Source organism: Plectropomus leopardus, chromosome 17 (assembly GCF_026936395.1).
Source record: "Plectropomus leopardus strain MGB_pleo_1.0 chromosome 17, ASM2693639v1, whole genome shotgun sequence".
NCBI lineage: Eukaryota > Metazoa > Chordata > Actinopteri > Perciformes > Serranidae > Plectropomus > Plectropomus leopardus.
In genome coordinates, this window is record NC_142192.1 from 9394468 (window position 1) to 9634898 (window position 240431).

The 240431-nt window shown below is 38.7% G+C and overlaps 1 protein-coding gene and 1 long non-coding RNA gene across 6 annotated transcripts; both read left to right on the plus strand.

Moving 5' to 3' along the window:
* The first annotated feature begins 372 nt into the window (after positions 1 to 372).
* tshz1 (teashirt zinc finger homeobox 1) lies at positions 373 to 201251 on the plus strand. 5 transcript variants are annotated; one of them, XM_088090477.1, is made up of 9 exons: positions 373 to 520; positions 37349 to 37481; positions 55150 to 55202; positions 65460 to 65533; positions 65819 to 66008; positions 108725 to 108800; positions 129424 to 129468; positions 162470 to 163089; positions 196636 to 201251. In XM_088090477.1, exons 8-9 carry the CDS (start codon positions 163050 to 163052, stop codon positions 199983 to 199985), a joined length of 3390 nt encoding a protein of 1129 aa, XP_087946603.1. In that variant the 5' UTR covers positions 373 to 520; positions 37349 to 37481; positions 55150 to 55202; positions 65460 to 65533; positions 65819 to 66008; positions 108725 to 108800; positions 129424 to 129468; positions 162470 to 163049; the 3' UTR covers positions 199986 to 201251. The 5 variants fall into 5 exon arrangements, with proteins under 5 accessions (XP_087946603.1, XP_087946602.1, XP_087946604.1 ...); XM_088090476.1 differs by lacking the exon at positions 37349 to 37481; XM_088090478.1 differs by lacking the exons at positions 37349 to 37481; positions 108725 to 108800.
* Positions 201252 to 208184: 6933 nt separating this feature from the next.
* Positions 208185 to 227284, plus strand: LOC148186603 (uncharacterized). Its single transcript, XR_015779477.1, has 4 exons — positions 208185 to 208372; positions 216415 to 216602; positions 226498 to 226586; positions 226879 to 227284. It is a non-coding gene; the product is annotated as an uncharacterized LOC148186603 (long non-coding RNA).
* Positions 227285 to 240431: the final 13147 nt, after the last annotated feature.

Consider the following 240431-nt stretch of genomic DNA (forward strand, 5'->3'; position numbering starts at 1 on the left):
GAGACGTAATGCAATCTAAATGTCCACAATAGCTACTAAATGCACCTGTGGTGTTTTGTTGTTGTTTCTATGGCCAGTGGCAGTGAAGAAGAAGAAGTAAATTGGACATGCACTTGTAGCGCCTTTCTATTTTTTTTTTCTTTGATTGTCATCATTAATGTATCATCAATGTAAATCTTTAGAAAAATCCTCTTAAATGTGAAGTTGATATTATCGGTAGAAATATTAAAAGTTCATGTTTTGGTTCTGTCAGAATATGATAGTTACTAAGGAGGGATTAAAAGTGAAAAGTTATAACAGCACACTCTTTCCCCTTGTTATATTAATGACTTTCCACCTCGCCCTGTAATGACGTCACAGACGCGACGGCAGGTAACCTACCTCGGACTCTTCTTGCCTCCTGCCAGCTACCAAACAGACCTAAAATTTGACTGAAATGGCGGAGAACCGCCATAATTAGGCTAAAATTATCAGCCAAAATGGAAAAAGCGCTCTCTAAAGTGGACCTAACGTCAAAATGGTGAGTCGTTTTTGACATGTATTTCCGCTGCTGTTCGCTGTAGATGTGGGCGTGTTTTGTGCTAAGCTAAGCTAGCTGCCATGTTGTTACAGACTAATTGCTGGTATGTGGTGTGCTTTCCTTCATCTGTGTTTAGCCCGCGGCTTGTGGTGTTGGCCTTCATTGTCTTGGTATATTTAAATTAATTCATGGTATTCTGTTTATTTATTTATTTATTTTTCTAATAATTAGCGTAGGAGTGAAATGCTTCTCTGACATGGTCTCTGCATGGAGTACTGATTGCAGGATGTTATACTGCAGTAATATGACCTGCATTTAAAATTGAATGTAGGCCACATGGACACATACAGTAGCATGATTGTTTGCAGTTAATTGGTTTGTAATTGATGGAGATCTTTGTGTGAAAAATTGCTCTTTTACTTTTTTCTTTTTTTTTTGGATTGGCATGTAGGCCTACAGGGGTATTTATAGGTCAGAACATGATAGGACACTGACACTCAACTTACTGCCAGTTTTCTAATTCTAAAAAATTATGACATTCAAACTGGAAATTGTTTATGTCCAGAGTGCATAAAACATCAAACAGAGCCTGTTTATTAAAAAAGAGAAGTGCCAATAAAGTAAGGTGTCCTAGAAATGTCCTAAAATCTGGGAAATGTCCCAAAACCACAGAAATGTCTTTAAACCCTAGAAATATTCTAAAATCCTAGAAACGTCCTAAAATCCGATACATGTCCTGTAATCCTAGAAAATTCCAAATATCTTAGAAGCGTCCTGACATCCGACGAATCTCCTAAACTCGAAAAATGTCTTTAAATCCTAGAAACATGTATGAGGCTGCTGTGATTGGCCCCTCGCCTCCTGTTATTTTGCAAAAGTGGCCCCCATGCAAAGCAAGTTGAGTATCCCTGTAATAGGACATATGTTTAAAAGGTTGCTTAAAGACGTTAAACTTAAGTTAACCAAAACAATTGATTCAGGGAGTTGTCTGAACAGGGTTAACAGGATCATGCTAATGCAAGCCCGGTGTAAAGTAAAGATAAGTTAGAATTTATGGGCTAGCACAACCCTTTATATAGAGCTTTTACTCTATCACATTTCACTCACACTGCCTTCCCCTCATCCTGTTTGGCATTTTAATTTGAAGACAGAGAAGCCACCATGTTATAATTGGCAAAGTTCAAGTTCTGTTCATCAAATTAATTTGTATGATAATTTTAAACACAGACCTCAAGACATGTACTTGTCCCAGTTTAAAATGTAACTTTTTCTAAATTACAGAACATGATTTAATATAATCTAACTTAATACACTTTTCACTATAAATAGAGCCAGACTGATTAACATGTCAATCTTGTTGGCTGAGCTACATTTACACTTGCCTTCCTGAACAGAAAAGTGGAGCAATGCTGACAGTGGGAACTTAAGAGTTTCTGGAAGTTCATGAAAATAGGTCCGAGTGAAAGATTATTGCCTATGTCTATCACTCTTACGTACACAGACAGACACAGACACACACAAAGACACAGACACATATGTTTTATGTAGACAGTAGGGGTTAGTATTAACTGCATGTTTTCTTTAATTAATTGAAATAATTTGAGATTTATAGAGAGATTTTAGGACTGCAGGGAGTGTGTTGTGTCTCCCTTTTAGAGGATATGCTGGCATGTGATTTTTTCTAGACTCTGCCTTAGATGTCTTTTCACTGCTTGAAAGAAACCTGGGGTGGGGCAGTGCAGTGGAAAGATGCAAATACTTTAAAATTAGAGCCATATGAACAGAGAAAACTGAGAAAAAGGGCCTGTGACATGTGCTTTTGCTCAAAAGGTAGAAAAACAGAATGCACTGTGCCACACTGGACCAATAAACTTTCCTGCTAGTGGGTGACATGATGCAGCTTGTGTTTTGACACAGGAAACAAAACAGCAGCAAGCTGGTAACAAACAATTGTGTATTACAGTTATACAGTAGGCTAAAATATTTGAGGTGAGAAATATGCAGCTTAGTAACAAAATCTTGGTTGATGTTTGATCAACACTGCTAAGTTTTACTGTTTGATCCAGCCTGTTCTCATTCTGAGCTCGTTAAATAGCTCCACTCTGTCAGTGCTTTTGGCTTAAGTGTGTGACGCCAAAAGGCCCCTTTTGGGTGCATATGGAACACCGCCGGCTGGCGCCAGGTGAGAACGTGGCCCACTACAACGGGCAGGATGCCTTCAGGTTGTAACGCTGCCAGTAACAGTGTAATATAAGGAGCACAAGGGTGCTTGTAGGGCAGATGGGAGGGGAGGTAGATGGGTCCCAACCTGGACTTTGATGCGCAAGTTTGGTGCTCGCTTCCTGTTTGAATGTGATGGGTTTTTTCTATACCTTACTATGTGCCTCCTTGCCCTTATTCTAACCATCTGTGACTTTGTCTCTGAAACCTAACCATCTGTGCTGTTGTTGCCTTGGTCTGAGTTTGAAAGAGACCGAGGGGCGGCTGTCTCTCCTCGATCTGAAGTACAATTTCTAGTTCAGATTTGAGCTGGGAGTTGAGCAGGGAGATCTGGGCCCTGTTAAGATGGAGGGAACATTACCACACTTAATTTACACTACCCACATTGTCATGATACAAAAGTGTTGGAAAATTGGCAGTGTCCCTTTAAATAATTTGCCAAAGAATTTCAAAACACACCAGCTTACTTCTTGTATACCCTCTTGAGTGGTTTTAGAATATATCTCCTTACTTCTGTCTTTCTAATCTTCACCCATGAGCAGTATGACAGGGAAGTACACCTGTAAAATAATTTAAAAGTTATAAGGTTGGGGCGGCCTCTAGCTCACCTGCTAGAGTGTGCGCCTGATATGCTGAGTCCTTTGCAGCAGCCCGGGTTGGATTCTGGCCTTTGGCCCTCTGCTGTGTGTCATTCCCCCTTTCTTTCCCACATTTCCTGTCAATCTGCAACTGTCCTATAAAAGCAAAGGAAAATCACCCAAAAATAATCTTAAAAAAAAAAAAAGTTACAAAGTTATGGTGCCCCCTCCTGATTCCTCTCGTTTTTCTGATGCTCTCGGTAGTCTAACCTGCTGGATGGTAAAATCTCAAACTTGTGTATATTTACTATTGGTCAGCAGGCATACTTGTGTTTGCCATACATGACCACTAGATGGTGCCAGATAACCACTGTATTTTTTCAGCACTTTAGTCTGCATAATGCATGTGTTATCAGCATGATACCTTACATTGATGGATACAAGATATTTTATAGAGCAGTGTTGTCATTTTGTAGTGGAACATTTTTCAGTCAGGATTAACCAAAGACAGCACAAGAAAAGGTGGCCTGGAATTTGTCACAGTGTACTTTTTTTGTTTTTGATAATCAAACACAAATTCATGGTAGGAAATTGCCAGAGCCTGGATGAAGATCAATACTCTTCATCTCTCTGTCCAACTGGAGCAATCTGGCCTGTTTTCTTTTATCTTCAGATATTTTCTCTTTTTTTTATTTATATATAAATCAAGATGATCAGAAACATCTTCAAATACAGCTGAAGAATAGTATTGCTTGCAGTGTGTGATGTGATCTTGATTTTCATTTTATGTTAACAGTAGAGTTGTCCACTGAAACTTTATCCTTGTGATGGGATAGCCAGTGATATTGATTTCTGTCACTGAAACAGAAATACATGCAGAACTTTGACATATAATTTGTGTTAATTTACAACATCCTGATCAGGTTTTAAATCCTATTCATTCAAATTTAATTGATACCATTCTATAATTTCATATTTAGGTCATTTCTGGCTTTGCTGAACACAATTCATTTACCCATAATCCTGGTGTTGTGGCTCTCCACTTCTGACCTGAACTGCATGTGATTGTATTGGCCAAGTCTGGTCAGCAGATGGCGCCAGCGTATCTCTAAATGTCTTTGTCAGTGTGGCGCCATGCAGCTATAAAATCTAAGCGTTGATTTTCAGTAACCAAAAGTTTGTCTTTGAGATGTTGGTGAAATTGTAAATACTGTCCAAATTAGTACTAATTAGTTTTTTTACTCAGAACTTCCAAACAAAAAATACTAAATGATTAAATGAGATGACACTTGTCACATTGATATTTAAGTATCATAAAAGATGAAAAACAATAAAGCTTACAAGGCATAACCATTATAATATATATATGAAGGAAATATAATTAATATGAGTTATTAATATGAAGAAAAACAGCTATGATCGGGTTCCTGCACATTTTCATGGACAAAATTTCCAAACTTCTCCATGACTTGTCAAGGACCTGTAGTAATAATAATAATAATAAAAAAAAGTTTCCTGCCCCACTTGCGCAGCATTTTTCAGACATGGAGAAAAAAATTATGAAAATTATGAAACATACCTGATGGTGAACAAAATTTCACATATTGAAGCATAATAGAGCATGTTATGTTGCTGGCTACAAAAGATACATTTATTATTATGTTACATTACTTGGGAGGTTATCCAATGTAACAATGCACAACACACAAAATTCCAAGATTTTTCCAACATTCTGTAATTTTTGATAATTCCATGACTGTCCCAGGTCTGGAAAATGTGATTGTGACATGAATGTGTTTTTTCCAGGAACTGCGTATGGTTGGTTACATATGTTTTATTATAGGTTTTTATCAATGAAATGTTTTTAAATCTAAGCTTTGTTCCCTTGTTAAATATAAATTGTTTCTCCAGATTAGGAAAAACAGTAATAAAAAAAAAATTGTGCCAGGGTAGAATTCAATGGCATGATGTTTGCACTTGCATTGGATTTGCATTTGCCGTTTGTCGTCAGTAGATGGAGCTTGATGACCTTTGATACTTGAGTTACAGATTCCTATACCTGAGTAGAAAGCATAAAACACTGCACAGATAGTGTTGCTGAACTTTCGTGCATGCCTTTTAGATGAAGCGCGCTTTATTTATTATCCACCCAGGGGTAATGGCGAGAGAGGAGAGAACAACAATGAGCCAAATTATGTGTTATTTAAATGGATCAGTTCCTTTCTTGTAAGAAATTTTCTATGATTTTTATTCTGTCTGCAATTGTAGACTGAAAAATAATTTACACTGAGAAAGTAATTTGGTTAATCGTTGTCTGCTGCCAAGATTTTTTTCCTGCTAATTCACCTTGTTCGAAACCTTTTTGATTTTGCCCTCTCGCTGGTGGTGACAGCGAGGGGACAAAGAAGAACATTGAGTCCGCTGTGTGTTAGTCAAAGTGGGACAAGCTGAGGCTGCAGGGTCCGTGGGAAAGGATAATGATGCAGTGAAGCTCCTCGAGAAGTCCTTTCGTGTATGAAGCCCTTGTGTAGCCATGTGAGTGTAGAGGAGAGCGTGTCGAGAGGGTAATTGCAACAAAGACAAAGACAGGGAGCATAATTTGTCCCCACTGCTGCACTAATGGAGAGAAAAGGTGGTTTGGGATCAGGTTAACAGATTTAAAGGATGTGGATCATGTTCTATTTCAGATGTAATATTTAGTTTAAAAAAAAGAGAAAACCTATACAAAAATTAGTAGTATATGATTGTGAGTAGTAAATATGATTTTTTACTATAAAAAAGTAAAATAAATACATCTTAACGATCCAAATTTTAAAATGCCCTGTTGTAGCATTCCCTCCTTCATCACTATCTCCTGCAGTTCCGCTGTGTGTATGCTGTATATATAAAACATAAATTCAAACATGAAAAATATGACAGTAAAACATGTTTTCTTCTTTCACTGCTTGCATTGTCTCTCATCTCTCTCTAATCACTGGTGCTTTCTTTGCCTGCTGTTCCTGTTTTTTTTTCTTTCAGTGTCCTGGAAACTCAGCTATTTCTCTTTTGTGCTTCCTTTCTCCTCGAGACGATGTACAGCTTCAGTAGTACCAGAATAAATAAATAAATGCACACACACACACACACACACACACACACACACACACCCCGATCAAGTTAGTGTGAATTGCTGATCTGAGAAGTTTAGGTTAATATAACCAACAACTCTGAGATTCTTTAGGAAAATTTGTTAAGGTTTTGTATATTCAAAGGTGGAAAAAAGTAAGAAACTGACCAGTACTTTAAGTTTTTTTTGGCTGAATCACTTTGAAGCTTTGAAACTCCACATTTCATGCCACTGAAGTAAATTGATCATCACTTTTCATTTATGTGTATACAGTCAATTTTTATTTTTTTTTTCCCAGAGCTATTTTATTATCCTCTCATTCGAAACCCGAGCTTCCAGAACAGTTTCTTCCGATCACCCAGCTTCCCGCAGTCTTCCTCCTGTGACAGAGAGCTTTCCCAGATTCCTCCAGCTTTTCTGTCTTCGACTGCTCTCAAATCAATCTGGGATTAGGCTTGATTACACGGATATCCCTTTGGGACGCTTTATTTCAATGAATTAGTCGAGTGAATGAACAGAACTGCAACAGAATGGTATTTTGTACCAGCCACATAAATTATGCATAGTCTGTGGATATCAACCAGCCTTGATCATCTTTCTTTATGGTTTGAATTCAGAGTGAGAGAAATTGTTAATTGCCAGCCTTGTCACATGTAATCTCAGCTGTGTTTGATGTACAATAGGGATGCGGTCTATATGTTGGTTATTTATTTAGGTGGTGATGGAGATGCTGTGCATGATGAAACCGAGACCTAGATAAAATGTTTGCATGGTGTTTTATGTTTTACACTACACTGTTTTACACATGCTTATTGCTAGAGTAATGCCAAGCTAAACAAGTAAGAAAATGCATTGATTGCACCGAAAGCAGGGATGTTGTGCATTTTGTCTCGTATTAACAATTCGTTTCTGTGCTGCATATGTGCAGATTCTATAGTGTGTGTTTTGTATTTTGTGTATTTATCATTCATCTGTTTCTTTCGCTTTTATTTTTTTACATTTTAAAGCAGAGCAGACCACCTGCATCTTTTAGTCCTTAAACAAATCTTTCACACTTTCAGCTGAATTTCTTCATAGTGTGTAGTAAGCAGTGTTTATTGTAGCTGCAACGATTTATCAGTTCGTCGTCAACTATTAAAGTAATTGCCAAGTAATTTGATATTCCAGAAATTGGTTTGAATAATTTTTTAAAGAAAAAAATAGTAAAAAAAATGTGAATTCAGGCTCCTTAAACTGAAATGTGTTATTTCTAAGACATTTTCACAAATTTTAACAAACAGTGTCTTTAGATTTGGGAAACAATGGTTGACAATTTTCACCATTTTCTGACATTTTATATACCTAACACTAATTGTTTACTCGAGAAATGAATCATCACATTATTCGACAATGAAAATTATCCAAAATTGCAATTCTTGTGTGTTCTAATTGAAGCTGACCAAACAGAAAGTGATCATGATGATGTGAAAGGTAGATTCATAGCTGCATAGTTAATAGCTGAGTAAGGTGCACAATCATACAATTGCATATTTTTTCCCAGACATATATAACTTTACAGAATTAGATTTATCTGCATTTGAGTCATTGTTAAAAGCATATGACTGTTGAAATATGATTGACATAGGTGCATAAGTCTGTGATCAGCATGATCCTGAGAATCCAGTAAATCCCAGGGCTTGAAATATTTAAAAATGCAAATTGCATGCAACAATTTGCATATGGCAGTATTTAAAACCAGTATCCTTGCCTAAAGAGGGTTTTGTATAAGACAAAGAGAGGAATTATGGGTGGTTACCCACCCCTGTTTTGATCGCAGCACCATTGGTCAAGTCAGATTTCTGTAAACACTAGGCTACTCAAAAGGCTCAGTGATGGTTTTAGTCAAACATGTACAATGTCTTGAAATGCTGTGACTAAATGTAAATTATCATGTGGCTTAGAAGCTTTTGGACTAAATATAATCCTCCTCTTCTTTGCCCTTGAAATGAGAAAAATCAAGGATTTGAGAAAGTTATTGTCGTTTTATATATGCTGTTTTTTATAGATAGATAGATAGATACGTCTCATCAACAGAGGTAAAGTTAAGTGCTCCACCTACACTGGTTGCTGTGACCAATCGATTAGCATGACATGCTCAGCCATGTCCTACAGCGAGGGGCTACAATGTTAGATTAAATGCCGGCTAGATCCTCATCAGGACAAAAATCAATGGTTGTTGTTAAGGGCGAATAGTGTCTGAGGGGGGTTGGGGATGGAGGATTGTAGAGTCACTTTACATGGTGTGTCCTGGGCTGTTTGCACTGTGGCGCCTGCTTGTATTGACCTGGATAGGAAGCCCGTGTAAGAAGGAGGGGAGAGAGAGAGAGAGAGAGAGGGAGAGAGAGAATTTGTTGCTGTAGTCCTCCGTCTCTCCCAAGTCACTGTTCACTTACACTGACTTTGGATTGCTTACTAATGATTGTGCAACTCTTAAATGAGCAAATTCACAGAGAAGGTAGTGGAATGTGTTTGCACAAATTTCCACACTTGTCATTTCAAAATTTACATTCAAATTTTAGTGTTAAAATTAAGAATTAGACTTGAACTATCGATACATCTTTCCATGTTGTTTTACGAATATGCAAAACCTGAATCAGAAATAAAAAACAACCGATTACTTGAATAAGCAAATACGCAAATTCAATTTTAAAGTATTTTTGTATTAACTGTGTCCAGTTTTACGACACTTATTGCATCATGCTCATTCAATAGTAGGTTGATTTTCAAGTCTAATTTTTTACGTTTAACTCAAGCAAGCTATTGCAATGTAAGCAGCTTATTATTCTTATTTAAAAAAAAAACAAAAAACAAATCATTGACATCTATAAAGGGTGTTTCAATAGTATTTATTGGATTTTATTGGTAAAAAAACCTACAGTGTGCTGCATGCTGTGCACAGCTGAACATTAGACAAATGGGAACACATGAACAAATCTCAGTGTTTTGGTGAATTCATTAGATCATTTTGGTTTTATATATTTACTTTGTTGCATGTTTATGGAAAATTGCCTCGATTTCCTAATTAAAAGAGCTAAATAAAAGAGCTATGGATCTGCTTAGTCTTTCCTTTTTTCATGTTGTAGGTAATCAAGTTTAATTTATTCCTGTCTGAAAACACAATGCCTAATATTTACATACATGTATTTAGAGACACAATTTTTCTAACAATCTATTGCTCCTTGATTTGGGACTTGACCAACAGTGTCTGTCTTCCAGATGTTGAATTTGGATGAATTACTAATCTTTCCTGGTTTATTTTGGTGTAAGACCCGCAAATCTCTCAAAACGACTTTAAATTTCACAAACACAGTTTATATTAGACTAAAAGGATCAATTAAGAATTGCTTGCATGCAGTAACTGAGAGAGCCTAATCAGTAAACAGTGGGTCAATGATTCCTATACATTGATTTATTTGTGGCTGCCCACCACAATGTAAACATTGACAGCCACATATTGATTTTCTATTTACTTATTTTTAATAATTTCAAATCTTGTTGCCGATAAAATAAATGAGTTGAAAAATGTGCTTTTGGCTCTGACGCAGCCACTTTGTCTTTGTGTGCAGTCAACTCTCTGTAGCCTCGTTCAGTGTCCCGCCCACAGCGCTACCTGATTGGTTATGCGTCATGAGTAATAGCCTTTCAGCACTGAAGGCTGCGGTGCCACAGTTGGCAAATACAGAGAGCTGCTGCGATGAGTGAGCAGACTCGGAGCTGTGTGTCAAGCATATATTTCTGTAGTTGTAATAAACATTGCAGTTTCTTGTACTGAAGTTGCAAAAACACCCATTGGTAACATTCTGTCATTTGTAAAAGTAGTTTCTGGATGTAACTTTAATTGTAGGAGTACAAGACTGCAAGGAGAGAAAGAAAGAGAGAAAGAAGGAGAAAAAGAAGGAGAGAAAGAAGGAGAGGAAGAAGGAGAGAAAGGGCACTGTGAAAGATGTAACCAACGACCAGATTATTATAGTTAATAAAAATGCAGTGCTGTGACTGACATGTCATGCACCATATGTAATCAAATGCAATGAAAAAAAGTTTTTGCACTGCATAAAAACCTGTGTTTGTCGAAAAATTAAGGACAGTATAGGTTCATGTTGATGTCTCACTTAAGAACAGTGTGTGTTAATAATTTTTAGTTGGTCAGAAGCTGATCCAATCATCTGCAGCGTGCTTTTGGTTTACCACCATTAACACCCCTAATGCAAGTAAATGCCTGTTGAGTCTTTCCAGACCACACTGAGCAGAGTGACGTTTATGGTCTGGCATTTGTGAGGATAGTCTCCCGCAGCTACAGTGTTTTGAACACATAAGTCATGTGTAGTTGCTGCTCGGTACTGCCTGTCATAATGTTGTGTCATTTCAGCAAGGAGACACAGCTAGCTTGGAAGCACTAATTAGGTAGCATTAACACAAAATACACAGAAACAAATCAATAGTATTACTTTGTAGCTTACTGTCTTTAGCCCAACTGTGAATGGAGTCATTCTTCAGTTAGTGCTTTGAACATGTTTGTTTCTGTAGTCTATTAAAAAAGAATGAAGGAGAATTTGGGAGAAAAAATGACTGTTTAATGGGTATATTTACTTTTTTTTTCTCATTTCGCATTTGCCTGCCAAAATTGCTGTCCACAAAACAAAGAGAACAAAACATCAGGAGAAAGAGAACAAAGACAGTTGCAAATCAAAATGCTCTATTATTAATGACATCAAAAAGTTCAACACTGGCAGTTTTTTGCTGTTTCTACTCTGCAGGAATTTTTGTTGTGTACTGATTGTGTTGCTTCTCTGACAGTTGTTCCCTTCTTAATTGACCCATATAAATGAAATTGGGCAATATGAGTACACTGTGCATATGGAACAATGTTAGAAATGTGTCCAGCGGTAGAGATTTGGCAATGCTGTCACTACCCCAGGTGCAATTTTAGGGCAGGCTATGTCAGGGGGGGATTTTCATGTGATCTTTGGATTCCAGCTCCTTTGCAAAGAAAGTGGAGGCAAGAAATGTTGTAAATACTAAAGCTGTTACACGTGAAATTATTTTTCTCAGGAACCTTAAAGCTTCCAGTTTGAAAGTTTTGTTTTGAAGTGTTGTCTCATAAGGCAGTTGTATTTTTGTTGTTGTTTGTATGCGTGTTTTCAATTAAAAAAGTCGAAAAAAAGTCTGAGTGGAAATGCCAAAGATGTTGAAAAAAGAAAACAAATATTGCAAAACAGTATGAAGGCTAAAATGAGATGAAGAACTGTGTGTATTGATTCAAGGCAAATGCAACTAAGCGCAATCAAAACAGATTAAGTGAATTAGTGATGACGTGCTCATGACGTGCCGTTATTACGTAGGCCACTACAAGCTCTCTCCATCGTCGACAGGCTTATGTATGCACACATGGCTGTTACCAAAACTCTTTCAAGGAAGCATTTACGTTTTTCCAATCTCTATTTCTCTGTGCTCTCCATTATTATACATACATTGATTCCTCCATTTGCGGGTTTGACTGGTGCTGTTTTAATTTTGTTATCTCGTTGTGCTCTCCTCTTCCGAAGTAGTATGGTGACTAAAGAATTAGTTCCACCTGCTGCTCATGTCAATGAAACAACTCCTAATTTTCACATAACTGTGTTGGTTGGAAAATACATACATTTGTATTTTCTTTCGCCAATTTTCTGAAAATGTAGTCCAAATTTGCTCAACATTTCGATGGAAACCTGACTAATGAAGTATGGTATTCTTATTTATAACCCTTTTGTAATTGACTTTATACTGTTACCCTGATATTACATACACCGTGATGGGATATTTTGGCTATATTGCCCACTCCTAATATGGATATAACTCAACATTTTAAAAGAAAAAGTACCTCCAGAAGTGGTGATACCCATAGTAAATTCTGACTTATGTGGTGTTAAAGTGAAAAGACAGTAGACAGTAGAATTCCCTTAGGTGTCCAATAATTTATTTGCTGCGTGTGTCACACACTGTATAAGGATTTTTTTGTTTTGTTCTACTATTAATGCAGTGTAGTCAATAGTCAAATTGCCAAAGTTTTGTGGCCGGACTCAAAAAAGCGGATGCTGCAACCACAGAGTCAATGTCCTTAGGGGGAGTTTGTAACATTCATATACAGAATTTAATGCAATTAGGTAAAACTGCATATTTTAAGATTTTTAACTTTTAGATAATGGCAGTTAAACAGATTTTTTTCAAAATATGTCACATAGAAATCAGTGTATTTTAACTTAATTTTTTGATTTACATTAAAATTCAAGTGTGTGGTACTGAAATATTGAATATCTTTAAAGTCCAGCATGTAGACATTATAAAAAAAATCCATGAAACTGTGCCTACCACCTGTATGAATGTGCACATAATGGATAAAGCCCCCTCCTTTTTTAACCAATAACCTCCTTTTAAAATGTTGTTGTGTTCACACTGTATTTTAAAATGAGGTCTGTATTGTAATTTCTAATTAATTCTAATAAAAAATAGGATTTATTAATTATTAGTTAATGCCATAGGTCTACTTTCTGGCAATCACACACACTTGAATACAAAAAAAAAAATGGAAAAATGGTTTCATCATCTCACAATGTATTTTTCTCTCACCCTGCTCCACACACCTCACACCCTCTTGATTCCACGACTCTCAAGGACAAAGAGGGAATGACTTCACTGTTTTGCTGGTGTGTGTCTTGTGTTTCTGGGGCAACAGGGAGATTACTACTGCAGCTAGAGCCCTAGGTGCTGCTGGTGATGCCAGATAATTATGCATAAACAAACGAACCTCCAGAAAAGGTGTACTGCCAAGGCTCTTAGGCTATATCAAATGGCAGGAGTGAACCAATAAGAACACAAAATGCACTTTCTGCATAATTAGAATTTTGAATTAGTGTTAAAAAAAAAAATAAACAACTAAATTATTCCGAGGCCTTGGCACATTCTCCTTTTTTTTTCTTTTTAAAATAAGGATTAGGTTGAAGGTTGTTGACTGCAAGTCAAGTGTGTACCGTTCTCATTTTACATTACAGATACAGATAAATTAACAGTCATCCTAAATATTGCATCAGGAGTAGAGCTGCAACAGTTAATGGAATTGTTGTCAACTAAATTAATTGCCAACTAATTTATTGGTTTGACTGATTTTCAAAAGAACAAAAAAGGTCAAAATTCTCTTATTCCAGTCTCTTAAATGTGAATATTTTCTAGTGTCCTTTTATGACAGTAAATTGAATATTTTTGCAGTGTGAACAAAACAAGACATTTGAAGACTTCATCTTGAGCTTTGAGCAAGACTCATTTACATTTTTCACCATTTTCTGACATTTTATAGACCAAACAACTAATCAATTTATTTAGAGAATAACCCATTAATCGACAATGAAAAAATCATGAAATAATAACAGTGAAAATAACCCTTATGCTAGACAAGATAACATAGTAGGTATTGTCCACATATAAATGTATTTACAACACAAACTTATTGCATAATAAATACCTTTTCTAATTATTTAGATGTAGAGAAGTATATGGTATGTGTTTTTTCAAAAGTTTACAGATTCATTGAACTTGTTTTGTTTAGTTGTTTATGTTTATATTACTACTTCTGTAATTTAGATATATTTTTAAGTGCAAAATAAAAGTAGAATCAATATCAATGGTTCACATGAAGTAACACATTAGAATCAGAGATGTAAAAAAGAATGATAAAATGAAAAAAAAAAAATATCTCAGTGTAGTATCTGTTTAACTGCCAAGACGGCCTGTAATTTTGCAGTAATACAACAAGGCAAATTCACAACCCAAGACAAAGAAATAATACATTATAGATATATAGTAACAGAAGTGCACAATTAATACAAATGATTGATTAATACAAATGTGATTTTCTTTTATTGTTTAAAATGGTAAGAGCCTCTCAGTCTTGACATATTTGAGTCATCAAACAATAACATCTAATATTACATTCTTTAAAAAGCTTCTGCTTGATGTAATTTAATCTCCTGCAAAAAACAATTTGCCTTTTGCCTTTTTCATGTTTTTACTGGCAATTAAGGTCTCGCAGTATGCAGGCGGTTTAAACCTGCGAGTCAACTGAAACTGCTGTGAAGTGCTTGTTAACAAGTGATTTATGAGTCTGGCTTATTACTGTGAGATTTCATTGATTTGTGGAAATTGCCCACCCCCGGTTATTGTGTGCTTTTCACAGTAGAAGTCGGGAGGTTGGTCAAAACTTATTTACTTAATGTTTGATGAGTTTTGTTATAAATCTTGCAGTCACAAACACGGGCTCTGTAGCGTAGGTGGTAGGAAGATGCAGTAACACATCCATACAAACAGACGCTGGAGAGAGTTTTGAAACACCCAGAGAAAACCTTAAAATCATCTCCCTCTTCTCAGTACCCAGCAGTTTGTACCCTCCAATTTCCCTCGCTGACTTCATGCTTGCCTTGTCCAGAAAAACTCTTCCCCTTCATTGTAGCATGGGAGATCTCCAGAAAAACCAAACGATAGGCGGAGAAGGACCCGCTGGGGTGTGGGATTGCTTGTAGAGAAGCACCCGAGCGCTCGTCTGCAGGATTTGTTTGACTCGGGTAATTGAAAGTGTTTTAAACTATTATAGCAACTGGAGGGCTTGTTTAACTGTCGAGCTGCCAGTCAAGCGGGTGGGCCAAAAGCCCGAGCCCGTCAAGGCCTGTCAGTCAATGGAAACGAGAAGTGTCGGCTTAATGGATTTCTCCACACCGCTCCGTCTACGCACCCAGCCGAGCTAGGAAGGAGGGGGAGGGAAAAAAATAAAAATCAATGCATTGTCATGTGTGAGCCATCAAACGACCAGGTGGATTGGAACTGTATTTGCTTGTGTTGATGTTGAGATGCAATACTGAGAGGGAGCAGGAGGTGTTGGTTTGAGTGCATTTGTGCACGTGTGTGTGTGTGAGAGTAGGTGTGACTGTCTTGCTTGTATCTCTTACAGCACTCTGCTTGTGTGTGTGTGTTGCAGTTGCCTAAGAGAAGGAGGCTTTCTGAGATAGACAGACGTTCTCTGCTTGTCTCCAGGGGCTTTTGTTGTGATTTGAGGTGTAAGAGGGGTCACGTCACCCTCAAAACAAGTTTGCTTTTCATCCCGTAGTCTCTCCACAGGTGAAAAACTGCCTTTTGTCTGCATATTTGTTCTGTGGTTTTCCCAAATGTACACTCATCAGCAAGACAGACACTGCTCACTATTACTGGTCCAGTAAACCAGGCGTATTTTCAAATATGACATTTGTCTGCTGAATCAATCAACACAGATTAGTTGATCAACTGAGAAGTAAACATTTCACTGGTTTCAGCTTCTCCAATGTGAAGAATTATTGGTTTTGTTTATTTTAAGAGATAGAAGGCTGAATGTCTTTGACCCTTGCACTTCGGACAAAACAAGACATCTGAAGACATTATCTTAGTCTATTTGTTGGACATTTTTTTTGCCATAACCTTACATTTTAAAGATCAAAATTAGAAAATGAGTGCTCCAGGGATGACGTTTTCTGTTTGGTTCATGTGAAAGTTATTTCCCCCCTTATCAAAATGCCTTTCAGATTTTCCCATTGTTTTTTGTGTTATAGCAAAAAAAAATAAAGTTCTGTGGCAAACAAACATTTATGATACTTACCTTTTAGTTCAGCAAGACAATTATCACCACTTTTTCATTTTTGAAGCCTAAATGCTGCCGTCAGAAGTAAAAAGCTGATGTTTGGCTATAAACGAACTGCACTATGGTCACATCACTTAACGCGGCTGCCCCTGCAGGGCTGTAAAGCTGTCTTTAGTGTTGTTTGGCGCGATGATGTCTCATTTAGCTACTTGTTAGCAACAGCCTTTTTTAGGCATCTAACCAAAAACCTTTTAAGAAGCACATTGATTTTAAGATGAGGGAACTCGGATTGCTGAAATGCTAACTCATGTCTGGCTTTTATGACTTATTCCTGACACGCTGTAGAATTAGCAGAATAATCAAACGGTTAATTGCAGCTCTATAGATGCTAAGACGATAGAAAAGCCTCATTAAAAGTATACTGTACAGGAATTGTCGGTCACCGAGCACAAGAATTAAGCACGACCCCTTCATCTTACACTGCTTGTACGAATACTGCAAGCTACTGTTAAAATGTTACATTTGTCATTTGTACATGTCCAACAGAAAACATGTCAACTTTGTGCCGCTCTTCATCCTCATCCTCTCCTTCAGCATTAGTATGCAAAAGTTGAAAGCCAACTCTAGATTCACTCTCATTTTAAAACGAACATAGTCCACTTGGCTTTTCACCTTGCTATATTTCCTGCACTGTTTCTGCAATTTTTGTAGCTTTCTCTTGGATCCATGCAACCACCTGTCCCAATCTATCCCGACCTCCCATGGGTGCCGTTTTTGGCTGTGGGCTACACACCCGTAAACAACCTGACCAAAGCAAAATGAGAAGAAAATGAGAAAACAGAAAAAGAAAGCAGAAGAAGTGTGTCTGCAGATGTCACTGCCACATACCTGTAGTGGATCATAAGTGACGATTCAGAGAGATTTACTTTTGTATGAATTCATAAATCATTTTTTTAGGATGCAAAGTGAACCTTTATGCTGTTGTTTTTTTTTTGATAAATTGATGTGTAGAATTAACAAAAAACTTTTAAAAATGTCCCTCAAAATTTCTGATGCCATGAGCTGATGTCTTCAAATAGCTTGTTTTGTCTGATCTAAACATATACAGTTGGCAAAGCTGGAACCAGTAATTGGCTGACTTCCTGTTCATCACTTATCTGTATGGTACTAGTTATGTATGCTCATATTTATATGAGAGAAGCTTCCTTTTTTCTTATCACAAATGACCACATAGAAAACAAGTTTCCTGCAGTGTGGAAATGGCGGTTGTCTGTGATGTAGTTATGTTTGATGTCAATATGTCACAAAATTTTGATGCTTTAAAGAGTATTAATAGAGGCCATTTCTGCCTGACACTGCACTGAATGATTGCACTCATTAGCAGCAGTATGTGTTACTAACCGCAGAAATATGAAATGGAAACCACAGGCGAGCAGACAAAAAAATCTCACATTTAAACATTTAGATTTGGTCTTTAACAGCGTAATTTCCCAGACTTTCTGTCTAATCTAAACAGGTGTGTGGGGGGGTGAAAGTCGCTGGCTGATGGATGCCTTTCCAGTATAGCAAGGCCTTCTACAAGGCACACAACATGACTAAAGTACTCACACGCAGACACCTTGCACACACTGCCCCCACCTCTTGACTGCCTCAGAGAGATGTATTTATTTTATCATTTCTAGTCTTGGTCGCAGCGAATGGCTGTCGTGGCACGTACCTTCACTTCATCTCAATACCACCTTGTGTGATTTATAGCCAGCAGATCCGGCTCCAGCGCCATCATTTTTAACCGCCCCGTCTTTTATCTCCACCAAATGATCGTATTAACTACCGCCAAAGACTAACACAAGGCAGAAGGAGATGTCTGTGTTGAGCTAAACCAGACTACCCTCTGAAAGGCATCAAATCATTTCACCATGTTGAGAGCGAAAAGTGGTAATTACTTGTAATTGGGGCTTCAAATTTTTCTCTCGCTCGTCCCTCTTTTGCTAAATTGGATGATTTCCCTTTCTTTTTCTTCTGGAGGGATGATAGATACCTCAGAACCTATGAGGGGGACCAAAATTGAAAACAGTTTTTGTTCCATTTGAAATGTATCGTTGTTAATGTTCTTCCCTTTCACATGCTTTCACACACGCACTTTCTCGTCTTCCCTCCAAGCCTTGATATGTTTGAAGGAATCATTACTATGCTGTTACATTCTCTTTTACATATGAAGGCTCTCTGTGGTATTTGTACCTCTTATTTATGTGTGTTCGTGCGTTGAAACGGACACGCATCTCTTTGCTGTGTGTTTGTATCTGTCTCTGCATGGCCAAAAAACACCACTTCCACAAGCATCCTATAACAGGATGGTCATGAGCAATAACGTGGCTAAATATTTGGAGAGTTGAGTGTACAAAGCTGTGCGCTCTCAGTGAGAAGATTTTTCATGTTCATACTTATGGGATGCTCTGTAGATCAGTTGGCAACTTGGTATAAATCCTTTTTTTTTTTTTCAGTGTTTTATGTTTGAATCAAAATAATTTCTTTTGTTGATCTTCCTTGGGCTGCACCTAAAGGTTTGTTTTTTTTAGCATTATTCATTAACCCTTATTTTTTGATTCGTGGAAATGTTGTAAAAAAGTTAAGAGTTCCTGTCACAATTGTCCTGTGTCCAAAGAGATATCTTTGAATAGAGAGGCTAAGCTCCTCCCCTTTCCGGTGGATCGCCATGGGACTTTATTTACGAAAAGATAATTACAGTATTTATTGGCAAGAGACAAGTATTTTTTTTTATACTGTTTAAATTAGTTTGGCGTAAAACTGTTGAAGTATAAGACTGTGAAAATACATAAGAGTAGAGAGTTCGCATGACTGATGCCATAACCTTCTCTCTTGCTGAAGCTATAATACCTGTGTGTCTTGTACCTGAACACGCTCACACCAGCAATGAGTCTGGCTTGTTTTTTCTGTTCCCAGCTGATAAAAATACCAAGAGTTGTTGGATAAAAATATCAGGGAAAACATTACATTTCTGTGGAACATAGTGAAGTTAGTAATAACATAGCTAACAGCCAGCAAGCTTAGCTGGTGCTGGTGATATATACGTATTGTGTGAAACAAAAAATGCTGTTTATGGGGTGGTTTTACACAAAACTAAATGATGATTCAACAAACCTATGACAAACTACGATTTTCCTGTTATGCAAAATTATCTGTTATAGTGATAAACATCATATTTGAAACTGTTTTTTAAAAAGTGTCTCTTGCCATTGACTACTGTAAATATTTTTTTTAAGTAAGGTCCCACGAGGGAAAGGGACTTGGCTTCTTCATTACCAATCTTACCCAAGTGAAAGTCTAAAACCATAAACTGTAACCATAAACAGCCATTGGTTTGTGGACTGTCATTTTGAAGCTTTGGATTCAGCATTTTGGCCGTTGTCGTGTTGGTTTTTTGTAGCCAGTAGTGATCATTTTTTGATAAGTGGGTGGTGGTGTGGAGGAGCAAGGGGTAGATTTGACTCATAGACTGTAGCAATGCCTGAAGCAGCAACGGTTTTAAATTTTTTCTCGACAATAACTTTAAAGATTAATTGATTATCAACATTGTTCCCTATTAATTTCCAGGTTGACTAATCGACTAATCAGCCCTGACACCTAAATTTAACAGTAGGCTATAACATTAAAGTAATCACTGCTTATAAAGAGAATAGCTACAACTTGGTGAAACAAGACTCTGCAAACATGCTGTATTAGCAGCAACATTTTATACCAATGATCCCAGTCCTGTCTGAGCAATGCAGAAGATGGCCAACAGAAAATTTTAATTATAGAAAGTCAAACAACTTATTATAACACACAAACAGATGGTTCGGAATTTGCAATGCATGAAATGTACATAAACATTTGTAATTGCTGTGAATGTGTCCATGTTTTAACACATGCATAAATAATCAAATTATTTAACATGATTTTGAGTGGGAACTCTGCCTTATCCCCAAAAAAAAAGGACACAAATAATTGCTGTATTGCTCGTCTTCCCGCATAAAAGAAAGACAAGAAAAAGAGTCAGGGTGGGGGTGGGGGGCAAGGGAATGTGTGGCAAAATGAAAGCAAGGAAGGAAGACAGCCAAAGATTTGACATAGTGCTGGAGGAGTATTTCCTCCTTGTCTCACTGAATCAAGTAGTGGTGTCTCAGCAATATTTTAATCGTGCTCTTGCATGGAGTTGCTGTTGTTATTACATGTGCGTTTCTTCTGTTTCTCACACACATACATGCATATTAACACACACGGGGAGGACTTGTGAACCGCCGACCTTGCGTAACGTTTTTAGATTATGAAGCCGAAGCTAGAGGCAGACAGTGTTCTGCACTGGTGTGAAACTAATAGTAAAGAACACAGAGGTTGTACACTGAGTAATCCAATTTGACCTTGTCTATGAGAAGACGGTCTATTGAATAACATTCTTCTAAGTACGAAGCTGGCAGAACATCTCATGACCCACTTTTTAAGGGTCTCAGCTCACCACCAAAAAACAGTGTTCAGTGACATTTAGAAAAAAAAACTAAACTTTGTAAAATCTCTATGAATGTAACACTAAAGAATTTATCTCATCTGATACTGGGTGACGTGAGGATTAAAAAGAGAAATCTTCAAAACGTCAAAGAGAAAACCCCCTTTAGAGGAAATGGGAATGGCTCTGTATATTTGATACACCGTATGGCTTTGTGGACATCATCGCCTCTCACTCTCCATATGCTCAGTCTCACTTTTTCCTCACACTGTACGACTGTGTGAGGCAGAGGGTAAAGAGCTCACTGTGTCCTGCCAGCAGTGGAGACATCAAAAGGGGCTATTTGGCAGAAGTTGGGGGGCCTAAGCACATAGGATTGCAGCAGGAATAACACAGGGTGAGATGTTATTATTACAAGGCTGATTTAGGACTATTATGGAGACGCTCTGTGGGGGTTTTTGTGTTAACCACCCTGACGCATGCACAACATAAAGCACACATCACTTATGTGTGGACCTCACTGATGCACATTCATGAAAGCAACTTAGAAAATGCACACGACAAGGCACCCAGTATGGAGGAATTACAGCAACACACACAAATATACGACACACACATATACTCAGGACCTGGAGGGAGATAGATTTGTACACGTAGAAGGGAGGGGTGTGAGGTTGTCTGATGGCGAGTAAATCACATGTGACAGAACCCAAACTCAACCGAGGTGTGTCTCTTGACATGGTGTGATGGGGCGCGCCCTAATGCATTACTGTCCACCAGGGCTTTGTGTATGTGGACGCCCATATGTGTATGTGTGTGTGCAGGCGAGCATGTGTCTGTGCTTGTGCGTATGCATCTGGGCCCTCTTTACTGCGATGTTGTGAGCAGCCAATCATTTCTTCCAGTCTAATTAGCACACATGTAAATTCAGGGTAACTGTGGAGCTCATCCAGGGACAACCAACTGCGACATGGCAACTGTTCACCATGAGGGGGGCTGACTCTGTGTGTGTGTGTGTGTGTGTGTGTGTGTGTGTGTGTGTGTGTGTGTGTGTGTGTGTGTGTGTGTGTGTGTGTGTGTGTGTGTGTGCGCGCGCGCGTGCGCGCGCGTGTGGTTCACTGTGATCACACAAAGCTAATACAAAGTGTAAGAGGGGTGTCCACCACTGGTGACCAGTGATGGCCAGTCTGTGTTGTCATAAGTGTTTGTGTCGGAACCCCATCCTCCAATAACTGTTTAACTGACTATCACTGACCGCGTTCAGGGCACCACCATTACCAACAACCACCAAGCAGATTTCAACCTCTAATATGCCAGATAAACTTCGTCCAGTATTTAGAAAAAAAAGAAAAAACTTGAGTTAATTCAGGGTGAATTGTAGTTGTTATGATGACACTATGACACAAGTTAAAAAAATGTTGAGCTATAATTCTGTAATGTCAATGCAAGAAACCGTATTTGACTTTGAAGTCACCAAATGCTTTTAGGCTCTGATCTCATTTTTTCAATAAATCTTATAGGTTTATCTGACATTTAAAAATAAGACACATTTAATGATTTATTCAGCTATAAGAAATTTTTTAGTTCTTCTGTATCAGATGCTGTTGAGGACACACAACTGCAAACTGCGGTTGGGGTGGGCTACGTATCACACCTGATGCAACGAGACAGTGTTTCCTCGTTGGCACCTGGGGGAGGGGCAGGAAAGGATGGAGGGAAGCTGGATGAATGGGGATAACGACAGGAAGAATAAACACATGAATAAATAACAGCAAAAGGCAAACAGAGCCCAGCCATCAGTCCGATTTGGCCGAGCCTTGTCGCTCGCTTGTTCACTCACAGCTGGGAAATTCACGGTAACTTGGTTTGGTCGTGAAGGGGAAAAAAAGTCTCTGTGAAACGTTGGACTCACCTCGATGTCTGCAGCCAAATGCATGTGGCAGATGTCAGCATTTAGATTTTTTTTTCTCCCCATAGTGTTGGACTGCGGGAAGGAAGGAGCTGTGGGGTGCTGGAAGATTGTGTGCACTGTATGGGTATTTGTACATGTATTTATTTGTGATAGGTGTGGAAGAGGTCACGAAAGGACAAACAATAGATAAGTGATATAATTACAACTGAAAAAGGTTAACAATTCTGAAAAGTGTGCTTGAACCTGAAACTGTGTTATTATAACATAAGAAATTGTTGAAATGCTGAAAAATCTTGAAAGTTTAGTTTAAGTGTTCGCGCTTATTACAGTTAAAGTGTTAATTTAAGTGTAAGCACTGATGAAGCTGAACTAAGAATGCTGAAAGGAGTTCAAGATTCATTTGAAGTACAAGCGCTGAGAGAGGTTTAAAGTGTGATAAATTGAGCTGGAAGTGTCAGCAGTAGCAAAATCAGTGAAAACAGATGAACTTTACTGAACGATAAGAGAAGAGAGAAATCGCCACAAGATAATTGCATTGTAAATTTCTGCAAACCATGAATCTCTTACATTTGCACATTTAACATATTATATCAACATTTCTAAAGTGATGTAATATATTATTATATGTTATATATATATATATATATATATATATATATATATATATATATATATATATATATATATATATATATTTAATTTGTTATTCTTTGTTTTTAAATCTCGTGTGTGTTCCTTTTTTTCAATCATTCTGTGCCCCATCTCTTAATTTGGATATTTTTGCAAATGCAGCGCAGGCAAAACTCTTAGATTATTTTCATTCCTCAGCAGGAGTTTGAGTCACAGTATTGATGATGAATCACTTGATCCAGTCAGAGCTGATCAGATGAATGGATGGAAAGAGAAACTGAGTGCAGAGTTAGTGAATGCAAACTTTTATAGATCCAGCACAATGAACAATTTCACTTTTCATGCTGCACCTGGTGTTCTACTGCTCCATTTGTGACAACAGTACACTTAGCGCTTCGAGAGGGTGGTGTAGTGAATAACTGCATGGTATATATATATATATATATTATAATTGTTATGCCTTGCAAGCTTTATTGTTTTTCATCTTTTATGATACTTAAATATCAATGTGACAGGTGTCATCTCATTAAGACATTCAGTATTTTTTGTTTGGAAGCTCTGAGTAAAAAAAAAAATTAGTACTAATTTGGACAGTATTTACAATTTATGAGATCTATTTGTGGCAGCTGATATTTTAATTGTGGCGACCCGCCACAAATAAATTCATGTTTGGGAAACCCTGCACGCCTTACGTCTAAATGTTGTTATTCTACTTTAAGATGATGCTGGCATGAGGTGTTTGGAAGACGTTGGATTTTGTTTACTTAATAGCACAACTTTAATTCAGCCAAATATCAATGTCAAACATTGGTGGCCAACTGGGGAAAACAGTTACAATGTAAGTTGACGGGCTAGCATTACACGCATTTCACTTGTTATTATATTCAATTCTTTCATATCATTTTTGACAAAACTAAATTAATTGGTATATTTTAGTATAGAGGAAGCAACCTTGCAAAAATGCTCAAGGATTTAGCACAATTTATTATGTTAATTCAATTTTAAACCTGTAGATTCTGATTTTTGTATTGCAGAGCACACAGAATGTGTGTGTGTGTGTGTGTGTGTGTGTGTGTGTGCATGTGTGTGTGTGTGTGTGTGTGTGTGTGTTAATGTTATCAACATTCAATCACAAGTTAGCAGAAACAAGTTTTTTCCAGGATCTATCCGACAGTTCAGGCTCTTGTATGTAACTCCCAGAGGAGAGCTACAGAGATCTTTTACTCTGGGCTTTATCTGTGCGCACAAGCAGTAATAAATACACATCTTATATGTGTGTGTGCGCTTCTGTGTGTGTGTCTGCATGGCTGACTCAAAACCGACCCTTTGAAGTGAAGTAACGATGAGGGGAAGTTAATTACGTCCCATTATGCAGGCTGGGCGCGACCATGCACCAGTTAAGGCCATGTTTTTCCCTTTAATTAACTAGAAAGCCAAACGCTCGCCTGTCAGGGAGCTGCTAAAAGAGCATTTCAGAGGAAGAAACCCTCGGGGCGCTGATGAGAGGGCGCTAGGACTGGCCACATGTTAATGGCGAGGTGTTAGCATCTTAAACCGCGTTATTACTCGCCACTCTCAGTAGTCTTGCGGAAATGTGCAAAGGGAAATCTCGGGGATGGTCTCCAGGGGAAAACCAGCAAAGCTCCTTGACTTTGAGAGTTGATGCTGCAGCACTACAAAGTGTACAGGACTGGGGGAAGTTAAGGAACTTTTTAACTGCTTTAAAAAAAGAACGGAAAGTGCCTGAGCGGTAACTTCTTAATTAGAAAGTCCCTTGGATCGCTTGTGGATATGTAGCCAAACTGGAGAACTTTGGAACCTTGATTATCATCTCCAGCCTGAAATTAGTTTCTTCAGTGCAACACTCAGGTTAAAAATCGCTCCATCAAAGCTGCAGATACATACATTCGCAGATGAGGGAAGTAAACAAATTTTAATGTTTTAGTCATCAATTTATTTACCCGTGTACATGCGTGATTATTTTTTTAAGAGATTAATTTAAAGAAGAAAAATATTTTCAAGTGTTCTTAACCCACGTCAAAACAGAGATGCTTCTTTTAAAGAGTCTACACATAAACACATTTTTCAAAGCTATATGAAAAACAGGCTTGAGTATCATAATGAAAACAAACATTTGGAGAGTTCAGACCCAAATTTTATTTTTGGATTAACAAAATATAATAAAGGATACTTTTCATTCAAAGGACTGATAAAATTGAAAATAATGTATGAAAAAACAAAAGTAAATTACTTTTTGTGTTATGCTCAACTGTTGAAGAATTTTATTTTATTCTGCAAGAGCTTTTAAGAGTGCCGCTATGGTCGTGTGGAGTGTTAAGTGACCGAGGACTGAGCAATATATCGATATTACATCAATATTGTGATATGCGACTATATATCACCACATATTTGGATATCGTAATATCGTCTTTCCCCCTTTTTTAACGCTGCCTTACAGTAAATGTATGTCATTTTTTGAACTGTTCTAGCTGTTTTGTTATTTGTCTTTACCCATTTTACCCACTTATTACATCCACATTACTCATGATTACCAAAAATCTCATGATGTAAATATTTTGTGAAAGCACCAGTAGTCAAGGCTACAATATTGTTGCAATATTGATATCCGTGTAAGTGGTCAAATATATTGTGATATTTGATTTTCTCCACATTGCACAGCCTTTAAAGTGACCAAACTAGTGTTTTATTTATTTATTTACATTATCTTCCCATTGGCTGATGTGGATATTTATTACACTAAGCACAGGACAAAAAACCTCTATGCTTAGTGGGTAACACTTGTGGTCAGCACTTGAAGTCGGTTGTAACCTTGTTCATATGTAGATCATACTGTTAACATTGCTGAGCAAGAGGACATCAACTTTAAATATTAATGCTAATTTTCCAAGTTATGTTGAGGTACGTGTCCTGCATCCATGATGCATCAATATCTAAAATAACGTGGCAAACTCACTATTGAGGCATCCTGGAAAGCACTATTATTTTGTAGATTGTGACCTGTAAATTAAAATCATAGAAACAGTTGCATCCCATGACTTTTTCTCATGTCACAGAAATCGCTGTAAGACTAATGTTTTGGATGTTTTTATCAAATTGTCGGTGATGTGTCAGAGGTTTTGCCCCTCTGCTCACATCAGACACCCGTTTGCCTGCCTGCCTGCTCTCATCCCCGGCTCTCTGAAGCTCTGTGGCGGCGGTGTCAGTGTCACGGCGTGGAGGTCCTGTACAGCAATATATAATTTTAAGCTTTGCAAAACACTAAAATTAAAAAAATATTTCAGATATAACAGACATTGTTTAATCTTAAAGTTCAATGTCTGTTGTTACAGCAGATGCTGTATTTACTCATGTTGATGATGACCCGATGATGCTTTATGACCATCGATGGATGGATGGATGGATGGATGGATGGATGGATGCGCCCCGTGTTTTTCTAATAATGTTACATTGTGATAATACGATTGTGCCACCAATAAATATTATATTGATTCATGTTGATGTTTAACCGTCCAGGTGGCACACCGTGTTGAAAAAATATATATATATTTTTTTAAACCTAAAATATTTTTACCTGTGGCCACCATTTTCCATATCCCCGCCATTCCTTTTGCGTGAAAAGAGATACCATTTTGTTCATAGTCTCATTGAGTGAAATGAAATCATAAGTTCTAGTCTATGGTTTTGAAATTTTCAGATTTAGGATTTAATTTGTTTATTTTTCAGATGCATTTTCAAATATAGCCATCATTTTAAGCAAATAACTTCAAACACATCTTTAACACTACAATTTGGAAAAAAAAAACAAACAAAATTTTATTGGGGACCCTGAAATGACCCCCTTTGGTTTCTGGGGACTCAACATTACTGTGGCCTGGCATCATTTCTTGTTTGAAATAAAGCTACCTGGCAAAAGGGAGAAATCAAACCTTCTTATGCACAGACACCTCACGCTGGTCCTTTGACTAGCTTGCAGGTTTAAAGTAATTTCCTGTCTTTAGCAGACAACAACTGAACATCTTATTTTGAGTGCCTTGTTAAAACTGCACAGTGTTCACCTGAGCATGGTTTGCAATGTTCACTCACAGAACATACACATGCAGGCCTTGTAATGTTGGCTGTTTGAGAAATGACACGATGGCGAAGAATTAACTTGTCAGGTGCTCCTCGTGCAGATAACTAAAACTAGCACACTTTAATTGGTGTGTGTCTGTCTTTTCTGCGCAGTGCTCAGTAGGACACAGTAGGCACAGACACATGTTTCCAAGGCAAGCAATTAGACAGAAAGTGACAGCATGAAATATGATGATTACTGTTATACAAAAGGCACATTTATCGAATTGAGAAGATAACTGGGATAAATTTATTTTTTTTCTGGCAGTGCTGTTATTTCGGTCACTTCACTTTGTTCACTCAGCTAATGCTCTCTGATGATTGTCAGTCTTGCAGAGCCTCAGCCTTTTTTAAATTGACTGCTGATATTTTGTCTGATACATATATGATATTTAGGGTTCTTGTAAGTGGAATATCTTTCCAGATATTGTATTTATCTTAAAGTGAATCAAGTTAATACTCCGACTGAATACACACTGATGTGTATTTTCATTACACCTCCTCAGGAAGAAATCATTCTTGTTTCAGATGCTTATAGCAGAGAAAAGTGAACCAACCTAATGCCATAAATCATTATATGAATGAAGACATGTTTTCATCACCACATGTACCATGCTTACGATGAATACATAATTCAAGAAGCCTTCATGCAAGGAGGTTAATTAACATAAGCCACACATGCAAGTGTTGCCAATAGCCTATACAATACTATGCACTACCAACGGGTGGTGCTAACCACAAACTGAATTAATCCAGTGTTCAACACACATACATTTGAATTCAGAATATATGTGGCCACAGTGATATATATATACCTGTTTCATATTTAGACATTTTTTATGTGTTTTCTGGTATTTTTATATGTGATTTAGCAAAACCAGATTTAGCTCATGCCATTGCACACACACATATGGGGGCACACACTCTTTTCCTCACTTTCTGCACACATATTGACCGGTCTGGGGGTCAATGACTGTGCAGATGACAACTGAGTTGTTATTAATGGCCACTGCGTTCCAATATATCCGTATCTGTGCTGGGAAAATGGTCTGTAGCCTGCCCACGCTCCTTCCCCCACACTGGGCTCCAGCTGTCTGGCTCCACTGTGTAAAAAGATCCAGGCTCGTCTCTCTTCTTTATCCCCTCATAACCTCTTAAAACCAAGAAAAAGAGGAGAAAAATCAATGATAAAAGATGCTTCTGGAAGTTTCAACTAGTTGATAAATGTTACTGGAAGTCATTACAGTACAACACATTCACTAAGTGTTCTGCCTGCTCCAGTGAGCTCGGAAAAAGTGTATTTCAAAGCAGTTAAATTACAAGTAAAATAATTTCCCCACCCTTTCCCAGTTTAGTAACTTTCCTGTTATGACTGCCATTATTATGTGTAGTCGATGATTTCCGTTAGCGAAACCATGGCAGCAGAAATCAGGGCAGCATTTGATTGTGTGTTGAAGTAGGAGGAGGGCCTGCAGCTTCACACACTGTCCGCTTATTCCAGCCAGCCATTTTCCCAGTACTCATAGTAGAGCTTTCTTTTCTCTCTTTTATCTCATGGCCCCAACCCCCCTCCATCTGATCATTTGTAACCATTATATTGTTTTTTCACACCTCTCTATCCTCTCATGACTGTCGGGACGACTGCAGCCCTGTCGCCACCCTGACTGCTGCTTTTACTCTCTGGTGCCTCAGAAATCATGAGGCCAGCTATGGTGCCTTTTCCCTTTCAGTTTCTTATTCAATCATTCAGCCTACAGTTCCTTATAGTTGCTCAAGTTTGGTTGTGTTTTTGTCGGCTTTGTCCATCCTTTAATTCCTCATTCCTTTACTTTTGTACTAATACCTTCTCTGCTACCATGCTTTGTGTGAATACTTCATATTTATTGTCTGTGTTGATTAAATCAAATAAATGGGGATTTAGAGAGCCTTAATGATGCGATGATGTGACTGCTGTATTTCAGGTTCTAATAGGAAAACGCATGTCCAAGGTTCTTTACTAAATAACACAGAAGAATTTTTCTTATAAACAGAAACTATTTGGCTGCTTTTCTTATATTTCGTTTAAGATGAGTGTTCCCAACATTAGCCAAAAATGACATTAGGTTATTCTTGGTTTTTGATATCGGCAGAATCAGTATATTGGCTGATTCTGATGTTTCATTTTAAAGCATATATGGGCCGTTACAGCTGGCGTGCCAATATTACACGCATCCTTAAAATAATATCTGTGCCATAAAAACTTTTAAAGGCCGTAGACCCCCCCCCACCACTCTCGTGATAAATGTAGTAAAAAGAAGGTGAACAGTGGGTACAGCTCCAGAGAAAGCCATTTCCTTCTGCTGTGCGAGTCTACGGTATTGTTCATGTATTTACATCAAGTTTTTTTAGCTTAACCACAGCTGCTCCAGCTCCGTATTAGTGCTAGACTCTACGTCCATTAGTCCACGACTGAGTGAATGCTGCCACTTGCTGTTGTAGTAAAGGCCCCTTTATTTTTAAAATACAAAATTATTCCACTCATAAGTATCTTGTTAGCAACTACCAATTAAATTTAAAATAACAATTCCAATACAATTAACAGAAATGATGCCAATCGCTTGTCATTGTGAATTCAAGGTAATGTCATTGCATACCTGAAAATCTCAGATCGACTTTGAGGAGAAGAATATCCTGTCTTTAAACTGTTGTCTTTATTGGCCTTTAAAAATCCAATATCAGTCAACCTCTAGTTTTTTATACTTTGCATACAACTTAATCTTGAGTCGACTAACCACCATCAGAAGTATTTCCATACGGGGCTTTTTTTTAGATTGCTCAGAGTGCAAATCACTCTCTGCTGTCGAGTCCTCTGCCTCATTCTCACTCATTACCTCAAAGTTGTTGTTGAATCCTTTGCTCATTCAGCTTGACTTACATTTAACTGTCAGTCAATTGAATTTTAATGTATTATTATTATTATTATTATTATTATTATTATTATTATTATTATTATACAATTTGCATTTCTAATTGAATTTAGAATATATGTTGACAACCCATCCCTTAATGGAATATCTTTGGATTTTGGATTGTTCGTAGACAGGAAAATAGAGATATTTTTACTATTTTCGGACAGTTTTTGGACACAATCAATCAATTTATCAAGAACGGTAATGGCAGATCAATCCATACTAAAAAATAGTCATAATAATAACCCTTTTTTTTAATAATTTCTGGTCTTTAGCAAGAGACCATCCTAATTTTACTACAGTCTTCAGAAAACCTTGTCGTAGTGGTTAGGGTGTATAATTATAGATTTGACTTGATGGTGCAGTTAACAGCCCTTGTGGTGAAAATCAGGGATTGTTCCTTATTACTCACTCCCTCTCCCTCTTTTTTCTCTTTTACACACACAGAGCATCTATTTCTTTGAAATATACCAAATTAGTGGGTAGCAGCAGCACTACAGTATAGTTCAATCTTTTTTACTCTGCTTTATTATCATTCACATTCTCATTTCATCCTTTTACAAACAAAGCATTTTCTGTGTTTTCTTTCCGTCTCTCTTTCTCAATAGCGTTTCCTCAAGTTAAATCCTTTTTCTCTTCTTTACAGCCTGTCCTCAATCTTCTTTTAAACTCTCCATCTTGGTGTATTCTTCCTGTCTCCTGCCCTGTTTCTTTCTCCCCTCACTCTTTCAATCCTCTCAGTCCCTCCCCTTCATCCCCCTCGCTCTCGGTCTCTTTTGCCCCTCTCTGTCTGTCTCCCTCTCCGGATGGGTTCCGGCTGTTGAGCTGGTGGGGCTGGTGGCCGGTGTGACGGCTCGGCTGTCTGGTGTCGCGTGCGATCAGGGCGGACGTCGCGCGGCGAGGACGATCGGAGCTGAGCGCCTCCGCCTCACCGCGGGTCACCTTTCACGGGCAATTAGTGTCGGAGCAGAGGCGCGCTCGCCGCTTGTCGGCCCTGCTTATTGTGAAGATCAACGGCAATCAGTCTCCACACTCCAGTCTGCACTCTCTCTCTCGCTCCTTTCACATCTCTGCCTCCAACCCTCACTCTCTCTTCCCCCTGTCTTTCTTTGTTGCCTCTCTATCTCTTTGAGTTTTCCCCTGATGTGCTTTTGCAGCTCTCTGGCTAATGGCTGCTGTCTGGCAATATGTTACCCGACTGTTCAGCTCTCTCTTCATTATACTCCCTGACTTATTTACCACTTCTGTTGAACAAATATCATATAATGCTATGAAGGCACAATCCTCCTCTTCCTCCCTCCTCTCTGCACATTATTTGATTCACTTCTTTTTCTCTACAGCTGACTGTGCAGGATGCTTCCTGTGTTTTACTCATAAGGACTTTCTCCATCTTTCTTGTTTTACTCTCACATCATCAATTTGTGGCCATGTGGGAGTCAAAGGTTTCTATTTGCACCAAGTGATCCCATGTTAAAGCCAACAACTTTCTCAGACCTCAACATTCAGAAGCCATGAACTCTGTCATCACTTACATGCAGGCCCACATGGAATCTGAATTTGAATTCCGAGGACATTGCTGCAGAATTATCCACATATTTGGAAGTGATTTTCTTTTGCATTAGAGGCAAAACAAACAAACAAACAAAACAACATTCTGAAGAGTTATGCAGATTTTTATTCATAGATCTGCAAATTTTTATTTTCGATCTCAGCTGAAAATATGGGTGAAAAAGTCTGTTTGGCTCAGTAGCCGCTCAAGCTGGGCAATTTGATTCAAATTTATATCCTAAAATAAAGGATGCACCGGTTTATTGGCCACACATCGGTATCTGTAGATATCCGCCTTGTTGACTGTCATCAGCCTATTGGCAAATAAGATGTTATTTACCAATGGCGGTGGCCGCGATTTTTCTGCTGTGTCACATCAATTTTGAGAAGAAGTTGAGAAGTAGGTTATTGTAAAGGTTGTTCCATAAATGTGTATTATTGAACAGTGCAGTGGATTTTTTTATAATGAAGATTTCTTCGCTTCACTAGTACAAAAGGTGAATAAATAAAAAAACAAAACAAATTAAACACAACAACAACAACAACAACAAAAAAGATTGGTACTGGTTATTTGCCAAATTATTATTTCTAACATCGGTATTGGCAGAATTTCACAATCAGTGCACCACTACATAAAATTAGAGCTCAACCAATTTAGTAGCTTGTCACAGACACACCACATCAGTATGTACCCATAGTATATATCTGCTGATAAATAAGAAGAAATGAGAGTACAGGAATGAACAAAGATGTGTCTGCTGTAAAAACTGTAGTATGCCCTTATTGCTTCTAAATCACTTCAAATAATAAATAAAAAAAATGTCTGGTGAAATTCATCTTGGTCAAAATTCTTTGACAGAAAAAAATGACCAAATCTTTAAAAAAAAAAAAAAAAGATTGTTATGTTTATTTAAACTTAGATATTAATATCAGCATCCAAAACGCACTGTAGTTATACAAAATGAACAAGGATATTTTACAGTGTATATAAGAGAAGGCTATTTTATGCAATAAAATGGAACTATCAAAGTGATGTTCAAAGCATTTATATGTGTTGCACTGTTATGCAATACACAATTCAATGCTGCTAAACAAGGCCTAACTATAGTTAAAGCAGGAAGATCTTATAATGTAACTTGGATTTGTTTTCAAATACAGGAGCGTGTCTGAAAGTTGTTTTGTCCACATGGAATCCAGACTTCAAGGTTGTGAGAGTCTGCAGTTACTGAGAGCTATTTTTCAACAAAGATGATGTGTGTCATTGTGTAACCACAGGCCTTGTGTGTGTGTGTGTTTGTTTGTGTCTGTGTGTGCGCACACATTGCCTGCAGTTGACTTTGTGCAAGTAAAGTGAAAATCTTAGATGACACTGTGGTGCTGTTTTGTCAAGGCCAGTAGAAGATCCCGACTTGAGAATGACCTTTTCACTTTAATGTGGGCATATCTGTTTGATAATGAGTGTTTTCATGTATGCAAACAGTCACATGAATCGGTTTTTGAAAGCCAACGTTTATTCAGTCTCTCAGAATCAGTCCATTCATTCGTAAGCTTTTAATCTTTGATACTTTGCTTCTTCTGATATCTCTGATTTTTTTGAGTAGGTTTTGCCTGAGTGAGACATTTAGTTGGTCCTATATGCAAATAAGTAAGCAATTAACACAAATATTACAATAAATAACATTTTCACCTCAGTCCAGCTTTATTTTAACTCAACAACAAAAGTTTAAATTTCAACTGACAAGCGAGAAGAAAAAAATAGTTGGTTTTGTTGATTTATAAAGGTATCAGTGCCACAGCAAATGTCTTGCCTTTACACTGTCTGATAATATATTTATTCAGGCATAAGTACAAGAAATACCACTGGGAATGTCTTGGTCATTGTTTGTAGTAGTGTTCATGGATGGTCTTTGAAAGGATATACTTGTGTGATGTACTCTTGAATCTAGGAAACTGAAGGAAATAAGAATAAGTGCTTATGTGTGCTGTCTGTGGACTGAAAGTAGAGAGCTGTGTAAATATATGTTAGGCTTTGGCATCTGCACTGTGTGGCACTGCATCTTTCGTTTCTGTTTTTCAGTATTTATATTCAGGGTTCCCACGGTCATGAAATTCCTGGAGAAGTTATTAAATTAGTGTAAATTAGTATAAAATTAAATTACTGTAAATAAGTGTTTTCCAGACCTGGGAATTGTTTGGAATTAACAGAATGTTTAGAAGAAGTTTTAAATATATGTTGTTTTGGCTGTTTTACAAATGTTCAGAAAATTCCCAAATATGCCTAAAGTTACATAAAATACGCTCCTTGTTTTACTGATTTACAACAAGTACAGCACTGTGTGACTGCTGAAAAATCACAAGGATCATGTGATAAACATAGACCAGACTGGCACTGTGTCATCACCAAGGCCATGCCCACTTTGGGGAGTAAGAAGCACGCTGTCAGATGAGGAGGGAAACAGAAAAAATGCCAAAAAGCCCCGAAAGCTCTGTGTGGAAATGTGTAGGGGAGGTTTATTGTGATGTGAATTAAACAAGTGAAATGTTAATATTTTAGCCTCCTTTACTTGGAAAATTGGGATTTTCTACCTCTACATTGTTTCTGGAATATGCTTATTTGTTGTGGGTTCTACACTTCCCTCACTGAGAATCCCATTATTGAAGCACAACCTCTTTTTCTTTTAAAGTCACAAAACAGTTATCAAAAATTGTCGCAACCTTTAAGTTTTGCAAAGTTCCTGAATGTGCCAGTGTGGCCTATGGGTGTATGCAGCTGGTTGGTAAAGCTGGCAAACACTCGCAGTTGACAAATGACTGGGAGGTGCCTGTTTAATAATGAAATGGCTGTTTCTCTTTATAGGCCTGCTCATTTTAAACTACTTAAATGGGAATTGGGTAAAATATTACAGGAAAGGGATGAAAATTGAGTAAAAATGTGTGGAAACCCTGTTTATCTGCCTTTACAGAGACGCCTATAATTTGGAGGTTCAGCTCTCTGTCAGGCACCTATTACAAGTAGGGGTGTTGCAATTTCTGGATTTCTGGATGGAGATAGTGTTATTTTCTGCCTTCTGCTTAAACCTGGTGAATTTACAGTGCACAACAACATATGATACAGTCTATGGGTTTTGATTGATATCTAGTGTCTGCAAAGAAATTACAATTCTTCATTAGCATAGTTAGCATGCCTTAGCTTGGAGGGCTAGCATTGCTTGCTTAATATATTGTGTAGTCATGCTGTCACCCTGAATGCCCCACTAAACTCTGTTCAAAGTCTCATGCTCTATAATGGCTAAATTGAATTCGACCAAGTCTGAGTTGTAGGCTATGCTAGTGAACATAGAGCAAGGATCTGGTGGCTTTCGAGCGAGGAAAATCAGCTGTTGTTGTAAAGTACCTTTCCATCATCTAGTGGCTCTTTTTTTCATTTTTGTGTTACAGTTTATTCCTACTTGATTGGTGAAATAAGTTGTCATTACATTTTAAATTAAAATGACCATATGGCCCACATATGGTACATTCTCAAAAATATATGGCAGCTACGTCACACTTGAGACCATGTAGCTCTTTTTAAAGAGGAATTTGACAATGTCAATGACAGTTGGCAGGGCATAAAACCAATGATCTGTTGATCTTTACAAATCAAGACGCGATAGTCTGACAATGGCATGCTAAAAATGCTAAAAAATAAAGTAAGAAAATCAAAATCAAACTGAGTCATGCAATTGGAGAATTGTGATGTGATGTGAACATGCACACATAAAGAAAAGTGATATTTCTATAGTCTTAATCAAAGCTTCTCTCCGTTTATTCCCTCCAATATCTGCCAAGTAAGTGTGTTTTTCATTTGTTTGGATGAATTTCCAAGCCACCTCAGGATGTTGATGTGCTGTATGTTGTTAACTAGGACTTTGCAGCCAGCTCTAGAAAAAGATTAAAATAAAAGCTCAATGCATGGTGCAAGAGTGTGTTGTAAGCAGGTGCATGCAGAAACAGCAATATTAAGTGTGATTCTTAATATATATATATATATCCTGTCCTCCATACATACATTATCCTATGAATTTAGAGTGCTTGTGCTGTAACATTTCTGCCACATTGTAACGCCCACTTTCCCACATTCAGCTATAAACACAGAAGAGGAAAAATCAAGGAAAAAGGGCAGGCTCATTTGCATATGGGGTCTTCATTAGATAAAGCTAAGGACGATGAAGAGTGCATCTTCACCCACAGTGATGAATAGCTCCTGCATCACAAAGTCGCCTCAAAGTACCCTCGTCATAACCCTCATTTGCATTCGTGCGTATTTTTTTTTATATATTTATTAACTCACTTAATGGTGGACACTTACCGTTATTCCTGTGTCCTCTTGAGAAACCTCTGCCAGTGTTCTGCAATTTAAATAGGGTACCTTTGATGACATTAGAGAGGCTGTGATTTAAGGGAAAAAAAAGGCAGTCAGTTGTGATGAGAATGACGATGGGGAACTTAAATGTGCAGAAAGGGTGTTAATTACATGATGTTTTAATAGAGAACCAGTGATGCATAAATTAAAAGCTTCATCTCATCACAAGAGACATTTCCTCTGAAAAGTTCCATGCGTACACACACCATCTTACACAAATAATAGTCTCAAATTTGCTGAATAGCACAATGGTTAAGTTAACTTGGATTGTCTGTGAGCAAATAACTATGAAGTTAGTTTACTTTGATTTATTGTGTCAAATGGTAGGTATACAAGTACTTGCACCCGTCCTTATGTAAGACCTCTGGGGTGATGACTTGAAAAATTGGCACCGCTACCTACCCAAACTACTTATGCCGAGCTTGGATTGAAGCAGCTAGGTATCCAGGTTAACCAGGGTGTTTATAATTCCAGACTGTATAATTTTCAGTATCATCAAAAATAGGGCTTTTTGGGTGGTTAAGATACGTTTTGGTGGTCCCCCGTAGTCAGTGCTTAGCTTCCGTGCCGGTGTTGTGTACTTTATTTTTCAGAGGAGGGGGGTGGCTGAGTTTTCTACTTAAAATAAATAGAAAATACTACCTTTTCATGTTGTATGTCCCTCATCTAAGTCACTCTACTGTTTTCAGCATCAGATGCCTCACTGAACACACACAGTCCTTGTTTGGTGGGACAGCAATACAGGCGCATGTTTAATAGGTAAATTAACTGTGTAATTATGCTTTTGTAGCCATATACTTTGGCCTAATCAAACAGGATTTTGAGCCATTCACTCTGTAGTTATCAAAGGAAGCTTCAGTTATCACCTTAAAATCCAACATCTGACTCTTTGATAGTAAAACTGTTTTTTAGATCCGGAAAACTAGAAAATTAAACTTCATCATCAAGGCGAAAGTTATCAAATTCTGCCTTATAACAGGTGATGAGTGCTGAAGTCAAATTCCACAGGAATATAAAGTTTGTACGCCTGGGATTTCATATCTATTTTTTTCTTTAAAAATGAATCTGCTCTCCAAGAAAAAGCAAACAGTAAACATGCTAAATAAATCATATTTTTCTCTTTCCATTCCTCCCTGCTCTTTTTCACCCTCTCTCTATTTTTATTTATTTTTTTATAAACAGACCCATGGGCGGTTGCGTCTCCCAGGCCTCATGCCATGCTGTCTTTTGAACGCAAACCTGTGCGGATGGGCCTTGAACGGCTGTTTCATCTAGTCATCCAGGGCCTGACGAGATTTGACTGGTCCAGTCCCAAGTGAGTCCTGCATCTCAGCGGCTAGCCATCACCCTCCATAAACAAACTGAGCCCAAACAATGTCAGATGTTGGCTTGCATTTAAACGATGGTCGCTCTGGGAGGCGGGTGGGATGGGGAGGGAGAGATAAACAAAAAAATACAAAATCAAGAGATCATGAACTGAAGCTAAAAAAAATCTCACAAGGATTGTTTCTGCCCTTTTAAAAATCAGATTACTTAATGATAGCTTGAGCTGAAATTGCTGACACACTGATGTAGCATCACTCTCTCTTTTTCTGTCTTTATTGGTGATGATATTTTAGCATTCCCCCCCCCCAAGATTTGTTGACTCTCTTCAAACTGGGAATCTGTTGCCCAGAAAGCTCTTCATTATTTAGCAGTAACACACAGACACACTAAAACTCACAATAATAGGTTGCCAAACATTTTGTCTCCTTCATAACATGAAAATGTTTCAAATTGTCAAATTTTCTTGTCTGTTCCTGGCTTCTAACTCAAAACAGTTGATTGTATTATCAATAATACACAATCTGCAAAGAGACACAGAGGGCCTGACATGTGTTTAAGGTCCCTATAGCTGGACTCAAAATTGGGACGTTGCAGTTGCATGATGTGTATTTTAAGCAAGCTGACACTTGGCTGTGATGGCTATTACTAGACACGCTGTAAAGATACTGAAGCACAGATTGTCTCATAACACGAGCATCCTTGGTTCTCTTCATTGTACCAGAACCCCAGGGTGAAGCTAAGCCAGCCTGCAGGACTGCAGTGCTCTAAATCTTAAGTACTGGTCTTTTTCAGAAGGAAGAAGATGGGGGAAAAAAGCTTGCCAAGAGCGTGCAGGCAGGACTTTAATTTCTAGTCCCAGGCGCTGATTTATTTGATTTTTGAGGAAGTTTTGCTAAGCGAGCTAATGAGAAGCACAGTGCTGTTGAATGATTTAGTAGGCAGATGGAGCACATACAGAGAGAAAGTCTAAAGACAAATCTCTATATTCCCTAATTGGTGAGAGGAAGAAGGAGGTAGTTTAACAATAAAAAATGACAATTAAAAGAGGGTTGCTTACTCTACTGGTGCTGTATGTTTCACAATTAGACAAAAAAAAGAAACTGCAACAGTGAATCATGTCATGTCTTTAAAATGGTTTTATGGGTAACTGTTTTTTTTCCTTAAGAAGTAAACAAACTGGTCCTCCATTTGGATTCAAGCCAACAAAGACCACCAAACTTACTAATAGATAAACGTTTGTGTAGAAGTCTGTCATATACAAAGCCTGTCAAATATAAACTTGGTTACTTGGTTAATTTTATGAAGCTCATGGATTGTTATTGTGTGGACTTTTCACCAGGGCATTTGACAAAGGTTATGTCTATTTTCCTCTAAAGCTTATAGGTTCTTCCTGCCATTAGGCTACACTGACCATAGTATCATCATATCACTCACTTACCTCTTATTCCTCTATACTCTGTAGATCAAAATAATGTGCTAATTGCTCTTGTTTGTGATCGCCATGGACTGTTATCTTGTACATAAGTATTCTAAGTTGCACCTCTGACCAGCCATGATTTGTCAGTGCTAACCAGCTTTCAAATCAAAAGTTAGTGCCTAAATATAGCAGCCTATGCACAGAAATAACTAAAGCAGTTCTGCTTGTGTTAATGTAAATAAACCTTTTCATCTCTTAAACATTAAAAAAAAATAATTGCACACATATTTTATGAATAACAGCACATTATACACATAATATAAATTACCTTTCTAGTTCTTGGTTTTGTAGTTTTAGTCCAATGAGAACATTACATCCTAAATATTACATGGACTGTAGTTATTTTTCTTTGGTTATTGCTTCTGGGGATGGATATTTTAATGTATTTCCGTTTTCAAATTCTTGCAGTGAATTATGAGAGAGCACTCAAGTAATTGCCAAAAAGAAAATCTAGTGTAAGAATAGAAGTGTAATTTGGTCAACATGGAAAACAAAAGCAATTTGAAATTAATTTATTGCACAATCAGGCTTCAATAAGCCTATTAAACCATAAAAGCAAAGTCTAAATGAGAAAAATCAGCAAACTTTTGGTTGCGGTCGTAACATAGTTTAGACGCAGGAGTGGCAGATAACATCCAACGGTGTCATGAGTTCCTTTTTTTCCCTCAGCAGCAGTTTGTGACGTTTGCGTCATGGGGTGGATAATTGATCGAATAACCCGGTCGGAGTTGATCAGATTGATGGAGAGAGAAGCAGCTGCTGCTGAAACTTTTTGGACCCAGTGCAATGAATGATTAAGTGTCACTTTCGATGCATCTGGTGTTCTGCTGCTCTATTTGTGCGAGTACGCTCTGTGCTCCGAGAGTGTGGTGCAATCAATAACTGAATCAATAACTGAACGGTATACATATATTTCAGTAGCACTCCTCATGTGGTGTTCCTTGTTCCTTAAAGACAGGCTAGGCTTTAAAAAATAAATTGCCATGTCTAAACTTACTCACAGGCCTTGTGCTCTTCTTTAGATCGAGCATCAGTTCTGTTAGATAAAGCTTCACACTTTTCAGTCACAGTTCACATCAGTTCCACATCAAAACACCATAACACAAACCACATTAATCTGAAAACATTGCACAGCAGATATTAGTTGATTACTTAGTAAAAATCATGGGTGAACTGATGAGTCTCACAGTGTAAACAACTGCCCATTTGTTAGTTTTTGAGATGATGGTGCTATTTACATCACTTAACACCCTAACACTCCCCAGATCCTGACAAAGCCATTTTCTCCCCCAAATTTTTTTTAGTCGCACACAGAAGATGTAAAAAAACAAAAACAAAGAAACAAAACAAAACAGAGACTGTTTTAGAACAAACGATTATCTTGAGCCCAAAAGGAAAATTATCTTTGATGGAAAATATTTGATTTGCATTTTGACAAGAACTCTCAAAGATTAAAGCTATAAATGGACCAATTACTCTCTTTAGCCATTTGAAGTTGTACAGTACCATGCTAAAAGGCAATCCATTTGCTATTGCACATCATAGTTTCAGAGAAAAAATGGGCTGTATTGTTCTTTGAATTGTGTAGGTAGATAGCTAAAATCTAGAAATACTGATTAATGATGATAAAAATCTCTTCACACGCAATGTGAGATTTGGTAAATATGACATATAGAAGAAACTAAAGTCTTCTGTTAGGTAGTGTATGTAAGACTGGCGATTCTCAAAACAGGTTTTGATAGTAAGTGGATTTGCTGTTCTTGTAAATACGAACTTTGACCCCTTACAAGTGTAGCGGAAGGAGGATTAGGCTCATGTTTATTCAGCATGTGTAACAGCCCCTGGGACAAATCACACTCAAGAGTGGCTGTCGCCCCTGGAGACTAAGAGAACCACCTAAGGGTGTGGAGCTAAATATGGAAATTGCAAGACATGCTTCAATATGCATATTCACTACTGTGCAGTTCCTCAAAATAAAAACAGCTCCTCGTTCACATTATCCACCCCTCCGTCTGTTTTTTGCAAACCACAGTGTAAAAATGTAAAGCTGCCATTATTTGAGGCATGTTCTATTAATATATAAATAAACCCAAATCATGTTTTTTTCTTAAATTTCAGAGTGACTGAGAGATGTGTGTGTGTGTGTGTGTGTGTTTTTTTTTTTTTCTTTCCTGCCTACCACAACGCTCCGTTTGCTCAGGTCTGCTTAACTGCAGCTGAAGTTGTCACTGTTAATATGGGTTTGTATTCAATCATCCTGTCAGCTTCTGAGAGGCATGTGAGTGACAGATTTAAGAGGCAGTCGAACTGGGGGCTAAACTCAAGAAGGGCAATTTCTTTCCTGTGAACGTAAGATCTCCGACAGACGGGCGTTAGCTGCCGAAAGTTAGACAACACCGTCTGGTCCAGTAAACGCATTGACAGTGATCAACAAAGGAGTGTTGTCTTACCTTTTTTTTTTTTTTTTTTAAATTGTCTTCCTGCGGTCTCAAAGATCAACTGCTCAGTTTTTTTTCTGCATTCGTCAAATGTTCACTGTCTTTTTTGTGTGTAAAGCTGTTGAAGTAAATGAGATTTCCCAAAGAGCTGTGTTCGCAGAGAAGCACTCAAAGTGATATTGACATGTTGTCAAGCTGGTGCCTCTCTCTGAGGACGTCTTGGGTTGTTGACGGGCCCGGGCTGCGATCATGATTTTTTCCCCTTCTGCTGTTGAGTAATTTCAGCTTGTCTCCCAGAAATGATTTGTTGCTCCTATTTTTAGTCCAAACTCCAATCTTCTTCAGTCAAGTCAGTCAGAAGTTGTCTAGAAAACACCTGCTGTGAAGTTCCTTGGAGATCACCTGTCTAAAATCTGGTCAGTTGAGGGTTTCTTGATTGAGCTGAAAATGATGATTGTGACAGGAGATTAAGAGGGAAGTGAGGTGAGGTGAGGCTTCTTATTTGGATATTTGACTAAAGACTGGTGAAACATTTCTTGCTGTTCAATGGTCTTTAAGCAAAGCCCTTGTCTATCTGCTTTACGAAGATATTGAGAGTATCCTCTATGGGTCTGTCTGGGGGAGAAGCAAAGTATAGTGAAGGTGCCCGACAACACTTTCAAATGTTGAGCTCAGAAATTAGGTTATCACTCAAAACACAGGCAGCAGTTCCTCAAGGAAGAGATGCTCAGTTGTTCAATGTACCGTTGTTGTCCTGTTAAGTCAGTGGAAACATGCACACAACTCATGTCTAATGCCAGTTTTGACAACATTTCGAGGGATGCAACATCTTGATGCTGTGTAAATGTTGGCCGGAAAGGGATGCTTCAGTGAACGGTGAAGATTCTTAATTTCACCACAAACATGTACGCTTTCAAGTATTGACCTAGTCATTTAAAATTGAAGCCAACATTATATGATTTTTGGGCACATGGGCAACAGTGTAACAAATAGTAAACACAATACTGTTACATTTTCACTGTAGTTGTTCAACATGTTAACCTACGTCAGCTTGGGATGGGCATTCCCAGTACTCGCTTTTAATCATTATATAGTACTCGATTGTTTGGAAAAAAAAAACCATGTAAACGTTAACAGGAAACAAATGCCATTTGAAATTAATTTATCAAACAACCAGGCTTCAATTAGTCTATTAAACCATAAATTCAAAGTTGACATATGTAAAATCGTCAAACTTTCTGTTGCTGCTGTTGCATAGGTTAGTCAGCTGGTCTCAGGACAGTTCAACGCTGACCTGTTAGCATGAACTAACACAGTAGCAGCAGCTGATATCCGTCACTGAGATGTGTAACTGCCCAAAAAATTCACACCGACAACAAATATGTGATGCTAACAGTTAGCTGTCAGTGTGTGTGTACAGTGAAATAAGATTTTACCAATTTTAAGTGGTTAAAAAAAAAAGCAAAAGTCATGGTCACATATGGAAGGTTGGGCGGCGATAACTCTATGTTGAACACATATTTCATATTCATCTCTAGAGCCAACATTAGCATTTTTATAGTTGGGATTGTGTTTTGAGCTATTCAGAGCATGCAATTCCAATATTTACTCTTTTTAGCTCTTGTTTTGGTCTCCACCAACTCTTGAGTGCTGATGCTGAGCAGGTGGTGTACAGTGGGTTTATTTATTTATTTTTCTCATTGTTGTGATCAAGAAAACCAACAAAATAGCCTGAAAGACACTTAAATGTGACTTCCTTCACCTGTTTTGAATGTTTGAACTATTGTTTGAACTGATAAATGCAGCTTCAATTAAAACAATCACAACATCTGCGATAGTTGGCTTGTTTCAATTTTATTCATATGTTACATCACCCACAAGTGAGTTAAGGAAAAAAAAATGCTCAAAAAGAAGGTATAATATTACCGCAGTTGCATGTTTTGATAAAATAACCTTGTGGAATATTTTTCAAAAACAGAAAAGTGGCTGCAATTACAAGATATGCCCAAGGCAGCTCGAATTGGTTTCTGACTTTGTCATGGACCTATATGGGAATCGTGATAACAAAGTAGGAATATTTCCCAGTATGAAAAAGATGTATTGCTTTCATGTTGCAACTACCCTCAGGATGAAAATGCGCAGTCAGAGCCCTGCAAGGTTGAATGGTCGAGGTCATCAGGCAGCTGTGTGACATATTGTCCTGATGTTTGGCGGTATGGGCACCTCGTGGGCCTTCACCCCCACATCTACTCAAACCCCTCTTGAAACACATGAGGCCAGACTAGCTCAGATGAGGAGCTCGTGGCTGTTGACCATAAAAAGAACATCAGGGCAATGAGCCACAAAAAAAGAAGGGAAAGTGAAAGAAGGGTGGTGAATAGTGAGGTGGGTGAAGATGGGGAGAAAAAGAGTGTGTTGAGAACAGGTCGGTGAACGACTAAGATAAAGGTGAGAGAAAGATAAGAGCAAAGGATAGAATAAAGAAAAGCAAGGCAAGAAATAAGGCAGAGAGAGATGGAGAAAGTGAAAGAGAGATTGTGCGCTTTGGGCCAAATGGGAGCTACACTGCTCCAGCTGTGACCATAAAACAGCAGGTGGATGCCATCATTAGGCCTGGCAGATAAAGCAGGAATCCCAGAGTCCCAGTTCTCGTGATGCATCTCTCTTGGCACCAGACACTCGTCCACACTAGGATCATGCATGGAAGCCATGACATAAAACATGACTTTGGAAAGAAAAGAAAACGCCATTAAATTTAAGAGTGACTCAACTTAAGTTTATTGCATTTAAAGGGACACTAACCCTAAAATCAAAAACACATATTTTTCACTTTACCCATAGTGCCAATCTTGATTATTTCCTTTTCCTCCAATATAATGGAATTAGATAACACTCAGCTTATGATGCTCAAAGCTCCCAAAAAGAGAAAAAGAAAATAAATTGAAAAATGGAAAAAAAAAATTGACATCAATGTCTCTTGAAAAATTATGACCGTGTTATTTAAGATAAAACACAAACCTAGTCGTGAGCAGTTTCTTGCAATCAAATTTCACCTGCTAATTGTATCGCCCTGCAGAGGTTGGAGTGCATCTACTCATGACCGAGAGACTTATGCTTTATGTAAGCATTAATGCATAATGTTGGCTAGCTCAGTTGTGCTAGGTGAGCTAGAGGTAGATGCACACCTCCCTCTGTGCAGTGATACAGTTGGCGGGTGTCATTTGGTAGAAAGAAAATAGTTCCTTTGTGAAACTGCTCACAACGAGGTCTGTGGATTCTTCTAAGTGACTGGGTCATGATTTCTGGAAAAGAAGCATTGTTTTTAAGTTTTTCAAATGTTTTTTTTTTTTCTGCACCTTTAGTACCACAGGCCAAGTGCCATTTAGTTCCATTATACTGCAGATAAGGCAGATATCTCTCGGGCCAATATCAACAGCACTCAGCAACTCACACCAAAACAAACTAGACCGATAAATAGCACTACAGGTAGGAGACAAAAATATGTCTTCTAGATTTTATGGTGAACTGTCCCTTTAATATGACCTAATTTTGCTTACATATCTCAGTATTTGTGTGAAATGGCTTAATGAGGTGCTGCTTGTGGACTTGTGTTTGGAGTTATTATCAGACATTGGTGGAAAACCTTTAGAAATTCAGTATACATTTGAAATTACTCTATAAACAGAACCTCAGCTCAACTTTTAAGTAACGTAATAAGGATTGCTGTAATGCACGATTACCTGAAATGCTTGCAATATTGTGCACCCCTCCCTTTAACTCTTCTCCTGTTTTTTTTTTTTTTTTTTTTAGTTCGGTGTAAGCCGGTGCAAGAGTTTGGAATTTAGCTGGGAGTGTACCTAAGAGCTGTCATCTGGGATGATAGTTTGATGGCAGATGAGAGCTGCCATTGCAGCACCCTCCAGGTGCCCTCGGGGCTAAATGGATGGCTGCAACATGGCACTTTTAGAAGGTGTTTCTTCGCTCTGATTTGTCTTCACTAGCTGTGTTTTTCCTGCCATTAGCAGACATGTCTATTTGGGATGCATCAGTCTTAAACTTTCTCGGCCCCGACTTCTCACCAACCTTTCACTGTAAATCTTTTCCTATACAGGCAGAACCCCATAGGCTGAGAGTTGTTTGGAAAGAGTTCTTCATTTAAAGTAATGACTGACATGCTTGAAAACTCTTCGCTCCGTGCTTAATGAGAGATAATTTCCGCAGAACTTCTTTGTTTGCTCATGTTGTTTTTTTCTCTTTTATGAATACAATATATTCATTCAATTAAGTATTGTAGACAGGAGAAACTTGTTAAATTGAAATCCACTCAATCAGTGCTAACAACCACTCACTGAGAATCGCTGTGATGTGGATGATCTTCCTGATTCTGTTGTTTTGGCTTTGGCAGCTTGTGACGCATCTTTTGAGTTTTTGATTGGTCTTTCACTGGAGTTCAGTCTTTTTCCCTCTGTGGCCTCAGCGGGGAGCGAAGTGGTGTGTGGAAGCATGTCATCCCCTGATTTCCTTTTAAAAAGCCGACCCTGATGCTTTTAAATGCATCATCAAGGCAATGGGCTGTCCAAGTCGGTTACAAGTTAACCAAATAAACACTGACAATGAAATTAATAATGCATATTGTTTGTGAATGCCTCAGCTGGATGATTTGACTGATGTATGCAAGGATGGTAATTTATTGAAAGTAAATTCATGTAATTGTGCAGCGGAACTTGATGAAGCAAAAGAAGGTGTCAGCACGGCTTCCATCATCATCAGAAGAAAGAAATCATTAAAGAGCAAAAACAAATCCAACTTCAAAGGACGGTGCAGAACAAACACTTATTTTATGGATGTGTTTCATTTAGACCAAAGTTCAGAGCGGCTGTTATGGTAAATATGTCAGATTTGTTGTTGGTTGTTTGCGGATGTGATAGTTTTGGTTTATTTATTTTTCTCACAGTCCACAGGGATGTAAACACTCACTCTGCACATATCAAAGTAGTCAGTGTAAATTTAATTTGAAGATGAGGGTGAACAAGAGCTAAAATGTAGTTGTCATTGTCGAGACATATTTCCAGGATGAGGAGCTCAACCGACAAGACGATCCCAGCGCCCAACTTGGTAAAAATAGTTTACAACTAAACTGTCTCTCTAATGATTGTGATGTCAGCAAAGTGACAAGATGTGAAAATGATTCGTTTGACTCACTGGTTTCAAGGAGCAGTAGTGACAAACTAATTTTCAAGAAGTACTTTCAGTCAAAAACTCTGCAGTAGGCCCGCCTGAAGTGTATTATGGGAATTTGTGCAGTTAGGGAATTCATATTTACTTGGTATGTATTTCATCTTGCTTGAGCTTAAAAAGAATACAGTGGGCCTTTGCTGACCTTTGTGGTTCCTTACTCTCTTAGGAGAGTCTTTATCCCACGATATCCTTACTGTGTGCCTGATATAGACACACAGGCTCGGGCCTCCGCTCTGAATTCTGTCGAGTGTGTGTGCTTTGTTTTTGACCTGGAAATGGTTGTTTTATTGCATTTTGAAAAGAAAGGGAAAAAACTGTATTTTAGTTGTGTCTGGCATCTTTAATTCAGAGTATTCATTTGTTGAAACATAATCAGTGTGATGGGTGAGTTTTAACAAATAGAAGACTTCATATCTAGAAAATATGAAATAAATCTTTAAATGCCAGTCAGTGACTACAAACAACTTACCAACAACTTTGCTCATAACTGCACTAACATCAAAATGGCCCATTTCTGAAAGGGCCCTGTCAGACAGAATGTGACAATGGATGTTGAATATTAATAAAGTACACCATATGTTGTGGACAAAACATTATCCATGCATTATTAAATGTGATTTGCCGTGTCAGCCGTTAATTAACGCTTGTTAAAACATAATAAAAGAATGAGATGTTGGACATGATTAAAGAAATTTTGTTGTAAACACAGAAATCACATAAAGGATAATGAGATAAGAGAGAATAAATTATTGTCAGTGAACGTCTTTTACATTCTTTGTGGGCACTGGTAAGAGAGCTACTTCTGATTGATATGTAGTCTTTGTTGTAACTAATTTGAATCTTTGAATCGTTTGCATATTAAACATTTTGGTATTTAAAAGCTTATGATGGTGGTGTATGACTGCACGTCTGGCTATATCCATGTTGGAATTACACAGGCTAGTTGAGGGCAGCTCAAACATGCTGGACTGGTTCTTTGCCTTCCACTATTGGAGGAGGTCCCAAAGTTTACAACTCAATACTGCTACTTATTTGCCTGTGGTATGTGCTACATCTTATCCATAGGTTTTTTGTGTCTTTCTTGTTTCTAAGGCTGTATCCAATCTATATAGAGTTTGAGAGTTTGAATGGGGGTCGGCGGGACATTCAGGGTGACGGCAATATTTCCGTAAAATAATAAACAGGCTGAGTTAGCCCTCTGAGCTAATGTTAACCACAGTAACGACGGGTTGGAAAAGTGCAACAAAATTTTTGCAGACACTAGATATCACTGTACCTTCTTTTGAAAAATCATTCTGTGTCCCCTCATGTTTTTGCGGGTCCGTAAACGCAGAGCAGGCGAAATTCGTCACAAGTTCTTTTTTATTCTCTGCAGCAGTTTGAGGAGTGTGAGTCGCAGGATGGATAACTGACCTGTTGGTATGATAGGCGCTGATCAGATCGATGGATGAGAGGTGCAGCTGCTGCTAAAAGCAAACTTTTAGACCCAGCACAATAAACGTTTAAGTTTCACTTTATCCGTTTCTGGTGTTCTACTGCTCCATCTCTGCCCACAGTACGCTCTGCACTCTGAGAGTGTGGTGCAGTGAATAACTGCACAGTGTAAATGCTCCAATAGCGCTACTAATGAAAGGTCAAGCTTCAAAATATAAAATCAATATGTGACATCAGATGTTTGAAATGTTGTGGGCTGCCCCAAATAAATGAATGTGTGGGAAAACCTGAAGTCCTGCCACACAATGGAGTGTCTCTCCTGCGCGGCTCCTGTCAGCTCTGTCATCCTAAAAGGAAATCGCACAGGATGACAGTAGAGGTGGTCAAACCAGCATCTGGTTTAAAAGAAGTTTAGTGGGCATCACTGACATTTAGCATGTGAGCTAAGTTGCTCTGCTCTCTGTCTCCGTCACAACTAGTTCTGTATTTTGGTAATTTTGAGACAAGAATGTTTTCAAAAGCGTATTTCTTGTCATGTTGTTGTTCTGCATTGCTTTGTGTAGAATGATGCAACTAAAAATGAAAAAAAATTATTGTGTAGTGATTTGACTGACAAAAACTAGATTTGACCCAGCATCTGATGATTTGAATCATCGACGCTTGGGGGGGCAGCCCTAGTGTGTATGTATGTATGACTGAATGTATGGTCTTGTGCATGTTAAAGTGTTAAACCACTCATCTAAACCTGAGCTGATATATAGAGTATCTTTGAAGAATGGCTTATTGGGACAAAGTATAACGAAATGGTAATTAATAAACTGAGCTTGTGAACATGACAGCATGTATTATTTGACAATACAAGCGAGTTACGACTGAAGTGATTGGTTTCAAAATCCAAATCCAGATTTACCGTGTTCCTCTGTCAGACGAAGAATCAGAAGGGGGAGAGCAAAATCACCCATCAGTTTTTCTTCTCTGTCTTTTGGCGTGTTAATTTGATTTCAAACCGCCAAACATGGTGTCATGGTTTTCTGACAGGGCCTTGGGAGAGAGTTTATCTCATCATTAATTAAATATCATATTTCCCTACATGCTGCCTGTGCTTAATTAGGAAGAGGGGGTCATTTTGGAGGGCTTATTAACTGGAACAAATTTGTTAAAGGAAGGAGACCGAGACAGATAAAAGAGAGAGGGAGTGAGGGGAGAGGAGCGCCTCTGGGTTCACTCGTCCCTGACAAGGCTTGGCTTTCGTGATTGATAACTGCACCAGTCACGGCTCGAGTCAGATGGGAGAGATGAAGGAGTAACTGGGGAAGAGACAGAGGGGAAGAGAGGAAATCTGGGAGGAAGGAGAAGGCGAGGGGGTGGGGGCTGGGAGGAAATGATTGGAGACATATGCTAGCTCTCAAGCAAGATAGAGTTAGACAGAGAGGAGGGAGATGTAGGACGAAGAGGGAGGGACAGTGAGATATGAAAACAAAGAGAGAAACAGAGAGAAGGGCATACAGGGAGATGGTGGAGATTGATTGCAGCACTGGGCCACGTCACTGAGACTTTATCATATCCCAACGTCTCCACCGTTCACATAGTATTTTTAGAATGCTACATAGCTGAACAAAATATGTTAGTACGACCACTGTACAAAATTTTATTATCTTCCATCAGAATCCACTGAATATGCACTTCTGTGTGAATAAAGCCAATCAGGCATCGGTGTCAGATTCATGGGTGACACTGTTTCCCATTTCCCTAATTCACCATGACAGAATGGGTTTGGCCAGGCTGGTAAAACAACAGATGTTTTGCTCGAATGTGACACTTGGGTTGCCAAAAATTCCCAGTGGCAGTGCATGTGTTTGGAGCTGACCGAGCACAAGTTTTGGCAAACGGGGAACAGAAGGGGACAATATGACTTTCGGGCAGAGTAGACTTGCCATAAGAAGTGAAGAGACATCTAAAACTCATATTCTCTAAAAGACAAAAATTGATCCTCGGAGAAAAAGACACATCCTGTAGTTTAACATTTGTAGGATTTGGGGAAAAATATCAGCAGGACACTCATTTTTCAGTCCATATCTTAATCATTCTGCCTTCTTGTGGCTTAATTGTAAGAGTGGTGGTGGGAGGTCAGGCATTTTTAGGCATAGTCTAATATGAAAAGAGAATTTAAGTGCTGGGGGATGTATACATATTGTAGGGGGTATTCTTAAATCTTCTGACAAGTTTAATGGAAAAATGTGGTCTCCCTCAGAATAAATTGTGGAGGTATTTAAAACTTTTGGATCCTACCTATTTTGAATTTCCTAAGCATGTACAGGACATATTACTTTATCAGTTCGCCATTTCATGTTTTTACTAGAACACGTTTCCATGCTTAATGGTCAAAAAATGCTTTTTCAACCTCATACTGTCTGTCCTGGAACACCTGTGTTTGCTATCTGTCAGACGCACTGCAGTTAGCGCTTGTCTCTTTAAAACCCCTTCCCGAAAAAGGCCAGTTCACTGTGATTGGTTAGTGTTTCTGAGTCCTCCATATCTCTGTGTCTCTGCACCATTGTTGTAGCCATGGAATGACTGTAATGGAGAATAGCAGCACCTCGTCTTCTAATATGGCTTCTACACACAACCGGACATGTTCCAGCAGGAGTATGATACGCAATTGTGTAGAAAATTAAAACATCAGCAAGGATTACATGTTTTCCTCACGTTAGCCTGTAGCTACATGTAAATTGGCACTGACCTTACAGCCAGGAAAAATAACCAAAAAGCTTTTAAACTAGGGATACACAATAATATCAGCATGCCATTGGTATCTGCAGATATTGGCTTTAGAATCAATCGTCGGAATTGGCACACATGCTGATTTCTGATGATATGACAACAGATGAAGTGAACATGTGCAAAACATCAACACCAAATATTTTCGATATATCAGCATATCAGATATCGGCAAAAATGCAATTTCGTGCATCCCTGCTCTAAACCCAAATCACAGCTGGACATGTACAGGCAGGGAGAAATTTACATCAGAAACCACAATTTCATGTTTCCCCAACCCTTAGCATGTAGCTTCATGTAGCAGTGTAGGCTACGTAATGTAAACACTTGCAGTAGCGTGCCTGAAGCAGATGAGCAAATAAACGAATAGGGAACACTATCATGCTGTAGCCAGAGTAGAAAAAAATGATGGAAACAGAGTGCTCTAAATGGTAGGAGGCCTGAGGTATTCTCACAGAAAATATTTTTATATACGTTGATCATTATTTGAAATTTTGGCCATTTCAATGTGATCATATTTCATTATAACACTATATGTATGGCACAACAGGCCCCTGTTCAATCTATATGTGGAAAAATGTCTTTTGAGCCCTGGTCAACAGCTCTATTATCCCAGTGTTAGACGTGGTGCCTGAGCATGTTTGGGATGCCACTTTCCTATCCCTGGAAAGAGGGGCGTGTATTTAGTGTTCTGTGAACCATCTACTGATGTGTCCTCTGTGCAAGGATGGAAAACAGCCACCCAGCAGGGGAATTGCTAGACACTTGAATCATGACAGAACAGTTTGGATGTAATTCGTTATTAGAAAGAAACAAGTTTTTTAACTACTTTTTGCACCAAGTCCTGTAGGCTCTTCTACCCCGGTGTCCGGCTCTTGGCATATAGAACGCATGTATTGCTCAATGATTACTGTGTTCCATAAAAGACTGCCAAGTTTTCTCTTTAAAACTCATCCAGGCAGGTCTTGAGTAGTGTAACTTGTCATTAAGTCAGATTTTCCTGCATGGCTTTTGTTGTCCCTTTTTGAGACAAAAACAAAACATCAAAACAGTTGTGCTGATAACCAGCGTAACTATTGAATCTAGAGAACAACAAACTTTATTAGTCTGAGCAACATTAATACTTTGCTGCAGTGAAAACTTCTGAGAGCCATTAAATCTTGAGTGGACTGTCTTTGAAGGCACGGGCAAACACTGGCGCATTGATTGACAGGGTTGGCCTTGCCTTAATAGAACATAATTGGGCAATTTTGAAGGGTCTCTGAAAAATGACCAAATAATAACACATGACTTATCTTGAGACTTGTTTTCTCAGATAATTGTGCAAAAAAGCATCTGGCACACCATTAGTTCCATTTTCACATTAGAATAATAATCCTTTTGAACTAATAAACTCGCTCAAACGTCTGTGCTTGGGTGGTGGGGACCGTGAAGGGGGTAAATACTGTATGTTCCACCGAGAAAGTGCAGAGAAAAGGTAATTTGGGGGTAGGAGGAACAATAACAAAATGTAGACTTTCCTGAAATTCATCATGTCACATGAATTGAAAGTCTTGCCCCCCCCAACATATTTCAAAGTCATATACTAGCTTCTCTAGCTGTGATGTTTTCAGTTGTTAAATGCTAGAATTCATTTCTTTCTGTTCACCTATCAATCCTACTGTTTTCTTCAAACCAATCAATGTTAGAATGTGTATCAGGGAAACACTTAAATTACCAATGCTTCATGTATTAAACAATAACACTGCTTGTCACTGTGACTCCTTTGTAAATGTCACAGTGTTATGAAAATCAGCGTTATGAGAGATTACTAAATTAAAATTAAGTGTCGACCTAAAACAATGCTGTTTCAGCTTGATGAATGAATCTTTTTTTTTTTAATCAATTACAGATGTTAATTGAGCTGCAGACAAATTTCCCTGCAAGTACCAAAGTATGTTTATAAAAAAAAAAAAAAAACAGGTCTTGTACTTTGCCCTGCTTTCTTACCTTTAATGTGGAAAACAATAACGATGCCCAAGGGGACCATTATTGTTTGGGTCTTTCTTCCAATGAGAGATTGCACCAATATCACATCTCAAATTAAAGGATAATTAAAAAATGTTATTTCAAAGTTATTGCCGTCCATAAAACTTTGATTAGGCAAACATTAGCCACATTAGGGCTTAATGGCCATTGCCCCTGTGATTACAACAACAATTTTATGTACTACACAAAGCATATGAAGAAATGAATAATTAAGAATGCAGAAAAAAAGGGTTTTAAACAGCAATTATCTAGCTAACGTTGGGTTTTTTTCAAGAACAGCTTGTGGGAGGTGAAATGAGTATGTATGACTCAAACTGCAATATTCTCAGAACCCACACTATGTTGGAGAATGACTGCAAAAGGACCAGGGGCGGAGCTAGACGTTGTAAACATTTTGGGCCCAGCCCAAACAGAAGGAAGTTCAGAGATTTCAGAGATTTTTTCCCCCATTTACAGCAAAAATACAAATATGCAAGATTTTTCAAGCCATTTAAGATAATAGAATAAAAATCTCTTTATCATCTTAGAAAAACATGATAGTTGCTAAGCAAAACAATTATCACCCTTGGAGATTTTGTTTAATTGTTCTCCAACTGTCTTCATCATTCTAAAACCATAAAACAGCAAATGTTGAGGATGACTAATTTTCACTCCTGTCATCTCAAAGGAGGCAAAATGAATGCTAATATTTGTTATTGGCAAGTCATAGGTTGGGTAGGAAAATTTGTGCTAAAACTAGGCGATAAGACTCATTTTCCATTGCCGCAGTGAACACTGCTTTGCAGCAGACAAGTATGCTTTTAAGGTTTTTTGGGTTTGTATTTTCACTGGTGTATCACAACTATATCATGGGCAGCCTGAAGAACAGGTCAGCAAACAGTAGAAAGTACGGCAGCAGCATGGAGGCCAGTGAAAAACGTACAGTGGTTAGTTCTTTTTTATATCTCTTACTTATTCAGTCTCTCTTTCAAACTAGGTGTAAAAACTAATATGGAACCATGTTTGAGCACTGCTCAGACAATATTTTCTGGCAGCCTGTCAGTGGATTGCACTGTTAAAGGGGTTAGAATTAGGATGTCCAACTGGGTGTTGTATATCCATCACTTCTGATGGAAGCTGGAGCCGATAAATACCGTGATTACTGCAGAGTTATTGGACCAGTGAGGGAATGTCGATTGTAACCTTTCCTATAAAATGAAAAAGCCAGATACTTGGGGGTGTTATTAGTTTCTTTGTGCAATGGTAAAGGGGCTGTAGTTATACTTTGCTAGAGTTCACATAATGCATTTTTATGTGATAAATCTGCTACATTTGAATCCATGCCATAATAATCAGGTCTGCTCTTATTATAAAATTTAGAAATTACAGTGCCAAGTAAATGCAGTCTTTAATACTGTGGATTTAATATAAGGTCAACAGAACAGTTACTTAATTTTGTTAGATTTCTGTAGAGGGGAATAGTATAGATTTGGGGGTAGAGCCCCAGAAGCCACCCCTAGCTCTACCCATAAAAAAAAGAACTAAGGGATGGAAATGGTGTTCACTGAAATAGGATACAAGGCCTTAAACTCACTAAATAAAATAAGTGGCACATGTATGTTAGTATTGCATTAAGATTTTTCATCTGATGTCATAAGAAAATCAAATATTAGCAGAAAGGAGTGAAAATATATTTCATGTCACAAAACAAAAACATCACTGTAGCATCTTTAACAACTTATTTTCACAGCAACAGTGATAATCAAGCTGTGTTTGTCATTTTGCTCTGAGAGATTTATAAGCAAGCTTTGGTAAAATGAGATGAGTCGTTAGCGCCTAAGGTACTGTTAAATTCAATAAACATTCCAGCCATTTTCATAAAACCGGTTTATGGCAGCCTTACACCATATGCTTCCTTCCCCTCCCTCTGTCTCTGCCAAAGGTTCAGCATGCAAACGAGGCTGAGGCTTCAGTCATCTTGTGCTCCGCTGTTTATGTTTCTGATAGTATTTATGAGCTGTGTCAGAGCAACGTAAAGTTGTGGATTAACATTTATTACTGTGACGATATTGCCAATCCATCTCAGAGCATGCCTCAAATGGGAATGAATGTTTTTTATTAGATAAGCAGGGATGAGCTCTTTAACAGGGTGGGAAAAATAATTGCAGATTAGTTGGAGTTAGTGTTTATGATTTTGCAAGGTCTTTCATATGGAATAGATTTGTATTTTGTTTGACTTTTTATGGATTTTGGCTTCATGAAATATTGTTTATAATATTTTGCAGATATCTCGAGGCAGCTCCATTCACCAAAGAAGACCATGAGATCCAGCTGAAAGGTCAGGAAAAACTAGTAAATGAAGACTTTGATCTTATGTTATTTTCTAACATAGGCTTTTTGTCAAGGTCACAAATGGTCATACATGATTGAATAATATAATATTGATTTTGACGGAAAAATGAAAACAATATATAGGTCTGTGAAGAAAATACATACGTGATACATTGTTCCATTACAGGAACAATGTATGCACAGTCATTGCGGTACACAATATTATTGTCATTTTGAGATCATTTTATACCACTAATAATATGATTGTATAATCATGCACATATCCCCCATACAGCTGTTTGTCTGATGTCCTATGAAAATACACACAACAGAACAATGATTTCCTGTGAATTAGCGTCCCATGAATGACATTACGTCCTTACAGTTATGTAATTAATGTAAACTTGGTGTAGGTATGTGAAGTTTAGATTTAGGAAAAGAAATATGGTGATTATGTACTTTAAAATGACTCAAATTCACACAGTAGCGAATACGCGTCTCCGGGGGAAAGTCCTGAGGGAAAGTGCTGATTTTTGTGACCCATCCACAACCCCAACCTGTGTCTATACAAGACTGTATGAATTTGGGTGCATTACTTTTTGGCGGCAAATGTTTTGAGAACAGCCTGAATAATGCAAGTGCACCCTTTCAAAGAGCACTGCAATTTTAATTCAGAAAATTCAGACATTGGAATTGGAATAAATTGGAAAAAAAAAAATTAACGGATTCTTTAAGATAACATCTGTAAATATATACAAGAAGGTATATATGACATTTTAGTAGACTATCTACATATGAGTAGCCCAAAATTACTCAGTTTGAGACTAAGAGACAAGCTTAGCAATGCTCCGGGAACACTGGTGTTGACTAAAATATGGGTGACTTATTTATACAAACAAACATGCATGTAAATATAACCAGCAATATCAAGGTCAGCAAAATGATTGATGTCCATATATGTTGTCATGCTTTTCAACAATAGCATGATCATTGAGACAGGGCTAACAGCTAACCTTAAATCTAAAACTTTAAAAGCTTTGTCATTTTTGTTGATTTCCAAATGTAAAATGATGTAGGCACTCTAAGTTCTTTGTCAGACAGTGTTCAAAATATGGCATTTTGATACCGTGCTTTGGAAACACTGGATATTGACTTTGTAATCTTGTGATCCATCTGGATCACCAAAGTCAAATGTGTTTAACCTTAACAATTTAAAGCAGATGTTATTTCTTTAAATAGTTGAACATGGAGGATTTCCAGCGTTGGCCTTATGGAGGGAAAAACCTGGCAAAGACTAAACATGAAAAACGTTTTGTCGGGCTGCATCTGTCCAAGTAAAGCTTTACTACAATGCTCAGTTTTCCACACTGTAATCTGCAAGAGAGAGAAATAATAATTTCCTTTGTGCCGATCTTGGAATGCATTATTAATTGTGCTTTCATGTTTCTTCATGATGCTAATAAAGCAACAATGCTCTTCCAAATCACCTGAAAAATGAGTCCAAGGACAACGGGCATCGCACAGGAAAGGCGTGGCTGTCCACTTTGAGAAACGATGGGACTCAACAACCAAGATTAATGGAACTCAGATGGCTTTTAATTAGTGCAGCTGTGCTCATTAATTATCTGCCCACAACACAAATGTTTTTATATTTGGGGAAAGTGTTGATTTATTTGATTTTGTTTGCCAGCGGATCTAGATGAATGGTTGTTCATTTTGAATTTTGCCAGCACTAAAAGGGAAGGAGAGCAGAGGAAGTCTTCTCCAGTTAGCCAGTCTGTTGCAGACATAGTGTTATGGATGATGGTGTGTCATATGACAGCAGTCATTAACATTGAGAGCAATCGTCTGAAATGTTGTGAATGAATTGGAGGTCTGTTGATAGATTTTTAAAGATGTTTCCAGAAAGCACTGCATGATTACAGTATAAATCTTGTTTTTTTCTGGGTAGTTTCTTGGTAGCATATGTTTTTAACTTTTTGTATAAATACGGGTTTGCTGTGATTGTGTTGCCTCTGTAGTGCTGTATCAGGCCTTTTATAAGGAGCTGATTTGTAACCCATTCTACTCTTTTCACGGTAGAATGTGAAGTATTTGGTGGCCCAAGGACATGTGCAGTACAACGGCCCGAAATCTTTTACAATATTATAAAAGATTAACACAGCAAGTGCTCATGGACTCTCCCTGTTCGAAAAGTTCACACTACAAGTAACAGGAACAGCATGCCCTGCTACATTATCGCTGATTCGCTGTTGAAGTGTGCGTCAATGACTTTTGTCTGTCTGCGCCTTGCCACAAAACACCTTGACTGCACAAATTTGTATTAGATCATAAAAATTACTATGATCAACGTCCAAGCCCCATTTTAACATCTCATTTCGCCGCCCCATTGCGTCCCTGTGTGACCTGCAGCTTACATAAAGCTAGCCTACTTACAGCTAACTAGTCTAAATAACAAAGTGCCACAGCTAAAACCAAACCATTTGGCTGGTTGACGCATCACAGCATCATTTGAGCGCTGAAAAAAAGTTGAAGCCAGTCACACCCATCAGCAGTGATAAGTGTCAGGCGTCAGTTTGTAGCTCTGTGTCACTGGCTTCTGTTGAAAATGAATTGTAGCTTGTTGATTTGTCTCTTAAAGTGTAAATGTAGCATTAGACTTCCAACATATGAATAAGGCCAGTAATGTCCTTTCTCCATTCCATGTAGAAACCCAGGTTATGGTTGTTTTCAGCATGGCACAGAGAATGTCTCCAGCCTGATAGAAATCTGCCAGACTATTTTGAGGTTGTCAGTGACTGATTCAAATGGTTTTCAGTTGATGTCTCATCATAAACATCCTAATATGATTAAAATAGAATGTGAGCTGCTTTTTTGCAATTTTGTGCAAATATTGTTTTAGGAGATATCTATGATCCAGACATCATCAACATCATCAACAAAAGGACTATTTTGAGGTAATGACATAAATTGAGAAACACTGTCATAAGTGTAACAGTTGGTCAAGCAAAAATGTGTTTTTTAAGCGGGTGGTTAAACTGGTGTTGACTTTTTGGCCTTTTCTGGTCGGACAGTTCGTTGTTGAGTTGAGGGAAGGACATGTTTCTGTCCATAGATTTCCTATGCAAAATCACTCTGTATGTTTACGTGTTCACATCACTTTTCAATCATTCAGGGGAAAGTATGTGTAGATTAGATTGATTTGCTTTGCTTTTGTAAGCTCATTCAAAACCTTTCAACCAATTAGCTATCATTCTGCACAAATATTCCATCTTCTGTGTTTTCTGTCCTCTCTAACCTCCCCCCACCACCACCACACACACACACACACACACACACACACACACACACACACACACACACACACACACACACACACACACACACACACACACAGCCTAGTTTCATTTTTTTCCTCCAGCCGCAGTAAATTTCTTTGAAACATTCATCTGAACATGAATGAGGAAAACGCAATGGCAAGAGCAGAAATTAAAATTTCATTATTTACTGCGCCAGAGTTTGGGAACGCAATTAGTATCTGCACTGTGTGGCCCAGGGATATTTACTGCTTTGGCCTCTCCTTTCTTTATTGTGGTGTTTCTTTCATCCCATCTAGCAGATTGTGATGCTATCACTTGCTCATTACCTCTAGCAGCCTGAGACACAGCCGACAATTACACTATTTCCGAGGGTCTAACATGTGAACTTGAGGAATGGACAGAAAGATGATGCATCATGCAATGATTGCATTTCAGGACACTGGCAGAGAAAAATGCAATCATTTACACCCCAATGAGAGTGATTTATAGAACAAGTACACACAGATTTTTAGAGGAAAGCTTCATTTTCTCAAAAAGTTGATATGTTTACTTTTTTTTTTGAATGCTCAAACGCTAACGTTGATTCTTGAAAGACAATCTCTGAAACCATTTAATGAATGTGCATGAACCAATGTTGTTAGAAGATGATACTTGAATTTAGATAGTAATGCAGATGACCAAAATTCAGTCAAGACAAAGTCTGATGCCAATGTCAATCTGATGTAGAATATTGATGACAGAAGACTGATATTTTGCTGTTTTTTAGTTGTGTTCATGAGTAACCAAAATCCAGCATCTTCCGAACGTCTGTACAGAGACTACATTTAGTGTTAAGGTGTGGAAAATAAAACCCAAAATCTGCAAAAAGGCAAAATCTTAAGGTACATATAATGTGAAATTAAACATTTAAATGATCGGGAATATGATTTTAATTCCAACAAATTTTAGTCTGTTCAACATATGAGTCCAATGTCTTTCTGACGTCATAATGATGTCCAGAACCAACAGGGAAATGACGAGAATTAAACAAAAAAGAAAGGTTATACTTTTTATTGAAAACATAAAAAATTCAACAGTATGATTCCATTCTACAACTAAGATTGAGCATGTTAAAATTAAAATTACAACAGCAAAGATGAAGAAAAGGGAAACTTCCTTTTTCAGTTCGGTCCTGCTGTTTGTCAAGTCAGTGCAAGTAATTAAGGTTCACTCAGTCATTGATCCTTGGTTTATGTATTGTATTTTTTTACATATATAAAGCATTGACATTGTTAAGGTCTTAATGTGGCTATTACATGTTGTTTACTCAATATTACTCAATAAGGGACATTACTGTTTTTTATGATAAAACACCAGAGGGGAACAAAACAAAATGAAATCCTATTTACATACAACATTCCCTAAGCCACTGCTTTTCTCATATGTGCAATTAAGGACCAAGCTGCAAGTGTTAATTTGCTTGATGTGCACTTCTCATAAGCAGCAGTGCCAGCTAAAACAAAACACCACCAACAACAGCAGTAAGAACTGCAAGTTTTTATATTAATTCTGGTTAACAAACACTTCCTCGGAACAGGGACAATGTTGTTTTCCCTCTCACATATTTTTCTTCCTGTTCCTAGACATAATATGCATATGAACACTGGAGCCTGTCGGATATAGGAGATCAGAGGAATCGCGGCGGGGGATCAAAGGGAGCTATCTGATCTCGTAAAATCATATTAAAGCCCGTTGCCTCATTCCAAGACACCACGTATTGATCACAGTGGAGACAAGTAGGAGTGTTTGGTACTAAATAAAAACTGGGGGCTGACGAGAATCAGGAAATCTGCGCATGCTGGGGGTCATTAAAATTGCATGGCACTCTATGTATTCCACAAACAATTGTCTGGTTAACTCGAGGGCAGAGAGGGGAAAACAAGAGGAGTGTATGTTCATAATAGTTTCTCTCATCCCTCCCCCCAAAAACCCTATCCTTTCTACCTCATTCACTCTTCATAGGATTTATTTCCATTCGTTGATGGCGCCATTTTCAATAAGTGTGGAAGACAATAGGCAGGCAAAGTATCAGTAAAAATAACCCTCCTGTCAAGGTTGCAGTGCTGGTTGCTTCACTGTATTGCAACTAGGTATATAGAGTGATTTGATTATACCGTGCGGGTGGCGACGTTGTTACCCAGTTTGACTAATAAGTACTTTTCAAACCTGCCCCTCTCCTTCCCATTCAGCAGGAGTGCTCCGGTTTCTCTCGGAGTTAACCTTCACACACTATCATTACTGTCATTCTCCGCTGAAACTTCACAGAGCAGCTCACTTTCTGCTGAGTTTGTGTGTGCGTGCACGAGAGTCAGGACTCACTGTTTGTCTTTAATTCCTCTCAATTACAGGTTCCCGTGATGTTGAAACTGACTGTTTCAGTGAACTGTTTCTAACATTTATCTTATAAAAGTGAAAGCAGCCTTTTAGATTTAGAACTTTTAGCATTCCAATTTTTATTTTGGCTCTTAAACTGTGCCGATGGGTCCATCTGCAGAATTCATGGTGTGCAGCCAAGCTTTGTTCAAACCCTCAGAAACATATCCGAAGATCCCAAAGTTACCAGAGATTCTTGAAACGCAAGGCTGAAGTTTGAAGAAAGCTGTATTTAAAATGATGCACAAGACATCTTGAATATTTCTTGTTGATACTTCTAGACCTCTTGATTCTTGAACATATACTGTTGATTCAGTTATATTTTTGAAAAAAAAAGTCATTACAGTATGGGAGAAAGTTTTTATGCCTCTGCACAGGGGATAGCCTTAGCCAAAGGCATTATGTTTTCAGGTTGTCCATCCATATACACTTCCCATCCTTGCGAACTCTACATCTTAAGAACACCATGAGGACATTATTTTACATTTGGTGCAAATGTACACATGGAGTCAAAGATGAACCAATTAGATTTTGGTGGTCAAAGGTCAAGGTTGCTGTGACCTTGTCTGTCTTGCTCTTGGTAATACAGTATCTCAAATACACTGTGATTTTTTTTCCTTCAAATTTGGCACAAACATTCACTTTCAGCCAAAGATAAACTGATTAGATTTAAATGGTCAAAGGTCAAGGACGTCATGACCTAGCATTCGTCTCATTCTCGTCAATGAGATCTCTCAAGAACACCTTGAGGGAATTCGCTCAAATTTGGCACAAACCAGACTCAACAATTACAATGAACTGATTGGTATTTGGTGTTCAAAGGTCAAGGTCACTGTAACCAGCTTGCATTGGTCTCATTCTCGTGAACACGATATCTCAATAAGGCATTGAGAGCATTTCCTCAAAGGTCCTCTTGAAATCAACTGATTAGAATATGATGGTGAAAGGTTAAGGTTACTGTGACCTCACAAAACATTTGTTTTTGGCCATTACTCAAGAATTCAAACGCTAATTTTAACAAAAGTTCACATGCATTTCTAATATGATAAAATGATGAAGAGATGACATTTTATGTCCACCCACTGTGGCTTTATTTTGTTCTGCAAAAGGAATTCCCTGGCCATTATTCAGCGTCATAACTCAGGAGCAGAAGGGGAGATATTTGGTCAGATATTGAACTGGTGAAACTAATCTTCAGTGTCCACCTTGAAACTGTGCTGTTTGTATAGATCATCTGTGCTGCTGAGGGCATGATGTGTGTGAACCATCCATGTTTTCACAGATATGTAAGCTGTAACTGAATCTCGAGGCGGTTATTCTAGTTCTAAATGAAAAATTTGCATTTTACTGTAGTACAATTTCTTTCTCACTGTGTTAATCCTGTAGACTTGCATCATGTGTATGTTCAAGTACAGTTCCTTTACTTTATTGAGATAACTCGAATAAATCTGGCGAGAGAAGAGAGGGTACTGTTTACAATGCTGTCCAATATCAGAACAGGTTGATCGGTGGGACAATGCTGAAGGGAGAGAGTTACACCAAAATCAATTCAGCCTTGTCAATAGCACCTTAACAAGCTTTAATCCTAAATGAAAATATACGGCTTTGCAACCTGCAAATATGAGTAAAAGGCCAATAATGTTACAGATGCTCTGTCATAAAAAACAGTATATGTGCATTCTTGGGTTTATTCAACATCTGCAGTTACAAAAATGATGCTTTCTCGATCTCTCCTTTTCTGCCAGCAGTAGATGAATACACAGTATTTCTCTTATGTCGGTCTCTGAGGGCTCTGCACTATATGAAAAGTTTGCACCATAATTCCCCAATGCACCATATGTTGCGAAAAGCAGAACACATACAATAAATGCAGGTGTCCCAGCTTGTATAAGTTGGACTCTGAGCAAGTGTACACTGAAATGTATGTCCTGGTTCAACTTTGTTTATTTATTTATTTATTTTTTTGAGAATCTAGAGGCTTGGCCTGTTGTACTTTGGTATTGTGTGGAATAAGTTTCTAAAATATGCACCCTAACCCATCTAGGATTTTTCCAATTTGAACCTGATTGGATATGTAGCTCCACACAGCTGAGGTATAAAAAAGCTCTTGGAAATTTCTTTATTTGATTGTGTCTATAGTGGCTTCTCTGATATCCCTCCCAACACATTATACTTGTATAACTAAGCTACTTGTATGGCATGGCTTCATGGCACATATTAGTTTTAATGATCATCCCGTGTTGTCAGCACAAGCTTTTATAATTGGTAGCTCTAAGGATAATGCAGAGGAAAGTATTTAAGGGGAACTCCACTGAGTACTTTGGCAAATATGCATAAAATTGTGATAAAAACCTTTTGTGGCTCTGAAGGGAGATGGGAAAGTCTGATTCATTTAATCAAATGATGTCACTTGAGTCAGCATTGGGTGGGGAAGACTACAAATTTGAAAATGCTCACTAAGCCTCATGCAGCCCACTGCTCAGCTATGCTTGAGGCCAGCAACTTGAGGCTACATTACCTAACACTATTAACATGCCAGAATCTCCAAGCGAAATGTTGTAAGTCAAGCTGCATTGTAGGTAATGTAGGCGCCAGTTTTTTGGGGTTTTTTTAGGATTTTTTTGGGGCATTTTCCCTTCATTGATAGGATAGTCTGACATTGACAGGAAAGATGGGAAAGAGAAGAATTAATATAGTGTTTAATGTGAGGGATATTTTAACTAAGAGCTTACTGTCAAATGCTTTGATTTGTCAAATGTAATGGGTAAGCCCTAATGGATAGAGTGTAAAACTCAAGTTCTTTTTGGGCAAGTAAGAGTTGGCATAATTCTACTTGTTTGTTCCTACTGAGTTGTTTGTTCATACCTTACAAAGATAATTCCAGTCCAGACATTTTGTGACAAAGTGTGTCCTTGTTTAAACAAGTTAACTACACTAACGATGGAGTTACAATGTGCAATTTTTTTGCCAACACTAAATATCAAACAAAAGCCAGAAACTGCATCATATTAAGTTGTGAGCTGTAAATACACCACTTCTAAGCAGAATAGCATGTTATCGCGGAGCCTTATGGTGCCAAGTCCTACCTCCTCTGTGCTGCTGCCTGCATGTCCACAACTCTCTGTATCAAGAAGTAGTGAGAAAGTGAAGAGCACTCACTCCGCAGCAAAGTCTGGGGACCAAAACATCCCCAGAAGTACACTGCACAGCACACTGACTAGCAAAAAACTAAAATGACTGCTTGACTTGAAAAAGTCTTATTCAACTGAGCGGTCTCTGACTGATGATTCAAATCTCTGACTTTCAGGGAGCAGTCCTACTGATGTCACACCACATATTTGACCAGTTATATGTTGAAGGCAAAGACCAAACAAGTCATCCAGATAAATGTGTCATGTTTAATGTTTTCTCACTGATGTGTTGAGAAATTCAAACTGACATATGTTTGGATGGACATTGCTTTGCTTTGTAGGTTTTTTCTTGTCTTTTCTTTTGCTCTTTTCTTTCTTTCTTTGTCTTTTTTTCTTCTGTTCATTCATTTTAGTCAGTGTTTCGAACACCTCCGATCTCTCTCTCTCTCTGTCTTCCGCAGTATCAATCATTTCCCCCTTCCCTCTTATTCCTTCTTTCTGTGTCTCTCATTCTCCCTCTCTTTCCACAGTATGTGTCATTATCCATCCAGTGTGACTTCACCCATCTTGCCCTCTGGTGACACAGCCTGCCCTTGTTAAGTGGCTCCAGTCCCTCACCTCGTTTACAGGTGAAATCTATTCTCACACACAGGCCTCAAGGGCCCAACTGGACTGTAACAGAATTTCTCCAGCCCCGCTGGGCCCCAACCACAAAGCTGAGAATAAATGGCTGAGGTGCCAGGGCTGGACAGGAAAATCAATGCCTGTTTATACAGACATGACAGTCCCGGCGCCCAAGCAATTCTCCTGCTTGCTTCTCTAGACGCTGTGTTATACTGTTTTTTTTTTTCTCTCTTCCTCTCTCTCCTGTGTCATGCTCTCACCTCTGCTGAGGATAAAATGTGTGCCCTCTTGAGATGATAGAACAGTAGGTGATGCGCTGTGGCCATTTTGTCCTCAATTTGTTCTCACCATGCATTGAAGTATCGCATGGGGGTCAACTGAATGCTTTTGATAGACCGACTGTCACGCAAACTGTTTCGTCTATGCTGAGCAGATGTAATGCAGACAGCGAGGGTCATGTGTTTAGAGTAGGATGTGGCTTCTCAACTGCTGGGTCACAAGTGTTCAGCAGGCATGTGCTGACAGGGTCACACAGTATACATGTTGCTATTGAAATTGTTCAGCTAGGTTTTCATTTTCTGGAGAAGACAATAAACTAAAACGGTTCAACTGCTGTTCTCAGGAGCTTAATGACCCACAGGTTTTACGACCTTCAGTCATCCCACCTGAGAGAGTCCAGTTGTTGTTAACACATTTCCTTTCTTGACGTCCGAGCGATGAGAGAATAGTTTCTGTCCCAGACTGACTTTTCTTTTTTCTTTTTTTTCCTTTTCTTAGGCATTTTTTCCTCTTTTTTGGCAGTACAAACTCTACATGCAGCACCCAAGTTTGCCAGGACACAACGACAGAAGGTATACACTTAAACCACCAGACCGTCATAAGATTTTTATATTTTTTAAATTTTTTTAAATTAAATAAATGACTATAATATTAATGAAAAATTTACTGTAGCCACTTGTTTACACATCTAAGTACAAGCTGAAACGTGTAGTTTATTAGTCACTGTTCAACAAAGATCCAAAATTTTTTCTGGTTTTAGCTTCTCAGACTTGAGCTTTTTTTGGCTCTCATATGTCTTGTGTGATGAATAACTAAATATCTTTGGGTTTTGCATTCTTTTTTACCGTTTTTCACAGATTGTGAAAAGAAGTTGACTTAGCCACCATCAAATCACCCATTGGTTTTCCATTTTGGCCATTGCCATCTTGGTTTTTGGAGCCAGAAGTGACCATATTTGGAAGAGAAGTTGGAGCTGTGGAGAAGCAATGGTTCGATCTAACTGAGATCGCGAGGACGCCACTGCGGTAGTGGCTTGTCAATCACAAGGTAGGCACATCCTGAAGTCTACTCTGCTTTATTGTGTATTTTACTGGAAATGCGACCATAATTTACAAAGTGACGCTCATGCTGTATTGAAGAAGACTTGAAACTAATGAACCAAGACCTTAAATCTCATCAGGAAAATGTTAACTGAGATAATAAATCATGTGAGAAGTTGGGTAATATACTGATAGACTTTTATACAATCAGAATTTTTTTTGCAACGGGTGGAGTTGCCCCCTGCCGGCCATTAGAAAGAATGCAGGTGCACCTTGACATTGGCAACACCTTTCAGACCTGGAGATACTCCTTGCCATTTTCTGGCAATTTATAGACCAACAATTGATTGATTGTTTGTTTGAGGTGAACTCACCCTGATTTCTGTTTTTATAACACATTACCAAAAATGCATCTTTCATTCCTCAATAGTACCTGTTTTTACTTCAGTTGATCCAGTCAGTAGTCTTTCCCTTATTCTTTTCTTATTGATTTTTGTGGATGTCTGATGATATCTTTGTTCACACTTTTGTGTGTCCTTGCATGTGTGTATTTGTGTGTGCTGCGTGTGCTTTATGCAGGCGCTTGTGTGACTCTCAAGGGGAGGTAGGGCCACACTTGTAACTCATTCTGATTTATGCCCCCTGTCTAAATAAAAACATAAATCACAGCACCTGCCACAGAAGTCACTCTCACAGTGGTCTAGCTTGTCCGGCTCTGTTCTGGGTTGCGCTGTTGCACCCCAATGACAGAAACACAATTGATTCCCTCATTGCATCAATTTGTCGCCTAATCTGGTGATATGTTGATAAATTTTACTGCTTTGTCAATTAATTTTCCTGAAAAATGGGCCTGGCCACGGTGGACACATCAATACTAAGGCAGTGGAAATATCGGTGACAAAATTAAGTGATAAAATTAATTGCCCCCTTTCCCGTCTTGTGAAAACATAACTAATGAGGAAGGCAATTATAGTTGCATGTGGTCTCCTTCGGGAAAGATGGAGGAGGTGTTTGAAAAAAGACTTCTATGGTAATTAGACAAGTGGGAGAAGAAGGATCTTGGGAAAATGGTCATCTGAAATAGAGGGGTGACTTCAGAAATATAGCGCAGTGGATAGATGTTTGTTTCGGCTCTCAGTCACCGATGTAAAGGACAAACAAATGGAAGACACCTTTCAAACTAGAACATAAGTCAAACCAAATTATAGTAGTTCCTCCTGCACTGTGACAAATGTCTGTGAGACGTGTTAGCTTCTTATGCTCGCACACATTGAAGTACAGACAAATATTATTGTTAGTGCTTTTGTTAGACACTGGTGTCATTGTTTCGAAGAATGACATGAATATTGTGCTTTATTTTTGCATCAGTAGCGTGCCTGTTATCAGCAATAGAATTTGTATATCACTGAGCTAGTCATTTGTCTGACATGCAGTACTGGATGTCATACATTTCTTGAATCAGGACAGAGACCAGTTCTTTGGTTCACGTTTAAACAGTTTGTTGTAGATTTAATTTAGTCCGTTGTCCCAATGGGAATGCAAATCACAGTCTCGCACGCTCGTCGGTCAGTGATCAAGGTGTTTAAATCATGCAGACGATAAATAATGATGTTACTGCAAACATCATAAGCCAAAGAATTTTGTACTCTGATGATAACTGTTTCCATGTATGACAACCTTTCCATAGACTTTATGTTAAAGAAAGCAGGACGCAGCATGTGTTGGATACTTTGACTAAATCATACCACATTTTATGTTCATTTTTAAGTAAATCTACATCTCAATTTGTTTATTTTTCGAATAATTTGCTAGATGTGTAGTATCAGTTGTAGATGACAAGGTTCCCAAACATCTTTAAAATATGTTGAAAGGCATTTAAGTCATAAATAATAATGGGTATTAATTTGTCTTAAATCCATCTTTTAAAAGTCTTAAAAATACTAAGACGTGTTAAGTAGGATTTTATGATTCATTCTAAAACCTAAAAAGCCTATCTGTGTCTGTCTGTCTGTCCGTCCATCCGTCTGTCCGTCCGTCCAAAAGTACAACATATATGGTGATATTTTCTCAGTACCGCCCAGTCCTCACAATGAATAATTTGGCAAAATTGTCCCTACCTTAAGTAATTTCTTTTCTTCACTTTTGGTTATGTATTTTATATATATATATATAGTATAAGTATTACACAAGTTTTTCTCTCACTTGCCTTAAGCTGTAGGAACCTTGGATGAATGCAGTTTTGAGTATGTATTTCAGACATTTGACACTAGATATTTGATAACTAAATATTTTAAACAGTTGGATCATATTAAGTCAGACAGCCCATATTAACCAGTCATCCTTTGACTTCGAAACTAACCCCAAAATGTCATTCTTTGTGTGGAATTTCTGGTACATTACTTCTAGCAATTTTAGAGGTTTTAAAGCTAGTATCACAGCACACTGGGGGAGCATTAAAAGAAAGTGCGTTAGAAAGGAGAGTTCATTTAAAAAGACTCTAGTGCCCACAAACAACCTGGAAAGTGACTCTCAAGAGCAGAAACATCATTAATACATTCATTAGGAATGGGTTAAGCTATCGAAAAGCTTTTTGAATGCCCAGGATCGGCAACATGGGAGGCGCATTAACGTTGTATAATCACTATCTCTGGGCTGCTGTTGTTTGCATCCTTTGTCCAGGGTAATGAGATCCCTCCATCAAACCAATTCTCTGTGCAGAGGCAACATTTCTCAAAGGGGCTCTCCTGAAGGGTGAGAGGCGGTGATCTCCTAAACATTTGCACTTTTGTAACCTCACGTGTTAAAATGTCACAGTCTTGAAGATTCTTCTAACCCCAGAATACAGCATTTTCTATCTATAAAACATACAAAAAACATGGGAGGTGTGTTACGTTATTTAATTTATATGCATTTTGAGATGTGTTCATACTCCAGAGGAGATAAAGCAAATGACTCTCATGATTGATTTACAAAACCAGGAAGCTCTAATTCTGTCATTTATTCTGTGCCTGTAGAAAGTGTGTGGTAGTGTGTGGTGCTGTACTGTGTGCTGTAATAAAATATTTTACATGAAAGACAAATAGCAGAGAGAGGGCAAATCTAGCCAGATCAAGAGGATAACAATAGGTAATGCTGTGTGAGGATATTTGTCTTTATTTCAGATACTAAGATGAGGTTAACTTTGCTGATCCCATGAAGACAACTGTCTTGCAACTTTATCTTGTGTGCTGAGATTTTAACCATAAAACTCACATTTCTGAAAATATCCCCTGATAACTATCCAAAGAGCAAATTATGGGGAGTGTGATGATGGTGTCACTTAGCATAACAACATCTCCAGAACAGCCAAAAGGGATTTTATAGTTTAAAAACCAGAATACAGTTAGCTGCTTAACATTTCAAGGGTTGATGGATTTTACAGAGGAGAAGTGAGATAAAGCATTAAACCTAATGATGCATATGAGGGTTTTACTCCGCAGTGTTTACATTCTCATTCATTTCTCTAGATTTTGATTGAAATATTGCCCTCTTTTATAGGGATACTCTGCTGATTTTCAACCAGCTTTGTATCATAACAATGTGAGTATTATGCATAAATGAAGTATGGCAAATTTCCCTCTATATTATCAGTGTCTAGATCTAGGCTGTTGCTTAACCCTTTGAAATTAGAGCAAATTAGCTGGAGTTCATTCAAAATTAGAAAAAGGCAATGAGCAACTTAACAAGAAATGACCCCCAAATCAGAGAAAATTTAGTAAAAAGTTACAAGAAAAGTACCTGTAAAATAAAGCAAAAATATAAAGAAAAAAGCTGGAAAAAACAAACAGAAAAAATGAGGAAAAGTGCAAAAAAATAAAATAGATAATGATAGAATTCCATATTTCCTTCTGTAACTTCATTTTAAATCTATAAATTTGAAAATTAGGTCTATTTAGAGCCAATTACTTTTGTACTCTCTGTGATGCCATCTCTTTTTTTCAACTTTTACAAATTTATTGCATTTTGCATAACATTTCTTGCCTAATTGCTGATTGCCTTGTCCCCCATGTCTACACCAATTTGTTAAAAAAGTTTAAATGCTTGTGAGGGACCTGTGAATGTAGCACCAGAAAAAAATTGATTAGGTTTCAAAGAGTTACACTATAGATTGTATGTCCAGGAGTATAAAAGTGGTTTGAGATAGCAGGTTGCCTCTCTCTCTCTCTCTCTCTCTCTCTCTCTCTCTCTCTCTCTCTATCTCTCTCTCTCTCTCTCTCTCTCTCTCTCTCTCTCTCTCTCTCTCAATTGCAGATCAAATGGTCAAACTTGGCAGCACCTAGAAATGGAAACTAAGATTTTGTTACTGAAGTCCCAATTTCTTGCCTAAAATGTCTTCAGAGACATATTTTAATGTTTTGCTGTAATACAAGAATTCGTGAACAGGAAGTTGGCTCCATACCTTTTCCTGTGTTGTAAAAAGGGACACTGAGACCAAAGATTCTGTTGATTTCGCCCATTTCTTACTTTAAATGTTTCCAGAAACATATTATAGCTTACTGTTTAACTGTAATATGAGATAGTTTACTAGCTGGCTGCTATGTTTTCAAAATGTCCAAGCGCACATTATGTCATCCACCAGCAGGAACGTGTGGCACAGTGCACTCTGGTAGTTGTAGTTTTTCTACCTCTTAAACAAAAGAAAACACCACAGCCCTTTCTCTGTATTTTCTCTGGTCTTATAGCACCAATTTCAAAAGTCTTTTTGGATCTTTCTGCTGCATAGATAGCCCAGATTTATGAAAAGACTGTCTTGCCAGCAGTGAAATACTTATCTAATAAGGCAGAACCTACAACATGTTAAATGTAATGGATTGGGAAGTTGTATTTAAGAGGCTCACATTGCAGTATTTCACTCAAATTAAGCTTGGGCCGACTAAGGGTTTTCTTGAAAAGGAGAGAAAGAAAGGTACATGTCAAGCGGGAGACGGCATCACAGCAAGTCAACTCTCGGAAAGGATTAAGCAGGCGCTGCCGTTAAGAATAGGTGTCTGTTTTAAATATGAATCAACCCCTTCCAGTTCAAGTTGTTAACTAAATAATTCAGTAACAGGGATGCATTATCGACTTGATGTAAATGTGATATGAGTGGAAATCAGGATGTGTGACTGAGATGATAATTGATATGATAATGGGGTGAGGAATGGATGGAACAATTGCAACAACTAATAATAAAAAGCTAAATAAAAGATGGGGGTAAAACTGTTAGTGCAGCGGACTGACACGCTAGAGCAGCTTCACCGAGGCAGCAGTGGGGGTAGAGGGCCAGACGAGAAGCGAAATGCAGCAGATACAAGCCGCCTGAGATACTTAGACTACTTGCGCAGTTGCTCGCATGTCGTACAATGGTGAGCAAATGAGAGAGTATGTTGAAATATCCTCTAAAAGGGAATGAAATAGCTGCCCTTTTACCCTCAGCATCTTTAACATCACCAACTTTTTGATTTGCGTGCGATTAGGTTCACAACGGAGGCCAGTATCATTAATGAGATCAAAAACTTCTGCTATCAGACACAGCTGATGTGGCCCTCAACTCTGCCACAGATATCAGCTCTTCTTTCACTCCTTTTTTTCTTCCCCTCAGCATGGGAATAAAAGGATGAAAAAGACGATGGTGTGTGTGTGTGTGTTTGGGGAGGGGGGGGTGCTGCATAAAAACTGCTCAAGTGCAGAGAGCAGCCCCATCTGGAAGACATCGGACCTAAATGAAGTTGTACAAAACCATTCCATTGATAATAAAGCTAATTTTTATGGCTCTGACAAGTATGTAATTATGTGCAGTGGTGCTTTTCAGATTTTATCACAGTCAATAAACTACCACGCTAATTTCATTCCTGTTTTGACATATTTACATGGAAATATTCGATTTGGGGGGAATTAGAGGCCTTGAAAGCCGCTGATAGATGGCTTTTAATGATCTGTGACCCCCGGCCTGTGGGCTCATCTGTTTGTCGGCCCATCGATCTCGCGGGAGATGTGCTTGGTGTTCTGATCTCTTTAGACGGAGTGCCATCCAGACAGTGCCGACCAATAAGCCCCGAACACTGGCCCTTTTTCTTGTTGGCTGATTTGTCAAGCCCGCTGATCTGGAAAGATTAAGAGGGAATAGATGTTTCACTGCTCCTTTTTATCTGTTATTTATACATTATAGATACCATCGATGCATGTTTCAACTGACCAGCCTGATAGTTTAGGACACTTTGATATTCAGTACATGTAGAACTCTACTGTTGTGTTTTTTGAAACTTAGCCCTCACACCCAAATACACACGCACAAAGAGGTCATGGTCCAGACGACCCATCTTCAGCCTAGTGGTGCAGATAAAGTACAGCTGGCCTCACCGGCCAGACTCATTCTGTTGAGAGAAAGCCACAGGGGTCACCAGTGATGACAAGGTCCACTTATGGGAGGTGGGAATTGGTGTCAAAAGTGGGAACTGCTGCCCTGTCCTCCTGCAGCAGAGCACGTACAGCGTCTCGCAGGAGGGGAGCTGGTGTCATAAAAAGTCCATCAAAAGCACCAGTAATTACCCAGGAAATTGACAGTGAAATTGAAAAAGTTTGTGGCCACGAAGACAGCTCATCCCCCACCCCCTCCACCCCGAGATTCCTGTTGTGTGACAGCAGCACTTTTGCTGTGGTGATGAAAGTGCTGTCCCAGACACCTGAGTGAACACATAATGTGCTTATGACATTGTTTGCTGGAATAACTTTCATTGGGACACTTTATGTCTGTAAGTTCACTTCAATTGCTGCCCTGCTGTGTATCCAGCTGTTTGTGGAATCCAACAGTGACTTGGTGGTTGTTTTTGCCAGTTCGCATCACCCATAACATGGTGATCTTTCAAGAGTCACATTAACATTTATGTTTTTTCCCCTGAAATAAGAAAAAGAAAATCCCCCTCGATTTGGAATGACCTGTAGATAATTAAAGTGGGAGGCTCCACTGGTTTTTGGAAGTATTTTTAGCAGCTCTGAATTCCCATTTGGATTTTTTGTGTCCAGTTTCCAACCGACAGTCAACGTTGGGGTTTTTTTGTTTGTTTTTTCTTGCATGACCACAATCACCATGGTGACAAACCACCCATAACTTTAACCAAGTAGTCATTTTAACCTGAGCTTTGATCTCTCCCTAAACCAAACCTAAGTTAGTTTGTGTCAAACAAACTCATACCAAAGCGCTGCCACATGAACCTTTTTCAACAGTTATTTATAACAGTTTTGAAAGGCATAGATAAACTAAATGGAGCTGCCAGTTGGAGTGTCAGATTTCTGTGTAGTTCTACAGGGCATTGTTATGTTTCTTTGTTTTTGCATGACCACGATCATCCCCATATGAAAACCCCCACTAACCTTAGAGAAGTAGTCATTTTAACCTCCACTTTGACCTTTCTTGGATCATTGCGGAAACAAACGCTCTGTGGTAAACAAACGTTACTGATACTTACACATTTTGTTCACTAATATAATCTTCACAAGTGAACGCCACATTCAGGATTTTTGAAGCATAAATGTAATCACCAGAAGTAAAAAGCTAATGTAGGGCTATAAACGAACTGCACTACGTCATGTCACCACTGCAACCAGGCTGTAAAGCCGTATTCGGTGACATTGTGTTTCATTTAGTCACTTGTTAGCAAACGCCTTTTTTAAGACACATTTTTGTAAGAAAAATTTTATGTCGTACAACAAAACTTCAGAGTCTCTGAAGCTTGTGTTACCACAGACCTTATTTCAGACATCTAACAAAAAAACATTTGAAAAAACCCATTGCCTTTGAGATGAGGAAACTATAGGTGCTGAAGTGCCAATTCATTTCCAGGTTTTCAGACTCATTTTTGGGGTTGTTTATACAGCATGTTTTGAATTCTGTTATTGGAAGGAGAAGCCAATCAGAGCTGTGGCACAATTAACACAATTCACCATGCTTCATGGTTACAGTTATGGACACAAAATGACACCATAGTTGCTGATTCATCACTGCTGCAGTTATTTTGGGACAAATATCATGGGACATTTAAGCAGCAAATTAAAAACTTGACAGTTAACAGAACTAAACTTTTAGCTTCTGAAATAATCAATGAGTCTGCTGTGGAGCAGCAGTGTACAGGAACTCTGCTCTCTGTTATGTTCACATTTTAGAGAATGTAATTAACTTTTTCTTCATTAATGATGTATTATTTCACCATCCGCACATCCCTGTGTGCGTAACAAGCAAAGTGTAAGTGTGTTGTGAAATCGCCTCTGTTGGCGTGTGGCCTACAATCTGAATAATGCGTGTTTTGTATAGCAGGAAAACCAGATTTTTGTTGGCAATGGCACAGTTGCTTTCTGCTGCATGAAAATATAATTCTGCCACCAATGTACCGGGCTACTCCTCATTTTAAAACCTACAGAGGGGCGCAAGTACATTTGCTACCTACAGAACATGAGCGCTGGCCTCTACAATGGCAACTGCACCCAACTAAACCTAGCAATGACAAATGCTCTGCATTGTGTGCAGTGTTGTGTGCAGCGTTGCGTCCGGTCTTGGATAGCGCCTTATGTGTTTACTAACACCTTTGACCTATGGTGGGTGTAAAGTGCTATATACAGTAGCTTACAGCTAATTTTCCTACATTATTCTGCTAACCAAGTAAAGGAATATTAGTATTTGCCATAACAGAGATGATAGGAGCTGACCAACCGAGAACCCAGAGTAAAATCAAAATTGTAATTATTTGATTCAGATCTTTTTAGTCATAAACTTTAATCTCTTTAAGGGTATGAGGGGAATATAGGATTTAGTATTTTTGCTCATTGCATTACGTTGTTTCTATTGTTTTTATGTTTTTTTTTAAGACACTGAAGATTTCACAGCATTCAAAATAAGGGGGATTTTCCGGACAGCTCACGGTGCTTCAAGCACTCTACTCTGACTCGATAAAGACGAGGAGGACACATAAGTACATTATAATGCAGCTTGTCAATAGTAATGATATTGTGACATGTTCAGGAACAGCCATGCGCGAGGAGCCTGTATTGTTCTTCTGATTTTAATGCCAATCTCCATAATCAAGATGAAACCACACACTGCCAAATCTGGCATAATACAGGCGCTCGCTGATGAGTGATTGATTGAATATGAAATAATGAGGGTTTTTGGTGCTCTGCTGGTCATCTAAAATTCAGAATACAAATCAAATGGAAATTTTATGCAATGAGATGTATTAATGGGGTTCCAGCAACATTTTAAGGTCTTAATGTACAGCAATAAGCAACATAGGTTGTCTCAGGGAGATGAACAGTTGTTGCTGTTGATAGGCCATTTTAGTGCATTACTGTCAAAATAATGCATGTCTGTCTGCATATATTCCAAGGCTCTAGTGAACTTTGGACAATTACAAGACGGCCAGTTTTTCTATGCATGGGTTTCCCTTTAAACTAATAAATAATGATTATTTATTACGCCATTAATGCCACTAAAGAAATTGTAAAAAGTTGTGCCTTTTTCCAATGTTCCAATGATTTGATTTAGGATTTAGTCAGTCCATGGCACTAATGCACAAATCATTTGCATGTTTAGTGCATTCTGAGTATTTTTTCCTCATTATGTTGTCTTTAATCTCTCATATAATATGTGTACAGCTGTTTTTCTATGTTTTTATACATTTAAATGCATTTTTTTTGAGTAATAATAACATCTGAGGTTGATGTTTAGCTCTTTTTTCATTGTAACTGAGATAAACTAGTATGCTACGGCATTATACTACTGCATCTGCATTCTTTAAAACTGACAGGGAAAATGCAGGCTGTGTTTTTTTCCCATTTATTTCTCATAGTCAGTGACCACAAGGAGTAACCGCTGTTATTAGTTTGAAGGGAAACAGAGGCAGAGAGGTTTGGACGTCTGCTTGTTTTATTCCGTTGATGTTAAGTGATATTTACAGATTGTGGCCAGCAAAATTGCATATTAGAAGCCCAATTAACATTTCCTTTGCCCAGGGCATTGTGTAGTAGATCGCAGCTGGTAGGGGAGGCGACTGTCAGCTTCCCATGTTGTAGTTGCGTCGTGTGCTACCCATGCAGCAAGAGAAATGTAACATGGATGGAGAGGACAAACCCCCTCATCATGTGATTAGCGTCCTCGTTAATCTGTCTGCATTCATTTGAATCTCATTTCCATGTCCGAGCAATTAGATTGACTAAAGTGGAATAATACTGTTGTGATTTCAAAATGGATTGTCATCTGTACCCGCTCCGGTCTTTAAGAGGCGTGGTCACTGTGCAGTATATAACCACAGGATCAAAATAGAGGACATGACACAGTGTTAATAAAGAATACTTGTCATTGCAAAGAGATGAGTAACACCAACACAGCCAGAAATGAGTTTTTACTTATAGCCACTGGGTGCATCAGTGTTCATATTGTATAAAAATAAGTAATAAATCATTTATTTTATAGATAATAAAACAAACCTTGCAATTATAAGATGCAGTGCTACAGTGTGTAATTTGGTAGCACAAGACCAAATGCAAGTTATTAAACATTGCAATACTTTCCTCGCAGTGCTTCACTATACATTCTTGTTTGTTTTTTTTTGAAAATCATTTGTTGAGCTGTTAAATTTTTAACGTAAATACATGGATATGAATTATGCATCAAGGGTCGAATGCCGCTCCCCTATTATGCCCTTTTGTGCAACATACAGATTGTGTACATTAAACAGGCAGACCAAATAAACAGGCAGTTACTTCTATGACGGATGAATCGTAACAAAAAAGTTTTCTCTACTTGTATTCCGTGTATGAAGCTATTTTTAATAGCAACTGAATCTTTATGGATATCAGTATTGTTGTGTATTGTAGACCAGGGTTAACTACACGATTATCTTGGCCAAAAGAGGTCACAATATGATATTATTGCCGTCTCTATAGAAAATTGGAAGTAGAAAAGATAATAATAATGCTGTGTTAAATCTATTGCAAACTTATTTTTTTGTGTGTTTTCTTTTTGGCTAGTAAATTTCACTCAAAATACAAGTGAAGGGAGGTAGAGAAAGAGGCTGTTACCATAACTGTACAAAATTGTTCAAAAAGAGCCATTGTACTTAAAATGGATAGTGAAAAAGTCAACTGAAAGGGTGGGGTTAGAATGAGGACAAAAAGAAACAGGATTTTAAGAGGTTCTGGATTACTCACACTATATTTTCTTATGTTTATTATGAACATGATATCAATATTTCATTTTTAGACAAAGTTAGTGCTAAAACCAGGAGCTCACGTTGGCTCTATTGTAGACAATATACAATTTCTTGTGTGCAGTGTTAAAGGGACATCCCATACAGTGTCTTTCTTGAAAATTCTTTTACTTACAATTGTAAATCATTAAAAATCCACTGTGATGCTGCTTTTACCATTTTTTTCCACTGGGGTTTCCCATGCATTGATTTATTTATGGCGCCCTGCCACAATATCAGCGTTGACCCATTGACTGCTATTTTTTAAATATTTAAAATGGGTTAAATTTTGCTTAATTTTAATTTTCACAGTTAGCCCTGCAATGCCCCCCTCTTGCCCTTTGCACCAAAGTCCCAATTCTCCCAAAATACTGCAGTTAGACATTCAAATTGCCAGAAGTAATGTCCGCATGGTGCGTTTATATAAACCACAGATACATTACATTTGTCAACAACACTGGGGCAAATGTGTGGTTAAGTTCGGGCATAAAAGCCACTTTGGTTGTGGTCAACAAAATATCTTTTTTTTGGCTTAAAACACCCACGTTTAGTAACACGAAAGTTGCTGGAGAAGCAGGGACAGATTGGCATAAAGACTTAAAACTTGTTGCTGTGAGTGTGTACTTTTGGAGAAGCAGGACTTTGTAGCATTGGCCATTTGTTTTTGGGATAACAGGCTATTGTATAAATGGGCTTTGGGTCCATTGGGGCATTCTTTGGAATAATGGAGCTTTTGAATTTGGGGCTGTGGGAATCTGCATGGCACCTGGGAGACTACATTTTCCAGGAAGAGAGCGGACAGCAGCTCTGCAGCTATTGCAACTTGAATTCATCCCATGCAAAAAAATAGCACCTCGGTCACAGCAGGCTAGGTTTAAATAGGTTCAAATCTGGAAGGGAGTCGACCCAGGTGGACCCCTAAGGGTAAAGTTTGCAATGGCTAAATTTGAGTTGCTATGACTATTTGAAGGTTCATGTCCTTACCACACACCTCGGTCAACTGGCACCACAATTAGAATCCAGTTCTGCAAAACAATAGTTCGCACATTATGAAAGCTCTTTCAAAAAGCCACAACAACAGCACTTTCAAAAAATAAAATAAAAATGAGAGATAGATATAGATTTAAGTTAAAAAATAAACAAAAAGAGGGCTTGGTTCTGTCTGATTTTCCATTTTACTTGTTAATAACAATATAACTTGGGAAAACAAAAGAATCCAGTTCTACGGGAAATACGTTTTTTTTTTTCAAATATAGGATTTAGTGTAAATTGCACAAACATGACAGATAAAGGAGAAGAACAGTCTGAGTGAATATCCACTGATATTAACTGATTCATTTCAAACAGCCTCATGTACATCATTTCCAAAATATGATATAAATTTAATCCAAAATTGCATTGTTTTTTAGTACATGATTTACTTGAACTGTGTGTGCTCTAATGCACCAATCCAAACTTGTTTTAAGCTATTACATAATTTAACCATGTGCAGATTTTTTGTATCAATGTTTTGGTTTTACAGTCGTTCTTTTTCCGAAAGGTTCCTCATCCTCCTCTTGGTTATAGATGCAGTGCACTCACTTGGCCTCGATCATATTTCTTAGTGCATCCGCTCTTTATGATACTGACGTAGACTGACTCTTAAATACTCTTTTCTGCATGTTTTATGAGGGTGGCGATTACAGCAATTCCACTTCTGAGCCAGTTGTGTGCCAGTGATCTCAAAGGATGTATACTCTTCCCAGACTTTACCTCAGTGTGACACTGAGGGAGAATCAAACATTTAAAAACAGACTGATTTCTTTTTTCCCCCCTTTTCCTTCCATCTGAACATGTAGACTAAGAGCAGGAAGAGGTTTCATTTTACATCAGAAATCTAGAGGTCACCCGTTTGAGTTTCAATTTATAGAGATGATTTCACTGCATAAATTCTAATTATTGGAGATCATCATATATTATTTTTTTTGGTGTCTTATACATTACTTTATTATAATAATAAGAAGGAAAATACATAGTACATTACAAAAAAAAGTCAACAGTCTCCTTTGCCGCAAAGTTCAATTACAAATACTCAGTCAAAACTAGGCATGTGACAATATCAGACATATAATAACCATTAGTACATTCACTTAAACATACATACATACTCAAAAAAAAAAAAAAAAAAAGCTGGCTTACGGAAAAAAAACAAAATGTTTATTTTCAGTGAATTGAGACAGCTTTTGCTGCAGCTGCACTTGCGCCATTTTCCATGTGCTGTTGGTTCTGTTCTGCGCTGATCGGTGTTCTTCTTCTTCCTTTGGCATTTAATTGGCAGACTATAACACTTGTAGGTGAAAATACTGGCCCTTCAAGGCTGGAAGAATGACATCCCTGGTACCCATGGTACTGGAGAAAAATGAGTGCCTTTATGTTTTTGTAAATTTGGCATTGACTTGGCACCAAAGTATCAGTTCACATGACATCCCCAATCGAGACTACAGTTTGAGCCATAACATCTAAAATACTCTTCCAGTAAACAAGCTCACAACAGTTTAGAGGGGATCTTTTTTAAAGTCGAACTCAGTGGGAACTTGACCATAGAACTAATCAAATTGCAAGACAGCTGACCATGCTGAAATCAGGGGTTAAATTTCACTTTATCCGTACAGTGTCTGTTCGATGTGAGGCTAATTAGTTGTATCCAACTAACTGTGTTTTGGAGGTTAATCGTGCACACACTAAAATAATGACTCCTGCTCTTGTTAAAAGCTTCAATGGTTGTCACGCATCCATTACTTACTTATACCTAAATCTTCTAGTTTGATCATCATAATGTGTCTTGCATTTTGGAGTAACAGAGTGCATGTTTTGTTCATGTTTCCAGACTATAAATAGGCATTTGACTCCCATTAGGTAGTGAACAGACTAAGCACTCAACTTTCCGCTTTTGAGTGCAAACTGGAAGTTATTTAACAAGTTTTGACTGAATAAAAGAATCAAATATAAAATCGAAATGAGTTGTAACAGTAAAAAGATTAACAGGATAGATACTGCATTAACCCATGTATGATTGTGTGCTGTCAAGATAGCACTTGAATGTCCCAGTGAGAAGCAAATGATTTCTGATGGCCATCCAGGCTTTTTTTTTTCGTCTTTGAAAAGCCCAGATCAAATAGGCTCACTCTTGTCAGCGCCTAAGCGGGAGAGCTTCCCATACGAACAAGCAATTGATTGACAGGTAGACATCGGCTGGCTTTTTAATTTCCGTGCCTCGCTTCAAATTAAACCTCCACCTGGGATAAAAGCATAGGCTATCCTGCATCGAGAACTCCCAAATGATAGGGAATGGAAATTTTGATTAGTAAAAGGACGAGGGATTTTCAGTCTGCTGGCTCTCTCAATAGTGCTGACGGTTGACATTTTTTTTCAAGCAGATAAAATAGTGATGACAATTGTCTTTTTAGGGATTTTGTCAGTATTAGTGGAACTGATAAAACACCTATGGTTTGGAATGAAGTAGTGCCAATTTGTACAGCTGTGATCCTACAAATATGTATCAAAGTGTACATATTAAAGCACACAGAAAAAAAATAATGTGATGTTAGAAAATCTGAAACCTTATTTAATTACGGTATTTTCCCAAGATAATAAAAGATTATTTTTGTCATTAGATGATGTTATTTTTTCTACAGTAATCTTCCCAAGCACACAAAAACATACATGTACGTAAACACAACTTTTAAATCAGTCAGATGCAGCAGAGAATGAATTGTAGGCATCACCACTCTTTTCTAAAACATACACTGCCTTAAACAGCTGTTTGTAGTGTCGGCCCCTGCACGTGTGACAAGACTGAATAGCCACCAGAGAGTAATAGTAAATGTGCAGCTGCTTTTATTGTGTGTTTTTTATGAGACAACATACATTAAACCCGCTGTAGCTGCAGTAAATAAAGCATGCTGTAAAACTGTGTTCGTGAGAGAGCTTGTAAACATAAACAGCCGCAATGAGGTCAACATCCAAGTAATTGTAATGCTGTATGAGCAATGAAATACAACTTAATGCTTCAGGACAAAATAGCTTTGCAGGGCACCTGAAGAGGCCGCAACCACTGTCCTCAGCAATGAAAGAAATATGGGAGGGCTGTGAAACGACGTCAAATGCTGGATGTGTGTGGGAGGGTTACACACACTACTAAACCCTAACTGGCCTTTGCTATTCTATTCTTAACCTGACTTAGAGCTCCATCCAGATTTAAGATTGTTGTGGTTGGCTTTATGCTGTTTTCACTAGGGATGTCCTGATCACATTTTTTTTTGCCCTCGATCAGATCCAAGCAATACCGAGTCCCAATCTGATACTCCTATTTTTCTATTTAATACAGCTGCACAGTGCACACTTTAAGTAGTCTTCTTTTAAGTTATTAAAATCAATCAAATGTATAGCCTATGCTTGACAATATAAAGAAATGAATAGCTCTGCAATTAATTAGCCCATTGTTATCAATTTTATTATTTATTAATTTTTCAAAATAAAGTATGAAATGACAGACCCTCACTTTAATACTTTTGGCCTGTCTCTGTGAAGTGTCTATCCCTTTAATTAAGTAGGTTCTCCAGTGTTTGTTGCTGTGGTGCAGCCTGAGTTACCTAAATGAACTGTTTTCTGTTGAGCGTCCATCTTTGTCGTCCCCACATCTTTTGGGCAGATTATGCTTCATTAATACATACACCATGTTGTCTTTTGCAGTGGCGAGTAGTGAGTGAGGTTGTAGTAGACTCAGCACTGCTGTCTGACGGTGGATGGTGGAGCTGCTGAATGGATTTGTTGAGTTTGTTGGTTGCAGCAATGGCTTTTATTAGCCCTGTTACCTGTTAAACTGCAGCAGAGCAAGCCGCTGCTAGACCCTGCAGTCAGATCCAAACCATCCTAAGAAGGTTTCTGGTTTGATTGCTATTAAACAGGTTACCTGTGAGTGTAGCTGTGCTGTGAATATGGAGTGCAGTTTTAATGACCGTCTCTGTGAGAGGACAGAAGTTGAAAGCTCCAGAATAAAATGCTGTAGATTTAGAAAAAATGCAGGCTGAAAAAAGTTATTTTTCTGTTTTGTAACAGTCAGATCAATAAGTCAGAGTTTACAGGGAACCTTGGTACAAATTCTAGTTGTCTTACCTCAAAGTAGTTTTTTTTTTTTTTTTGGTCTCAAAGTTTGTGTTTCTGAGTTTTTAAATAATAAACAGGAAGCGTGTGCTTGTAAATTGTTCTTTAAACTTGTCAGAATTTATAATCATAATCATCATTTTTTAAAATGATGTCTAAATTACATTTCAACGCTTGATACAACCTGCTTCCTTGATTTTCATTTTCCCGTGTTAGCCTAATTAAATTAGTTTAGAGGCAAAAAACATTTTGACCAGAAGTAATGATTAAAAGTTGATTAACTAGACTAAATTAGACTAAAATTTTGAAGGAAAAAAAAACTAAAAAAAAAAAGCCCAACTAAATTTTGACTAAAACTAATAAGGATTTATGTCTGAAGACTATAAATAAATAAATGTGGAATAGCTGCCAAAATGAACACTGCTGGCGGTTAGCACTAGCAATGACAGTGAGAATGTATTAAAATGTCCTCGTGGAATAGTTTTAGGTACTTACATTTCTACATAAATGACCAGAACACCTCTTCTTTAAGGATTAACTTGATGCAAAGCATGTGGATGCAAATGCAACCACAGTTTTAAGGAGCAAAACATTTTCTTCTTATTTATGAGGATGTTCCCAAAAGCCAGCGCTCTGCAACAGAACTCATATTGTAATGTACAGCTGATGCTAATTGAAGTTTATTGATTAATGATTTAAAGCTAGAATCCACTTAGCTGTTTGAAACGAGCCTCAGAAAAAGTTACACTTTTGCAATGAGATCAAGGAATTCAAGTATTTGATTTGCAGCAACTTACTTAAATGTATTCACTGAGACAGAAATGACAGCCAGCTTTGAGATTCCTTTTACTGATCACGTTTCATTATGTTTGGCAAAAGGGCCTGCGCCATTACCATGAGTAATATCATAAGTTATGAATGAGGCAAACGGCAAATGGCATAACACATCAACACTGAGGGCATCAGCGCTCATTTAGAGCTGTTTGAGTGTCACTGCGCACTACATTGGCCCAGACAGCACTAGACAGAGAGCAAAATGAGCTTGACGTACACTTCTCTCCCTTCAACATGACTTCATTTTATAATGTGACGCCGGCCCTCGCTGCAACCCAACTCATGTCAAGCTGTTACGGACCATCCAACTTCACCCGTCCACACACAAACACATACACACTTACTCGGATAATCAGTGGAAAAGTTGACTCGGCCCCATCAGCATCAGATGTTTTGTTTCTCTCAAGCATGTTTTAAGGATTAACACATAAAAGCAACTGAAGGCCGTGGTCTGTCATGAGCACTGTAGAGGGATTTGTGGATCATTATATGAGCTGCTTGCTAACATGAGGCTTTAGAGAGAAAACTGGGGCCCCCCTGCCAGGGAACTTAGTCAGGGGGCTGAAGAAGTTTTGTCATTTGATGTTGTACATTTTGTCATTAGCAGCCGTCTTTTATGATTAACAGCGTGGCCCTTTGGTTCACCCCTTTCAGCGTGCTTCATTAAACGTTTTCACCCATCTTATATCGGGGCATATCACTTAAGAGTTCCTATAGCCTCAGTCAATATTAACAAATATGAGAAACTTTCTCCCAAAGAAATGACAAAATATCCATCCTGTCACAGCAGACTGTTATGTTGTGAAGTAGTGGTGTGTCTTATGTAGCGAATTTAAGAGCAAGTGGGGTAGAATGGGACTGCACAGTGCTGTCACAGCAAATTTTAATATTTGACTTTTGAACAAATATAAAAAAGACAAGTTGTTTACCAAACTGCTCATCGGATCATTTATTGATTAGAGCTGAAGCCTTAGCAGTGCCTAACACGATGAAAGGAAACATCCAGCCTGATGACGGGATGACTAGTCTTCCACATCTAAAAGGAAAATTTAGAAGATATTTCATTCTTCACAGTAAAAATACAGAAAAAGCAGGTTTTTTTAATCTGTTGACTTGTGCAGGAAGTAACTTAAGTTTAGGGAGATTTTTCTTTTCACGTGTAGTGCAATATTTTAGAAATTATTTCTTATTGTGTAACGTAAAATCATGTCGGAATCAACCCATCTCTCACAAACAGACATGCATGAACACAAACCACATGCACAAATATACCTGTTGTATTCAGCCGACTGTTTTAGGTAAATACAGGTATTTTATAGCTATGCAGAACGGGGCTGGGAACAAGCACTAAATCCTTTGAACCTGGATCAACATCAGTTTTCTTGTGCTGCGTTCAGATGCCTTTCACGCATAAAAGAATTTAAACATTTAAACCCGGAGCACACCGGTTTGATTTCTTCGATAACGTGGTGAAAAAAGACAAGAAATGTCCTGCAAATTTCAAGAAATTAGTTGATTTAGAATATTGAAAGTAAGGGGAAAATGTCCATAAAACGATGTTTATTATTATAATTTTTATATTATAAATATTATTATTGTTTATTTATTTATTTATTTTAATTTATTTTAACCTTTTTTTTAAAAGACATTTCTCTTTTTGATTTCTTTTTTTTGTCTTACCTTCCTTTATCATTGTGTACTTTAAATGATCTAATTTCTTGCTATTTTTGGGTAATTTATATTCAAGTTCCCCATTGCCTTATTCTGATGTTTTTGGAAGTAATAAAACCAACTTGCTTAGGTTTCAAAGGGTTAAAAGGAACTTTAATGTAAGACTATTCACACTGAATTGCAAGTATTCAATATTCAAAAAAGTATTCAAAAAATTATGCAACAACAAGGCTCTAAATAGCTATTAAACCATAAATTAAAAGTTAACATAAAAAAAATCAGCAAATTTTCTGTTGCCACTGTTGCTGTCCATTACATAGTTTAGACACAGCATTCAAGGACTGTCTTTGGATTCTAGAGCAGCTCCCCACATAGTCAGTTTAACGTCTGCCCAGACAGCATGAGCTAAGAGCGGTGGCTAACAACTGACCCAGAGCTTTTAAATGGCCCCAACAAACTCAAACTGACACCAAAACAGCTCGACCCCGTTGTTATACCCATTAATAACAGTTAGGTGTGGTTAGCTGGGTAATGCTAACATTTAGGTTTATGCTCTTCTCCAATCTGAATAAAAGCATTAGCTCGAAAATGTCACTTGTGGATGTGCTAATAACTTGCACGTAAGGGAGCTACAGTGTGTGGACCATTTTGATGTTGTTTATTTATCTTTTTTTGTCCCGCTTCTGCCTTAAAAGTTTTTTTGGATGTGTGATATGTTTCTCATGATGAGGTTTGCCGTCCATAGCGAGTACTGGAGCTCTCATGCCCATATACAGGACAGAACAGGAAAAACAAAAATGAATGCAGGAAGATACAAATGGTCAAAAGGCAAAAGTGCTATGTTTGTATGTGGATTTTAGGGAAAATTTTCACATTTAACTCTTCATGACCCAATTAGTAGTGTAAGAAAGCAGCTTAGTTGAAATGACACTGTAAGGAATCTTATTTATCTGACAAAAAGTATAACATGGGTTTCATTTGTTTGAAGAAGATGAAATATTAACTGCATTCACAACAGTAAATAAGCACATTTCTTAATTTTAGACCCCCTGACTAATGACTAGAGGAGACTTCCTAGGTTGATATGACAGTATGTCTACCACTATGTCTTAAGCATTGCTTTCGATGAGTCATTAAGTAAAAATTAAAAGTGAAAAATATTTTAAATTAGTGTTAATAGCATTTCTTTCCCAGGAATTATGATCTAAAGCACACATTTCTCTCTCTTACTTGGCATGTATTCACCTGCATAGCTTGCCAATCACTCTGACTGGCAGTTCTCAAGTTGGAGAGTCTAATTTCTGTCTGTTTTTGATTGGTTTGTCAGCTTTCATCTGGGGACCCTATTTGGTGCGTTTTCTTACCCTGAAAGGACATGTCTGTCAAGATGACTGACAGGCCTCAGGCCCTGTGTGGAAAAGCAATGATTCCCAGAAGCTCACTCTGCAACTGTCCTCTGGAATAGTGTAAATCAAACCCAGTAATCCACAATATGATGCACAGTTGATTGTTTAAAGGCCATAGGTGAATCTTGGAGAAGTTTGAGCTTTCAGTCATTCAGGCGTCTAAGTAAACAGCTCCATTTCTCAGAACCCCACCATAAATAACCCAACATGTGTGGTTTTATATTTTAAAATGCAGATTCATTCACCACTTAGCCACCTCTTTTCTTTCAGTTGACAGATTGAGTAGAATATATCACTTGTATGAATGGGAAAGCAATCACAAATGGGATAAACTAGTTAAAATTGCTTGTTCTTCAAACTCATCTCAAGAGAACTACTGAATGTCACACTTGAGAACTGAAGAAAAGGTGTTTAAAAGGTGTTTAAAAAAAGTTGCATTTGTGTCCCAACAGTTTATTCTCTATGAGGTGGTCTGTTAATCCAGCAAACCAAAGCAGTACTTTTCTGTGATGGAGAAATCCTAAACTACTTTGAACTAAATGTTAATGTCAGCATGCTAACATACTAACAGTGACAATGCTGTTGCAAATTATGTGACTGTGATAACTTTACAGCGTTAAGTGTTGAAATATGTCCTTTCTGATGTGAAAGGCCTTGTTTTCAGTCATTACAAAAACTGATTCTTTTTTGCTGAGGTTTGCTTATGCTTTGCTTATGGCTTTAATTGTTATTACACCAATTAATTGGTAACTAAGTGGTTATTTTGAACAAAAAAAAGAAAGAAAAAGAAACACAGAATGATGCAAAATAGAAGAGGTTTTCTTCTTATACTCCAGTGCTACATTGACTCAATGAGCTTTAGTGTCGCATATGGGACGCCATCCATTTAGATGCTGTGAAATCTGAATGTTTTGGGATTTAAAGGTCAGCAGCTAGTCCCATTAACATGTTGCAACATGGTTCCTCCTGCCGACCCTCCAGTCTCCCCTGGTTAGTCAGCTGCTCTGCACTGAGCACCAACAGGCCCACAGCTCGATACCTTTGCCATTCATTTGGCGATTCTCACTGGTATCACTGTGGTAGCCTCCCTCCTAACTTGAGTCTCAAAACCCCTTACCATGCTAACTGTGTTAGTACCCCTAGCTGTGCTGACACGGTTAGGCGCACTAACAGTGATAACATAGCTACAATACTTAAGGGGTTTTGTGATGAAATAAGTGTTCCCGCAAAACTACTGTCAAACTCATGACACTTGCAATTTTGTTCCTGCCAATGTGCTTATGTTGGTGAATCAGAATCATTCTTAACTGACAAGATCATGCCTGCTGTCTGCAATTAGCATACTGCCGCGCCCTTGTTTCTCTGTATAAGGAAATCCGTTTGCTCGGAGGTGTATCATGGAGGAAGAGGTAAAGTTGTTTCTGTGTATATATTAAGGTCCTAACACATGAGTGTCAGTAAACGTCTGTGAATGTAACGGCAGTCGCAAACAGCTGAAAAGCATTTTGTCACCCTCAAACATGTTCAAAAATGTCGGTCTCTGATGCGCTCTCTCCTGAAGTCACAGACTGCAGTCTCTCCAGTAAGGTTAGATATGACATCTTAACAGCTGCTTAGAGAAAAATTAGAATCTTATTACCTGTATGTCTATTAATGGGCTACCAATTAACCAGTTGGCTACAAATTAACATACAGTATGCGTAGTTTCTATAAAATAAAAACTGGCACACTCAATTTTTAAAGTTTAATTTTTGTTTTAATTAATTGAAGGAGATGAAAGGGTGTCAATTTTATTGTTGTTTAATAGACTAAATTTGACCAATGTATTAGTAAACAGTTTTTAATGTTGTCCATTAGCCTTTATAAATAATTACAGTTTTGATATGCTTTAGATAAAAGGTATATGTTTAAATTTAAATTTACAGCCGAACCTTAATCATTTGTGAGTTTGCGTGGTCTGAGATTATTCAAAATTTGTTTGCAGAGAATGGACATATTCAGCAAAGAAAACATTGGCAAATCTCAGAGTTTGACTTAAACGTTTGCATATACGGTAAAAGTACAGACTTGTGTGTACAAACTGTTTGTAAATGAGTCCCAAAGTTACCACGGCAATGCCACCTAGGGTCAGGAATGAGCAACGATGCTATGAAGCTCCAACCCGACCTGGGTAGTGGACAATATGGAGTGTCAGTGGCTGACTAACATGAATACCTTATCAGCTTTGTTGTGGTACAGTACCACTACAAACAGAGGAATAGCAAAATGAACCTATAGAATCGACATGAGTTAACGGTCAAAAATATTATCAGTGGTTAACCGATTAATGGATAATTGTTGACATCCCAAGTTGTTGTCATGAAGGTCATGTCACTTTATACTGTATACTTTATGTTTACTATCGCTCCATTATTTCTTTTCACAACAACCTAAATCATGTGGATCCACTGCACTTCTCTGCATCATCCCTCGTGTCTGTTCCCTGTTGTACCAAGCTCAGCAAAGCTGTTCATTAGTGATCTAGCAGGTTCATTAACATAGTGACACGATTGGACCTTGCTGTTAACATTAAAGCATCAAAGGTGAACTGGCAAACAGCGTTCGATTTCAATTAATATGTTGCTCAACTTGGATTTGGGAACGGAATTGGAGCATGCATCAGTGAATGAATTTACTTGGACACCTTGAGACAGATGAGGCCGTCAATGCATTGAATTCCACTGTGCTCTCAGCAACCGTGGCTCTCAGAGTACAGCTTGCCACTATTTGTGTAACTTTTGAACCAAGATTAACATTCTTGCACACATTGCAAAGTTCTAAGAGCACAATGCTTAACACCTGATATACTATTGACATGACAGTGTAAATATCACAGTTGAATATATATTTATATTGTAAATTATCTGTGTCTATTACCATCTCATTTACAAAGCAAGATTCAGTTTTTATTCAAAACATATTCAAAATGAATTACTGAGTGAGAATTCAGTATTTCACAGCTGCATGTTATCTCATCGTTTGGTCACCATTACTCATCGCTCTGTGTAAAGAGCAAACGTGTCATCATAGCTTTTGCAAGGTCAAATATTGCAGCTTTTGGATGGTCATTTAGTGCAAACTAAAAAATAGGCTTGGGCGATATGGCTTTAAAATAATATGTTTTTTAGCTATATCCCAAAACTCCATGTATATCTCCATATTTTGAAATCTCCTCTGTACTAATGTAGAATAATCAAATCCAAAATTATTAAATAAACTACAGTTGCAATAAAGGTAAATACAGTAGCTATGCCAAATAATTAAGTTAAATGCTGTACTGTTATAATAAAGTTTAATAAAATACTGATTTAACAATGTAAAATATAATACTGTTATAATAAAGTTCAATAAATTATTGATATTATTTAATACATTAAAGCGGTAGATATGTTGCTTTTGTTTTGCAGTGCCATTAGACGTGATGGTTTATTCACTGTAAACAAACGAATAGCTCTTCAGTTTATATATTAATAGTGTTGGCCAGTTGCAGCGGTTCTCCATGGTTGCAAAATGCAACTAAATAGTCACGGTTTTGAGCTCTGCAAGAACCCGCTTTTTGTGTGTGTGTCCGTGGGAGGTGTAAAGCCGTAAGAGAGAGAAGGATAACCGAAACACTTTAGCAAGTCTCATGATGTGACAATCTATACTCAGTGTTTGCGATAACGTCATTTCATACATCGCACGCGGAACAAGCTCCAACACATCGAGTATATGCGATATCTTACCCATTCCTACTAGAGTATTGCTTCTCTGTTTCTTACCACATTGTTTGCATAGGCTGGCTGAACTGATATTTATAACACAAAATATGCATAAATGCTCACTAAATGCCTTTAATGTGTTTATAATTAACCTTTTAACAATTAGGCAATTAAAAGCCTGTCTGGCTCTGTTGGGAGAACAATCTAACCACAGCAGACTAAGTCATACTGTCATACTATAGCCCCAGAATCTTTTAAAGGCTCTCTCAGATTGCAGTATTTCTGTTTTAAGTATAAGTATCAGATCAAGCATGTGGCTGTCTGTGTGCATTTCGTGAGTTTGAGAATGAATGCATCAGATATGAGCGCTGTGTGTCTGTGTCATACTGTTCTGAGAAACACAGAGGAGAGAATTTACCAATGTGCTCCTTTGGAAACGTGTACGTAATGTGTGTGTGCCAGTGGGTGTGTGTATGTGTGGTCTTATCAGTGTGTACGTGTGTGTACGCGTGTGTGCATGTTCCTCATGCGGTAGGAGAGGACGTTCTTCCATCTGACCCACAGCTCCACAGGGCTTTATCTCCGCCGGTGTTCCACATTATTGATAGCCGCAGTGATATTGACAGGCGATGTGCTGGTAGGAAAGGGAAAATAGGAGTTTGATATGACATATTGTGCTTCTCAGCAGGTCCCATAAATAACTTTGACACGTTTTTGTATGCATGGGAAGGCCTCTGATTCAGCCTCCCATAAAAAATAAACTTCTATTATGGAATGTATTTGTCAAGTGGTGCAGTGATGGATGGACTAGTGTTTAGCCCTTGGCAGGTGGATGGGACCCGCCACAGCAAGCAGCAGCAAAAGCTTGTGGGGAGGATTTGCTAAGCAACTGTGGGTGGGAGGTGGAGGGGTGTCATTGCAATTATTCAGCATGAAAGGGGATCATTTCAACACCTGCTTTCTCTTTCCCATCATGCATTATTGCGACAGGATATTTTCCTCTTGTACAGTGACAGTAGATGAGGGAAAGGACAAAAAAGACATTAAAAAGATAGCCATTGGTCCAAATGAGTTCTCTGAAGGGGTCATAGGATAAATCTGAGGGGTCATGAGAGAGTAAAAGAGAATCATTATTTTTTTTTCTTGTAGTGTTTTCTTTATTTCTTTATTTTATTATCAAAAACTGGACAATTTTATTCCTGTAAGATTCTAAAAATTATTTTAAAATATTTAAATTAAATAAGATTGATGGTTAAATATACTTTGTACAATGTTAACCCCTTAAAACCTGAGCAAATTGGCTTGATTCCTTTTATAAACATGGAATGAAGGCAATAAAGAACTTAACTCGAAATGATGACAAAAATGGAAAAGTAATTTGAAAAAATTACCAGAAAATTACCTAAAAAAAGCACACACAAAAAAAGAGAGACAGTAAATGACCTTAAGAATGTGCCAAAAGAAAGAAGAAAATCATTTTTATTTATTGTAATATAATTTTAACTATAGAATTAGAAACTTTTCTTTTCAGGACATTTTTTTCCTTTTTGTGGATATTCAGTAGTCTCCCCTAAGCTAATTTTCAAGTAATTGTCTTGTCACCTTTTACTACTAGTTTCTGCAATTTTCTGGACATCTCTTGCCAAGTTGCTGATTGCCTTTTTCCCATGTTTAAAAGAAATCAAGTAAATTTTCTTTGGTTCCATAGGTTTAAATGTTTGTGAAAGGTGTCTGAACGCAGCACAGCAAAACTGATGTCGATCCAGGTTCTAAAGGGTTAAACATATGAAGTACAAATTGCTTTGCTCCAAGTCAAAGGGTTAGAAACCACTGTAATAAGTGGTAAATCAAAATGTTGGGAATTATCTTGCTTATAAAAGTCCGTACACACATGAAAAGTACACATTATTTTCACAACATCTTTATTTTGCCTTTACAACAATCTCTAATTATATAATCACGGTAATCATATTAATGTAATCAAATCACTCCCCACCACCCACATTGTGCTCATTCATAATAGTCTTCTTCTTACAGTATACTTGTTGCAGTGACAGTGTCTGTGCTGCCTGCATGTGCTTCTATTTTGCATACACATTGTAGCATTGTGCTTTTGTTGTCTTCAACAAGACAGTGAAAGGAAAGCAACATCCCGCATGTCCCCATGAGCCGTTCTTGCTTAGCGTCATTGATTCATTTTTCTGCCTCAGGGCCCCGCTGGGCATGTTGGTTTTCATTTCATGACTTTATCCTCCACGGTCGGGAAGACATCTTGACACACATGGAACAACATGCACGCAGGCACACAAAAAAACAAAAGCAGCGAATAATCTGAGGCTACATGTGTTTGTCCAAGTAGATTTAAAAACATTACTACTTGTTGTGAATGGTCTTATTGTAGATTTATTTGATGGTGCAAAGTTGCTTCTTCAAGGTCTTGACTATGCATTTGTCCTGGGCAAATCTGCATTCCCTCTAATAATAGACAATGTTTTGCATAAAGCTTTCAAGGCATTAGTTCTATTTGGTTGGTAGGTTTAGGATACCATCAGTAACTAGTATTTACAGGACCTGGTGTTACTTCCAACTCCTCAAATATTGACGCTTGGTCAGTGGCCTTTGACCTCAGATACTGCTGCGCAGAGGCTCCCTTTAGCGGCTTTAAGAGATGAACCAGGGGGCAACATTTTTTGATGCTCTGAGCAATACTCGTAGCGTAAAGAGCAAAAAAGTCTGCATAGGTTGGCCGGGTAGGGGGGTGGATGGCTCAAACAAACTCTATATATTTTAACCCATGGGTCAGCTGTCCCATGTGAATCCAAAAATCAGTTGAGTTATTTTATTAACAACAAAGTGTGAGAGTGTGTTATGTTACATTCGTAACATACATACTTATTTTCAACCAGACCATGATTTTTTTTAGTTTATTTTGAAAAGAGACAGCATTTAACAAGCCGAATCTGTGTATTTCTTATGAAAGTTTTATTTTTAAAAGACATATTTCATGGCCCTGAGCATCCCGAATGGATACTGAAAGTGTAGTTTTATGTGCTGGGCCATTGACCAAGCATCAGTATTTGACTAGTCGTATTGAGAATGTGTTGGATTACAGGCGACTTTTTTAAAATCCTCATTAAAAGCAAAAATAGAAAACAAGACTGAGAGTCTACTGCCAGATGAGCGGTTATGTAAGGCTGAATTAAACACTAACATTAGCATGCTAACATGCTGATGCTGAGCAGGTATGATATTGACCATGTTTACCATCACAGTTTGACATGTTAGTATGCTAACATTTCCATCTAGTACCAGATACAAAGTAGAGAAGAGGATAGCGGGAATGCGATTTGTTTTGCAGCTGTTTGATAATGTTGCTAGAGGGTCAAAGTAATCAGTTCATCCTCTGGTGTTTGTGAATGTTGTCACCATATTTCACAGCAATCCGTTTGATAGTTGTTGAGATATTTCACCAGCTGGTGATGCTGAGTAAAGGTCAGGGGATCACCAAAGTAACAAAAAAAATCCAACTTGTGCAGACCTTGAATATATGTATAAAGTTATGTGGCAATCCATGCAATAGACTTTGAATTAGTGAACAGACACAGTTCTAGCATGACAAAAAATCATGCATTTCATAATTTTAAGGGAATTATTTTATTTATTTATTTTACATTTAAACGTCGAAGGAGTCAGTTGTAGCAGATGATGATAGGAGATGTTTGAGAGCAGCTTACAACAAGCTTATATAAATGCACTCTCATAGACAGACTGTAAGTAGAGTCTTATGGTAGTATAGTAGAAGACTGGTATATTGTCTCTGAATTGTTGACGTTTGCCACCAGGGCCTACAGCATTACTTGTGTACATCAGGAAAAACTGTCCTTTCAACACCCTTATCATATAAATGGCTCACTACTATTACCTCCACTTACATGCATAGCAATCAGATGATATAAAAATCAGCTAAATCTGTGCAGTGGGACTCCTTTTTGAGCAGTCACCCGTGAACTTCCTGAACCAGAAAGCGTGTGATGGAGAACACTTAGACCCTCTCATCCATTTCACATTTGTTCCAATCAATTATTGAAGTAGACAGCCAATTACAAATGAGAGGATTTGAGTGCCCGGCTTTCGTTTCTCCAAAGGCTTGCATTAAACGTCTCTTGGTGGTGAATAATTGGTGCGATTAATTTACTGTTGGGCGCAAGAGGTGTTTTCATCTGTCCGTCGGCAAACGACCCTCCCTTATATGATTTAAAGTATTAAGATCAGGGGGGGGGGTTGGGCTCGTCAGGAAGCTATAACAGGTTGAGATGAAGTTTTAATTGTGTTTTGATCCATGCGATTACATATAGCATTCTAGTTTTTAATCTGCAATTACTCCCTTCTTTGTACCCCTAATTGGGATGGTGGAGTAGCATTGCATGCAAATGAGACTAGTTGTAAAGGGGTCCAAAAAAATGCATCTTCTATTTAATGTATTCAAGCCAAAGTGATGAAATAAGGACTTATTTTTTCATCGTCTTGTTTTCCATTGATTACTCTCACAATTTGTTTAATTTGATGGCCAGATTGACAGCAAAGTAATTTATCTGCCTGTGCTGAATGACGGGCTGTAACGGACTGACATTCCATGTTGACGCTCCAACTCTGGATAATTTCCAGTTCACTACTCATCGAGAACACCCACACTACAATGGAAGCTTGAAAAGGGATGTGATGAAACATTAGATTTATCCCCAGTCACAATGAAGCTTGAAGAGATGCAGCAGGTTTTTTTTTATGTAAATGGAAAGTCCCTCACATCTCTTTTTTTTGGCTCATGTCTATTAATACAGAAGGTGAATAAGAGGTGGAACATTTCTAAATGTGGAGGAAGCTCTCTAGAAAACCACTTTGTCCTTGCTCCAAATTATAATCCAAATTAAAAGACCAAACAGGGAGAAGACAAGGACTGCTTGGTTTAGTGAGCCTCCCCAAGCATCAAGGGAAGCACAGGTGTACAAGGTCAGCACCCTTTTTCTCTGGAGACTCCCTTAAGGGTAAATGTGCCTATGATGGAATAGAGTGGCAACAGAACAGACGGGACGACTGCTGTAGGCCCGCGGCACTCCATCATTCTCCCAGTCCCACAATAGAGCTCCATATCACCAGCTCCCAACAGACTGCCAGCAAGTCCACCTGGTAACTTTAGGATTTAGACATACTTGTATTTCCTACTGTACGTCTCCAGAGACAGCAATCTAATTAATATAGTACATGGTCTTTTTTTTGCCTCCTAAAAATGAAAAATATCAGTGTTTTAGTAGGGATATAAGAAAATATCAGTACACTTAAGTATTGCAATATTCTGTTTTGTGATATTGTATCAGTTCTCGAAAACACAGTATAGATTTTTAATTAATAGTTCATGTGCAAGGATGTGTGGCAGTGGTTCATTTTTTGTTCCTTCAGTATTGATATTTATGTAACATATTACTGGTGTAAACACAAATAATACAGGCCCATAATACAGACAGATTTATGTAGGCGCACTGCTAGCATCTACAGTTTTTCCTAAAATTCATCTGAATTTTGCAAAATATTAAACTGTAACCGTTTTATTGTGATGCATTACTTAATGACATTTTTTGCCAATACACCCCTAGTTTTTAGACTTTCATCTTGTGAAACATGAATGAAATCGTTCAAGTCTCGCATTTATGCCAAAACTGTCTGCTTTCAGGTTCAGGTTTAATTTCCGTGTAACTTTTTACTAATTTCTCGCTCATTTGGGGGCCATTTTTTGTGACGATTCTGATTGCCTCTTCCCATGTTTTTTAAAGAAATCAAGCAAATCTCTTCATGTTTCAAAAGGTGAAGGATACAGTGGTCATTTATTTGGAAATATTTAATTCCACCAAAGACGAGCAGGATCATGTGTAAGAAACTGAAAAAGAGTGGTAGCCTTTTTCATATGTTGGTCTGTGAAATGTGAAGATTCCAATTTTCCCAAAGAGACGTAAGACATAAGGAGACATAAGATGGGAGTCCATTCTGTCAATCCCAGCCAGTTACCAGAGGAGGAGTGTGAGGCTGTTATTCCTTGTGTTGGGTTGAATTCTCATTGAGTTGAACTGTTTCCACCCAAACTTTCATCTGACAGCTTTATGTGGAAAAGTGAGACAATACAAATGCAAAACAATGAGCCTTAAAAATCATTTATGGAAATACCGTCAGATTTGTTTTACCACCACCAGGTCGCACCTGAATTTATGACAAAAGTTTCTGCATTTAGTATAAAAGTCATAACACAGAGGCAAGGACTAATGGGACTCACTCTTTAGGATTAATTAGATAAGCTCCTTTTAAATCCTCACTTTTCATATTAATCCTCAAGAACTAGAATGATGTGCTGGATAATGGAAATTCAAAGCACTTAAAAGTGTTTACTGATGGCTATACAGCTACACAAGACAACCTATATTCTTGTTTAGGGATATCTGCGAATGCAAAGACACAAAAAAATGTGTCACTGAGTTATCCTTGTGTCAATTCACGCTCACAGGTTGAAATAATATGATACGTGTAACATATGCAAGGCTTTGCATGCAGATGTGACACCATATGTCTTCATTTGACAGAGGGTTGACTCTCTGTCAGAATCACATCATGCTAATTTGAAAATTTGGTTCCTACATGTGCACACAGCAAAATCAGACGTTTCTTTGTGTTGTATGTGTGTAGTGAGATCTATTGTCTGACCCCACCACGCCTCCACCCTCCACCATCATAAGAAGTATGCACACACACCACACTTTACTACATCGACCCTCACCCACTTGCTTTATTCACATCCCTGAATCCAACTCGCTAGTATTCAATCATTTTGATTAAAAGACTGATTTTGTCCTGAAACTGTGCAGGAGTTGGGAGCCTCACTAGCCAATGACATTTGAGGATTCATATATTTTCATAAACTTTTAACAATGTCAATGGGACATGTCTTCAATCTTAGCCTCACGATGGCAAAGGCACTCAATCTTTCCTTAGCTCTCGACAGAACATTTGAATATGAGCATAGGATTATTAATGTGACAGTTCATAGGGGAGGCATCATGGGGAGATTCAGAAGAAGAAGGGGCTTTTTACAGGTAGGTTTAAAAGGGAAGTGCATAATGTTTTCTTCATTTTTAACCATTCAGGTGTGCTCTTTCTCTTATATGCTAACTTAATCAGTAATTGATTAGAATCTGGAAGAAACTGCAGTTCTTTGGTTTATTTATTTATTTAAAGATAATTATTTGGGCTTTTTGCCTTTATTATACAGGACATCTTGGGTGTGAAAGGGGGAGAGTGGTTATGACAGGCATTAAAGTGCCACAGGTTGGAAAGCCTTTGTCCATGGGGTGTCTGCTGTCCCAGGTGAGCTACTGGGTGCCTCAGAAACTGCAGTTTGGATTAGCAACAATAGTCATCATGTCTCAGCAAACAGTTAGAAAACCTTGAAAGTCATCTTTCGAAAATCCCCCCCAACAATACAACACATGGATTAAATATTTAGAAATATTTACCGAAAAAGTGAACCTTGGCATTGCTTTCAAAACTTTTTTGTTTTACTTCATTTAGCATCTTCATTAAAACACTGAGTACCTATACTTAGTCTCATGCTGGCTACATTTTGAAATGTAACTGGTAATATTTTATTAATTAAAAGTTGGTTAAATGTCTCAAAAGCTGTGGACACAACCATAGGTACTCTAGATTTAACCCAAAAGAATAATTCTAGATTCAATTAGCTAGCGTTTTACCAAGCTTTTAATGCGTTGGAATAATTTAAGTGTGTCAGATGGATATTTAATCAATACTAAGTCAATCAAAACGTAAGTATTGGTTTTGATTTGGTATTGAATAGCCAATGTTTAAGAACTTAGATTGGGGCCAAAAAAACTTTCTTATCTCAATATGATATCCCTTTTTCAACATTTCCTAAAATTATATACCAAGAAAAATTGCAGTATTTCAAATAACAGTCCTTAGAAGTGCAGTGTTGAGTGTGAGCTCTTGAGACCTATCAGATATATTTAGTACTATGGCCAAAAGTACACACTGTGTTGTGTATTTAGAGGGGACCTCTATAATGCCGAGGAGAGATGTTACATTGTAGTGAACACAAATATTTACAGCATCAGCAGTGTAACAATCCTAGAGTGCGCTTCTGTTCATGGAAATAGCTGTGCTTTGACTGCTCTACTATTGCTATGAGATGCAACTATGTCATCCAAGAAAGCACATTGTGGAGCATTAAGTTGTTTGGATGATTGGTTCTTAAGAAAGCTGCAAGTATCAATAGTGGAGGGCAAACAATCAATCGCTTCCACACAGACATGCTTTGAACGGAAACTACACTGACACTCACTGACGCATGACACCTAATGTCATGAAAACTATTTGAAAATGTACTGACTCTGCAGACATGGTGGTCTCTCTTTAAGGCTATCTGAAGTTTGGATTTATTTCCTGGTTGATTCATAAATCTCTGCCTTTTCTTGATTGTGTTATGGAAGTGGCTGTCAGTCCAGGTGTTTCAGCATCATTGATTTTTGTGGTTTAAATCAGCAGTTCTTTACCGTATTATCGTCAGAATGAAAGGAAGAAAAACGAGTACACCCTTTTCACAGCTGTAGCCCTCAACTCCCTCAAGCACAACTTGCTCAGCCATTGTGTTCTACTTTGTATCTTATTGTTGCATTCAGCAAGTTTCTGTTTTCTTCCTCATCTGTTTGTTTCCTCCCGGACAGTCACATACCTTTCCACCTCCTGCCTCCTATCTCCTTCCTCCTTCCTCTCTTTATTCTTGTGTATCACAGCTTTCTTGTCATAAGAATGAATTGAATTTGTCCCCTTTAGTGCAAACAACAATAGACAGAGTGGGGACCTTCAGGAAAACAAATCGCCACCTCCTGTCCCTGTTGGGGATTGGATGTACTGTGTATGTGTGTCCGTGCACATGTATTGCTGATGAGGCTGAGGGGGCAGATGAGGAACAGGCCTATGCCAAAGAGCTACCCAGGGTCATTTATTAACATGTCATCCTCACAGCGTCTGTTGAACCAGCAAGAGATCCAGACAAATGATGTTAATAATAATAAGTCGCCCTGTGGTGAGACTAGGAGGTCTGTCCGTGCTCGGCACCTGATGCTTATTATTAAAATAAAAAGGTGATAAGTTAATGTCTGCAGTACTGTATGTAGCAATGCAAAGGCCTTCAAAGGCCAAATTGAGATTGCTATTCTCAACCCATTGAGACCTTAGCAAGTTGATTTGGTGTCTTTCAAAAACATATAGGCAAAAGCAATAAGCAACTTAAGAAGAAATGACACAAATATTAGCAAATAACTTGTAAAAAGTATGAGGAAACTACCTGAAAATGAGCAAACAAACAAAACAACAACAAAAAAGAAAGAAAAATAATGTATAAAGAAAAAAAAAGGAATTGACCTGGAAGTGCTTGAATAATCATAATTCTGTAAAATAATTTTAAATATGTAATTATGATAATTATTAATATAATTTTTGGACATTTTCCTAGCTTCTTTACAGATAATTATAAAATTAACTAATTTCTTGCAATTTGTGAAGACAGTTCTTGCTAAGTTGGTCATTGCCTTTTTTCTCATGTTTTCAAAAGAAATCAAACCAATTTTATTATATTTGTATGGTTTAAATACTTATAAAGGTGTCTGAACACAGCACAAAAGTGATGTCTGTCCAGGTTTTAAAGGGTTAATATGGATGCTTCGTTCCCCCTCTTCCTTTTATGTATATTTTTCCTCTGCCTTTAGGCATTTGTACCAGGACAGTCTGCAGGTGATTTCCCAGCAGCTTTACTGCCTATAAAAGTCCTCCTTGCTCTATATACATTAGTTGTGTCAAACGCTTAAATTAAAGGGACATACAACTTTAAAGCATAGAGTCGATGACAAGAGCCTAAAATGTCAATGATCCATGACCAGACACTCCATCACCTTGGGAGGGATGACTAACCCAGTACACTGAGGGTGACGTATCCACATTCAAGGACACTCCTTATATCCTCATTGTGCATGATGAAATATGCAGCATCTCATGTGGGCCCATGATTTTTCCAAGCATTGTCATAGCTGTAAACACTGTGCTGTTTAACGGATGTAGTCACATGTATTTTTTTTTTTTCATTCCCACCAGCCATGCATACCACCCACTCCTCCACCTGGGACCTTAGAAACAAAATATCTGATATGTTACATTGGCAACAGCTCTTTGTGAATATGTGGTTAGGTTTAGGAACAAAAACCCCTTAGTTGTGGTTAGGAAAAGATCATGTTTTGGTGAGAGAAATCACTTAAAAAGCACAATGGGACGGGAAAAAACATGAGGGTTCTGTGGCTCAGATGCTGCTGGGAAAGGGTGCAAAGGTTTTTTTGGGATAAAGGGCTGACAATGGCATGGCACCTTTTTGACTTTATGCACTGGTTCTTCTAGAAATTGAGTATAAAAGAACTGTAATAAACAATACATGAAATTATCCAACATTGCTCAGACTATAGCTATTGTATTAACCTCATCGTAGGTCTGTTAGATAGACTTTAATTCCTAATAGCCATTGACCAAAAGAGACACAAAGGGTGAACAGAATATGTTGATGAATGAAAGAGGGCGAAATAGGTGAATCTCTGTAAGCACCAGTACAGCATGTTGGAATTAATAAAATGGGACTTGGTTTCAATAGTATTCATAACTTGAAACATTCACTGGAGTCAGTCGTTTTCATGCGGCATTCATAATCGTATCGTACAATAGCATTTTGTAAAAAGGGACAAGCCCAAACCTAATTCTCACATAATAGCGCCATTGACAACATTGTAATTCAGCCTCAGTACATGACCAGTGGAAGTCTGTTGCAGGCATTCAGAGCACAAGAATATTCCTTTTATAACCACATTTAATTAATTGCAGAGGAAGGGAAGACACAAAGACAAAATGGCTCGGCTTTAATTGGCTTGACCGAACATTTTCATTACAGAGAGGGTATATCTCTCTCCGACAGTCTCAAAGACCAAACTTGGTCTTTTCAGGAATTATTGTGCTTTATGGGAGCATGGGTGATTTGTACCCATTTTATGCATGACATAAATGGAAAAAGAACAAGTGGAGAGATACAATGTCCAGTGTTGCAACATAAAGTAATATAGGTCCAGTGTGTAGGATGTAGGGGGTATATTGGCAGAAATGGAATGTAATAAAGTAAGTATGTTTTCTTTAGGCTTCAATCACCTGAAAATTAGACTGTGTTGTCATTACCTCAGAATGAGGTGTTTATATCTACACAGGGTCCGCCATGTTGTACTGCCCTTTTTCTACAGTTGCCCAGAACGGAAAAACCAAACACTGGTTCCAGATACGACCAGTCATGTTTTTGCGCCAACCCTTTTGAGACAAGCTGAACAATGCTGTAAAAACATGATTATTTATTGTAAAAATCAAATCAAAAGCATAATTTATATACAGCATAAGACATGCTAATGTAAGTTAACTGCTGTTTCATATACTGCATATCAATATAATTCACCAGTGTCAATTGCCATCACTTTATCACATTATAGTCAGGCTGAATATAAAGGTTGGTATAGCAGCCTTTCACATGCTGTTTTGTCTGTTTGCATATGCTCTAAGCTTTATCAGATATCCGTTTAATTTATTTGGTAGAGGAACCTGGTGAATCTGCATTTCCATCCGGAGGCATCCTGAGTGAATTTAGCATTCCATTAGCTGCTACATTTTACAGCTGTCATTCAGATTTACCTGTGGTTATGAGCAAATATGCCACACTGCTATTGTAAGCCTCATCCCAGAGCAATAAATTGTATGTTCATGCAAATTCAGAGCTGTTCAATGGTGATTATGATAAGTGCGGTAATCTCCTTATCTCATCACAGTCTCTTTGGTTACTGAAATGTGCTATGAAATGCAGCAATACACACAGAAAATTGAGCGAAACTGCAACTAATGCTACAGTCTTTTCTCCCCCTTATGTTTCCCTTACAACATTGTGCTGATGGTGTGGAACTACACCAACTGCATCAATCACAAAGTTCGAATCTGCTAAAAGTGCAGTTACCGGTGCAGTTATTTTATGGTAGATGCAGAAGAAATGTGTAAGCCTTGTTTCACACTTGTTTTACCAGCTGGCTATTGTATATTTCCATACCACCTCAAGGATGATAGATATTCTCACGGTTTCATGCTGCTTTTCACCCGTCAGAAAACGCTTTTGTCAAGAGTTGGTTGGACTTGCATTTCAAGATGAAGGCTGCAATAGCAAATCTGCCTAGTAACAAACAGACCATGATCAGCATCAGTATTTTATTGCGTTTCAGTCACAATCTTCAAATTTAACAGCGTGTCAGTCATTGCTAATAACATGGTGAAGTGACTCTTGCTGTAGCAACAAAAGCTGATGATACATTCCATTATTTGCCGGTAAGGCAATCCGTAACCTCCGTGACCTTGCAATAAATTACACCTTTCCTTCAATATATGACCAGATATCTGTTATATTATCTGTGCAAGGACATTTGCTACAATAGCAGCAGAGTGGCAGACGCAATAAATATTATTTAAGGACTCAACATGTCATCTGTAAATACCCATAAATGCCATTACCTCACTTCATAGCATGTAGCCATAAACAAGTGATGAATAGAGTCTTCCAGTGCATCAGTACAACAGGTTTCTAAGAGCCCATTGATTTTGGATTTGAGAGTGTGTGTGTTAACGTTGAGCACTTACAGCAACTTGCTGACAGTACAGCAAACACTCCCACAAAAGCTATTAGCGCTTTGTTAATGCTTTCAACGCCTTTTCACATAAGCCAAGGTCACATATTCCTCTCCGTCGTGTCACGTGTCACAAACAGTCTAAGATTATATAAATGAAGACACGCTGAGATGGGGAGGAAAAAACAGAAAAAGTTTTGTGGTTAATTATGCCACATAATTCAATTTTGATTAATAATTAATGTCTCCTTTCCTAACTAAATATCTATAATTAATCAACAAGTCATAGCAAGAGAGTAGGCTAATTGGTTTGAAAACACAAACCTGAATACTTAATTCATAGAGGAGGTTGACATCGCTAATTGCGGGAGTAATCAAAGCTCCACCCTTTGGGATTTGACGAAGAGATTGGTAAATGGGGGTTAGCGTGATCCTTCATAGCATTATCATGACAGCTCCATTTATAACTGGATGAATATCAGCGATGACATGAACAGTAAATGGCAAAAGCCTTGCTGCATTAGGCTGTCTGAATGATAAACTCCACTGATTCAATCATTCAAGTAGTTTCACTTAAGACTAACTTGTAACTGTTTTACTCAAGTCTCTCAGGCAGCATGCAATCAGTGTAATGTCTCTGTTCGCTTGTGTGTGTTTCGGTTAGCAGATTAGCAGAAAGACGACTTCATGATTTAAAGCAACATCAAGAGCGAGAGAAAGAAAGGGTTAGTTCATCAGTGAAAGCCCTCTGTAGAAAGAAAAACATTTTAAAGCATACGGTCAGTGATAATTTATATTTTAACTGTCACGAGTCCCATGAAAAACCTAAAACGAACAATTCATTTATCTTAACCAACATGTGTGGCCTATATAGCCAAAGCCTTTCTCTGCAGAGATGGGTACCAAGGATCTGTCTTAAATTGATACCAGCTCCTGATTGGTCAGAATTGTGATAGCAACAAGCATAAAAGAAACTTCAATGCCCAAATGACCATTTGTTTATCTATTACTCTCCATGTGTTATGTTAAATCTGTGAAATATCTTTTTCTTGCCTGCCTTCCAAAAACAGAGACAATTCTTTATGAATTGATGTTATGGGGTACGAGTTAACTATCGTAAAACTATATCAACACATCCCTTTTCAAACTCTCACACAACTCATGCAGTACGACCCAAGTCAAGTTTATCCTGTTTTATGCTCAGAACTTCCAAAACAGACAGTGCTTTTAGATGGGGGAACAGAACTAAAAGTGAAACTTCAATCTATGCTCTCTTCAAAGCAAGACTGCATGGACAAAAACAGTAATTTTACCTCGCTGAGCACAGGAGTTGCAAGTATTATTTTATGACCTTGGTGTTAAAAGGTCTAGTGTGTAGGGTGTAGTCGCAGCTAGTGTTAAGGTTACAGATTGCAACCAACTGAAACATCTCACGTGTGCCAAGCGTGTAGGAAAACTATGGTGATCAAGGCAAATATGTGAAAATGCAAATGGCCTTATCTAGAGCCAGTGTTTGGTTTGTCTGTTGTGCTACTGTAGAATAACATGGTGGACTCTGTTTAACTGGACTGCTCCATATGTAGATATACGTACATTGTGCAGTCTAAAAGAAGTGAAAAAGCTATTTTTATTTTTTTTAGGTGATTATACACTAATGAAAACATAGTTATTGATATTATTATGTCAATATATGCCCCTACATTCTACACACTGGACCTTTTAAAGGTTTTTATTCACCAAAATCACACAATAACACAGCGAGGCAAACTACTAATCGAGACAGTGGTACACCAGCAGCTCCTGTGTTCTGTGAAGTGAAAATGCTGCTCGATGAGCGCACCATTGTGTTTCATCTTTAGTTTAGCTCCCCGTCAAAAAAGGCTTACGCATGGAACCACCAAGCATAGTAGTAGTTACATGAGACTTTTTAAACTGATGTGGTCATGTCGTGTTCAGTAATTCAGTAATTTTCAGTAATTTTCTGTTTTTGGATTCTTAATTTTGTAAATAAAAAGTTTTCTTTACAAATTCAGTATAACACAGAAAAAATGTTTTTTTGTAGTTTATATACAAACAGTCAACTGAGAGGTGAAGTATAGTTGAAGCCGCACTAATTCATTTGATGTACAGCATTTTTAATTTCCTTTCTATTTTATTGCCTTTTTTCCCAAATGTGTAGCCATTTAACTGTGGTGATGCACTCATAAGCATTGCACAGCAAAACCACATAATACTCACCAATAACTGCCCTTTTTATTGTTTTCCCACCCCTCTCTTTTTGCTTTATTGTCTGTAGGTCACACCTCATCTTTCACAACACAAAATCCAAAATAGACTGCACCACCTAAAGACAAAAAATCCCTCCTTACCTGACAACCAAAGAGAATAAAACAGGACAGCACCGTCTGTCTCTGGCACACAAGATTGCCAATATATATCTTGTTCCTGAATGGTTCAGCAATATTCAGATTCTTCCCATGCAAAATTATTTCAAAAAACAAAAGCAATGAGAAAATATTAACGCTAACAATCAAAAACGAGGAAGTAGGAAAGCACATTGTCACAAGTACAATGTGTACAACACCTTATGAAGAAAAAATATAACATAATTTACCCTAACAACTAGCCTAACAATTCAGCAATCCCACAACATTTGGAAAAATCTACATCATTATAATGTATTTTTTTTTTTTCCAAATATGAAAGAACAGGTCACAAAAGCCTTCAAACATGAACCCACAGCTTTGCCTTTCTTAATTCTTTATGTTTGTGAGGCATTTTTAAAGATCTGCATTTTCAGTGGGAACAGTTAGACCTCGGCCTTGCATGGTTTTATCATTCCACACATAATAACTGCACAGAAGTGTAAAAACAACACATTTTTTACAATTTTACTCTTAAACACACACATTGGAAGCACCAATAAACCTGTTAATAATGTAATGTAGTGCAGCAGTAAGACTACATGTGTAAATATGGATTCAAACATTACAGTAGAGGTGAATTATCACCTCTCTGACACACACTCAAGTAATTTAAGATGACAAGCTTTACTTGCATTGCCTCATGTAAACATTCTAGTCATTGTGTCCAACTCCTGTCTCTTTTTTTCAGGACAGTCCAAAAGTTTTCCTTCAGAACACTTTCACGACCATTTCTGACAAAATTAGTTTAAGCATTGTGTGTGTGTGTGTGTGTGTGTGTGTGTGTGTGTGTGTGTGTGTGTGCGTGTGTGCGTGTGTGCGTGTGCTTGTGCGTGTGTGTGTGTTTAATACCTGTTAAAACACGACTTCAGTTAATGGCTAATTTGCACTGGCTAAGTGTCTCCCAAATTTCAGATTCAGGAGTGTTATACTCCATTTATGCATTGTCATCACACTAAAAATCTACCATCCGTTACACATAACCTCAGAGAGGGACACATTTGAGTAGTGGCATGGCTTCAAACAAAGAAAGTCACAGCTGCAGAGACCGGAGTTGAGACTGTGGGTGTGATCTCAGTTCGAGGTGAAAGCTGTTTTAAAACGCAGCTTGACCTGATGGATCACAAGTCGAAAGTTTGGAAAGAAACACGCAGGGGTTTGCCAACAATCTCAGGAATGTCAATTTGGGTTAGACAGCTTTTTAAAATGAAACGAGGCCTGAATTCCAATGTGTGGGTGCACACAGTCAAAAACTTGATTACTCTAGATTATAACACCTCACACTTATTTATCATTTTCATTACAGGCCATGTTGCCCTTGAAGTGGCATTCTTTCTTCATTCACTTCTTTTTGTGTCAATTTCTACTTTAATTGGACATCTATTTTTGTCACCAAACAAGATTTATTACCAGCATTCAGGTGAGTGTGAACTTGGCTGAAATTAGAGTACTCTTTGTCCATGACATGGGCACATCCGTGGAGGGGCTGCAACCTTGTAGGCTGTTCCCTGCTGAAGGGGAGGCTGTTCGTGTGTGCGCGTGTGTGTGTGTGTGTGTGTGTGTGTGTGAGTGTGTGTGTGTGTGTGTGTGTGTGTGTGTGTGTGTGTGTGTGTGTGTGTGTGTGTGTGTGTGGGTTTGTATTTCTATAGAGACAAAAACTTGGAAAAAGTGAGAGGAAGTCAGTGTGGGAATAAATGTGAGCAAGGGACTGAGGGATTTTCTGGGGACACGTCACTGATGTGTCTCCACTGGCCTGAATTCACAGTTGGGGTGTTTTTATCTGCTTAGCAGTGTCACCTTGAGTACCTGGTGAGGGAAACACTTTCATTTTGAAATTGTAATTATTGTTAATGCAGTGAAGCAGTACCATATTATGGGAACTTCACTGGCTTCAATGCTGCTGATTAGGGACATCAGTTTTGGTTCATTTTGCTTTTGGTAGCCTGACACTGGTTAATCGCTAACTACCCTGTTCATTTAAAAAAATAATAATAATAATAAAAAGCAAAAATAAGTTAAATACAATAGCTTTCCAGCACTATCCATTTAAGGGGGGGGGGGTGAATTTTAATGTTTTGTGATGTAAATGTCTCAACTTTTATTTAATTGTCTGTTGGCTTTGCTGAGAGATTTTGGCTAGCCGCTGTAACGTGCAGAAACATGATGCTCACCATCCACCTTCCAGGTTGGCTTGCTGCTTTGCACTTTGCACCAGCCAGACAGGGGCTAGCTAGCAGTGGCGCTCATTGGGTGAATTTCTGCTGGTAATGTCATTATGATCCATTTTGGTTGGCCAGCATTGTTAAACAATGTTGAAGTCCTCGTGCATTGCATCAAGGTAGAGCTATCTGGATGTGCTAATCTGAGGAGAGACTGTGATAAATGCCAAAATATGTGCCAATTAGGTTATTGTAGATATATTGGTGCATTGGCATAATTTTTTCTCACAGAATTAGAATCGGGGCTCCCACAGTCACTGAAAACCTGGAAACATCATAAAATTTTGGAATCACATTTTCCAGACATGGAAAAGTCATGAAATTGGTAAAAAAAATATTGAAAGTCTTGGAAAAGTCATGGAATTTTGTTGTGTTTGATGACATTGTTACAGTAACCTCCATGGACAACTGTCCATGTAATGTAACTTGAAAGCAAATTTAATTTCTCCAGCTGACAGCAAAGTAGCTCTAATATGTGTCAGTGTGTGATGTGTGTGTGTGTGTGCACATTTCTTCATTTTCTCCCTGCGTTCTTTCGCCCTCTACATGTAGGCAAGCTAGCTGAAACTATGTGTGCATAGATTTGAATCTGATATGATTGAGAAATGGCAAGAATGGCAATATGATGGGTTCTTGAAAAGTCATGGTAAAGTTATGCAATTTTAGTTCAGTTTTTTTTTCATTTATTTTTTTGTAACCCTTATCCAAATATCCCAGATATGTTTGAGATTCTTAAGCTACTGTGTTGCAGTCAGTTTGTTGTGCTTCTCTCCCTGTGTCCTGTCGCTACCATCTACAACGCTAAAACACAATCTTTAAAAAAAATGTCCATTTTCCTCTCTCATTGGCTCCATAGGAGTCTAACTGCTTTCCTTCCTGCTGTCCATCATTTCTGGCTTTGAGTACAGTCTGGAGCGCCACATGGGGGTTAAGGGGCTAATTTCGGTAATTGATTGTAAGTGTTGTATGACAGCTCCCCTGATGCTGGTGAACAAGTGTGACGTGGGCACTTAAAGGCCCGCTCACCAGCAGCCGGTGATTGATCCGTCTGATCGATAGCCTGGTCTGTGCACACAGACGGTGTCTCAGAGAGGAGTTCGCATCCAGTGCTAATGGTGAACGGCGTGTGTGTGGGCTTCCTTCTGGTGTAATTATTCTCCATGCTTAATTCTTTGACAGCTAGTAAACCTCTGCTCGGTGTCTTAATTATTTTTTTTTTCTTTACATATCTTGCAGGCAGGAAAAGACATTTGGGCCCTTTATGGAGGCAAAATTCACACAAGTGACAAAACAAGAAGCAGGCTGCAATGTGGTATGTAAATTGGTTTTATCAATACAACTTAACTGCTCCTCACAAACCAGCCTACTTTCTGCGATGAGGGTCAGAACCTGCAATCTTTTATCACAGCTTTGAAAGAGGGGTGATCAGGGGACCGTGAGAGAGCGTGGTGTTACAGTGGAATGTCCCATGGCCTGAGAGCAGGGATACTCCACATTGCTTGGGGGCCACTTTTCTAAAATGACAGAAGGCCAGGGGCCAGTTGCAGCAGCCCCATACATGTTTCTAGGATTTAAGGACATTTCTAGAATTTTAGCATGTTTATAGAATTATAGGGCATCTCTAGGATTTTAGGATGTTACTAGGATATAAGGACATTTATAGGATTTTACAATGTTTCCAGGACATGTCTAGGTTTTAGCACATTTCACTGGTTTTAGGACATTTCTAAAATTTTAGTATGTTTTAGGATTTTTGGACAAGTCTAGGATCTGAGGATGTTTCTATGATTTTTGGACATGAGGGCTCCGTTGGATGGTAGTTCTCCACTGGCTCTTTTTTTGATAAACAAGGTCTTTTTTGATACTCTTTTATGTACTCTGTCACCTTATGTTTACTAAAAGTAAAAAAATAATTCCCAGTGTGAATCACATTATTTTTGTTGTGAATTAGAAAATGATTGGGGGGCCACCCGGCACCCTTTTCAGGGCCATTTTTGGTCCGTGGGCCATAGGGTGACGATTATTTTTCTTCTTTACCCCTTTCCCTCTCACACATTTTACCTATTTGACCATTTCCCATCACTGCCAACTTCAGCAGCATCAGATTACAGACCAAAAAAAATCAGCCTTCGTCACAGCTGAGACTCGTGCTCGCCAAGTTGGCAGGCTCCTGCGACGGGCATCGTTCGAATGTGTCCGGTCTGATATTTCCCCTCTATCTCCCATGACCTGATAATGTGAACCCTCTAATGAAGCTATTGTGTGCCTGTCCAAAGCCATTGTCTTCCCGGGGGAACTTTCTTTTCTCTCTGCGACACGCGTTACGCTGTGTGATGAGCGCACCTGTAATGGCCACATCTCTCTGTCTCCTGTCTCCGTTCCCTTTCTTCCTTTCTCTTTCCTTATCGTTGTTCTCTTTTTTGGTCAGTTTCCACACTATCTACATAGGCATTTTATTTTTCTCTGTCTCTACACTCTGTTTACCTTTTGTAAATGTAAGTGCACAAATTAAGATATCTGAAGCAATAATCTGAGTTCAAGAAAAATCCCAACCTTACAAGAAGATTGTGGCATATATGCAGAGTTATTTTAATCTGACGTAATAAATAAATCTGGGATTCCAATGTCAACAGTCTTATCACAGTGACCTGAATTAAGGTTGCAACAGTTTTCAGTTTTCATTGACGTTTCAAGGTGAAGATTTTTTAGAAACTGCATTTTCAGTTGTTGACGTGTTGACGGGGAGAACTGGGTCTGGACCAGTGACATCAGAGTGTGTGCCATTATCTCCTTTGTGAGGCGTCACAAAAGAGGCCACATTTCGTGCTATGACGTGAACAAAATAGTGCTAGCTTTAACCTTGCAAAGAGAACTTTTTACATGTTTACACATAAATGTACAGTTATTATTGCAATTTTATTAAGAAACAGAGGCTATTAAAATGCCCTACAGTGTGCCATTGCAGTGAAACAGTCTTCCAGTAATCACTTTTGTTATAGGTTTCTGATTGACCAGCATCTTCTTTGTGTGATATGTCAACATGGCTTTAGGGTTAGGGTTATATCAATGCCTGTTGGTTTGGTTTGCTCTTAACATCACTTCATTTGTGTTTTTGTATTTTTATTCAGAAAGACATTTTTGAACATGTGTGGATGGGATGTTTATTTTTCATTTTTTTAATGTAACAAAGGTGTAAAACCCTGTTTTCATGTTGACAAGGCCTAAATCAATTTTGGAACAGCGACAGACCTCTGGCATCAATGGCAAATATTTGGGACTGATCCAGTGTAGACAGTAGATACTGGGGCCAAGACTTTCTCTTCTGTGTGCCAGTTATTTCGGTAAATCTCTATGAGCATCATATGAATGCAGATACATTTTGAAGAAAGTTAATATAAGATAAATCATTGCTGATATGATGATTGGTTCTAACACCAAATTTCAACCAATGCTTTCCGCTTCTCCACCGAAGAATCTGTTTAACCCCTTTAAAACCTGAATCAACATCACTTTTTCCGAGTGACATTCAGGCAGCTTTGAACCCTGACCAAATTGGTTGGAATTCTTATGAAAACATGAGAAAAAATGCAGTGAGGAACTTGACAAAAGGTGTCCTGCATTTCGCAAGAAATTAGTTGAATTAGAACATTATTTTTAAAATGCCTGGGGAAAATGTCCAGAGAACTATAATTATAATCGTCATAATTCGATTTTTATTATTATTTATATGTATATATATATATATATATATATATATATATATATATATATATATATATATATATATATATATTTAATATAACTTTACAGAATTATTATCATTTTAATGCCTTTTTCCTTTTTCATTAATTAACTTTCCCTAATGTGTTGCTAATTTTTGGGTAATTTCTTTTTAAGTTGCACATTGCCTTCTTCTCATGTTTATTTTTGAAAGAAATCAAGCTAATATGCCCAGGTTTAAAAAGGTTAAACACTGCAGGAGTAACACTGCTGTCAGTGAGCACAGATTAGTTTCACAGTTCATTGCACACTTTGACAACACTTACTGATCCTTTTTGTCCCCAAAATTTTAAAAAAAGGAAAGAAAATGATATTTCGATTTTGTACTTGAGTACGGCAACTATACATTCAACCGCAAAGCTGATCTAAGTCACTGTGTGTGATGTTTTTATTGTATATCTCTCTTTTTTGTTGTCGTGGGTTATTGTACTCTGAACTCCATGAGGAAAGAAAACATGTGAAAGTGATTTACATTTACGTCTAACTCACCTGTCACAGATTGAACTGACTGCACACACACCGGTGTTTTAATGTCATATTCCACTACATCCCCCCTGACGAAGGCAGAGATTTGTTTTTCTTTTCTTTAACCATGAAAAAATAAAACACAGGAGCGTGGATGAGTGTGTGACTGCCTTCTTTCATTTTTCATTTCCTTATGTAAACAGTGTTGTGTTAGAGGAATATCACTTTTCTTGGATGCGTGAGTAAATTTTTCTTTCATGCCAAGATTTCCTGAAACTCATACCGAGTGACACACACACACACACACACACACAGTGCGCTCGCAGACAGTGAGAGCTGAGCAACGAAGACACCTTTGATGAAACGAGCTAAAGAGCCTTTGATGCTGTGCAAGTTTATGAGGCTGATTCCAGCTGCTTTGTGCTCTTCAAGGCCGTCCTCCTACGGCCTCTCCCACCAAATTAGAAATGGCACCTGTACACCTCCCTTATTCTTAAACAATCAGCACTTACTGTTTTCCTCTTGTTTGTCTACCACATAACATATTTGTCCCATTATGTACAGCTCAATGAGGGGGTTGTAGAGAAGTGAGCACTGGTAATACCTTTATGTGAAAACAATGGTAGTCTGCCTCTGCACCCATGCTTGCTGTTTTAAGGCTGTTATTTTTTTACCACCATCTATTATTGGCAAAAGTGGAATAATTATTCCAAATCTTTGCTATAGTAAAAGTAAAGATACTGCAATGAAAAAGTCGTCTATTACAAGGAAATGCCCTTCATTTGCAGTTAACTAAAGTAGATGTACAGTCCTGAAATGTTACTGGCAAAATGTATTCATAAGGAAACTTCTGTAAATATTAACCTAGCACCTGTTGTCCTATGTTTTTATGAAAATGGGGCCAATTTTTGAAATGATTATCTGCAGCCAGGAGACACAAAAAAAGCTGCAGTGTGATCTTTACGGGTATTTGTGCACAGCCCACTAAAAGTGATAGTTTTTGCAGCTGACAGGCTCAAATTGTTTCCAAAGTGTCTCCATTATGGAAAGGATCCTACAGGGAGATTTTTTTTTCTTACTTTTTGCTGATCCGGTCTGTTTGCTAGTACATGTATATACAGTATATGTATAAATGTGTGTATGTGTATATATATATATATAGTGGAGTAAACTGCAATATTTGCACCTTAAATGTACGTGACTACACTATTTACACTATTTTACTTTTCATCACTGATTGTTTGTTATGGTTAATGTAATTTTGTTTGGGCTATTATCTAGAATTGCTACTTTGACAAGTATGTATCTATCATCATTATGTGTAATAATGTATGCTCTTAGTCTGTTAAAGGAGGTTTTCTATCTTAAATGCAAGTATGTATTCGTAAAAATATATGAGAGCTAATGCAAGTTTTTCAGTGTTACCTTAGTCTCTATTGTTGTTTGCTGCCATAAAGCTGCACAGCAGTACAACACAGTGTACACACACACAAGTGTTGGAGCGTTTTATATTTTTCAGGTGTGCCTGTTTGTGATGAAGCCACTACAGAAGCCTGGTACTATCAGGAAACAGCTGTCCAGCTCTAATCTTTTTATGAGCGATATGCTGTTTTTAATGAAAGCCCTCGCAGCTCTCCACAATCAGCTAGCCATATCAGAGCTTATATTTCATCCTGCTATTGTGATGTCATCACCAGGCGCAGGCATAATACATAATTCCCTGTGTTATGACAAACTGTGGCCTCAGGCCAGAGAGGTATATGAACGCTTTTGGGCCCATGTCAAGTCCATGCCATTTGTGCTGGAATAATCGCTCTCGGCTTGTTGGTGGATCATATGAAATGAGGGCTGGCATCTAACAACAAATAGGTCAGGGCTATTTGAATAAAAAGTGAAGAAGTCAAATGAATGGCTTTACAGCGGCTCTGATGCCTGCATTCTACCTCGCTCTCTTTTTCCTCACTCCTTCCCATTGCATTCATATACACTAATATACTCTCTCTCTTTCTCCCACTCTTCCTTAGACACACACACACATTTAGTTCTCAAAATAGTAAGTAGTACAGTGATGGCGATAAGATCAGTGATTTACCTACTTTGGTTTCAACTCTGCTATTGGTTAAGAAAGGAATACATCACAATTTGTTCACTTAACATTTTTCATTTTTTTCTGATGAATAAAAACGCGCACTAAGGAAAACTAACTACTGTATCTATAGCAAGTGATGTTTCAGAGTAAAGGCTCATTCATGCTCAGCTTAAGATACATATATGGATAGAGCCTTCTGTCTGTCCTCTGCATTCATTTTGTCAGTATTTGTGCACATTTTCTGACACTTATTGATACGGACATAACGTAGAAGTGGAGGGGACAGTGTAATGTAGTTCAAGCAAGATCATACCATAAGATGACAAAGACATTTAAAAAAAAAAGTTGAATACAGCAAATTGGTATAGTGAAAAGAATTTTTCGCCATATTTGTGGCCCATTTAAAAAGATTTACATCTACATTAAGAATTAACAGGCTTGATGCTGAGTGCCACAGATGAGGGAGGGACTGATGTGTGGTTGATTTTTGTCATTTCATGGGATTTGTTGATAATAGGCAAAATACCGATGTATGTACACCAAAATTATGTTGTTATTATTAATGCAGGACTCCTGGTCCATTTGGTCATTTTAGCAAAGCACGACTTTGCCAATTCATGTTGCATAGAGTCTAGATAACTGACTAGAAAACTGACTAAAAAGCAAAATGTCCTTGAGGCAAATCCCCGCCACCTGTATTCAGTGTTTGAAAACCTGCGCATAAAGACGGGCAGATGGTGGCTCCAGAGACGCAGGGTCCTTGTTGCTGTTTTCAGTCAGCTGGCCCCCAACCTCCACTCTCTCTCAGCCCCAAAAATCTTTATCTGCTACATGATGCATGAAAGCACACTGTCTTCTCATACAACTTTGCATGACCCCTGACCCCATCTGCACAGATGCAATATGACCTAGCTGCCACCATCCATTTTGGCCTGTGGAGTAGATTCAATGAATTTTTATTATGCTGCATGTGTATGTCACTCGGTTTGGCTCTTTCTTTTGATCTTCATCGCCACCGATGTGTCTTGGAAATGCATCACTGGGCGCTTCAGGATGAAGATGTCGAGCCATTGCAAAGAGAGATCTTTAGTCTAAGATTACGTCTTTGAATGTGGTATTCAGAAGTAATCTCCATAGTAAATTGCACATATTGGGTTTGTTTGTTTGTTTGTTTTTTACTTTAAATGACAATTCCAACAGGATTGTGCCAGGCAGATTTCCAACTATGCTTCCTGGCAGACTGAAGAGTGGACATTTGAATTCCTGTGTTTTTAAATTCTGGCAATCTCAACTGAAATTTTGGCATTGCCATTTGTAAAAGGCTTGCATGTGCTCAGATTTGTTCTTTCCAATTATTTTGGCCTATTCTTCTGATATTTTGGAGGCTCTGCAATGGTTCCCTATGAGTTTTCTATAAAGGGGATCTTCATTTTCATTATTCTTAATTTTAAATAACCAATTTAGGTTTGCAACAGTTTGTCCTCTTCACTAGAAAGCAGCCTGCTTATTCCAAATGGAGATATTCCTGAGATTTTGCTGGCGTGATGGTTTCTTGGATATGTGGATGGACTGTCTGTCAGTCTACAAGAAAGAAAGACGCTTGTGTGTTCGTCTGCCTTATTCAGTGTCTTTTTTGTTTCCCCTAGGAGCCTCTCAAATTGTCAGTGCCAGGCAACAACTATATGTTCCCCAGAGGGAGCCCAAATATCCAGGGAATCAGGCGTCATTTAGCCTGTAAGAGCCTTTTTCTTTCCCTGACACTCTGTATTGCCTTTTATTCCCCCCCGCCCCACTTCTCTTTCTATCTCCTCAGCAGTACAAACATTCAGTCTTTGATTTCACATTAGGTGGTCCCATTCATTCTCTCTCTAACCTCCTCACCTCCCAGCCCATCTTATTGATCAGTTTTTAATCTTTTTTTTTGTCTTATTGGATAATGATACATGACCAAATACAAGACAGGGCTACCCTAATGATGACTTTTAGAATTGATTAGGAAACCGTTATAGATATGTTTTTTCATTCATCTTTTAAGTTATGATTTGTCAAAAAAAAATCTATCTTGACCTCAAACTTGATCCCTCTTTTTCCTTGTACCATCCATTTTCATTTAAAATTATAGTATTTGTACATTTCTTTTTGTAGAAATACTCTGTCGTCAACATTACCATTTGTGTATCAGTTAGTCACCATGTTTTACCTTCATGAAGAAAGTGTTTTTCTGCATGCCTGCACAGTGACCAGAGAGTCCAAAAAAGCAAATCTTCATGAAAACCATTGAGGTGCATGCTCAGGCAGGCTGTATGTGTTTGGGAAGTACTAAGAATATGTCTGGATTAATGGGACTTAGATTACACAGCAAAAGTTCTTTGAGAGTTCATAAACAGATGTTTAAATATAGTTTTGCTGTTGTTAAAGAGTTAAATTAAATTCATTAAGAACGTTCGCCTTTTTTGGATTCTTCTGTACACTGTGGGAGCATGCGAGAATAGAAGTTTTCTGCACAAATTCAGTGCAACATTCATGAGTAACTGATGTGCACATATGTATTTTGCAGGTGAAGTATTCCTTTAAGAGAACCAACAAAACCCCCCAAAAAATATCTATGAAATTATATTCTTAACATACTCTTCGTATAGAAAGGAAGCATTATTTGTTTAAATATACTTAATTAAACATGCGGACAAACAATTTATTTGTGCTATGATTTAACAAATGGCATACGTTTATTGGGCTAAAGTAGTGCTTTTTGTTGGCATACTTTAACCTCTTGAACACAGCTTATAATGAATTTGCACACATTATATCATGAGTATGATCGTAGGACGATCAAGTGCTACCTTTTGCTAGAGTGTACTTTCATTTTAAGATTGGAGCATGAGCTCTCTACATAGAATTCATGGCGTCTTTTGGAAATGAAACCATTTATATCCCCACGTCACTGGTGGGACCCAAACAGATACATTGTTTAACCGTCATAGATGACAGGGATAAAGCAGGGATAAGGACATAGTACTGTAACGTTGTCCTGTGCGTGTATGTGTGTGAATATTTTTGTAAGTGCATGTGCTTACCTTCTTTATATGACCGTTAGTGACTGCACAGAGGACCAGAGATAAGAAAGATAAGGCAGTGTTTTAATGATAATGTGTGCCAGATCAGTAAAGATTTAAACATTCAGCCTTGATGTTTGTGCTCATATATGTACAGAGCAGTGTTTTCAAAAAAGGTTGAATGAGGTGAAAAGGGTTGTTTACATATTTACCCAGCCAATAACATCGCTCATGTTATACCTTGTTTTAGCTGTCATTCATAGTAATGCAGAACAGAAACTGACGGAGAGCAGATACCAAACCATCTTCTTCTGAAAAATGATACCGTTGTCTGAGAGGTGGGAATGCCAGAGCATGCATTTATGGCATCCAAATACGCTGATGATCCGCCAATGTCTTTGGACGAGGATCTTGAGAAACTGGTTCTGTGGATGCGTTGTGAAATATTAGAAAAGAGGGGGATTTTTTCATAAACTCCTCAAGATCTAAATCACATAAAGTCTTAAAATAAAAAGTTATGACTAGTAAGTTTTATTTGTACTTAAGCAAGACATATTTTGATTGAGCAAAATTTCATCAAGATATCCACAATAGATTCTTGTACTCTAGTGTGTGTATTTGTTCATTTATGCATGTAAATGAGTGATTGGTTGCCATTGAAACTAAGCTATTAATATCCACAAAGGGCAACTTGTCAGAATATCAAACATGCATATATGATATCCCTGCACATCTTGTTTTAATTTTGATATGAATGCTCATCTAACACACTCATACACCTCCCTCATGTCAGTGTGTGTGAGAGAGAGAAAAGCAACAGCAGTCAGGATGTGATGACTCAATTTCTTGACAAGGCTGGCACTGAGCAGCCATTTGGAAACTGAAGGAGATGCTGGCTGATGAGGAACTGCCACTGCCTATTAATTCATGCAGAGAGAGGGCACGTGGAGAGAAGGGCTCGCACAGAAGTTGTGTTGTGTGTTATCTTGAGTGTAAGGAGAAGCATGATCCTGTTACTTTTGGTGGTGTGCATGAATCAGCTTATGGGATTGACTCTGACCAGAAGTATTTCAAAGACGAGAGGCTAGAATGACAATAAATTGGCTGAATGATCTCAGGAAGAAGATGCAGCTTATGGATTTTGGTGAATCTATAACCTTTTACCAATGTATGAAATAGTTCCATTGGTGTTGGGTACTGGTCACATTGGAACTGATACTGGTACATGGAATTCAGTGCTAGTGCCAAATGGTACCCTTTTTTTGGTACTTTGGAGGCAATTTTGCATCCTGTCTGAAGCTGAAGCCAGTGGCTCTGCAGAGCTCTGATGCCACCCTCGGAGCTCTGTGGCTCGCTTCCCGGCTTTGGAGCACTTTGCAGCACTTCCGCCTCATGTCTAAACCTGGCATTCTCACTCGAATGCACTCTCAGGTACCTACATTTGGCACCAATGGATTTACCATGAATCAGTACTCCATCTGGCATAATTGGGTTGGTACCCTTAACAGTATCGAGTTTGGTACCCAACCCTACCTTCTGTTGTACCAACCATTTTGTCTTGTGTAGGGAACGGCTTACTTGGAAGATCAGTAGACAGTTTTCAGACAGGGGTGTTCTAGAGTGTGGCCCGGGCTGCCTCTTTCTGTCCAAATAGCCCATGTTTTGAGCTCATGCATCTTCAGGTAAATAGCCAACCCCAGCGGTGAACAAGAAGTAGCCCAACACAGACACTAGATCCATCATTTTTAGTTTTCTCTATGCTATATTTTACCTAAAGAACTTAAAGCACCATGTCAAATAGGATGAAGTCCAGTGAGACAACAGAGAGTTTGAGGTTAGCTCTCAGTGTCCTGCAGACAGGGAGACGAGGAGAGGGAGCAGCCAGACTCTCGTCCTTTCTCCTTTTTCCACCGAGCTGGTCCATTTTTCACTGCAGATGTGAATGGCTTTTGTCGCCACATACATAAGTAGTGCTTTTTGGGCCCGAGCCCAACCTGATAAATACGGACAGGTTGGGCTCGGGCTTCAGCTCACACAGGTCAGTTGAGTTCAGGTTGTAGTTTTTCGGACCATTTACTCAGACTCAAACCCTAATCACAGTAACCTTACTTGCCTAAACCTAACCTTTGTAACTTAATGTGAAATACATAACTTTCCATGAAGTACCTAAAGTCTTTCACTGGCGCTAGTTTGTAGGATATCATATATACCGTTGTATAATGATAAGTTGAGCTGTTACTTAAGTTTGCACTTTGCCCTTTGGATTCCAATCAAGAGATATTACAGCAGAAAACAGCATCTAAACAACCAAAGCCTCTTTTACCTTCTACATCTTCACATCTCTGTTTAGAAGTATTTCTCCTTGTTCAATAGTCTGTACTCAACCTTTTTTGTTTTTTTGGTTTTTTTTTACTTCCAGAGGAATCTAAAGGAAAACTTTGCCTTTGGATTGGATCTGTATTGTTTAGTGTTTTCCTGCACCTAAGCAGCTAAAACCTTACATTTACTGAATAAGTTGCCAGTGGTTTAATGTTTTTGTGTTTTTTTACTCTCCTCTGCACTGGGTATTTCTCTTTTATGCTGTTTGGTCAGTTATCAATGGGAATAAGAAAAACTCACTACCAGACAACAAATAGGAACAGAAATAAAAGCTAAGGAAACAAAGTGTAACTTTATGTACAGTATGTGAATGTACTGTATGAGGCCAACTCCACAGAGATCTGATTCAAGGTCGTTCAGTGGACACAATAGTGTCCTCTGTAGCTTATCTTCACTCAATCTCTGTATCACAACTGACAGAGAGAAAATAGCCGCATTCTTTGTACAGTACAGCACGCGCACGCACGCACACACACACACACACACACACACACACACACACACACACAAAGTAATCTATTCCCTATGAGATATAGATAACCCCAGAAACCACAGGTAACACACAAACAAATCACAAGAAGTTCACTTTATCAGCAGCCAAAGGAGACCTGGCAACCTGTCTCCTCGCTATTGTTAATCGTTCTTTCTCTCTCTCTCCAGCCTCCATCTGTCTTTCCCCCTTTTCTTACTCCCATGATCTCCCTCCCTCTCTCTCCTCCCTTCCCTCCAACTCTCTCTCTCCCTCTCTCACTCTTTCCTTGAAGCCCGCAATTTAATAACATCAAGTGCTGTCAGAGGAGGCATTGAAAAATGGCTTCTATAAAACATAACGGCCTTAATCAGAGTGCGCCGAGGATTCTCCCTGCTGCCGCCGACACCCCCCTCTCCTCCGCCCTCCCCCCAATCCCCGCCTCTAATGAATTAATGTTGAAATATGCAGGGGCTCAGTAGTCATTAGATGTGCGCCGTGAGACGTGATTTAAGATGGCTGCCTTTATGTGTCTGCCAGGCAAGATGGAGCGGGACGGGCCTGGCTGGACAGTGATTGTGTTGGCTGACTGAGTCAAAAGTGCTTTAAGACCACTCTTTGGTGAGACTGATGGGTTACCACAGGAGTTTTTCATAAGTATTGTTATGCTATGCTTTTGTTTCCTTTCTTCTTTAGAATAGGAAAAGCGGGGAAGTGCTTCATATTTAAGGAATGTTGTTTTCGTGTGAATATGGCCACGTGTCAAGTAGACACTAAGATGTTGGCGATTCAGGAAGTTTACGTCCTTTCACCATGAGCTTAGTATAGCATGTTTTAGCTATGATTGGAATTCTTTAATATATGCATTTCCAGCATGCCACCAAAGCAGCGGGTAACTGCTGTGACCTGTGATATTGTGGCCCTGATTAGCTTTATGTGCATGGTCATCTGCTGTGAGTGCAACCTTTCTAAAGGGAACATGTCTATTCCTCTTTCATCACTTTTTGTACTTTATTAACAGAGTCCCCAAGGATCCTTAAAAAGTCTTAAAAGTCATTGAATAAATCAATCCAAAAATAAGGTTTTAGATGGTCTTAAAATGTCTTAGACATAAAAGGTATGCTTTTATGAGTTTTTTTTTCTGACATGGCATTTAAATCTCAAAATAACAGATAACTTACAAAAAAAAAAGAAAAAGAAAAAAATCACAGAATACTTTTTGCAATACTGTCAACCAAAAACATGCTTTGTATTAAAGTAAATATTTGGGCAAAAAATTTCCCTAACCCCAAGTAAGTGGTGTCAGCCCAATTTTAGTTTTGTCTTAAATTTCATCCTGTCATTGAAAAAGTCTTAAAAAGTTTTAAATTCCACTTGCTGTAACCTGTAGGAACCCAGATTAACTATCAGTTAGAATGAATTTGAGTTGTTTCACACATCATTATTGTGTGTTAAGTGCTGTAGGAAAATTATTTAGCATTTTTGCACTTCCGGTCCTCTCATCTCCAAATCAGTGTGTCTTTTTAAATGGTTTTCCCTTTGTGTGTGTCTTTGTGTTTGTATATGTGGATTATTTCTTGTATTGGTTAGATACGTGAAGCAAGGCTCATGGTTCTAAAACACAGAATTTGTCCATATCCCACTCAGGAATTTTGAAGCTTTTGCACATCTTAAAAAAGACGATTGCTAAAAGATGGCTAAATGCTACAGACTACAGATAATCATCATGCTAAACAAGGCTTCACAGCCTCGCTGTGGGTGGTGACATTGAGGTGATGCCACAGTGGTGTAGTTAGTTTATAGCCTAATGTTAGCTTTTTTACTTGTGGCATTCTCTCAGACAACATTTGTTCACAGTGAGCGTTGAAACAGTTGATTCATGGATTAGACAAATACAGTTTATAATGAACTTCGAAATTTAAGTAATCTTCAAGAAAAGTATGTCAAAACTTCTATGGTTCAAGCCTCTTAACATGAATTTTGCTGAATTTCTCAGTCCTCGCGATAGTAAATTGAATACCTTTGGAATTTGAATTGTTTATTGACATGGCTTTATTGTTGTTTTATAAATCTAAGGATGAACCTTTCTTTCTTTAATGTTTTCATTCTGTGTCACATAATAAATACTTGTTCGCAGTCATAGTGTCATGCTGCTCAGAGTGCAATTTTGGGATAACTTTTTCCAAATATGGTAATGTTATACATTGACCTTGTATTATGTTTTCAATAAGAAAACCTCAGATGTAAAGGCTCTTATAGTCACACCTCGTCAGGGTGCTCTACAGAAATCAAAAATCCATGGTACTTCAATACGAGCCTTACCATCAAACAGTCTTCAGACGTGTTAAAAAAGGAAACATCAAAGTGGAGATGCTGTAACTTTTCTGAACATTTTCTGACAATGTTTCATTACTGCTGGGCAGGTCTATAATCTATTTCCTTTGAGACTTCCTTCTTAAGTCGAGAACACACAATTATGAGAGCTCTCATTCTGACGGCAGGGTGGAAATTAATTAATAAATAAACACTGAATTTTTACATTCATCAACATGCGGTAAGAATAGCTCTAATTATCACAGGTGAATTAACACTTTCATTTTTGTGTCAAAAAATTAATTGTATCCCTTAACAGCTATTCCCAGGGGGAAGTTAAAGAAGAGAATGGGGAAGGTAAAAGGAGAGGGAAAAAAAAACACAACAGTGCGGACCACCAGGAGTGCTAATTGCTGCTTTCAAAGCCTTGCATCAGTGTTACTGTCTTTCCACAAGAGTGTACAGTGTCCCACAGAGAGATGCCGTAGGTAGAATCTTGTTACAAATACACTGATGTCAAGTCTTGATCTTCAGGACCTAGCAGGGAGGTTCTCTTCATCTTCACTTAACCAGGCAAGCTGACCGACAACAATCCGTATTTAGAGCAGCAACAGTGTGAGGTGACTGTTACAGTGAGACAGGTTTTAACTGTAAGTCATGTGAGGCATTTTTACCCTGATGGCATGCCAGTTATGAATGTTGACTTTATTGGTAGTGCACAGACATTTATGTACAGGTAAATCTATCAGTTATAGCAAAGGTTCTGTGAAAAACACATGGCAAAATGTGACAAAGAAAATACTGATATAATGATCTAGTCCTTCTTTTAAGTTGCACGGCAACTCAGTATAGGGAGTGAGAGAAAAGAGTCAAACTGTACCATTGCTCTTATATCAATTTTGTCACGTTTAAATCTTAATGTATTTCTAAAGTAACCTGAAGTAGAGCTGCAACTAATGATTATTTTCATTATCAATTAATTTGTCAATTATTAATCCGATGAATAGATTAGTTTAGTTGTGAGAATATAGTGAAAAATGCCCATTGCAGAGCTCCCACAGCCCAAGGTGTTGTCTGTATGTTGCTTGTTGTGTCTGACCAGAAATACAAACCAAAATATATTCATTTGACTATTAAATGCAAATGGAGAAAGGTAGCAAGTACTAACAGTGTGGGAGCTGGAATAAAGGAATGTTTCGCATTCTACTTTCACTGCCAATGGACTAATCAATTAATGGACTACATGTATGTTCATCGTGCGGGCAAAAGTGGCCTAAATCAGATTTTTTTTTTCCTGCTTATATGTGACTCAGATCTGTGTGAACAACACAAATAACATGGAATCAAATACAGGTTACACTTTTGCAATGCGAATCAGTCAGATCAAAATTGATGCAACTTGTATTTCACTCTAGGTTGGGATTCTTGGAGTTTTTGATACTTAATGTCAATTTAAGAAGCCACAATATGATTGAGGCCATTAAAGAAAAAGGCACAACTCATTCCTACATTAAACCACTGATGAAAAAGTGTAATTTCAAGGTCCAAGCCACCAGTAGCTTTCTACAAGATGGTATTTCTAACCTGGCAGGCGCTTGTTTCACAGCAGCCAAGTAGTGTATTAAATGTTAGTTATTAAAAGTGAAAGTATTGAAATGGAAATTTAAAATAGAAGCATGCATTTCATGTCACATTCAGGGGCCACCTTTGGCCTGCGTGCTGCACTTTGAGCCACTATGCTTTAGATTGACATTTGTCACAGTTCTGTACTAATGGTACTCACTGCGCTGACAGATGGCGTTAAAAGTAACTCTTGACATCCTTAATTTTTTGACTTTGCATTCAGACAGACCCCTGTACAGAAGCAACAGATGTTGCCCCACAAAATGCCATAATTGAAAATGTAGTTTTACCTCAGTGGCCTTCGTGTTACTTCCATATGACAGCTTGCTGTGTATGATGCCTTTGTTATTCTTTTTGGGAATGCAGGTCAATTCAGACTGATCACTTCACGCTGGAATCTGGTGTTGGTCATATTTTTTAAAAAATATGTGAAGAACCAAACAAAAACATTGAATTTGAGCATTAACTCTGAACAGAGCACTAAGGCTTGCAGTGTGAATGCAGCCTCAATGTTTCAGCTCTGCTATGAAGTATTGTGTGGCCCTTTTTGAATTTCGGGAGAAAAACAAGATGAAAACTGAATAACTTTTAGACAAAAAGGGTAGTCTCGCTCACCTGTTTTTTGTCTAAGTGCATATTTGTCTGCCTGACTGATGGAACGTGTGATGCCCTGTGTGAGTGTCTTTAACTCTTCTCCCATTTCTTGTGCTAATGTCTGAGTGAATATCCTTGTACCTCAGCTGCAACTGAATGACAGAATGAGTGGGGAGTGAATGGAGGAATCACTTTATGCATGCGTACTGTGTGCATGTGTGGTCAGCCCACCGGTGAATACCGCTGCATTAGCTGGGCCATTAGCACATTTAGCTGTCTGTAATGCCCGACCGTTAGTGACACGTTTGAGTCCCCCCTCCACTTAGGCACCACATTTGATAGACAGCACTGACATGCTAGGTGACAGTAATGTCACTGTGTGGCAGAGAGTGGTGCCACCGATCTGGAGACCACATGAGATGTTGTTGGCCTTCCATCTCCAAAAAGAAAAAAAGAGAAAAAAGTTTGGTGATATTCCTTTTTTTTTTTTTTGTTGCTGTCAAAACAAAATCAATGGAAAGGCAAGCGTCTGTGAAGCCAGAGAAGTCTGAAATACCGTAGCCAATTCCTTGGTGCCATATACCGCCACACAAAAATAAGTCATGATGTTAACAATGGGAAGGTACCATTAATAAGTGCATTTTACCTTGTAATTGTTATTGTAATTGTTTACCCGGTAATTGTACGGTCAGTAACTGATACTGAAAAAAATGCACAATATTGCTCAATAGGTATGTGAAATTCTGGGCCTGTACCAGTGCTAATGCTTAAAATAAGAATTTGGCTAATAGCCGATACCAGTGTTTTTTTGTTGTTGTTTATTTTGTTTTTTGTTGGGTTCTGTATTTATTTAAGTTTTTTACCAAAAACTTCATTTTACAAGATTTCATTGAACACATCACAGAGTGTTACAATTATCCTTTGCCCAATACTCATTTTTACTGAATAGAGCTTCAAAGCATTTTCTTTTTCATAAATGTTCAGTAACCAACTTTGAGGACTTGTGTTAGGCAGGCACATATATTTTCAGACTATTCTGCATCCAGAAATAATGCTAGTAATAAACACTTAAGATAAGAGAACACTTACAGTCAAAGAAAAGTTAATACACAAGCTGCAGTTAGGGCTGTGCAATTTGACTATATATATACATATATATATATATATATATATATATATATATATATAGTCTGACAATAAAAAAAAGTCTATTGTTTCATATTATGCTATATAATTTATTTCATTTACATCATCTCATAACACTTTGTGCTTTGATTTAATTTTAAAGTTTGAATACTTTACTTAACATCACTATACATCACAGAAGTTTACTTAACTTTATACTTTCTTGAACGTAATAACAGTATTTTATTAAACTTCATTATAACAGTAGTTTATGTGACTATTTTATGGTAGTAGCTACTTCATTTGTAACTAGTTCATTTAATAATTTTGTATTTTAGTAATTTATAGTAGTTTAGAGGAGATTTCAAAATATTTATATATATATTGTGTCTCATGATATAGCCTATAAATATTGTAATATTATTTTAAAGCCATATTGCCCTAGCTGAGGTGTGCATTGAGAAATTTTTCCTTTCTCTCCTCATTGTCTGTCCATGCTGTGGTCAGACACTGTCGCTGTCAGATTAGTGCGAGTGTAAATCCAAATGTGGATGATGTGAAGTGCTTCTCAATCTCAGCTCAATATACTGCACACTGCCAGTTCACCATAAATGAGGCCATTTGATGAGCTAAGTTTGGACACAAGAGCCTAATGGCGGCATTAAAGTGGAGACCTGAGAGAATAGATGGCCGGACATCAGTCACTTTAATCACCTGTTTCATTATTCAGTGGATAGGTGCCACCTGGTCATACATGAAGGGTGTCAATGGGATCTGGGGTCTGTGGAGGAGTGAGACATCCTAAAGGGGAGCTGTGGCGAGTCCAGTCCACAAAAACCTCTTTATTTTCAGCAGCGGCAGGAACACATTTGTCTGGCTCAGCGACTGTGCGTTCGCTTTTTGAAAGATAGGAAATAAAAGAAATTGATTATATCTGTGTTGGTCCGATTCATCTTTGGAAATGAGGTCATTTCTTTAATCTCCTTCACTGGAGATTGCATCGTTATGATGAAAATCCAGAGAAACTGTGTTCACAGGGGTTGGAAGGTGCAGCAGTATTACAATCTGTTACTTCAAGTTGTGCTGTACTTTATGTGTTGGGCTGATTGAATGATTGGGGGCAGCTGGATGCAAACTGGAGTCCTAGTTGGGTGTGAATCTGGATCAGTTTGTTTTTCTGCATTATAATGGTGGATTTAACTATCTTGCATTCAGAGTAATACCAAAATTTAAGAGGTAACATCAAAATTCATGTTGGAAAAAAAAAGAAAAAACAAGTGATTGATCCCAAAGATGACCTATGCTTATGTGAACGGTTCATCTTAGCTTTGGTTTAACCCTTGGACCTCCAGCTGGCGGCCATGGGGAGTTGTTGTTTTTACAGTCTTGTTTAAAACTGATCTAAAATAAAAGTACAATAGCTAGGAAATTCATTCATTTTTTTGGAGCAGAAAGTTAAGACTTCTGTCTTATGCGCTTTAATTTTGTTTGTCTGCAAAGATATCATTAAGTTATCCTGCAAGCTGTCCCAAAGAAAACACGTAGTGGCACCAAATTAGCAGACAAACACATACAAATGTCTGTTGTATTTTTTTTATTTCAGTACTTTTATCAGTAATTATGGTTTATTGACCTACATAAGCTTTAAGATTTTAGGTCATACAGATTCTAGGGATATAAAAATTTTTTTAAAAATCTACCAACGTAGGCACTGGGGAAGAAGAAACTATCACAACACCTTTGCACTCTGCTCATAAAAAGAGAATATCTCAAAAATAAAAAATGAGCATAGTTGAAATAACTTATGGAGTGTTCAGAGACTTTTAGTTTATGCTTCTACATTTAGAAATCTTTTCGATCAGTATGTTTAGTGTGTTTATGTTTGCAAATGATGATTGATGATGATGATTTTTGTATTTCTTAAATTTATGACAACATTTCTCTACTTTTATCAATTGTTGTGGTTTATTGGCTTTCAAAACCTTTTTAGCTTTGGTTGTGCAGATTTTAGGGATATGAAGTATTTAAAAATACTCTGAGAAATGACATCACAGTAAGCAAAAATACCAACAGAGGCATTGGCTGACCATTTCTAAGGCAGAGTTCAAAGAGTTAAAACAGCCCCAAGCAAACCTGAACTCACCTCCAGTTGAAACATTTGGATTCTGGGTAAAGGTCAGGATACAGGAAAGGCAACCCATGCCTACAGGATGATCCACACTCTTGCATCTCAATGCGGTCCTACCGTCCACTTTCACAGACGCACACCACAGAGGAGATAAGAGAGAGAATAAGCTGTCAGCAGGCTGAGTTCGCCCGTCCCCTCTATATTCTTCACATTACTACAGAGAGAACAATGTGTCTGCAGTGGCAGGTGGCCATAGTTCATAATGTGCTGATGCTGACCAAGTGTCAGTTTGATCCATGGGATCGGTGAGTGGGACGGGGCTGTGGCTCCTGAATCCTTAAGCAAGCAACTGTGTGGTGCTCCTATGGGGACGGTCGGAGACATGATACAGATGAGACCGGCAACTATCTGCCTAATGGCAGACAGATACAAGGCAGAGAGAGGGGGGAAAGAGAGATGGAGAGGGAGAAAGACACTGGGCAGGACAGATGAGGGGTTGAGTATCACATTTGGAAGGCACAAAGGCAGATACTGCACTTGTCATTCTGTGTTATTTGTCATCAAGGGCCTGTAACACCGAAACTAATGTGCTGTATCTGTTACACAAACAGTAAATGTAAATGTTTGTAGGCCGCCATGTCGTAACAGTTGATGTTGCATGTTTAAACGAACTGCTGAGGCTGAAGATTTGCCTCATAAAAGAGATCCTCCATTTGGTTAAAAAGCAAACAGTGTCGTCAACACAGTCTGCTAGAAATGTTACTTTCAGTGTTTTGATAATGCATGATGGGGCATGAGATAATAATGGATGAGGTGGAGATTAGATGGCCTGTTAAGAAAAGGAACAAGGGAAGTCTGTTTGTAAATGTCTTCCATTATTTTTAATTTAAAACATGTATTGGGCTCGGTAAGAGAAACAATACAAACAGTGATTGCGACAGAAATATTTACTCAATAAGAAAATTAGAAACTTCAATAATTATTTATTTTACCCCTTTTTCCTTGTAATTTTTCTTAAACGAATTTTGGGCCCATGTCTTGTGAAGTTTTTTCCTGCCTCCTCTCCATGTTTTTGGAAGAAATCAATTTAATTTTGGCCACAATGTGGCTGATGTGCGCTAGGCCATTTTTAAGTCATCTCAAAGTGTGTTTCAAAGACAGAAGATACCACAGAAGTGTATCACCTGAAATAGAAACAATACACAATACACAATTCAGAAACAATCAGGTTCTGAATCTACTATCAGGAGATTTTAAGGGTAAGCACTAAAGTATCCATTTAAAGCAGGGGTAGGCAGTTTTATTTTGGTGTCACTGGGCAAAAGTGTCATAATATAGTCGAACATGTTGTTATTCAAGTGGTCTGAGAGAACAAGAGACTTCTGCATCTGTTGGCTCTGTTTTCAGGCTCTAGAAAATCTAGCCCTTGATTTTAATCTTTGGCCAATTTCAGTGCGAGGTTGTTTCTATTGGCTGTTGTACTACAAATGCACTTGCGTGTGCACATCACTTCAGTGAAAGTCTGATTTAACAGCAGTGAATTCAGCAGAGAGACTTGCTATATTTTAGTTCTGGCAACAACTGCATATACTTTAAAGCGACTCAAAAAAAGGAAGGACTAAAAGTAACTAACTAACTTAGTTAAATAACTAACTAAAAGAGAGTCTGAAAATGAACAAAATCACAAAAATAAATGCTGGATCAGCAAACTTCTTGTTCTTGCCATTACAAAGGTTGTACTTGGCGCTGGCCACTAGCCTGCTGCTACGCCTGGGTTTCTAAATGAACCCGTGCACATGTCCCTGCATATCTGATGGGAGGGGCTTGAGAAAGAAAGGGGACACCTGCATTAGGAATGTATTTTCTCAAATTTGGCTTTTATAAATATTATTTGTTTTATATTTTTGTGTTTTCCAGGTTTCTGCCTATCCCAGCTTAAATGCTCATAAAGCTCCTTCAAGGGTAAGTTCACAAATATCTATTTAATTTCTTTGATTCTGTATGTTGATATTAACTGACAAAAAAAAACGTTAGATGGTAAAACGTAGATGTTTTTTTTTTCTCTTTTCATATTGCTCAGCCTTAACCTAAAATAAGTTGAGGTATCTAATATTGTAGCTTGAAGAATTGAGTATTGTTGCTATGGTTACCTGCAGTATAGTATACCTTTAGCAGTGATTTAGAACAATGGTTAAACTGTTGACTGGACTGCCTGAGGTGTCCTGATATTTTACTGGACACCTACCAGCCAATCAGAAACAAGCATTCTCTGTAGTCATGGTACAAGATATGATGATATTTTGTGGCAGTAGTTCAGGCTGCATGTCTGTGCAGAATTTAAAATATTTGAGCACTGTGTTATATACTGAAGAAGTGGATTTGTAAAGGCCACAGCAGCTTCGGTAGAGAGATGTTCTTTTAGTCTGTGGCGCTGACACCAATAAACTCAACTTTGGAGGGACATAGTTAGGACACAGTTGTTTACACACACACACACACACACACACACACACACACACTCCTTGAGGCAGGTTTTGCAGTGAGCGATGAGCCGAGTGAGCGTGATCAAAGCAACAAAGCACAGCAGAAGAGACGCACACATCCACACATCCTGAGCAAAAAAAAAAAAAGTATAACTCACACACGCATCGACAGAGCTACTTTATCAGTCTCGGGATCTGACTCAACAGCATTTACATATTCAACAAACTGTCACATCCACAAATGCACTCTGGAGCCCGAGGCATTTGTTTGAAATGGATAAATTCATTAAGTGATGAGTGAAATACTTTCAGAGTGACAATATATTCATGTCACCCAAACAATGCACGTGATAAACTGTAACATGTAGCAGCGTGTCTGTGGATATAACAAAAATGTTTACTAGATACAGCTCAATTGTGACATGCAAAGAAAAAAAAATAGCGTGTGTTTTTAGTTAATCAGAGAAAGAAAAGTCAGACAGATAATAGAAAAAATGCAGAGAATCTTGATCATTTTTTAAAGATGTCCCCCCTTCAAATGAGAAAAATATGTATTTGTATGCAGGTATTTGTGCTTCTTAATATGCAGTTTACCCTCCACAACATCCCTGACCTCAGCTCATCTTCTCTCCTTGTCCCTCATTCCGCTCTTCCTCCTCTTTCATTTTTAACTCCTCTCTCCTTCCCTCTCTCTCTTTCTCTTTTGGTCTTCCTCTGCGATTTATTGCGCGGGGCAGGCAGACAGCAGAGAAACCTCCCTGTATGGAACGATCTGTCATCTCAACATTATCATCCAAACACACCGCCTTCCATATTGTGCTACAAGGGCTTGGGCAAATTGCTATTTTTATGGGACATGATAAAGGAAATGCTACCTTATGTTCACATTTTTTACTGCCCAATGTGAGAGTAGGACATGCCATGATTCACTATATTGGAAACTAGTCTGTGGTGTGTGTGTGTGTGTGTGTGTGTGTGTGTGTGTGTGTGTGTGTGTGTGTGTGTGTGTTGAACAATAAAAATGTTCGTATTGGTTAATATCGACAGTTCAAATCTTTATTTCTTAAGTTAAAGGCAGATTTTTGCTCCTGAGGGTTAAAGCAGCAATATGCTAAATTTTAGTTTAAACTGTTATTTATTGTCAGAATATGACAACACTTGCCAAACAACAGAACATTTTACAAATCTGAGGTATATTCAAAATAATGATATTCAATTAAACAATAAAAACAGAGATATTGAAATCTTAATTCTGGTTAGCAGCATGCCAAACTCTCTGGAAAGACGGTTTAAAACTTTTGTATATGTTTTAGCTGACAACGAAAACAGAATAGATAAAGAAGCCAAAAGTCTTAACTGTGATCAGTATTTTCTAAAAAGGTTACACAGTATGTAATTTCTCAGGGAGTTCAAATTAATCGTTTCTAAGATGCATTGCATAATCGATTATCGCCATGTAACGCAGCGTTTCCCCTTCAATCGTACAGTCCTGGCGGTGCGCCCGGCCAACGGGACCCCCCGCTAGGCCTAAATGTTAGCGAGGTTTGCATAGGATGTCGAAGTGTATTAAATCTTTCCCCTCAGGAGGTAGAAGCACTTGCCAACTGTCATGATTTTCGGGTCGGCACGTCCGCCCCAATATACGAAAGAGGAAAATTTGTGATCCACACATTCCTGTCCAAACCTAAGTAACTTAACCCAAGAGATTCATTTTACTGTTTTCTACCACTGACAAGAACAAGTAGGCATAATAACAAATAACACACGTTGCTGATCACACAGGTGATCAATAGATTGCAGCAGACTGACAGCATGGTGCAGAGGGGAAGGACAAACACTCAAGTTTTTCCTGACGGTGTCTGAACAGTTAAATATTTAGCGTGGAAAGTGATTTCTTCAGACTTCTACAGAAGAGAAGATTTTGTTTTAGTCAGACTTTAGATGGAATTCTTTAGAAATATGACGACGCATCGCTCTGTCTCTCATCCGGCTGCTCGATGCTGCTCTCGTGTTTATCAGCCTGTGGCTCAAATGATGTGAAAAACACTGTGAAGGGTTGGTAAACACACCCATTCTTGGTGGCACAAGAGTCACCAAAGAGGCAGGGGTGGGTCAGTAAAAACATCTGGTAGAGTGGCTCAAACGTCACTGAAAAATGCTGCGAAGTATTGGTAAAAAGACCTGGGATCTGTGGCTCAAACACTGCTGGGACATTTTTTGCATTAATGGGACTTTGGAATTTTAGGCCGTTGGAGCAATGGCATGGCACTGGATGTTCACCATGATCAACTTAGCATGCGTGTTTTTATTGCGATCTGCGTTAAAATCGTATATCATCCCATCTCTAATTATAACAACAAAAAGGTACAAGCGTCTTGCACTTTTGGTTTAAATTAGAGAAAAATGTATGCTACAGAACTGTACATTGCATTTGTTTATTCTTAGTTTCAAATAGAACACACACATGAATTATTTCTAATCTATTTGGGTCAACTACTGGTTCTCGTAAATCAAAAAGTCAGAGAGCCGGAAAGGGTAAAAGGGCAGAATAAAATGTGTGAGAGAGGAAAAAAAATAAGTCTAAAGGCAAAAGGTAAACCTATTACCATGTTCTGAGGGTAAGACGAGAGCATGTTGACTTCATCTGTCTGCTCTCTTTTCTCCTCTCCTCTCTCTTCCTTTCTCCTGTCTTCTTCCTCTCCTTCAATCCTTCTCTCCCCGAGCCCTCGGCGTGCCTGACAGCCAGCACTGCACCAAACTGACAGGCCCTCAAACCGTGGCCAAGAAAGCGAGCATTAATTAAGTCATTGCTGGACTGTAATTTCCTTGAGAAGTAAAAAAATTTCCTCACACGCGAAAAGGTTACCAAGACCTTTTCTGTGTCAAAATTACCATGCGTCATGAATATTAATGCGCTTAATGAAGACAACCTTTGGTTCATCAAGAATGTTCCAGTAGCAGGTGCCAAGCTGATAAACTCACTCGGTGAAGGCTGTTTTTTCAGTTTTTCCTCTATCTCTTTCTTCTTTTTTTCAGTTTTGTGTCAGATCCTCAGAGAGTCAGTTATTCAAATCAACATCTTCCTATCAGAATTTACTGACTCGCATTAAAACACACACACATCCAAACACCTCCTCCTCTTGTTCACTTTCCTTTGTCCTTGGGTTTGTTTCTCAGGCCTGCCGACTTTGGTTGTCAAATATGCAACATAATCGTTGATTTTAAGTCTTCATATCTCAGTCTGTGTAAGAGATGCCCTGTACTTTCAGCTGTATAATGACCATAATGTGCACTCGTTGTTAACCTTCCATCCCTTACCATCCCCCAGGTCTGGACTCAGATGCTATCCTATTTGGATGTAACTGCAAAATTTTTGAGAATTATTCAATTTCAATAAGGCGTTTCCGTTTTAACCGGTGGAGCTTTTGCATCATTGGTTCAATGAGCCAGGAAACTCACAGACCAATTTTCTGCATTAAACATGTCACGTGATGCTACTCAGCCAATCAGATCTGAGCATTGACACGGGGGAGATGAGATAAGCTGTTGGAGAAATAAGAGTCAGAGGAAAGTAATTTCACATGATGTGTTCCAAAGAGAGTAAAGTAGACAACAACCGGTTAGTGACGAACAGAAAAACTTTTACATGTTTATTCTTAACACGGGCACTTCCAAATCAGTATGTGACATTATATGTTTCCAGACTGTGTTCATATTATCAACATGAAACCTAAAAAAAGTGGATTAGTCTCTTTCAAGAATAGGAGGAAGGTCATGAGCAGCTTCACAAGAAATTACCCTAAATTAGAAAGGAATTAGTTGAGAGTTACAAAGAAATTACCTGAGAATTAGCACACAAAAAAAGAAAAGAAAAATGGTTAAAAAAAAAATGAAATAAAAAAGTATATCTCACTGAATCACTGAAACATAATACCAGTGAGGGATAGACAATCATACTGTTATGAACAAATCATCAGTTAGTTATGTACTCCAGAGCTTTCACTGCCTAAGAGTCTGCAGGAAATACTAAATGTTTTAGCTAATGTTTAAATATTTAAAAATGGTAATGAAAATCACGAGGTGTTCTTGGATTTTAGTGTGTAGTATAAAACAAGTTGCCCATTTTGGGGGATTTTTTTCATTTTGAGTCTTCTTATTAAAAAATTATTTAAGTATAAGTATTTTGTATAAAACATGAATTAGAGGTAGCAAACTATAACTTATAGCTTATAGATCATCATTTGCCATTGGTTTGACTCTTTTTTTTAAAGTCATGTTGAAGAACAAATATTTAAGGAAATTTATGTTCGATGCCTGTTTTCCTGGAATTATGTTGTGTCTTGACTGTGCTGTGTTTGGAGTCACTCGGTACATTTACTCGATGTTAGAAAAAGTGGCATTATTGTGTTAGTCCAACTAAAACTGCAGTTTTAAATTACATGTAAACAATATTTGTCATATTAGTGAAATCGTACAAAATTGAAGTCGAACTAACACACCTAGATAATGCGGTGAGGATCAGTCAGGCCTGAACTGGCCAAGGCTCTCTGCGCATGCTCCATAGTCCCCGCGCTGGGCTTTGACCCGGAAGTCGAAAAGCATAAATTCATAGAAGAAAGCTGGGAAAAAACAAAAGAAGAGGGGTAGCAAACAAAACAAGACAAAGTTACCAAACAAAGCATATGGTATATGAAATGTACAGCGCTGAAAAGTCATCCATATATTCACCATTTGACCTGTTTGGCGCTGGGAGAAGGTCCCACAGCAACTGGCTGAAAGGGGGCATATCACCGCATGTTGTGGTGGAGTCGGACATACTTCGGTCAATAAATTGATTCTCCCTGGTGCTTGTATACTTAGACAAGGACAGCAGTCCAATTAAATAGCCTAATCGAGCTATAACCGTAGCTCGACTTAACTGTGCTTGTAAACACACTATCAATGTACAAGAAGTCCAAGAGAAAGTCCTTCTGAGGGTTTTGCAGTGACCTTATATACAGAAACTTTGTTTCGTCTGCAGCTGATAATGCATTTTTGCATAGCTGTTCATTGTATAACTTGTAATTGCCACGACTTAAGTTGACTTTGCCTCAGAGTAAAACCTGCAATTTGCTCTTGATTGATGAATGCTGTCCTTGCTTAATCCCAATATCATTGGGTGGCCACAGTGACCATGCTCACATTTATTTTCATTTTCACACATTTATTTTGAAAACGTCATTTGTAAACAGTGATGGCAATGCTACATCACGATCGAGAGCAAGTCACCGACTGTCATTGATGGAGCCTTTGATCTATCAGCTCTGTGGATGAGCTGCCCCTGTGCTCCTCCTCCTCCTCCTCCTCCTCCTCCTCTGCCACGCCGCTGCCTATTATTTCCGTTGTGTAATTGAGATGCAGAAACATTGACAGAACTCATTTAGTGTGATGGAGAACTGTGTAATGTGGAAGGGAACACAGATTATTACATCAGTGCGAGCACACACAGAGGCAGATGGACACACACATGTTAGTAAAATAGAATGTAATTTGGCTTTGTGTTTGAAGAGCCTCTTCAGCTGGTCTCTACTTGTGGTCTCATGTAGCCGGAGAGGCAGAGGTGAGCGGAGGTGAAAACACGTTGGGTGATTGCTCCCTACACTGTTGGATCCCTGCGAGTGCGTGTACAGATGTTTATTAGTATTGCGCATCAGCATGGCTGTGAGGGGGGTTGGCTATTGAAATGGGCTTGCTCTGTTGTCTGGTGCTTTCATTAAGTCAGTAAACCCCGCACTTAAACAAGGAAATGACAAACAAGAGGTCACACTTGAAAGGTTTATCTGTGTCAAAAATATTAAGAAATTTCTCCAGTCTTCTCTTTGTTTCTCTCTCACATTGCTCTGCCTATTCTTCCTGCATCAGGATGACAAAGAAGGTGGTTCATCCTCTTGAGACAAAGGACCTCACTCACACACATGTGGACACACTTTCAAACACATACTCGCACACACATACACAAGAGCACTGAGGTCTGCTGTCATACACCTCTCATTAATTCCTACCTGTCAGCCGGCTCCCCCTACCGTATCGGCCCCCCGAAAGGTGACAGCTTTCCAATGACTGACAAAGGCTCTTTAGGTGATACAGAAGATCCCCAGCAACCGCCGGCTTCTGTAAAGTGCCCCTCAAATGTCACTTTTGCTGCTCCGAGACGTGCACACACACACACCCACACATAGTATTTTTAAAACAGAGGCCTGCTCTCAAGTCTTCAACCATCTTTGACATCCAGAGGCTATGGATGTCACAGAGGCCTCAGCTCTTAAAGCTTTTAACATCCGAGAGAGATGGCGTTGTTTGACAGTGCTATTGGTGGATGCTATTGTTGCGTGTCGTTTTCCCCCCGAGTGCATTGGATTTTCTTGTTGGTTTTTTTATTTTTTATTTTTCATCTGTTGTAAGAGGTAGATAAGGAAGAGCGAGAAACAGAACCAAACTTTCGTGTCCATTCAGCTGTCACACATTGAGTGGCAACAGCGAGCAATGTTGGTGTCGACTTGTACTACTTGGGAAGGGGTCAAGTACATAGAAATGTTGGCTTCTTGTGTTGACGTCATTCAGCTGTCGAGGCTCATTCCAGAGTGCAACCTTGCCTGTGTTCAGTGTTATCTGTGTTGTAGAGCTGGTAATGGCAGGCAGAGGCATGTAAAACATTTGACTGTGGTAAAACTTTACACCTGAGGAAGGAAGAGCAGGACAAGTGCTTCTTCTGCATCATCCTCAAGCATGTAATTGACACCTACGAGAGGTGTAACCGAATACAAATACATTATTTAGATATGCACAGAAAGTACAAAAAAAAAAAAAACATCGAGTTTTTCAGCAACACCCCCTTCCGACACCTATCTCCCAGTTGCCCCAATTTACCGTCAATGTTACACCACTTCCTCCCAGTGTACCATAAATTACTTACATTAGTCAAATCTCAACAGACAGACATCAAAACATCTTGTCACAATCAGTGGAATTCACTCTTTACAGCAGTGACACTCAACTCACTTTGCTTAGGGGCCACTTTTGCCAATTGACAGGAGGCCAGGGGCCAGTCGCAGCAGCCCTATGTGTCTAGGATTTGGGGACGTTTCTAGAAATTGAACATTTCTAGGATTTTGGCATGTTTCTCAGATTTGAGGACATATCTCAAATTTCACGAGGTTCCTAGGACTTAAGGATGTTTATTTGATTATATTCTCTGATTTTAGGATTTTTTTAGGATTTTATGACGTTTCTAGGATTTTAGGACATTTGTAAGATTAAAGGACGTTTGTAGGAACTTATATATATATACATATATATATATATATATATATATATATATATATATATATATATATATATATACATATATCAGATTTTAGGACATTTGTAGTTTTTAAGGATGTTTATATGAGGGTGTTTCTAGGATATTAGAGCATCTCTCTCATTTTAGGACATTTCTAGGATTTTAGGATGTTTATAAGATTTAAGGATGTCTGTAGGATTTAAGGATATTTTTAGGATTTTAGGACATTTGGGGGATTTTAGGACATTTTCAAAACATTAGGGGCTTACCTAGGACCTCTGTCTGGAGGTGCGGGGGATCCTCCACTGGCACTTTTTTTGATGAACAAGCTCTATTATTATGCATTCTGGCACATTACGTATACTTAAAGTACAAAAACAATTCCCAGTATGAATCACTTTATTTATAGTGTGAATTAGAAAATGTTTGGGGGGGCCACTCAGCACCTTGTCCGGGGCCAGATTTCGCCCACTGGCCATAAGTTGAGTACCACTGCTTTATAGCATTGTCAGGCAATCAAGACTTCTTTACTTCGTAAATCCTATATTAATGGAACTCCTCATACTTTAATACATTTTGTCTCATAATCAGATCCAGACTTTTTTTTTCAGTATTAAAGTCCAGGTAATGCAAGAACAAATAACTGTCACACCACAAAAAAATCGAATTTGAATTGTGTATACACTGATCAAAAATCAAAATTCACCACTTTTTTCCTTCACAATTTTAAAGGTCTAAGACTCTTTATGCACTCAAAATACTTAATTTACACAAATGTTGGTCTCAAATTTGTTAAATGTCTGTTAGTGGCATTTTATTGTGTGATAAATTGCACATTTTAGAGTGGCCTTTTGTTGTGAGCAACCCAAGGCACGCCTGTGTAGTAACAATGCAGTTTAATCAGCATCTTGATATGCCAAGTCTGTCAGGTGGATGGATAATCTTGTAAAAGGAAAGATGCTTACTAACACGGATTTCAACAACACTGTGACCAAAATAAATAAGTCTTTTGTGTGCATAAAAAAAGTTCTAAATATTTACCATAAACCTGTGTTACATGGGAGCAAAAGCAAACATGTTTCAAATTTTTGTAATTGTGAAAAAAATAATTCTCAGTGGGGGAATGTTTGCTAAAGTCTTGCCTATCCCAATATGGTGGCGACGAGGATGTATGGCAGCAACTAATCAAAATGTGTGGCATATTTGTGTATTAAAGTGACAACGCAGAGTTCCAGATTAGTTACTGATAACAGAGAAGAACAGCGCATCCATTAGTCCACCTCTATGTCACTCTCTCTGTCAAACACACATACACATACAGAGTGGCACCATGGCACTTTGTCCGTGTCTCTGTTCATCTCAGTCCCAACAGTTGTGCTACTATAATGCATAAAGTTGGCGGTTTGGGCATCTGTGGGTTGATAAATGCATATTTTTGCAGGTTGGCTTTCATAACAGGTTGGGTGGATTCAGGTATTAATAATAATTAATAGTTACCTTATAGACTGTACACTGTGTTGAGTTCGTGTCATAACTTGTGATTGACCTGCCCAAAATTATCCCAATTATAAAAAGGTAAAAAAAACAGTTAATGCTCTAACTTCACATTTCAGAAGCCTTCTATATACCTAAGTCTTTTCACATTTTCAGCAATTTTTTTTCACAAAAATGTGTTTGGAAAAAAATCTCTCATTTTACTTTTTCCAGATATTACAGTAATCCAGGTGATTGTTGTCTTTACAGTGCAAAAATGACTGCTGGTACCCAAAACAGCAGGACTTTTCAAAATTCAGACTAACAAACAATTTTCACCCTAAAATTAGAACTCTACTTTTTTAATTGCAATTCACAAAATTGATCCAAAAGCAAAATGATTAAAAAGCGGTAAAGAACTTAGTGGCTTGAAACATCTCTATCAGCGGGAGGGCCGTAAAAAGCATCTGGAACTAAAACTTGAAATCATTTTCTAATGACGTGGTTAAGCGAGCATCAGCTTTACACTGGTTGTTGCAGTTGAAGATAGAGAACGTGTGAGAGAGAGAGTGAGCGAAGGAGAGAGGAGCAGCTTATCAAATTAGCCAGTATTACACACTGTGACTCAAATGAAAAACACAACAGGGTATCACTGCTTAGAGAACAAAAGCCTTTGGTTTGTTGGTTCACTGTACACTTTCAGCCAAACTAAACTGGATGGTTGTGGCAGAGGAAAAAGTGCTCTGTGTAATTCAGACAGTTGAGCATGATGCTCACTGATTTTTCTAGCTCTGCCTATGTGTAAAAGGTACACAGCAAGTATAGACTAGTGTTGGATTGGAGCAGGAGTAGTATATCACAATTATATTCACATTTTGTTTTTTTTGTTTTTTCATAAATCTCTGTTGTCATAATGTCCACTGAAAATATTTCACTCTGAGAATATGTAGGTCTATAAGTGAGTGTCCAACTACTGTTTCTAGCGTGAAACATGGGAGGTTCTCTGTCCACACTAATTCGTTAAATATTCACTTAAGGTATTTCAAGTTACAAACCACGTACTGTCAGCTGTGCACTCACAATCACATTGGAGGGGTAATCACTCAAATGCTGGGTGACTACTTACTATCTTCTTAGGTTTGTTCTTTTTAAACAGAGAATACGTTGTGATATTTTCTGGAAATTATAAACAATATTGCCAACAGCATGTGGGCTTTTATTAGCAATGGTCATTTACCAGAAACTCTCAGCTCACTGGTGATCTCCCTTCTGCTATATCTACCTCTTAATTTAGGTTTTTGTAGTTAAATGAGGAGGTGCTGTGTGAATAATTTCTCATTTAAACTTTATGAATTTAGCTGTTACTTGTCCATTGCAGCGTTTCCAAAGCGAACGACAGGATTAACTATAACCAACAACAGTTCAGCTCAGGCCAGTTAGGATATTCCAGTAGAAAACAATGCAGGCAAACTGAATTTTTTCACTGTAGGAAATTCTTTGTTAATTTATTTTTAAATAAGAATTATTATGCATGTGAGTCTATTGACAGGCTTATTTTAATGATGATAATAATAATAGACGTTATTAGTAATGCACTTTAAATTTGGAACAAATCTCAAAGCACTACAAGATAAAAGACTTAGCATAAAAAACCTATTTGGAATATAATGTGTAAGCAAAAATCGGCAACCTCTAAATAAAAATACTATGAATCAACATGTTTTGATAATGTCCTTCTGTCTATAGCCTGCCCTTCACGTGCTTTTAAGCTCAACAAACACAGTAAATATTTAACCCCAATTTGTCCCATTTGTCTGGGGCATTGAAAACGTCCAGGATAGAAATCCTGGTATAAAAAATAGTTCGATTTTAATAATCATAATCATCTTGTTAGATGTTAACTTGATTTAAGAGCTTGTTAAGCAACTCAAATTAGACAAGTTTGAAAGTTGTCACTCTTCACATGAAAATCTTTGTGAGAAAAAAAGATGAGAAGAGCAAGTGATGTTAACATATGAAAAAAAAAAAAACACCCCAGAAACCAATTATCACAAGAAATGGAGCAAAATGATTTCACATTCTTACGCACGCAGAGGATGTCGTGCAGGTTTAAATTAACTCCATCAGTAAACCAGATGATTACATTCAGTAAACAACAACAATGTGATGAGGGCTCTGAGCAAATAGTCAGCATCTCTGTATCCTACTTTTCATTGCAAAAAGATTAAATGTGAAAGTGGAGATTTGTAAGATTGACAAGAGTATTTTCTGTCAAAATGATAATCTCTAGACCAGGAAACACATCTACAGCCCAGTTTCCTGCTGTACAAATGACAAAAATGAAGGGGAAGCATTAACTGTTGTACACTAATACTGTTACCATATGTTGGTTTACATCATACTAAACCCTCATGAGGTCATTCATAACAGACGAATAGCTGATAATAAGAAATGACAGCATTTGCATCCTTTGCTTTTCAGAATTTTATGAAATATTTAGTCATAAGTGTCTGCGTTGGAGTCAGTGATGTTCAACTTTGAACCTTGTGCAAGATGATAAAGGAGATTCCCTCAGTTTTACATCCTCCAACACCACAAGACCCTTAAAGAATGAGGAAAATGTTGAGAAGATATAACTCAGGGATCCCTGCAGAAATTAATGATATAACCTATTGTAGCATGCCTCAAAAGTTCACGGTGCATGAAAAACTTAATATGCATGGCCTTCACCTTTACAGGCTCATAAAATTGTAGAGTTGTGCTTAATTTTTTTTTTTTTTTTTTTTATATGACAGAGATAATTTATGAAGACCGGCATATGTTAATAGCACTCTACATGGGTGAGACTTTAAAAAGTTGGGTTTGATGTCCACTCACACAACCACGGAAAGGTCAGTGCTATTTTTTAATATGGCTTTAATGATATTCATGTTCTTAGTCGCCACTTTTAAATTGGACTTTGTGGATAGCAGTGGAATTAATACGACTGTATAAAAAAAAAAAATCGGGTTGAATACGTGTGTGTAAAATACATGGTCATAATCAAGGTTTTTCTTTGATTATAGGTCATGATTTATATATACACAGGAAAGAACAAGTGTGACATTATACATAAGCTTTCAGGACAACTATACTAAGACACTTAATTGCTACTAAAAGTTCACTTGATTCCTCCCAAAGCAGCTGCTTTTGCCAAGGGGAGCATTTGTAGTACAAATGTTGTCCGATTTCACCTTTAAATAGACACTTCACCCTAAAATCAAAAATACATATTTTTCATCTAACCTACAGATGTGCAAACTGAGACTAAAGCAATATTTTAAAATACAACATATTTTTAATGAAATTCAACTTGCTTCCAGGTAACTATTTAAGAATGAAGGTCACTACTGCCACGCAGAGGGAAGAGTGCATCAACTGAGAGGCTCGTATTAATGCTTGTGTTCATGCTCATGACAGTGTGAGATTTAAACATTAATGGCCCCCATCTCACGAATTTACATTTCTGAGGAGCATGACCCACCCTACTCTCCCTCTGATTGGCTAATACTAATTACAGGGTAAACCAATCAGAGGCAGAGTAAAGAAGAGTAATGCAGGACACGCCTTTGCTATCCTAGGAAACTCAAATGCATGATGTAGACGCCATTAATGTTTACATCTCACACTGTCATGAGCACGAGCCTCTTGTCCATGAGTAGAGAAGTAGCACTCCTCCGTCTGTGCACTGAAACAGTTGGTGGGTGTAGTTCGGTAGAAAGAAAATAGTTCCTACATGAAAATGCTCACAACCAGGTCTGTGGGCCATCTTGAGTAGCCGAGTCATGATTTCCGGAAGGAGACGTTGCTGTTGAAGTTTTCAAATGTATTTTTTTGGCGCTCCGAGCTCCGAAAACTGAGTGCCATCTAGTCGCAATATATTTGAGAGAGGGCAGACGTCTCTATGGCCAGTATACTAACACTCGTCAATTTACATCAGAATAATTTAGATTGATAGATAGCACTACTGGCAAGAGGGAACATTTATTTTTAAATTTTGGGATAAACTGTCCCTTTAATTGTCAAATAGCACATCTTTTACTCTACTTCATAGAGTTGTATCCATGTGACCTGGAAGCAAGTTGACTTTCATTCAAAATATGTTGTATTTTAGCATGGTATTTTACTCTCAGTCCTTATATGTGCTCAGTGTAGATATCTAATACCTCACTTTTCTATTTGACCCATATCTCCACTGTGCTGTCTGTTTGAAAAACAACCCAAACTGAACATGAAAGAAAGGTGAAATGGCCACTTTAAAAGCCCTCTTTATGCACATGTATTAGCTGGACTGATGAAGTCAGGGCTGTGCATGTTCTCAGACCAGGGCAACTCTGGCAGCCCTGCCTACTACTTGATTACGCCACTCTGACATCCCGGCAGCCTGGTAAGGTCAAGCCCTACAGAGTGTCAGAGAGGTGGGATGATGATGTATCTCTCTGATGCCTCCGTTTTTCACCTCTTGACTTTGTTGTTTTTCTCCTTTGCGTCAGTGTCAACTTTTTTTTTTTTTTTCTGCCCATCTGCCAGGGACGTGTCTCCCATCAGAGCTGGACAGTCAAACTATTAACTCTCTGTATACCTGGCTAGTAAAAATATTTCTGCTGTACTTTTTGTTGGTTTTCCTCATACTGAGTTAAATATGAACTCAAGACAGAATTTTCCACCTTCTTCTGCAACTGTCTAATAATGTATGACTGGCTAAATTCTGCTCAAGAGTGACAGTGGCAAGGCTCTGCATCCACATTTCTCTAAATATTTGAAGTCTAGTTTAAATCAACAGAGCATACATTTGTTGTAATCTGTTATGTTCATAGATAAATTAACCATGAAATCCCCCAGATTAGGTTTCATGTTGTGGTCAAAAGTAATAAGAGGCAAAGGTTGGCTGAGGTATTGCATAGAATGAATCACAGCACACACAGTAATCTTACAGTGCAGTTAACTGTGATGCTACAAGCTTGGTAATCACACTAAATTATCATTTTATTTCAATTGAGTTGTTATTACTTTGTCATTATTTATCTGAACTAATCTGAGATGTGTGCGATGATTTGAAGAAAACAGGCTAAGATATGGACAATGTTGGAATTTAAGAATCACAATGTCTAGTTCTGTGAGAATTAGAGAATAAAATTATAGACATTCAAGAAGTTTTACCTGTGAGCCAAATTATCTCCTCCTATCCAAAACAAACTGACCTGCTGACTTTATACAGTAAAAAGCAGTTTCGCGTCAAAAAGTCTGTGTCCTTTGACTCACTGGGAATTTTTTTGTACTTTTAGTACACAAAAGGTGCCAGAGTGCATAAAATACTATCAAAATAGAGCTTGTTTATCAAAAAAAAGTGCCAGTGGAGGATTACCCACACCCCTCTGACAGAGATGCTAGCTACCCCCCCCCCCCCTTAAAATCCCAGAAATGTCCTTAAATTCAAGAAATGTCCTAAAATTCAAGAAATGTCCCAAAATCCTTGAGCCATCCTAAAATCCTACAAATGTCCTAAAATCCTACAAACATGTATGTGGCTGCCGCAACTGGCCCCTTGCGTCCTGTCATTTTGCAAAAGTGGCCCCCAAGCAAAGCAAGTTGAATAATCCTGTTTCAAGGTAATGAAAACACAATTCTTATTTTCAGGTGATTATACACTAAAGCCAACATACCTATTATATTATTTACAATATCTGCCACTATAATACCCTAAGTCCTATACACTGTAATGGCTGCATTCCATTAAATGTGCATTGTGAAATGAATTCAAGGTCAAAGTTCAATTTACTTGAACTGCAAGAATAAGGAAACTGCATGCTACCCATGGCTCACAGCTGCTCTTCTCATTGGAAATGGAAATGCAAAATGTCACACTTGTGGGTTTGGTGTGAGAGCATGTGTCTCATTGTTTGAGTATTTACTATCATGCTCCAAAAAGTTAACTCTTTAATAACAAGTCCTGTGTCTGACAACTTGTATTGGAAGGATGTGTGTTGTGCCGTTACTGCAGCACGTCTATCAATTTATTTACCATAACGCCATCGCCGTGTTCGTCAAATGATGGTCATTTCATTTTAGACTGAAACACAGAGACAAAGCTTTATAGCAAAAACAGTTTCCATACACAGTGTGTTTATTAACTCACATACCCTGCATTTTTATCACAAAAACAAAGCACTGTACTCTTCTGCAGGATGATTGCAAGTGGCTTGTAGGTGACAACAGCCGCTGTGATGCGGATGTCTTGCCCTAAGCCAGTCGTCCTGTGTGCTGCTGCCTCTGTAGAGACGTCTCTTGCTGTTAGCATATAGTAGTGGATATTTCAGCTGATAATGCTGCACACTTCGCCGGAGAAGCTGAGGTCAAGGAATCGGCTATTCTTAGCATGACCTCAGTCATATTTTCCATTATGTCTGAAAACAAATGGGTATAAATCAGCTCAAATCACAAAAGGAGAGTCTAAACTGTAGGATGAAACTCACATTGGTAAATCAGTGTTTTTGTCAGATAATATGACTCAGGACGACAATGGGATGCCGCTCTGCCAGATTTCTCTCTTTTCTCTCTTGGTGTGTCTCTGCGTCAGCGTCTCTCTATGAGGGAGGGAGGGAAGGAGCTTGCGTTAGGTGTGTATGCAGGGAGCGGTGCATGTGTCGGTGCTCAGGTGGCAGATACCCTAGGTAAATCATTTCAGATCCATTTATTCAGAAGCCTGTGTGCAGACGACACCTGCACAGTGCTGCCAAAGAAGTGCCACAGTGTCAGCGACTTCGTTTGCAGCTCTGACCCCCTCCTTGGAGTGTGTGTGAATGTGCATGTGTCTGTGTGTAAGCCCATATATATATAATGTGTCTTTATTTGTGTGTATTCTGTGTCTTCGTGTAGCTCAGTCAAATTCCGCGAGAGAAAAGCGCTTCTGTCATCTCTTGTGTTATTGCTGTGTTGCTTTCAATGATTCCTGCTTTAAATCTAGCTTCACTCCCGAGGACGATTAGTTAATTTAATTACTCTAATGAACAACACGACGCTAAAAAGGAGGCTTGTTTGGTTCTTAAATAGCAAATTAATTTTTAAAGCGCCTCAGATCATATTGATGGTATTTTTAGTCGGGATGAATTTATATATTTTTTTTGATATGACAGCTGTCCTAATCTGTGTTCAAAATGAGCTCGTTTGCGTGTGTCATTTGCTCGCTGACAGTCAGTTGTGACAGTTGTAAAGTGTTCTTGAAAAAGCGCCTGACGTGGACACTCAAGGCAGCCAGACGAAAGATTTGCAGGCTGTGATGTCTGTGTGTCAAATTACTTATCTCGCTAAGCATATGCTGGCACTTCAGAATCATATACTTCAAACCCTGCGGCCTTCAAAAGCGTCAAAACGGACTGTCTTATTCAACACATCAGTCATGTAGCCACCAGCAAAATGAGCGAGATGTCATTTGCACTCAACAAAAAGCTTGCGGAGACATTTAAAGACACTCTTGATGACTGTTTCAATTTGGAGAGGCTGTTAATGATATCGTCTCTGCTGCCTTTTGCAAGGTTTTTTTTTCTCTTTTCTGAAGATACAAGTAAACGACAAAGAGTACTTAGATGTGTACTTCAGCTTAAGCTTTGCCAATTATTAATTTGAATCCTGAAGACAATTAGTAAATCACTGCAGCACCCATTATCCAGCTGTTGCCCTGGATTTTTGAAGAGCGAGCCAATCTTAGGGTCAATTTAGTCTGCCAGTAATGACAAAACATAAAATAATGATTGTCTCCATCACACTATCACACGTTTGGTGCCAGCAACAAAGTCCTCTTGTTTGTGATGAGCCTGAAATAAAATTCTACAAATAATATTGACCTAATAATAGAGAAAAACAACATGAATATTTTTAAGAAACACCTGCTGTGCTTTCTCATTCACAGTTTTTTTTGTTCAAACCTTTTTCTTTACACCTTGACACTCACACACACACATAGATGCAACACACCAGTCCTTGAGCTTGTACAAATATCCCACATGGTTTGTACTGTTCCAAGTGTTAGAGAGGGTTAAACTATTTCATTGCACTAATTGGCCAGTGTCATTCCTGACGTTTGGATAAACAGCAGAAAAGAGGGAAAGCTGAGACAAATGACGGCTAATTAAACTGGTGTGTGTTTGTGTGTGTGTGCGTGTGAGAGAGTGTGTTGCAGAGACGGAAGCCAGCTGACAAAAAAATGGAGTGACGAAACACCCGGCTTGACAAAAGCAACAACTACTCCTTGCGATGGAAACTTAACATAAAGAGAAAACTACTTTCTTTGAAATCCTCAACTTCTCTCTAATTGGGTTTCATTCAGTGCTGACTGGGAGGGAAAGAGAAGCTGTGATTGGACACATTTTACTTGGAGTATTTTGGCAGGAGTGAGCAATTTTAGGCTTGTACTAGAAGTGTTTTATCTGGGTTGGAAGTTTCTTTTTTTTACAATTTCTTATATTGAATGAGAATTTTCATTAAGAAGCAGCCAAAGGTGTGTGTATATATATATAAATCCCTCCCTGGCTCTCACTGCTGCTAGTGATCTGATAAAACAAAACTAAGATAAAAACTCATCTTAAAGGCGTGTGAAAAAGGAAGATAGAGAGAAAGTAGAGGAAGCGAACTCTTAAAATGAGCTGAGGCACGTCTGAACTCCGACCCACAGGGGACATTTGTTTTCAGAGGTAGCGTGTTTGCCCACCACATCATCCCCGGGGAGATATCTTCCTCACCATTTCTCTGCTACTTCACCTCGTGTTACAGCCTCTCTCTCTCTCCGTCTGACTGACTCACACATGTGAACGCACACACATAAACACACACACACACACACACACACACACACACACACACACACATACATACAATCCCTCAAACCCTCTCCCAACCCCCCACCTCGCCTTTCTCGCATTTGACCACTTGTCAAGGGATGTTTATGGGCCATTGTTTGCAGTGCTGATGATCATTGTCACCGGTTGATTCCATTACCCATAGTCCTCTGATGGATGGGGCCTACCCTGACGTCCACTGATATGGGTGTCCTTGACCACTGGGGCAGACGCAATGAACGGAGGGGCAGTGGGGTGGAGAGCTGGATCTTCTATTTTTTCTTATTCACTAGCAACAATGCATCATACTGTTCACATGATTTTAAGGTGCTCGATTTGTAGGTGTGATGAGGCAGAGAAATCTAAAATAGTTTCACAAACTGTACATCAGGAATGCATGTTTCCAACAGCAATTCTGAAAAGACAAAAATCAAAATTGGGTGGTGGTAGGAAATAGGAAACAAACAGCTGTCTCCTAGTGTTGTCACAATACTGGAATTTCTAATGTCAGTACAGTACCTTGGTAAATATTGATATTCTATAACATTTTCAATATCACTGAGAAAAATTGACATAGAAGGTATGCAGGTTAATTTTTTTTTATTGAAAGATAAATATAAAAATGCTATAGCTAGGGCTGCCCTTTGAAAGTTGGAGATTCTAATCATCAGTTCAAGACCCTCAGTCGACTCAGATTGCTTTCCATTGAGCAGTTTTTCTTCAGTGCGGTGTACCTCTGGGGATGTTTTGGTCGGCAGATTTTGCTGTGGAGTGAGTGCTCCTGACTTTCACGCTAATCTTTGACACACAGAGCTCCAGAAATGCAGGCAGCACCACAGAGGAGGAGAGGGGAGAGATCTTGTTCTTAAAGATGGAGAATGTGCAACTCATATAAACTTAATTTTATACAGCCTCTGGCTTTTGTTTGATATCGAGTGTTTGCAAAAATGTTGTTGCACATTTATGACCCATTGTTAGCGCCATTAGCTTGTTAACTATATTTCGTGAATGCTGCTGTCACACAGAGCATCCTGCTTAGCCTGTTCCAACTTTCAAACTTTGTATGGAAAACAAAACAAATTGTTGAAGATTTGTATTAAACACCCAGATACAGTTCGACTGGCATGGCTAGCTATGACATGACAGTGACCCTTTTTCTTCGTATGTGGTACAACTTGACTTCCTCCTTTGCTTATGTTGTAGTATTTTGGGGCACTTCCTAAAACCACTTAGTATGTTTACATGCACAGTTAGGTCCAGCTACAGTTACAACTACTGCTACTACCACTACAACTACTGTCATATTCTCAGTATACAACCACCGGGACAGAAACGATCTATTGACGAAAGTATGTCCAACTCTGCTACAGTAGGTGGTGATATGCCTCCTATCAGCGAGTTGTTATTGGACCTTCTTACAGTTGACCTATTACGTCATGTACCAAACAAGTTAGCAAGCTAAAAACGGGTTGCATATCGAACGACAACTTTTCGTAGCTGTACTTTTTGTACATAGTCTTTGCTTTATGTTTGCCTTGTTTTGTTTTCTTGCCCTTGTCTTTTTTCCCCAGCTTTCTTATACAACCTAATTATCTAGGTGTGTTAGTCCGACTTTGAGCAATTTGACGATTTCAGTTGGAATAACATGTTTACAAAATTGTAGTGTTCTCAAGGGTCAAAATTGACCCGATTTGATTTAACCATAAAATGAAACTTTGCATAAAAGCAAACGGATGGAAACAGCAATCATTTGCACATACAAAATAACCAATTACTGTGAAATCCAGACTGAGGTTGTAGTTTGTTTAAGGCATGTACAAGCTTCCTTATCTAACACAAAATGATAATAGTTATACGAGAGTGCATGTGCAGAAGAATATGAGGTAGCTTCCAAGACTAATAGGAAAACCATTATAAAAGAAAATGCAGGGACTTTGTTGGTGGATTTAAAGAACTCCCTCATGCAATGTAATAATTGCAGTGTTAGTTCTTCCTTCAAACACGTCACATCAGACAAACTACTTTGCATTTGCTCTATTGATAAAATGGATTGAAAGTGATTTGAAAGAAGATGTGAAATCATACTCTATTGATTGAGTTTTACATTCTCCCCTTAATTCATACAATTTAACTTCAAGAAACCTGGGATGATATATCACTTCTTGTGCTGCATTCAGACACCTTTTTCAAGTATTACAACCTTTGAACCAAATTGCCGCAATTTCTTTCAAAAACATAAGAAGAAAATGGAATGAGCAACTTGGTGATAAATATTCCACCAACTGCAAGAAATAAGTAGATTTAGAAAATTATTTTCTAAAAAGCCTGGGAAAAAGTCTAAGCAAAACAAGGGAAAAAAGTAGGTGAAAAACTATATTTATAATCTTCTGAATAATTAATTGTTTTTAATTGTTGCTCACTGCCTTCTTCCCATGTCTGAAAGAAATCAAGGCAATTTGCTCAGGTTTCAAAGGGTTAACATGATAGTTGTAGTGATTTGTGTTGCTCTCCTCTGGTCTTAATCACATTATTACAGAGCATGTAAACACACTGAGGGGTTGCCCGTTGTCCGGGCTCCTGCCGTGCTGAAGTGTCACAACATTATTTGAAAATTTCTCCACCATGTCATTGAATTAGAGCTCCTGACTCCCTAAAACGGATGAGCTTGAAGTGAAGGAATCGTTCAGAAGTCACACATCATGAGCAGACAACTGCAATTACTGATTGGAGAAGATGGGCTTGGATTTAACCGGGCCGAGGCCGCGCTGTGGTGTCAGTGAAGGATTGGCTGTGGTGTTTGGTGACGGCGGATGAAGCAGTGTTGATAGCTAAAACATTTACCGCGGCCCCGGCTATCGTAATTTTTCACAGAGCCCGGGTGCCATTGATCAGGATGATATCTGGCAGAGGGGAACGGGTAGTTAAAGGCACATGTTTAACAAGCTTCTCCCAAAAATTGTCACATAAAGACTTTCCATTATTATTCTGAGCAAAGACAGAGTCGTTTTCTACCCCCCCAGATCTGTCTTTTGTCAACCCATCCTCGCTGGACAGATTACTTTTCTTAGGAAATAGCTTTCCTGGATCAGAGGAAATATTGTTCTCAGATAGAAACAAGACCAGATGTTGCACTTTGAAGGAGAAATTAGCCCCATTTTGTTAAAGTGTCTTAATGATAGTTTCTATAACTATCATATGGACTGTCTTGTCCTTGTTCCTTTCAGACAATGCCAATGTGCAAAAAGAGCAGGAAAAGCCTCCAATATCATTAATGGAATTGCAGTATGCAAAGCTATGCTAATTTTATGCACACTGTCAACCTACATAGTGGCTCTTCCTCGGTCATTTCAAAAGATATGACTGCAATTAGACGACAATTGATTGAAATCATTTGCGTTTTATGATTCCGTTACTTTTGAGAGCTGACAGGGCGCTGTGCGATTCACTGACAGTATATTTTCTCTGCACGCGGAGATTAACTGCTTTTATTGACCCTGATGCAAACCAACGGGTAATACATTTCAAACAAACTACTCACTATCTGGGTGATTTGCATGTGGTGTGTCATTTACCATATTCCCTGATTACCTAATGATTTATGCTTTAATATAATGCACAGAGGCCTTTCAAAGCAATACCATACCTTTACAGTGACTTAACATGTCGGAGACAGAGAAAAATTGAAATGATAGTTTAAGGGCTGTGGGGAAAAAGAGAAGTCTTATCAGTTAAGACTTGCTTTGTATGTAGGATTTTTTTTCCGTCTCTCCTTGGAAGGCAGGGGTGCAGTTGATGAATTCTTAAGCAGATCTGGCTGATAATTGTATTTCATAACTGTCATGCGGAGAGGGACTGTCCGCTGAGAAGCTATTTGTGTCACTGCATCTCTTTCCCTCTCCGTCTCTCTCTCTCTCTCTCTCTCTCTGCAGCCTCTTCAATAAAACTCAAATCACGACAGAGATTGTTAAGTCTACCTCCAAGATTATTAAATCCAAATGGAGAATTTACGGGTGACACTTCATAACAATTAATCTGAGATGCTTGATTAATAAAGTTCGCTCGCCCCCCCGCCCCCCCCCCCCTCTCTCTCCCTCATTCTCTTCTGTCTTCACCCTCCCCGTCACTAAAGTTGTCCTGTTTGAGTGGGATGGAGGAGGAGGGGAACAGACATACGGGTGGCAGGATGGTTGTCAGGGACGACATGAGTGTCATTCTTTTTGATTAATGGAGCATTGTGACCCCGCCCCTAACCCTCCTTCTTTCCCAGCATGCCCACTCTCACCTCTGCAGAGCCCCCCCACCACCCCACCCACAATAACAGGTAAAAATAGATGTGGGCCAAGTTATGCTCTCCATTTGAATTCTTGCTAGACATGATCTGATAAGGAAAAAAAAGTAGAAAGTCAGGAAAGAAAGAAAAGAAAGACGTAAATTGGAAGAAGGAAAGACAAATCAAAACGGGCAAGAAAGAATGAAAGCATGGAGTGTAAAGAAGAAAAGACAGGAAAGAAAGAAGGAACGACAGAGCAAAATTGACATTATTAAATGGAAATATGGATGGAAAGAAGTGGAGTGACAAGCAAAGAAACTGAGTGAAAAGGATAGAAAAAAGGAAAGTAATGGATTAAAATTGAAAGAAAGAGAAGGATTGAAAGACATATGCAAAGAGAAAGACATGAAGAAAAGAAAGACAAAGAAAGGAAGAGAGGAAGAAATGCAAGGAAAAATAAATGGAATAAAAGAAACAAAAGGAAAAAAGACACCTAAAGACAAAATGGAAAGAAAGAAAAAGAAACATAGGGAGAAATTGAAGAAAGGTAAAAGAGAACTAAAAGAAAAAAGAAATAGGCTGAGAAAGAAATACAGAGAAAGACAGAAAGAACTTAGTGATTAAAAAAAAACACGACAGATGGGAAGAAGCAAAGAAAACAATCCAAGGATGTGAATAAAGTGCGCTAGAAAGGGATAGAGCGAGGAGGCAGAAAGACAGATTTTTGGAGAATGTCACCTACCTAACCTTGTCACCATGTTAAGTCAGCTGTGATTAATTAGTTGAGTGAGACTGAGCAATTAGGTCAGAAGTTTGGGGCGTGTGTGTGAGTACAAATGTGTGTAAGCATGCATGTGTCAGTGTGTGTTCATGCACAAGTTTTGTTTTTTCTTTTCTAAATCAAGATCCTTTCATTAACAAAGTATATAAGCAGTATGTAGGTATGTATACAACATATTTTTTTTCTCTTTTTTTGCTCCCCCTACCTCAGCCTTGTCTTGTGGAATTACATTTTTATATAACTAATTTCAAAAAATGTAATACATTGTGAAGGAAAAGCTAATGCTGGGCAAATGACATTTTCTACAAGCATTATAAGGGCTTGTTGCTAATTAATGCAAAAATGTTGATACCAAAATTTTCACTGAAAATGTATTAAAGTTGTTCTTCACCAAAACAGGCAATACAATATTTCCACCTAGTGACTACAACATTACTTTTTATTAGTACTTTTAATTTTACTGACATTTAACCCAAATCCTGATATTTCCTAACCTTAACCAAAGTGCATGTGTTACCTACAACTAAGACAAGAGCATGGATTTGAACCCAAATTTCTGGTGTGAAGGTCCTGCACTTTGTAGCCTGCACAATCCTCCCCAATCACCTACTCAGAAAGATTACGCTGACCAAAAAAAACCCAGCACCTTATATGTGGCTTTTTCATTTAATGGCAAAGGTTGCAATCAGCTTTCACTCCTGGGTCAAATGACTCAGCAGTAGTCGTAGGTATTTATAGCCTCCAATCAGTAGTATGAGAAATATGACACCTGGGTGGATGTGTTAATTTTAGCTCCTTTATTGGCGAAATGCAAAAAAAAAAAAAATACTGTTCGTCTTCATCCAATTAGCTCAATTTTCTCAAACGTCGTTTCAAATGAGTGTGCACTGAGTTTGAAAAAAAATACACATAAGTAAATTACATATAACATAGTAACCAACATTTTCACTGGCCTCCATACTGCTTTCTACTGTTTACCAACCTATTTTCTAGCCCATTCGTGACATACCTTATGACAAACCAGTAAAAACAATACACACACACAGAAAAGCATACTCATCTGCTGTAGAGCCGTGTACACTGCTCTGGTGTACTGGCAATGTGAAAAACATGTGCTTAAAAACATGTGTACACGTGCTAAGTTTGGTAGATAATGAGTATGAGAAAACTCACAAACAGACACAGTTGCCTACCTTCTCCATCAGGACAAGAACCAAAACAATTCAACTGAGCAAGAGTACAAACAGGAAGTAGACTTAATCATAATTATAAACCAATAAATTGAACAATGGGTAAAATATGATGAAAGAAGACAAAATAGCAATAAATAAATAGACTGATGAAATGAGTCCAGTTTATCTGCTGTGTCTGGATACTAATGGCTCCCGCTACTTAAAACACAGTAAATTTGCCAGCATGTGTAGAGCAGCACCCTCACATTGGCCTGAAATATGAACATCCCAAGGGGCAAACCCCAAACAGTGCTATGATCGTTCTGATCGTTTTTAGTATTTTTTGAAAAAAGTGTTTAAGATGGATTTCCAGAAGCAGTGTGTCCCATGTGGGTGCTGCTCTAATCTCACACAATCCCGCTTTGCATCAATGAAGCCGACGTACAATTTTGAGCAGTTTGATATGCGACTTGCATTTGAATTCCGTGTCAAATCTGAATTTACAACAAAATGCAAATGCATAAAATGGTCATATATTCACAGTTTTTGCTTGGTTCGCAATAAAGAAAACCAGGAGGGGTTGAAATAAGTGTTTTGGAGGAAAAAAAACGGCCCTGTGGTGTGTTATCGCAGAAATGTGGCTCTAGATTCCTTTGAAAGAGTTTGCGGATAAGAAACCCTTAGACAAATCCTTGAACCAGTAAAGGCTTACAAAAGATCATATTTAACAATGATGGCTATATATTTTCCTTTTTGCAATTAAAGAGTCCCTCTGTGTAATTTAATGCTTCTTTTCAAGTGTCGGGTCCCCTGAGACTTGGCCTGTAGCTATGCCATCGCTCTTGGTGATTATCATTAATGAATGTCGGCGAGGACCATCCCTCAATGTGACTAGGGAGGAAACACAAGCCCTAATTAAAGGTTCCTATTCATAAATATATGCCTCAAACTGCACGGATCGACAGGCGCTGTGCACACAAGTCATTTTAATGTCAGAAAAGCACCTTTTTAAGAGCGTTTTCTTCCCTTAATGTACAGCACAGCGGCAGCAAAGACAGATTTCTGCAGCCAGAGCCCACAGCAAGGGATCTGTGCAATTTGAGATTTGCAGATTTAAATTTAGGAGTAAAGCTGAAGATTAGGATACACTAATTTGACATGTAAGACTGATAACAAAAAAAAGGCTCGGCTACAAACTGTAGTCTCGCTGTGTAACTCAACATGTAACAGTTTTTGTAATCCTCATGAGATTTTGTTATCGCAAAAGGTTACAGGGAGCGTCTTGTGTTTAGAAGTCACACTGTGCATGGAAACATATCCCTCTGTTTAAGCAATGGAAATATTTACAAAATGAAAACATTTAGCTGATTACAGAATGTCAGTGAGAAAGAAAATAATCCTTGTTGCTTGTGTTCTCTCATAAAAAGTAATTTTAATCATTTTAATTGCTCCAAATACAGACTGACAACTGCTCTCCTAAACGCTTGCATTGTCACATCCCCGACAAAGCTATTGGTAATTGTTATGTGAAGAAGATCATGTTAACATTGAGGATAATATTGAGTCTGTCTGGATGGTGTATTTTTTTTTCTCACAGGAGGCTCAAAGAGTCTTGTCGGAAAAAGGATCTTGGTGAGACAAACATTTGGCTGCTTCTGTTTCCTCCTTAATGGTTGAAAAATGCTAATTGGAGTGCACGTGTCAAAGAAAACAAAAGGGAAAGGAGGAGGAGAGGGAAGGAGTGTGCGTGTCAGAGAGGCTGGTATTTTGAAATGTGAAATATGTCACTTTATTTAGCCGAGTTGGGGAGGATTTTTTAGCAAGGTTGTTTCCAGGAAGCAGGAAATCGCAGATAAAGTTCCGTCTGTGGTGCTATGTAACGTAGCTCATGTTTAAAAAGAAGAAAAAAACTGCACTTTCTGGCATTCTGTATTTATTGTGCTGAACAATTATTTCACAGTTCATGTAAACAAGCTGCTTCCTTCTGCTTTCTGCTTTTTTTTGTTGCTATAAAATAACACCTCGAATCCCTGCGAGACTCGGATCCTTTAATAAACTTGCATCTGTCACCGCTGCACAGCATTTCATCACAGTCTTCGTCCAAACTGACAAAATCAAAAAAAAAAAAAGCTCAGGTGGGGATTACAAACCTTTAATTGCATTGTCAAAACTACAGCAACATATCGTTTTTAAAGTCTACACATTAAACAAGTCGTGGAAAAGTAAATCTCTATAAAATATCAAAACCCTTCCCTCTCTCCGTCTCTCTCTCTCCATACTCACACTTGGCATTTTAATTATGCAGTCTTATCTGATAGATGTGGAGATATAGCTCATGTCAAAGTTAGAGCCTCTTCTTTATTAATTTTTTATTATATATTCTTATATTCAGGCTGTCAATGAGTGTCTGGAATCTGATAGGACCCATCATTGATTGAAGATTACTCAAGATTATGAAGAGAGGCATTATCATAAGCTGTAAGCCTTCGTCATTCCAAATGTTAACTTATTTGAATGACACTAAGGGAAAAGATTACACTCTATTTCAGTCCGCCGAGACTAAGTTTGGACGTCCAGCGCTGTGGCAGATCTCCGTACTACTATTATAAAAGAAGAGGTCCGTCAAAACGCATATCACCGAGATGTTAAACACCACGTTAAACGCCCGACAGCAAATTTGTGGTGCATAACGCCAGAAGAGCCCAAACCTCTTGACATCAGAGGTTTATGGCTGCAAAATAGCTCGGGTGGTTCGCCACAGGCCAAAATCTGCAATGCAACGTTAATTATTTATGAATATTAAGAGGTAGGGCGTTAAATTCTTGGTTTATGTCATGATGATTTTTGTTGATATGCTTTGCAAGAGCTATAAAAATGCATCCTCATATTTAACTCAAATGCATCAGTTTCAACAAATGACAAATTAAGAATTTAAAGGGTCATATTTCTATAATAATCTGGAGAAAAACTTGTCTTTACTGTGCAACAAACAATTGCACTTGTTTTCTGCTTGTTAACTGGTGTAAAAAAAAAAAAAAAGAATTAAATCACGCTGTGGTATGTGGCTGCAACACACATTTGATATCATTTACGAATGCAGTTCTTTTTCAGAAAATGATCATGTGATGCTCTCTGTGGTTGTGTTGATGATAGAAGCAGGAGAGAAGGATAGAAATAGTGAGGATAATAAGGAATAGAGAGGAGAAAGAGGAAGAAACAGGGGAAGAAGATACTTTGTAATATTTACAGTGGTAGTGGTTATGGACAATTTTAAAGTTCCGTATTTTTTATGTTGCACGTTTGACTGGCAAGCTGCTCACCATGACGTGTGAGGAGTCATACTAAATGTGAACACATAAACCTCGAGGCATGATTTTTTTATTTTGCCTTTTTAAAAAATTGTTAATTAGACTTTACAAATAATTTTCAGAGGTGACACACAGAAAAGGGTGTAAATGAAAAAATAGCTCAGTAGGAATTGTAATTATTCACTGTAAAATCTGACAACTTGATTTTAGTGCATTGAAAACTGTGAGTTAATTATAACTATTAGTCTTTCTTTGTTTACATTATATCTAATTGTTAAGTTTACCTAAAGTTTGGTCATATTGACTCAATGTTGTGAAGTTGTTCCAACTTATGTATGACATATTTAATTAAATCAAGCTTTCCAAGTTTTAGCAACTTCAGTAAACCAAGTTTACTGTGCTATCTATCTTACAAACTATAACCATATATATTTTCTGAAACATGTTAACCGAACAGAATTCACAGATCCCATCATTGGCAAAATCCACCAAAATTTTAAGTAAATTTAACAATTAGATACAAAGAAAACATAAATTAAGATTAGTAGATATATTTACTTTAATTTTTGAAGTTTCCAAGATTGTTGTAAGTGGGATTAACTTGACAGATTTTACAGTGTTAAGGTGAAAAGTGTGTGTGTCAGTTGACAACATTTATATTTGACACATACTGTACATAGTATTAATGATTTTTCTCACTCACTGTAAAACTGACATTACTTGACCACATTTATATGAGTAAATTTATAAGATGGCATTTAATTGCCAATCATTTTTTGTTTGTTTGTTTTATTCCCATATGGGAATTACACAATGTTACTTAAAGTTACAGCATTTAAGGCTATTTTAAAGTATTTTTGTCATGATTTAGCTACAGTTTAAAAGTATCAACTTTTTTCCCAATCAAGTTCCCTCACCTCATTTGACAACCTGCACAACTCCTTTGCAGAATGATCCGGCAGATAAACAGCCTCTCTTTGTAGAACGTCATGTCAGACCTGGAGAAAAAAAAACAGACAGGAGACAAAAGAAAGTGGAGAATAATGTATGTAAAATATACATGACGACTACATGGCTGTTCTCACCCGCTCTGAGGGAGTATCGTCATGCAGAAGAGAAGGAAACAGGATGACATGTCATCACGCTGTCACCGCACCGCAGTGTGTGGAAGAGGGGCTTCATGTATACAAGTTGGGGGTGGTGGTGGGAAACAACTGTTTGTGCGTTCGGCTTTTGTCATACATGTGCATGGACACGGGTGGTTGCATCACGGGGAGTGTAACAACTGTAGCAAGCAATTTAGATCATGATGTCCTGATCGTGTGTGGCTTTCTGTCTGAAAAATACGTACATATCCGAAGCCCCTGCATATCTAACTTATAGTACATATTAGTTCATAGGTTATAAAGACAGCAGTGAAAGTTCCTAAACTGTATTTTTTTATTTTGGCTGTAAAGTGAAAAAAATATGAGTGAGGTCTTGGGAAAGCAATGTAATTTTACGGGGATTTTTTAAAAATATAAACCCAACTGAGTCACACAAATACACCCGGTAAAATATAGTGTTTGGTCTTTGAGAGTATCAATGTCGTCTAAAAAGCAAAGAACAAAGATGAAAAGAGAAACGATCTGAATGAAAACGAGCAACACGCTGTGAAAGAAATATACTACAAAGACAGAAAATTGTTCTTAGTAACAGGAAAACTTTGTCGTTTTAAGATGAAAATTTGCTCTTCTCCAGAATAAGTCCTGCTCCTGTGCTCACATTTCACTGCAGAGTTGCTTACTACCCCTGCCTCTTGAACCACATGTCCCCCCCTGCTGGCCCAGGATCAGATCCTGCACAAGCTTCTCTGCTGTGATTCTAAAAACATGCAAACTTTAGAGCAAGGACACCTCACTCCAAAAACTAACACCAAAAAATTAAAATGATTCCATCAATACAGTCTAGCTTTTATAGTTTATTATGACAGAAGGCGGGTTAGTTTTGTTTTCAGTTTTTACTCACTGACCTCAACATTTTCCTAAATAAAGATCTTAATAAGCACTGAGGGTGGAAAATAGTTTAAAAGCCAAAAAAGTATAATTTTAATCAGAAAGTTATTTTTCTTGTTCTAGTTTAATATAGCTTAGTATCACTGAAACTAGTAAGAGATATTGTGTAATAAAAAATGTTCACTCAGGAGCTGTGAGGCAGTTTACATCTGCATCCCTGATGTGATTACAGCCAACCTTTAATGTTTTTGTTTAGTGGATGAGGTGCTGCTGTAATAACTACCTCTCTGAACAGTCCTGCACTGCACAGTCACACTGCCTTTACCTTACATAAAAAGAGAAAAGAAAGAAACAAAAAAGGAGTTTCGTTTATATCCAACAACAGAATTCACAATTATTTTGAGTGAGGCAGCACAGGCTAAAAAAAATAAGGTGTTGATGTTAAAGCTAAACCCTTGCTTTTCATGATAATATATGATCAGGTTTCCATGTATGCTCTTTATTTAAATCGATAAAAATTAAACCTAAATGATCACCCTGATACACACCTGTAAAATCTGACAAGGTGATCTTACTTAAAATAATCTTGGAAACCAATTGCCTTGAGAAAGGAAAGTAAAAATAACTTGTAATCAGAATTTATGTTTAATTTATATCTAAGTGTTAAGTTTATATGAATTTAGTTGTCTTTACTTAATTTTGTGAAGTTGTTGCAACTTTACAATTGAATTACCTTGTTCTTTCAAAGTGTCAGCAACTTCAGTAAAGAAAGTAAGCTGACTTGATCATGACAAAGAGGATTTTGCCAATGATGAAGGAGATCTACGAGTTCTGTTCTGTTAACATGTGTAATAATATACATATATGATTGACTGGTTTGCAACCGGCAGAATACAGACATATAGCACAATATATTTGGTTTATGTAAGTTGCTAAAACTTTGATTCATTGATTTAATTCAACTTATCATTTTTAAGTTACAAAAAATTCACAAAATTAAGTTGATTTAACTATTTTTTTTATGTAAACTTAACAATTTGATGTATAGTAAACATAAATTAAGATTGATTGTTATATTTACTTACATTTTTTTTAATCAGCTTGTCTGATTTTCACAGTGCATATTCTAAAATTGTGTAAACCATCTTTAAGATGACGAACAATAATATGTAAGCTGCACTTCCCCCTGTCTGTCTGTCTGTCCGTTTTGGGATGGAAATATTAGTGACGTAAGTCGGCTCCATCAATCAGCAGCCAGGCCGCTTTGACAGACAGGGACAGACAGATGTTGGGGCGGTACTTGGTATTTCTTTTCCCGCATAATAGGCGACCTCAGCCATCGTGTGCGCGCAGATGATCAGGTCTCGCAGACAGGCAGTGGGTCAAACTCCGAGCGTAAAGACGCAGAAATCTTCTGTGGAGCTTCACCGCTGTGCGTAATGAGGCGGAGACACCCGGCTTTTTAATAACCCGTTCACTGAGAAAAACGTGAATTTTGAGGGGTAAATTCTGAAACTCACCTGAATCAGTTAAAGCTGAGAGTTTGTAATCCAGTTTCTTGTAATTCGGTCCAAACCTCCGGGCTGGAGCCGGTGTGTGAATAATGTCCTTTAGTCCCTTGGCTGGCAGATGGCATGAGAGCTGGCTCACTTCAGACTGGATGCGCTCTTCCTCCAACTCATGATTCGATCACTCAGTAATAAAAAAACAAACTTTTTTCCCTCCTTCCTCTCTCCTCTTCGCCATTCTCTCCAACAGTCGCCGGATAAATCATGCTGTCTCATTTGAGATAACATTAGCCTACTTGTGTGCCCTTTATAAACACTTTATGGTGGATAATAGTAAGGATGGTGTGTAGGCTATTAATGGAGCCTCTTGTGGATTCAGAGCCCCTCCCCTTCACCACAAGCCTCACTAAAAAGGTGTAACGAATCGATCCGCAGCCTCCTTTGTCCTGCTAAAGAGGTCACCGCAAATCTGCACATTTTGGAGCAAACTTTGAGCTGCACACTTAGCACTGTCTGAACAAGAGACTCTTGTGCCTAGGAGAAAAAGATCAACGTAAAAATATGTTTTAATTTAAGTGAAAAACTTGACATAATGTCATTTGCTGAAGTTGTGGCAGTTTTTACATTTTTCCAAATGCAGATTATCACTGTTTATGAATTATTAGTGATTGACGTTTTAGGGTATAATCCTAATAATCAGTCAGGCCTGATTTTGCTGTGCTTGTTGCAAAGATTATACTCCTTGTGCTAGATCAACAATATACTAGGATGCAGCAGCACATGCACTTTGGGGACTCTTACTTATTTTTTTATGATACTGATGTTTAGACTTTTTTGTTAGAATATATATTTCTGTCATTTGTTTTTGCTGTTTTTAAGAGCTGCACTGAGGCAAATTCCTATCAGCTGTGTTGACATGGCAATACATCTTGAATTTTTTATCTTTACTGATGGTTTTAACGATTTTATATGGAGATTTTTGTTATTATTTTGTTTATTTGTATGCGTTTAAGCATAATTTCTATTGTCGATTTAAAAAAAAATGATTGCAGCCCTCTAATATTATGCCTCTGTGAAATATGTAGCAGCTGTGACTACTAAACCAAATCCCATTATGATTTCCAAAAATCTCCCTCTCACACACACGGGCTGCACGTCAACTTTTCGAGGCACCTCTCATTCTGCTGTTTTGGTGCAAGTTTACAAATCGGCCGCTCGCGTGTTCGCCAGCAGGACGCGCCTCTCTTCGTATTTGTGCGCAGACAGGAAGGCGTTGAAATGAAAGCCATCCCAGTGAACAATTAGAGGCGCAGATTGACAGGTGGGCTCTGACTGTCAGGGTGACGCTTGTGGAGGGGTGGAGTAAAGGAGAGGCCGGAAAGGCAGCTGGATGTGTCTGTCTATCAGTGGGAGCTGTCTGAACGCACCGCGCATCACCAATGTGCGCACATTTCACTGCGGAGAATAGCCAGGGACGCTCGTTGCGCTCTTTAGAATAAACACCAATAAATACAAGAAAAACAATAACAACAGTGCGCTAACAGTCTCAGAGGGCGGGCCTGCTCGTTCTGTTTTGTGATGACTTTGTGAGAAATTCGTCAAGTGTCCGTGTTGACAATCGGACGGACAGCGTTTTGTGTGAGTATTTCATTATCCAGGAGGTGTTTTCAGGGGTGTGAGCTGATAGCTGCGGGCTTTCTCCGCATACTGACTGATTGACACACACCCAGTCAAGCTAACGTGTCACTCTTTCCTCTCTTTTTCTCCTGATTTCCTCCCAAAGATTATAGCGGAGGTTTGGAGACCGGAGCTGGCACCTGGACGGACTGACAGACGGACGGAGAGGAGCGATCAGCGCAGTTTGGACACCAGCGAGTGAGTTAAAAACGTAAGCAGGGGAGCTCTTCACTTTTGCTGCGAACAAGAGGTATGAAATAGTCCAGTGAGTAAACCCTTTTTTTGATGGAAACGCGGCGAGGATCTCCGGCAGCTGTCCGCGTCCCTCTCTCGATAAACTGAGATCCGCACGGAGCTTTCCGCCAGTTTTTGCACCGATCGACCCTGCAATGAGTTTTTCTGATCAGCAGAAGTTAACGGACGAGCCCTCTTTGCGCTAAATCGCCCATAATCTTCATTTTCACCCCGGACATAACGCGTAAAAATGATCAGAGATTAAACCTCCGCTCGCATCGCTAACAAAAAAGAGACTTCTTCACCCCTGCGAGGGATCTACACTTTCATTCTCCCCCGCCGAAGAACTGAGGAAACGCTGCTGGCTTTGATTTCCTCCTTTGGTTTCCTCTCCAGCTCGTCCGCTATTTTGATCTCTGCATGAAAAGTCAAGCGGAAAGTCTTGCAGCAGCATGCCGAGGAGAAAGCAGCAAGCACCGCGGCGGTCAGCAGGTAAGCCCCGGCTCTGCAAACAAACACACCCCTCACAAGAAAACACTTTATTCTCCAGCACAAATAGGCAGGAATCAGTATGCAGAGAAGTTTATACAGCAGGCCTGATGCAGGACACAAGGGCAGCAGACTGTGTGTTGCATTCAGTGTGCAGCCAAGCAAAAATGTTACTAGTTTTCCAACATCCCAACAGCCACACAATAAGTTTATTTCTACTAATCTAAGGCGTGTTTGACTGGCAACAGCATTGTTTCATTTACGCAGCCATGCCTCGGTGCCAAATCTGCCTCTTGAGAAATGAGCTGCACTTGAACGCTTTAAAGCTGATCCTCCACGAGGTTGCCAGCATCCAAGTTCTCCAAACAAAGCTCATCTTATCTCGTTTTTACAGGCTAACGTGTTTGATGTGTTGGTGCCAGTAAAGAGAGAGAGAAAGAGAGAGAGAAAGAAAAGTGGCGTATTTTCAGCTTGTGTTCCGCTCTGGGATTGCCATCCTTGATTTGATGCTTGATTGATCGCCTGTCATGCGACTGCCTTTGATCTATTCATTCCTGATAAACATCAGTAAATCATTCACCATAGAGACACGCATGCGCCCCGGCAGCTGGACTCCCTCAAAGGATAACTTTTTGCCCCCGCCGAGGAGCAGAGAAAAGACAAATTGAAAGAAAAGTTCTCAAGCGGGATAAATACTTTGCGATTAATACCCAAGGGGGAGGGAACAAGGGAGGAGGGGAGGAGGAGGGGGGGTGATGGGGCGTAGCGAGATCACAGAGAGGCATCTAATACACAGGAATATCCCCAAAACACTGCAGGGGGAAGTGGGGGGTGGGGGGGGGGTTACCTCTATTGGTCAAGCTTGTGACCTGACCTTCGTGTTTGTCCCATAGAAAAAGGAAGTGGAAATATGTGCAAAAGCAACATAATAAACTATGGATGTCCCAGTCATAGGCGTAGATTTAGGGGGGAGGCAGTGGACAAGTCCCCCTCAAAAAGGAAAAAAACATGTGCATTTGTGTCCTGCCCAGTAATAAGATGGAAGTAGCAGATGGCTTTTATTTTGACAACATTTAAGATATTTACGCTGTAAATGAATGCAGAAAGTGGAGCATAAAATCACCAAAATGCAGGAAAATAAGTTCCAGTGCTCGTGATTTTTACCTGATACCCCAAATGTGTCTCGCTCAATGTGTCCTACACCCTCGGTCCTCGATCATGATTTTTCACCTGCAAAACCGATCTGAGTCATTTGATATTGAATATCTGCCGATACTGAGTCCCGATTCGATACTTTTATTCACCTGGATAATACAGCTGCACAATGCACATTTCAACTACTTTGAAGTTATTGAAATCAATGCAGTGCATGTGCTTGACAGTTTAATATCTCTGCAATGCAATACAAGACAAAAATGTCTGCATCCAAACAGTTCCTGCGGGTTTTTAGTTTTATTTTAACAAAAATAATTAAGTAAATGAATGAAAAATATTTTATATGGCTCTTATCACAATTCTACTCAGTGCAAGATTAGTTTTTTTCGACAAAATAACAAAGTAAACAAAATGCGTCTTCAGAAATTGCTCTCAATCTACTTAGTGCAGCATTATAATAAAAGTACACATCACTACAAATGAGTAATATAATCAGAATTCCACTTCAAAGTAGTGTTGTAGCTAAATTTTAACAGTCACAACAAATAAAATCGACCACAATTCCGCTTCTTACAGCATTATCGTAAAACTAGTTCACTAAAAATGAACAAAAACAAATTGAACATGAAAAGAAAAATTAGTTTCTATAATTGGAGTAGCAGCACTACGATTAAACCCGAATACCTGCCGCAAATCGTGCTCTCCATTTACGACACCTGTCTGACGATGGATGTTAACAAGGGATTGGGCGGGGCGCATGCTCAAAATAACCAATCTCGTTCAGTTGAAAAAAAAATGTGTTGATTGGCCTGATACTGATCCAGTTGGGACATCCCTATCATACACACTTCAAAATAAACACAGCAGCGATAAAATTATATTAAGTCACTATAGTTGCTTAATAATTAAAACGAATTGTCAATTGAAGTATTTCAAATGAGCAGCTGTAATACTAAGCACCTAGAATGTTGCAAGTTAAGCACAATTTTGTATTTAGTAAGTTGTTTTTTTTTCCAGCAGCAAAAGTAAATATTTACACGTTTCCATAGAAATTCAAAGCCATAATTTCCGATTCAGCTATCGCCTCCTGACATTCATGCCTGCATGTTGTCGTTAAGTTGACCAGACGTGAACTGTTCTGAGAGAGAATCGCATGTTTGCCTGAATCCATTTGATGTCCCTGGGCGATGTGTGTGATTGACATGCATTTTCAAATGACGATGGGGGGAAAGAGGAGCCTTTGAAGTCGGTGCAGTAATGACCAAAGCCGAATAAAACAGCTGTAGAATGTTAAGCAGGCGGTGGAAATGTGAGGTTAAGCAGACTTAATCAAGGTTGTGACAGAAAGACTTTGAACTCGGTGGGGCTGTAATTTCTAATTGACGCCAGGCTTTAGTGATGGATAGAGAGAAATGTGTTTGAAGAGCAGGCCCTGAAAGTGAATAGTTTTATATACATCCGCCATAAATAGCGGAGAAATCCCCAAACGAGAGGGGGGAAAAAAAGTGTTTCCTGTTTTCCAGCCTCTTCTGGTCACTCAGCCGAGCTCTGAAGTGGCCCCATTCTGGCTCCAGCTTTTGAATATTGATTTAATTGTCTGTTTTTGTGACGAACGCATACATCACACACAGTAATGGTCAATCCCAACTTGGCAGGCTTTGTCTCGATGTTATTTCCAGTGTGTGACATATCCAAAAACTTTAGCACCTAGACTGAAGTATGTGTGACCGCTTTCTCACCTTCGAACACGGACTATTTTCTTTTACAATGCATTCCAGGATATTTCCACAACCTGGATTTGTTACTTTGGAGTTGCACTAAAACAAAATGTTGCATACGCTCCTCAGAGAGAGAGAGAGCGAGACATTTCAATGGCTCTTTGTATGCCATTTCAAATGGGCTCTGTTTCATCAGTCACAGTGATGATTTTAGACCGTGTAATGGCGCTGTACCCTATCTAGTTTATGACCAGTGACAATACATCAGTGTTCTTTCATTTGGAACCGCATTACTGCATCTGTTAGTTTTGGCAGTTGAGTTCAGTGCAGTGCAATTTGAGCAGCAGAGACTTTTGCTGCAGTCATTTGTCGTCATTTTCAGTTTTTTTTTTCCCTTGTCTCCTCTCGCTGAAGTGTAGTTGTGTTGTGAGGTATTTCTCACAGGACCTCAAGGTAAACAATGCAGTAGTATCAAGTAATTATGAGGAGAGCAAAAATGTGGTTTGAGGGGAATTTTAAAAAAGACGTAAACAGCGTCGGGGCTGCGACTCTGGGTCAGTTTTGTTACGTTTTTTTGACGAATTTTCTATGTTTAACTCATGTTGACCTTTCCAAAACTAATGTTAAACTAATGACATTGCTTTTGTGAAATTAATGTTAGAGCTGGAACGATAAGTCAGTAGACAGAAAATGACAGCAACAATTTTGAAAATCAAGCATGTATATCATTTGTCAGGTGGGGAAAAAGGCAAATATTTTCCGAATCTAGTTCCTCTGATTTGAGGATCCTCTTTTCTCAGTTTAATATCATTGCAAATTTTATATCTTTGCGTTTTTTGGACTGTTAATTGGACAAAACAATAATATGAAGATGTAACTTTGGGATGTGGGGACTTTTAAAAGTATTTTTAAAAATATTTTCTGATATTTTATTGGCTAATCAATTAATCAAAAACAAATGTTACTTTATATCAAGAAGAACGTGAACAATAGAGACTGATAGTAACTGCATCAGCAGCTATTTTTAATGCTGTTTAAAGAAAACTGCATGATATTGGACTGTTTGCATCAGTGGCATTAGCATGTTTGTGATCAATTTTTATTGAGTTTCAAGATGTGCATAGACAATGGCAGCAAAGATAGGCATTGCTAAATTGTGTTACAGTTTAAAAAAAACAAATTATTAAATAAATAATGATGAAAAAGAAAACATTATAGGTCTGCACACTTACTCGCATCACAGTTGCAATTGCAAGATGGCCTATTGCAATCCCCAAATTGCAAAAAGTGGAAAAAAAGGGGAAAATATCTACCATTAACATGCTGCAGGGATGTCCTGGAACACACAAAGTTGTGCAGCCCTATATATTATTAGCACTAGCATGTTTAAATATGGCAACATACAATACATATTACAGCTTCATAACCAGTAATTAATTTAGTTTTCAGATGTGAGATATTGTATATAAGATATACCGAGAAGCCATAATTCTGTTTTTGCCATGATACTGAGGTCACAGTTTTGATTGCTGTCGGGAAATTAATGGTTTTGCTGCACGTCGGCTCTCGCTTTTAGCTTGCCAGCCACAATATCTTAAATCAAACACTGTCACTCTAAGTAATGAATCTGTCAACTAATCATTCAACACGTCAGAGTGATTACAGCGTGACACTGTGTTGAATTTATTCCACTGGAGTTAAAAAGGTCGACCTGCAAAAAAAATAGCATTCTTTTTTATTACCTGTTCTGGGCAACATTTTGTTTTACTGAGACAGAGGAAGAGGCGGGCAAACTGTGGGTGACCAATCCACAGTGGGATGGATTAACATACAGGTCCATCCGTGTGTGTGTGTGTGTGTGTGTGTGTGTGTGTGTGTGTGTGTGTGTGTGTGTGTGTGTGTGTGTGTGTGTGTGTGTGTGTGTGTGTGTGTGTGTGTGTGTGTGTGTGTGTGTGTGTGTGTGGGAAAGACGTGTATGTGCTCACTGTTGTGGGGTTGAATTAAGCAGGGAATCTGAAATCCTCTCTTTCACTCTCAGATGTTTAAGTTTAGAAATATTTGATCCTGTGCTGGATTCTTATCTTCACTGACAGCAGAGAGAGCAGTTTTCTGCGCTGACAGAATTAGTGCAGGTCATGAAGGCAGAGAAAGTGACGTGCTGTGATACTGTCAAACATGACTGTGTGTAAATTCGTTCCTGAGACCGTAATTAGTTTGCCTTTTTGTCTGCTCTCTTGATAGAAATGTTAGGCAACTGGCTGGGCTCGGCCACTCACACACTGATGCCACTAATTAAAAAGTTTAGCGCTCTAAACATAAATCAAGCATTCGGGTTACAGTCAAGAGGGTGTGGACGCTGTTAATTTCTTTAATACGTATGATTCAGTGTCTCCAATAAACGGACTTCAGCGCCACGTTTTAATGATCTGTCTGTATCGCTTAGCTCAGCATGTTTAATTAAAGCGCTGTGCAACGTTTGTCCAGATTGAAGCCACAGTGAGGTGCAGGATGCCTCGCCTCGTGGGCCTCTCCACTGACATCAGCGGCTGCCTAAACAGATCCCCCCTCTTTACTGCCACCATCACCACCTCAATGCAAAAGGAGTCTCTTAATTATGACTTGTGGGTGGGGGAGAAGTTGAGCTTCCCTTCTTCCCCCGACGGCATCGTTAGCCGCGGTCCCTAATTATCCAGGTAGCTGACGGATCAGTGACAGGGCCCCACCGATTAATGCTTACAAATTCAGCAAGGTGTCAACTCTGCAAGCTGCCTTGATATAATCAACTCGGTGTTAGCCACTTCTCCTCATACACCCACCGCCAGTTGTTTCCACTCAACAGCAGAGGTTGCTTGCAGTGTGACGTGACAAATTTGTGACTTGCTGGACACAAACACCCCTGTAACGAGGTTATGAGCGGTTGTAGTGTCAAGGATGTACGTGACCTCTCACTGTAAATAGTTGCACATTATAGGCAGTGCAGGTTTTTGTTACTTAAAGGAAGTGATAAGATGCGAAGAATCTATAATATTCTGTTATGGTACCTGGTCATTTTTTTGGGAGCATCTATAATTTGATTGATTTTTTATATTTCTGTCAAATTTCACCTTTAGAACACTACATTTTCTGAATAAAATGAGTACTTTTACTCCACCACATTTACATTTTATGTCATGAAATTACTTTTGATACTTAAGTACAGTTAATATTCATTTTCTGGTAATATATCAAGGGTTCCCACAGATGCTTAAAGAATCTTAAAAGGCTTTGAATCCATTAATCTAAAAGTAAAGTCTTAATTGGCATTCAAATGTATCAAATCAATCTTTCAGAAGCCTTGCTCAGACATTGGAGGCAGGATTTTTATTCATCTTTTTTTTGACAGCACGCTCAAAATAAAGTTAACACTAAAAATAATGATTTTGACAGAAATCTTCTTACATTAACATCACCAAAGAGTCACGTTTTATGTGACAATAAATATTTGAAAAATAAAATAAAATTCTTCCTAACCTAAGGCAATTTTTTTTCTCCTCCAATATTAGCTACCGTAAAATTAGCCAATTAAATTCCTTTCCAAATGGCATTATAAAAGTTGTAAAGGCTTATATCTATAGGAACTCTGGATATCTGTACTTTGACTTAAATATGACTTTTAAGCAGGGATAGTTGCTATTATATAGATACTATGAAAGTATAAAAACGCTCATTCCAAAGGAAAATGCACACAGTCCGTAATCAGAAACTGTGCCTTTAAACAAGCCATCAGGATTACTACAGCTTTGTGATGTCACAAATTTAGGGTACTATATTAACGTTTTAAACTTAAACATTCTAAATGGGTCGCTTTTTTATTTCCTGCGTGAATGTTTTGCAGTGTTAGTGAAAAACAATGCATTTCAGGAATAGGGTGAATATCAGGCAGACAGTATGAGAAAAATACTGTGGTTTTTGAACATTAGAAGCATGTAAACATGTTCTAGTGGAAAACCAAAACACAACTAGGAACCTTAAAATGATCAGAATATGGGACCTCTAAAGAATAGCTTACATGTTGGATGTGAAAAAATTTTCTTAATGCTTTGCCTTTCCCTCTGATCTTTCCGGTAACAGCTTTTTGGTTTGTTTGACAGAACAGGAACAAAGTTCTAAGCCGAGCTGCGTTAATACATTTTGTTGTTGTTGTTACTTTGCATTGTATTTCCTCTGCAGAAATTTAGCTCACGGCACCTGTCAACTAAGAAGCCATCGCCTTGAAACCTTGTGTTGGTTTTATCGGGATGTTTCTGATAAAGTATTTAATGACATTTGTCAGGAGTTGAAGCTGCACTGCGAGGAAAAAAAAATTATGTTATTTGAAGTTAAAAGTCTGTAGATGAGAACAGAGCACGCCGGTGTGTTTATGTGTGTGTGTGTGTGTGTGTGTGTGTGTGTGTGTGTGTGTGTGTGTGTGTGTGTATGTATGAGTCAGTGAGCAAGATGAGGAGTTTGTGCAGCCCTCCGTGTGTGTATGAATGTGAAATATTCTGATCCTGTGATAAGGCAGTGTATGTAAAGTGCCATTAACAGGTGACATTGACTGAAGGAGTCAGTGGATATATTTGCTATCCCACACTCCGCTACACCCGCAGTTTCATTTGCATGTGGTGTCAGAGCCAGTAGGCCTTCAGGAAATCAAAGACACACACTAATACGCACACTCGCACAACTACACTCTCTGTCCTCATCTTCGTGGAGGTTAAGTGACAAATGAAGATCGATGACTGCTCTTATGGAAAAGAGAGGGTCGGATTGAAAATATGTGGGAATTAGGCTCGCCAGCAGGGTGACGATGTAAAGGCATTCAGCGCTGCAGCCGTGAGGTAAAACTATCCCAGAGCTTAATGAGCTTCAGAGGAAGCAGGAAAACCTGGATTTTCACTCAAGCACGACGCGAGGAGGCTCGACAAAGAAGTAGAGAAAACAAGGTCACTTTTACGGGAATAAAACTCACTAGCATCCTCACTCTTGGACACATCCTGTATGTATTTATTGTCCCTGATTTTTTAGTGTCTGGTTTCCATTCGCTAAAGACATCCTGGCCGCGATTCAAAACAGCTGCACAACAAAAGCCACAATGTACAGCGGGGATGTAAAATAATAACAGGAATAATAACAAGAATGAAATCATTCACAGGACTTATCCTTGAGGGGTTTAGGGCGCCGGTTGCTGATTGTTGTGAAGCGTACATAGAAAGTTCGCTGCTGATTGAGTAAAATAGCCAGTTGGGTAAAAGGAGAAGAGGGTGAAATCACAGGCAGGCTTTCTAAAATATATTCTATTGATTGCCTTATACACAAGCAGAAAACGTATTCACTTTTTTATCCAACACAAACACATGAATTTCACAAAGCTCACCTGAGTGTGGACCTTAGTGCTGCAGTGGTATACTGATTTTGAGCTATACAGTGGAATGAAGATTGACAGTTTTATCAGTTTTTTATTGCTTACCTGCAGTACTGCAAAAAAATGCAACTGTACGGAGAATCTCGCCTTTATTTTAGTTACTTTCAACAAGGACACTCTGAAACTCAGAGATTCTCAGTTTACCATCATGTATGACAAAGAAAGTAGAGCTGACCGATGTCTCAGCCAGCAGGATTTATCGGCTGATATTGGTCTATCACAGATATATTGGTGTCAGCTCATATTTTGTCCAATATGCACAACATGAAAAGTTTATTTTTAACAGACCATAATGCAGAAAAAGATAGAGTACTTAAGAATGCTGAAATTCCCAATTAAGTTCACAGTTTCAGTGCACCAAGGCAAGTTTTGACGATAAAATGTCTTGTTCAACTGTAAAATATCCTGCCTGTTGCACTGCATAACAGATACAGTACACTACACTACACTACACACTACATAACATATACAGTATGTAAAGTCAGCCAGCATATTAATATCAGAATATTTTACACTCCAATATTTGTATTAGCAACAGCCCTAAAAATACAGTATGTGTCAAGCTCTAAAAGAAACATAAAAACCTCACATTTTAGAAGCTAAAAACAAAAAACAAAAGCCAATCAGTTTTCCAGTGATCGAGTAGTCGTTGCTGCTCAATTTTTGGGATTCAACATAACTCGCTCTTTATTTTCCATATGCTAATAAAGTGAGAATTTCAGTTGTTAAACTCAGCTTTAGGCAATTTAAACTTAGCTTGAAGCTGCACACTTCAGAATATTCATTATTTCTGTTGGCTCTCGCAGAGCAGCAAAGAATTGTGGGCAATCAGACGCTCAGAGTAGGCCAGCTGCATTTATTTCTTCACACAAACATTCCTCTGACAGTTTCTCTGATAATTTAAGCAGTTTGAGAATCAGATGAAGAAGGACAATGGGAATAAGGCTAAGTGTGGGAAAAAACAAAAGAAAGATGCAGAAAATAAAGACAAATGGGAAGTGATGATTTTGAGGCAAGAAGACGGGCGGTCCAGAGTACACTCAGAGGTCAGTGTGCCGTCAGGGGAGCCTGCAGTCTGGAGTGTTTTCTGTGTTTTGGCTTGTATGTCTGTTGTCTGAGTACTTTAGTGCAAATGCACTTTATGTTTTTAGTTATCAGTTCCAGTGTAATGTTACACCAGCGTGTTGTGTGTGTCCTTGCATGATTGATGCTCTGTACGCCAGACAGACGCCGTTACTTGAGAGTTAGCCAGTGTTGGCTGCTGTGATCTAATTTGTCTAAAGCCAAAAAAGACTCTGATTCAGATGTTTGTTTCTGCATTTTGCCCGTCTGAGCTCAGAAATGACTCTGCGTGATTTATATATTTTTTTAGTGCTACACTTGATGTATTAGAAATTGCCACTGAGGCGACGCCTGTTGCAGTAATGGTGGTGATCATGCTAGGGATAAGGCTGGAGATACATGGCCACCGTAACAGGCACAGTGAGGTTAAAATTACTCTCAGTACTCCTGTTTTATTGAATCTATGGCTCCCTCATATTGCTGGTACTTGAGTCGAGAGCTCAGTCCGTTAAGCTAAGACTGGAAAAACTGCCTTTGATCCACAAAGTAAACATTAAAAAACAGTGTCGAGGTGAGCGAGTTTCCAGCGGAGGCCCCTGTACGACCCAGCCCTCAAGTTGTGCTGCTTCTGTTAACCAGCCTTGAACATCTGGGTGGAAACAGAGGCGGTGTGGATGAGGGGGAGAAGACAACAGAGGGAGAGAAAGAGGGGCTGTGAAGAAAAGGTATTAAAAGTGACAGATGAACAGGACTTGGGTAGACGTTCTCCTGCAGCAGCTGTGACTGCTGCCATTGCTCTGACAGGTGTCAATTAAGAATTACTGCCGAAGCCCTGTAGTCATTTTTTCCTGCCCAGCTGTCTGTCTGTGTGCCTTTTTGAGAAATAACACTTTACCCTTGTCACTGCTTTAGCGCTTAGCCGTGGTCGCCCCAGAAAATGAGAGCATGGCGGGCACACTAATCGATAACCAGTGTATTAGCAATTATTTTGCCCATTGATTTACGGTGGGGCAGCGACTCCCACTGTGTTGTTATTAGCCGCTGATTATATGCCCCTGTGCTATACTGCAGACACGCACGCCAACACATACACTTGCTCTGCTGTTGCCAGGTAGATACACTGTAAAAAGTTGATTAAAAAAATCTAAAAGGTAAGTAAACTATTTTTACCTCATGTTTACTTTATATCTGTTTGTAAGGTTTCCCTAAAATGTTGTTGTATTTACTTAATTTTGTGAAGTCAAGTTAAAAAATGACAAAGGAAATTCACTTGTTTTTTTCTAATTGATTGCAACCTAAGCAAACCAAGAAAGTCTAACTTAACTGAACAGTTGTGTATACTTAGAAGTATTTAGGAAGCTGATTGCATTTGATGAATAAAGTAAGCAAAGCAAAGAGTAATTATTTGGCAGGATTATTGTAGTTTTAACAAATTGCCATTCTGAGCATCTTGAGAAAAGACCAGTGTTTGAACGAAACAACTGACATATACAATCAAAAAAACCTGCGTAAAGCCTTAGACAGAACTTTACTGGAGATTTCTAACAGGACTCCATGTCATGCCGTTTTATACAAATATCAATACCAAATCAAGCGTCAGCCAACTTGCAAAATATCTAAAACTATAAAAATGTTAGTTTAGTCAGACAAACTTGGTTTACTTCAAAACTTTAGATGCTATCACAAAGCAGTCAATTCACTGGTCGATTCTAAGTTGCAAGATCTTCTCAAAATTAAGTAAATACAATTAAAATTTTCATAGATTTAACAATAAGGTATGAAATAAACATACATTAAAATGAATATTTATATTTACTTAACTTTATCAAGGCAATCTGTTTCCGAGATTTATAAAAGTAAGAGCAGCTTGTGAGTTTACAGTGTAAATGTAGTCCTTACAGTTAAGTATGTAAAGACTAAAGAAGATATTTCTTGATTTTCAAAGTTTACTCCATGACCTTGACTCAGGAGTTCCCCAGATATAGATACAGATACAGTTTAATGTAACCATAATTCCATTCTCTTGACAGCACAATAAAATCATGTTTTCAGTTGATTATGTTAATAATATTTTAAATTATAGCAAGTCTAGTTAAGGAAACCACTTTCACCACTATTTATCTGACTGCGACACAGTTCTGCTCACAGCCGAATCTCAAAATGAAACAATCAGGTGTAGCTCTCTGGCTAAAAGTATGTGTAATTTATGTTTTTTAGTGTGATGATTTAAAGCACTTTCACTTTTGGCTTTTAATTATTCCAGCAAAAGGGTCCCGCTAACAAAATTGGTATTTTAGAAATCATTGTCAACAATGGAAACAATTTTCACCTTGTGGCAGCCCAATCGCCAGAAGAAAATGCTGGCAATGTACGTTTTCTGCAAACCACAGATATGTTACATTGGTACATTTCATATAAATCATATCAAGATTCCTAAAATGACTAAGTATGTGAGCTTACTTTGTCATCAGGAGGTGGAAGGGATGGTGGGTGGCTTGACACCAAGGAGAGATGCCTGCCAACTTGCAGACCAGTTGTCTAGATAAAAACAAACAAACAAACGTAAGGTATTTTTTAGCAACCTGCTGCTGTCTTTGAAGTGGGGATTGTGCCACAAGAAGCACTTGTTTTTTTACAAAGACAGCACTGTGTTTTCAGCCAGGATTATGCCACCACAAATGGGTATTTTAAGCTAAAACATTACCTTTTTCTAACCATAATTAAGTGTTTTTAGTGCCTAAACCTGACCATACATTAATACCCAAATGTTTGGTTTGCAGAAACTCACAATGACGGCATTTATTCTAGCAATTGTGTTGCTTGTAGGTTAAAGATAATTTAATAAGCTCGAAGATAAAATGACACATGAGGTTTTAGCTACAGATGCCCCAGTCCAAAATGTGTTTGGGTGCACACTGACCTAAATAAGCAGATCAGTTATTGGCCCGATATGACAGATCCACATTAAATATAGTTTCCTCATCAAGGGCATCAGGAGAGAAAAGTTGATTAGTGCATCCCAGCTTTTAGCAATGTCAACTTTTCATTGAATTCTTCAACTTAAAGCTAATGAATTGAAATGAGCTTACTGATTTCAAAGGGGCACGCTAATCATTTGCGGAAAGTCTTGAAACTAAGTGTCTTGCGAAGGGAAACCAGAGTCATTTCAGGCACTTACGACTGCAGTACTTTTTGGCTGAATGTATCTCAGCAGAAATTCCATTAAACTTCAGAAGAGGGAAATGAAAACTTTGTAATGGAGAGTTACATCAATTCTTCACACCAAACTATAAAGCTGCCCTAAAAAGGCTGGAGGGTTACAAACAGAATTAGTGTATATTGTTTGTTTTTTTGAGGGGGTCGCGAAGGGAAAGGCTGGATATGGGCTGGAATATGTATGAACATGATATCTATACACTGTTGGTATTTTGAATATAATCCTCATATAAACATAAGGAGAACATCAATCAAACCTATGCAAACAGCAGCTCATAAAGTTTCTTTCTCTCTTTGCAGCTCAAGAGAGTCTGCATGTAGAGCCTGTTGTGCAAAAAATGGCAAGAATCGGAATTGCAGGGGAATTCAACTTACTGAGCTTGGGGGACACTTTTGCAAAATGGCAGAAGGCCAGGGTCCAGTTGTAGTGGCCCTTTACGTGTTTCTGGGATTTTAGAATGTTTCTAGGATTTTAGGACATTTCTCTGTTTTTAGGAAATTTCTAGGAGTTTAGGACATTTACAGGATTTTAGCATGGATTTTAGGACTGTTCTAGGATTTAAGGACATTTCTTTTAGACATTTCAAGGATTTTAGGATGTTTCTAGGATTTGAGGACATTTCTCGAACATTATAACTTTCTCAGATTTTAGAAAATATCTAGGAGTTTAGGAAGTTTGCAGGATTTTAACATGTTTCTAGGAGTTTAGGACATTTCTAGGACTAATGACATTTCAAGGATTTTGGGACTTCTAGGATTTTGGGACATTTCTAAGCTTTTAGGACATTTCTTGGATTTCAGGATGTTTCTAGGGTTGTAGGACATTCAGGGCTTAGCTAGGATGTCAGATGGGGGATTCTCCACTGGCACCTTTTTTGATAAACAAGATTTATTTTGATGCTGTTTTATGCATTCTGGCACTTTATGTATACTAAAAGTACAAAAACAGTTCCCAGTGTGAATCACTTATTTTTTATTGTGAATTAGAAAATTGTTTGGAGGCCATCCAGCATCCTATTGGGGGCCAGGTTTGGTTCGCAGGCTGTAAGTTGAGTATAATTGCAATACTGCATATCACGAGAAGAAAGGTACTTGTTTTTGTGGATAAAAGCTGGCCTCAGCATATCCAAAAAGCAGTCGGTGCAAGTGGACGAAAGTCAGGGGGTGGAAATTTCTGTCCCCAAAGGAGTGTTTATTTAACTGATAAGGTGAGTTGAGAAGCAATGAATATAATTTTTTTGGACAGTAGTTTACTACAGATAAGCCACCTGGGAATGGATACAGTTAACAGATGACACTTTGTCCTTGAGAGCGGACGCTGGGGAAGGTCATGCTGCAGCCTGGTGTAGTGCCACTGCCATCCTCCCCTCACCTCTTCATCTTTATCTCAGCCTACTCCCTCTCTCTTTTTCTCCTCGTTTTTTGGGATTAATGCCCCCCCGCCCTTACTCCCTGTAAGCCTTTTCTCATCTTCCTATCTGTCATCAATCTCTATCTTACTGACTCAATTCTCCTCCACCCTGCTCATATTTTCTTTCATCTTCCTCCCTGTCTCTCGCCCTCATCTATCGCTCTCTCTCTCACCGGATGCTCAAGAGTCAGTGAACTGGTTACAAGAACATGAACTCGACATCTGAAAAGGAGAGCGTAATATACCCTTTCAGGCCCACTGGCCTCCTTCTCATATTTCAAGGACCTCCTTTTGCGATCGTCTGATTTCAGTGACATCCTGCAGTCACACTTCTGACTTATAAAAAATCTGAGAGGTCACAGGGGTGGTGAAGTCTTTGAAGTCTAAACACATGACTGTCACATATTTTCCGAGACACATTTCCATTCCCATAAAGTGTGCTGCACAGGAAAAGAATCAAAGCAGATTTTGTTGGTGTGACGCTATTCACTTTTGTTTGACTCACATTTAAAAGAAACCCATTGACCACAGATTGCTCGGGGTTACACAAAGTAATCAGTAAACAGTCGTCGCCTTGATGGGCAGTTTAAAGGAGATATAATGTCTCGGGAACCCAGTCAATTCAATAACGCCACATGCTACCCCCAAAAATTCCTCCCAAATCTTTCCTGAGCCGCCGTGTTGTCTCAGACAGTGACAATCACAGGGGGGGTATAAGCTCAGCTCCGTCCCTCTAAGTCGTCTGTCTCAGAGAGAGCAGCGGGAGGCCTGTTGTACACCCACATGTCTCCTCTGTGAGCATGTCTCTCATCACTCTGTCTGTCTGTCCAGCTCGCTGTCCACCTGAGCATCTGTTTCTGATCACCTGTCTCTGCCTGTCTGTTGACCCAACTGTTGTCCTGTTTACTTGTCTGTCTCTGGTCCATCTGCCTCTCCGATGGAACACAATGACAGGACTGCCACTGTTTCAAACTAACCACCCTGAAAACATTTTGACATTGAATAATGTTTGTATGGTAGTCTGCATCAACACTGAACTTTGACGTAAATACAGCCATCTGGTGTAGAGAGGTGTGCAATGTTACATTTACTCAAGTACTGTATTTAAAGTAATAATCTGGGAGACTTTCATTTGAATTTCATTTGTCTTTTAAGTCACTATATATCGCCAGATGAGGTAACACAGTGGTGACTGAGCTTATGGCCCACTGATTTAAACCCTTGCATTTGCAGTATTACGAAGTGTCGAGGGCGACATTCCCGGAAAAAATCACAAGCGGCACACAGTCATTAATAATCCACTCTCACACACAGATACAGACATACATGCACACACACACACACCTTATGCTGTGGTAACCCTTTCATATCGCCAGCGGCGGGGCTCATAAAACAAGTTGATATAAATAAACTCACCAGCCTGGTTTCAAGCCTCAGTCTGCAGTTACCACTTATCATAGGTGCCACCAAACAGAACAAAACACTAATCTTTAAAACTTTAAGTATAACTTTGAAGTACTTGAGTATTTCCACTTTATATTGGTAGCGCTCTACCTTTTTGAAAGAATTTATACTGTGCTTAACTGGACTCCATGAAGTTATTTTGCCAGGCCAAGTCATAACTAAACCCCCTATAATATCAAGAATTGTTGTTTTTCACTTCAGTTTTTGCACAGGTAAAACAAACATGATAAACATGTAAATCATTTAGTTTTAAAAGTGCTGGTAGATGGACTTTGTTTTGATTGAACAGAGCTGTTTTTAGACTGTATACTAAGCTAACCAGCTGCTGGCTGTCACTTTATATCTTATGTACAGGCATTGATCTTATCTCTCGACAAGAGAATGAAAAAGAAATTTCCCCAAAATGTTGAGCTATTCATTTTAGATTTTCATATAAAACACTGTATGAATACTGTATGTATAATCAGCTCACAAAATAGGATACAGTATTAAATATTGTATAACTCAAAAGCTAAGTGCTTAAATGAGTGCCACCTCAGCCAGCTAAGACGATTACACATTGGTGATGATGTCTATAATAATCCAGTACAGTAGATAGGCCTAGTTACATACCATTGATACAGGCCAGTTATGCCTGCATAACTTTATGATACTTTGAGTATGTTTTTTGCTTTTTTTCTATATTTTTTGTACTTTTACTGAAGTAACGTTTTGAATGCTGTACTTTGGCTTAAGCAATGCATTATATTTAAATAGTAGTATTACTCCTTTAACAGACTAGACAACTGTAATACTTGCTCAAACTCTAGTTGTCACCCATTGTTCATTGAATATGCTCATATTTTCATCAGAGGTGAACTGAACTTAAACGCTTTTATGTAACTAATGAACGTGAACATGAGGGTTTATCACTCAAGTGACAGTTAATGACGCTAACGTACTTTGTTTTTTCAGCACCCAGCATGTCGAAGGCTTCCTCATCAATTTGTGATTTCTACTCCCTGAATCGAAACCAAACTTTTTTATTTACCTTCCCAGAAAAAAAAAAAAAAAGATGCGACAAATTTTAACAGGAAGGAAACACTTTGAACTGCCTTGGACACAACACTTGCATGACTAGAGGAAGTGGCAATTGAGACTACCCAGCTACCGATACTGTTAAAGCCAGTTCATATGAATATTTGAAGGAGTTCTATGAACAAATCAGTACAAATTCCCCATGGAAAAAAAGTATACATATGCAAAATTTGCCTGCTGGGGCTGAAAATACAAGTCCAAACATCAGCAACATTGGCAACAAATTTGAAACAGCACATACAGTTAAAACATCCGACTAATCTTTGGAAACATCTCTGAGTTAATGACGATGAAAAGATTTTATTTTACTTAGAAAATGCAAGATTTTTTGGGGACTTTGAAACCCCTGAATTATGAATGTGAACTACTTAGTTTCAATCTGTGTGAACTGAGATAGATCTTGTGAATCTGCACATCACTGCCCATTGCTGCTACTTGCAGTTTTTCTGCACCAATAAAAAATCTATTCTATTCTAAATCCTGACCAATATGTGCTTGTTTGTGTTTTCTTCTTGCTGTAAAATATCTCCCAAGAAAAGCGTCTGGATCTTTTTTTAACTAGTTAATTTCTTCCCATTTAATAGTATTTGCTTCTGCCTTTTACTATACCTTATAATTTGGGTATCGCTTGCTGTTTGACCTTTGTCAAGGTCTGTGTAATGTATCTGTCATCTTGCTGAATGCTAACAGTATATTTGGAATTTGTCTGGCATTCGGAGTCCAAGAATGGACACACTCCCTGTGTGTATGAGTCATTTCTAGGTGTGTGTGGCATTTTTTATTTTTACTTAACTAATCTGTTTTTCCTCTCCATCTTCTTGATTTGTCACTTTATTTCTCTTCCTGCCTTGCCTCATAGTTGGAGCCTCATTGTTTAACTTTTTAACTGCTGTCAGATTTTAGGAAACAAAAAACGGAGCCAAGAGAAAGTTATGAAATACACATTGAACTGGAAGTCCAAAGTGATGACTCAGTAACGGTTTTTACATTATACTGGTTGGCAGCCATCAGCTCATATGTTTATTAAAGACATGCTGATAATGTACAGTAGGGCTGCTAATCTTCTTTTGACATCATAATTTATTTGATTTCAACATAATTCAGTGTGCTACAGATTGATTAAAGGCTGCAATATAGATTGTTTTGATTATTAATTAATCGTCCTGTTATTTTCTTGAATATTCAGTAATTGTTTAGTCTATAAAATGCTGGAAAATCAGACCAATACCTTAAAATCCAAATATGGTCAGTTTGCTCACACAGAAGATAAAAAAAAGGCTTGAAAACCAGTAGGAGCTTTGGAATGTTTGCAATTTTTCTTCAAAACAATTCATTGCAACTAAGAGGATTGATGCGTCATAATGAATTTTTGATTTCCACTCATATGGAAAACATTAATAACGGCATAAACATTCAAAAACTCATGAAAAAGTTCAGATGAACAACCCCCGCCCGCCCCGCCCATCATTTATAAACACAGTAGAAGTATACAAACTGATAGATTAAAGTTTAGGTTACATGTCAGCATGATTTCAGTCATCCTTCTATCCGACAGGAAAAAGAAACGTTTGCAGCTTTGAACTTGTGTGAGGGTTCTCTGGCAGCCATCTGGGATGAAAACAAAAAGACAGCTGTGGACTCTGTTCTGGATTTTGCTTTAATCAAAAAACTTCTCACATTAACTTATCACTGTGAGAAACAGGAGCTGCAGAGTCCGTGTTTCTGGTTAGAGTCCACTGTGTGAGACTCAGGAGGTGCATTGCAGGCCTTGAAAGGTTTTGACTCACTGTAAAATGTCAACAACATAATTAACAATAAAAAAATGCTAGTTTATCTAGTTAGTTTGTTTCATAAGAAGCAGACAATATCTGTAACATTAGGTTCCTTTTGTGTGCACAGGGCCAAGCTTTTGTCAGTAGAGGGAATGTGGCTGTCAGGACTGGTTAATTAAACTTGGTCAAACTAAACAAGATCACGGAGCAGCATGGCTCGCACTGATAAACATCAAGTTTATCAAGTTCACTTAATTATATCGTTACACTCTCTCCAGTAACTTCACCACGGTACAAAACAGCCAGAGAGAGGCAAACATACCCTAAATTTCAGTTTCCCAAAGGACTTTAGTGCATCATTTCAAGATGAATCCATATGTATCTAATAATTGCTTTTTTTTCTCACCCATGTTTTTTTTTTTTTTGAAGTATCTCTAGTTGTTAAAGACAACAGAAATCCCAAATATTCTATTCACAAAAAGACAGAGGTGGAAAGATATGTAAATATTGTATTCAAGTAAAAGTACTTATACTTTAAGGAAATTTTTACTCAAGTAAAAGCACTCATGCAAAACTTCTCATAAGTAGTAAGTAGTTGTCCCCGCTGGTGGATCCAAGTTGAGCATTTTAGCATGTTAGCCTGGCTAACACAACTTCTAATGCTGCGTTCACACTACAAGTGACACAGCAACAGGTTACAGTTCACTCTCAGTGGGGCCGATGACATGGCGCTACATACTGACGACACTCTCCGCTGCTGAGGGTGTGACGCGCTGCAGAGGAAAGCTAACTTTGAAGCGTCAGCCAATCGTATGGTTTGTTTTTAGCTGTGGCACTGTGCTGTTTAGTTAGCTGATGCTATGCTAGCTTTATGTGCACTGCAGTGTACACAGGGATGCAACGGTGTGGCAAAATGTGATGTTACAATGGGGCTCAGACATTGATTATTGATTATTATTTGATATGGGTCACTTAGCGTGCTTGCTGGGTGGAGCATTAAATAAAAGATTAAGGTAAATGCAACCTTTTCTTTATTTTTTTTAAACTCCGCCAAGGTATAATAATGCTAACCATTACCACTGCTAGCTACAGCCTGCTTTCGTTTTGGATTCTTTCCACCTGCTGCCATTAAATGTAACACTGACGACATATATCTCTTCTAGAACGTCAACTTAATGTATTGTCACTTCTATTGATCCCTGACTTCCTGCGTCCACAGACACACCTGCAGCTTCTTCTCGGCAAGTTTATCTCCTTTTTTTGGTTCCAGTCTAACACACTTTAACCTAAATGATTAATGTGACTTTTGTGTTCACTGTTTACGGGAACGCCACTTGAAATGTAGCGAAGTACAATACATGATAAAAAGTACTTAAGTTCAAGTAAAATCTCCAAATTAAGAAAAAAAAACAACTTTGTTAGTTGTTGTAGTAACCAGAGTAAGTGTAATCATAACTTTCACCTCTTCAAAAAGACAAGATGACACTGTGCTGAGGTTCAGTTCTAAAAGTTCAGAACACCTAAGAGCTCAAAAACTCGTGCTGTTAAAAGTGCTCTCTTTGGGACAGGAAATCAACACACACGACTGGACGGGCCCGTCTGAAAAGAAGTTAGTTTAAAACGACGTTTTCACATATTCATAGGAAGCCTTAAAACAATTTTAAAACTACAGTGGGACATTTTTAGCCTCGCCGTACCAGACACAGTGGAGCTACTGTGGAAGCAGTGCTGATGGCACAATCCTGAGCGGGTGAAAATGTGCGCCCCTCCTCTTGATATTTGGGATCTATTATGTATGGAGGAGCTGAGTGTCTACATGACCGGGGCCAGAGAGCTAGACAGGGCTGAGTGAGGCACTATTGTGTGTGTATGTGTGTGAGGAGGGGCGTAAAGGGGTGAAAAAAAAGAGGAGAAAAAGAGAGTGACAGCAGACAAAAAAGAAGCAGGGAGGAAAGGGGGAGGGCGGGGGGTGAGGGAGTGGAAAAAGAGGAGGCAAAGCAACAGAGGAGTGAAAGAGAAATGACTCGAGGGGTTGAGGGATGGAGAGAGAGGTGAATAAAGCGAGAGAGAGAAGTATCAAGGCAATGGAGAAGAAAAAAAGAGAGAGAGAGCAGTTGGATAGTGGAGGAGAGAGAGAGAGAGAGAGGGGAGGATGTCACCCATGGCTGCCACTCATCACTCACAGCTTAATGACGCTGTTTTTTTTCCTTCTCCCGCTTCTTTTCCGTGGGAGAGGAGGAGGAGGGGGAGGTAGTCCGGCCCAATCAAACGGGGTCATACAGAGTTCACAACCTCCAGGTGGGACTGTCCTCCACCAGGGAAACGCATGTGCATGTGTGTAGATGTGAGGACAGCATGGACCTGGAGATAGTTTAGAGAGGACGTTTTGAAAAATTCTTCGCAAACAAACCCGGCGTGGTTGGAAGATGTTGAGATAAAGGTTAATCAAGTAGTGGCGAGGGTTAAAACGAGCGTTCTCACACGTAGAAAGCAGACTGGAAGACGCAGGTTTTTTAAATTACTCCGACAGTTCTGTAAACATGTTAAAGTTTTTGTTTTATGTGCCTGTCAGGCGTTTTTGTCGGTTGTCGGTTAAGGTGCAAATGCCTGGTCCAAAGTTTGTGTTCATGTGTTTACATTTGTGTACGTTTGAAGCATGTGTGTTTACGTGTGTGTACGCGCATGTTTGTTTTCAAGAAAAACCACTCCGGCTGTCTGTCGCTTCCTTCTGGGGTTGGCCTGATTCCTATTGGAGTTTTGATTCAGCTTGTGTGTGTGTGTGTGTGTGTGTGTGTGTGTGTGTGTGTGTGTGTGTGTGTGTGTGTGTGTGTGTGTGTGTGCGTGTGCGTGTGCGTGTGCGTGTGCGCGCTCCACTTGTCCTCTCACTCAGTCCCGTTTCTGGGAAGCATCAGCCGTTTAAAACTCAAACGGCAGGATTTTATCCCTCGCTCTCCTCCTCGCACCAAATTTGGGGAACAGCTGGGGCGGCCATGACGATGATTTGTCTCCCTCTGCCCGTCCGGCTGACAGGTTGAGAACATGCGCGCACACGCACACAGACACTCGCTAATAGGCACACACACACAATTAAACATGCACTCGGTATCATAGACAGACAGGCGCAAACACACAGACACAACTGCATACCCCTTATAAGAGGCCGTGTTCTCAGGGCGCTGCCAAAACACTCTGATTTCCTTTAGCCTGGGCGGCCATACATCAGCTCGGGGCCTCCCAGCCCGGATGGCAGGGGCTGACAGAATGACATGTGTCATTTATCAAACGAGGGGCGCCAGGCCTCAGGAAAAGAACAGACCGCCGCGTGACAAAGCCCCCCGAGAGCTCTCCTCCACTCGCAACGAGGGGAGTGTGTCATGGGATAGACACTGACAAATCTGCGGAGATAGAACACACATGGATACACGCTGACACAGACACACAAGCGGAGGAAACACACACTGAGAGGCACTTCCAGCACAAATCCACATTATATTCAAGCTCCATTCTGGCTTTAAAAGTTTGTTTTTTTGTGCTTGTGTTTAACCCGTTCAGATCCTCCATATATTTCAATGGACATAACTTTTCTAGGATGCCTAGATCTATGATAACTGTCAATCAACTCCACCCAAATGCACAGACTTACTTGATGGGATTTCTTTAAGTGTTCCACCTCATCTAAAGTGGACTGCAGTGGAGCAACGGCCCCTATTTTAACAACCATTGCTGACTGTGAGGGAAGGTGGAAGCACAAGGCACATTTCAGTCTATTATTCATATAGTTAAAATACATTATTTGTGTTTAAACTGTTTAAAGTAAACACCAGTTGTTATATTACTTATACCTGTCAAAAAACAAAAGATTCACAGATTCTTTTATTCAAAATTTTTCAAAACTGTCCTTTCATTGGAATGTAAAGTGCATCTGAATGTTACCGGAAAAATAATAAGAGAAATACAGTTTATTTAGGGAAATACTGATAAGATTTAATTTTCTAATAATACAGTTAGCTTTTATTCTATCTTATTGATTATATTGACAGAACATTCATCTCTGGGGGTTTTCCATATACTATTTTCTGGATATACTTCAGAAATTAATCATATTTTGAGTCATAATGACAGAACTGAAAATCCATATATCTGTAATGTGTTTTAAATCATCACTTTACTCATTGATATGATTTAATTATTCTTGAAAAATACATAATCTGACATTTTTTGGTAAAAAAAAAAAAAAAAAGTCTAAGATACTATTACACTATATATTATACTATTACATTTTTCTTTGCAAATGATTTATGCATGAATTAAGAGAAGAAATCCATCACTGTAATTTTTGGGGGTTTTTTTGTTTTGTTTTTTGGAACATAATTGGGTTCTGAACGGGTTAAAGAAAGAAAAGTCTTGTAAAACACAAAAGCAAATACAAATTCTGGATTTTAACGTGCTGGCAGCGGACCTACAAACACACATACCCACACATACACCCACATATATGTTTCTCCTGCAGGCAGAGAAGCCGCATGCCAAAGCTTCTCCTGTTGCCAGCAGCAGGCCTGTCTGTGTGCCCGTCCTTCTTAATGAACGGTCACTGGCTGCCGAAAGGAACTCTCTTAGCTGGCACCGCCACTCCATCTCCTTCCTTTCATATCCATGCCACCACACACTCACAGTATCCCTCTTTTCTCCTTCATTATGTCTCCCTCCTCTTCATTCCCTCTTCCCTCTTTCTGTCGTGATCCCCCTCCACCCCCGTTTACTCTTTCCATAGCCTGTTCATTTGTCTTCATAAGCCTAATTTATTTTCTCTGCCAGATGCAAGCTGACAGCCATCAGTCTCTCTCCCACACACACACACACACACACACACACTGATGCACACACACCTGACCCCCCCCTGACATGCAGATAGATACACTGCTGTATGCACAAATGCACATAGCTCTTTTCTTTTTATTCATTCACTCTGTCTCTATTACACACACACACACACACACACACACACACAGAGCCCGTATTACCTCACACTGCTCTGAGGTCAGTTCTGCAGTCGCGTACCCTCTGTTTTACCCCTGTCCTCCACCCCCTCCAACCCCCAAAAACCTTCCCATTAACATTACTGAAGATGGATGTGTCTTCATAGCCAAGATTGATTGCGGATATAGAGTTATGGTGCCATTTATGTGTGTGTGTGAGTGTGTGCGTGTTAGTGTTAGATGGAGGGCACTTTGGGAGGCGGCGTTTGGAGCTGAAATGTGAGGGAGGCAGGCTTTTCTCTCGTTTTCCAGAACCTTCCAGCCGTTCGTTGTCTGTCCGCAGTCTGATATTGTGCTCTGTTGAAGGATTGCTTCCTCTCTTCCTGCCTCTCTCTCTGACTGTGAAGCCGTTCATAGCCATTGTATGCTCACACACACACACACACACACACACACACACACACACAGAGGCATGCATAGTCGCACACAGACGCAATCAAGCTGAGATGGCTACTGATACTGGTCCACTTTGAGAGTACATAATTTACTGACTTTCTCCAGGGACCCTTTTTCAGCCCCTAATCCCTCCTCCCTCCTATCATTTCTTCTTTTGTCACTTTATTGCCATGGTCATCAGGAAAGGGAGAAGAAAAAAAAAAAACCTCCACACAAGCACACATACACACTCCAAACTGCTGTGCAGTTCAGCGTATGCCTTTGTTATATTTTTTTGTTACGCCCCTATGCTATTCATCACGCTTTAAATCCTAAACTAGTGTTGAAATGAAACAGTAGAACTTTGTTTAATGGAGCGCCAGACTTCAGCACTAACTCGTCACTGGAGTGGGCAGAATGAAAAAGAAAATGTGGCGATGCATAAAGGATAGCAGTTTTGATGGTGCACAATTGCTGGAATTTCCCTGGTGACACATGCAGTTAAAAGCACTAAAATGTTTGGGGACGTTTGCCTGTCCTGAGCAGCCTCCTGCCCTGAGGGTTTGCGCTTCTAATTAATTTCCCTGAAGTGACTTTATGGTTTTTAAAGTTATGATTTTCTTTTGTCTGTCTCTGAGGTCATGTTCTCACAAAGTCCTCTGCATTCTTGTGCTCCGGCTTGTGATGTGAGGTTTGTTTTTGAATGGCTTACAGAGGAGTGGAAAAGAGTAGAGAGGAGCTGATGAAATGTTGTAATACAGAAAGATGAGATGGTGTGTGTGTGTGTGTGTGTGTGTGTGTGTGTGTGTTTGTGTTTGTGTTTGTGTGTGTGTGTGTCACCCCACTGTCTTAAATCAGACTGCTCAGTAGTTTAAAGGGCGGGTCACATCAGCTTTTAAAACAAATTAGTTCAATTCAATCAATAGAGTTGCAGAGTGAATCCGCTCACATTTTTACTTCAACTTTGATGAACTCTGATGTAAATTTGTACTGTTGACAAATAACAGACCATAATGACCTTTGACAGAGAGGAAGCGAATGTATCTGATGCCGGGGACACGCTGCCTGCTTGAGGAGCATGTGAGCACGTAATGCTCAGGCTTGCTACAGTTGTGTCGTTTTTAAAAACAGTCACAACAAACAGTTAGTGGAATTTGAGATGAATTTTTTGCCTTTTTGGGATTCTCGCTTTTACTGTGGAGACACACAAAAAAAACAAATTTCTTCAGAATTCAAGATAACACAGGATGAGTAATTAACACACAAACAGACATTTTTCTGTCTGTTTGATAGTTAGCGGCAGAGCTAGCGAGCTCGCTGGGTGTAAGAAAGCTGAAGAAAACTCCTCTTTATTGAATGAAATGATGTAAAATCATGCAAACACAATCACTTGGAAGTCGGTGGCCCTTTGTAGAGGGTAGAAAGAAACTCTGAGAATGACTGACTAGCTTGTTCTCATCTAGCTGGCTTGCAAGTGCTTAGCTTGCTGGCTAAAGTCACCAACTAAACCTGCATGTCTTTAGCCGGTCACCTGGCTTCAAGAGCCCAATATTGTTTTTTGCAAAGATGCATGTTGATCTTTACGGTGCCTCCTTCCCACAGAGAGTAAAGGATCAGATTCGTGGAACTGTGTGTGTCGACGTGTGTGTAGCCTGTGTTTTTCTTCTCTTCCTCTGTCTCTTTTCCTTCTCTGTGTTTTGTTCCTCAGCAGTGTACAAAGTGGATGGCCTCTGTGAATTGAGGGGAGGTCTGACAGCGTGGAGAAGGTTGATTGATGGCTTATTGTGCAACCGGACTCGGCTAGACCGAACTGGTTAGGTTGTGACCCTGTTTTGGCCCCGTGCCCTCTCATTTTCTCTTTTTTTTCATTCTCTCCTTTTTCCCTGTATCTCACCGTCTACCTCTGTCACTCAGACACACACAGTGCATAAATACACACGTATGATCAGACTCTAAAGACACTTCCTCTTTGTGCTTCTCTCCCCTCCCTTTATCGTCTTCGCTGCACTAAACTCATCATTGTTGCCATCATTCATTCTTTGCCGTTTCCTTTCTTCCTTCCTCTGCCCACTTTGTTTTCTTTGTCCCTGCTCCTTCAGGACAGGTTTTGTCCCATGAGTCATTTCATCAGGTTTCGTTTTACTGCTTCTATTCATACGGACTGAAACACTCTCAAGAAACGCCCTAGAAAACTATGTTCAAGAGACAAATCCAGCGCTACTTTTGATTTTGACGAATTCAGGGTTCAGCAAGCAGTTCTTGGCAGGAGGAGAATCCACCGTCGACTACGATTTAACAAATCTATGAGCAACAAAGTTAACCTAAACACCAGGCGCACGAGTTTAAACTGTGGTTCAGCCTGCTTTTTTTTTTTTTCCTACAATGATTTTCTGCTTCTACTCGCCACACAACCATAGTGATTTATGGTAATTATCCATCTTTGGGGTCATCCATCAACTGGTTGTTGCTAGGCGATGGGAGCAGCTGTTGTTTAGTCGGGGGAAGCTCCACTGTCAGGGGCAATGCAGGTGAATTCAAAAGACGGCATCTATGAAGAAAGGATGAAACTGTGTTATTTTGTTAGCTTGTTAGTTTTGTGATTCATCTTTGCACGATTTATACAGAACACCTTTCTATCGTGCAACGATAATACACCTTTGATTGAGCCAAAATAGAACAACTTTAATTAAAGACGCTTGCATTTTCTTATTGTAAACTCAAACAAAAGAATGCAACAATACATCTTTAAATCTCAATTTTAATAACTTCTCATGGATGGCGAAGAAAGTGACAATATTTTCTCCAAACGAATCTGTTTAACAAATGGCATCTGTCTGATGCAGCCTACATTGAATCAGCGCTTGGCACTGGTTGTGTAAATCTCACTCACATCATCTTTAATTAGCATTAGTAATGCTTTATCTGTACTTTGCCTGAAAACAAACCAGATGGTTTGAAATGTGTGCAGCACCAGAGCAGTGTTCGATTGTTGGGCGTGGGGGGGGTTGTTGGCGGAGAAGCAGAGCAGAAAGGGCTGGAATCTGCCGTGCCGATGATCTAATGGCTGTTGTTTCATCTCAGAGCAAGCAGGCACTGACAGTTCAGGGAAAAGGTGATTTATAGACCACAGTCACTGTCATGGCGTGTCGAAACTGGCTCACGGGAGATCTGAACAAACAGGGGCAGGAAAGAAAGAAAGAGAAGAACGAGGGAGAGGAGAAACTTAGCAAAGCAATTCAAGAAAGAACTGGATATTGTTTGGAAGAAAATGGCCACAGATTCCCCAGATTGTTGCTTTCTTTCATCGCTGATCTATTCTGAGAGCAGCTACCATTTGGTCTTTCTCAGTCACACACATTGTACTCAAAGTGGCCTAATGAAGCTGAGCCAGAGGTAAAATGCACTGTCTATGTGACCCATTTAAAAAGGCTATTAGCATAATATGAGTTCAAGTAATTGCAAATTACTTGGAAACATGTGTGAAAGCCCTCAGGACAGTCAAAAGTTTAAGAAAAGGTCATTTATCTTAATTTATCTTTTATAAAGCATCCAAAGCAGCGATCCAAAGTCTGTGCAGTAACAGAGATTTAAAAATAAAAGTCAAATTTAAACTGTTGCCTGCACACGTAGCTACCAGCATGACGAGCAGGCTGTGCTGGCTGTTCTGTTTTCCCCACAACCGGAAGAGTCGTGGAAGCTGAGAAGGTGGATTTGTACGACACACGAGCTATTAGAAGCCCTGGAGCTATTGTGCCATATGGCGAAATATTCCATGTGGGTTAGCGGAGGGTGGGGCCGCGGGTGGGGGGGCTGTTAGGTAGGCTTTTACATGTCTGGTCAAGCAAGCTTCGGGTTGAATTATGGCTAATACGAGGTCTTTGTGGCAACATTCATCTGTGTAGCTCTGTGCTGTGTTTTGGGGGTGATGACGGGGCATTTAACCATTGCAGGGCTGTACAAGGTGTGTGAATTTGGCACTCAAATATTCAGTACCAGAATACCTTGAAAGTCAGACATTATTTGAGTTGGTCCTTGAAAAAGGACCCGAATATAATTGAGAGAACAGAATTGTTAATTATTTTATTTTAAGCATTTGAAAAATGGGCCATGCTTGCTACTATTTTCTAACGGCCTATGAGGGTTATGAACTCAGATTGCCAACGGGTTGGCAAATGGCAGTAAATAGTCAGCGCCAAGATGTTTCATTAGCCTACAAAACACTGATACAAGAGCAGCATCAGTGGTGAGTGCAAGTTTTACTAACAACTACGCCGTGCTCTGCACCCTGTTTATTTGTCTGCTACTATTTTTTTGCATATGCCTGAAAAATAATAACCAGTTAATGGACTGACTGATTGAAAGTTCATTTTAGGCCCTGAAAGCATGTTTGCAAATGGTTTTTGAGAAAACAATTTCACCCTTGAAAATGATAATGAGTGCTTGAAAAAGTACTTGAAAGTCCTTGAATTTGGCTTGCCCCTGTCTCTAAAGGATCGCTACAGTGATAAACCTTTTTTTTTTTCAAATACAAACAGCCTAGAAATCGCTATCACCACTCCAACCAGACTCAATTTAAATAGGCAGTAATTTAAGCACGTACTGTGCCTGTATATTGTCACATCTAACTGGGTAAATATAGGGTTTATTTCAACCAAAACGGAGTTGGTGATATTTTGAACAGTGACAAGACAAACAGCTTTTGTAAGTTTTATTTCGTTTCTGTCGACTTTCAATGAAATGTGTTTTCAGACAGTAAAACTGGTGTTTATTTCATGGCTATAGAAGTTTTGGGGCTGTTTCTGGCTGTTTCTGGTTACACAAAAAGCATCTTACTCTTTAACAAAAAGTTGTTTATCTATAGGGATCCATTCCTTAATGTTGTCAGACACTTATAGTAATCTTAGCCTGTCAGTCAGCAAAAACACACACTCTTACTGAAAGTAAATTGACAGGGCGCAATTTGCCCCGAGTGGTTACATTGCAGCCTGTTTTGATGTTGCCAGCTGCAGCACTCTCGCTCAATACTGGACTCAGTTTCAAAATTGTTGCTCTCATTAGTCACATAGACACAAAAACATGGGAAAATAGGGTCTAGGTTGAAAAATACAGAAGTTACCCTTTAACTTTCTAATAACTTGGATGACAATGTGGATCTCAGATGATTTATCAGGTGACAAGTCTTTATGTGAAACCGTATGAAAGCTTGGTAGTTGTCTTGAGGCTGAGAGGAGACTGTTGGTCTGTGCCAGTTTGCCTCAGTGTTTGTCGTCCACAGTGTAGACCAAAGAGAGTGTCACTTCCTATGAAACCACAGCCACAACTATCCCAGAGAGAGAAAAAAGAGCAAGAATGAAGAAGACGGGGGAGAGCAGAGAGAGACAGAGATTGCCTGACATACTAAGCATTACCATAATTGGCTTTTCTACATGATAGGACAGAGGAAATAATAATGTCATTTTATTTACAGCCTTCTCTTTGCTGAAACACACACACACTCATGCACGCTGTACAGGTCAATGACACACACTGATCAGGCCTGTCCAAAGCCATCAGAGGTGAGTGGCAGGGAATGGAGCGGCCGGTGACAAAGCGAAACGGGAGAGAGAAATAAGACTGCCACGGCAGAGCTCCTATTTTGAAGGGCCACTAAACGGTGTGAGGGAGCCTCGCCGACCGCTCCGCTCAGAATGCAGCGCTCGGCCACGTAGGGTAAATCAGCAGGGTGAAAGCTGGCGGAATTGGACATTAGCACTGCAAATGAGAGCCAGGATTGCCCTCTTCTCTGAGACAACACGAATAAATGAAGAAGGTTTAGAGGGGAAAGTGTGTGTTTTCTGTGTGTGGGGGTGAAAAAGAGAGGGAGTAAAAAAAAAAAAGAAGTGTTGTGTTGATTGTTACAGTGACTTGTCATATTCAAGTTTTCTCTGTCTCATGTCATCTCCTAAAACTGGTCATCGACTAAGCGTTGCTGGATTTGTCACTATAATAAAAACATATTGTAATAATTTGTGTTATTCTGCTGTCAAAGTCATATTAAGTATGACGTAACTGAAAATGAATTTAGAACTCTTTTTAAGAGCTAATATTTCTTTCCACTGTTTAGCAGTGTATGTTTGAAATTGTATATACTAGTGGGATTTTTATTTTATTTTATGTTTATTCTACTTTTTTTCATTGCTTACCTTGAGGACTATAAACTTTTTTTTTCTAAAACAATCCCTTTTTTTTTTATTTAAAAATGATGCCGAACTTGACTTAACTTTACTTACAAACTTTACTTAAAGTTCAGTTTCAAATTGGCAAAATTATGATTTAAATCAGTAAAAATCCAACTAGAGAATTAAAATGAGATTATGAATCTGACCAGACATTCATTGCCAGCTTTTGGTACTCGTTGCCATGGACGAATTTCATTCTTCAAAGCTGCATTTAACTCGATTTTAAATATATAAAAAAAAATTATAACTATAAAGATAGTTTTCTTGACATATTTCTCAGTTTTGTATTATTTTCTAATAATCCTCCACTCATTTAAAACTAATTTTTTAGTTACTTTTCTGTCACATTTTACATTTAATTTCTTGCAATTAACTTCTTAATTTCTTGCATGTTTTTGAAAGAAAATTGAATACATTTGTGTGGGTTTCAAAGTCAAATAGCTTGTGAAAGGGGTCTGAAGGCAGCATGAGAAAACTGATGTCAATCCAGTTTTCAAAAGAATAAGGAACAGTTAAGGTCATCACACATTCTCTCGGCTTGGCTTTCTGCTGCTCCATCTCTTGGGACAGACCGCCCAGAGTACGCACTGCTGCTCCGAGAGTGCGGTGTTCTGAATAACTGAACGGTATGTTTCAATACTGTCCCGCGAATGGCCCAGTTTTGGCCAGAGTTCACTCAGGGTGGATTTTTCCAAATGCACCAACAGTAAACACAATTTTATTTGTAAGCAGCGTAAGTAGGCCTAGTCCAGGCAGGTGCACCTGTTTGCGTGTGTTTTTGGTAGCAAGGAAATCATTTTTCCAACTGTTTTCTCAGCTCAGTCGCATTTGTTGTTTCAAATGTGTATAAAAAGCAAGGTGTTGTGTGTGCTTGCATGTGTGGACCTCACACAGCTTCCTGCCTTGGGGGAGGGATGTAGTTTGGAGGAAAGGTGTGTGTGTGTGCATGCATGTGTGTGTCTGTGTGTGTGTGTGTGTGTGATAGAGAGAGAGAGACTGGGGGGATGTCCTACTGTGGTGTCACCTGTCTGCAGCAGGAAATCCTGGACTCTGGGCACAACAATAGTGACAGGCTCCTCTCCAGACGCAGATGGCTTCGCTTTCCCCCCGCCAGCCACATTGCCTCCCTGCATGCACCTGACACACTGTGACACTTGACACACACACACACACATACACACACAAGTGATCAGCCACACCTATTTTGCGCACACCTACGTAGTTGCACACATGGCAGAAATTTCACCACTTTCACTCTCCTGATATCTCGTACTTAGTTTGTTGGATGCTGGTTAACTTGTTTCCCTGTCATGTTTTTTTCTGTGAGATATGTGCACACACACATACACACACCTCTTGTTCGCTGGCCTAAACACATCTTTTCTCCTCTCTTTTCAAAACTTCCCCTCTTTTCCCTATCCTCCCTGACAGCACAAAGTGGGCTTACGTTTTTGACTGACAACCACAACAGACACCTTCCCCCCCCTCCTCCCCTCCACCCCCGTTTTAATCCCCTCCCTATCCCTCTCTCCCTCCTTCTCCTCTTCCTCTTTTGTTCTGAGTGACGCTCGAAAGCCGCCGTGTCAGCATCTTTTCCATCTCTGATTGCCTTATTAGCCGCCGGTGGCACCCGCAGCTTTTCTGACACAGATGGTGAAGGAGGAGGCTCGAGCAAGGGGGGGGTAAAAAAAAAAAAAAATGGCTGACTTGTGTTTGTTGTTGTTACTTTCCCCTCCCACCTCTTCTCCAGCTTGTTTGTGTGGACACTGACACCTCGGGCTGACACTGACACACTCCTGACACTGATGCCTGTCAAGGCAACATACGGAGGATGGCAGGGAGAGACTAGAATTTAGTGTTAGTGTGCTTTCCATGTGTGAATGTGTGTGTGTGTTTGCACCGCTGTCAGGTTTCTCTCACTTTGTCAGCTAAGCTGCTTTGTCTTTAACTACTCTCACCACATTGACTTTGAATAGGTTCAGTTTTGCATTTATTTCAATACAGTGGGCTGCATCTTGATCAGGAGGACGAGGCAGGTTGAAAGAAAGCTGTGCAGCTGCATTGGCAAAAGGTTAAAATCTTCTAATTTAGCGACTAAATCAAGCGAATGAGCTCAGTGTGGCCTGTGTATAATTACAAGCTTACAGTTAAGAGCAAAACTAGCACAGGAATAGTTTAATTAAGAAGAGGAGGGCTGAATATGTACGTGCTCTCACACACACACTTTCACACACATACTAGGCTGAGAGTTGCAGCTGTTGGACCTCCAGCTTTTCCCAGGCAGCAGTAACTGGCACCTCACAAACATCAGGTATTATGTCCATTCCGATTATGGGATAGAGAGCTACATGCTGTTTGAAGCTGACAGCACATCTGCCTCCTCACTGGAGACTGATTCTGGCACCTCAGACAAGCATCTTATGAGGAATGGATTGGGGGGAGCTGCCTTAGCATATTTAACCCTCTATTTTCACCCGCTCTCTTCCTGCTTGTAATATTTCTCTCTTAATCTGCTTCCAGGATCATATATAAACCTTTTCATCTTTGTGCTATTGTAGAGAATTATTCTTTTAATTTTTACATTTTGATCTTGTTCATATGGAGTTTAAAAGGAATTATAATGCCAATTTTTATCATGCCAATTTTATCATTCTCGAACCAAATGATTTTTGAAAATAGTCAACAGTTACAGTGAGTGGGCAGCCATTTTCCAGTGATGCTATAAATCTCTCTCTCTCGCTCTCTCTCTTCTTTTAAAATGGCACACTTGAAGCTGTGAGTACTCTGGGAGCATAGGCAGTAACAACACGGCTTGTCATGTCCACTGGCCGTTTCCTAGCATCACGCTGTGAGGACTTCCACAGCCGATGCCAAGTTGACTTCAGCCAACCATGGCTTGGCAAGGCTGATGCAGCTGGCATTTTCCTCCACTATCTCTTACTTGTGAATCCATAGTATGTGTGGCATGTTGGACAAATAGAGCAAATTAAAGTCAGAAACAGATCTGCAGTTGCTATATGGCAGCAAAATAGACAATAAAATATTCTGCATAGAGAATGTGGCTGTAAAGCTGCTCTCGCATTTCAATTTGCTGATAAGGAAATTTATTAGAGCAATCGGTGAGGCAGATTTTCCTCTTAACTGTTATTTTTTTCAACTGTGAGGAGACAAAAATGTCTTCATTTCTATTGGGAAGTAACATATCTCACCGCATGATTAATAAGTATCATCATCACTGAGGATTTGTTCCCTGTATAATTTGAAATTTTGCTTGTTTTTAGTTTTTTAACTAGGCAGTAACATTTCTGTGTTCCCATCTCTGCTCTCTACCCTTGCTGAGCTGTAGTGTTCAATAGCTTCATTAGGCAGTGCAGTGAAGAGGACTATCTGTCATTGTCAAGATATGGATGTTTGCCACTTTATTACTGCAAAACTGTGTCCTCTGCTGGGACAATTGACAAAAATCTCTTTAGGATTATTGCACACAGCACCTCCATATAGTAAGGGTGGTAGATGCATAATTGGTGTCATTCTATGTATCAAAAATATATCTATTAACAAGATCTAATGCCCCTTTTTTTCCTTTTTTTTGTATTTTCCAGCTTATGGACCTGAGGATGAATTTAAAGGCGATAAGATTGATGAAGATGAACACCTGCAAGATGATGGTCTTTCCCTGGATGGTCAAGATGCAGACTTTCTTTTCAATGATGATGAAGAAGCAGGAGATCGTTATAGCTGCCAAAACTCTCCCCTCAGCAATGGCACCAACCCAGACGCTGGGTACGCCTCTCCACTCAGCACCACCAGTGATCACCTGGTGGACCTTAAGACCACGTCCTCCATCAGTGATCCGGACAAGGTAGAGGAGAAGCTAGGGGAGAGCACAGAGTCCATAAATGGCCTCTCGCTACAGGATAGTCTGGCAAAAATGAAATCTGTCTATGCAAACCTCATCTCGGATGCCTCCTGGTCCAGCATTGCTTTGGACATGCTCAAAAGCAAGCAAGGGAACAATTACGCAAATAGCAACGACAATGGGAGCAATCACAAAGGGAGTAATGGGTTCCTGAACAGTCAAAGCCCAGGCAACATCCATCTGAAAAGTAGATGTAGCACTAGCAATGCCTCAGCTACCACTAATGTTACCATTAGCAGTACTACAACCAGAGCAGTGTCGAGCAACAGCAACAGTGGCACCAGTGTAAGCTCTGGCAGCACTGGAGGATTAGCCTATGACTGGCACCAGGCAGCATTGGCCAAAACCTTACAGCATACCCCATTCCAGCTCCTTCCTGAGCCGAGCCTTTTCAGCACCGTGCAGCTTTACAGGCAGAACAATAAGCTCTATGGCCCTGTGTTTACGGGTGCCAGCAAGTTCAGGTGTAAGGATTGTAGTGCCGCCTATGACACTTTGGTTGGCTTGACGGTGCACATGAACGAGACGGGCCACTATCGTGACGACAATAAGGATACCGAGGATGATCGAAGCAAGAGGTGGTCCAAGCCTCGTAAGCGTTCTCTGCTGGAGATGGAAGGCAAAGAAGATGCCCAGAAAGTTCTTAAATGCATGTACTGTGGCCATTCTTTCGAATCCTTGCAAGACCTCAGTGTTCATATGATCAAAACAAAACACTATCAGAAAGTGCCTCTAAAAGAACCAATGCCAGCCCTCACCTCAAAGCTGGTACCCCCAACCAAAAAAAGAGCATTTCAAGACTTGATGTCCCCGAGCTCACCAGAGTCTGTCTCATCAGGCATTCTACTGGGAGAGTCTCCCAAAGACCAAAAAGTGGCCAATCCTTATGTCACTCCAAACAATCGATATGGTTACCAAAATGGTGCAAGTTATACTTGGCAGTTCGAGGCACGCAAGGCACAAATTCTCAAATGCATGGAGTGTGGCAGTTCTCATGACACCTTGCAACAGCTGACAGCCCATATGATGGTCACAGGGCACTTTCTTAAAGTAACCAATTCGGCCTCTAAAAAGGGTAAGCAGTTAGTGTTTGATCCTGTCATTGAGGAGAAATTCCAGTCCATTCCTCTGCCACCAACGACCACACGACTCCCAGCGCCCAATGGGAAGTCACAGCCTGACTCGCCAATGCAGCCCACAAGTCCTGAGAACAAAAATGAGGAGCAGAAAGATGAAGAGGTGAGTGAGGAGAAAATGGAATCTATGGAACCAGAGAGAAAAATAAAAGAGGAGAAGGAAGATCCACCTGAAAAAGCTGATAAACCGAGGAAAGCCAGATCTTACCAATATCTGAGAGAAGAAGACTTGGAAGAGGCACCTAAAGGTGGCTTGGACATTTTGAAGTCTTTAGAGAATACAGTTTCAAGTGCAATCAGCAAGGCCCAAACAGGCACACCAACCTGGGGTGGATACCCCAGCATTCATGCTGCCTATCAGCTCCATGGATCCTTGAAGTCTACATTGCCGTCATCTGCACAAGTTCAACCTTTGTTCAGCAACAACAGTTTGAAGACATTGTCTTCTGAAATGGGCTCTCTGATCCATTCACCACATAGTCCCTCTCCGCCTCCAAGTCACAAGAGCAATGTGCTGGCCATGGAGGAGCTAGTTGAGAAAGTGACAGGGAAAACTTCAGTAAAGAGTGAAAAAGAAGAAAAACCTATTCAGAGCAAGTGCAGGTCTGCAAAGTCTCCATTGCCAAATCCTAAAGACAAACATGCTTTAGCCAATACAGAAAACAGCTCAAGGGCAGTTAAGAATACTGTAGTTGAAGACCAGACTGAGTTGAGAGGCAAAGACGGAGAGCAGGCAGAGAGCAAAGTAGAGACACAGATAAAGAGTGAAGGTGATTCACCAAAAAAGCCTGTAAGCAATGGCTGCAATAACCTAAGCATCATCACTGATCACTCCCCTGAACAACCTCTTGTCAACCCCCTCAGTGCTTTGCAGTCTATCATGAACAACCACTTGGGGAAAGCTGCAAAAGTAGCCACCCCTTTTGTAGACCCCTTCGCAATGCTTTATAAGATCAACAGTAACACTGCTCAGATTAAGTCAGCAGAGCCACCGAGTCAGTATTATGATGATGATGAGCAGCCCATGGACTTGACAAAATCCAAAAACGCTAATGGAAGTGCACCTAAGGGTACCTCAACACCCATTAACAATGGCAGCGTAAACAACAGCAAACCAGCATTCAAAGAGTTCTCACAGTCTTCTTCTCCTCCTCTGCGGGAGAATGCTTTGATGGATATTTCAGACATGGTGAAGAATCTAACAGGACGTTTGACACCAAAATCTACAACACCTTCTTCTGTCTCTGAGAAATCAGACCTTGATGGCTGTACTTTTGAGGACAGCTTGGAAGAGCTCTCTCCCATCCAAAGACGGAAGGGCCGACAGTCGAACTGGAACCCACAGCACCTCCTGATTCTCCAGGCCCAGTTTGCCTCCAGTCTTAGGGAGACTCCTGAGGGGAAGTTTGTTATCAGTGACTTGGGACCCCAGGAACGGGTCCATATCTGTAAATTCACTGGTCTCTCCATGACTACTATCTCACATTGGCTGGCCAATGTAAAATACCAGTTAAAGCGGACAGGGGGCACAAAGTTCCTAAAGAATATTGACTCTGGCCAGCCTCTGTTTTTGTGCAGTGACTGTGCTTCCCAGTTCAGGACTCCCTCCTCCTACATTCACCATTTGGAGTCACATCTTGGGTTTACCCTGAAGGACCTCTCAAAGCTTTCCATAGATTTATTAGAACAGCAAGCAGTCAGCAGAATAGAGGACAAGACTTTCGGTTCCTCTGGACTTACAGAAGAAGACACTGGCTTGATATATCAGTGCAAACTGTGCAATCGGACATTTGTGAGCAAACATGCAATTAAATTGCACCTTTGCAAAACACACGGAAAGTCGCCAGAGGACCATCTGATCTTTGTGAAAGAGTTGGAAAAGTTCGACAAACAATGAAGACAAAGCTGACGGCATGACAGATTACTGTTGCACTATAACTATAAGCTACAATCTGTCATAACAGATAGTGCCACAACTGTATTGATCATTGTTACGACACATATTGTAATGAAATCATGGTAGCTTTAATACCACATACTGTAATTATTCAGTTAACCATAAATGACAGGACCTTGCAATGCAGAGGCTCAAAGCTACGTTGTAAAGGTTGAATTTTTGGTGACATTAGCGTACCAAATTGGTGCAGCAGCCATGGCACTATATAGTCACTGACTGATTGTTGCTTTCCTAATGCACTGCATCTTATCTGAGCCTTTGGGAAAAGTCCATCCGTTGTTTTAAAACTGGACCACGCTCTTACTTTGATCACTGATTTTGAATGATTTTTTTCAAGATAAATATATTTCAACACAACTTGCATATTATTTATGAGACCGTTTGTGCATGTTTTTATGTAAAACAGTGAGCATACTATGTCTAATGAAATTTCAACCATGATGACAAAATGGATATCCCTGTTTAACAAATCACAGGTGTAGTCATTTATATGAAGGTATATGGTTATTAAAGTGAGAAATTATGTTCTAAAGTATTATGATGATTCCAGCACTTTAAAGAAGTGTAAACTGATGAAGAAATGTGTGGGTAAAAATTAACACATTACCCTACTGAGTTTTAATTATTTTGATCAACGATCAGCGATTTCGGGGACTAAATAGAATATTGTTATGTATTTGCCATTAAATCACAGAAATTCATACAAAATGTTTAGAATATTTGTTTCTTCAGTAAAATATCATTTCCTGGTTGTTTCATGTACAGTATTTGCGTTAGTTGGCTACCAATTTTATTATTGTGACGCTACAGTTGTAAAGTTAATGAAGTTTAAAAGTTATTGTATGAATAATCAGCAAGTGTGTATATATGTATGTCAGCATATCTTGCTCTTTACAGTTCAGCATTATTTGTACTGTGTGCATTTTTATAATGTTATTTTCTAGACGAATATGGGGGGATATGTATAAAACTTACAGAATATTGTTGGACCACAATGTCCTTTTTCAGTGAAAAGTAGGTCCTTCAATGTGATTTACATAAAATGACAGAATTTTACTGGCATCTGCTCTGATGCATGGTCGTGTACATAACATTGAACAAAATAAATTCTCACCCAATGATAGATTTCCAGGTTTTATCATCAACCCAATTATTCAGAATGGCATTCTTTTATCCTCAGTTGTAAAATAAACTCCATGTCCTGGATCAAGCTGTGGTGTTGTTTGAGTGATTTTGGAGTGTGAAATTCAGACAGATGCAACTGTATGCAACTGGATGCAATTGTACTGTTAACTCTTGCCAAAAATGTTTCGTCTGTTATCTCTTTAAAATGTTTATTTTGAGGTTTTATGAATGTTTTTCTAGATTTAGAAGACTTTGAACAGACTGTATTTCTATGCAGCATGTATAGATTTTAAAGACACTTTATGACATTTACAAAGTAGATTCTGTGAAGCTTAGAAGAAAAAAATGTTTATTAAGTTCAAAATTGTGAATTGTTACTTCATGCCATAGGTGTAGATTTCAGGGGCGATGCAGGGGACACCACTTAATCAATATTTAGAGCATGTGCATTTGTCCGCAGTCTGAAATAAATGTATTAAAATGGCAGAGAATTTTTGACAGTATTAAAGAGATTTATTCCCTAAATCTATGCAGAAAAGATGAGTTACACAAATTGGTGCATTAAAATTCACCAGAATGCATGGAACTGTTTCACGCTCAAAATTGTCTGGTGGAGGATCCTCAAACCCTCCTTTTCAAACCCCACACCCCACTTCCAGTGTTTAAAGGAAACCTGCGCCCTTGCTTTTTGCTCTGAATCAATATCATCATCTACTTGTATTTCATATACTGTATGAACAGGGGCTTAACCCCACCTAGCAGTCAACAAACTGACCCTAATCCCATTATATTCCAGAGGGTTAGGGTTACATCTGATATCTCAAACACTTGGCAACTCACATCAAAATAATCTGGACTGATAAATAAGAACTTACAAGTAAGAGGAAAATATTTATTTTTGGTTTGGGGTGAACAGTCCATTTAAGTGGTCACCATAATACAGGTAGATTGGGTCCTTTTTCCAGATTGCCCATGTACTGTTCTCTCAGGATCATAAATTCAATCCGATTTGACAGCCCGGAGTTAGACAGCGCTCTGACAGCTGCGATCCTCCAGCTTTATGCAGACAAACAGCTGTTCTGACTTTTTTCTATGGATGTGAGTATATATGAACTCTTCCAGGGGGTTATGGGGCTCAAAAGGGTTCAAGTTTGAACAACTCTAGGCACTTTTTGGGGAAGAACGCTATAGGTTAAACTCCAGCATTCACCCCCTCCCACTTTGTCAGGCGGGATTCATTGTGATGCACCAACAGAGCCACCTTCTTGGCTGGCTTTACTGGGACAAACAACAGCGACAGCCACATCAAATCCCCTAAATTTTTGTCCTCAAAGGGTGCTTGCTGCAGCTCTTTGGACCATTTCCAGATCCTACTGAGGGAGCAGCAGCTTTCCCACTGTGAGCCACAGCTCCTCTTAATCTGAGCAACTTCAATAAGAACAGTTTCAAACAGTGTCCCCTGCAACAGGTTTCAGAGATCCTCCGTACCCCTGCAGGGTTGTGATCTCCGACTCTGACACTAGCTCTGTCTCCTCAGGTGCCAGACAGAGCTTGAGACCCTTGGTGAGGATGATAGCAGCTCCATGCAGAATGGCATCCTTCATTACTCCTTTAAGGGGGTAGCAGGAGGCTGAACAGGGAAAGCAGCCTGCATGGGAGTCCACTGCTGTGCCACTGAATCAAAGCTGAGGACAGAGGGAGGTGAGGAGGCTAGCTCAGAGCTCCAAAGACTGATCCGCATCCTCGACTAACAGATAGAATTAACATTACCAAACTAAACTCATCTCCATAATTTGACAGAAATCCATTTATTTCAGGACTATATATTTTTGACAAATCTTATAAAAGTATCTCCCAGTTACATTTCCAGAAATGTACAAGCCCAACAACTTCACAGTATATGTACATTGGATAATTAGATCATGTTACATTTTTAATTAAAATGTGCATCGCTTGTATCTGTACGAGACAAACTTTTAACTTGAGGTTAAAGGTTTCAGTTTTACAGGAGGTTATGAGCTAGGCTATCTTTTTTGTCAAGACCCAGGGGCTTCCTGTGAGGTTGCCAGGCTGGCCAGGAGTAGGTCTGCACATAACACATTGTATTACTGCAATTCGTTGTCATGACACCTCTGCTTTTGTACAGATTAAACAAGATTTGGTGTGTTAATGAAGCTGTAGAGATGCTGGTAAGTGGATTTTCTTACTCCGGACAGAGCTAGGCTAGCTGTTTCCCCCCGTTTGGGTCTTTTTGCTAAGCTAAGCTAACAGGCAGCTAGCTGTGGCTTCATAATTATCTCAGGGACATTCAGCATGATGAAGCGTTGGAGCTGGCAGAACTTGTTGGTGAGTGAAATAGCTGCGATTGCCAGTTTAGCTCAGTGCACAAGAAGAAAAATGGAAGTGAGGACAGCAAAAACAAAAGGTTTAAGTCAGTAAAGAGGGAGTGAGATTTTAGCAGAAACGGTTTGTAGCTGTGTGTGTTATTTTTGCTACCACAGGAAATATCCTTTGTTCTTTTAACATGGGGTGGTGTGGCTTATGTACTAACTGGCTATCTAGCATAAAGACGGTCTTCCGCTTTCCCCTTTTGTAATGAAGAATGCAGACTGCTGCACCTGCTGCTGTGAAGAGTTATTTCCTGTCATGCAGGCGCAGAGCAAAGATGCTAGTTAGCTGTTGGCTATAGTTTTTTGTGGTGTGTTCAAGTGCAACTTTTTGGCCGAGACTCAGGCGACTTAAGCAACGGAGCAGTTCTCCTTTGCCACTTGTTTTTTTTTTTTTTTTATGATGGTTTGGAACCTGGCCCTCAAGGGGTACTTGTAAGTGGATTTTGTTACATTTGGACAGAGCTAGGCTAGCTGTTTTCTCCTGTCTCCAGTCTTTTTGCTAAGCTAAGCTAAGCTAACCGGCAGTTGGCTGTAGCTTTTTATTCACCTTAGAGACATAAGAGTGGTATCGAGCTTTTCAGCTAACTCTGAAAGAAAACTCATAATAATATTTTGAAAATTGTCAACCTACTCCTTTAGAACAACCCCTTTGGCAGCAGTATTCTGTCTTTATGTTTATTTGGTCCAGTTACAATAATGTGCCAGCAGGTGCTACGAAAAAAAAGCTAACTTTGCAAAAGTTTTGTAGCAGGCATTGCTTGCGCCATTAATGAATGAGCAAAATGTTTCTATTTTCATTTGTGGGCAGAGCAAAACCTCTAACTTAACTGGCTGTTATGTTAATGGTCAAAGATACTCTGTAGCAAACAGGCCTAGTACCCCTGCTGAGTGAAAACACACGTTTTTGAATGCAGCCTGGTAGCTTATGCGCACAGTTTTGAACATCTCTTGCAAATTTCTTTTGCTACATTGCAATTTGTTAGTATGACACGTTTTCATTTAGCATTAAATGAAAGTGAGGTTTTTCAATTCAGACGTCATGATGAGCCCTAAATCAGTAAATGTGTATGAGCAATTTCAAATAGAGACATAATCCCTTTTAGGGGGGAAAAAAGTGAATAAAACATTGTCATAAAAAAACAGGATTTGACTTTATGGTTTAACATAGAGCTAAGCTTTCTAGTTCAGTTAGTGAGACACCTGATAAAAGAGGCCATGGCATGTCTCCACTGAAGGTATTTAAGTCGACATGCTCCCACCCCACGCAGCTCTTGAACAGTAGCCTGAGGCATTTTCTCCCAAGAAACAATAGAGTTCCAGTGCCTTGCAGCGTGATCTGTGTGGCGGGGAAACGTAAGAAGCAGCAGTGAGAAATACAGAGAAGACTCACGTACAATAGAAGTCACATATCATAGATGGCAGCGTGCAGGAGCATAATGTACAGTAAATTAACCAATGTGTGCAACAACAAGGAAGACAGATTAACAGAAAAACATAGTAAACAGGATATGAAACAATTTGTCCCTATAAAGAAACGCTGAAGTTAAGAAAAACTTTATATAGTCAGAAAAGAGCGTGATCCAAAAAATGTGCTGTGAGTCCAGTTGAATATAGTTTAAAAAATGAAGATACAAGTAAACTTAATGCAGAGTACCTCAAACTTCATAGGTTACCCATCATGTGAAAGGAGGGGTGTGTACTATACTACTTCAAATGTTTTGGTGGCATGTCAGCATATTGGCCTGCCAACTCTGTCTTGAACACTGTGCACGACTTCACCGCACCACCCACTGTATGGGTTGGAGCTGCGACAGCAGTGGGCCAATCACGTCATGTTAAATGGAAGAGCCCTTGCAGTGACAGACTGCGAGCAAAGCATTTTCTCTATATCTGGGTAGAAAAACAATACAGGTATCGTTTGACTAGAGAAGTTTCAAAACTACTTGGTTCTGAGTTATTTTGGTCGATACCTCAAAGGTACTGAGTACTGATTCCCAACCCGTCCTGTCAGGAAAGAATTTTGCAGTGGAGACTGTCAATAGCCACATATATTTGAATATTGGAATTTTAAAGACCTAAACATATTTCACAGGGAAAAAACATGTTTCACTTTACTAACCGAGTGTCCGGGACAGTTAAATGTCCAGCTTGTAGGATTTAGTGCCATCTAGCATTGAAGTTGCAGATTGCAACCAAATTAAACTTCTCCCAGTTGTCAACTGTATAAAAGAACTACGGCAGTCGATGCAAGAAGGGTAAGGGCCCTATCTGGATCCAGTGTTTGGGTTGTCTGTTATGGGCTACTGTAGAAACAGCATGATGGACTACATGGAAGAGAACCTGCTTCCAGATATTAGAGATATCCCGCCCTTCTGGATATTTGTAATAACTAGCCACTGTGTTGGGTCATTTCATCCACTTTAACGGGGACAGACTAAAAGGGCATGGCAGCAATCAAATTGAATTTATTAAAGTGTTTGGAATGCAAGGTCACAAAACAGTTATCAGACATATCTAAACAAAGGTTTGCTGAACAGTTTGTAAATGCATACAGATTTGTCAAAATTATAATCCAAACACACTTCAAATTGCAGACATCCAAAGGATCGTCAATAATCTAGTCCCCAAAGTGCTGCAGCCTTGATGTTTTTTGCAAAGTACCCATGTGTGCTGGTCTAATGTATCAAAAAGAGTCTTTAGGTACAACCTTGACCCTCATTGACCCTGTTTTTGCCTTTATAGCCAGTTAAAAATGTAACTAAAATACTTGTGAATTCAAATTCTGAATATATGCACCTACAGCAGCATTACATACAGGATCTAATTTGTTGCTTATTCTTTAGATTAACTACATCAAGGATCATTCAGTCAAAACATTTGTTATGTTTCATATATGGTCTCTAAAACAAGCCGTCTTTGTCTTGTCACGACAGACGCAAAAGCTTCATGCATGACTTTGTCAGGCAGTCGATGTTTTGTTTGTTCTCTTGTGACTCTCGTTTGCTTTAAAGCAAACACAAAATAAATTGGCTCTATGTCATCACCATTACTAGGTGAGCAGAGGCTCATGAGACAGCAACACAAATCTGATGTTAAACAAAAGGGTGTTTATGACAAGGAGCGTCGTGATGCAGCCTGTTATCCATTTATAATAATCAGAATGGAAAGCCTTGAGTCGCAGTAAGCTGTTCTGCTGCTGAGCGGGAACATCTGTACATCCATGAAGTATTACGTGTCAGCAAGATGCACACGACGGCGGGGGCAGTGTTTGAATCCTTGTGACATGCATATCATGTGTACTCATGCCGACAGCGAGGATTTGGTGAATTAACCTCGTGCTCTCCTGTCCCCCCTCACTGCTTTCTGGACAACCTTCTGTTGATCACAGCTCTGTAAGACAAGACCTCGCTCTCAAAACATGTGTGCTCTCTAGAGGGAAGAATATCTAGAAAAATCCGCCCTCACAGTACTGTGTAGAACATGCTGCTGAGCAAAATGCTCTTAGATATTTCAGAGACGAGAAAAAGGAACCACATTTCTGTTTTTCTGGCTCGTGGGTTATAAACAAGACTGGAGGTGTGATTTTTAAAAGTAGGTGCTGTAGAAACAGAAATGAATTACTCCATTCTCAAAGAATATTTATTTTGATTTAGACTTTATCATGTAATGTATAGAATTTCAAACATACCTATGCAGTGAAGATCTTACCCTATACCCCTACCATATGAGCGTATTAACATATTTATTTACTCAGAGCTTCACTTACCTGGACAGTGATAGCTGGACACTGAGATGATACTGTTTACAGGGACTTAAATGACTAAAAAACACTGAAACACTAATATGGATAGGATTGGCTTACGTGAGTTGTAACTTATGGTTTATAAATATAAATATTAGCAAGTAATTAGTAAAATGAAAAACTACAAAATGTGGAAAAAAAAAGACAAGACATTTTTCTCTGGCTTTTTAAAAAGAATTATCTAAATCTACTGATTTTTTTTGCAATCTGTTGATGAATCTGTTGAATCTCTTGATTTCTTTCTCTAGTTGATTATTACTTTTCCCCCCATGTCTTTAAAGAAATTGCACCAATTTGGTTAGGGTTCAAGGGTTAAATACTTGTGAAAGGCATATGAAAGCAGCACAAGAAAAGTGATGTTGCTCCATGTTTCACAGGGATAATTAGCCCAGTTGCCACAATTAAATATTGGCATTGTACCATTCTGTAAATGACGGATATGTTACATTCCTGTGTTTTTATACGTACGATGAAGGTCAGATATAAGCTGCATTTTGGAAGAGGTGGATGGTGTAACAACTAGATGAAATGGCTGCTAAGTAGCAGCAAAGTGCTATTTGAAACAAAAAAGCTGGGATTTTTCAACAGCATGTGACAACATTTCCATCTGTGTTTGTAGCAACCATACTGGATATTGTAAGTCCAAACATGATGTTTTCTAATCCTTACCAAGTTATTTTTTGCCTAAAACTAATGTTAACCAGGCCGTTATCATAACAACAAACTGAAACTTGAACTGTCCCTAAAAATGAAACGTACAACTAACAAATGCCACATCTGTGGTTTGCAGAAAGGGACATTGCCAGCATTTATTGTGGTTATTGGGTTTGTTTTGATAATGGTTTACAAATCATTTTCTAATGATTTATATGTCATTTATTCATTAGTAAGATGAGCTTTTTTTCCCCTATTTTTTCTTCATAATTTACCCAGGAGCTGCATCTTACCTCGGCCAGCTGCAGAAGTACAATGTGTTCCCTGTTGAGGTCTTCTGGGACTGACTGCACAAAGTAAGAACCACCAGCCACCAACGCAAATATTTGATAATGATGTTGTTATAAATAGGGATGCACGATAATATCAGCATATCATCAGTTTTGTATTTTAGGTATCCATCTGCTGATGGTCTATTACAACAAGAGTATGCACCACATGATGTTCATTCCACAACAGAGGAGACTTGATGATCACTAAAATTAGGAGGGCAAAAAAGTGGATATGTCAGTATTGATATCAGTATTGCTTATCAGCCAAATGATTTGTTATATCTCTGCATGTCAGATATTCGCAAAAAATTCAAAATCGTGCATCCCTAGTAAACTCTGCATCCCTGTCAGTAAATGTGTGATACAGTAAGTTCTTTCTAAATGTAAATTAGTAAACATATGAGAAAATTACGTGCAAATTAATCTTTTTTAAAAAAGACAAAGACAGTTTAGAAAAAAGAAATAACTTGGAAAAAGTGCATAAAAATTACTTATGTGAAATAGTTTTAAATGTTACGATGATAATTATACATTTAGTCTTACCCTAGCCTTTTTAAGAATAATTTTGTAAAGCTATTAATTTCTTGCAATTTGTGGAACATTTCTTGTCAAGTCTGTCATTGTCTTTTTTGTGTGTTTTTTAAAGAAATCGCACTAATTTGTTCAGGGTTCAAAGGTTTAAATATTTGTGAAAGGCGTCTGAAAGCAGCACAAGAAAAGTCACGTCCCTCTGTGTTTCAGAGGGTTGACAAAATAGTCATGTTTTGTGATTCAACTTATTGATTAATCATCAAGTGTCTGCACTGTTTTTGTTTTTCAAACATAGATCAAACATGACGAAATAGAAATCTTTAGCCAAAGTTCACTAAAAAGCATTTATCTTCGTACCATTTAGATTATTTTATCATCAGTATTCTTACTCTTGCTGGTTGCTGTCCTCCAAAATGTCAAGCTAAATGTTTGAGAGCATCCAGGTGTTGATGACCGTTCATTCTTTCATGATTACATATCACTTCATCCCAAATGATGACTCTACCTTGAAGATGTCTAAAATTTAAGGCATCAATCAGAAGTGAACTCACTTATTTCTCACATAACAAATAAATATTCCTGATGTGGCAGACTCATTTCTTTCTTCTGCATCCGTTCTGACAGCAAAACAATATAGTGCCATAAACTTTTGTAAAAACACTAAGCCTCAATGCAGGATTTGAAGAGAAACTGAAGGTTTAAAATCACCCGAGACATCTCATCATGGACAGAGAGTTCAATCCGATCGCTTGTTGACATGTTTGTCCCTGCTGAGATCTGCAGGCAGTCAGAACCATCTTGTAAAGTGTTGTGTACCTGTCAGGAATGAGCCTTGTTTTGGAAGATACAGACGACATAATTCATCAGGCCGAGGGAGAGGCTCTTGAAGAATGGAGAAGTGACAAAGTCGATTCTTTCGAGAATAATGACGGCTGCCAGCGTGCTGAATGGATGGAGTGTCTTTTAGGATCTATCAAAGCCTTTTTCCATTGCTGTAAAGCCCACAGGTGTGTTGTGAGACGCCGTCAGTGTTGTGTCAAAGTATCTGACATATTGAGTCATTTATGAGACATTAAGTGTGATTTTGTGTGTGTGTGTGTGTGTGTGTGTGTGTGTGTGGATATCATAATTTCACTATTGTGTTATTTAATTTATGCAATCAATGGAGTGGACCTGCTGCAAAAAGTTTGCATAATATAAAAATGCACGCTAGAAAAAAAGCAGGTTTGGAAGAAGTATTCAATCATTTACTCAAGTAAAAGTAGCACTATAACAATACTCCACTGAAAGTGAAAGTACAGAGTGTTTGGCACAAAATGTTCCCAAACTATCAAAATAAAAGCACTCATTGTGCAGGATGGCCGCTGTCAGTTTTCTAATTTGCATAGACATACCACTGGACCATTATTTAGGAATGATGTATCAGAAGTACTTTCATGTTGTAACATAGACGAGCTTATTTTAACCCTATAAAACCTTGTTTGTCATCCATTTTCTTGTGCTGCGTGAAGACAATGACTAACTTGGTAAGAAATTTCCCACAAATTGCAAAAAAAAAGTTAAAGGTGACGAGAAGAATTACCTGAGAATTACTTTTTAAAAAGGGGGAAGAATTATTAGAATTATTATTTGAAATATATATAGAAATGTATCAAATAATAAAAAAAATAATTATTATAATATATTATAATTCAATATTTTTTGGGTCATTTTCCTTTCTCTTTTTTTTTTTTCTTATTTTCAGGTAATTTTCCTCTAACTTTTTGCTAATTTCATTATTTATTTTGGGGCCCTTTGTTGTTAAGCTGCTTACTGCCCTCTCCCAATGTTTATGAAAAAAATCAAAACAATTTGCTCAGGTTTAAAAGTGTTAACTACTTACTGTATGTACTGATGGGTAGCTAGATGCACCAAATTTTATAGATTGATCATCATTTAAAATTTTAATTTATAAAGTAAGTAGTACCTTTAGTTGTAAAATAGATGTAGTGGAGTAAAATCTATAGTATTTCCCTTTAAATGTAGTTGAGTAGTAATATTATTTGGCATAAAATCATAGTAAACATACTTAGTTACTTTCCATCCCATTTTGGATCACATTGGTCTGGTGGTGATAAAGCCTCAGGGGCAAAATTTCCTCTTCTGTGTGCCGGGTCCTTTTGACTTACTTCTATAAACAGATATTTGCATATGAATGCAAATAAATAAAGAAAAGTTAATGTAAAGCTAATAGTGTTAGACAACAGCCAATGGTTTCTGAGATTGCATTCAACCAATGCAGGCCCCTTTCACTCCTTTGAAAGCTGCTCAGTGGCGCATTGAGCCAGAAAAGTTTGACTTACTGAGTAAAAAATTACCCAAATCTTTTGCATTGTGGGGCTAACAGACCAAGTGCCCCAACCGAGCAGTTGTTTTCCAGTTTAGCCCTTCACTGACTTAATTTGAGATACAATTATACAATCATAGGGCTCTTTTAGACTTTCAAAATGATGTCAGACAAATGGATGGAATTCTGATAGTGAAATGAGTCTTTTCGCAGGGATTGTTACGCTCTAAGGAATGTTTCCACTGACTCGCAGATGTCTATCGAACAGGTCTATCGAGCAGGTCTATCGGAAAATGTATTGTTAGGCCCACTGGCATAATTGGCATGATGTGACAAGCCGGGAGGTTGTAATTCCATGTTTGGCCACTGTGTCCAATGCTGTTGCTGGAGGCTTGGTTCTACCTCTTCACAGCAACTGTTTAACTGTAGCTCGAATGACTTGACCACAAACATATGGACTACATATGGACGTGCCCACAAGATCTTGGCTCCGGAAATGTTTTGCAAATGTTACACCATCATGGCTCAAAAAATTCAGAATAGAAAGATTCAAAATTGATCTTGGTTATTAACAGTTTAATTGTTTTATCACTGCAGTACCATGAGTGGCCACTGAGAAAAAAATTGGTGCAAGGGAGAGCAGTTCTCCTGGGGGCATGGGTCTCAGGGACACATTTACTTTCTGATTTAAATTTTTCTGTCTTCTCCATGACCATGAATTGGTTTGATTCTATCTTCTTGCCATTAAATACACTGTACTTTTTAGGATGAGCTGAAGCTATAAAAATTCCTCATGTTATTAACAATTTTTAAATCAGCAGGGTGAATAAAAATTGAAAATAAATGTTTCCTCAGGGGCAGCAGTGTGTATTTGGTAAAAGATGGACCCTACATGTTCCTATGGGAGTTTGGATGCGTGCTATTTAGGACCTAAGAAACGGTAAATAGGTTACACTCACGGTGCTGTGGTTCCTCCCGCAAATTCCTCATTATTTTGAACTATTCCTGGTATTGGTTGCCAGGTTTGAATGTCAAATGTCGTATTTATTTCATCTTGAGCTGTGCGAGAAACCACTGTCATGTGGCTGGGTTTAGACCCTTGGACAGTGTGACGAGTCTCATTCACATTCTATCCAAACCTGACATCATTTGCATGAGAATAAGCCCAAACTCTGCAAACGTGACACGTCCCAGACAAGGGATCACAACTTGGCTGTCATATTAGGCCGGTAAATTCAGGTGACACGGATCCTGTGTCCTCATCTGGGCCAACCTGACAGTGGTTCATGTTCCCTGCTGTCTTTTTCTGAGGGGCTTTGTGAGGGGAGGGGGTTGCTTTTAATCAGCATGACGAACCCTGCCACCCCCTGCGCACACACACACACACACACACACTCTTGCACTCACACACATATGTGAGAGTGGGCATATGCTGAGGGGCAGTGGGCTGGCCGTTGTGCCATCATTAGTCCAAGCCTACACCGCAAGCTTCTGACACATGTCGAAGGAGCTTCATTCGACCTACAGAAGGTGCATCCGCATTATGCAAAGGTAGCAGTGTCTTTATGTGCAGCGCTACTGTCAGAGGCTTGAAGGAAGAACTGAGGAAGGAAGTGCAGGGGCCTGGGGGGAGAGAATGAGAGGGGGGAGGAACAGACATGGAGAGAGAGAAAAGCTGAGAATCAATAAGAGAAGGGGAGAAATCTGTTTAAGTCATGATTATGTGCTGCAAAGTTGTAATTTTTAAACAAATTAAAAGCTGGGTGACATAATTCAAATAAATTATATTCTTGAATTAGTTAAAACAAAAGAATCCTCTTAGTCAAAATTACAAGGTATTATTTCAACAGAACTTGAAATAGTTCATCCTCTTTGTCACAAATATATTGTTTTATGGAAAACAATTTTCTTTTTACTTGATATTAGACCGAGGTCTGTTTTGTGATGTTGCAGTGAGAGGCGTTTGTGGTGGAAAAGTGGCAATTTTTTTTCAAGACAAAAGCTTTTTTTCTCACCTGTGCCCCCTGGCATTTTGATGACTCACTCTGAATTGGACTGTGTTCAAGTTAGAGGCACAGTAGGACACGTGTCACTGATGATCAAGTGCTGCAGTGCAGCAACATTAGTGTCACAGACTACATGACGCCTGCCTGCTCACACCAGAGAAAAGTGCACAGTGTCGTGTTTATCTGGTGTTATTGTGTCTTAGTGTGTGGTACTTTTTTTTTTTTTTTACAGATTGCAATGTGTTACCTTTGGTACACACAGTATCTCTTGAGTAGAAAATTGTTACCCTTTTATATAGATATGGCTGTGGTGTTAATATGTACCCCTATCAGAATTGAATTTTCACTAAATTATTCCCTGTATCGTTTCCTGTGATCAAATATCAATTTACTATGATCAGAAAAATAGTGGCTCTTTGCAGCACAAAGTACTCCAATTTATTTCAAAACTCTAAAACTCCAAACAAAGTCAACCTCTATGTTAAAATGGCCTACTTTACAGGAGAAATAAACATGTTTACAGTGTGGTACAAAAAACATTTTTAGTCCCCATACCTAACTTGTCCGTTCATGACGATTGTACGGGGGGTGTATTTACGTAATGCATCGATTTACATTTCATTAAGGTCCAAAGTTATGCATATGTAAAGGTCCAGTGAAGACTTGGGTTTTTGTGACATTACAATGATCTTTTACATTTTTGCATCGGTCACTGTAGTTTCAATAGGTTTCAATCTGTAACCACTGCTAGATGCTGTTAAATCCTACACTAGACCTTTAATGGCGTGGCCACTTTGAGTGACAAGTGGGTACCATTCGTTGATAACTACTACAACGGTGACAAGATTGGTTTGGTAATGTAACCATGGAGTCACCTCAGATTCACAGAGTATAGAGGTAGCTGTAGCCGCCGCTATTTCATGGTGTTTTCAGTTCATGAAAGAATAACTAAACCCCCCACTTTTGGTTTGAATGCCTCTTCCCTTTAGTATGGAAAAAAAGTCTCAAAAATGTGAAGCCTGGGAGCTACAACACACCCAGTCATGCTTATTCTCGATCCACAGCACCTCCCTGCCCCCCTGCACACACACAAAGTATTCAGTTGGTGAGAAGGCGCTGATAGGGGCTGGTGATAAAAGCAAGCTCCTGGTACGAGGAGAAAAAATCAATTGCACTAGCCAGGTTTTAACCTTTAGAGGGCAGTCACTATGCATATTTATTTATCAATATGTAGAATTTTTATACTTTGTACTCACATTTGGAGGGTTGGGCCTGAATCAATCAACCACACTACTAAATGCATATATGTATTGCTTTTTAACTGAAAAAAGTGGTTTGGGGGATTAGTTATTCTTAAAAAATAAGTGTAATGTTTTCGTCAGCCAAAAAGGTTTTGTTCTGCAGTCGTATGATAACTTTTTCTGGTAAAAATATTTTGTTTAATGGTTTTAAACCTGTTTTTCCTCTGACAAATTAGCATTAGCATTATCAGAGTTAACCATAGCCTATAATGCACCATGCTAACCAAGCTAGCAGCTAGCATAAGGGTTAGCTCTACCCTCTGGTCTAAATATGGTCTCCTACGGCTCCAAAATGGCAAGATTGCAAACATAAAACACTTGAAACTCCAAAACGGGAGTCCACAAACCAATGTGTAAAGACATGGTGGCTATATTCATTATATTAATATAGTCGATGACTAATTCAAAAACAAAGAATTTATTTTTCTTTTCTTTTGCAGTATACAACTGTCACTGCTCAATGCTCCATTCTGTTTTAATGTACAGTTTGAAGGTAACTTGTATATTTTGTTATTTTTCTACTGCTCTGTTTTTTTTATTCGAAAAACAACACTAAAATGTCATCTAACAATGAGTGCATCTGTAAAAGAAAATAAATAGGCGCTCAGTGTCACAGGAGTGAGGCTGCCTTTCTTGCAGTAGACACTGATAATTACAAAGTCTTTTAAATTTTGCCATGTTTGCAAAATTATTGGCTGACTTAAAGGTTAACTGCCATCCCATCTGATGCATGTGCACTCCGCTCTCAGGCCAAAACGTTCTCATCTGCACAGACAGAGAGGTAAAAGTTTGAAAGAGTCGTGAAGCAAAGGAGCCGTATATTATCACGTCATCTGTGTTCCTCTTTCATCCAACTTTAAACAGACGCTCAATAACTTGCACAGCTTTAAGAGATGTGTTAATAGAAGAACCAACAATCCACTTAATGCCTAAAGTGAAGGGTAGAGTCATTTTTACAAGTCCAGAGATGAGATTCTGCTTTCATTGCCCACGTCAGTACAATGATTTAGTACCAGCCCCTGCCAGTCCTTTGTCACTTGGGCACTGCAATCTTTCTCTGTCAGTTGCCAGGGGGAAGGACTGAGATTCAGTTTTTCCAATAACGCTAAATGCATTGCCAACAGCACATGGTCCAATAGCTCATGAATATGAATATACATATAAATAGACAAGTTGAGGAGGCGGATGGATGTTGGCCTGTCACTTTTGCCTTGCCTAACATCTCCACTGAGGGTAAGTTGTGTCCTGGATTCACAGCACAACCGACTTCCTGCAAAGTCACACCAGGCTCCCCTCTTTTTCTCTCTTAAAGGCGCTGCACATATCGCTGTTTTATTAGCTCCAAATTAAGTCGCTATCATTAGCACAAGTTTGACATCTCTTTAATTAACAGTTATCCCAACAATCAGTCGGAATAGAGTGGCAGGGAAATGACAGGAGGGTGGTGGAGGAGCGGCGGCAGCATGGTGACAAGTGTGGACTTTTTGCTACTGCATTAATATGATGAGTTGGTTTGATGAGCTAAATACACCCAAACAGCTGTTTACATACATGCATCTGGCAAGATCTAATCTGTGGCCATTGCATCTCTGCTAAGAGACTGAATTTGAGATGTTTATCTTGTGAGTAACTCTGCTTTATTACACAATAAGAACTGACAACTGAGTGTGTATATAAATTAATTCATTTCTGTTTTGTTCTCTCTATGGGAAATTCGTGCTAATCTGTGATTTTTTTCTCTCTCTCACACGAGAGACAATGTGACAATTAGTCGATACTTTTGTGAATCCAGTTTCTTTTTTACTGTGCTAATTCATTTTTACAGCACCTTTTGTCTGACTGTTCATGTTCATAGTATGACATTCTGATCTGTAATCACTCATTGAATTTGTGTCTCCATAGACTGTATAAAAGAAGTGGACGTAGCCATTGACATGTCACCCATTGATTTGTGAACTACCATTCCGAAGCCTTGAGCTCAGCACTTTGGCCGTCAGCATTGCAGCCAGAAGTGACCGTATTTGGAGTGAGGTGTGGATCTGACTGAGAACCTGAGGACAATGCTGTGGAAGCGACTTGTCAATCACAAGGTAACCACTCCCTAACGCATACTCTGCTTCGTCGTCCATTTTACACTAAATGGAACCATAATGTACAAAATCAGCTTTATATTTTATTGAAGAAGACTTGAAACTAGCAGTTCTCTTCTTCTTCCGTGTTTTGATGGGATCATTCACTTGGCCCTTCTGCCCAACAGTGCTTGTATGAACACTACAAGCTTCTGCTGTAAAAACATTACATTTCTTGTATTGGTTAAGCCAATACTTAAGCAAGCTAAGGAAGCTAACCGCTGGCACCAACAAGTCCAACATAAGACGGGCCAACTTGGCGTCCATCGTCATCCTCTCCTTGCTTGTAAGTGAAAGTGAAGATAAAAGCCAATCCCAAACTCACTGTTGATTTGAAACAATTTTTGTCTGCTTGGCATTTTGTCTCACCATAGACAATTTATGTTCTTTTGGCAATGTGCCTTGATTATTGTGGCTTCCTTTTGGATGTGTGCTGCTACTTCCCCAATCACTACATTTTAATAAGGTGCCAACCTCACATATGCACTGTTATTGGCGGGGGCTACAATCCCACAATCATCTGCAACAAAACAAAATAAGAAGAAAATAAAGTAATAATAATAGATAATAAAGTAATAAAGTACAAGCAGGGCGCAGAGTCTCCAGGGGACAACACACTGCCACATGCCCCTGATGGGTCAGAAGTGACAAATAAGATGGATTACTTTTTTGAGTATATACGTTGTTTTTGAGGAAAATATTGTATATTCTCATAGCAGTAGTGAATGGAAATTCACATTAATCAGCATTTTCTCTTGCTGGTTTCTTTAAATTTGGCTAAAATTTGTGCTACATTTTGATAAAACCTGGCTATTGTAACATACCAGAGGTTTGTTAGAACTTGGGTCAATTAAGTTCACTCACTTTCTGAAATCCTGACCCCTGCCCAACCCCATTTATCCCCCAAAATTTCAGCTTTCTGTCATTTGATGAACAAGAAGGAAAGTCCTATAAAGAGGTATTGCAGTCATCTTTGTCAGATTGACTATAAAAGCTTCACTTGAAGCTCTCAGACAACTTTGTTTAACAGACCTGCACCCTGAAATTACAAATTTATCTTCTCAAAAGTTGATGAATTTCTGTCTGTTGACCTTTGCCAAGACGCTCGTTGACAAATGTGCACATTAAATCCAGACTTAGTTCAAAAACTATGCTGGAGGAAAGGAAATGAATTAATTCAGAAAACTAAATACTAAACTTGCAATTTGCAACATTTTTTTTCTCTTAAGATCACCTGTTAGCCGCATTAACACTCATTATTAAATTAAAGTGCATGGAACCATTTTAAAACCCTTCAATCCTCTAAATAGAGGTGGAATTTTATTTTGAAATGTATGTGTTGATGCTCCACTTGAAGCTTTTGGTTTGAGCATCCTTCCAGTGAAAACTACACATATTGCTCTTGTCATACCTGTCCAGCATACAATGCAAGGAGAAGCTCTGCTTTGTTTGTCAAGACACTCACCAAACTCGGCTCCCCAACTCCTGGTTTAACTCCCACACTGTCACTATCTGGCTCGCTTCTCTACCGCCGTGGGAGTATTAACGCGTGACATCTACAATGGCCTGAACACAACACGCCGAGATTGAGTTCCTCATTCTGCCTATACGCGTCTCCTCTTACCTTCACTCTGAGTTAAGCCAACCCCACTGCTGGGAAAGAGATGTGACAAAACCAGGGGGAAGGGAAGTGGAAAATAAGGAAGCGCCAAAGCCGAGCTGCCACTCAGCGACAGGCGTTTTGACAATCATAGGCTGTCATCACTTTCTGATCAGACCTGTCAGCAAGAAATGCGGCAACAAGACAGCACTGCAAAAAGAACATCCGCATGTCTCCCTCCTTACTGTACACACACACACACACACACACACACACACACACACACACACACACAGACACACACACACACACAGACACACACACACAGATATCCAGAGTTGTATTATTTATGTACACACACATCACATCGAGACATGCAAACACATCAAACATGTCAGAAAGTGCTACGTACCGGCCCTAAGAATAAAACCGGTTTGGTTGCACAGCGAATTGGCTGCACCTCCTGCAAGTGCTGCAGGGAAACCCCACTCAAAAAAAGCATAAAGGCAGCATGCAGTGGCTTTGCAACCTGACAGCTGATGGAGGAAAAGTATTTTTGAAACTAGTGGAAAATTATTTAAGCACTGAGCTTGATTTATACGCCACTATGACCAGCAATCAACTCACACCATGAATCCCTTTGGTGCAGCTTTCTCACTGAAGTCAATTGAGTCACATTAAACACTCCCTTGTGCTTGTGCCCTGTTTTAGCCACAGTGTTTAATCCCCAAATTCAAAGAGTAACCAGAAAGCTGCGGCAGTTTGAGAGCAAAATAGAGCTAAAACAGACTCATGAGGAAAACTGAGAGTTGTGCTCAATTCCAGCCAATAGATCCAATTATCATTCTCCGTCCAAACAGAGGAAAACAAGAAACAGAGAAATGAAATAACATCTGTCACGTCATCTGAGTCTAACTGCCAGTCAGAGGAGCCAAGCTGCCATCTGTGAGAATGGTGGAAATGAAAGGGGATCTCTAAAGCATTATTTATTTGGATTTTTTAGTGGTGGGAGGACATTGTCTCACTCGCTTCAACATTTTTAGAGAAATATCAATTGAATTGTTTGAGTAATATTGTTTTTGATAAGCTTTTAAGCTTTAATCTGAGTTTCTTTTATCTAATATTTTCCAGCATGCTGTGCATAACATGACCTCAATTTGCTGTTTCAAGCCAACAAATACTTTTGTGTGTGTGTGTGCGTGTGTGTGTGTGTGTGTATGTGTCTACAAATTTAGGCAAGGACCCAAAACAAGGCTCAACTGATTATTCCTCAGTTTAAATTGAATATTATTAGAAACTCACCCAAATACAGAAAACTCAAACTGCAATGCTTCTCAAATATGTTATATTCATGTAAAAACAGTTATTACAGTATGGCCCTGACATGTTTACTTATTTTTCTTACAACTCTAAATTCATTGACTGACTGTAACTAACATTTGCATTTCCAGTCCTGTATATCATGCTGAAAACATTTTCTTAAATTTGTATTTTTTAAGGCAAGAGTGTAAGTTTTGTTTCAGCATTAGGGGGATGCATATGTAACGGGGGGCATGGATGTCGTCCACAAGTGAATTTTGAGTATCAAACACTTTATTTCCTGCACTCTGATGAATTTTCATGCACCACTTTGTGCCTTTTCAGCATCATTTTCATTCGCAAATGTCTTGGATTTCCTCTGCTACTGTCATGTTTTTATCAAGGGGGACAAATGCATGTTTGAAATATTGTGGGGGAGATGTCCTCTTCATCCCACCTCTGAAATCTTCACCTGTGGTTTAAGGTATTATCGAAACATATTTTACATTTTATATTTTTATTTTTTTATTTTTTATTTTTCTAAGGAACATAATACAGCATATGAAGTCTACCATGGCAATTACCAATAGGTCTAAATGTGCATTTTTTAATGTACTATTTGACCAAAAGGTGACTACTTTGCATTGGGCTTTTTATGATATTTGGTACTTTAATTTTGCAGAATTGTCAGTAAAAGCAAAAAAATCTGTCCTCGCATTACTAAATTCTGTATTTTCCTCTGAGACTTTTCCTCTTTTGCATTAGGAATCTATAGCTAGCCAAGCTAGGGAGACTCAAGAATCGCCCCTGTTATTGAGGTTATGTAAAAAAATTTAGAAGAAAAGGCGCCAGGCTGTAGATGTGTGACACACATTTTAGTCAACAAATGTTAAAACACTTAAAGGCTACTTGGTTTTAAAATTGGAGAATGCAGGAATTTCTTTATTGAAATTTAAATTAATATTGAAATAAAAAAAAACCCCAAATATTACTCATTTCCATATTATTTTTTTGTTAACGCCACAGGGCGTAGAGGTGTTGTAGCGACGCAGGTTAAAGGCAAAAGTTATGTGTTTAATTACTGGTAACAACAGGAAGTCTCAATCACTTTTAATCGAGCTTTATAGGATTCACTATCTTTGTGACAACTCCATCATCACACCGCAGTGCTTTATTGAAATCAATGATGACATCAAGAGAGACTCCGGAGCGCTACATGTTGTATATTTGTTTGAGTGTCTCTGCTGTTCATTAGCTGCACATCTGTCACTGCTGATGATCATTATAACACTAACTGCCACGAGAGCTGGAAAATTACTCTGAGAGACATCAGAGAAGCCTGAGTGGCAGCTGTCAACCCAAAATCTGAAATGAAACAAGACTGAACGTTTTAACACACGCAATATCATTGTAAAGGGGTTCAGTCAATGAATAAAACATTAAAAGTACCTTATTTTTGGATCCAGAGCATGCCTTAATCTTTCATCTCAGCTCACCTTTTTTTGTGGTTGAAATGACAATTCAATTAAACTTGAGTTTAAACTTTAACTGTTATTATAACCAATCCAAGAAATCATTAAAATGTAACTAACATTTTTGTTGTTTTATTTTTTAAATCTTTGTAACAAAATAAAAAGCAGGTCAAGATTCCGTCGTTTATTATTGTTATATAATCACGTGTAAAAGTCAAACAAAATTTATCAAACCTGATAGCAGAAGCATGATTGTCAGGCTTCTTTTTCTATTTTTCTGTAGCATTTCTTGTAAGGCAACTCCAGCAGTCACGCTGCCAATTCTTCAACAAAATCCTTTGAATAATAAATTAACACAAATACAATATACAGTAAGTGCTATTACTTTTCTTGGCACGACTCATTGGCTTTTTTTTTTTCATCAACCATCAACAGATATTAAATCTACATAACAGAATTGCAACCCATCCTTTATTTTTCTCGCTTCTTTCATTTTTCACACCGTACTACATCATTTTTACTGGACTGAATGGACTAAATCGTTTTAACAGACAAGTCACATTGTTGTAAAGGGGTTTAGTGAATGAATAAAACATTAAAAGTATCACATTTTTGGATCCAGAGAATACATCAATCTTTCATCTTAGCTTTTATTTTTTTACAGTTGAAATGACATTTCAAACTTGAACTTAAGCTTAAACTTTTATGATGAACTGATACAAGAAATAATTCAAATTTAACTTACAAAAATGTAACAAACATGTCAATACAGTAAATAATATTTTCTGACAGTATGACCCACTGGCTTTTTTATCTAACCATCAACAAATAGATTAATATATCTACATAGCAGAACTGTAAACCATCCTTTAATTTTCACACCATACTACATCTTTTTTTTTAAAAATGATTTGGACCCCAAGTGACGTGAAAGATTAAACTGAAATGGCCCTCAATCACAAATATATAAAAACAATATTTAGGATAAGATGGTTGTTGTCTTATTTTCTATAACCCTAAATGTTGTACCATTTTTCCATCTCTTCTTGCACACTTCTGCTATCACCTTTCTGTCTCTTTATTCTTTTGTTTCCAATGTCATATTATTCCCCTTCTGGCTTTGTCATTTGCACAACCTCAGCCTGGTTCAGAATCTAATGTGGACCTTTTCTATTAACTTTAAAATGTAGTCTTTACCTAATACAATGCGGAACAGTTAATGGAGATTAAATCGAGATCATGCAATTCCCCACTAGAGATTAACTGAGAGAAAATGAAAGCAAATAACACTGATGAGTTTGCAATTAGACTATTCCAGGAGAACATTAAAACTACACTGTACAGTGGTGGTTTGAAGTGAGAAGCCAAAGTGTGTTTCTGCAGACAGATCTGAAAGAACAGGAGCAGATTGGGCATTTGAGGTTTCAGTGTGGTAACTGTATGTATCACATTCAAGGGTATACAAGGAAAAATACATAGCTATTAGTCAAGATCCCTGAATAACAGCAGAAAGAAGACAGAAAGAAAATGAAATAAAAAAAGTAAGGATTGACTAACTCTAAAAGATAAAATCAAAGCAAATAGACAAGAGCAAAAGAAATTATAAACTAAGGTCGGTTTAAAAAACAGAAAGTATAAAGATGACATACGTACATTTGTCAGATTCCAACCACAATTAAATGCCTGCACATTGTAGTTAAAGATTCATATTAAAATAGTGCCCATTTAAAAGTGCCCACATATGCTATCACCACACCCACCCCCTGCAAAGAGAACATTTTTTGACATGATTATGCCTAATGCACTCTGAGGCTGGCACAATATCAGATTTTCACTACACCACTGTTGTGAGTTCACAATAACGATATTATCATGATATACAGTATATAGAAAGTATGAGAAAGAAAGATATAATAATAATGCTATCTGTTGGCTTTATCTTTAACTTTGTTTAAGTGAAAAGGCAACCAGATTGTGTTGGGGCAGGGAGAAATAGTGAGAAGTGAAAGAATGGGAATGTTTTAATAGGTGCTTCTTTACACCAGCTATACTATCATATGTGTATTATTGATATGATATCAGTGTTTAATTTTCAAATATCACAATATTTGTCACCACTAATACATTCAAACTTAAGGAAGCCGAGAATGGCCTTGCTTGCATTCTTTCTAAAACAATGTTATCTCGAGATCCATACTATTTTTTTCATTTTCTATAGAAAATGAGCATTGTCATCTCAAGACCACAAGAAAAGGCGATTTCCTCTCATTACAAATAAAGTTTTTATGAGACATAATAATATCAGCACTCCCTTAAAATTTAAAACAAAACAATAAATAGCCCTATGTATAAACAAATAAATCTGGATCTCTAAATAACAAACTAAAGTAATAAATGCCTAAATAAATACATAAATCTGTAATTGAACAGTAAAACTTGTCAGTCATGAATTAATAAATGTGGAACTGAGCATAAATCAAACAATAAAAAAACCTAAGTGGCATCAGCCAGACAGAAAAATCAGTTGACCTCTAAGTACCCATTATTGATCAATGCATCACGTTGTGCTTTAATCACAGTGTAACACAAGCAGAATCATGGACCAGTTACGAAAAAAGTTGGTTTTTCACGGCAATTTTCACATTATCTTGAAAACTGACCTCTTGAGAGTCAACATAAAATCTGAAAATGAGCTTTGTTACCTCAAGATAAAGAAATAATTAACTTCACATTACATTACAATACATTAGAAATAAGATCGCAGGCTTCAAAACACATACACACTCGTGTCATATTTTTTGTCCTCTTCCAACTGCTGGTGGAAAAATTGAAATCAAGGTGGTGGAAGAAAAATGAATTCTTCCTGCCAACTTCATATCTAATTAGAAACATCTTTTCCTGGGCGCCACAAGCCTGCCTCGGCCCGAAGCTCCACACAGTCCTGGATCACATTTTTGATCCACGCACCCCCCATCCCACACAGTAGCACTGTGCTCCGGGATGATTCTGACAAGAGAAACAAGGAAACGGGAAGGGATGGTCCGGTGTTGTGGCAGGCGAGAACCAATAGTCTGTCACCCTCTGAAGCCACCATAGAAAATAAACAACAAACAAGACAACAACACTGAGATGATCTGAATCAGGTCTGCTGCAACAGCTCCCTGATCTGTAGCTTTTGTCTTGTTTTTGTTCCTTACACTAACAGCTAAACAAACAAACAAACAAACAAACACAGCTCCCACAACCTTATGAGTGACTGTTAGCCTTCATCGTGCTTCTCTTCCTCCCACACATGCATCACTCCGACACACATCAGTGTTGTGTAACTTCCCCGCCGCTTGATGAACCCGTGTTTAGCGCGGCGGCGACTGAGGATGTGTTTGTGTCAATGCTCTGTGTCAAGGTGTTTGCAGATATTAAGTGATTGTTACACACAGACTAATTAAAAAGGTGCATTTCAAAAGCATAAAATGAATATGCAAATGGTCTGTGTCTGCACCTCGTTTTCTGAAGTGGCGATAACAATGTGGCTCTAAGCTCTTCTCTTAACTGTAATTTTCTTGATCCACCGTGACAAACAAACAGAAACGATAATCCTATTATGTTTTTAATGGCGCAGTTTTGTTTTCTGGAGGCAGTCTGTGAGAGATGCTGTGTTTTTGTGTGCGTGCAGTTGTTTTCTTCGCCGTCACTGACAGAACTTGAAATCAATTTTCAGCCACTTCTGTTTCAGTCTGTGCAGTTTTTCCAGCTAATTCCTGCTTCTTTTTGTCTTCATTGTTGTGATGCGTGTATGTCCTTGTACCGGTCAACTGAAGAGAGCACAGTTTTCTTCTTCAGGGCAGAATTTACATTAAGTAGCTTAGCATCACTCTGGGTTATTATATGCTGCCATATTTCATTGCTGCGGGAAAGATATGTCCATTTGTTTTGGAAGGTTTTTCCGAAAACATTGACATTTGGAATATTCTGTTGTCTTTATTATTATTATAGCATTTGAATTAATGTCTCCTCAGTGAAATGTTGTGGTGTTTCATCCACATGATGCACTCTGCTTTATTAACCTCAAACATAACAGGATGTGCTGTGTACTTGCAGCTGACAAGAAAGTCAAACCAAACATAATTCAACTGCCTCCCATCACTATACATTAGAGGCAGGAATAAGCCATCTGTAATAGTGGTGGAATAATAGTTTATATTTTTGAACCTGTGTGGACTGTAAATGATCTGCTTAATAGCTCTGTCTCAAATGTGTAAACTGAGTGTTATAAAGTATCAACTCTTCGAAATCTGTGTCAATATCAGATTTTTTGTGCTGCGTTCAGAAAACTTTTACAAGAATTCAAAACTATCCTGACAATTTCAAAACAAACAGCAAAAGACCAAAAAATGACCCGAAAATCAGCGTTAAAAATGATCAAACAACAAATATCAAGAAATTATGTATTTATAGTTGTAAATGATTAAAATTAGGCTACAGAAAAAAATGTAATTATTATTTTTTTTTTACTTTTTGCCTTTTTGGAGGGATATTTCAGGTAATTTTTCTATAACTTTTTATTATTTTCTTGCTAGTTTTTGTGTAATTTCTTGTCAAGTAGCTCATTGCCTTCTTTTCATTTTTAAAAGAAAGTAAGCCAAATTTCTCAGGTTTCAAAGGGTTAAAATTTTGTATGTATAATACAGGAATATGCTTTCTGTAGATGATATTAGCCTTGAGCCACTTAAAACAAATAATCAGTAGTCAAAGCATCCAAATGTGCACAGTGTCTCAGAACGTCACAATTCCCATAATGTCATTAACAGACAGCAAAGTAAGATAAATTTGTCCTCAAAATCAACATATGCTTTTATGTAAATCAGTAATTATTCATTATCTTGATAGTTAACGTGAGAGAACAACGCACAGTAAACATTTTCTTATTCATTCATAATTGAAAATTTTATCCTTTCTATCACATTTGTGTGTTTAGCTGACCTGCTGTGCACTGACTGCTAAGACTCTCTAGGTTCCATTAGCAATTAATTTGGATTAATTAATTGGAAGTGTACTAATTGAGCACTGTCTCTGTTTTCCCCATTGGCCTATTTAGTACCAAATTACATCATTCGTTCCAGGAAATGTCTGAAGAAATTATTGGGAAATTATTAGGAAAATACAGACGCTTCTAATAAAGTGTTATCTAGAATTTGTATGTGATAATGGCATCTCTTAAATTATTCAGGCAATAAGCATCAGTTTGTAGAAAGAAATATCTTTGAAAACTGCTGTCTGCCACAGTTTTCAGATGCAGTAAGTGTTGTAGTACTTGAGTTCAGTCTTTGTCTAAAGAGCGGAGATCACCTTTGAAAGATCAGTCATAGACCTCTCAGTCAACTGAGATTCCTTTTTTTTCTGTCATCGCACTTCTAGAAATATTTTGGTCCCATGTTTTAGCTGCAGAGTGAGTGCTGGATTCATGATGCTCTGTTCTCCGTTACAGGCAGCTGTGGAGCCAGACCCATGGTGAATCTGAGTAAGACAGTGCCAGCTGCCTGCAGGAAGTGAGGCTTTGCCCGGTCAGGCTCAGAGGTAATGTTATCTTCCTCTTTAAAGTGGTGAATTTACAGCTGAAAGCAACTTCATACGATACAGTCGCTGGCTTTTTAAAAAAAAAAAAAACTAGTGTCGGCTAAAAGAGCTGCACATTTTTTATCCCTTAGTTAATGTAGCTAGCACGCATTAGGTCCAACTTGGCTTGTTTTCTCATTAACGAGGTGAACTTCCCTATTACACTGAACGTCCTGCTGAACCCCACCCCCTGGCAAACTCTCAAACTCAGTCAGTCAGTCAGTCATTTTCTGTAACCGCTTGTCCTCATAAGGGTCGTGGGGGGACTGGAGCCAATCCCAGCAGTCATCGGGCGGAAGGCGGGGTACACCCTGGACAGGTCGCCAGACTATCGCAGGGCCGACACACATAGACAGACAACCATACACGCTCACAGTCACACCTAAGGACAATTTAGAGCCACCAATCAACCTGAGCTGCATGTCTTTGGACTGTGGGAGGAAGCCAGAGACCCCGGAGAGAACCCACGCAGACACGGGGAGAACATGCAAACTCCGCACAGAAGGGCCCCTGCCCACAGACCGAATCCCGTTCCCACCAGATTTCGAACCAGGGACCCTGTTGCTGTGAGGCAACAGTGCTAACCACAAAGCCACCGTGATGATTTAATCTGATTTCATGGTGCACTTTCACATACATACGTATATACAGTATATCAATATAATAAGTGAACGTAGATGAATATTCATTTGTTTTCTGTGGGTGTTTTTATGGGAATGTGGATCTTTCAGATCAATGTAAGAAGTGGCTATTGCATTTTCTACATTACTCTAAGTGTGTCCTGCAGTGGGTGACTTGGTCTCGAGACTCCCTGATCTTAGTCTTGACCTCGTCCACAGTATTTGGACATGCATGCTCATGCTTTCATACAACATCAGACTTATATCGGTACTATCTGGTTTGATACTGTCAAAAAAACATACAGTAACACATGTTCTTGTAAAATGACAGTAAACTGCCGGCAGCTGTAGATGCCTACTGTTACAGTGTCAATACCATAAATTACATTAACACCAAATTACTGATAAATTCATGACAGTATTTACAGTAGAATTGAGGTTTACAGGTTAATATTGGTTCCAAAAAAGCATCAGATTTACAGTGTTTTACTGTATTTTAATTTTAATTTTGTCACAGTCTAGATTTTTGCTGAATGACATGTAGTTTTTATTTTACAGTGTCAATACCATAAATTACTTCAACATTATATTACGGTTAAATATATTACAGTATTTAACAATAGAATTGGTTCCAAAAAGTATCAAGATATACATTGTTTAACTGTATTTTAAAAATCTATACATTTCTGTTAGAATTTGGTGGTATTTTTACAGCAGTTTGTTACAGTCTGCCCTAGTACTATATCTCGCAATTTTAGTAACTAGTAACTAATGGGAAATACTAGTTTGGGTTATATGATATAACAATCTCAAGGTCCACTTACTATGTAGTTCTTGAGCTTTGAGCGACATTGCGCTGTCTTCATCAGCAGATGGAGTTTGCACAGCCGACGGCGTGATGGGTCTGAAGAGGACCTTTGGGTTGAGATTGTTTTGTCAGACTGTTGTTTCCAAAGTCGAGATACTGTCAAAACACTCTAAAATGCCGTCATTATTTGTCAGTACTTTTCCCTGAAGAACTTTTGTGCACCGTATGTTCGTCTCTCTCTCGCTCTCTCTCTCTCTCTCCTCAAACCAGGTTTTGACAGTCACCTCTCAGCCTGCCAAGTTCATACAAATGGCCACTCATGTTTGCATTCAGCAGCACCGGTCACAGCTGCTTGGACGTCTGACAGGCCCGTCTAGAGTTCAGCCACCCTGTCTGTGTTGACAGCTTCTGCTATTAAGGACGCCAGCAGTCCTCGGCTTCCCGCTGAGCTACTGACTGGTTTGGAGAACACAGTATGTGAGTGTGTTTTCCTTCTTTACTCTCAGCTTTTAAGTCTTAAACGTTAAACTTGAGTGCTGTAGTAATATAATAATAATCTGCAGCGAGGTCAGAGGTCATGGCTGGATAAAGAAAAAGAAGAAAGAGAAACACCAGCTCTTTCAGATGGCACAGTATAAGAAACTTTGGTGAATTTCTGTGTGCTTTAAGCCCTAAAAGAGCTAAAATCGTCAAATTGAGCATAAAATGTCAGCACTATAAAGCAGGATACCTTCAAGAAACAACTTTGACAACCAATGGCACATTCATTTCCCAACTAATACCTGAATTAAATACCTTATTCCCCTTGAACTCCAGAGGCTTGTAAATGTGCAAGCATTATGTTTTTTATGCCGTATGCTCTAATCAGTGAATAATAGTGTAAAAAAAAAAAAAATTCAACTTGAATAAACAGCACTAGGTACTTATGGTGACAATGTAGGAGTTTCATTTGCAAATGCTTTACCTTCTCCGCTAGCAATGAAGAAAAGTCAACTTGTAATTATTGTGGAAGTGTTTGTTTGAATCTTAGTCGACAGAGGTATTTAAGAGTCTGAGCCAAATCCTCATGCAGTCTCCCTTGAACCCGACAGAAGACACCGAGACCCCTTTAATCTTGGCGGTAATGCACTGACAAGCTCTTCTGACGCACCTTTCATTTGAAATGTTTTAATGTCTCTTCACATTCTGCTCCTGTCGTCTCCCTCTCCCTTTGCTTCTTCAGTCTCCTCATCCCTTTTTCTGGAGGTAGGCGTTGTCAAACACATAAAAAAAAAAAAAAAAGAAGTTTGAACCAACTTCTGAGGAACATCAGTCCAGCTTTAATCAGAATTTTAGTGCGGCTTTTTGGAGAAGTTCATTTATTAAAGTGATGGCATTTGTAACATCCGGCTCTGCACCTGTTTTTGCATTCCCAAGGGAGGACAAACCCAATCATTCCCAGTTCTCATCCGTTTAAAGCTGGCATGTACAGTATTGTATCCATCCTGCTAACATTCATTCGGCTGGACATAGGGCTGAACATGGGTGGATTATGAGACAATGGGGACCTGGGCACAGACACGCAAAGAGCCCCACCACCACCCCTCCATAGATGGAAGACACATAGACTTTAAAGTTGTGAAGCCTCTTCCTACCGTTTTTTTTTTTAGCCTTAAGGTAGTTTTGTGTCTCTCTGAGGTACAGTAGTTCTGTTTCTTTATTGGTCATTTTGTGACTTTTTGTAGTCATTTTGAGTCTCTTTGAGGATTTTTCTTGTTTCTTTGTAGTCATTTTGTGTCTCTATAAAGTTATTGTGTATGTTTTGAATTATTTGTCTCTTTAAGGTCATTTTGTGTCACTTCAAAGTAACTTTGGGTTTTTTTGTCAGTTTTTGTCTCTATGAGGTCATTTGGGTTTTTTTTTTGGTTCTTTCTCGTTGAGGTAATCTTGTGTCTTTTTGAGGTTATTGTGTGCGTTTTTTGCTATTTTTGTCTCATTTAGGTCGTTTTGTTCCTTTAGTTATCATGTGTCTGTTTGCAGTTCCTATGGATCTCTTTGTGGTCTTTTTGTGTCTGTCTGTAGTCATGTTGTGTGTATTGTTATGGTTGTTTTGCCCCTTTTTGTAGTCCTAGTATTGTGAATACCCTCTTGGTCGGTATGTGTTAATTTGAGGGACATTTTGCTGATAAAGGCCAGAGGGTTCCCTGGCGCTTTGGGGTCCTGGGGCTATGCCTGAGAGGCCTGTTCAGTAATCCATCCATGGGGCTGAGGGTCAGGAGACTGGAGGTTTTTATAATGCACAACCTCATTTTTAGATGAAGGTCTGGCATTGCTTTGATGCAACGCAGCCAAAGATTTATCAAAACTTCCATTTTCACCATGTATCTATCCAAGAGGCTTATCATGTAGGGGTGTGATGATGGCTTTTGTTTGGCCACCACAATCTTCTGTCTGTTTCCAGTTATACTTTTATGAAAGACTCAGTGCAGTAAGAAGCTTTGAAGGGGATTAGATTGTTCTATGATGAAACTACGAGCAAAGAAAAGTTTCAAGGTTTTCTCTTGTACTAATACAGCTATAAAATGGAGCTATCACATTATTTACCTGTCTCTTGGGTCCTTACTGAGGACATAATGGACTTATTAAACAGTGACCCTTAATCTCCTGCACTTTGTTAATTGGCTTCTTAATTGTCTGTTTCTTTTCAGACATCAGACATGTGTAAGAGGATTGAAATGCTTCATGTACTGTATCTTTGATACTGATTTGTCTTAATACCAAACTAGACAGCTGAAAGATTTTGAGGGCTGAAGGTATGAGGGGTTATGGGGATGAAACTGTCAGCATCCCACTGTGTCCACCACAGGGGTGCACAACTTACCATATGGAGAGGAACTCAGATGTTTTAACATGAGACATTTGGATGCTGCTTAAATCCAAAGCACATTGTGGTATTGTAGTGATCTATGAAGTGTAATAAGAGTATGCAGAGCTGCAACATTCAGCGTTCATTCATCTTTTGCTCTTTATTCCTGTAAACCTCTTTCCCCTGTAAGTGTCAGTAATGCTTTTTTTGTAGGTCCTCAATTTTCAGATACATAATGATTCATCTCCAAGAAGTTTGCTGTAAAGAAAGAAGAAATACATTTGAATCAATTAATGTTTGTGTAACGTAGCCTACACATGGTACATGTAGCTTACACATAGCCTATGCGTGGTACATGAAGCCTAACTTTAATTGTTGATGTTGTTCATTTCTCCCAATTTCTGATCCTATTCCTGCTAGAACATGTCTTCTTGTGAAGACTTTGAACTAGAAGCTTTTACTGGTGACTTTTCACAGTAGAAAGGACTACCAAGCTGCAAGTACACTGCTAGATGTAGCTGCATGCTAATAACATCAAGGAAATGTGTAATCTGGGTTGCTAATGTTGTTCATTTCTTTTTTTCTTTTTTTTTTATCATATTCCTATTAGAAAATCGGATGTGAAGATTTGGATTTAGAGGCTTTTCATGGAGTGTTTTTTTCACAGTAGAAAGTGCTGCTTTAGTCCCTTAATAAGTCCCTGATGCAAGCAGGGCTACACTGCTGCATGTAGGCTAGCTACATGCTAATATCAAGGAAAGATGTATAATTTGCTGCCAAAGTTGTTAATTTCTTCCCAATTTTGGATAAATTACTGTCTTCTTCTTGTATATCTTTCATAGTAGCCTAGCCTAGAAAAAAACATCAGGGAAAGATGTAATTCTGGTTGTCGATGTTGTTATTGTTTCCCCAATTTATGATCATATTCTTGCTGGAACTTGTCTAGTTGTAAATATTTTGGTTCCTTTGGTGGTTTTTCACTGTAGAAATTGCCAAGTGTACTGCATTACAGTCATATCCTGGCTGCACAGATGCCAATAGTGCAAACATGGAAGACTGAATTGCAGTCCAATCAGAGCAGATTGGACTTTTTCGGGCGTCTTTAAGAGACAGGCACTAAAATGTAGGGTCTCAGAAGTTGTTCTAGCACAGACTCTATATAAAAAATCAGTTATGGAACATCAAAGAATGTGAAAATGTCCTTGTAGAAACCCAAAATACAAATATGAACCAAAAAAAGCAAATAGGAGGTCCCCTTTAAGAATCTAAGGAAATTTAAGTTAGATCATTTATAACAGAATATTTATTTACAGCAGTTCATCTGTTAGTGTATTCTTACTTGTGGCAAAAAACAACTGATTTGAGGCCTTCAGTGCTGCACAATAAAACTTGTTCGAACATTTTTACAATGCTTCCTGCCTTGTGAATTTAAAAAACATAAAATTTTATGTCCTAAAGACAATGACTGTAGTGCTGATAGAATTTAGCAGCATAAAAGGCTATAACCTCCTGCCCTCCTCTGCAAATACACACAAATGCACGCACACTCAAACACTCATCATTAATGTATTTCACTTCAAAGTCTTGGCAATTTTCTGATGACATTCACACTCCTCCAGGGTCAAACAACATCTCACTGCCTCCGTATCAATTATTAAATATTTTAAGCAGCATCCCGCCTCCACCTCCGTCACCCCCTCGAGACCGATGCCGTTATCATTTTTGTCAGAGTCAGTTTCCATCTGCATTTGTCATCCCCGCACACATTTACGAGTTATCAATCGCTGTGTCAGGATGCAAAATAACTGATGTTCTTTGGGGCGGGATTGGATGGGACTATCTGGGGCTTTCAATCAATGCATATTCTCTCTCTCTCTCTCTTCTCTCTCTCTTTCCTATGCCACTACTCCCTCATAAATCTCAAAGCATTGTGGGGCTGTAATGTATTTGTGGGGGGTAGCGGCCCGGCTGTGGGTGCAGATGGGGTGGGGGGTCTTGGTGACAGAAGCCGTAGTTATATTATCAAACATTACACCTTAGGGCGAACACGGTATCAAGGGCTTTCAGCCCGTGTAAGCTCGGCACGGTGGCAAAGGAGGAGGCACGGCTACAGCACGCAGGACAAGAAGGGATTACTTTCTGTCGTCCATAAATCAACTCTCCAGCTAAACTAATCTCTCTGGCTGGATGGCAGAGTAAATACTCAGGGTATAGGGATGTAATGTGTGCTTGATGCATCTGGTTATGGCTGCCTGGATGCACACAGGAAGGGTGAGAGGCACTCCGCCAGCAGTTACAAGTTTGTTAATGTATACTTTCCTGCCCGCTATATCCTTCTCTATCTTGTTTCAGATGACTGTGGTGGGTCGGTCAGCTGTATGGTGTTGATAGTGTGTGTTTACAGCTGTGTGTGTGTGTGCGTGTGTCTATGTGTGTCATTTCCCATTACTAAATATTGGGAATAGGTTATATTAAAGCGTATAACCCTTTGAAACCTGGAGCAACATCACTTTTGTTGTGCTGCTTTCAGGTGTTTAAACCTTTGTACCCTGAACAACTTGGTTTGATTTCTTTCAAAAACATGGAAAAAAAGGCATTGAGCAACTTGGCAAGAAATGTTGCTCAAACTGCAAGAAATTAGTAGATGTAGAAAATGTGTGTTATTTATGGAGCTAGAATAAAATGCTAGAAAAAAGAAAAAACTATTTAAATAAAATATCCACAGCTACATTAAAGTATTGCTGATTTTACTGTAATATTTCAACAGTTCGCATTTGCAACTCACATACTATTGATATCATGCTGAGGTTTGGGACTAACTAAAAAAATCTCACAAACTTTTCTAGCTTATTGAATAGCATTTATGGAGTTTTGGTGTTTTTTGGTGTCTTTATGCTAAGCTAAGCTAACCATCTGTAGCCAAATGCACAGACATGAAAGTGGTATTAATCTTCTAAACTAACTCTTTGCAAGAAAGCAAATTAGCACATTAACGAAAAGGTGGAACAATAACTTTAAAAACCAACACTTAATACGAAAATGATAGCCAGTGCATTCATTAGTGTATATGATTCTTAGGCGATTTCATTTATCCATGAAAAAGGACTGTCTGCATTTTATTATCAGTAATGCACTGCACTGTTATTTTGAAATTGGGCTGCTCAGCTTTTGCTTCTCGTCTGCATTATGATGACCTGGAATATGAAACCTCCTCAGCAGTTTGACAGATGGTTGCATGGTGGTAAAGAATGAGGGCATTGCCATTTTAGGGTACAGTACAGCAGAGGACACGAGGCTCCTTAATGTTTGAGCAGTAGGAGGGGCAACATAATGAGAAGCCGAGCCGAGTCTTCACAGAAGCAATTTAAGTTCAAATCAGACCTCGGGGAAACAAAGAAAGCCCTGGTGACATGCAGCCCGCTCAGAGTAAATCACCTCTTACATTGTGTCTGGGCTTACCTGATAACTTGGTAGGTTTCTACATTTCCCTTTGAAAAGGATTTTGTCACTCAGGTTAAGGACACCACTGGGGCCTCAGGATCCTAAATGACTGTTTGAAATTGCTGCGTGCACAATTGTGCATCATATTTTGCACTCCCTGTGGAAAATAATAATTGAGCCAGAAGATGCATAAATGACTGTGAATTGTAATGAGGCATGTTTTTGTTAGAAATGATCTGAAGGGATGTACAGATGTATTTCACTTTGTCTTGCTCAGTTTTGACACAAATTCCCATTGAACAAAATAAACCAAATCAGAGGTACATCTTGTTTCATTTTGCAAGGAGCAGAGCTGAAAGATTTAGGTGATTAAAAGAGCTCTGTACGATAGTCAGAGTCTATCTGTGATTCAGAGGTTCGAAAAAATGGAGCCAGCAGCTAGCAGCTAATAGATTAAACAGTGGTGGCAACTGTGCTCACAGAGCTAATGGTTTTAACGTAAGGTTAACCAGAGGGTGTGCACTACACCTCTGCACCACCACTGCACTGATATCAGCAGAAACTGCCATATTAGCGAGCCAGTGGGACCATCTACCGCAACAACAAACAGAGAAGCTCAGATTACAAAGCCCACAGAGGTAGCGTGACTTTAGTCTCTGCTCAAGACGCCATCACTCCACTATATCTAAAAAATGGCTTGCTGCTATAATAATGCTCTGAATAGAATATAGAGCTAGATTAATCAATTAAGTGATCTAAAGGAGATTAATTGTGAATTTAAGCAAAGAGTGGCAGTTTGCTGGTTTAAGCTTCTTACTTTTGTGGAATTGCTGCCTTTTCTTTTCATACATGGTAGTGTATATTTAGGTTTTAATGTTTTTGGTTGGACGTCACCAAGTTGGTCTGTCTGGTTGGTGTTACTTGGTCAGTCACCTGTTTCCAATATGGCAGCTGAGTCACAGACGCTCTCATTTTACAGCTAAACAGTACACTAAAATATGTTTCGGAAAACATTTTAGGTTAGAAATAGGCAATGTAGTAACAGATTCTTGATTCATATTTGATCAGCGACGCATAGTGAAACATTTTTACAGCAGTTCATTAGCAGGCATTTATGTAATTGACGGCTGGGCTGTTCATTAGGAGCTCTGTTGAAATATTTATACCATTTGGTTATGTATTGCACCACACTCTTGGTGCACAGAGCGTACTCTGGGCAAAGAGTAAACAGCAGCACATCAGGCGCAGTGAAAGTAAAACTTAACCATTTGTTGCACTGGTTTGCCTTGTTGCAGCGGCTGTTCCTGTCATCCATTGCTGATCTGATCAGCTCTGATCGAATTGACTGATCGATTATCCACCCAAACTGCTGTCAAGGGAAAAAGGAAAAAGAGCTAATGGCGAGTTCCGTCTGCGCTGCTTTTACAGACCTGCAAAAGCCTCTGAAGTTAGAGAGGGGACACTGAAGAGTACAAAGGGACACTCAAACCCATCATCATCAGCTACTGCCAAACATAGACATAGACTCTAATTCCTAATATACATCTCTGCGAATATAGTCACCATTTAACCAAATATGACACAAAGTTATTTTCATGAAAATTACCAACCGTAGCTTTAAAATCAAGAAGCCCTTATGACCCCTGTGAAGCTCTGCTGACCTCTTGTGGGGGGTTGGTACCCCCAGTTTTGAAACTCGTGCTCGAGAGAAAACACCAGTGGATCGCTAAAGAAATGAAGATGTTTCAGTTAAATTTGAAAGCACAAAGGCACAATTATACAGGAGGCTCTTGAATATAGCTTTTTTTTGGCTGCTGGGATTTTGGGGAGATAAGGAACCTATAGTCCCTCTAACCTTTCTCTTCTCTGGTGACCTTGCGCAAATGCTAATAAAACGCTCTCTGTATTTGTGTTATCATGTGAGACGATTTTATACCTCACAATACACTAAAGTGATAAAAAAGACCAGGGAAAGAAGCATCAACATGGTCTCCAGAGCACTGAGGTCAGGTGTGGCACGTAGTGAAACCTTAATGGGATCTGTTGACCTTACTCGTGAATGCTAACATGCATTCACCTGCTTTTCAGTCCAGCAAACAGAGCTGTTTGCTCGTATGTCGACTTCTATATGTCTGAACGTCACTGCCCAGATCCAGCTGGCCAGTCACAATATTGCATTATTCATGAAACATAAACACGTAAAATGGATTCCACTGGTCCACTCCCCACCAAAGTCAGAAGATTAATGAGTCACTCTTTAGGTTATAATTCAAAGTTCATCCTCACATACATCATATTTTGAAGCACATAGATTATAAGAGAGAGAACATTTATCATATGACAGGGCATACACAACCTCTCCAGCTACACACACACACACACACACACACACACAGACAAGACTCCCGTCTCCAGCTACACACACACACACGCAGACAAGACTCCCGTCTCCAGCTACACACTCATACACACACAATTTGTGTCAACTGCAGGCCCCACCAGAGTGAACCTCCTCTTTCACATCCAGTTATTCTAATTTTATTCAGACACATCTCCTCTGAAGCATTAAAGTGCCGTTTGCACAAACAGATGAGAGATAATAGTCTAAGAAACTGGTCATTCCTATACTCTGCTGCCCTGTGAGAGCAAGAGAGATGATAATCATTCATCACAATAATCAAACCATGAGACACACGCAGGATTTCATGCCGCTTCCTGTAACACCTGACTAACAAAACTGGTACTTTAAAGTCAAGAATGTATGTAACAGCAAGCTGTGATTTGCCTGAGGAAGAATTTCAAATAGAATGTTATATACTGATTTTTACAGAAGCGTAATGCATTTGCTTGAGAACATTTTTTCTCAAAGAACGAGGTCATTATCTCCAAATTATGAGAAATGTTACATGGAAATAAATTCTGCTCTTTTTTTCTAATTAATAAGATAATAGCATAAGTAAAAAAAAAAAACAGCAGCATTTTTAATTTCTTAAGTGAATGCATTACTCTTCAGTAGATTTTAGTATTAAACTTTACCTAATTTTTATCAGTAAGAAAATGTATTCTTACGCAGTATATATTTTTTTCATATCCCATAGTCTGTTAACTTCTCTTTCTGTTGTGTCTTTTATAGGACTTGCATGGTATGTGTATTACCAGCCATTCACATTTTTTGAGTATCTATTTTCACTTTATGTCAGTATATTGAATTTTTTTCCCCTCATTTTTTTCTTTTTATATTTGTCTGCTATGCTGACTTTTTAAAGCACCTGTCATGTTTTTTTTAATTATTATTATTTCTGTACTGAATCTAAGTTTAGTTGTCATTGTTTTAGTTCAGTTTTGTGACATACCACTATGAAAAGCCCAGTTGCCAGGTAAAAGTGTTTGCATTGAACGTCTCTGCCAACCACAAATACGTTGCATTTGTGCATTTTGTAAAAACGCATCAATGTTTTTGAAGTGATGTAAGATGAGCTGCACTGAAAGATGGAGGGGATGGTCAATGGCATGTCACCTGGGCAAGACACCTGCCAACCAACAGAATACTGATCAAAAACAAAAACAAAAAAAAGAGTTGTGGTTTTTGTGAGTCATTACTGTGTTTCCAGTGGCTTTTTAGACACAAAAAGCGGTTGTTTTTCAGAGACATAACTGCTTTTCCTGCCAGTATCGTCCTCCTCTAACAAGGTATTTTATGTCAAAAAACAATCTTTCGCAAACCATATCCAAGTGTTTTTTGGCTACACCTTACAACACAACCGCTACATAATATCTAAATAACTAAACTATAACTAAACTATATTTTTCTCTGGCCATTGAATTAAAATAAAGGAATGATGTAGCATGGTTCAAAGGGTTAAAAAGAACATACAAGAAAATTACCTGAAAATTAGTTTAAAAAAAGAAAGAAAGAAAAAGAGTTAAAAAATATGGAAATGACCTGTAAAAAGTGCTTGAAAATGCTAAAAATTCCGTAACACAATTTTAAATATATAGCCATGATCATTAGAAATATAGCTTTCCCTATCATTTTTTCCTTTTCCACAGATTTTTCCCCCTAGCTTTTTAAAAATAGTTTTCTAAATATATTAATTTCTTACAATTTGTGACTCATTTCATGCTACGTTGCTCATTGCCTTTTTCCCCATGTTTTTGAAAGAAATCGCTCCAATATGCTTAGGGTTTAGATGTGTAAATACTTGTAAAAAGCGTCTGAAGGCAGCACAAGAAAAGCAATGTTGCTCCATGTTTCAAAGGGTTAATTAACATTTAACTGATTACTACATTTCCCAGATCTTAACCAAAGTGTGTTTGTTGCCTGAATCAACAGGATTCTTGACCCAAAACCCAAATTCTGGTGTCACGATCCCGCGCTTTCTATACCCGCCATCCTCTTGCAGTTTATGCTGTAGATGAATGCAGAGTTTCATTACCTGAAAGAATCATAGTTTCTGACAGAATGCAGCCAGTAATTATGTCACCACCTCTATGTAATTAAGAAAACAGTTTAGTGACATCCAGTCATAATTCTAGGAGACAAGGTTGCATCTACTCATTATCTTTACTTAAAAAAATGCTATGTAATATAGCTGCATTGAAAACAAGACACCATCACATTTGTAAAAGATGCACATCATTTATAGTTTTGGAACCAAACTGGAAAGTTGCAGCATTGAGGAAAAAAGTGGCAAAAACCCTGACAGTGACAGCTACAGATACGGACCATATCAACACCCATGAAAATGACAGAAAAAAAGGGATGGCAGGCTCATCAAAAATAATTCATCCCAGAATACAAATCTGGTACATTGGATTAACTGCTGGTCACAAATGAAACACAGACTTCATCAACTTTCTAGCAATTTGTACTGACAGCTGATAACCTCTCAAACATCCAAGCAAACATTAACCCTGCCTCTCAAAATGATAGACTGTATTATGTTCTAATCTTCCCTCAAATACTTGATAAGAAAGGCTAATTTGAGTGCTGATGGAGTCGAGAATACAGCTGAAGCTCGAGAATAAATACAGATATCGTATCATAATCACAAAGAGCCGCGACTGCACACATTTAGAAACAAATTGGTCTCTTCACAAGTCCAATCACAGTTTTAGAGAGTTGATGCCGGCAGATTGAATTCTCTCTAAATTGGCATGGCAATGTCACAGATGCCACTTCAAATGAGGTTTGAACATATATTCATTCTGTAGCTCATTGGCTCATGTTAATCCTCTCCATTTGCCACTTGTCAGAGGCAAGTGTCATTTAGCGTTGCCATCGCTGCACAGTATTTCAGCCTTTCAGTAACTCACACAAGACGTGTCAGTCTTTCAATCAGGCAAAGAGGTTTCAGATCAGCTTAAACTTTTCTGGCCACTGATTAGATAATAAATTATGCCAGAAATGTATCCAATTTGGCAAAATATGAAGGCTTTGTGGAGTGATTTATTGCTCAAGAGTTGGTGGTGTGTGGATGTCGTTTACAAATCCTCAAGCACTGATGGACTTCTCCGCACAGATATAATAAGCAGCATGCTGCGCAGAAAACACGGCCATGTGTTTGCGCTCAACTGTACTTTTAAAAATGTTTACTACCACAATGTTACACTGCAGTGGGGGTAAATCTGCACTGACTGAAAGCTGCAGAACAGATAATAAATGCTCCTTGAGGTGAGATTGTTTTGTCGACTCCTGTTACTAAGGTCAAGAATGAAATTTAAGGCCAGATGTTTAAGTCTACACACAACCTAGCCTTTCAACCTAGCCCCCTTTTTCCAAGTTTTTGTGTCTGAGTGACAGCGATTTTTGAAATTGGTCCAGTATTGAGTGAGAGTGCTGCTACTGGCAGATGCGAAACAGGCTACAATATAAACATTTAAGGCTAGTGTGCACAGGCAACATCTACTAAAAGTTCTTGTTTTTGCCATTGCACTTTAGGGTGCTACAGTGTGCTGACCTTTTTGCATGTTTTAACAGCTGGTTTTATACTCATTTTTATACCATTTATTTGCCTGTGATTTTTACAGGTTTTAAACCCATTGAAGCCTGGGTCGACATGTTTTTTCTTTCACTGCCTTCAGACACCTTT

What these genes read in the sequence shown, in the direction of transcription:
- tshz1 (XM_088090477.1), top strand. Translation starts at nt 163,050, where the DNA reads ATGCCGAGGAGAAAGCAGCAAGCACCGCGGCGGTCAGCAG. An exon ending in AGCACCGCGGCGGTCAGCAG is followed by an intron (nt 163,090 to 196,635) that starts GTAAGCCCCGGC and finishes TGTATTTTCCAG; the next exon opens with CTTATGGACCTGAGGATGAA.